The sequence below is a fragment of the Manis pentadactyla genome, chromosome 2 (assembly GCF_030020395.1).
Source record: "Manis pentadactyla isolate mManPen7 chromosome 2, mManPen7.hap1, whole genome shotgun sequence".
Classification (NCBI taxonomy): domain Eukaryota; kingdom Metazoa; phylum Chordata; class Mammalia; order Pholidota; family Manidae; genus Manis; species Manis pentadactyla.
Genome location: NC_080020.1, coordinates 206,827,698 through 207,116,055, shown reverse-complemented (window position 1 = coordinate 207,116,055; position 288,358 = coordinate 206,827,698). Strand labels below are relative to the sequence as shown.

At 41.0% G+C, this 288,358-nt stretch overlaps 3 protein-coding genes across 7 annotated transcripts; 1 reads left to right on the top strand and 2 right to left on the bottom strand.

Annotated features, from left to right (window-relative positions):
• Window positions 1–54,690: 54,690 nt before the first annotated feature.
• On the bottom strand, window positions 54,691–56,018 carry LOC130682611 (basic proline-rich protein-like). The gene is made up of 2 exons (XM_057497283.1): window positions 55,209–56,018; window positions 54,691–55,122 (listed from the first exon to the last, which is right to left on the bottom strand). The coding sequence occupies exon 1, from the start codon at window positions 55,831–55,833 to the stop codon at window positions 55,426–55,428; it is 408 nt and encodes a 135-aa protein (XP_057353266.1). The 5' UTR covers window positions 55,834–56,018; the 3' UTR covers window positions 54,691–55,122; window positions 55,209–55,425.
• A 170-nt stretch (window positions 56,019–56,188) lies between these two features.
• CRIM1 (cysteine rich transmembrane BMP regulator 1) lies at window positions 56,189–240,944 on the top strand. Of its 4 annotated transcripts, XM_036931634.2 has the most exons (17): window positions 56,189–56,708; window positions 93,726–93,899; window positions 134,910–135,152; window positions 136,194–136,314; window positions 156,949–157,070; window positions 166,386–166,568; window positions 168,912–169,109; window positions 188,516–188,644; window positions 199,292–199,448; window positions 202,176–202,297; window positions 203,351–203,560; window positions 207,101–207,316; window positions 211,877–212,098; window positions 228,448–228,642; window positions 234,412–234,534; window positions 236,971–237,161; window positions 238,467–240,944. In XM_036931634.2, the coding sequence occupies exons 1-17, from the start codon at window positions 56,378–56,380 to the stop codon at window positions 238,641–238,643; spliced, it is 3,114 nt and encodes a 1,037-aa protein (XP_036787529.1). In that variant the 5' UTR covers window positions 56,189–56,377; the 3' UTR covers window positions 238,644–240,944. The 4 variants fall into 4 exon arrangements, with proteins under 4 accessions (XP_036787529.1, XP_036787532.1, XP_036787530.1 ...); XM_036931637.2 differs by lacking the exon at window positions 211,877–212,098 and having other exon boundaries at window positions 56,252–56,708; XM_036931635.2 differs by lacking the exon at window positions 93,726–93,899 and having other exon boundaries at window positions 56,253–56,708.
• Window positions 240,945–242,279: 1,335 nt separating this feature from the next.
• FEZ2 (fasciculation and elongation protein zeta 2) lies at window positions 242,280–287,278 on the bottom strand. Of its 2 annotated transcripts, XM_036931624.2 has the most exons (9): window positions 286,995–287,278; window positions 279,547–279,655; window positions 267,624–267,740; window positions 265,598–265,739; window positions 264,239–264,507; window positions 250,804–250,884; window positions 248,576–248,651; window positions 245,671–245,736; window positions 242,280–243,206 (listed from the first exon to the last, which is right to left on the bottom strand). In XM_036931624.2, the coding sequence occupies exons 1-9, from the start codon at window positions 287,246–287,248 to the stop codon at window positions 243,190–243,192; spliced, it is 1,131 nt and encodes a 376-aa protein (XP_036787519.1). In that variant the 5' UTR covers window positions 287,249–287,278; the 3' UTR covers window positions 242,280–243,189. The 2 variants fall into 2 exon arrangements, with proteins under 2 accessions (XP_036787519.1, XP_036787520.1); XM_036931625.2 differs by lacking the exon at window positions 250,804–250,884.
• Between the last annotated feature and the right edge of the window lie 1,080 nt (window positions 287,279–288,358).

The following is a 288,358-nucleotide window of genomic DNA, read 5'->3' as shown; positions in this document are numbered from 1 at the left end:
GAAAACCTATTTTAGACAACAGAGACTAGAAAAGTCTATTTCTGAAATACATGTAGTTAGCCATTAAAATACCCAAAGAAAGAAATTTCCAGGCAAGCAGAAATATAGGCATGGGAATAGGAAATGAGTTTACTTTGTAGAATAAAGGCCAATATGGCTAAAGAATGACAAGTATTTTGTTTTTATACTAATTACAATGAGAAGACAATTGTGCATTTTAAAAAATCAGGGGTATTAAAAAATAATTAGTACAAATAATTTGTGCAAAAAAACTCACTAATTTGAAGTTTCCAGTTCAATCACCCTACCCCCATAATTAAGATATAGAATATTTCCATTGCTCAAAGAAAGTTACTTCATGGCCTTTTGCAGTCAATCCTGTCTCCTACCACAAGTCACTGGGAGATCACCAAAATTTTGTCATACAAATTGAATCATACAGTATGCAGTATGCAGTCTTTTGCTTCTGGCTTCTTCACTGAGCATAATGCTTCTGGGATGATGCTGGATGTTGATTTGAATCCTATTCAATATCTAACAAGCAATGTTGACTCAGTAAGATACACAAGTCTGGAGCTCTGGAGAAAGACCAGATCTAGGGTCAAAATTCTGGAATCTCACCATCTGGATGGTATTTAAAACCAAGGAACTGATGATATCACCAAAGGGGAGAATGAAGGATCGAGCTCTAAGACCCTGTAAATGGCAGAAAGAGGATGGAGAAGAAATAGCCAACGAAGTAGGAATTAAATAAGCAATATCACAGAAGTCAAAAGGAGAAGCATTTCAGAAAGGAGAAAATGGTTACCTATGACAAATATCAGGTAGGATGAGGTCTTCACTGTTGATTTGTCAGGCTGGAAATCATTGATTACCCTGATGAGAGCTGTTTTAATGGCCCTGTGCCAAACACTGGAAAATGCTTGGTGTGCCATAGTGAGCAAAGAGGAAGTGACAATACCAAACCTCTTGGAACTTACTGTCTAATATGTGTGCCTTCAGTTTGATTCTTTATTAACTATATGTAGAGACTGGAAATTTAATGTAACTAGCTACTCAACAGAAGAGTTTAGAACATCGGAGAAAATTGGAATTTGTTGGTTCTTTCTCTTTCTCTTTGTCCCCTTAACAAAATTTTGTTACAACTACACTAAAGAAGAGAGGAACATTATAATTTTAATGCTAACCATGAGGGGAAGATACCATTTCCTTATATTTAAAGGAAGAGATTTACTCTTTTATAAATTAATAATTCAGAATATGTTTGAAGACACAACCAATTAGCTGCAGGAATTTATATTTTTATGTTTTTTCATTAGTTTTCTAAGTCCTTTTCTGCTGTTTCTGTAATGAAAATGCTATCTTTCAAAGGTAAATAGCTTTTTTGTATTTGTTTGGTAATGAGCTTTCTTTAATTATCAATTGGCCAATTTCATGAATTTCACAAAAAATTAGCTGCTGGTATTGAAAGACTAGCAAACCCATGTGATACTCAGTTTCATTCCTCAACTTAGTGCCAAAATTCTTTTTCCACTAAAAATATGTTAGGTGGGTTTCTTTCTTTTTCTTTTTGTCTCTGTATTTTATTGTTGTTGTTTAATATATATTGTTTGTGCTGAGCTTTTCACATGGATTGGACTCAGGCCAGTATTCACCAAGCATCAAATACAAACTCAATAAAGTGTTGTATACCTGACTTCTTTAACCCAAACCTCAGTTGTATATTCTCCCTACAGCATTACAGGAAGACAAATGACAAGCAAGTCATGTATATAATGATAAGGCACCATACAAGTAAAACCATGCATCATAAAATTATTCCTCACTCCAAATTCATACAAATTTTTATCCACAGGCCTGACCCACCAAGGGCAAAAAGGACCGAGACAGAGATGTGTTTGGTATATTTTAAATCTAACTGACAAGCTTTAAAAACATAAATCCATTATTATCATTAATAAAGGCTAGTTAGGTCCACTGGGAACTCCATTAACCATCTGTGATTTAATTGTTTAATTGTTCAGTAGGAGAATTTTCACTCTGAGTGGTATCCTTAAGCACCTTTGGGGTCTCTTCTACTCATCTGGTTCATTAAAACTGGTGAAGTCTAGTTATAAATATTTATAGATTTATTGCCACCAAAATAATTCTTATGGTTCTCTGTAGCAGGAGTAAGGAAAAGAAAAAAGAGAGACATTTTTGAAAAACAATATATAAACCAAAATAAAAATGGAAATGAATGCACAGTTACAGAAAAGAAGAAATCTTTGATCCTCATAGCCCTGAGGAAAATTGTGATAGGAATAAAGTTTGGTTTCTCTCTACTCCAAAAAGCAGGTCCTGATTTCCATTAACTCCCACTACAGGCATACCACCAATGGATTATATCAGTCAAAATAGATTATGTTATGCTGCAATAACAAGCAACACCCAAACCTCAGTAGCTGAACGCACACAAAAGTCAACTGCACAACTGGACAAAATCCAGGGCTGCAAGTCCTCAATGACAGCTCAGTGATCTACTTCACCCTGTAGCACCTTCCTTTCCACGATTCCATGCTCCCTCCAGCAGGGAAAGAGAGCATTGGAGTGTCTGTGCCAGCAATTAAATACTTCAGCACACAAGTGACAGACATCTCACAACCCAAAGGCCAAAACTACTCATGTAAGCATGACATACTGCAATGGATACGACAAAGTATAATTCAGTTTTCCCACATACCCAGAAAAGAGGAATGTAAGAAATGGGTAATCACCAGAACTTTCTATCTACTGGCTCTACCTAAAGAATACCTAGACTCTTAATATTTCCTACTCTGCAAAATTTGCCCAGAATCTGAATTACAAAATTGAGAAAAACCTTACCATCCTCACACTTCTGTCCCCTCATTATACACATGAGCAGTGCAAGAAAGGGAAAAGGTTTTGTCCTGGGTCCCTCAACCCAGCAGAGAGAACTTGGGCCACTTCTCTGATTTTTTCCCACCATGCCATGACTCTTTTGCTCTGGGTTGAACTCTTTTCTCCTCAACTTTAGACTTAGAAATCAAATGTCTACTAGCATCAACACTTGTGTGTCTATTAAATATCTCAAATCACCATGTCCCAAACTGAACTCCTAATCTTTATGCAAAAATATGCTCCGCCCAATCTCAATTAATGGCAACCCATTTCCAATTGCTCAGCCCAGGACCTGGTTAGCAATTAAAAGAAGTACTCTACTGATATTTATTATTACCTCCTTCATGCAGTCTTCTCTGATTCCTCTGGTGAAAATAACCTATTCCTCCTCTCAAACACTATGATGATTACTCTGGTCCTCCTCTAATGATTTTTATCACTTCTTATCATGGGATACTTCTTTTTTATCGTTATATTATTTTCTCTATAGTTACAAGCTTCAATTCATCATTGCACATCACAGGTCAATAAATTTCACATACTTAGGATTAAATTGAATTAATGACTTGTTGGTTATATTACTGAATATAATTGTTGTGAGAGTGATAGGCTTTTATATTTCACTCTTTCTTAGAGGTTATCATCAGTTGTAACCTGAAGAAAATATCGGTAAAATAAAGAAGTGTCTACATATCCCAACACTGCTTACATCCTCTTTTGTATTGATTATTGTTTCTCACAAAAAAATAATGAGCTGTTTGTATAAAGTGGCAGTGATAACCAAACACTGACACATAGCCAACAAACTTTCTCTCTGGTTCTCCCTTCCTATGAACACCACAGAAAAAAAAAAAAAAAGCCAAAAAAGCCAACCCTCAACCAAGTTCCAAAGAGGAGAAGCTTCTGTGGTTGCCTTCTCCTCCTTGAAATTCACATCATGGATTATATCTCAGTGATGGTACTTTTGTTCTGCCTCCTATTATAGAAATTCATATGCAGGTCTTATGCTCACTCTTTGTCATTAAAATAGAAGCCCTAAGGTTACAGGCCATGGCTTATTTATTTTCATATTCCACAGGACTTTGCACTGTGCTGCAAAAAGTATGGCCAATTCCATATATTTGAAATAAAGAAAAAAGAATCTTGGTTTGTGCAGAGGCTGAACAAGGTTGAAATTGTCCAAGAGTGTAGCAAGGAGAGCACTGTCAGGAAAGACAGCCAAATAGTCTAAAAACAGTGCTGGGTTCTATATGAAATAATCCAGCATTCAAAAAACAAAGTTCTTAGTCATAGTCTAGTGAAGGAGCATGCACTTTGGAGTTGAACTGAATTAGTTTTGAATGTGTGCCTGTGGGTAAAATTGCAATATTTCCAGAATCTCTCTCCTGGCCTTTGTCCATCTCCTTATCAGTAGGTGATTACAAGGTGGGTAGAGAATGAGCACACACCTGGACCAGAGAGGTTTGGTGTGGCCTTTTTTTGCAGCCAGGTAGTGAGAGACATGGGCGAGCAAAAGTAGACAACTGCTTGTAAGCAATAAACGGGTTTCTCCCACTTTATTTCTTCCTTTGACTGATTTCAGCTTCAAAGGTTTATTTGCTCTGGGCTGGAACTTATTTTTCCCCCGGAGTTACGGTGCCTATAGCTACATGTTTCAATCTGAGCATAGTATTTAAACTTTCTGAATTTCAGAATCTCTGTGAATGAAGGAATATCTATCTTGCAGTGTTGAGACAAGACTTAAATGAGCTAACAAATATAAAGTTCAGCATAATGAACTTTATAGATGATTAGCATAAAGAGCATATATATTAATTGCTTGGTAATGTAGTTCTGTTGAATATAGCTTGGGATGTGCTGGCATGTAAAAAAGCAAACAAATCAAGACTTGCTAGCTACCTTTCAGGAATAGCCAAAAGAGAAGACATCAGCAATTAAGTGAATAAAAGGAGACCGACTACATCAGTACAAGGTCTAATAAGCATGTGCCTTTATGATATGCAGGAAAACCCAGACCTATGTGTCTATGTGATGCAATACTTTTCAGCCTCCTCTTCTAGGTTGTACAAAACATTTAAGATAAAATGTAGGAATCAATTTTATGTAACTATTTCACAGACCTAAGTCAAACAGCAAATAAACATTTTGCTTTTGCAGAGATGGTATTTAAGAGCGTTCATAGCGTTCTGTCATGGAAGCAAGAACTCCCAAGGTTAAGGTCTTCATCTCTAACACCACAGGGGAAGACTGGACTATGAGTAAGTGTCCATCTCACTTAATAAAAAAAAAATTCCTAAGTTCCTCCTGCACAGTGGGAGAGCAAATATAGCTCAGAGAAAGCTTACTATCCTGCATGTTCCTTTAGTTTACCCACTTCCTTCCCCACACCCCTGTCTGCTCGCGTTCTTGGATCTCTCTGATCACAGAGACTACAGACTCCACCAAAGAAAACTGTTGCAGCCAGGGAATCAACAACACTGAATTGTCACAGTTTGAGTGGTCCAACCACCCAGATTACCACTGCAACCACCTGTAGCTCCAGGGGGAAGGGTGTTCCTGGCCCAGGGCCAGTCCTCTCTAAATATGATGAAATTGAAATAAGTCAAGAGAAAAGGACAGGTTGGGGGAGAAAGGTTTTTATTTCTTGGTTGCTAGCCAGACCTGACTCTGTCTGTCTTCTCCAGCTGTCGCTCACACTCCCCTTCCCCTGCCAATCCCTTCCAGCAGGAATGCCATGGGTGGGTCCTTGGTCACTGGCAAACAACAGACCGATTACGTACCAGAGAAGGAGGGTAGGAGAGAATGGCCATTTTCTCTCCACCCCTTGCCCCAGATCGATGGGAGGTTCTGCAGTGGTAAACAATTGTTGAATGGTAAATGAACTAAGGCTATGCAGGAGATTCTGGAAATTCTGTCACTTACCCACACCACCTCACCTACCTTGCCTAACTTCCTTCCATGCCTACTTTCCGTCCCCACTGAGCCATGACTGCTGCAATAGGCAGCCAGACCACAGAAACCACATCCTTGAAGACAGCACTGTTTCCATTCACTGGTTTTCCAAGGGCTTGATGGTGCTACTGCCCAAATCCAAAAATCATAGGCCTTGAGAATGTCTTTTTAAAAAATGAAAGCCTATTAGTAAATGTGAAATAAAACTAGAAGCACCATTTTTAATGAAGCCAAATGAAAGTATATTTATTTTTTATACTGTTCTTTATATGTTTAGGCATAAATAGGTAAAAGTTTATTCTAGAGTGATGACAAAACATAAGGGATCTTTTATTTTATTAAATATGCCCTTAATATATTTATTATTGGTATCCAATGAATCCCTAGTTTGTGTGTAAGATATGTTTACCCCAAAATTCAAATATTCATTGGTTAAATTTCATTAGGAAGCCGACCTAGTCTCAACTTCATTCAATAACTGCAAAATGTACTTAAGAGATCCATCCAGGTATAGTGAGGACACAGTTTAAATTTTGCTTGATTTTATTCTATTTTATCTAATATTTATTGTGTGTTCACTGTGTGCTAGGCACTTCACGTGCATTGTCTCACTTAATGCTGGAAACATCTCTAAGAGGTTGATAATAAAATTACCTCCATTTAACTAATGAGGAAACTGAGGCTAAGGGAAGTTAGGTAACTTACCAAGGTCATGCGCTAATAAACGGCAGACTCAGAACCTGAAACTCCAGAGACCCCCAGCTTCCTTAATGTTTCACCAGACTGAATCAGAAAGGCTGGGCTATCTGCAAGGAGCATGATCTCAGTTAAGTCAAGAGTTAAGTTTTATTTCACCTAAATCAGATATGATTTCTGTATATTAAAATGTTAAATAAATTGAACAATATTCAAAAATATTTATGAAACCCAAACTGTTTCATTTATTAATGACTGGCTAATGGCTTGTAATTAAAGCACAATCTGTTAAGCCAAACAAACAAATGAAAAATTAGCATACTGGTTTGGAATGTAAATAGAGAACTTAACTGACTACTGGCTCTTCCCTTCTGCTAGTGGAAATAGAGTAGATTGGCTTTCCTGGTAAGAAAATGTATGATACCTTTCAATTTTGATGTTTATTAAATCATCCAAATCTCTGCTATCCCTGTCTACTACCATATAGTACTGTAGCAAATGCTACTGGTGCAAAAGCACAGTGCTAGTGTGGTTGGGAAAATGAGCTCACTTCTCCTTAGAAACAGAAATCTGACCCTTTTCTTTGACCACAGAAAACACCAAAAAATGTTGGTTATCTCTTTCGTAGATGCCTGCTACTGATTACTGGTATGATGAGGCAAGAGCCTATGAGTGACATTGCCCAAATGCATCAGGACTAATGAAAAAACACTCAAAATGGATGCCACTTCTAATGGTAAGTAATGGCACTTCACACATTACAGCAGACACGTATTATTTGACTTTTTTGTTCATTGAAAACTTATTATAGGGAGCCACTAGATAAAGAGCCATAAATGTGGAAATAAAATTTATTCTCAGCTCCAGCCATTTTTTGTCTTCCTTTTGATTGCATTCTCTTCTAAAAATCTGTTTCTCAAACAAGGGTAGGTTTTAGAACTATAATACAAATATTTAATAGGAACCCATTCCTCAGAGAAAAACAAAAATAAAGCCTGAGGGTTCCTATTAGCTTTATGAGAGTGTCTGAAAATAGGACTGCATTACTGGAAAAATGCCTCAAGTTACTGCTCTTTGAAAAAAGAGAACTATGTTGTCATTCTAAATATTCACCCCAGAAATTTGCAAGACCAAACTGTAGATTTCACAATGATACTGGGCTGTGAGTTCGAATACAGTGCTCATTTCAGAAAGGACTAGAACTGGTGGACAAACTCTTGGACTCTAAGCCTTTAGTTATATTAAAGGCTCTTAAGATTGATCTCCATTCAATAATTTACTTATCTATCTAGTCATTATCATTATTACAGACAATGTCAAAGGAATCTCCTGCTGCTTTTAGGAACAACATTCTGAGCTTGGCACATCCTAGAAAGTAAGCAAATTTCAGAAATGCCTCTATGAGAGCAATAATGGGATTTTAAAATTAAATACAAATTACAGTCCTTAACTTGCCTAGAAACAGCACTTACACACTATATGTTATTAACATTTATTCTGCATAGCAAAGTCACCAGGCTTGCTTGCTCAGAGGGACACACAGCCCTCCCTGACTTTGCTAAGGAGCCCTCCTAGGTGTACCAGCTTGGCTGGCACTGTTGCTTTGTGGATCCACCTTGGCCTGAAATTCCCACTATTAAAGCACATTGGAAGACTCAGGTACAGAAGAGGAATGTCCCACTAGGGAGACATGGCAATAGTAAGCTCCAAGACACTGTAATTCAGTCAACCCTAGAATATGCTAAATAAACAGATAGGTCCCAGAGAGGTGTCTCAGAAAGGACCCATCTTAAAGTTGGGAAATCCATTTCAGGAGCCTGAGACTGAAGTGGTGGGAGGACATTATCTAAGAGATAGCCTGAGTCACCAAGTAGCTATTATGCTATCAGGAAATTCACAAATATTATGCTGTTGAAATAGAGTCGCCAGACTTAGCAAATAAAAATGCAGGATACGCAGGCACTCCAATAAATTTGAATTTCAGATAAGCAACAAATAATTTTTTTAATATAAGTCTGTCCCATGCAGTATTTGGAATATATGTGCATTAAAAAGTTATTTGTTTAGTTGCAATTCAAATTTAACTGAGCATTCTGTATTTTATCTGTTGACACTCCCCTCCTTTAAATGACTGATGCTTCTGCCTGCATTTTATCTTTGGGCCTGGGTGGATAGAGCAGCCATTCTCAGAGTGTGATCCCTGGGAAATTGTTGGAAGTGCAGATTCTCATTCCTGCTGCAGACTTAGTCCTGGCCTATGGCCCAGCACCTACCCCAAGACCTCTGGGAGATCCTGCTGCACACTCAAGGTGGGCAACCACTTCCCAGAGCATCTAAAGGCTGAGAGACTGCAGATATGTAGCGAAATAACAAATAAAAGAAGAGAATGTGTTTCAGGGTGTGTATGAAAAATGGAGTCAGGAACAATCCCAGGAACATGACCTGGGTTGAAAACCCTGAGATGTTTGACCCCTTTGCAAGGTGACTGTGTTCATTAGGTTTGGTTTCTGCCATTTCCTAGTTTCCTCTAACAATTATTAAAAAAAACACAGTTATAGTGAAAACAGTTTGAGCGCTTCTCTCCTGGGATGCTGAAGATGGAAACACCTGCCATTTTTTAAGGGAGAGTCACATGACAAAATAAATGAAGCCTTGGGACATTGGGGGCTTCCAAGAAATGGCCTCCAAGGTCTGAGAAATGAGCCATGGAGGATTCCAAGCAGGAAGATTCCTGTATTTCTGGACAGGAGTATGGTGCTGAGCCTAAGGAACTAATTTCTCTCAGCTCAGTCACACTTAGGGACTACACACTGCGCAGACCTGGTGCCCTCTTCATGGTTTCCGCAACACGCCAGCATGTTACAGTGAGATGGGAGAGTGCCTCTGACCACCACCCAGTCCAAGCTACCTGATCCGGCTCCAGGATGCACATGCTGTTTGCCAGGCCTCCACCTCCCCCACGCCCATCTTCCCAGAAGCTGGCCTGACCCCACACCTGCCTCCGACTGCATCACAACTCACCAAAAACTCATTTGAGGCTCATTGATACTGAAAAGGTAAAGCCCTCACTTCAGATACACAGAATGAAGGAGACAGTTGTACCTTAATCCATCATAAATTCACCTTCTCTTTAACCAGAGACGTACAGAGCAGCCTAGTTAAGAGCACACTCTCCCAGATCTGTTCTGCACTTAACATCTGTACCTAAATTTTCCTCTCTGTAAAACGTAGATGATACCTATCTTTGAGTATTGCTAGGAGGATTAAAAGTTAATGCACTGAAAGTTTAGAACAATGCCTGGTTCACAGGAAGGCTTTAAAAATGCAAGCTATTATTATTACCATATCCACCGCTACTACTATTACTATCACCACTAGAATCATATTCCCTGGGGGCAGCGTTTAGCTTGGAAGGAAAAAAAAAGTGATATAACATCAGGAAAATAGAACATTTGTGTGCTCTGAGCTGTGCTTTCCTGAAGTTGGTGTACAATCAAAAACTTCACTGGCTTCCTAAAAATCAGCTGAGGAGCTCAGTGAATACATAGACTCTGGTTTTTCCACCCCAAAGGTCTGACTTGGCAAACATGGAGCAGAGCCCCAGAGGCTGTACATATGCACCCCAGGAGTTTTTGACAGTTTCTGAGGTTTAGGAACCACTGCTCTAGGAAAAAGCATCCCCCAGCCACAGGTGCCTACAGCCTCAAGGAAGACCTTTCCGAAGTGACCCGTTCCACTCAATCGACTGCTTCCTTCTACTTCAAGTAATTCCTTGAAAAGTTAATTGATGCAAAGTGTTAAATGATTTATTATGAGACTGTCAGTCCTGCTGGCGTAAGAGGCTATTTCACCATGGTGATGCATGAGTAATGATAGCTGTTGTATGTTAAGTGTTTACAACATACCAGGGACTATACCAGGAGGTTGTTATTCATGACATCTGTCCTTTCCAGGAAAATAGTATTATTCTCATTTTACAGCTGAGGAAACTGGAACACCACGAGGTTAAACATTTGCTGAAGGTCATGCTACTTACAAAACGACAGTCAAGATTCAAGGCAGTTAGACAGTCAGGCTTAGGCCTTTTTCCCTACTCTAGTGGCTCTCAAACATTCATGTGTGGCGAAAAGAAAAAAATGAACTGAAAGTTTTTCTAAAAATCCAGCTTCCTGAGCCCATGAAGCAGAGATTCTGGTTCAATAGGCCTGATTGGAGTCTAAAAACCTGCATTGTTAACAGGCAGCCCATGTAATTCTGATGTAGGGGCTCTTAGCTCATGTTTGGGGAAACACTACTCAGTGCAATTTATTTCACCTTTACTCTTTCCTTTTTTTAATACTTTATTTTTTTTAGAGCAGTTTTAGAATAGCAAGATTGAAAGGAAGGTACAGAGATTTCCAGTATTGTCCCTGCAGGCACACAGCACAGCCTCCCCACTAGCAACGTCCACCACCAGAGTGGGACTTTCGTTACAAGTGGTGAATGTGCACTGGTGCATCCTCAGCAGCCGGAGGCCAGAGCTCCGGTGGGGGCTCACTCTTGGGGGCATGCATCCTGTGGGTTTGAACAGATAATGACATGTATCCATCAGTATAGTAGCACACAGAGTATTTTCACTGCCCTTAACATCCTTTGTGCTCTGTCACCCTGATTTTAAATCTCTTCAACCCCTGCAACTATAAAGAGGTTTAAATAAGTCCCAAATCTTTGTTAAAGTGATAGTTTTGTGTTCATTTTTAAATGCCTGAATAAAAGTAGTGTGATTAGCACTTGCTGCAAGAAAATCTTAACTCTAGTTATAGCCTCAAATGGCAGCAAATAACAAGGCTTCTTTTGGATTATGTCTTCAATAGAGACATGACTCTGAGAAAGATGAGCTGTTTTAAAGGGGCTGTTGTGGCTTTTTATTTCCTAGCAATGATGCCTAAATGAAATATATTTCCTTTTACATTATCTCAAAAGTAGAAATTCTATTCAGGTTCATGGATAGAAAACATAGACTTTCCCATTTTTCTTTATTCTAAAATAACTACAGAATCCTTTAAATACCTGCAGTGCAAATTGGTAGAAAATTGCCAACATTTACTGCATAGCATACAATAATAACTGAAGAAATGTATGCATGGAACCAGAAAAACAATGACTTCTTTTAACCTCAAAATTCAAATCTAATCTTGATAGGAGTCCACTGTACATGGTGATAGTGGGTATTTGCTCCAGAGCACTGAACATTAGTTCTTTTCCTCAAAAGCACAGGCCACATGTCTAACCCACAGCCCAGGGAAAGCAGAGGAGACCCTGCTCACAATCAGCTGAGTGAAGAAAGAACTTGAGGAGTGACAATCAGAATTGGAGGAATGTCAAACAATTGGAGGTAAGTGTCTAGGGATACCCCCTCCTGCATGATTCCCCTGCACAACTCCGAAAGTATCAAAATTGGTAGGCAGGCCAGACAGATGGAAAGAGGCAAGACCTTAGTCAAAACTCTTAACCTTCCTAAGCCTCGGTTTTCTCACCTGTAGATTAGGGGTGGGGAGTGATAGGAATTTCCTTCTCCATAGAGTCATTACAGGAATTAAATGAGATCATTTTTATGGAGCCCTTCACACATGGCTGGCACAATGGCATGTAGAAAATACTAAAAAACTTTTGCCATTATTATTCCTCCAGTTATTCCTTAGAAACACCAAAAAGGCTGAAGGGCACAATATAAAAGAAAGGGAAGTTGTTAAATAGTGTTCTCTAGAAGCCTTTTAACAGCCACGGCATTTCCCACATTTTTCAAGTGCCTGGGCTTAAAATAAATGGATGCACAGTGGGATCACACAGAAGTGCTAAGGTCATTAATTGAGGAGGCAACCCAGTGAGTACACTTTTCATTAATGTTTCAGGCAACAAATTTTACCAAAATGCAGATGAGTTCACATCAGGTTCTTTCAAGCTGTCAACATTCTCTGCTGCAGGAAAGCTAAGAAAATCTGTTTATGTTCTTTTTGTAACAAACACCCGCTAATCGAAAGTAAAAGACTCTCTCTGGCCCTGCCTCCCAGGGTACAAAGCACTATGTCTCTGATGAATGATCCAGGTACCTGCAGTAGCCGCAGAGCAGACATCCTCTGGTTCTAACAGAGGCAGCTACCTCCGCCCAGGGGTTAAACCAGTCCCGACACCCCGGGAGGCCCTTGGCAATTAGCAGTGCTAGCGGGGAGGTGCGCTGGCTGCCGCTCCTGGTAGTTGAGCATATGTGTCGGGTCCCTGTTGGAGGGAAGAAAGAGGGGGAAATAAATGATCCACCCCAGCTCCAGCAAGGTCAGCTCCTAAGGCAAGAAAAGCAAACTTTCTGCCTCTATGTCAAGCACTATCCTTATTCATCCTCTGTAGTGCCCAGCTAACTTTGAAGGCTCTGGCACTTTCTGCTGCTCCCATTTAGCATCACCTCCTCGTGTTGGCACCTCTGAATATCTGCCTTGGAATTTGCTGTGCTCTGGAACTTTGTGATCTGATTTTTGGCAGCTGAGACCTTCCCCTCTTGAATCGTACCACATTCTCTCAAACTTGACTCCCTACTCAAGGGAACACTTAGCAAAGCTGGTAGAGTAACTCTGCTGCGGCTGTAGTCAGTTCACCAGTGTTACGGGAAAAGGGTTTCATTCCCAACTAACCCCCCTCCCAAAGAATTTATTTAGAGATCTGCTGGTAAACTAGCTTTCCAGTTGGAGGATGGAGAGAAAAAGAACCCAGATTTGTGGCATTTGCCATTTTCCATGGTGTAAATACTCCCACGATGGCCAGTTTCAGCCACTGATATGACAGAGTTGTGAAGAGGTGCACTGAATCAGCTAAGTGAACTCCAGCAGACTCCAAAGACTACATGATTCACAATGCTTTCTAAAGAAAACGTCAGTAACTCTCAGGGAATGAGGACAACACAACTCTACTGGGTGGTTTTCAGAAATACTATGGTATAAAATGGCATCTCACAGAATTCTTCAGATTGCATTGAGAACTTTTGCAAGTTGGCAAAATGAACTTGCAAACTAAATTCCTTTCTCTCCAGAGGGATCCTTTAAAAAAGTGTATTAATGTACAGCAATAATCAAGGGACTGAAAGCCATCAGAGGATGATAGCTTTTAACATATGTCTGAAGCACAAAGCTCATGCAGTGGTCCAGAACAGAGGAAGCCAGCCAGAAGGGACAAGGACAGAAGCTTGAGCTGACGTGGCCAGGAGAGGCCCCAGAAGGCTCAGCGCTCTGGGAAGACTCAGACTGCTGGAGGGTATGTTTGAAGCAAATGCGACAAACTCTGAAAAGGGGCTGAAAATTATAAAGAATAGTATAAGCGCCAAATAGTTCATGTTATTAGAAATGCTTGGCACTTATTAGCTGATGAATAACTGAATGAAGACAGTATGGAGGGACTCTGCAGAAGTTTGGACTATATGACCCTTAAAGAACTCTCTAACTCCAACCAAATCAAAGTCCTGGAGATCCTACCCTGGTGATTCAGATTAATCGGGGAGCATCAGGGTATCTAAGCAGCCCAGAGAGTCCTTCCAAATGGATGTCTTTCTCTAAGTAAGCAATTCTATAAATGTACATTTTGGGCAAGCGCAGACCAACGCTACGTCACTACGTACTAAGCAAGCATAGCCCATATGCCAACAGAAGACGGAGTTGGAGCAGAAAACTGAGACGTTTAGGAGCCTACTGAGCATTCTATGAAATGCAAACATTATGTGGCAGATAATTCTGCCTTCAAGTAAAAGGCTGTGGCCCTGAGGAATTTGCCTGTTTAGGGAATGTTCTCCTCTCAGTCGATATAAATATCCTGTGCATCCATTAAACCGATATATGTACATCTGCTAAGTGCCAAGTTCAGAGATAAAGAGATGAATCAGGAAAGGTTTGACTTGAGTGCACTTAGTGGAAAGGAGAGGTAATAAAATCTGTCTCCACATAAGTGTGATGCCACAGGGGACATGAGGACCTTATGAGAAGAAGAGAATGGCATGGCAGTTATACCTATATATACAACTGGTGGAGCTGGTAGGGTGTGAATGGCCATGGAGCTTGGGGCCAATGCATTCCAGACAGAATGGGAAACAGTTATTTGATTTTTGAGCTTAAATATCACCTTGCCCTATTGCCTTGTTTTAGTTGCAACCTCCTGTTCCTGCAGGATTTTTCTTCATAGCACTTATCACCATATGACATATCATGTGCTCGTTTGTTTATTGTTTATCTCCCTCTTCTAGAATATTACAGCAGGAAATGTTGTCTCTTTTGTTCACTGCTGTATCCCTTGTGTGCCTAAATAGCATAAAGTAGATGCTTGGTACATGTTTGTTGACTGAATGAAAAACAAATAAGCATGTAAATAACTGAAGAAAATAGGTATGAACTGTTTCATTTTCTTCCTCTTGTGACTGACACTTGGTAAATGCTTAGTTCATATTTATTAAAATGTGAAAACACTGAGTCAGTCCCAGCCTGAAGTAGCATTCAAACTAAATAGGGACAGAAAGACAGTAAAAAAATGAAACATATGATTGTAAAGAAATATAAATTGAACCAAGAATGATGCAGAGTGCCTGCCAAGTCTAGGTCACTCCTGCCGAGCCAGTGGGTGTAGTGGTTGAAAGACTCAAGACAGCAGGGGCAACAGCATGGAAGGGGTGGGTCTGGTCAATGATCTTGCTGGCAGAGCTGAAGACAGACCTTTTGGCCCTCGGGGCCTCCGGAGAGGTTGATTCCTTGCCCTCAATACTCCTTCCTCTACAGGCCATGTTTTCCCAGGAGGTAAACACATAACCAAGTGTCCTGCTATTCATCTTTCTCCAAAGTGATCACAAGCCTTGCAGATGTACTTCAGAGGTAATAAAGGGACCAAGTGAAAGGTGAGCATGTATTCTGAGTAGAAAGGTATGATGTACTGGAACTAGAAATCAGGAAAACCTATTTTTGCATAGTACCTGCGGTAGTCAGGGATCGTTTAGAGTTTTCTGAACATCCATCAATGCTGCAAATTGTGTCAGGGTCCCTTCCCCCCACCTCAGGAGAGGCCTACACAAAAGCAGCACCTCCTACAATAAAGTCTGACCTGGTTGCTCTCAGTTCATCTCTCAATATAACACGCTGTCAAGAAAGATGCATGTGCCTGTAGAGGCTAATTGACGGGAGGGTTCAAGAGAGGAGAATCTCAGAAAGGGATAATCAGATGGCCCTTCCGCTTAACAGCTGTGGCATCATTAAGACCATTTATCACTTAGCTAGTACAGTAAGTGTATCTCTAATGCTTTCCAAATGTACAGGTCACCAAACTTCAAAAAAAAATTAACAAGTGCAGTCAGAGCTGTTTTTTAGATGGTTGTGCATTTGTGCTTCTCACTTCCTTCTTTTCTACTTCCTGGTGACATCTCCAGGCCTTATTCTTTGTTATTAAATTGTCAGTCACTGTTGTTTATGTGCGTGTGACACTTAGAGTAACATGGCCAGAGGAGAAAAAAGAATGGACAAAGGGAGAGAAGAAGAAGGAGAGGGAGGGAGAGAGGAGACAAAGTAAAAGAGAGGAAAGGAAGGGAAGAAAAGGGAAGGAAAAAACTAAAGATATAGTTGAGTTAGTGTTTCTACAGAAACAGTAAACAGTAAGAAAACAAAGCCAAAACCCCATTACGATATAAGACCCTGCTATCCTAGAGCCTACACATCTTCAAAACAATGGGAACTTAACTTCACTGGAATAAACCTGGATTAAAGAACTCTGAACTCTTTAAAGATCAGTTCACAGGGCCTAGAAGAGGATCTGGTACATAGTAGGCACCCAATAAATGTATTGACTTCATAAATGAATTAATTAGAATAATTTAATATTTTGGTCAAGAAAAGGATCACAAGACAGCATTCTTACAGGGAATGTTTTATATAAATAGAACTAAAAATGGAACAGAGACCTTTCTATTTAATTAAACCAAAACACTGTGATTCCTTGGGGATAAGAGAAAGTCAATCTTTGTCCTAGTCTTGGCTCGGAGTGAAATATGACACCCATGACTTGGTATGGCACCACTGCCTGTATACCAGTGTTACTGGGAAAAAAATTAAACTGGCTCCTATTCAATCACTGGGTCCCAGTCAACCCCTAATGGTATGTTCTTTCTGGAAGGACTACCTGTATGTGCTCCATTCCCATGGAATGGCCAACCATGTTGGCAATATGACACCACTACAATTTTGGCAGGAGACAAACAAATTTCTTATTCTGATACTATAGGCTTAACTAAGCCAATGAAACCAAAGGAGTTTCATGTGGCTATTTCAATCCTTACTCTTTCCAGCAATTATCATAATTATTAGAAGGATCTCACAGCATCCATTACAGTTAGGCAATCTGTGATGTCCCAAGTACTTGTTGCTCCTCTGAAAAGAATGAAGTGAGCATGAGGTGTCACCTGGGCTGATGTTAAGCAAGGAGATGACACTGAGTGAGGAAGGGCAGGGGGCAATGGTTAGGTTGGGTGTCATTCCTGAGTCCTGACCGGGGGTCCAGTCTACAAACCTCAGGGAACTTGTCCCACACCATCCAATTTCTTAGTACAAGGAATGCCACTTAGAGGAAAAAGACACTGAACATTTCAGAATGTTCCCTGCCCAGGCACAAACCCAGCTGACAGAAAGAGTGGTGTCCTCAAGGCCACAGGAGGGAGCAGGTCAGAAGCAGACAGGTGAGGAAATGAGTAAGAAGAAAGAAGATTCAGAAACCTTGCATTGTGGGACCTATTGAGACCCTCACTTGCTTCTCCTTTCTCTTTTTCCATGAAAATGATTTTCTTTGAACAGGAAATGTACATGTACCTTGCCTTGTCCAGGTTATAAAATTAAATAAAATAGTGTTCAACAAATATATCCCAAGCATCTCCAAGGACTCTAAGCCCTAAAAGACATGGGAGTATTTCAGGTACCAACCTTGCCCTCTTGGAGCTGCCCAGCAAGGACAGGAGTTCACAGACAGAATCTGCAGTCTCCTTGAAAGTGAATCTAGGACTATCCATTTCCTTCAGAAAAATCCATATGACAAATTTGGAATGGGTTTGCTGGGACTCATGGACTCTCCAACCCAGAATTTTTCTGTACCAGAAGCTTGAAAGACATGAAGTGGACAACATATTTAACTGTCAGTTGGCCATATTAACTAAAAGTTGCCAACTCATGACCTAACAAGCAATAAAAAAATTTCCTGACAGAAATGGAACCTAAACTTCCCTGCGCCTCTTGACCCTGTGGGTACAGACAGTATCACAGATGTAGGAATAATGCTCATCTCAATGGCTTTTACCCCCACCTACTTAAAAGGGTCAAATCCTTCCCTACTTATATCTGGGGATGCCCAAAGTGTCTCTTGGGACCAGGAATCAGTCGGTGAAGTACACATTCTGCCACATTCTTCTCTTCTGCCCTCTACTTGATGACCACTTTATTGAACATGCCTCCTCTAGCACTGGTACCACTCCTCTAGTGAGAATACTCATGTCTAGGACACCTGTGCTCTCCCAAAGACAACAACCCTTGAGGTGCCGGAATTGCCTGGGGACAAAGGGACAGTTGTTTCCCACCCACCAATGTCATGCACCATGTGTGCCTGCCTATCTCACAGCTCTCATAGAAACACACCCTTCAGTTCCTGCCCCCTTTTGTCATGCTCCAGACAGGAAGCTTTGGGGCCCTATTTCCATTCCTTTTCCTCCCTTGCACGTTAACTCAATATAATAGATGCAGTTTCCTGTGTGCCTCCCACCCTGCAAAAGGACAAGCCCAGATGCAACTAATCCCAGTGGCTGTCATAGCTCAGGTTCAAAACTGAGCCTTTGATGAAGATGAATTCTGGACTTCTGTGGAAGAGTCCGTAAATTTATATTTGGTTCACTTATTCTTCAAAAACTGAAGAACCCATATTAAGTGTTGGTACTGGGATTATATTTGTAATTTTCAAAAAAGGCATGGTCCCTATGCTTAAGGAACTAGTCAATTCAACAAACAAACTTATAATTACTAATTAAGACAAAGTGTTTTGACGGAAGTGAATAGTGATGCAGAGGAGATTTCACAGGCCTGCTGAAACACAGCCAACAACCTGGAGCCAGTTCGAGAGTTTCTGACAATGCTTTATTGTCTATAATGTGTTGGCCAGTGCACAGCTGTGAAGTTGGAACAAAACGTCATCCAGGTAATTCTTACAACTCAATCACAAGGTAGCACCCTGTATGTTCTCATTTTAATGATAAGCCACAGACTACCGTCAGGTCATTGAAGAGGATTTGGAACCACTCTCAAGCTTCTTGACTCAAAAGATCACACACTGTGCTCTTTGTGTGTGAGCTTCAAGTTGTTAAATCCTTCCATCTTGGGGCTGTCTACAAACTTGATAATACTCATAACTGCATTATCCAGGTTAGTGGTAAAAGAATAAGATACTAATCCAATATAATCCACTGACAATGTCAATGCAAGTGGATATATATTAAATCAGTACTATTATAACAACCACTTCTTGTTGATGTTAATGTCATGAGGAATTAAATAAAATTAATCAGGATCCAAATATGTTGTCTATATTGCTTTCTCCCTCAGCACATTCCTCAGTGGAAACTAAAGCCTTTTGACATAATCATCTCTTCACAGAATGACTGGGATGACCATGAAGAATCCTCAGGTCTTAATGATATTTACCAATTAAAGTGTTTATTCACTTCTAATCCCACGTTGTAGACATAAAGCTTTACTGCTGACTTTTTTGTGTCAAACTCTGTGAATCGAGTTATCAGAGGCTGTTCAGACCTCCATATCTGAAAGCAGAACATTCCTATGAAAATTTATGTGAGCAGAAATAATGTAAAGTGAAGAAGCAATTACCATTAATTTATATGGTATAATTTATATACCCAAAAAATAACCTCTCTTAGGTTTTTCTGATGCCTTAGGTCATCTTGCTAAGAAATACACAAAATTAAGATAAAGCACAGATGGGACTTCCAGAAAAAGATGGCAGAGTGGAAAAGCAAGGCAGAAATCTCCTCCCAAAAACACATAAAAGAAGAAAATACAGCAAATACAACTAAACCTGAAAATGACCTAAAGACTGCAGAATGGACCACCTACACCTGAGAAAAAAAAGACCACAAGAAAAAGGATAAAGTGGTAGAGCCAAGATCAAGTGGGACCCAAGCCCTCCTCCCACCCCAGCCTACAGGCAGGAGAAAGAGGAATAGAGACGGGAAGGGGTAGGAGCCCTGGAGCACTGCGTACCTGGCCTTGGAGATCTCCTCCGGAAGCACAAGCACACATTACGTTGGATTCTGGTGATTAGCAGGGCTTAACACCAGGGACAGGTGGAGCATTCTGGGAGGCTGAGACTCCAGCCAGTGTGGAGGGCAGGCACGCTCTGCCAGTCCTGAGACCCAAAGCAGAGGCAGTAGTTTGAAAGACTTGCTGGCAATGGGAGGGGTACCAGAGGGGCAAGAGTTGGATGGAACTCTCCTGAGGAGAAAGAGCAGGTGGAGAATACCTCCCCAGCCCTTCTTTGACCCAACAGATGGGGAAGATGCTCCATGCCCCTTGCTGGCAATGCACCCAAGGCTCCTCCCTGCACATGCAGCTGGCAGACAACCCACTCGGTCCAGCAGCAGTGTCAGACTTTGCTGCCTGGCAGGCAGAGGGAGATGCTCCAAGCTTGTTTGGCTCTGTTTCACCCCAACCAGGGAGGTGCCTGCAGGAACAAGCCCCAAGAGCTCCTTCCTCCCTGCAGGCATCCCAGGCTGGTGCTGCACATGTGGCCCAGGCAGAGCCACACATCAGCCTGCCCACACCATTATCCCTGCAGCCCCACCATTGCTGCAGGCCAGGCTACAGTGAGCTCAACAGAAATTCCTGAGAGATCACAAAGGCAACAGCTCAAGCAAACTGCCAGCACAGACAGAAAGGTGCCACACCCATGGTACGTCAATAGCTGGGGCCCGTGAAAAATAAAACGAGGCACTGGAGAGTAAATATTGAGCTTCTGAGCACCATAGGATGCCTTCTTCATAAAGCTATTACTCTATAGGACAGGAAGCATAGCAAAGTCACCTAATACAAAGGAAGAAACACAGAAACCCTGAAAAATGAGTAGGCAGGGGAATATGTTCCAAACAAAACTACAGGACAGAACCCCAGAAAGAGGACTAAATGAAACAGAGATACCCAATCTTCTTGATAATTATTTCAAAATAAAAGTCATAAACAATGCTCATGGATTTACAGAAAAATATTGAAGATCCCACAGAGGACTTTGACAAAGAGGTAGAAGGCCTGAAGAAGAGCCACTCAGAGCTGAAGAATACAGTATCTGAAATGAAGCATACAGTGCAGGGATTTAAGAGTAGATTAGTGCAGGTAGAGGAGACAGTGAATGAGATGGAAATTAGAGAACAAGAAAACAATGAAGCTGAGGAACGGAGAGAAGAAAAGATCTCTAGGAATGAAAGTATGATAAGAGAACTATGTGACCAATCCAAATGGAACACTATTCACATAATAGGGGTACCAGAAGGAGAAGAGAGAGACAAAGGGATAGTCTCTTTAAGGAAATAATTGTTGAAAACATCCCCAATCTGGGGAAGGAAATAGACAGTCAGGTCATGAAAGCACAGAGATCCCCTAACAAAAGGAACCCCAGGAAAACCCCAAGACATATTATAATTAAAATGGCGAAGACCAAGAATAAGGAGAGAGTGTTGAAAACAGCCAGAGAGAAAAAAGATCACTTATAAAGGAAATAGCTGAAGCTATTTTCACTTTATTTGTAAAAGTGAAAATTCTCTTTTGATCTCTTTCTATTAATGAAAACAGTACTGTAGAGACTGTGGAAAACAGTACTGTCAGCAGACTTCTCAGCAGAAACTCTACAGGCCAGAGGGGGTGGCATGATATATTTAATGTAACGAAACAGAACGACCACCAATCAAGAATCCTCTACCCATCAAGCTTCCAGATAAACAAAAGTTAAAGGAATTCACCACTACTAAGCCAGCCTTACAGGATGTGTTAAAGAGACTGCTGTAGATGGAAATGTCCCTAAGGCTAAATAGTTTTCACCAGTGAAAATAAACCCACAGTGAAGGTAGTAGACTAATTACCAAGCAAGTACAAAATTAAAACAAACAAAAGAAGGAAAATCAACTATATACAAAATCAGACAGGCATACACAAAAAGTGCAGATTATAACATCTAATACAAAAAATGTGGAGGAGGAAGAAGGAAAAAAAAGATAAAGCACAGATGCTCACAGACAGTGGGAAGATATGGCAGCTTTATACTGCAATGCTGAGTGGGTTCCCTGGGGCCACTCACATCACTTGGGGTTTGTGCTGCCTCTATAATGGCTCATTACAAAACCAACGCTGAAGCTATTTTCACTTTTTGCCTTTTTTTGTAAAAGTGAAAATTCTCTTTTGATCTCTTTCTATTAATGAAAACAGTACTGTAGAGAAATTTTATGGCCAGGATTCTCAACCTCCTGATTCTAACATCACCCATTATATACATATTTAGCTTATTTGCATACCTGTGGGCTGCAAGATGTTTACCTTCTGACAAAACACCTACTCTGCTCACCCAAGTGAACCCTCAGTCATGGAAGTTCTGGCCCAGGGGAAGGGTGTAGAGGAAACACACAAATGCCTACACTGTAATTGGCTGTGGGGGGCCGTGGAGGGGCAGTGTCAGACAGTCACCACAGAAACCCACCCCCAGAGTGCCTCCTGGTGCTAGGGGTGGAGAAGTGGAGAGCTTACAGGGTGGAGAGAGAAGCCACAGAGCCCCGTGCTAAGCAGGATGGCAGAGGAGCCACCAGCTGAGCCCAGCGCTGGGGAGCAGGAGGCAGCCCCTGGCTGCATGCCCCGACTGGCAGGACCAGAGACTGGCAACTGGAGACTCCCTTTGCTGTGTGTACTCAGCCAGGTGACCACTGTGAGCCTAAATGTGGTATGAGCCCCTTTTAACCCCCAACTTTCCATTGTCTTAATTTTGTCTCACTAAATTTATTATGAATTTGCTCAGAATGGGGAACCCCATCCTCCTGGAGCAACAAATACCAATACAGGTCTAAGTGATATAACACAGTCTTTCAAAAAGTAGGGGATGCCTGTTCACATATAACATCACTGGGGCTTTGGTTTTCATTAGGCAGTCAGTATTTTCCTGAGACTTTATGTAAATCAGTTACTTTAAAAACTAATAACATAGCCCAACAACTTCAATTATAGTTTCAAAGAACTGAGACTCTGTTAGCCACAACACATATAACCTACACATTTAGAGAGCACCCTGTGTTTATCAATGTGTATCTATATGCAGTTAACAGCCTGCCCTATAATGTGTTGGACAAGTGGACACATCAATTCACATGCTTTTTAGGCACCACTTGTTAATGCATTTATTAAAGCATGTCACATTTAATCAGTATTTCATTGGATGCTCTCACTAATCTGGAAAACCTGAGTGTTTAGGAATTCACAAAGTTCATGCTATTGCTCCAGATATTTTATTACTACCCAGCAACTTTCTTTTCTGAATAAATGTTCTTTTAAGCAATGCTCAGATTATGCAATGGATATTACTGAGCATTTCAGTGCAATTATGCAATTATTTTTAAATTGTTAAATATTAATTAACTGTTTAATGATTAGTGAACTCCACAACAAATTAAAATTTCAATAAAATGTATTGATGGTATATGTTTCCATCTGGAAACAACAACTGTTTAACAACAGTTGCACAAAAAAGTAAACAAACAATGCAGCTTCAAGGAACACACAGCTGGTATGGAAGCTAAACATGTAAACAAAGACATATATAAGTACCACACACATAATGTGATACTTACTAATCAAATACTGATTAAATGTGGCAAGAAAATAAGAAATACAACCAGAATATAATTGGTGCTTTTTCAGAGTATATGCTGTTGCAGTGGCTGCTGCACTAACTCCTCCCATAGCAGATGGGAGAAAAGCCCAAAAGATGAGTACACACACACACACACACACACACACACACACACGCACACCCCTGTTATGGAAGAGCTACTTACAGTAAGTTCAGGACAGGAAATTCTATAGTAGAGGAGTTAGAACTAGCACCTTCCGTTGCTGTTCCACTCCCTTTTCTGGTCCATGTTCATTCCAGGCAAAAACTGGATTCACACGCTGGTGGAGGAACTGGCTCTGAAAAGTACAAATTCTCTCCCTTCCCTTGGATTCTTGAAACAAATAGAATAAATGGTTTTCTTTTCCATGCTAATAATACTCCCTTCCCACCTAACAAATTCTTACTCATGCTTAACCTCCCAGCCCAATCATTACCTCTTCTGTGGTAAATTCAGTGTCCCTGAACTACCCCTCCAGCAAAAACACTTTATACACATTTTAAGTGCCCTCAAGAGACTGTTACTGGAATTGTTTATAAATCTGTCTCCCCACTGGCTCAAGAGCCCATTAAGACTACAGATTGTATCCATGCATTTTCAACTTCCATCTCCATTGTCTAGCACAATATCTGGCATGGAGTACACAAGCATTCAATAAGTATTTGTTGAATTGGTTAAATAACTAAATTAAAATTGATGAGAACCTATTTCTCACCTCTGTCAGAGACAAGTGAATGGAATTGATCTGATAATTTCACTCTTCATTGAGTCATTCTATACCTCTGTTTTGTGGTGCTGAATTATATTTGAGCTGATCATGCATATTTTTATGAAAGTGTATTCCCCCTCATCTGTATGGATGAATGGAGTGAAATAAAGAAAGGGGGAAAGTATCATTATATGGGGGAGAAAAGTGCAAGCTGCAGCCCAAAACATGGTTTAACACCTGGCATCTAAATATTGACAGGCTGGTCATTTAAATTCTGTGAACCTCAATATTCCAGTTTGTAAAGTGACAATGAAAATGCCTCCCTCTGGGGGTGGCTGTAGGAGTCAGAGCTATTATATACAAACTCTGACAGAGCCCCTGGTACCCAGTAGATGCTCCGTCAATTACAGTATATGATGTATGTGAAGCACTTTGTAAACTGTAGGGTACTAAATAGACATTAGTCACAGCATTATCCTCCATCCTGGCACTTCACTGTCATCTGGATTCATCAGAATTTTAATGTATAGAAAAGTGTCTGGGAAGAAACTGCAGTGAAGCCTGCTCCCCCTGCCACAGTAACCAAAGGCGGAGAAACAGACAAGGAAGACAATGCACATCTGATTGCGTTTTGATACATTCATGTGCTTTGTGCATGATCAGAAGCCTCCTCCCCTTTACCACCTAAATGTGGTGATTAAATCAGTTTTTATATCCCTATTGGTTCCCAGTAATGTCCTCATTCTTTTTAAAGAAAGGCCATCACTCTAAGGTAGTGACTTCCACTGTGCCTCCAGTTTCTCTGCGCCTGTGGTGGCCTTGGTGTAGGCCTGCTCTTTCCACTCCTCAGTCCTCCTCCAAGGTCAGAAAGAGGGCTTCACGTAGGACACCTCTGGATGCAAATAACCAAAACTAAGTACAACTAGTTTGTCAGGAAACTGGTTGGGCCTCCAGTTAAAAGTAGAACTGGCAGATGGACATACTTCAGGAATCCAGAAGAGGTGCTGTCTTTGTTTCTCATCTCTGCTTCTATTCTTGCCTGATTCATTCATTCTTCATTCATGATCTGCTTTCTCTGTTTCTCAAATCACCATCACCAACCCTCCTGCCCACCTCTTTGACTTCTGTCTCCCGCCAGTGCTCAGGTTTTACATGTCCATCAGGTCTCAGAAGGGTAAGCACCAACAAAGAGAACGGTGGTGGAGTGGTTAATGAATCCTCCTTCTTAAATTTGCCATTGGTAAGGCAGCCAGTCCAGAATCAGCTGCCAGTCAGTGGCCCACACCCGGCCCATGGCACTGCCATGGCCTCCCGTGGGAAGCCCGTTCTTCCCCAGCATCTAGCCGCAGGTACCTGTTCAGCACATGGTACCTGCTGTCTGCAGCCCTCCACATCCACCTTTTTTACTGTTAATGTCAGTTGCTGTCTTGCAGCTAAACATGACTTAATATAAATCACATTCATCTGTATATTTATAATAACATCTTAGATTTTTAAAATACATGCTAAAAGAATTTAACACCCAAGACTTACACTTACCCACATGCTTGACCCCATTTTATTCTAGATTTCCCCTTCTCAGTCTCTTATTCTTTGAGTACCATCCTTGAATCTGAGTGCTAAGCTTTGAGGATTAGAAAACAAGGTGTCCAGAGGATAATGACCTAGACAGGGAATAAATTCGAACTATGACACAGAATATTCATGAAAACTGGAAATGGTTTTTCCTTTAGAGGGAAACCTTTGCGATTGAAATGACAGATGCCTTCCAAATGCCATCACTAGAAATCAGCAGTAATTCCCCCCCCAAAGTCATCTAAAAGGTGAGGAAACAGGACTAACAGGAGGATTCCAAATTGGTGCAGATATCTGCCTAAATAGAACAAAAGTTAGATCTTTCTGTTTTTTGCCTACACATAAAATAGGCCATCTTTGCACAAAATGAACTTTTAATCCTTGGAAATACTTGAACAGAATCTGGACAGACACATGACCCAAAGTTGAGGAAAATCCAGCACAGATGGAGGCAGGACCTGGATGACCTTCAAGGTTTACCTTGAGCCTTCCCCTCTGATATATTTATTGCCCACCAGCAGCCCTATTGCAGGGGAGGATGGAGTTGGGCCTTATTTTCAGGTGCCAGATGACAAAGGAGACCATACTCCTGAGACCATACTCCATCATCCAGGCTGAGGTTTGCAAGGTGTATGTGTGTGACTGCATTTCAAAAATATGTCTACTTTTTTTAAACCATTGGTTTCAGTTCTCTAAGTCTCAGCCCCTTCCGTTAATGTGGTTATCATTTAACTATAATGTATCCTCCCTGCTGCTGATTTGTTTAAGACAGTTAACATTTAAATCAGTCATCAAATTGGTAAGACAGAAATGGCTATTTTTCAATACATTTTTCAAACAAAATTTGGAAAAATCTATGTAGGCTTTCATTTCTTTTAAAAGCCAATGTTGTATGTGCTTCAGATAAGCAGATTTGGTGATATCTATTCAAACCCAGCTTGCCTAGCAATTAAAACATAATATTTGGTAATGAGGAAATTCCAGTTACAAGTTTCTTTTCCAACACCTGGACAATTTAGCTCTAAAGGAAAAAAAGCAAAGAAATTGGTCATGCTGACATGACCCTAAGGCTTAATTCATTCATTGTATTCTTCCTTTTCCTCATCTCCCCAAACACAAAAGAACAACAGCACTAATTATTGCTCTTTAGATGCATTAAATCTCCCATTTTCAGTTCTGTATATGGAGATGGCTTAAGCCACACGACAGAGCAGAAGTTGGGCAACGGGCCTGCTTGCCTCCCTCCTCCCTCCACACATGCATCCAAGCTCCGATTCAAGTCCCCTTCATCATCTGCCCTTCTCACCTACACTCCCAATTAGTGTTTTTAAAGAGAAAACATCCCCCTTTGTTAATACCTTTCACTCTTGTCTCCCTTTTACTTTCCTCTTCTAGCCTCCCTTCCTTTCCTCGTGTGTGCGCACGCGCGTACGCCTGTTTCCCTGACGCTTCAGTGCAGTATTCCAAACTCCTCTCTTCTCACACTCCTATTTTCTTCTCATGATCAAAAAAGAGGAAGTCGATGGAGAACAATAAACAGTGATAGACCAAAAAAATATTCAGATAATGACCAATTTTTTAGCTTTAGATACAGTAATGTTCTTATGTCGTGGGCCTAACCCAGGGGTAAGGTTTCACTGCTGCAACCTTCACTCTACGTAGAAAGAACCCGCTAGTGAGGTGGGTATTTGAGGCAGGGAAATGCCTGCAATCATGGCTTCAGATCACACTGTCACGGGGCTCCCTTCTTAAAGCTCGCTCTGCCCACAGGAACTCAAGAGTCTGAGGAGATGCTAGACTTGACTATGTGACCCCGCAAAAGGAAGACATGCACAGTGCTCAAATTACAGGTGATTCTCTAGCCTTCAACATGTGCTTCTTCAACAAGAAACAGCTTTCTTCAGCTTTAAACTCAAGAGAAAGGAGGATTGACATATGAGGATTGACATGAAGGGAGGGAACTCAAGAAAGATTTCTTTCAGATCTAAATAAAAGGCAAATTAAAGACTTTCTGTGATGAGAAAGGGAGAATTAAACTCATTGTGTGCAGAATCTTTCCTCTGTCTCCTAAAAAAAAGAACAGCTTTAACCAAGGAATCACGTTCTTGCCTTACCAAGCGTGGGGATCTGTGCAGAGTGACACCTAGTGGTCTCCAGAACGCCTTTAACAGCAAGAGGGAGGAATGTGCACGTGTGTGTGTCTGAGCATTTATCAAGGCGCCTTTTCTTCCTACATATTCAGAAGCTGTGAACAAACTGAGTTGTTAATTGTTTTTGATTCCAATACCACAACTTTCTGTTTTTGTTAAAGTGTAGAGAAAACTGGTATTTAATATTTGAGCAGTGGATACAAGTTGCCAAGAGGAAAGGAATGGTGATTTTGATGTGTGAGAAAAATTATTTATCCGAATCTGGAATCCGAAAGGCAGCCAAGCCGCACAGTATCCAGCCCAGTAGATTTCAAAGGACCTATGGCTCTTGTAGTTGGATTCTTCTGGGTTCCTGCCAGAGTTCATTCCCATGTGTTCCCTCTCTGCCTTTAAAACCTCACCTGGGTAGACCTGTCCAGTGCCCATCTATGTTCTGAGGAAGTTAGCGGGCTGAGAAGTTTAAAATGGAATGAAGAAATTTCAGTTTATCCTGGTAATCTGTTACTATGCAGAAACCATTTAAAACTCCTCCATAGTGGCATAAGAAAGGGATTCCTACATCCTCCTCTTATCAATAGATTATCTCTTAAGGGGGCTCCAGAAAAGTTTGGATTTGGCCTCCTTTGACACGAACTCCTTTTTAGGTAACATGCAAATTGAAATTGGGGGAAGCCATCTAGAATTTTTCAAATATAAATCTTCCTATAAACTCCATTTTGAGGATTTAAAAAACACCAGATATAATAAATATAACTGAATTTGACCACCCAAACAGGTAATGAGAGAAGATGCTGGAAAATAATAGCTGAAGGAAAGAATTTACAGTAGCACGTGTTCCAGTGAAACCTGAGATAGTTGATTTTCCAAACTTTATAAACTAAAGGTTAACTGGCCCCAAACTTTGCAGGTCTCAGGCCATTTTTTCACTTCATGGATGGTTTTTAAAAGCTTGTGCGAAAGGATTCAAAGAACATTTCTTGTCACAGTGTTGAATGGTGGACCCCCATGATTTGCCGATGTTTCTCTTTACCACCTCTATAGGCATGACTCTACCTAACTGGACTTAGAATATACCACTCCCAACGCATTACCTTTTAAGTTTTTCAACCCTAACTACATCAGTCTCCTTCTTGATGAACTTCAAACCTGTTCCATCTAAAGAGCAAGTAATCTTTAGGCACATTTCTTTCTCTACTATCTACAGTTTTATGTTCTTTGTCACCTTAGAGTAAAATCTCTTAAAAGCAATGTACAATGTTGTCCTATAGAGCACTTTAAATTCTAATACCAGTCAATTATGGCCAATACTGCATTAGCTCCATAAAGATTCCCCATTTTCAAAATAATTACAGAACTTGCATCTTACCATAAGGTTAGTGATATGGTTGCTAGCAAAATCTTTTGAAAAAAATAACAATTTCAAATGGGGTAAAATAAGAACATATCTGATCTTCCTTATTTTTAATCAATATTTTTATAGGGTGGGGTTTTCTTTAATGACCTGGGTGTATACACTCCTTCACTCCCCATCCTAAAAAAATAAAATAATAAAGATAAGCATTTTCACATATGTAGATGGCTTCATTTGATTGTCATGTATTTAGTGCTCTTAATAGACAGCTGGCCCTACTTTCTACACCAAACAGTCAAACAGAAACTCAGGCACCAATTTTGAAATACTGGTTCAAATTGAAAAACCTATATGTCATAATTCATTCAAATACTTAGGTGTATATTTTGTAAGTAATTCTTAGACTACCCAACTTAATACATTCTGTTGGTATTCTACTGAATTATTTTATGTCACTTATGGGCATTTGGTTATACCTCTTATAAAATATCTTTAGACTCATTGTATTGTGACCAGGATCAGGGACCACATTTTTAAGGATTCACTAAACTGGAGTGAACCCAAAACTACTAAAGAAGAATTTTGGCCCACCCCAAGGGTGCTGTCTCTCCTTATCTTTGTGTACAGCTTTCAGGGAAGGCACCAGGGGAAGAATGGTCTTTTATTCTGGGCATGTATCTATTTCAGATTCATCAGCTTTCCTCAGAGAGTATAAACCCCTTGCCCAGGTCTGCAGAGCAGAAGAGTACACAGCTCCCTTCTTAAACAATGTGTACAAAAGCTTCTGCCTGGTGCTTTTCACATTAGAGATGAGTAATTTGAACTCAGAGACACTCAATATTTATCAAAAGTTGTGTTGAAGAAACAGTATTAATAGAAAATCTTTGATAAACTTATGGGCCACTTTTTGAATTAAGAAGGTAAGAAAGGAAAACTGCCAAGCTTATAATCTTATAAAACTACAAACCAATATCTCTTATAAATATAAATGCAAAAATCCTCAACAAAATACTAGCAAATTAAATCCAACAACATATAAAAGGTACACCAGAACCAAGTGAGACTTACCCTAGGAATGTGAGGTTGGTTCAATATATAATAATTAACCACATAATGTACCATATTAATAGATAGGATAAAACCAACATGATCTTCTCATTAGATATAGAAAAGCATTGATAAAATCCATCACCATTTAATTGATAAAAATACTCAACAAGTTAGGAAAATAAGGGAACTTCCTCAACCTGATAAGAGCATCTATGAAAACTCCACAGCTAACATTATACTTAATGGAAAAAGCTTTTCCCCTAAATGAAGAATAAGACAAAGAATCCCATTCTCTATACTTCTATTCAACATTCTACTGGAGTTTCTAGCCAGAGAAATTAGGCAAGAAAAGGAAATAATAGGCATCCATACTGGAAAGGAAGAAATAAAATTATCCCTAATTGCAGATGTTATGATTTTGTAGATAGAAAAATCCTAAGGAATCCACACAGAAACTATTAGAACTAATAAACAAGCTCAGCAAGTTTGCAGAATGCAAGAGAAATACACAAAAGTTAATTGCATTTTTTATATACTAGCAATAAATAATCTGAAAGTGAAATTAAGAAAATTCCATTTACAATAGTATCAAAAACACTAAAATACCTAAAAATAAATTTACTAAAATAAGTTCACACTGTGTGCTCTAATAATATATAATACTGTTGAAAGAAATGAAAGAATATCTAAATAAATAGAAAGGAATTCCATGATCATGGAATGGAAACTTCAACATTGTTAAGACATCAATATTTTCCAAGTGCAATCCCTATCAAAATCCAGGCTGACTTTTTGCAGAAACTGACAAGCTGATCCTGAAGTTTATGTGTAGATGCTAGAGACACAGAATAGCAAAAACAATTTGGAAAAAAGGAACATAACTGAAGGATTCAAATCAAATTTATGATTTCAGAACTTACTTCAAAGTAATAGTAATCAAGTACTGGCATATGGTTAGACATAAATATCACTGGAATAGATTTCAGAGTCCAGAAATAAACCTTACATTTATGATCAGTTTATTTTGGGGAATCAACTGAGAATAGAGAAATCCGTAGAGACAGAAAATATATTAGTACTTGTCAGGGGCTACTAAGAGGAGGAAATGAAGAGTGACTGCTAATAATTACTGTGCTTCTTTTCGAGTGATGAAAATATTCTGGAATTACATAGTGGTGATGGCTACACAATTTTATGAATATACTAAAATCCACTGAATTGCACACTTTCTAATGAATGAATGTTCTAAATCATTCTCATACTTCTGGGCATTGATGAAAGTTTGTCCTACTATAATCATTATTTCCAATCATATATATTCTCCCCATATAGACTGTATGAAGCTTGAGGACAGGAATTTCACTTTTGTACCAACTAAAATATTTCTACATATGAGCAGATCATAAAAACTGTTGGAATAAATTGGTATCGCCAACACTCCAAGCTTTCCAACACTTTTGTTTCCCTAAGAGCCTTTAAACTAGCTCAAGTAGACTCCAAACCTCGATCCAGTCTCTCCCCCAACCCCTGAGATTTGCAGCAGCTTGTCAAATATTTAGCACCAAGAGCTCGTTTACATTAATGCTGATTATATTCCCTTCCTTGTCTGAGGATCTGCTTGGCCAGTGTTTTTCATCAAGAGGTCAGCCATTTAAGTCGGCTGTGCTGAATTTCCAGGTGTCCCAGGACTCTGCTGGCCAGTAACCCAAGGCTCTCTGTTCCCTTCCCTTTCCGCTTCCTCTCTCCCTCCTGTCCTTCTGTATCTCCTGCTTCCTAAATCTGGAGCCCTGGAGACAATGAACCTTGTGTCGTCCCGGTGTACCGTCAGGCGGCCAGTTACCTCCTCCTCCTGCTTTGAGGCTCTTTCATTCACTCACTTGTTCAATAAATACATCTCAGGTCCCTAATGTGTGCCCCACCCTGTTCAAGGTGCTGTTGCTCTGATTGCTTTTTATGTTTATTCATTGATGTGGAACTGGAGTGTTTGTTGGTTTATGAAACCAAAAGAATGTATAGGTAGAATGCTAGAGGAATGTGTTCGCATGTGCTAATACCTAGTGGTAAACGAACCAACTCACTGATTAATAATTTCCATATTTGAAGATTCTTAGAAAATGAATCAACTCTTTTTCATCTACTATAGGCACTAGTATTTTAATCAATCCAATTTCAAATCCGTCTTGCAATTTTAGCAAATTGCCATCTGTTGCTTGGGTTGTACTGCTTATGGCTTTAGTGTTACTGTTACCTTCACAGCTTAAGTCAGAAAAGAAAAAAAAAAAAGTCGAGCATTAACATCTTGTTTATCTATGTATTCATGCTGTATGATTACTGGCAGCTCTCCAGAAAATTTGGCCTAGTTTCTGGAAGCCTCTTCAGTCTGTCATATTAAAAGATGCCCCATAATTTAATCAATTCAAGAATTTGATTATCTTCATCTTTTTTTTTTTAATAGTACAACAAAATCCTTTATTCCCACTTTAAGAGGGCTCCTGAAAAACTGGAGGAAAGGCTTTAAAGTGAGGTTGAGTTTCCTCGACCTGGAGAAACCCGACGTGCCCAGCGTGGGACTGCTGGGGGGTGAAGGATTGGACGGCACACCCTGCTCCCAGCCCGACAGATCCAGTTTCTCAAGAGAGAGTGTGTGGTGTTTGATAAGGCCTGCCTCTTTCTCTCACTTTTCCTTAAACAACCATTAGTCCTGTTTTGTAGAGTTGCCTGCAGAGAAAGGGAACCAAAAAGATTTTTTTAATCAAGTCTCATTCGGTCTCCATGCACAGCTGCTTAGTTTGCTGTGGTACCTCTCAGTGTGTGGGTGATCGGTCAGGAACTGACCTTCCTCACCCTCTCAGACCTCTCTCCAGTCTGATAACTAATGTCTGCAACCAAAGGTTCAGATGTTTTTAAATCGTAAAACCAACTCAGGTCATTTTAGAGCTGGAAGGCCCTTTAGAGCCTTTTTACTCAAAATTTAGTCCATGGGCTGGTAGTGGGCATCATGTGGGTATTTGTAGAAATGCAGATTATTAAAGCCTGCTCCAAACCTTTACAGAATCAGAATCTCTGCGGGGCGGGGGGGACCAGAAATCTGTATTGCAAGAAGCCATCCAGGTGATTCTGATGGACATTCAGAAGCCCTGGAATGTCTGTTAACCCACGCCATTCTTAATATTCAGACCTCTTGCTTAAATCCTGTTTGCCAGTTTCCCAGACCCCACTGGCCTGTATTCCTGTACCCTTGTTTCTTGTTTCTGTCATGTTTTTTCTTACTAAGTTAGGTTCCTGATTCCAGCCTCTGTTGGCCTCTCTAGATGGGACTATATACCTGCATACAGCTTCCTGGATTTATTCACTGGGATTAACCTCTGACCTGTTTACTTAAGAGGGCCATCTTCTTGCTTCCTTTTCGATTTACCTTCTTGCCTAGAGCAACTCCTGACAAGACTACAGAGGGTGAAATCTATGCATGAACCCCTCCCCTGGTGGTGCCTTTAGCACAGGTCTCTGAGCCATCTGTCTTTCCCCCTGCTGCCTTCTCCCACACAGCTGCCAGTTAATTTCTTAAGGAACAAAATTGATATTATCCTCTGCTTAAAAACTCTGGTAGCTGTCCCATTCTCTGCAGGATAAAGTCCAAACTCCTTACATGATAGGCAAAGCCCTCCACAGGGTGTAACTGACTTATATCCAGAATTTCATCACTGTTGCCACGTCTTAGCCTCAGCCTTGCACTTCTCCCAATTCACTTATTGGCCTTACTTGTCATCCTCAGGACCTTTGCACCTGCTATCTCCTCTGCTTGGATCACTCCTCCCCCTGCTCCTCCAGAAGGCAAATGTCAGCCAGTCTTTTAAGACTCAAACCAGTTTCTATCTATTCCGTAAGGCCCTGTCTACCTTCTCCAGGCTGAGTACTGCATTCTTCTCTGGGCACACTGTTCACAGTTCTTATTTCACCACTTGTGATGTTGTGTCTGACTTGTCAGTTATACATCTTCACAAACTGGAAGCTGTTTATGGGCACAAAGAGTGTCTCAAATTCTTAAGTGAGCCCCAAGGAATATTGTTGTAGATAAAGTCACTTTATCACTGTAATAAGAAGCTTGCTTTATAAATGTACATGAAATAAATCCCTTTGTAAATCAGAGATTCATTTTCCAAAGTAAAGAATTACTATGTGTCTTAGCTTGGGCTGCCATAACAAAATACCAAAGGCTGGGTTATTTAAGCAACAGACTTTCTTTCTCACAGTTCTTGAGTCTGGAAAGTCCAAGATCAAGGTGCTGGAAGATTTGGTTCTTGGTGAGGGCTCTCTTCCTCGTTTGCAGATGGCTGCCTTCTGATGAGTCCTCACTTGGCAGAAAGCAAACTCTGGTCTCTCTTCTTCTTAATAAGGACACCAATCCCATCATGAAAGTCCTACCTGCATGACCTCCTCTAAACCTAATTAACTCCCAAAGGCCCCATCTCCAAATAATACCTTATTGGGGATTAGAGCTTCCAATATGAATTTGGAGGTTGGGGGGCCACAAACATTCACCTGTAACACTTTGTAATCAAACCCCACTTTCTCTCTGTAGTAAGTGTTTTCATATACATGATTACTCCAATATGGTAGAGGGACTATTATTTTTCCAAGAATATCTGCAATTCTTTGTGATTCAGGAAGTTCCTTGACAAAATCTTCATAGTACTTCAGGATTTGTTTGATTATGGCCTCTGATAGAATAGGGTGTCTTAGAAAAAAATAAGAGATGGTATGTGGGCTGTGTGTTTGTAGTATGTGGGATTTTTTATTTTAAAAAATCTTTACAAAATTTAATTGTTCTTATATACAACAAAATCTTGTAGGCTTTTATGAAGAGAGACACACATTCTAAATAATTTAAAACACTACTTAATTAAAACTGTTTAAAGGAAAATTCCATGTCACCTAAAATATGAATATGATATTTTTACATGTGATTTCACTTGAGCCAACCAGCAAGTTTGGTTTCTATTTTTTGTGATTATGTTCTTCTCTAGGGCACAACCTGTACACAGAATAAAGGGTCTGTATTCATCATAGAGAGATCTCTCCTAGTTCTTAATTGGGCTTCCCCTATACCAATGATTTGACCCTGAATGCACATTAGACCACTTAAATAGACTTGGGTCCTAAGTGTCCATTTTTCAAAATTTATAGGAGATTTGTGTGTATGTGGCTAAAATGACTGTAGGAGGGTCATGCCCCTGGCATTAGCTAGGCAAGGCCCAGGGATAATAGGTTCCCTATATTTTATGGACCAATCCCCTAAATAATGAATTGTCTTGTATACTGCATCATTTCTTAATGTCCTCTTGATTTTTCATATTGCTAAAAATAATTGTTCCTAATTATCTCATCCTGGAAACTAATTTTGTTTTACATATAACATATGCAAATATATGTAAAAATATAAAAGTATTTTTGCAGTTTTAATATATATTGTGCTTTGCACGAATGCCCTGATCAATTAAACAGAAGATTTTTTTTCAAGTTCAGAACTTTACAGAGAGCTCTTCATCATGTTAAAAAGAAAATCACTCAAAGCAATGTTATTTCTGGAATTTAAGTCACTGACATAACACACCTGTATCAGTCTGCATTTAACTTCACGGGGATTGTCATATGTAAGTGCAAGCATATGTCTATTTTGTTGTGTCTTCTAACATAAGTGTGTCTAAGCATTTACATATTGAAATAAGTAATATTTTATTATAAATTATTTTCTCTTAATCATTCCTTGCATTTTAGATAGAGAATGTTGCTGATTTTCTAAATTATGTGTATATGTAAGTTATCTATAAATTCCACGTAAAGAGGGCCTACCAACCATGTGTTACTAAAAAGGTCACTGGGATCTGAACTGGCTGAGAATGATTGCCATGGGTCATATCATCTCTCTTCTAAGTGTTGCCTCATAAAAAATAATTTTTAAAAAGCCTCATCTTGGCTGGCTTCAATTCATATCCTTTTCAATTTTTACATTGAAATTGAACCCAAAACAATATTCCCAATTTTAATTTGAGGCTAAACCTCAAGTGTCCTGAAGACAATATGCACAGGTCTGGATGAGAATTTTTTGTCTACAACCTGGCATGATAGAGCATATCATCATACCGTTTAAATATGTCTCTTAGGAGTTTTTAGTTGACTGTTCTTAATCATTTTTGTTGATTTTTCTAATTTTTTTTCTTTAAAAAATCCTGATCAACCAAGGTTTTAATAACTTCTTTGCATCCAATGACCTATTTCTCCATCCCACTTCACCCACTCACTGTCATGTTCATACCCTTGACCTTGTCATTACCAATAACTAGAGCCTCTTTGAAATCTCAATTCCAAGCTTTCTATTCTCTGCTCACAACCTTCTATCCCTACAGCTCACCTACTCTGGAACATCCATTCCACTGATTGAGACCTCCAACCCACTGACCTTGCCCCTTCCTCACTGTATCTGATTACCCCCTTTTGTCCCTCATCCCTCTACCCACCCCATCCACATAATGTTCTCCAGCTTGTTCTCAGCCTAGGGACTGGCACTAGCTATTCCCTCTGCCAGAAATACTTTTCCAGCTCACACTTTAATAGCTCACTTGTAGTCATTTATACTTCAGCTCAAAGACCACCTATTCAAAGAAATTTCTCTAACCATGCCATCTAAAGCAGCTACTTGGTCTATCTGAAGTGACCAGCACACCATCTGTTTTAAGTCTCTGTAAAGCACTTATTACCAATAAGATTTTTTTTCTTTCTGATTTATGGTCTGTCTCCATTCATTTCAGGATAAGCTACATAAAAGCAGAGACCTGTCTGGCTTGTTCATTGAGAACTGTGCCCTCCAACAAAGTAAGTATTCAATAGATATTTGAAAACGATAGAATGGAAAGAAGGAAGGGATGAAGGAAGCAAGGAAGAAAAGAAGAAAAGGAGAAAGGAAGAAGAGAGAAAGGTAGGAAACACATAAAATAAATGTTAATAAAGGAACATTTCCCCATAGTTTTTAAGTAAATACATGAGGAAGACACGGAAAAAAACAGTAAAATAGTGACGATGATGGTATGACTAGCTTTGACTTCCCTGATCGCCTTAGAGAAAGCTAATCATTTCACCTTCGCACCACGATAATGCTTTCTGATAGCTAATATAAAAGCACTTCTCATCTTGTGTTGCAATTATTAATTGATACAGTTGTCGCTCCCAATAATCTGTGATTTCCTTGTGGGCAGGAAATGTGTCTGATGCATATTTACAGTCCTAGTGCCTGGCACAGGGCCTAGAAAATAGTAGAAGCTTTATAAATACTGAAAGAACAAATGGGTGAAGGAAAGGGAGAAAAGAAAACCTCAGAATAATAATGGTAAAGATGGAAGTTGTGATAAAATAATTCTTCTTTTTGGTGTGGTCTCTCTCTTGTCAAGAGTCATTGAAAATGAATGCAATAATCCATCTACTTACCAAGGTAGGCACTCATAGGAGGATAGGATAGCATGGAGGTTAAGAGCACAGATTTGAGAGCCAGTCTGTCTGGATTCGTATCTTCATGCAACCACATCCTAGCTAAGTGACCTTGGACAAATTACTAAACCTTCATGCACCTCAGTTTCCTCAACTGTAAAATGATGATAATAACAAAATCTACTCCATAGGGTCACATGAGAAATAAAGGAGTTAATATATGTAAACCAGTCAGCTCTTGGTGCATAAAAAACTGCCCCAAAACTTAATCATTAAAAGCAACAATTTTTAGCTCATGATTCTTTGGCTTGATAATTTGTACTGGGCTCAGCTAAGTGGTTCTTCTCTTGGTCTCACCTGGGCTCTTTTGTGTGCTGGTTAGCAGGTGGCAGTCAGCTGAGGCTGGTTGGTCCCAGCTGGCCTCACTCACATGTCTTGTCCTTACTTGGGTGACTGACCCATGTATCTCCAGCATTTAGCAGTGTAGCCTGGACTTTATGTGGTGCCTGGGTTCTAAAGGCTGGAAATGTGAGGTCACTTTGAAAGCCTTTTCTTATGTCACATTTGCTGATATCTCATTGGCCAAAGCAAGTCATATGGCCAAGTCCAGAATCAAGCAGTAAAGAAATAGACTCTATTGCTTGATGACATGAATGTCAAAGTATTGTGGTCATTTTTGAAGAATATATGAAAACACAAGAAGCACTTAGGAGAGTGGCTAGCACATGGTAAGCAGTGTGTAGGTACTATATGGCAGTAGTTGTACAGATGCTTTACAGTCCACCCCCTATTGCATTTACTCCTGAGTGAAAATTCGAATGAACTACAAAATTAGTTGTAGAGACAGGAAACAGAATAGGAATGAAATGTTCTCACTCAGGTTTATTTTATGGGGAAAAAATGGTAATTCAACAAAAAACTTCCAAAGCCTAACTTTACTAACAAGAGGCTGTTTAAATTTCTGTATTTCATGTTGGCTTAGGAGGCAGATCCTGGCTTCTGGGATCTAATTGCCCATGTTAGACTTTTAGCTCACTGCTTACAAGCTGGGTGACCGCAGACAAATTACTTAACCACTCTAAGCTTCAATTTCTGCATTTGTAGTATTGAAGAAATGGTAAATTTTAATTCCTGAGGACTTTGATTAAAAGGGCATTGTATGTAAAGTGTTTCAGGCATATAGTGAGAGTCCAGTATGTGTTAGCTATTATTTTTCTTAATAATTTAAGAATCAAAAATCATCTAGTACAGAGATTTCCTATCTGGGTAGCATAAAAGTACTGACATCTGTCCTGTTCCATAGACTCTGATGGAACTGGTCCGGAGGGAGGCTTTTGCATGGGGGTTTTGAAAGCCCCCAAGGTAGTTCTAATGTGCTGTCAAGATTTAGGACCACAGGTCTATTAAAAAGGACATAGGAGATGATCCAGGGCAAAACCCCCTTAAATGGAAAAACTGAGATCCAAACTGGTGCTAGGAATTGCTTAATGACAGCCAGGTAGCTGGTGAGAAAACCGGAAACTGGTCTCGGTGGAGTCTGGCCATGGCTCTTCCACTTGTATCCAACCACTGTGAGGACAGTGAGCTCAGGCCAGCCCTTGTGACACTCCTCTCCAGGAACCCACAGCTGGGAAAGGGGAGGCTGCCTTCCCGGTAAGTCTAACTAATGCCCAGTTCAAGGCTCTTAAATTAATGCTATGATTTTGTCCTCTCTTTTACAATCTGCTCCCTACACTTTCATAATTAGATCCTGATTCTGATTGTGTTTCAATTAGACTTTTATTTCATTTATCCAGTTTTCCTTAGCGAAGAAATGCTATCTTATATACATATGCATGCAAGTTCAGGGCTGGATTTCAGGGGAAGGAGCATTTCTTCTTCTTCCCCCTCCCTCCCTCTCCCCCTCCCCTTCTTCCTTCCCTCACTCCCTCCTCTATTAACGCCGTCTTTTGAAGGACATTTTTCTTAGATGACTACCTTCCTCTACCTTTGTGAATAATCTCTAGTGTAGACAGTTTCCTCTTCCTTTAAAACTGTTGGTGGAAATAGGTGTGAGCCTCAGCTCATAGTAGTGATTCTGCTGAAATGCCAATAATTCTCAGGACCAGAGGGTCAGCCTCCCCACAAGGCCAGGAAAGGTGGGGTGATGTTCCCTTAGTGAAAGGCTGACCCATGAGGGCTGAGGGAAATGGGTGGATAGCTGGTTGCGGCAGGAATTTCTGAAGAGCAGGAAGAGTATTCAAAGAAAATTCCTTTTATTTTTTTTCTCCAGCTTTAGCCTTTACAAATATTAGCTCTTTGTCATTTTCTCAGAACTTCTAATTACTGAGCTTGAAGGGAACAAACTCAATGAAGAAGAGAAGGGTGGGTACAGACCAGGGCTCTCAGGAAATTGGTCTTTTAAAAAGAGAAGTATTCTCACATGAATAAGATAGAAAACCAAATAGAATATACAGTATGATCTAATATGTCATTTTTGTGTAACATATATATATATATATGATTATCCCCCGAAATTTGGAATTATAGAGGATATTTTTTACTGCTGCTGATCTGCAGTTTGATTCTTTTATGATGAATATGTATTACTTACATATCAAAAAAACAATAAAGTCATTATTTTAAAAACAAAACAAACGCTAAATACTGATTTTCAAATAAAACCCTGCAGGCATTCTTTTTTAGTATTCATTATTCCCAAACTATTTTCATATGATATTCAGGATCTTAACAGTTATAAAATTAACTGATATTAACTGATTTCTTTAATCACTTATTGATGTGTGTGTGTGCATTTGCATGCATGCTCAGATCTGTTATATTTTGGACCTTTATTCCAACCCCCACTTATCACGTTAGGCCAATTTGTGTCATTTCCCTGGCCTCCCTCATCTTTGTGACATTTCCAAGTCCATCTGCAGATTTAATTAATGCGCTGCTTATTCACCCTTCCACATCACTGATAACAAGAGGCATAAAACTGGACCCCGCACTGACTGCTACCCCACCTCAGTGCCTCCCGCAACTGGACACATCCCTCTGCTTTACCCAGTTTTTGAGCCAAGCTGATTGAAACTGATTTTGCAAGTAAAATTCACTCAGACATTGCATCAAATGATTTATGAAGTCCACATAGCCATGTGGTGTCCCATTAATCACAGACACTACAATAATCTATTTGTGTGCAGCAGTCCTCATAAATCGGAATAAAATAAATTCCACAAGCGCATCTTCAGCTTTTGCGACAGGGCACCTGGTATTATTCAGGGCACTATCCACATAATGCAATGTTAGCAGACTTGCACATTTCTGAGCTTAGTCAAGCAAGTAAAAATATGCATCCATTTACTGATGCATGCCAAAGCTAAAGAAATGACAGCTTGTTCACCCACAGGGTGAGAGAAGTTCTTTAGGGCTCAGCTCTCTCAAATGTTTTATGAAAACTGACATAAGTAAACAGAGTATATGAGACACAACAATAAAAGTGAGATGATTTTGTTAATAGTCCAGAATTATATCTTCAAATAAATGTTGAGCATTTAAATGTTTTCACCATTTGGAGACTCTTATTACAATGATATTATGAAACGATTTTGTAAATTTTCTTTTGAGATTGATCTGTGTTTCACATAACAAAAGAATGTCTTTAAGTAATGGCAGGCTCACTTCATTTGTGAGTGTATTTCTTACCTTGAATGTAGTCAAAAATTATTGCAAAACATGTCTGAGGAAGACTGTGAATGATCCAGCTAGGTAATAGTAATTTTTTCCCAAATGTAAACAGATTTTTTTTCTAATTATAAAGAGAATATTGTAAAATTAAAACCTAACAAAATAAGAATACATTGCATGAAATAATAACTGTATGAAAATATAAAAAAGAATTGCATGAAGTCCTAATACACAAAGATAATCATACTTAATATATTAGTAAATAGATTTTCCAGTATATTATCTATATGTGTGTGTGTGTGTATGTTGAGAGATAGATATGGAAATACAAATACAAATATAAATATAAATGAAAGAAGATGAAATGTTACCATAATTGTTATAATATTACTTGCTTTTAAAAAATTAACACTACACTGTAGATATCTCTCCAGTACAATAAATATAACTACAGTTTTCCATTACATAGATTTATTTAATAAGCACTCTATTAATAAACATTTAGTTCATTTTCAATTTTTCAACTATAAACAACACAAAATTGGACATCCTGGTTAAGTATTCTGAACACTTGACCTTATTCTCTTCTTCTTAGAAAGAGAAGTTTTCTTAAAATAGGATTTATTTCCTTAGACTAAATTCTTAAAATTGTGATATCTGGATCAAGTATATGTCCAGCTAATATTTTGATGTGCATTGCTAAACTGCCTTCCAGAAAAATTGTAACATTATACCATCACCAATAAGTCGTGAAAGTATTTATTGCTCCACATCCTTGCCAATCCTGGATATTGCTGTTTTTTAGAAATGTTTGTCAGTCTGATAGATGAAAAGTGTTATTATTTTAATTTTCACATCTTTATATTTGATTGAACACCTTTTTATATGTTTATTGATCATGCATATTTTTTCTTTTGGGAGTTGTCTGTCCTTGTATACTTCCATTTGGAAGAGGCAATGTTCATCAATTTTATTGATATATAGAACTTTCTTTGTACTGTGGTTATACTCTTTTTAGTCAAAACCAAGGTATCAGCCTAGCAAGTCTAATTTCCTTGTAGTTTTGTAATTGGGTCAGAGGTCAGTTCTAAAATTATTTTGAGAAATGGCAACATTCTTAGAAAATGGATTTCTTTTCCCAAGGTGGCGATGTTAGTGCTTTGAAAAACAACACTCACCTATCTGATTCCTATGTACTTGCTTCAATAAAACGTTATCATCATTGGGCTTGATGAAGAGCCTGGATTGTGGAACCATATTTCTGATCTTCAAGTCCTGATTCTTTCATTTAGACCCTGGGTGACCTAAGACATTATTTAACTATCCTGGCCTTGGTTTTCTCATCTATAAAATGAAGATAATAATAGTCCCTACAGCACAGAGTTGTAGGGAACTTGGTGAAACTATGTACATAAAGTATTTAGAATAGGACTGTGGACACTTAAAATACTAAATAAATACTAGCTATTATTAAGTGCAATATTATCTGGTTTCATGACCTGCTCAAACATATACCACCAGGTTTACTTCAAGGCATTTTTTAAATGTATGCTTTAATGCTATATTTGCAGGTAAACTACCTTGATGGATATGTGTAGACTCCTCAAATTTCATTTTAGGAACATAAACATACAAAAGAGTTCTAGAGTGAGAAACAAATCAGAAACCAAAAGAAATTATCTCACTAGTCCTTTGGTGGCTTTTAGAACATAACAAGAGAATAAAAAAGATGTTCAAATACTTACACAGGTCTGACAGCGACATATACAGTTTATACATTCACCGAAGCAGGATGTAAATAGTTGAGGAGCAAGACAAGGGTAGATTGGATGCTGAGAGTGTGAGAAAGACCTGGAAGCTTGACTGTAGATCAATAAGGCTTGGATAAATGCATGGTACTGAATGGGTAAATGGCCACTGTCCCAATGTGCAAGTAAGGACACGGGAGCACAAAGCAGCCGAGCCAAGACGTTCTGATTTTGAAATAAGATAAGCTGAAAACTACAAGACACTCATGAGAGAAATTAAAGAAGATACAATAAATGGAAATACCGTGCTCATGGACAGGAAGAATTAATATTGTCAAAATGGCCATCCTGCCTAAAGCAATCTACATATTCAATGCAATCCCTATCAAAATACCAACAGCATTCTTCAGCAAACTAGAGAAAATAATTCTAAAATTCATATGGAACCACAAAAGACCTCAAATAGTCAAAGCAATCCTGAGAAGGAAGAATAAAGCTGGGGGGATTACACTCCCCAACTTCAAGCTCTACTACAAAGCCACAGTAATCAAGACAGTTTGGTACTGACACAAGAACAGACCCATAGACCAATGGAACAGAATAGAGAGCCCAGATATAAACCCAACTATATATGGTCAATTAATATATGATAAAGGAGCCATGGACATACAATGGGGAAATGACAGCCTCTTCAACAACCAGTGTCAGCAAAACTGGACAACTACATGCAAGAGAATGAAACTGGATTATTGTCTATCCCCATACACAAAAGTAAACTTGAAATGGATTAAAGACCTGAATGTAAGTCATGAAACCATAAAACTCTTAGAAGATAACATAGGCAAAAATCTTAATATAAACACGAGCAATTTTTTTCTGAATGCATCTCCTCAAGCAAGGGAAACAAAAGCAAAACTGAACACATGGGACTACATCAAACTTAGAAGCTTCTGTATGGCAAAGAACACCATCAACAGAACAAAAAGGCGTCCTACAGTATGGGAGAATAGAATTGGTAAATGACATATCTGACAAGGGGTTAACATCCAAAATATATAAAAAATTCACATGCCTCAACACCCAAAGAACAAATAACCTGATTAAAATATGGGCAGAATATATGAACAGACAGTTCTCCAAAGAAGAAATTCAGATGGCCAACAGGCACATGAAAAGATGCTCCACATCACTAATCATCAGGGAAATGCAAATAAAAACCACAATGAGATATCACCTCACACCAGTTAGGATGGCCAGTATCAGAAAGACTAAGAACAACAAATGCTGGTGAGGATGTGAAGAAAGGGGAACCCTCCTACACTGCTGGTGGGAATGTAAGCTAATTCAACCATTCTGGAAAGCAACATGGAGGTTCCTCAAAAAACTAAAAATAGAAATGCCATTTGACCCAGGAATTCCACTCCTAGGAATTTACCCAAAGAATATAATTTCTCAGATTCAAAAAGACATCTGCACCCCTATGTTTATTGCAGCACTATTTACAATAGCTAAGATATGGAAGCAACCTAAGTGCCCATCAGTACATGAAAGGATAAAGAATATGTGGTACATATACACAATGGAATACTACTTAGCCATAAGAAAGAAACAAATTCTACAATTTGCAACAATATGGATGGAGCTAGAGGGTATTATGCTCAGTGAAATAAGCGAGGCAGAGAAAGACAAATGCCAAATGATTCCCCTCATTTGTGGAGTATAACAACGGAACAAAACTGAAGGAACAAAACAGCAGCAGACTCACAGACTCCAAGAAGGGACTAGTGGAAAGGAAGGAAGGAAGGGAGGAAGGGAGGAAGGGAACGAGGAAAAGAAATAAGATAAGCTGACCAGACTCAATGTACGATAAGTTGGTGTTGGGTAAAGGATACCACAGTGTCATAGTGAGGCATGAAGTCACCAAGACCTGGATCTAAATCCTGACTCAGGCACATGGCCTATGTTCTTGGGATATTTATATAATTTCTCTGAGCCTCAGTTCCTCTTCTGTAGAAATATGTCTGATCATATCATAAGATATGATTGCTGTGAGAATTAAAAGAGTAAAACATATGCAAAAGAGTAAAGCATATATACTCAGTTCCATGTGCTCAATTAATGATTGCTAGGAAGCAGAGAAGACATTAAAAATATTTAAGAATAAATTGCATGGGTCATTAATCTTAACAAATGCCTAACTGATTATGCCAATTAGAAGGGTTCAACAATGAATAGACAAGTTGGCCCAAACGATAAGAAATTTACAGCCCACACATCCTACTGGTGTGTGCTGTTTCTTAGAGATAAGAAAGAGGATTTCATATGGAACAAAGGTTCCAGAAGTTGGGGGTTGAAGAAAGGAGCAAATATTCAATGGAAGATCACCTAGCACCATATAAACAGTCTATAGACAGATGGAGGATAAAACAGTAGTGTGGGGAGTTCTGTTTTCTAGAGACTGCTACCCTATGGCAATGAAGTGCTGGTAGAATGGTAGTAGCTGGTGCACTTAAGCCAGGCAGTGCCTATCAGAAACTCAGCTCAGCAAATGGCCAAGCAACAGAGCACAATCCCAGACACTATCACTGAGGTCAGAACTCAGACAACCAGCTTTCTGGGTAAAAGGAACCCTTCCGGCTATAGAAGGGTCAGAAAAAAAGAGAAGGGAACTAATAACAAACTTACTAACTCTAAAAGTGTAGCAGCTGAAGGCAAAAGATCCTTTTGTGCTGTCTGATCAGTAGAACTGGAGCCAGAGCTAACCCAGAAGTAGATAAACAACTAAGCTGCTAATACAGACAGCCCAGAGATGGGCTCCATGCTATACCCATCGGGAACAAGACTGCTAAGAGGCAGCCGATGTAAGGTAATCAGCACTCCAGGACCTCATTGTCTTCATCCATAAAATGAAGGAGTTGAATCTGAGGATATCTGGAACTCCTTCAAATACTTTAAATTTTCTTTACTTCTATGAGATATCTTTAGGTAGAGTACTAACAGGTCATCCAGTCTCAGTGGACTTGTACCTTGTACAAAATATTGATGCCTAACAGATGCTAAGTAATACTATTTATACTTAAGTTGTTCATCTGAGAAAATAGGGTTTTAATGAAAGGCTAAAAGCTTTTTTCCAATTCTAACCATGTGGCAAAGACTACAGTGGAGAACACAAAGGTAGGCATAATCCATTAAGGTCAGGAACTCCTACTCTATTTTGGCATTTCCAACCTACTGTAGCATGCTTGGTTTGTATCACAGCTCATTATCTTGCAGCTATGCTACTTGGTAAATCACCCAACTAGTTCTCTTGCTGCCATTCATTGTCCCTCTGTTACTCTGCTGCCGTAATTTCAACTTTCTATTAACTATAAGATGCTATCACTTGTATGCAAAAACATTATTTTATATACCTCTGAGAAAGAAAATAACTGCCAATTAAACGATGACATGCCATCAATTGTGGGATGCATCTCACTTTCAGAGCTGTTAAAATATTTTAAAAGCATGTCTTAAAAATTTTAAACTATGGTATCTTTATAAAATGTGAATCTGATGAGGTCACTTCCCTCTAAAAGTTCCAAACATTCCCTTACAGGATGAAATCTTACCTCTTTCCTATAGAATCTGGACCTTCACCATCCAGTGCAACCTTACTGGAGGCTTGTTTTCCAACACATGCCACCAGGTGTCACCTCAAACTTCATTTTTTTTTTTCCATTGCAGAAGCACATGTTCTCTTCCTTCCTTCAACAGCCTTTACTAAATACCTACTATGTGCCAAGCCCTATTCTAGGCACTTCACTGTTTACTTTGCTTGGAATCCCTTTCCCTCCTCCAACCCCAAAACCTGGTATCTATTCTTCCTTCAAGATCCAGCCCAACTATCTTCTCATTCATGAAAAGTTTTGTGAAACTTTCTCCCATTTCCTATTGTAGACTTAATTTTGTAAACTTCTATTATGCAGTTAAAACTGTTGATTTGTCAGCTGCCCATACTAAATAGTGTGATTCTCACACAGGCCAAAAGTGCTTATGTTTTAGAACCCTAGACTAGACCCCATCTTACAAGCTTTGTAAGTAACAAACATTTAGTGAATATCTGAACAGTGGAGAACAGTTGTCAGAACTCAGACAACCAGCTTTCTGGGTAAAAGAGACCTATTATAGGTTTTTAAAAAAAGCATCATTAAAAATGTTAGAAGACTTATTATCTATTATATGCTCGGAATCCTGAAAGTTCTAATTTCCTAAGTGACTGATGAGAAAAATGAAACTCTTACTAAATACCTTATTCAAAGTCACACAGTGATGAACACAGTCAGAATTTGATCCCAGGTCAATCTGACTCACAAGATTATGTTCTTTCCATGAGAACACTTTATGGCACAATGCCTCATTGTCATTGAGGATGTTCCTGATTTAGTTACTAATTTGTCAAGGAGAAAATTGAATGGCCCTCTGCTTCAAACAGCCATGAATGGTCCTGCTGGTCTCTCTGGAAAATCTAGATAGGAAGTATCACATGGTCTTGGACAATAATCAACTGATGACGGAGACACTCTTGGAATCCCTTTCCCATATTTTCTTCCTACATGGTTTCATGCCTTATGAGCTCAAACTTCCAATGTTCCTGTTAATCTTAGACCAGTAGTCATTTATTCAGTCACAGCCTACTGGCAATTAGCATTTGGTCAATAAACTTGATTTGTTGCATGAATTTCAGTTTGAGCTTGAAAAAAGCTGGTGAAGGACAACCAATGTAGACAATGAGATGATTAAGACACATTAAGCAATCAAAGATAATTAATGATGAGTATGGATATGGTGACCTTAGAATCTAATATCAAAATATTTTTTATGTTCAAGTGATAAATAGAAGGAAGTGCTGATTTAAAGTCTATAATAAGCATATGGATATTAATGCAATGAGGGTAATACTAGTTGGGAGGGCTTCAGAGGGGAGCATACATGGGTACTATTGCAAAGGAAGTAACATATTCTGAAGCATGTGGAAAAAAGGAGGAAAATGATGGTTTGAAGAACTTCATTTTCCTTTGAATGCGTAGGACCTTGGTAACCCACAATAAAGTCATGGGCAGAGATGGTCTGAGAGTATGGAAGTTCAGGTACAAAACTCACTTTGTACCATAAGGAAGATGACCACCTTCTCATCTGAGTATTTGGAATGTTTTGATATTACTCATTTTAATTGCCAATGATCAATATCAACAAAATGCTAAGGTCTTCTTGGAAAATTATAATATTGACAATATTTTAAATACCAGGATTGGAAACCTAATCATTATACATTCATTACATGATCAACAAACAAATGTAAGTTAGTTATAAGTGAATGTCAAAATTGCATTTTGTCTGAGAACATGTAATAATAGCTAGAGCCTGAATAAACAGTTCACGTTATTTTTATTTAAGCTAAAATAGTATGTTAGGATTGGCTAACTGCTATAATAAACAAGCCCCAGATCTCAGTGCCTTATTACAGTAACAAATCATTTCTCACTCAAATCACAGTTCCCTGAGATTCAGTGAGGTATAGGCACGTGAATGTGTCTGAGCATAGGCTGTCTGCTTCATACAGTCATTCAGGAACACAGAATCTATTCATTTAGAGGTTCCAGATTTTCTAGGGCCTCAGAATCCTCTGTAGTATGTTCTGTAGCCAGCCAGCAAAGAAAGAATTAAAAAATATGCAGATACAAGTTTTGAGGCCAGCCTAGACAAGAATCCTGTCACTTCTATCTATATCCCATGGCCCCATCAAACTGCAAGGAAGATGGTAAGTGTTGTTTAGTTGTGTCCAGAATGCAAAGAAGGAACATAGACATTGGTAAGCACTACCATTTCCCCCAGAAAATATGTAATAAAATCTCATTTCAGTGACAAAACAGCTGTAATATATAGAATATGAATGTTAAAAGATCAGTATTCTGATGAACATTATCATACAGAATTTACATTCAAATGAGCGATCTTGTCTTATCAGGAGTTACTTGGAAAAGCTGTATGCTTGTTCTGTGGAAACCACCAATGCCTACTCTTTTTTTAACAGAGATATAAATGACATAAACATTATATTCGTTTCAGATGTACCACATAATGATTTGCTATATGTGTATATGGTGAAATAATTACTATTTTCTAAATTTTTTTGTTAAAATATTTTCTCTGGAACATGTGTTCGTTCCTCTAAATATTCCCAATATATCTTCAGGCTTTGAGGAAGAATTTGATGGAGAACATAAAAAGTAAGTTATAGCCAAGTCTGATGAATGAAAAAGATAATCTACCTGAGTTACAATACACAGGGTCAAGTACGGTGATTAAATAAAGAAGCTTATTCTCTCATGGGTCTACACAAGGTAATTCTAAATAAACATAAGATTGTTTTGAGTAATGGCATCATTGCTGAAAAAAAAAAGTGATTGTATTTTTTAATAGAAATGCATTTGGATTTGGGAAAGAGTATCTGCAGTTTGGATCTATGAATTCTCTGGCTATTAGAGCCATGTGGTAGAACAGGCAGCCGCCGACAGACAAGATAGAGAGGTGGGTAGCGATGTAGTAGGTGGAAATTTCTCCTCCCGGCTGTGAGTCACGATGGGGCCGCTCTTCTCAATTTTCATTTACTTGCTTTTTCTGGCTACCCAGAAGAATGACCACAGGCTTATCAAATAAAATAGGTTCACCTTTTTTTGGAGTGTGGGTGGGGGTCTCAATCATGTTTTCCTTTTCATTAGTTTAATTTTATAAAAGCACTCCTTCCTTGGGAGAAATTTTTAACTGAAGACACAAGACTCTCCCTTAAAAACACACTGTGTACAATTTGCCAGGTTACATAATTTGGTAATTTGTAAGGTTAAAGTATTTGACAATTTATAACTAAAACCTCCAAATGTTGAACATTTTTAAGGATCATGAAATAATGAATACAAAAACATTTTAAAACTTACAAAAAAAAAGAAAGTAAAAGAACTTTACAATGTAAGGTGATTTTCAAGAAACACAAAAAGGTTTTGAACTTGAAGAGCTCTGCGGTGGGGTGATGGGCACTTCCACTAAATGTTTGAGGAAATGTATGCAGATAAAAGTTTCTCAAGGCAATCTGACAATGTTAAGAAATGGGTGTGCTTTTTGCCCAACAATTAACAATTACACTAGGAATTTGCAAGGCAACTACGTTAAGAAATACAATTTACAAGGAAATCATTGGACAAGTTTTTGAGATTTGCTTTAATGAGAATGTATTACAGCTTTGTCTATGACAGTGAAAATGTAAAACAAAAAAAAACCCTTAAAGTATATGACTATGGCATTATTAAATATAATATGGTATACCCATTCAGTGGAGTAATGGTCAGTGGTAAAAAGGACGCAGGACGCAGTTATTGATCCTAAAGGTCAATATGCTATGTATATGTACAAGTGAAGAAGCAATTATAAACTAGGATGCATATTCCTTTTTATATTTAATGCTTTATAGGGAAAAATAAGCCTTCAAGGATGTATCACAAATATTATTAGTGGTTAATATCTCAATGGTGGGATTATGGGTGATGTTCTTTTTCTTTCTTTTTTTAACTTGTTTATATTTTCTCATTTTTACCCTAATGAGCATGTGTTTGTAAAGAATACATATTAGGAGAAGTGTTTCATAACAAGGATTCTGGAACCATACTGCCTGGGTTTGAACCCCAATTTTTCCTTTTAAGTAAGTGTGACATTGAGACTATTATTTAACCTTTCTGTGTCTCTGTTTCCGCACCTGTAAAATGCAGGTAATTATGTACCTACCTATGGTAAGGATTAGACATGGTAATAGACCCAGGTAATTAGTAAATATACACATAGTAAACACTACATAAATATTGGTTATTCAGTAATTAGGAAAACAATGAAGCTATTTCCACTTTGAGAGAAGCACTAATCACATTTTAACTTTTTATATGCAGATTAACAAAGAAGGCAAGATATTGTCATAGATGTTAACAATTTCACAAAACAGGTTCACAAAAGACAATAAAACTGAAAAGAAAAGCAATTTACCATTACCCATCTGCATGAGGCAGTTAAATACAAGGTTCTAAAGGCAGAATAGGACTGGATTCCAAACCAGATAGTCAAGACCCATCCCTAGAGCTCTGGGACCTTGGGAGTCACACAGCCTTCTGTGTCGCAGACTCAGCTATAGAGTGGAGACAACAATAAGGCATTGGAGGTAATATCAGTCATTGGCCTTATGTAGGACTATTCTGCAGATTAATTAAAATAACCCTGTGAAATACTTACTAGCAAAGCAATGGATAAAGGTTAGTTATTACTATTATTAACATCATTATTAACTACTACCCTTTAAACTAAGTGTTAGAATGAAATGGGTCCAAGAAAATATCATGTGGAAAATATCCACAACCCAGACAGGGTGCCACAGTGGGACCAACAGAAAGATCACACGAAGGGAAAAGCAAGTATCTGGTCATGCCGACGTTGCATAGCAATAGGTGCTGAGCTGTCACATAGCAGGGATTCCAGTGGAGGCATGAAACTTGAGGGGACAGTCTATTAGAAACCCTCCAAAAATAAAAATAGGAAAGGAGAACAACCATTTTATCCACACAATACCCTGCGTGGTTAGTTGGTATTTTTGTGTCCATCTTACAAAGGAGGAAACAGATCCAGAAAAGATAAATACCCTGTTCAAACTTGTGCAAACAGTATGAGAGAGAGAGGAAAGGAGTCAGGATATGAGGCCAAATCTTAAAGAGAACCTGTGTTCTGAGCACATGACTTAATATTCTTCTAGTGGCTCTGGAGGAGCTGCCATGTGCAGGTGGGGTAGATAACACAGGAACTCCTGTAGTAAAATTAAATACTAGGTTGTGACATCATAAACCAAGAACCAGACCGAGAGCCTAGGATTAGATAGCTGAGCCCCCAAATTAGGAATCTCCCTATGTCACTGGAATGGCCCAAGCCTAGATTACGTGAAAACCATGTACAGGTGATCCCAGCAGAGGGGAACCAGAGAGCTGGGGGGAAAGGGTGAACAGAATCAGAGTTGTCCTGGTTTCTAAACAGACCTTTCTCGTGTGCATGCAACAGCTTCATGGAACAGGGAGACGTTTTCTCTGGTCCAACTTAATTCCAAGAGTATATCAGACTCAAAAGGCAACTTCTGTATTTTTCTTTTTGGGAAAAGAAAACACAAACAGTATGTACATCCCAGAGTATGACTAGAGTAGGAGGCTGGACTAGACACTGTATCCAGGAGGAGGGCTCTCACACTAATCTTCTGTCTATTGCCCTCTTATTTCCGCTTTCTGGAGGCCCCCAACTGGGCGTTTTGATTTTTAGACATTTTCTACAATTTAGCAAACCCCTCCCATCCAACACCTCCAGTGGCCAATAGAGGGCGGACTGTCGCTTCTTCCAGACCACCATCACAGGTATAGTCTAGTTCCCTTTCCTTTAAGATCTGTGGGGATTTGGGGTTTTTGTTTTTGCAGTTTGGAAGACTCCCTCCTGACTTGACCATCCTCTCAAGTGCTTATTTTAGAGCATTTACTAAAACCAAGAGATAAATTTTCAAATATCTTCTTGTCTATAATTCTTCCCTCTCTCCCTTTTTCAACTCACGGTGCATGTATGCATTTTTATAAGTCACTCCTCTTCGAAGAGCTGACAACCTAATGGGGTCCACAGCTATTTAGAGAAGATTTATCATATCACATGATGAATGCTACAAGCAGAGGTACTTAAGAAATGCTATGGAATAAATAGATCACGGGATAAGCTCAGGATGCTTCCCAGGCATTAAAACATATTTCACTTATGACTAGCTGTTACATTTGGATGTGCCTTTCAGGGACTATAATCCTTCCCAGACCATTTTGTCCCTTGGCCCTCAATTGTCACCATGTAGGGCCCACCCAACCTCTTCTGTATCCTTCGTTTGGTCTCTGACTATGAGGGAATCCTTTCGTGTTTGAGCCTCCATCTTCAGCTTGGCTTCTGGTCACATTACAGGCCCTCCTGCATCCCAGGGAAGAAGTAGCTATTTCATAACTGAGGTCCTAGTTCACATACTTGGTTCAGAAAAACTGCCAGGCCCTTGTTGGTTTCTTACCACTAGTTACAGGCTTCAAGTAACTAAATCTGTTTTCTCTTCACTGCTTTACTAATTCTATGACAAAGGACCACTGTAACTTGAAGTTTCTAAGCTGATACATCCATTGTTGTCTTGGGAATCAGATTCTAAGTCTGACTTGAATTCTGTGAGATGTCAGCCTTTATCACCTTGTGTTTCTATACCCTTCCAGGAGGTTCTATCTCTGGAATCCCAGGAACGATGAATGGTGATCTCCATATTGTCCCTTGCCTGTGTTTCAACTCTAGCTATTTTTAACCTTTAATATATTGCCTTAAAAAATAAAACACAAAAAGAGGAAGACCTTGACAATGATTATTACCCCCCCTTGACAATGATTATTACCCCCCCTTTATCCCCCAAATTCTCAACAGCAGTGGCTTTCTCACTTCTGCATTTTTTCCCATCACTTGATCTTGGTTTTTCCTGTTGAGTCCTACAATGTTATCTACTATGTTTTAATAATGTCTTTATACTTGCATTTGAACAGAAATATAGATAACTCCCTGGGCAAGAGTGAGGAGGGCCTTTGAACACTGTGCAATGATGACAGTTCGTTGGCAAACCCCACAGTGAAATGCTGGTGACTTGTTGGGAATACAAGAAACAATCATATTTAAAACACTGTTGTGTGTCTATTATTTTTCCTGAAATTTGCTAACAGAAATAGCTTCTTTTAAATGATTTCACCACTCACTACCTTCAATTATAGAAACTTAGGGCATGAGGTCCTTTGGAGGTCATCTAACCGGACCTCCTACACAGTTGCAGGAATTGTCTCTACAACATCCCTGGAAACTGGTCATCCCAACAGCTCCTTAAATCCTCCTAGAAAATGGGATGCTCACTCCCCTTTCCACTGCTGAACATCTCCTCTATTATCCCCTGATAATCAGTGATAATTAATGAGCTTCTTCCCCTCCTTAGGACAAAGAACTATGATTGGAGAAATGTTTGTTTTTCTGATGCCAGTGACTAGGGACTATTCCACTGGTAACTTCAGCTTTTCAGTGCAGGATTAGAGTGGTTAAACCACAAATATTTATAATAAGTATAAATTTGTTCTGCAAACAGAGGATTTCAAAAGCATCTTTGTTTCCTTTCTCCTTACACTGCCCTGCTATTAACTTTTGGCTCATTAGTCATGATATTCAGGATCCACTTGGCTACTACCTTTCTGCACCAGACCATTTTGGATCACAAGGGCTGCCGGCCATTCCCACCTCACACCTGCCACAGGACCTGTTTCGCCCCCAAGCCCCCAACACACACACACACTGATCCAAGTCACTTTTTGTTAATTCAGTAATTTTATTTACTCTGGTACATATCCTTTGGGCCACTACAGAGTCAATCATTGGGAGAACCTTTTGTGACAGAGCAGAAGAAAAACAATCTCCACATGACACATTTTGCATCACTCCAGTTGCTTATTTACCCGGTTTATCACAAAGAATGTTCACCATACATTTTCTTTATTAATACATACACAAATGAAAAAACTAAAACCCCCACTTTTGTCCGTGAGCTTGGGAAAGAAAAGGGCAATGTCAGATGACATTAATGATGCACAAGACATACGGGTCTAGTCATGTCAAGACTTGTAGTAATCCAGTGCAGGGCCTTACTGGAGGGACAAAAATTCAGCTGTTACTTTCCATTCATTCCCCTCCCGTAATATAGCACTTCGGCAAAGACAGCAGAGCGGCAAAACCTACAGGATGTGGACGGTTAAAATTCAACTCAAGCTACAGCAGCCCCCAGCAGTCCTCCTCCCCGCTTCCCCCGCGGAATATTTACCTAGACCGTTTAAAACAATTCACCAGCAGCTTCGCTGGAGGCATCTCGAGCTTCTCGAGACTCCATTACATATTATCTTTTACAAAGTCTACTACAGCTCGAGTGGAAGATGGATTCTCATTCAGTTTGGGGAGGTTCCATGCATTTGCTTCCCTTTCCCGGGGTTCGATCCGACGCGTGCCCCCTACAAGGCTGCAACAATTCCCTCGGCCCTGAGCTACGGGGGTCCCCGCCACTCTGCGAACTCAAAACTGGCTCGGGCGGTGCAGCCGTCTTGCCCCCGGGGCTCCTGGGCCAGACACGATGGACGCCCGACTCTCGCTGCTGGCCGGGTGCGCCCGAGCCCGAGCCGCAGCTCGCCCGCGGAGCCCGGGCCAGGGAGGCGCGCGAAGGCTCGGCCGCAGGGCCGGCTGGTGCGCCGGGCTCCGGGAGGAGGCGGCGGAGGCGTGTGAGGGAGGAAGGGCCCGGCCGCGGGGAGGGCGGGCGCGGGAGGGGGCGGGGGCCGGCCGGGCCGGGAGGGGTGGGGGGCAGCCAATGAGCGGCGCGCGGCGCGGGGGGGGGCGAGGTCTGGGGGATGAGGTAGGATGGGGGAGGGCGCCGCCGGAGCGGCGGAGGCTCGAGCCATAAACAAGCGCCCGCAGGAGCCGCGCAGGAGTGAAGCGAGCGGGGCGCGCGGAGCGGACGCCGCGGACCTTCTGCTGCGCCACAGCGCCCGCTCGGCGGCTCGGGAGGCGGGGACCGGTCTGGGGGCTGCGCCGCCGCCGCCACCGCCGCGGGGCCGGCCGACGCGGAGGAGAGGGAGGCGGCGCCGCCGGCCCGGGCTAGAGCCGAGCGCAGCCGCCGCCGCCACCGCCAGAAGTTTGGGTTGAACCGGAGCTGCCGGGAGGAAACTTTTTTCTTTTATCCCCCTCCCTCCCGGGAGGAGGAGGAGGAGGAGGAGGGGAAGCCACCGCTGGCGCCAACGCTAGTGGGCTTGGGGTCGGCGCGGCCCGCAGGCGGGGCGGGGGCCTCTCCCCGCGAGGGGAGGCGCGCCCCGGGGGCCCCGAGGGGGGCGGCGAGGACCGCGGGCTGCGGGTGCGGCGGCGGCAGCGCGTGTGCCCCGCGCGGGGGAGGGCGCCCGCCCCGCTCCCGGCCCGGCTGCGAGGAGGCGGCGGCGGCGGCGCAGGAGGATGTACTTGGTGGCGGGGGGCAGGGGGCTGGCCGGCTGCGGGCACCTCTTGGTCTCGCTGCTGGGGCTGCTCGTGCTGCTGGCGCGCTCCGGCACCCGGGCTCTGGTCTGCCTGCCCTGCGACGAGTCCAAGTGCGAAGAGCCCAAGAGCTGCCCGGGGAGCATCGTGCAGGGCGTCTGCGGCTGCTGCTACATGTGCGCCCGCCAGAGGAACGAGAGCTGCGGCGGCGCCTACGGGCTCCACGGAGCCTGCGACCGCGGGCTACGCTGTGTCATCCGCCCCCCGCTCAATGGCGACTCCATCACCGAGTACGAAGTGGGCGTTTGCGAAGGTACGGCCGCCTGCCGCGGACCCCCTCCCACCTGGCCTGCGCCGCCCCCTCGACGCTGGCTGCGCCGAACAAAGTTTGGCCGAGACTTTGCCTAGGAGCGAGGGCTCCGCGGGAGGAAGGGCTGCCGGCGTCCCCGGGAGAGCCCCCGCGTCCCTCGGTTCCCGCGCGCGCGGCGCCCCCGATGGTGGGCCGGCCGCGGGCGAGGTTGGGTTTCGTGGGCGGGAGCGACGCGGGCCGCGCACTGGCTCGCACGCGCGTGGCCGGCGGGGCCGGGCCCGGTGGGGTGCCCGTCCGGGCCTGGGACCCGCGCTCCGGGGCGGGGACACTGCGGAGTCCGTCGTGAGCCCCTCCGGGCGCCGGGCCCCTGCCCCTCCCCGCAGTGGCGCAGTGTGCCCCGAGGGCAGCACAGCGTCCTCCCGAGCCCGTTTTCTGCTGGCGGAGGAGACGTGTTTTCCGCTTACACTCCCCGTGTGACTCTCCTGTTATTTTTTTCCTTGAGCTCTTCCTTCACCCCCTTCCTCCTTCGCATGTAAATCAATTTCAGCTCCGGAATATGTCAGCCCAGGGGAAGTTACACACGGTGGTTACTCATTTATTTGCCTATTGAAAGCGGTCAAAGGCTTTTTCTCCTGAACTGGGGAAGGAAAGGAGGAAGAGGGCTTGCCCCTAGGAGTGAAAAGTTGGTTCTATGAGTGGTTGCCTGTTTCAGATCAGCTACCCGAGTATTCCTAATCGTGTCGCTGGTTCCTTCTTTTTGTTTGACAGCGAGGATTGTTCTGCTCGTTTCTCCATTGAGCATTGTGCGCCGCGATGTCGAGACTGACGGAGGGAGAGGAGAGATCAGGGGAGCCCCTGCTGGTTCGGAGAACCTGTGGGTGGGTGTCAGCTTTAAGCCCTGCCCGCCTGCTCCGGCCTCCGGGGGCCTGGACGGGTTTGGGGTCCAGAGAGGAGCAGTGGGTTCTTGTCTGGTTAATGGGCAGGACCCCGTGAGCATCGGTTAGAAGAGGGATCCCTGCTCAGGCTGACGTTGGGGGCGATGATGCTGTTCGGGGCATCCTGGTGCGGATCGCAGCAGTCTCCCTTCCGCAGGCGCGGCGCGGAGGAGGGCAGGCGCCCGCTGTTCCCATCCCTTCTTACTCCTCAACAGCCCGCACCCAGGAGAGCAGGGAAGGGTTTCTTCTGAAGCATCCTATCGTGTGTATGTGTTTGTTTATTGCGCTGAGGTACTGCAAAAGGAGGTGAGAATCCTAACGATATAATGGATCTTTTTAAAAGGTCTCATTTCTGTGATCTTTAAATACACACACGTATTTATTTATGCCTGTAGTTTTGAGAGTTAGAACAGTTCTGGAAAATCTGGAAGGCCTTTCTGGTTTGGAAGCTAGTGGGCAGTAATGAGTGAAGGGAATTCTCGGAGGAAAGAGACTGCGCTGCTGTTTGTTCCCTTAGGACGTTGAGTTAGAAGAGCTCTTTTGCCTGAAATACAAAAGCCTCTCATCTGGTGTTAAGTCTTATTTTATAACATGTTTTTACTTCTCACATTAGGAAAAAAATGACCAGGAGATTAACTTCTGATACAGTTTTATGTGTTTGACTTCGGGAATTCTGAATGACTTGTACTAAAAGGTACATCTTTGAACCCTGCCACTTGGAGTGTATAATTTACTTAAGCCGGGCTCACATAAATCTAAAAAGAACAAGCAACAGAAAAAAGGTTAAATGCAGTGGAAACTGCTATGCTCTGAGAAGGACTTTTTGAGGTTCTAAAGAGTCTAACCCTTGTTTTGTTTCTTTGTAATGTATTTCTGGTGAAGGCAATGTGGAGCTCAGGGAACATTCACAGTAATCAAGTGTTTTGGCAACAATATCCTGGTGTCACAGTATAGAGTTATTTTGGCTGTTTGTTGGTGAGCCTTTCATTCCTCTGAAATGATGTGATCCCTCATAGCTTCATTTCTTCTGGTAACACCCCATGCACTTGGTGTTGGCCTTGACAGTGCTTGGAAGTATTTGTTGCCATGATTACCTCTCATTTAGTGTTTTTAAGCAACACTTTTCACTTAACCAGCCTGTTTTCAGCTCCCAAAATTGTGTGCTCAGCGCAGTTTTTATTTTCTTTTATTTTTAGGATGCTAAAAGCAGCAGTCAAGTTGCAGTCTAAATCCATGACACCAAAGTAAGGACAGTGTTACCTGGCATGATTGGATTTAGACATATATTTTCAATCGTGTGTCTAAAATTTCAAGTATTTTCATTTCACTGCAATATTTATGGAAAATCCTTTTTAAGAAGTAGAGAAGTCTTTATATGTCAGTAATTACCTAGAAGGTGCTGACTTTCCCTTATGTTTTTCTGTTAACCTGCAATAAATATTTCAGTGGCCAGTGTTTCCCTCAGTCTCCATTTATTCAGAAATTCATGCACTGAAGCATGATTATTATAACTAACATTTATAGGAATTGACATATTTTATTCATGTTGAAGTCTCTTTTGCTGCAATTTTTGCACTAAAATGACCCCTACTGGTTGTATTTGTTAATGAAAACTCTTGAAAACTTCTAATTGGCTACACTGAGAAAACATGTTGCGTGGTAAGAAGTATTATCATGGCTAATCTGTCTGCTTTCGATGACACAATTTAAATACAAAGTACATTGCTGTATTTGCCAACTTGCAGTAGTTTTTGTGTTACTCTCCACACTGGTGTTGTGGGGAGGAAATCATATTTTTAGCTGTTGTTCACATAGTTAGTTAGATAAATCAGGGGTAGAAAGGGACCTCTTCCAACTTGTGGCTTACTGACTTAGGTTTTAAGGCACGATGGCTCATAGTAGGCTCTCAAAGTGCAGTGACTGTGTGGATGGACAATCCTCCCCATAGAAAGAATACTGAAGAAAAAACATTTTCTGAAACATTAAATGTGAAGAGTTGTGTCCTGTGACATGTACACTTGGATTTTTTTTTAAAAACATCATTTAGATTGTTATTTAGTAAATCGTGATTTAATTACTCCTTGGTAAAAAAGTCTCGGCTGAGTGCATTTAAAACAGTAAGCACAGAGCTAGATATCTAAGGTTTTTAAAAGGTGCTTTCTGGCCCCAGGGAGGGCATAAGTCCTTTTACCACTTCTGTTCATTTGGTGAGTCTTCCCCTTGCCTTTGTGGCATCCTAAGTGGCCTGTTCTTGGCTAAGCTGCCTGCCTCCAGGTAAGTCTCCTAGGAGCCAGAGGAGCAAGTTTGGATTCTGGAGGACTCCTGAGACTGGATGGGAGACCTCTTTGGGAGATCAAAGGCAGACTTTTAGAAAATTACTGTGGTGAATTTTTTCTAGGAGGAATATTTTGATTGGCCAGGGAGGATTGTATCTTGAGGTAAGGGGTGAGGACCATTTTTTCTCCCATGTGGATAGTACATTATACTTGTAAGGGGTGAGGTGAGGTGGAGGAAGCAGGACTAGCCTTCTCTCTGTAAGTGATAAAAGGGGAGAGGATGGCTTGAATTTGACATTTGTGAGGACAGAATGATGTGGAACCTAGTGGGGCCTTATCGAGCGGCTTTGCTCCGACAACGCTGTTGTGGCAGATCCAGGTGATTGCTGTCGCAGGTAAGCACCAGCTCTTCTCCCAGGGAGTGCTTACTTGGTGGCCTCATCTTTGTGGAACTTAACTTTCCATGTTTTCACCGCTGCTATCTAAAAATTCTCTCCTTCAAAATACAGTCCACCTTTTATGTGCCCACATCTTTTAACTTTTTCTTCCACCCCCTTTCCATGGGGCAGTGAGGAGAAGAACCAGACATGTGGTGGGTACTTTCAGCAAAGAACAGAATGTGGTTTTCTGACTGTTGCTCTTAGAAGGTTACAGCTTCTTCTCTGATCACCGGAAGACAGTCAGTGAAGATGGGGGAAGAAAATGCATGGAGGATGTGAGGTGAGGCCCCAGAGAGCAGGCCACAAGAGGCCAGATAATGTACCAAACCATTTGGTTGTGCACAAACTGCATGACATCCTCTCATTGCTCTGGAATGTAGGACTTAGAGGTAACAGTCCCCGGATTTTAATTTTTACTAATTTAATAGAAGAGGGGAGGGGCAAAGTTAAAACTCATGTATTGGCATTAGAAAATTTAAAAACCCCAAGGCTCCTTGTTTTTGACTAATGTGTTTCATTTTCCACTCAAAAGTTTTTCTGGAGAGTGAGCTCGCCGATGCCAGATAGAGAAGCAAGCACAGGGTCTATACAATTACATTAATAGGGTATGGGAAGTGAAACCATTGCAAGTAAACAAGGAAATAATTAGTTCCTCCCAAAAGTAAATATTGACAAAACATGGAGAGACTATTTACTGCACATACACAAATGACAGGACTTCATGACCTTTGCTTTGACTGTCAAGCTTACAGAATTCTCACTGTTGTCGAGGTCAGTCCCATAAAACCCTTGGCAGTGGGCAAATGAATTGCATGATAGCAGAAAGGCAAAAAAGAGCAACTCTAGAGCTGCCTTCTGCCATTGACACACACTTAACAGAGACGAGGAGAATCTACAAGCAGCATGTTGGCAGTACAGTTGTGAACAGACAGGTTATTTTATGAAGAAAACTATGTGAATGATCTTTATACTGTGGGCATTATCTTCAACTGTAGCGAGAGGGTGCAGGTTTCTGTGTGGCTTGATTAAGATGCAGTGATGTGGATGATAGAGGGAATGACTTGGGGATGCAGGGGACAGGCATCATGAATGAGTTAGGGGAAGTAGATAAAACAGATGACCCTAAAAAGATAATGGAGTGGGAGGACTAAAGAATGACAAATGGGAGAAGGGAAAAATAATGAATTCATCTTAGGCAACTATGTCATCCTTTGAAGAATAATCCGAAACACATTCCAGACATTAATTATGAAATTCCTGAAAAATGTGGGTGTGTTTAGTGTCTGTCAGTCTACGGTACTAACTTGAGAGACGGCACTGCCACTTCCGTGTGTAACTAACATCAGATAGGACATGGTAGAATGGGCAGAAGGTCAAGTGTTTGGGGAAGCACATTCCTATAACACCATGTTCCATACAGCACATGCAGTATCAGGATTTGGAGACACCCCAGTAAAGCTCAATTAATTGTTTGAGGAAGAAACAGTGTGAATTAGCCAAGCATGCACAAATAACAAACCAAAAGCCTTCTTTTTCGAATTCCCCAAAGCTGAATTTTCAAAGATATGACTGACTAGGTAGAAACCACTCACTCACTCATTGATCTTGTGCTCTATACAAGGCCTTCTGTACAGACTGGGTCAGCTGCAGAGCTGGGTTCCCTACTCTTAATCAAGGTAAAGAATAAGGCAGCAAAGCCTTAAAAAGTCTCCATAACTGTATGTAAGTTAAGCCAAATAGAAGTGATTTCTCAAATCTGCATGATTAGTTGGTGAATGAAATATGTGGTTAAGATTTGTTCTGGGAATAACAGGATCCCAGATGATCTTTTTAGGCTCTGGTGGCAAAGCTAGAAGGGAGAATGTGAACTAATTCGAACTAGGTTTAAAAATACGAGTAAGGAGCTCTTTTTTTTGGTGGGGGAGGAAATCTTGCCCATTCTTAGAGCCAGTGCAATACGTATCAGAGTGTTTCCCAACATCTAAGAACGAGGCTGCATTCTTAACGCTTTGCTAGCTGTTGTTCAAAATGGCAAGTTTCCTTTTGAGAGTGATTTTCTCTCTGTTCTAGCATGTTCACCTAGGCAAATAAACGTGGGCAGGGAACTGAGAGGTGTCCCTTTCTCAGCATCTCCGGACTCCTCCCACTCTGCTGCATGTCCTGGCCAGTTCACCTGGTCAAATCATGGAAAACCTCTGTCCTTAGACAAGACCTCCTTGGTCTTATGGACAGAGGAGTCATTGAATATACTTAAATTTAAGAATGCCCTCAAGATAAACACTGGTAAGTATTCATTTGGGGCCCATATTTTTTTTCAAAAAATCCCTTTTTCTTCTATTACAGAATGAACAGATTTTAATTTCTTACCCCCCACTCCCCCGTTTACTCCCCCATGTGAAATACTTACATCACAGTGAGAATGTGATGGTTAGAAACTTGGTTTCCGGGGTCAAATCTGTACTCTGTTCTTGTGCGTCTCAGTTTTTTCATCAGTGTAGGGGGATTAGTAATAGAGTTGCTGAAGGACCCAGTTTGTGAATCCATATGGAGCATTTAGAGGATGACCAGCACGTGGTAAACACTTAAGGAAAGCTCCTGATCACTATTGAGTAAAACAACTTGATGTGGGTTCCTTCTCTTCTGCTTAATCCTCCTCTACCTTAGTAATGGATAAAGGGAGCAAATTATTGAGTCCCTCCCCTCCTACCCCAACACCAAAAATGCATTGAGTTAAAAAATATATTTAAAAGGCCTGTGGAACTATTTGCTACCTTTCTTCCTGATGCCCATTTGTTATACTTTGTCTAAGTGATTTCTACAAATTTGTATATTTTGGGTGAAAGTTAAGAGGGAGTAATTGAATTTTTTTGCATCAAATCATAGGAATTTAATCATTTATCTGTGGACAAGTATTTTATTTAGGGAAGAGGGAGCATCTAAACTCAGTATAATCAACACTTCATATTATTTTCTAGAAGACACCTTCCATGCTTCCCTGCCATCCTTCCACCCCCAGTGTTTACTGAGCAGCTGCTATGGGTCTGTCTTTGTGCTCCATAGTAGAGATACCTTTTCCAAGCCTCAGTTGCCCTGTTAAAAGTAATAAGTACCACCTCTGTTTGCTCTGAGTGTTAGATGAGATAAAACTATGCTTCTGAAATTGTAATGTGCACGCAAATCACCTGGGAATCTTACTAAGCCAGATTCTGATTCAGTAGGTCCGAGTGGGGCCTGAGATGCCACATTTCTAATAAACTCCCGGGTGATGCCAGCACCGCAGATCTTGGGACTGCACTTGAGTGAATAGCTAGCTCACGTAAAGCACGTAGCACAGAGTGTGGCATGGAGTAAGACTTGATATGTTACCTGCTATCACAAGAATTACTCTCAGCCCAAATACATAAGATAGGGGCTATGCTTTTGCAGAGGCCACGGCCTAATGATAGCTAGCTGAGACAGTAATTACAATCCAAGATTGTTATTTACAGCTGTTTAGCCCTGAGCTGAGGAAGTGCTGGGCATCTCAGGAGCAATCGAGAGGGGCCCTGACTCAGCCTCTGACTCCCAGGAAGGGTTTAGTGGAGGGCACGGCACTGAGCAAGACTTCCCCCTCCTCGCCCTTCCTCTGTGCAGGATGTTTTTGGGGAAAGAAAATAGGGCCTGTGGCTCAACAAGCCTGTGTTCAGATCTCAGTTCCAGTACTTTTTAACTGTGACAGCCAGCTTCCTTAGTTGTTTGGGGCTTCAGTTTCTCATCTGTACAAATGAAATATTAGTTGTCTATCCAGTAAATAGTATAGTGGGGGTTGCAGAGAATTAGCACATATATGTGTGTGATCCCATACATATGTGTGCATATGTGTGTGTATAGTTCCTGGTACCAAAACGATCTTAGAAAGATAATAGTAATCTAATTTCCATTCTATTTTTTGTCCTCTCTCAGCTTTCTCTCTGTGTAAGTTTTTAAAACATCTACTTTGTGGACACACCCACCTCCTCCACACTTAACTAAGTCTCTTTGACAAGGGACTCAGGGAGAATTCTGGTCTCAGATGTTTATCAGAAAGAAAGGGCCTGTGAACTTACGAGAACAAGGGGCCAGGAGTCCAAGGCCTCTGCCTGGACCAAGAAAACATTGGTTTGATCTAGGAAATGTAGGAACAGCTGTAATTCCCAGTTCCTTTGGTGTTTCAGCAGAATGTGGACATGTCTTTGATTTGGTGGTTTGGATCCCTACTTCCAGGGAGCTATTTCAAATTAATGTTTTTTAAAAGGTGACATGTCTTAATACTGATGACAGGGTTTCATGAAAGTGAGTTTAATTTCCTTTTACAGTTAGAATTTTTTTGTGGGTTTGCAGACATCGCCAGAGACATTGGATACCCAAGGGGGATCGCCCAGGCAAGGCTGGAATCGTTGGGGTCACCAAAGGGACCAGCAGGTTCTGGAAGGAGCAGGAGCGTCTGTAAGGCCCAGAGCCACCTTTCTTGTTCCCACATATTGCATCCATCCTCACGTGGGCCGATCCTGCAGCTTCACCCTAGATTCTCATGGAGAGGCTTGTGCTACAGTGGAAGGCTAGAAAAGAACACCTAGAATCAAAATATCTGACTCTTGTTGTCCCCTTAGTGCCTAGTGTAGCTGTTGCCCCACTTTGGGAAGAGGAAGTGTAACTTAATCCCGTGCCTGGAATTAAGTGTCATTTTAACCCAGTAACTGTGGTTTGAGAACTCACAAGGCAAATGCTTTAGATTGGCTATGATGGAACAAGGAGAAAGAACTTGATGAAGATAAAGCCTTAGAATCAGTAATTTACAGCTCTTTTTTTATATTTTTCTTGACAAGCAAACATTATTATCATATGGTAGAAACTGAATTGTTTTCCAGAAACTCTTTAGTTGCTGCCCCTGTAGCGCCCCTTTTCTCGAGAGTGCTGGTATTCAAACCTACACCCTGCAAGCAAGATGATAGAACCTTCCAAATTTCAGGGTTTCATTTATGTATGTGTTTGTCAAATACAAAAATAGCAACCTTATTTGAAAGAGTTTGGGCGCATTTGTGAACATCTAAGACAGAAAATGAACTGTTAACTATATTTTAAGGTGGTGTCATTTTACATTTCAAATAAATTGAAGGTAATTTGAACAGCCTTGTCTTTGGAGATGTTAGAGAAGTCCATAACAACCATCCACTCTGGTTAGAGCAAAGTTAAAAAAAAAAAAATAGACATAGGCTGTAACTAGAGACTGGGCCTGTCTTAGTTAGCATTTCAAAACAAAAACCATAAACAAACATCTCAGATTCAAAACAGAAAGGAATTTCTGGCAGGGCAGAGTGAAACCTGAGCCTGCAAAGTCCCGGTCGTCCAGAGGTAACTTATTTAGCTTCTTAATCCAAAGGCCACCAGCAAAACAGTTCACAGCTGGGATAAAACGAAAGGCACCCCAATGTTGGAGAGTTGTGATATCCCTTTTTTTAAGACTCCAAAAGATCTGCCAAAATATGGCAAAGCCACCTTGAGGAAGTTTGACCTGAACTAGACTTTTAATATTAAGAGTAGTTTGGGCCATTTCAGTAGCGTGAGGAGGGATGTGTATGCCGGGTCCCCTCAGAGAGTGTGTTTATAATTCCGCAGAGGCAGAACGTTTGTCCTCTTGCCAAATGCAGATCTTGAAAACCTTCACGTTGTTTCCCCTTTCCTCACTTTCCATGGTTTGAAGCTTTGCTTTTTTAAAGGTACAGGCATGAGGAAAAGGGGGTAGATTGTATTCAGCTTTTTACCTGTGAAAGCCAACTAGAAGGATTTTTTAAATGGTTTGAGAAAGATGAGGTATGCCGTGTGTTTTTGACAATGACTGAGTTCTTATATTTCAGACATATTTTAGGAAAATGGATTGCCCCTGTGAAAGATAGAAAAATGAAAGGTCAAGTAAATTCCCATATTTTAATCAAGAAGACGAATGGATTTGTATATATCCTAGCTTGTTGCAGGAAGCCTTTGAGGCTGCTCAGAAAGGGAGAACAAACATCACAAAATTCTCACATGTGAGAATAGCATGATAAAGGAGAAAAAAAAGTTGTTGCCTCTGAATCTCCCTTCATCCCTTATTAGCTCAGTAACTTGAATAAAACCTCCTCAATTTCCCTCTACTTTACTTTGCCTTAATTTGCCGAAAGGGAATTAAATAATTACCTGCCTGAAGGCAGGGGAACTGAACCAGATGATATCTTAAGGCCCTTCTGGTCATAAGATCTATGTTTTTATGACCCAGAGTCCTGGGCAGGAGTCAAATATTACCTTGTATTTGCAGAGCCAGAGAAGGAAAAAGTGGTAGTGTCTACTTGACTCTGCCAAGTGCTGTGGGGGAAAAGATCAAGAGTTCTCCCATAGTTCTGTTTATTGTGAGGCGGTAGAGACAGCAAAACGTAGTTATCGGAAAGTTAGTGACATCTTTTAAATGTGAGCAATCTTTAAGTCGTATTAACTAGGGCCTAGTCTGGATTCAAGGTAAAATTTATGCCTCTCTTTTATGTCTGTGCTGGCCTGCTGCCTTCACTCTTTCTCCATCTTCTCATTTACTTCATTAATTATTACGACTGTGAGGTAGGTAGGTGACAGATGCTGCAAAGAGAGAAGCTTGAGCAAAGACAGGCCAAAACTTGCCCAAATTCACTTGCTCATTTCTGCCTCTGACACTAGGAGAGAGTTGAGTAATTGCTGTTCTTCCTAATACTGCAGGCAGCGGCCAAATTCTCAGCATTCTTTTACCTTTGCTGCTGTTTTCCCTTGCCAGGGAGTTTCCTTTAGGAGCAGGCTGAATTTAAAGAAACGTAACAGTAATGGTGCCTGAGAGGAGGGGCATGGCCCAGTGTGGCCCTTGAGCGCCTCACACGGGGAGGACGAAATGATTGGTCCCTGCAGAGGGACCTGCTGCACACTGAGCCAGCTCCCTTACCTCTGTGTGTCCCTGAGCCATGGGACCAGGAAGCTCTTTGTGTGCATGTGAGATAGCAGATCTTCACTAAATACATTTCAAGTACAGGCCAGCTGTGAAGCTTGAAAAGTTCTCCCTTGGAGCAGGGGTTGGGGGTTAGAAACTTCACCCCTTCTTTGCGTGTTGCCCAGCAGCAGGCCTTTGAGTGAAGTTAGGTGGTGTGGGAGAACCTATGGCTCTGAAATTTGATGTAATATGGATTATTCCAAAGAATGTGACGCCCAGCACAGCCCACAGGATACACCAGCAATCAGCGTGTTTTGCCTTGTGGATATTACGTTTGTGCCAAAAACAGAGTGAGGTGCTAGTTAATTCCAGTCGGGCATTATTCCTTAATAAGTCTGCTGAATGCTAAATATACTCCATTTGGGAGTATGCAACAAGAGAAAACTCAGCAGCTAATTATGTAGATCTCTTCCATGATTCTCTTTTAATTCAATTACCTAAGCCATCAATCCCTACAATATAAATTTATTTAACTTTTCGTTTCTGTAACATTGTGCTTTTGACTCCCAAAGATTTTTTTCTCCAATCTGTGAAACTGCTATAAGGTTCCTAAGAACTGGGTAAACATTTTACTCTATTTAACTGAAAATACTTCTAATGGAGTACTATGGTTTGCTCTGTCTTTTCTTCTTTTCTTTTTTTCTTTTTTTAAAGATTATATCAAAAGTTAAATCCTGTTCCGGATCTTACCCTCTCCCAGGGTAGATTTGTGGATAGCTAAGAGTAGTGGTGTCTGAAATAGGCATGGGCGGGTAGTGGTGTTCATTTACAAACCAGAGCTTTTGTCTAAATAGGTTCTGCTTTGCTCTTCTTTGGGATATCAGTAGGGTTTTATTTGATTCTCTTCCTGCTCGGTTGATGCATATTAGGTCAACAACTTGTAAACGGTGTGTGTGGTGGGGTGCAGGTGGGGGCAGTAAGGAGAGTCTGCAAGCCTGGGGCTGAACACTTCTCTCGGAAGGAGCCAGAGAGCTCAGTGTGTATGTGCTGCCATCAGTGTCTGTGCTTGAGGGTCCATTTGGCACCGCCCGTGTCCATGTTTTTGTGCTGTGGTTTGGCTTTCCTTCCCTGGTGAATCCTGGCACCACCTACAGTGGGGTGCATCTCAAGCGCCCTGAAAGGCATGATTGCCAGCAGTCTTCCCATCAGCCTCATGTTCTTCCCCCCCATGGTGTCCTGTGGCTCTCCAGCTATCGGTAACCCCATTAGTAAGGGAATTTGATGCCAAATGTCAAATCCTTTGCAAAGACACTTCCTGCAAATGTTGTCTGCACTAGCAGGATAGCAGAAGAGGAGTTGTGGAGAAGGAGCAAACTGCCAGTACATAAAATTCATTTGATGCTGGAATATGGTAAAATGGATCAGACAGTGATCAAAGGTCTTAAAACAGAGCTCTTTACAATGTTGTGGGTGACTTGCTGGCCTAAAAAGGTGTGCCCAGGACAGGAAAATGTATCTGTAGCATCAGTAGCTGGAGCCCTGCTACAATTACAGGTGTGACTTAGACAGGAAGTTGTGACAATTCTTTCTTTCAGGATGTAGTTAACTTTGTGCCTCTGGATGTAGAGTGGGTGCGTGTGTGCGTGCGTGCCTGTGTGTGTTCTGTTGCTGAGGGCACAACACAAAGAATAGTTTGCATTGTATTATGGATGTGCTGAAAACAACTCTCATACTTGAAGATTAAGTGTATACTATCTACTCTGCTGATCAACAAACCTGCTGATCGACAACTTAATAAATAAATATCGTGCACTGTTTTATTACATTTGAAAAAAAACCCAGTTCTAATTACAGTGTCTTGGCTTGGAAACTATGTAGTTAATTGGGATATCTATAGTGGGGAAGTGGAACGCAGGAAAGTCACTGACATTTCATTTCTTGGTGGTCGGCACAGAAGTTTTACTATCCAAGGCAATGTGGGATGACTTATAGTAGGTTATCACTAGCATACTTTTTGGTCTTGTGTAGGAATTTTGTAGATGATAACAGAAAAGAAAAGCAGAAATTGAGGGTGAGAAATGGAATTTCTCTGTAGGGAAATAAGCAAAATAAAAGAAGCCAGAGGTGTTTTTTGTTGGAAGGAGATGAAATTATTTTCAAAGACTATGTTGGGAGAAGGTGAGTCCTCAGAAATCAAGGTTATTGACTATTCAGAAAGTTATACTGAACACTTTGGAAAGGGAAAAAAAGAAAACCTCTCTGTCGATAGAGTTGTGGAAAACTTGAGGGAGATAAAGTATTTACATGCTTTAATAACATAAAGCACATCCAAAAGAAATATATAATTACAGTTACATTTGGCACTGAAAATAGTCCATGTATTATATTTTTTAAACTGTGTGTGAATATCTAAGCATATGCCCTTAAGTCAAACACTTGAGCAATACTGTTTCTTGAGAGAATGGAAAAGTAGAGACCTCAGGAGCCAAAAAGAGAGAGAAAACATAAAAGATCACTGGTAAAGAAGGAAAGGGAACTTGTTTTATTCTTTAGAAGGCATAATGATTCTGACTTTACTCTTTTTTGATAATCTGAGCATAGTAAGCATTAACTTCTTATAGAGCCTTAGTAGTTTGCATGTTATTACTAAAGCCTACAGGTGAGGGAAAATTAGACTCCTAAATTCAGTGCCTGACTTCTCCTCAAGGTTTAGGTTTTCCAGCATTATTTCACGTTTATCTTGCGCAGGAAGTTAGGAGGTATGTTTTGACACATGCTTCCTAATATCTATTGCAACCAAAGGTATGGGGGCAAAGCCAGCAACTGAAAAATGGGTGTGGTGTCAGCTTTCAGATTCCCCCAAATTATCTTCACAGGCCTCAGAATGTGTGCTAATACGTTAGACCCTACCATTGTGCTGCTTCCTTTGTGAAGCGTCCCTGTCCTGCCCAGGAAAAAGCAATGCCAATTCCCCACCCGCCCTGCCCATAAACAGCACTTTCTCCTTCCCTTGTTAGAGCACTTTTCACACTGTGTTAGAGTTCACATTTCTGTCTCCCTGCTTCACTGTGATCCACTGGAGTGCCAGGATTGTGTGTGGTTCTGGCGCTTGGCACACAGGAAGTACTCAATGAGCATTTGTTGACTAAATCTAGACTCAAGGTCATCCAAGATATTATTCAAAAACTTTTCCATCTGAGCTGTTTGATTTGCATTGTGGAACAGCAGCAAATGACATGACCTGTTGAGATATTCCAGTGAGAAGTCTCATCCTCGTAGAAGGAAGCTTGAAACTGGTTAACTGTGTCCTCTCTCCCAGCCTTCCCCAATCATTCTTAGACTTTATTTCTTTATAAGTTTTGCTCTGATGGGTTAGTTTCAGCTTCATTTGTCTTGGAAAATATTTAAAGGTAATTTTTATTTGTGAGGACTTCTCGTCAATTTTTCATAAAGGTGTCATTTTGCCTTCACCAACCCTTCATCAGCTTGTAAGAATTTTTGCTCATGGGTGGGATCTGGCCCTGATACTCTGAGGGTCAGCTGTTTGTAAACAATAAGTGATAAACAATCATGAGTTACCTCACAAACACACTTGAGCGACCATATGAATAATTGATGATAAGAAAACATATGTCTGTATTCTCAGCCAATCCAGGACTGTGTTGAGTTACCGGGAAGGAGTTCAATGTGGCAAACATGTAGCGAATGCTCCATCTGTGAGTGCTGTGGCAGTGAGTGACACAACTTGTTTACTGCTCCAGGTGATCCCCCAGTGTCCTCAGGAATTAACTGTACAGCTTTTTTGGGGAAGGAAATCCTAAGCCAGCAACCTGAGGATGGAAGTGTGTGACTGTGAATAATAAACATGCCTCATAATGCTTTGAGCAGGAAGTCCATAGGAATGCACTGTAAGGAATTTAAAAAAGCAAAATCCCATTTGGATTTACTCCAAACCCTATGACTTCAGGGACTGAGGAATTCTTGATGACTAGTGGCTGGAGTCCCAACTTGTTATTAAGCAGTGTGGAGGTGTTTTTCCTTTGACACTAGTCATGAACTCTTTGTTTGTTTGTTTACTTTTCTGACAGTCCTAACATGGTTTGCAAATTAAGACAGTAAGACATTAGACACTTAAAGACACAACAGCAAATTACAACCTTTGGGTCATACATTTGGCACTAAGCTTTTCAACTGCTAAAGAAGGGAGGTTTGGCCAAGATAAAGTATACCAGGTCATAGACACATACGTAAAATTATCTTCCATAAAATAAGGTCAGGCACCTCTCCTCTTGCGTCACTGTAGGATATGTGCCCAGAGAGCCCTGTTTTCTTAAGGCAGGTTTAATGTTTATGTCTCTGCTGCAGCAGAGTAGATCTTTTAAGACACTCATCTCACACCTGATGGTAATTGTTCATAATGCTCGTGTCAGGTGTGGCAGCTTTGCACTAACCCACTTTAGAGCCTTTTATTAATCACCACCAGTTATAAAAGTTTTGGGAACTGGAAGGAAGGCAGGCTGGAACTGGAGGCTAAATCATGTTACAGCTGTAGAACTCTAGTTCTCCATAATGCTTAGTGGGCAATTGAAAGTGAAGATTCCAAGCAAGGCAATGTTTTGAGGGCCCACTGACTGTTTTCCTGTGACTCTGTAAAAATATATTTTTGACCTTTATGTGACTTCATTCCTGCTCAAAGTTTAAAAGTCAGCTCCCAAACCTTGGGGCAAGTACGTTCTCCATGAAGAGGTTACCTTTTCTAAGACTTTTGCAGCATAAGGAATATTTTGCTGGTACTTCCAACATCAGAGGTATGTGTGCATCTCAGAACCTGGGATTCCTCAGTTAATCTGAGGTGGTAGGTGAGGCTCCACAGTTGTTCTTGCTGTTGGTATAGCACATTTACCCTCAGTTTTTAATAAAATAAATGAATGGAGGCAGAGGACTGGGAAATGCACTTGAAAGGAGGGAGTGCCCCTCAGGTTGTAAGCCAAGGTAAATAGTCCTCCTAACTGAAAGTAGACTTCCTGGAAGGTGAGAACCAGAGAAGTGGGTGTGAAGTGCAGCTAGTAAGTACCATTTTCAACTGTCCCAGATAGCTGAGTTGCTCTGAGTCCCAAGAAGAACCTTGTAGAGCTACTGGGGCGAAAGGAGTTTCTTGAGCAGTCTTTGGCTTGTCATGCTGGTAGCTGGACTCAGAGACAGTGCATGGGGAGAGAAGGTCACATCTGTGCTGGAGAAAGCAAGCAGTTGGGCTCCCTGAGGGCTTAAAACGAAGTTGTCAGTGACCTGGGGAAAGCCTTGCCAGAGGAGCCAGTGATGAGCAGAATCCAGTGGGAAGGCAACTCTGAGTCTGTGTGATGTACATGTAATGGAAACGTAGACATTTTCCTTCTACCTGTCTTTCATTACAGTGGAAAACTATCATTATAGTGGACAGCTGTGTGCGTGTGGCAAATTATGTCATATATGCATAGGCTTATGCACACATCCATATGTGCAACATGTGCGCAAGTCCGAAGAATTCCTCACAGGGTCACGTTCTTGTCCTGATAGTCTCTTTATGTGCATTCTTCTGTCATGATAGCGCATTCTTCTGTTGTGATAGTGCTTTCTTCTCATCAGAGCTGATAGGTTAATTTCAACAAAAAAGATTCTGTTTCTGCCCATCATTAATTTACATAAATAAACACATGGGAGTGGCCTCCTTAGTGGCTTGCTTAAAGCTGCAGGCATCTTGTCCCCGGGTCTTCTCTTCTGCAGTAGTAAGATGTTTCAGTCAGGTTTATAGTTGCTAATGTCCTGCTCATGCTGTGTGTCGAGAAAGGTAGACCATCAAAAAGGATTTGTGCAGAAATGCCTTACAATTTCTCATACTCAAAAAGATTCTTGGAGCTTGGTTGCATGTGGGAAAGGGCCTTGCCTTGTAAAATGAGACCCAGGTCCCTGTAATGGTCACTCAGGAAGGTGTTACTAAATTCCTTCTCTGTAGTTTTATTTCTTGAAAACATGCCACATAACTAGGTATGTGTGTTGGGGCCAAATATTAGGCCCACTGCCTTTTTAAGAAAACTTACAAAGGCAAGATGAGTTTGGGAAATAGAGAAGAGAAACAATGACTAAAATGTTCTTATTCCAAACACAAAAACTTGTTTTGTGTTTTGAATATACACATATGCCCTGTCTAGTCTGCCTCTTTGTACATCTGTATCTTGCTTCTTTCCATTAAAATTTTATCAAATGCATTTTCCTATGTTGCTACATAGTCTCCATTATTATAATTTAAGCTGCTGATTAATAAAAGATGTGCTGACTTCCCCTTTCTACTGCATTCCTTTCCCCCTTTCAGAACTGCATAAAAGGCAAAAGGGAGGTAAAAATAGTCATTCCAGGTGTACAAAAGAGAAAATTATGTGTAGTCTTAGTTTTGTGTTGTGAGTGCCTCGGCTCTCCGAGCAGATGACCACAATTGTCTGCTCTCCCGTTACTGAGGATCTGACCATTCACTTGCTACCTGTCCATCTGGTGCTTTGTGTATAGGCCTTGAGTCAGGAGGGTGGTGGCCCTTAATTGTTTTGTCTTAACATTCTTGCTACCACCAGGACTGTGTTGACTCTAAGGACATTAGAAAGTTTTTTATTTTTTAGGCTTTTCCTCTGTTAAGTAATGATTTGTAGGCTTGATGTAAATAGCCAGTCCACTGGGTAGGGGCATTTTAATTTTGTTGCTATTTTGCCTTATTGGATTGCAAATGTTTACTTAGTATGAAAAATGGATATAATTAAGGACATCCTAAATAAGGACTAGATACTCAAGATGAATTTGCAGCCTTTTTGCTTTGCATACGTGTGACATATGCTCTTGTTACTAAGGATTTTATCTGAGGATTTAAAAGTCTTCCACTTGAACCGTTTTATAAATGAAAACTGGAGCTACAAGTTATACAGCAAGGCACGTACATAAAATATGGAAAAACTTGGATTATTTTGGGGATTAAAGTTGGTTGAAATTCTGTCAGAAAAGTCAAGACTTTCTTTTTCTTGTATTGTTATTGGCTGATATAATAAAATGGTTTTCATAATTCATATGCTGGTTTCATATTTGAAAGGTATAGATAGCATCTGCTCTAATTTCAGACTCATTTCTGTAATATTTATTTTAAAATACAGATTCTCACTCAAAACTAGTGGTGTAAACAGTATGCAAAATCAGATCACCAGTCTTCAGATATATTTTATATAAGTCGTAAGTGCTTTTTGGATTGTTAAGAGGAAGACAAAGATTGTGATGACCTCTTTAATATTAAATTACTATTTCTGAATTAGAGTACCCATTTAGACTCCTTGAAGCCACAGCATAAAGCAAAGTAATGCATGTGCAAAATACTCTCAGGACCAACATACTGATTTAAAACAAAGGAACACACTTTGTACTGTAAAAGTAACATGATGGAAATCACAAGAAATTTAATAGTTTGACATGGATTCTTGTGGAATTTGACTTATAGCACAGTAACATTGAAGTCAACAAGTGTGTGATTTTCTTTTTTAATTAAAGCACAAAGCTTAAATAGACACATTCAACAATAATAAGCAAATTCTTGACACCTACCACCACCACCAAAATATGTATGCTGAAATTGTATGAATAAAAAGGTAAAGGAAAGCTGACCCCTACTAGGGAAAGGGTTTGTGAAGGGGGAGGGGGCCTGGGTCTCTCCTAAGCTTGGCCTGACATACATGGCCTGTAGCCCCTGTTTTAACCAGCGCATAGGACTTAATTTGAAGGCGGGAATCAATAGACTGTCTCCAGTACTAAACAGTTCATGATCCATCTGTTGATCTTTGTTATCAAAGCACTGCTTGTGTTTTCTTTTCAAAAGCTTCTTAACAATGTGATTATAAATGTATAAACCAATGGGTGATGAAATTGATTTGTATGTTCCTTGTCATATGGCAGAGAGTGAAACCTCTGGGCTCTGGAGAAAGTTTCAGCAGCAGGTGAGGGCCAGCACAACGGCCTCGGGCTGTGAGTCCTTGCTTACAAAGCCCTGGAGCTCAGCCAGCTCGGAAGAGGGGAGGAGTAAAGATTCGGGCTGGAAAGCCCTGGGGTTTATTTCTGGCTGTTGAGATGTGAGGCCGTGGGAGAAGGCATAAATATAGTTTGAGGGAGGTCGTAGACGCAGAGGTTTCTTGCCAGGGTTAGATGCCGGATGGATTTGTTTATGGGTGGATTTGTTTATAGCTGCTTCACGCTTTTACCTCTTGGAGTTGGTGCTTCCAAGGGGCGATGCTCAGGGTCTGGATCTTCTTTGGGGGGTAGCTCTGAAGTCTTCCCCAGTTCACCATCCATGGCCACTCCATTCCCTTTCTTTCTGAATTTGTAGTCAAATGACTGACATTGTGACCTGCTGTGAGAGTTGATTTAAAATAATAATACCACCAAGCATCTGAGGAAGACAGTACAAGAAGCATGTGTCATTTGGGGATGGAGTTGCGGAATGGGTTTGTGGCTCTGTCCGTGCATCAACATCTCCAGTGCTCGGAGCGAGAGAAAGGCAGTAACTCTTGGACCCTGGGAATCTTTCCCTTCGCGGAAGTGCTGGCCTAGCTCCCAGCACTGGCCCTGCCTCCTCCCTGCTGTTCGCTCCCCAGAATCAGCCTAGTCTTGGGTCATTTTACCCTCCTGTGTGGCTAGCACATGCTGCTTTCATTTGCCAGGGAGCGTTAGAGATACAGTCTCAAGAAAAACTGCCCAGCGGAAGTGACTTCCTCAGGAGAGATTTAGATGGTAAGTTCCTGAAGGATAAGCCACAGTTATTAGAGAGGTAGTACTGTGCATTAGTAGTTGGAGCTCTGAAGTCAGTTCAGAGTCCAGCCAGCGACTTGCCGGGTGCCTTAACCTTGGCCGAGCTACTGGTTTCCATCTGCAAAATGAGAGTATAATAGGAGCTACCTCATTTGTGTTGTTATGAGGAGCAGCTAAGTTAACTCGTTTGTGTAAAGCATTTGAATGGTGGCTTGTACATAGTAAGCAGGTGGTAAACATTAGCTGTCATACCTTTCTTACCTCAGCATTGAACACTGTGTTCTATACATAAGTGTTCAAGAGTTTTATTGATAAAGTATACCATTCAGAAGGTGGAAAAATTATTTGTTCATCTCTTACCATAAAATAGAAGTGATATCTGGTTGCAGTAAAGCATTGTAGGCAGGAAGACATTTACCACCTGGTTGGGGTTAGGCTAGTAGGATACTCCAAATTCAGTAACCAGGTGCCTATGATTTGTTATTCAGACCTAACACACCCATTCTGTCAAAAGTTTGACGAATGTTCATGGGCTTCCAAGGTAGTTTTGAAAGGGCAAACCAGCTTCGTCAGGTGATTTATTTCCAGTAAGCATTGTTATTGGAATATTTCAAACTCCAGCATAGGTGGCGGCTATGTGGTCAGGGCTCTGCCCTTTCTTTATGGGTTCACTCTGAGTTCTAACTTATGTTTGTTTTTAAGGTGGAAGAAGGTAGAAAGATGTTCCTTAATTGAATAGGTTCTTGCTCTTCTGTAGCCCACTCGGTGCCTAGCATAGAGCCATGCAAGTAGTAGTTGTCCAGTAAATAATGTTTTAATAATTAAATCGATGGGACATTTTTCTTCACATACATCGCATTGATGCCTGGAAGACGCTTATGGAAGGGAAAGTTTTGTCCATGATTTTTTTTCCCCTAGTCAGGCACCACCTAATATGATTGGTTCAGTCTCGCTATTAGGGTATTGAATTTGAGGGCTGCTCTCAGAGTCGCTGCTCATCTGCTACAAGAGGAACAAATGGTCCCCAAGGGGTCCCACCCAGTGAGGTGATGGGGGACGGGACACCACCACTCATCTTCAGTGAGGTGTCTGGGACGAGCTCAGGATGAAGACCACAGCTCTAACAAAAGGAGGTAAGCCATTGTTTTTTAAGTTAAGAAAGTTAGTTTAAAACTCTATGCTGATAATATTTCATGTGATAATATTTATGACAATATCTCTTTAAGGACTGAAGAATATATATTCTTTGTGTTCTTTTGGTAGGGACAGTGATCCTAAGGACAAGAGTTTTTGACCCAAGACCAGGAGATTACAATTTGGAAAAGATGGTGTTTAAAAAGTGGTCATTTCCACAAAGGTGACAACAACATGAACCTGAAGTCCTTTATCAGTGGATAGTGTTTTTTTTATTGTAAAAATATGTATTGATTCAAAAAATGACTTCTGTAACAGGATTGCAAGAATATAAGAATCCTTTTTCTTTATGGAGAAATTAGAAGATTTAACAAACACAAACAAAATAGTTTACCCTGCCTTTTTAAATGCCGTATCTGTTGTCTGTTGTCATTTTCATAATGTTCCCTTTTTTTTTTTTTTTCAGGTCTCAGTTTATTCCAGAATTTTTTTTTTTTAACCATAAAGTTCTCCCTTGGTACCCAACTTTAAGAAAATAAATTTATTTCAATGCAAATGAGTGCAGTATGGTTCTTGTGTGGCAAAATTATTTCACAGGTGCTCTGAAGGATTCATCATTTTATAAAAAGAACCGAAGAAGATACAGTTGCCTTTCAGCTTACTTGCATCTCTCTCTCACCCAAATTGAAGTGGCCCATTTAAAATGTGATCTTCATGGCAGAAGGGCAATCATAGGCCACACTCGACGGGCCATCTGGCTGCTTCTGCCTCCGTTCTGCACTGTGCTCCTGAGCAGGAGTCTGCCCCAACAGCGGAGCAGTCTGCCAACAGGACAGGCAGAAACGCGTGGCAGTAACGTGCAGATGTCACTGAACAGGACACCAAGCTTGTTCCTTACGGAGGGTAGTCTGTACCTGGGGGTAAAAAGTCCAAATTCTAGTTGGTTCCGGATGATTCACCACACAGACAGCGTATTCTCTCCCTAGTGTTTGGGTCTTAGTCAATAAAAGGAGTGGTGTGGAATCCTGGTTTGACAAGGAGGAGGTGATAATTGCTCAGGGATTCTGATTTTTCCGATAAAAGCAACTGCTTAGAATGCAATGACTCGACATCAGGATACCTTTTCATGGATTGTTTTTATCGTATCTACAGACTTAGTTTAGTCTTTGTTGTCAGACTTTACTCATAGGGATTTAGTAAAAGCAATTGTTGGCTTTAAAAAGGGGAGGAGATGAGACATTAAGTTGGAGTAGTGGTGGTGGATTCTGACCACTGAAGGGTGTTCTCCCCGCGGAGTGCCTTAGGGAGGCAGAACCTGGCTAACAAATGTTTTGTGTGACTGTTAACCACGTGAGCAGCGGCCTGCAGTGAGCCCTGTCCGTGATTCCCTCTCCCCAGGCCCCAGCACCATTTCTCTTTGCCTTCCCAACAGTAAGGCCGCTGATGACGGGGTGGCTCCTGTCCCGAGAATGGCGGGCTGCCGGTCTAGCCATCACTCCCGTCGTCCAGGAGAGGACAGTCACCATGACTGTCTTGGCCTAGGAGGTCCTGAGCCCAGACTGAGGTTGGCTTATTTATCTGTTTTCACAGTGACCAGCTTGGGCCCCGCTCCTCATTCCTCTCCAGCTCCCCCTGCAGTGGAACTTCTGGGATTTGGCACTGGGCATTCTGTTGGGACCCGCCCAGCTGTCCCCTTGGTGGGGCCCAAATTGTCCAGTCCCATCATGCTGTGGCCTTTAGCTCCGGAGGGAGGCCTTGATCAGATGCACATTCTGGAGCCTAATTTCATGAGCTTTGGGGCCCTGCAAGCAGGGAAGTGGGGAGGCCCCTGAGAGGGCTTGCAGGTGCAAGCCCAGACTACAGAGTTAAAACCAGAAGGACGCAGAGATCGCAAGAGAGGCACCAGGAGAATCCGGGAGACAGTCAGAGGTGAAGGAATCCAGTATTGCAAGAGGCGAATTTTGCTTTGGGAGGTTAAAGAAGCTTGGCTGCCTTCTATGTGAAAGTGGCATTTGTTAGCCGAATAATGTATCATACCTTGAAAATAACCCAAGTCAGAGAACTGTTGCTGCACCAAGAACCAGAGAATTACAGAATTGGAAGGGTCCTCAGAAAAGCATCTCAAGGCTAGCACCCCCTCATTTTACAGATTAAGGAACTGATGCCCCTTTACAGTTCATTGTGTTCGCTTACACTTTTTACAGTTTCTACTGTGCCTGCAAGTCATGACCTCTTTTTCCTTCTGAACCCAGAGGTTGAGGGGCTTCTGGAGGGAGCCCTTGGGGACCCTGTTGCCCTCCCTGCCCTGTGACTTTGGTCCCAGAGTAGTGGGCACAGCAGCCGAATCAGCCTCTGCTGAACTTTCCCCTCCCTGCCGCACCCTCACCCCCCATGCAGGATTCCAGAGCCCTCCCCGTGGGGGGTGTGAAGCCACTGGAATGTGGCACTCTGACCCCTGGCAGCTAAATGTCCTGGATGGACCTGGCCTGGGAAACAGGAAGGACTAAGGAGAGGGGGGAAGAGTGCCCCACGGCCTTGAGGTGGGACGGAGGGAAAGGAAGTGCGGGCGTTGTGACCTGGCTCCATGGGACCAGCTGACTCCTCAACAAGGAGACCAGGCAGCTGGGGGCGCCAGGCAGGCAAACTGAACAGGCAGGCAGGTTTCCCCAGGCTGGGCCCATGGGTGGAGGCCCCTGGCAGTGCTGGGCCCCAGTGGGTGAGCTGCCAGAGCAGTTGGGGTCAGGAGGAAAGGAGATTTGAGGGGAAACAGACTGGAATGTGGAGAAAACTGTTGTAGGAGCTGATGAAAGTGAAGGTGGTAGACAGAAGTCGTGTCCAGCCAATGTACAGACTGGACACATTTCTCACTTTGGAAACCAAGTTAGGAGGTGGCAAAGACTCTCCTAAAGAGACTTCCACCCCTTGTTGGGACCCCAGTGCTTTTTAACATGCTCACCCTTAGCAAGACAGTCGAGGCAGGCGGAGTTAGTAAAGGGGGTGTACGCATTCAGGTGTGAGGCTGGCTGACACCTGTTCCTTTCTGTTTTCTGTCAGACATTGCCGGCGGATAGTTGCTTCCTCAGCTTCTTTCCAATTAAAGCCTGTTGCAGAAGCAGGATGCAGAGCGAGGGCTTGGAACTGCCTCAGCACAAACCCTTGTGAAATCATGAGCGAGTTGCCAAACTGCGTGTAAGGTTTGCCAGGATGGCAAGCCAGCTTATTGTTGGGGATGTTGAAAATTAAATTCCATGCTCGTGGGAAAGGAACAGAAATCATAGGTGGCAGAGTGTTTGGAAGCACCTGTCTAAGAGGAGAGAAATCCTGACTGCGACCATACCTAAAGGGACCTGGTTTCCTTTGCAGCTGGAATCTCTCCGAGCTGAGTCAGTCGACTCTTCCGACATCCAGGGTCGTCTTGAATGTTAATTAGTGTCCCAAGGTCATGCCGTGTCCTGTCTGAATTGAGGGTGCTAATTATCTTTCCTCTTTTCCCACGCAACATTGTACAGAGCCCTAGGAATAGTGGCCTAGGTGCTAACTACAAATGTCTTGGTTATTAGGCTCATTCATTGAGCCTGCAAATCAGGCGGTGCTGCATCCCTCCCTCCATCTAATGGATACTAGGAGCCGTCAGGGGACGTCCAGGGGTACACTGCAGGCAGTGGAGCTGGGAAGCAAGCCAGTGTCTTTGCAAGGCATCCATCCTGTGGTGTGCCCTGAGAACCCACCGATCTGTAAATTTGGATGTCTAAAACAACAAAACTACTAAAGAACCTATTAAGTGCTTATACCTAAGCTTTAAAGCTACTTATCTCTTTATATCCTAATCCTTCAAAAGTTAATGATCCTTATTGTTAGTTAAATAGGATATGGTTCTGATTAGAGCATCCTTTGGGAATTGTCTACATTTGGTATTTTATATCCTAAAAACAATTAGTTCCTGAAACATATTGAACCTAACAGACAATAACTTTTAACCTTTCAGGTAGGAATTTAAGGCAGAGTTATTAACACAAATGGTGTTTTATCATTTGAACAATTTTCTAATGACTTTTTTTACACTATAAAGACTAAGTTTAAATAGAGTAACATTGCAGAATCATCTTGAAAAATCCACATACCTAACTACATATGGGAACACATGTTGCTGTAGCCTGTGGAAAAGACTGGGTGATTCATGTGGGGTTCATTTATGCTTCCTTTTGGATGCAAATTAGTTATTCTGTATATGTGTATATTTATGCATGCATGTGTTTTAATTTGAAATGTAGAAATATGTCAACTTTTTTTCTGTTTAGACACTGCAATATTTAAAAATATACCTAAAAGGTACCTGTTTTCTAAGTCCCTGGTAGTCATGAATTATTACAAAGTTTATTTTTTTGCATCTCAAACATTCCAGAAAGATATTAAGTATTGAAGAACTTAAGTAAACTTGAATCTTAAGATACCCACAGAGTATCTTGAAAGCTGCTGCTTTTTTTGTTTGATTTACATGATATTATTAATAGATAACATTACATCAGAGTGGTCTCCTACTCCAAGTTTACCATTCATTTTTTCCAGCAAGTGGGGATTGGAGCCCACTGTGTGCCACCTGCTCAGCTCAGTGTGGAGTGGCTGTAGAAACGAAGGCATGGTTTCTGCCTCCAAGAAGCTCAGACTGCAGCTGCAAACAGCTGTAATGCTTTGGGAAGAGTAAAGTGCTGCGGGTGGGAGAGAAACAAACTTCTTTGAGAAGACATTTAATTTGGGCACAGTAAGGCAGTAGCAGATTTCCAGGTAAACGGGAAGAAAGATTATGTCTTTGCAGAGGAAATGAAATCAGCAAAGGCGTGTCAAAAGGGAACTGCATGATGGACTCAGAGAATTGATTGGTTAGGTAAATATTTACGGAATACCTATGGTGGGCTAAGCTCTGTTCCAGTTGCATAGAGATAGCTGTGAACAAGAAAGACAAAAATCCCTACCAACCTGGAGCTTTCTGGTAGAGAAAAAATGAGCAAATTGGTAAGTTAAACATACTACTGTGGCAGAAGGAGACAAGTGCTGTGCAGAAAAATAAAAGAGAAAGGGAGCAGGCTGTGCAGTCGTGTCTGGTTTGCAGTTTTAAATACAGCTGTTGCTGAGTCTTGCCCAGAAGTTGAGTTTGATCACAGACCCAAGGGAGTCAGGGAATGCTTGGGGGGAGAGTGTTACGGGTGAGGGGGACATGATCGCCAAGGTCCTAATACTTCAGTATTAGGCCTAGGAAACGCTGCTGGCTGGGCAGTAGGGAGTCACCAGGAAGCCTCATTTATCAGTGTTAGGGATCCAACTTGAACCCTTAATGGTGAGAGCCATTAAAGATTTTTGGATAGTGTTTATAATGATCAGTGTTGTTGTCACTGAGACCCCCAAACTGAGTACCCCATGACCTGGAGCTTGGTGTCTAAGGGATAGAGACTGGATTATGACCCAAAGGAACACCCAATTTTGTAAGAAATGTGCAAATGTATTTTGCAAATGCATTCTTAAGACTTCTTCATCTATGTTCTTGTTACATTTGCTCGAATGATCTATTTCACACAAATCTTGGGGATTAAGTCACTGCCGTGTAGATCATAGTCTTTCCAAGATATCAATACTCATTTCTTGACGTGACACTAAAACAAGAGTTCTGCTTTTTATTGCCCCTTATCTATGTTTGCTTCTAGGTGGAGAGTTCTAGGATGAATTTCAAGGACTTGATGCCTTTAAAAATCAGTGTTATCTGAAGGCCCTGTGTTGCATGAGGTTTCTTAACAGTTCACACTTGTCTCCTTGATTCTCCTTTCTAATTTATAACACCACTTCTCACCTAAACACATGGTAGCATGGTGGACCTCAGTGATTTAAGAAAAAAAGATCTGGATGTGCACATGAGACTTTTGCTTAAAATGAAACTGGATAGTAGTCAGCAGTTGTAAACTGGCACCTATAAAAGTGTTCATTAAATATTGCTGGCAAATTGTACTTTGTTACTGGGACTTGATAAGAGATTCATGGAGTGTGTAGGAATAAATAAGATCAAACTAAATAAGAGACAGACTAGCTTCACAGAAGAATTTAAAGTCGGGTTTTAGGCATGATGCTTAGGGATGATACTTCTTTGCAGTACTAGAGTTAGGGGTAAGGATAAGTTAGAAATACAATTGTTTGTTGGAATTAAACTAGATCATTCTTTCACTTAACATCTCCCACTTGGTTTACTATGAAGAGAGTAGGTAATTATGCTAAAATTCATAGCAGTGCTCAAGTTATTAGTAAAAATATTCCTTACAAAATGATTGCTAACTGATTTCACAGAATTATTACCTTGAGAAGATTTGTTAATGCTGCTTACAGATCATTATACCTTTGAAACGTCATTATTTGTTCCTCAGGAGTATTGCTCTCTGTGAAGGCATTGTTGTCTTAACAAAGAAACCCTTGTTTCCAGGATGTTAGACTAGTTGAGATTGTGTTTATATTGTTGTGTTTTCTGTTTTTCTGATGTTTCCAAAGGTGCTCTTGCAAGTCTTGCTTTAGAAGGTGTCACAGAGAGGCCTCGGCCCACCCTGTGGTCATGACCATCTGCAGTAGATCTCCAGGCTATAGGCACTGGAGAGGGGTTTCCCCAGAGTAAGCTGGGAAGAAACAGCAGTATCCCTTCCTTTATCCCCCTTGGTGCTCAGGCCACCAGGCCTCCCTTGAACTTGAAGTTTTGCCCCCAACCCTTTGACTACCTCACCTCCCTGTTTCTTCCGTTCCTCCTGTGGCGTGCTTGATAATAGTCTGTATGGAATTCGGACCTGGGTTGCTTAGCTGTCTTCTCAACTAAATGTGTTAGTTGATGAAATAGTCTGTGGCTCATAAAAATATGGCTCAGTAAATGTTGGTTGTTATCAGAAGATTCATCTTGGAGGTGAACTGCGCCTCATTATCTGCGCTAACTATTTAGCTAGTATAATGAAAAAATTTTATCCTCCAAAACACTTGTTTTCAGAGTACCCTGTTCATTTTGTTGTTCTTGTTTGAATGTCTGGTCGCATTGCTGCTTTTCACCATAGAGGTTCATACTTTTGGATGAGTGCAATCAAAAATAAAAGGCATTCCCATAGCAAGTCTTCTGTTTTGCTCTTGGTCATTTGACTAACAGATTTTAAGTTAGAGCATACATTAATATTTATAAAATGGTACTGTGCATTATTCATATCCACAGGTACCTTCCTGGCAAGAAGCATTGAGTTGTGTCACATTATCTAATTATGATCATGATAGACAAAAGTGGTAAAAAGGGAGATAACAGACTTTATTATTTAAGTTATTATTTATCTAGCATGGTTGAAAAATATATTTGTTCACACATTCTACATGTCATAAATATTTATTGATATTTGGAAGTGTTGATTAATACAGTGTTGAGGTTAAAAGAAACTTTAGTATTAATATTTTGCAAGTAGGAAGATTGAGATCCAAAGATGTTTCTCAGTTATTTCTGAATAATTGACTTTCTTCCCCTACTACCAAACTCACTTTCCAGAAAAAGTTCAGCACTTAAAGATTCAGAGTGTTCTGTTTAATCCTCATGTCCTCCAACCTCCAGTTCCTATTCATGCCTTCTGCAGATTTTTTTGTTAAGTTACTATGTGCAAAGCCTGATAATAGCCCAATGATAAAAAGAAGAGTAAGACTAGATCTTTAGCTTGAAAAAAAAACACTTTCTGGTGGAGGAGATTAGATGAGCAATTTCATTATAATGTTGTAAGTAAAATAATTTTAATAGATATGCAATAGAAGTCCTTGGTAGGACTGCTAACTAGGACTGCTAATTCAGTCCCTATAGAGTGGATGAAACCAGAAGAAATTACTTAAGACTATAGGAGCTTTCAAAGCAGGTAAAGAGAAGCTTTTCTAGGCAGGGAGACTAGCTTCTGCAAAGCCGTGGAGTCATGAAACAGCGTGGTCATTCGGGAGGGCATAGTCATTAGTATGGTTGGAGTAAGGAGATGTGGAAGAGATGAATTTGAAGAAAGGGGTTGGGATCAAATCTAGTCTTGTGTTCCATGCCAAAGACTTGGATGGCCAGGTGTTGGACTTTATTTTGGAGACAACTGCTTCCCAATTCCATATCCTTAAGAATTTTGATACAGCTGTTCTTATAACATCCCCACTGGATGTTTTTACACTAAAGTACTTCTAGGAGAATAAAACACTGTGAACCAGGTACCTAAGGGATGGCTAAATGCCTGGCTTAATTCAAGGATGGCTTTTAGGGTATCCAGATGAAGAAAGGAAATGTGAAACAATTAGGTAACTCTTCAAGGCAATTTTACTCTCGACTAAGATGTAATAATTTTTAAGCAGCAGTGCATTTGATAACTGAAAATCATTGTTCTTTGAAGCTGGTTAAACATGGACTTCCATGTTTTAGTGCACATTCAAACTCAGAGAAGGCTATTGCTTAGTAATGACGTAATTGAACAGAAGGCCAGTCCAGCACTGCACAAACATGGGCCAGGGGAAAAGGACTGAGATTTCCTTTTTAAAATACTGGGATCTAGTCTTAAAGCAGAGGAAATGTAAGGCAATTGGGTTCAATACCATAGGACACAAAGTAATTATAGCTAAGAAAAAAATTTCTGTGAGCAATCAAATACCTTGACTGGGTACTTTTCAAAAATTTCAGAAATGTAACTGTTTAATGTCTGACTTCGAGTAACTTCCTGGTAAAACCACCAAAGAGAAACTGATGAAAAAATATATTTATTGGTCAAAGTACCTGGATGAGTTGACATGCTGTTAATCATAAGCCATTTATGAGATGTCCTAATATATCTTTCTGAAGAACCAGAAAATCACTTTGATTTTGTTTATCTCTATTACATTGATTTTCTCAGTGTATCTGTTATTTTCATCTTTCTTGTTTCTTTGGACCTGCCCTCATTTAATTTCTTCAGTGGAATGCTTAGCTCATTTGGTTTTGTTTTTTTTAATGTTTCTTATATTCTGTGAAATATCCCTTTAAATACTGCCTTGACTGTGCCCCATCAGTGTTGATACGTGGCATTTCTATTCTTCATTTTTAAGTATTTGTCAATTTTCCTATAATCCTCTCCCATTAAAAAATAAAACTTTTTATCATAGAAATTTCCAAATGTGTATGTAGAGACAATTGTATCATGGCACAGTGCTTCAGTAATTGTCAGTCATGGCTAGTCTTATTTTAATACATTTGAGACCTCAGCTAGTGAATCCTGTAGGATTGGAGGTGCTAGAAAGGTCCTGCAAAGTGATATTTGGTTTATTACAGTCACCTTTGGCTTACTAGGTATTGTGATTGTTTTCCAAACCTCAAAGTGGTCTGATAAATGAAAAACTATTTAAATTTAATATATGACCACCATTAGCTGTAATTCTGTAATGCTGTTCCCAATAAATTGTTAGTGTTGAACAATTTCAAAAACGATGGCAGAATCAGGAAATATGAGGATGAAGTCTAAAGGGACCTCGTGAATTATCCTTTCCACCTCTCTGTCAGTAGGGAAAGAAGTTGGAGCCTGAGGCCTAAATGCCTTGTCCAAGGTCATTCTGTAAACTGACAACAGCTAAGGTTGTGTCTGGACCAAGGCCCACTCCATGAGAACAGATCTCTGGGCTGTCTGTTTTTCTGTATGAAATTTAGGATAGGTAGTTCTAGTTTAGGCAGAACTGTAAAATAGGAGAGTGATGTTCTGTAGACCCTGTCTCCCTCCTCATCTTCTTTCATGAATTCCTTGCCTCTATAAATATTTCTTGTCTTGAGTTAAGTTCCTCTCTGTTGTCCACTATCCTGCTATTCCTGCCATCAAAAAGGAACTTACTGTTATTTTATTCACATTCTTGGTATAATTCTGGTTAGAATAGTGGTAAGTTTTACTGTAAACTCCTCTTTCCTAGCACTTTGAATCTTTAGCATCTTACTCAGTTCTTGATATATAATAGACATCACTATCTATTTGAAGAATGAATGATTGAAAGAAAGGATAGGTGGATGAATTTACACTCTGTAGTTCATCTCTGGTCCTTGTCTGTTAGATATATTGCTAAAGTGACAAAAATTACAGCAATGGAGCATACACTTACCATAAACTAATTTAGTAAATTGGATCAGTATTCATTTTTCAAAGAATTCCACACTTGGACATACTGAATCAGTGATCATGCTTGTTTGTGGTATATTTAGAGGTTTGCATTTGTTTAAGAGTTAGTCTCCAAAAAATATTTGTGAGCATATTTTAGTCTTCCCATTGCTTTAGATTCAGGCTTTGTTCATTTTGGTGTATAGTTCGTGTGCCTAACATAGTTTCACTTTGTGGAAATGCCTGTAAAACAAATTTTTGTAACATGAATCATTTCTACTGATAAACATAAGTTTTCCCTTCCTGCTTTGAACTGATTACAGCACAAGGAAGAGAGGGAGAGGGAAGCACCAGCTTTTGGAACATCCGCCTTAAGCTCAGAGCAGAGAGAATGAAAGCCCACCGCGTTAGATTCCTCCTTGAGCAGAACTGAATGCCTGATGATGGCCAGCTGGGAGCTGGGGGAGTTAGGAGCAGCAATTCTACATTACACTGGAGTTTCTAGGTTGGCATGGAAAGAGATGCCAGTATTAGCTATTTGCATCTTACTGTAGCCGCAGGGATATGTGAACAGCTGGAGAATTAATTTGATATATATTCCCAGAAGCCTCTCCTCTGCCAGCAGAATTCCATTACTGTGAGCTTTTGAGTGTGTACTATGAATTTGTTTCTTGCTTTTTAATATCTGCTATAGCATATTTCCGGTAAGTGGGTTGCCACATAATGGGGTGCAGATCTATCTTGGTTTGAAGTAAACTCCATTAACCTCAGCTGATACAAGGTGGAAAAGGTAAGACTCTGAGTGTACAAATGTCTTTAGCCATCAGGAAGTCAGAGATTCAGATGAACACACAGTCCTTTGTGCATTAAGTGCAGGCATACCTCAGACATTTCATTCCATATTAGTGGAATTTCAAACACCAGCAAGCAAATGGAAAGATATTTTGAAGGGCAGAGCAGTGGACTCTGGGACTCAGGAGGCCAGGGCTGCTGTGGCTGGTGCCTAGAGCTCCTGGGCATAGAGGGGGTGTGTCTTCTGGAGCTGCAGCTCCCCAGGTCCGGAGTTAGCTGTGAATCCGTCTGTCTTCTGACACGCCTCTGCCTTCACATCCTTCCACAGTGCCCCTTGCCCACCCTTATGCTTGAAACTCCTCTCTGACTAGCCTTTGCATTTAAAGTCTTTTGTATCTAATGTTGAAGGGAGGAATATCAGACATCCTCAATAAAATTGGGAGATTCCTGGTGGAGCAGGAAAACCAAGTCCAGGGTAAGACTGAATGTGGCTGGTAGAAGGACAGGTGGTGGTGCTTTGGCACCACATGTGCACTCTTGAAACAAAAAACACGTTCTGCAAAATCATGTACTACACTAAACATAAGAACATTGTTGGGAAAAATAGGGTTAGAGCACGTCACTGAAAACCTATGGAACTGTGTACACAGAAGACAAATACAAACAATAAGAATCCAAAAGAAAATACTGACACAGGGAAGCCACTTGTAGTATTCGCACCTGGAGCCCGGGCAGTGGCATTCCTTACAGCCTTACACAGTCCCAAGCTCATGCTGCTCCCCTTGGGGTGTGGGGCTTTAAAGACACTCAATTTTGTGGAGACCAGTTTCATCAGAATTAAACCTAAGATGCAAGGGTAATTTCTTCATCATGGTTTTTAAATGCAGGCAAAATGTCTCTAGCTTTTTCATTTGTACTTGCAGCCTCCCTGAATAGTTCAGTGTAGTGGAAAGTGCAGCCACTAGTGCAGCCACTTCATTTCTTGCACTAAAGGAAGGAATTTAAACCAGATTATCAACCCTTTCTTAAGGTGTGCATTTATTGCTAAGACTTTTTCTTTCATTGTGAGAAAACTTGCCTCTGATCTCTTCATAACATTAATGTACTAGGAAAAACCATGTATGAACCAACGCAATTTCTGCATTGTACTGATTTCATTTTCCTTTTTCCCAGTTATGTATTAGCAAATTCACATTAAAGAAATGTGTGTCTGTGGTTCAGCAGTAACTGTTAGGAGAAGAGGTACCCAGTGCCTTTGTTATTTCTCAGACCTGGATCCTATGCTGCCTTATCCCATGGTCTTTAGGAAAGCAGTTTTCAAATTGTGGGACACAGACCCCTGGGGGGAACCCCAAGACCTTTTCAGCTAGTACACAAGGTCCAAATATTTTCATAGTAATATTAAAATGTTATTGCTTTTATTCTGTTTGTCAACATTTGCATTGGTGGGGAAAAGCAATGGTGGTAAAACTGCTGGCACCTCAGCATGAGTAGAAGTTGTAGCACCAAATTGTGCTGGTCAGTCATTGTGTCCATCACCACCATGCACTTGCGGTAGAGTAAATACTAGTAACAGAGTAACAAACAAAAAATCAGTTTCCCTTGAGAATGCCCTTGATTAAAGCAGTACAAGTTATTCATTTTACTAAGTTTCAACTCTTGTTGAACCTGTTACTATCCTGTGGGATGATACGGACGTACACATGAGGTGACTGCCGCACGCATACAGTGGTGGTCTCAAGATAAAGTATATTTCAAGGTGTCTTCTGAACATCCAAGTGGAGACATCAGGTTAGCAGTTAGCCGTAACTGGTCCTCTGCTGTAGTACTTACATATTTGGACATGCTTGAACATGTGTGATTTTTAATTCATACATGAAATTAGTAAGTTTCACTCATATTTAGAGAAAATAACATCCTGATTTGTTCCTTTCCAGAAGTTACCAACTTGCAAATACATTTGCAGAGGAATCTCAACTGTCTTGACTTTTCAGGCTAGGAGACTACATCTTGTCACGTGGAGAGTACCAAGAAAAATGACTTGACATAAACATTTAAAGGGTGGTACGCCTGTTTTTAACTCATTTTTTTCCTGTGACCAGACTAAGGAAAAGTCAGGAGCTACGCCAGAGAATCAGAACCTTGATCCTTGTCCTATATATGGATTTACTTAGGAAAAGAGATTTAAAAACACTGAATATGCCAAATGCTGTCAGCAGCACTGTTGGGCTTGGATGTTATTCCTATAATCAAACCTCACTAAATTTTTGCTTCTAATCCCTGTTGGTTGGCTATTAAATTATTTTAAAGTGAAATGTTCTGTATAGAAAAACATAAAAGCATTTGTCTCAGAAGCTTGTCGTACTCCATCCTGTAAAGCAGGGGTTGCTAAGGGAACTATTGCCAAGAAGAAAAAACCGAGTATTGACTAGGATGGGGGCATAGAATTGAAAGGATTTCCTCTTAGGGAAAAAGAAGATAAAAGCATATATGACATTTTTTACTTCAGAGCTAGATGCATCCTGGCTGGTGGCCATGACATTTCCTGTGGGGACGGTCAGACTTACCTGTACGTCTGCAGGTGCCGCCTGTTGATGCTGCCAGGAGGCTTCCTGTGAGCATGAAGCAGAAAGCAGGAGCCAGGGAGAAAATCAAGGGCAGTCGCCTTGTAATTCTGATTCTGCACTCTGGGAAAATGGCCTTGCGTGGGGAGAAAGAGAAAAGCATCTGGTAGTGAAACAAATTAGCTCTGAGCTGGACGCCTTGGAAGGGCTGTTGATGTCAGCCAGGTGATAAGAGGTTGAAGTCTTAGAGCTGAATTGGGGAAAAGACTAATGATAGATGATTCCTAGTGAGAAATGCCAAAAGATGTCCAAGCATTTCTTTAAAATATGTGTGCCTCATTAATGCTTTACCAATAAGGTTCTTAAATAAGCCTTTTATTGTCTAAACATGTTCTTTATATTGAGGCATAATTTCCTTGTGATGCTATAGGCATACTTTAAAAAAAAATTAAGACAGTTTCTGTTAAGGTAAAAAGAACAGACAACAGCCTTGGCCACACCAATGACATGAAAAAATACGTATAGGTAGTTATTGAATTCTGTACCCATTCCTGGGACTAAGAGCGTTCAGGGTTGGGTCAGACCTGCCTCCTGCCTCTGAGGACTCTGTCTAGAGGGGAAGCTTGGCTTACCTAAAACCATTACCCCAGGGGACGAGGTCTGTGCATGTGTGTGAGGGAGCATAGAGGATGGAGCAGCTCACCGTTGGAGAAGACTTCTCAAAAGGGATAACATTGGAGCTGGGTTTTGAAAGATGAATAGGAGTTATCAGAGGATGAAGCAAAGGAGGTACATAGGTGATACTCCATCAGCAAAGGCTTGGAAGCAGTTATTAGGGTTTGTAGTAAGAATTTGGAGTGTGTTTAGAGTGTTAGGAAGTATGTGTAATTGGTGAAAGGTGAGTCTGTAGAAGTACATGCAAGCTGTATCATGAAGAACCTTATATTCTACCATAAAGTTTGGATTTTTTTCTTGTCAAGAGAGAACCTCTGTCACGTTTGTTTTTTGAGCAAGATGATTCTGCTTATCCGGTGGGGAATAGGGGAGGGGAGGGGCAGCAGGACGGTGGCAAGGAGACAGGTTAGAGGGTGTTGCAGAAGTTCAGGAGGGCAATGTCTGCAGGGAGTTCACTTAGAGTGGAGGGAGTGCAGTGCTTCCTGTGGGAAAACGTCAGAATCCACTCACTTTGATGACGTAACTGCACATGTTTACAATGAACAGTAATAAAGATTTCAGAAGTTGATGGGAAAAAGAAGAGATAATAGTTTTTCAGTGGTTCAAATGTTACTTGATTTCTTACATATTTTTAAGCTCTAAGGTTTAAACTGTCTTAGTTACAAATGTGAAAATACAATCACAAAAATTCCCAAATGGCAAATTTCTGTTAACCAGATTAGACTGCTTGTACTATTTAATAACATGTCAACAGTTAGACATGGAGGTGGAAAATCATTTCACATGCACCATTTTGTTATATATTTTAACTGAAGACTAAATTATCACCTACTTTTCCACATTGAATTGTTTCACTACATTCTTTTTTACTTTTCCTTCCAGAGTAATGTAGAAATTTCACTGTTGTCTTGAAGATAGGAATGTACCTTTGTTTGTGTGTTGTATACATGTTATTTGTAACCATCCAACACAGACTAAATAAGAAAGCAAATTTTAAAGCAGATACATTGTGTTTCTGTTTAAACTTCTGAAATGGTTTTTCTAAAAGCTGAGCCTTTGATTGAATAAGTGGGCCTGATCTCCTGAAATCAAAACACAGGTTTTCTCTTCTCCCTTTCTGGAGAACTGCCCTGAAGCTCTTTATATTGTAAATGGATATCCCTCTAAAGACCCCTTGACAAGAAAATTACTTGAGTGAAGGAAGATAGTCTTTTGCTTAACTTAGGTAGTAAGTCAGTGATGGCACCAGAAATAAAAAGTAGCCATTTAAGAGTTAACAGCCATTTGTTTGCACTATCTTAGGAAAACACATCCTTAAGATGGCTATACTACCTTAGTTTGAGCAACATGGTTAAGGTATCTTAAATTCAAGCACTCCTAAAAATTCTCTTCAGATTCAGTTATCAAAAACATGTTTACTGTTTAACAGTCAGTGCTTAGTTAAGGTGTGATAAAGTATCTATTAAAGATAATGTTAAGAGGCGGGAAAAGCCCATATAATGTCCCAGAGATACGTAGAGAAAAAGCCTGGTTTCCCAGGAGAGGTGTTTCAACCAAGAGGAATATTATGAAGGACTGAGTCTGCCTGTCATTCTTGTTCCATTTGTCTGAGCTGGATCTCTAATGAAAGCTGGTTTTAAAATCTACTGTATTTCTTATAGTTTCCTCCATTCCGTGATCAGGACACTGATTTGCTTTCAGCTTTAGAGTTTGACCACCCCAGCCTCTCGCTATATAGCCCTTAATTCTGTTGTCAGTGCTGGTGTGGGCAGTAATGGCCTCTAGAGTCTGCGCTGAAATGCTCTTGCGGGTGGGGGGGATCTCTGCCATTGTGCCCCATTCTTGACTCTTTTGGTGGTGTCTGTTTTTTTTCTGTTCATTAGCCGCCTTAATGTGCTAAGTCACAAAGTAGTTTTAAACCTGAAGCTGTTCTCTACCAGATGTAATAAAAAATGACACCTAAAAAAAATTATTTTGTATATTGACAGATGTGACTAGTTGTATTGAAAGTGGGAAAATTTGGGAACCGTTGTTTAAAATTAAAAATTTTAAAGGAATCACAATTGTTATTGTATAACATATAAGAGAAATAGTGGTTTTTTTATCACAAACATTTGTATATGTAGCTATTTAATATCTACATGTATGGCTATATTTCATTCTTACTTATTAGGAAGTTGGGTTTCATTCAGTTGTAAAATTGCAGTCAAACTGCTTTATGTAAGTTGAAATGCCAAAATCAGATGTTAATCTTGACATCCTTGCACATTTTTGCTCTCAAGCAGACCTTTGAATGAAGCTGCAGGCAAACATGATGTGGTTGTTAATTGTTTTACAGATGAGAACTGGGATGATGACCAACTGCTTGGTTTTGAACCATGCAATGAAAACCTTGTCTCTGGCTGCAATATAATCAATGGCAAATGTGAATGTGACACCATTCGAACCTGTAACAATCCCTTTGAGTTTCCAAGGAAGGATATGTGCCTTTCAGCTTTGAAGAGGATTGAAGGTGAGTACTTATTTTCACAATAGTGAGGCTTAACATGGTCTGTAACTGAGCAGTGATGGCATTTGAGCTTGAAAAGGCAGAAGACAAGCTTACAGAGATTCGTAGAGCTTTTATAATCCCAAACAGGATGACAGCTGGACCAGGTGCTGATGTGACGGTGTATGTGATGGCGTGTGTGTTTCCTGGAAGCCGTGGGATGGGAATGCTGTGGTAGTGGGAACAGGGGCCTTGGTGTCAGCTTGCCTAGGTCACCTCTGCCTATTGGATGATTTCCCAAGTGGTGTGCTTGAGATCAGCATCTGTTGTCACCAGGTCCATTCCGCTTGATTTACTCTAGGATGGTGCTCCATGAGGAGAGTGCTAATTAGAAATGTGGCTCATCTGGCAAGAAAGTGTATCTCTTTGGAAAACATGGGAGAACCGTGAAGTGACAATTTAAGGCTTAGGTTGGTTTTGCCACAGGGCAGAATCACACAGATATGGGTGGATCATTGGGCACTTCACCTGTGGAATGAAGGCAGAAATAACATAACAATAACAAGAAAAATAACATAACAAGGCAGAAATAACATAACAATAACAAGAAAATTATACTTTTATGGCCCATAACTTTTGTACACTCATTCATAAAACCTACACAAAAGATTGAGGACTTGAAAATGTGATTCATAACTACAGAAATCACAAATGGCAAACCCAGAACTTGGAGCCATGGCTCAAACCAGACTTAACAAAGGGTAAAGCATGGGCTTGGACCTTACCCCTGCCTCGGACCACCACTGAATGCTTCCTTAGCTCCAGCTTCCTCTTGGGGAAAAAAAAGAGGGCTCAACCAAGACATTCTTAAGTGTACCATTTTATCTCTAAAATGATGCCATTCTAAGATGGAGAGGTTGGTAATATAGTTTGGAACACCAAGAATTTGCAAGGTCCCAAATCAAGCTCATAGGGCAGGAGAGTAGGACTGAGGCTTTTGAATTATATTGTTTCCAAGTCATATTAAATGGTAATAATAAGAAATTTACAATAGCCTCTAAAATAGCATTTCTCCTTGTATTTACCAGTGCTGCTGAATCATTACAAGGGCATATAAGAGAAAGCAATAGAAATTAAATTTTGGAACTGCACTGTCTTAGATAATATTTAGTTTAGTCCTTGAATCCAAAAAATTGGAAAACTGAGCTCCCCACAAGTGATCAATAAAAAGCTTAGGACTAACCATATAAAGTAATCTTAACCATGTAAAGTAATATCTGCATCATGCTACTAGACAACACATCACCTAGCTTGTTTTTATTGTTTTGTGGCTCTTTGCTTATCACTGCCCCCACCCTGTTGTCTGCCAAAAAAGAGTGGTTTGCCACTTTCAGTATAAACTTAACAGAGATACAGAGGAAATGATCCTGTGTCTATAGTAGTTAATTTAGCTATTCATATTTAAAATCATATTATATAAAATATCACAGCAATTTAGATTATCACTTTTTGCCACTCATATTTTACGATGCTTCATTGTAGCTGTCATGGTGTTTGTTGGGGCTGCCTTCCAAGCCATTTAACACCATTCCTGACCACACCCTCTTCACTACCATCTAAATTGTTCTAGATGCAGCAGATTTTGAATCTAAGTTATCACAAGAAGTTTTGTTCAAAACATGATATCTTTTCACATAAAACTAGGACAGTTGCATTTTTAATTAGTTAGGTGTATATTTATCATCTTTACAATGTGGGGATTAACTGCTTAATTTTTAATGTCATTCTAACTAAGCTGTTTACGAGATCCCGCACTCCTGACCCTCAGGAATAATTACTGTAGCTGATTAAATTTCTTTACCTTTTGTTTTTAACATTCTGTCAGATGGCCTCTATATAATCCAAAAGTAGGGTTGGTTAAGGTCATTTAAGGCTAATGTATCCTCTACAAATAGTACTTTGTTTTTCAAAATAAAGCACCCTGCAACATTTGCGATCTTGTAAGAAGTCAATATCAAGATTTCCCTTTCATGAGAAATAATTTTGAGGGAAAAAGCTCTACATATTCAAGTATGCATTGCATATGAAAGAATTAATGATGATGTACCAGTGTACCTAATTAAGTCACTAATATCAACAAAGACTTGGCATGCTATAGGCATTTCAGACCAAAAAAGTGTGACCTGAAATTACATGATAAAGTGTCATGGAAGAGGAAGAATCTGAACAATTTATAATTTGGATGGTGATGGATTCCAGAAAGGCAGAATGATGTGGACACAAAAATGAAATGTAGAAGTGAGATTTGTATGACTTATGTGCAAGGCATTTGGGAAACTAGTCTAAAAGAGCGAGGTTTTATGTTGATAGGTAATAGGAAATAAAGACTGGGAGACAGGATGGAGCCAGATTATGAAATGTCTTCAGCCTCGTGCAGGGAGCTTAAGCTTGGTAATGGGAGCCATCAGAAATCATTGTAGGTTTATGAGCAGAGAGAAGCAGAGCTCAGCTCGGTGAAATCAATGTCAAGCAGACTGGAGTTGTAGGGGGATGGAATGGATTAGCAAGCCTAGTGGCTAACTGGAGAGCTGTTTGAATTATATAGATGTGGTGCCACAGAAGACTGGACTAAGGGGTGGCAGAGACACAGCAAGGAAGAGAGGGGTACACACCTTTTGACAGAAGAACTTACAGTATCTGCTAAAAGATAAGGGAGGGATGAAGATGCACAAGGATGCTCCTGAGGTTTATTAAGTGGAAATGATAGAAGTATGATGGTGTGAGTAACGAATGGGAAAATGCTTGTGGGATGTCTGCAATAACAAAGAACTGAAAATGGGGTGGTTTTAGGGGGATATACAGTCAGAAGGGGCCTTAAAAATAGAGGAGATATTACAGCATTTGCATGATGACATGAATAATCTTATAAAAATGGAGAAACCAAAAAATAGAAGAAAGGTGAGGTGATTGCAGGAGCAGTCTTTGAGCAGGGAGAGAGCAAAACTGTTTCTGTTTCTCAGAGAGGTGTAAAACAAGGTCGTCAGCTAACACTGAGGTGGAAGAAGGGGTGTGGAACACTGAGGAGGGGGAGGAAAATGCAAAGGAGACATATCAGAGAGAGACTGAGGGGCAGGCTAGGGAGGTGCACCCGGATTGCCTACGAACACCGAACACCAACGGCTTGCTTGGTTGCTTGGGGTTGGTGGTTATAGATCTGAAGGGAGACCAGCCGGCACAGTTCTGTGTGCTTTTCTCTAACTCTGGTGCAGGTTCAGGGCAGGAGGAGGGATGCATTTAAGCAGGGTTAGGACTTTCCCAATGAGTTTGACAGAAAGAGAAGGGCAGAGAGATTGATAATTGTGCCAGAGAGCATTTGCGGTGATGGATTGTGCAGTCTGTGCTGGGAAGGAGGCAAAGCAGAATAGGGAAGAAGGCACCGAGCCTGAAGTGCTATAGATAATTGCAGCAACTCCACCTAGCTGGTACAAAATCTGATTGCATATGCTCCACATGAACAAGGTCACGTTTTAAAGGGAAAAGGAAGAATGATTTGAGAGTGGCCGTGAAAACACAGAGGACACCGCCCCTGCCCCCGGGATTATGGAATGTGGGAGATGAATCATCCCCACTTGAGAGGACTTCAAGGGAAAAAGAGTAGCCAGGGAGTACCTAGGTTTCCATTAGGACAGGAAGACAAAGGGAACATCTGGAGGGGAGAATGATGGTGGAGGGGGTTTAGTGATTACAGACCAGGAGTTCTAGAAGGCCCCTTAGGAGGAGGATTAGAGGGAGGGTTGTGCAGGGTATGGTGATTTTGCAGAGCCAAGTGAGGATGAGGATCCAGTGACAGTGATTGACCTGGTAAATTTAGACTTGATTCTCGTGGTCTTTCATGGGAAGGTGAATAGTTCTAGCTCCTTCTTTGAGGGCTGTTCTTTTAGGCAATTCATTGTATTAAGGTGTGCAGTGTTGGGGATGGGGCAGAAGGAATAGTATTCTTGCCAGAGCCTTATGAGAAAAACGTGGGTTCCCATTTCTACGCTTTGGCAGTAAAATCTGAACATGAGTTCTAAACATAGCTACAACTTTAAAAGCATGTCATTGCAGGGTATTTCAATAATATATAGATTTATGAAAAATACTGGCAACTTCTGGGTATTAAAAAAGTTCCTGTATATTACTTATATTTGTTTAAAAGGAAAGGAGTTGGTCCTGGATTTTACCAAATGTTTTCTTCCTAAGATAAATGAGTACACCACTATAAAAATCACAAATTTGACAAGTTGGTCACAAATTTAGAGGAAACACACTACTGGATAACAATCAGCTGTTGGTTTATACAGAATGGTTTGTCAGAATTATCTGTATTTCTCCAAGGAGAGAAAGTCTGATAAAGGAAATGACCTGCAAGTCATCCCACCTCAGTCATAACAAAGTATATATTTTATACCCCACTACCTATTCATCATTGATTTGGTATATGCTTTACTGCACTCCATGCAAGTTAAACTGACCCAGTGTCAGGGCAGGGGCCAAACTAGCAAACAAAGGACCAGCCTCTGCCACTGCCACAAGGGTTTTCTGGAGGGGACACTGGGGGCTTAGTAATTAAGTTGATACCAGAGACTTTCATGAGACAGTGGCTAAGTTGGACCTTTAAGATAGCTTAAGACTCCAAGTTGGGATAAATGGCTTTTATTTTTTATTTTTTGAAACTATAATAATTGAGAGTGGTTATAATAAATTCAAGAAGTAATCAGAAATGTGAATCCATGCCAAGTTGAGGGAAGGAGGTAAAACACCCTGCAAATCATCTGTTCATTCATCCAGCATATGAGAGGTAGATGGCCTAGAGACTACAAGCATTCATCCAGCATATATTTATTGAGTGCCAAATACAGACTAGGCACAGTTCTAGTGGCTAAAGATACAGCTTTCATGGAGCTTACATTCAGAAAGGGAGGGCTGACATGAAAACATAAAAATGAATGAGAACATAGCATTATGGGAGCTATGAAAACAATAATCAGGATCATATGATAGAGAATCATGGGGATTACTGGGGAAATTGCTTTAGATACAGATGTCAGGGAAATTTTCCATGAAGAGAGAGCATTTGCTTTGAAATCTGAATGTAAGATGGAGTCAGACTTTCAGGGAGAGAATTCCATGCAGAGGGAACCTCGAGTTCAAAGGTGAGAAAGCTTGTTCTGTTGAAGGAATAGCAAGAAAAAGCAAGGTCATTGTGACTGGAACATAGTAAGGGAGGAAGAGAGGGGTAAGGGCCAGACCACATAATGCCTCGTAGATTATGGGGAGGTGTATGGATTTTGTGCTGAGTACGTAGGAAAGCTGTTAAACGATTATGAACAAGAGTGAACATAACTTAGTTTGTGTGCTTTACAAAATGAATATGGTGGAGGAGAGATTGTAGGGAGGCTAGGATGATGCAAGAATGGAAACAGAGTCCACAGGAAGTAGTTCAGGGAAGAGAAATGGTGATTTGGACTTGGGAGCTAGAGCTGGAGATGGAGAAGGGGGTATTAGAGATCGGATTCGGGACTAGACTTGTTGGTGGGTTTCACATGGGGGATGAAGAGAAGAGAAATCAAGGAGTGCTCTTAGATGTTGGGCTTAAAAGCAAATTGCCGTGCTCTTTACTAGGAGCAGAACAGCTTTGAGGAAGACTCAAGAGTCTTGTTCTGGAGAAATTAAATTTGACACCCAAGTGGAGCTCTTTGTCACTTAAGTAATTTTTGACGTAATTAACTCATTAAGTAGTGTTCATACATGCATAGCTCTGTGATAAGTATACTGAGGATTATAAAGAAACATATTCCTGAAGAAAAGTCATCCCTTTCCACAAGTAGGTGTAAGCTTGTTGGGAAATTCTAGAGAAAAAGAAAATCAACCCAGTTCATGCTGATTTATTACCAGGCAGAGACTAACTGAAGTTAAAGGGCTGTCTGTTTGGGATCCATAAAATATATTCTTAAATATACTTTTTAGACATTGTTATACATCACATGGATTACTAGAGTAGTATGGGGTATGTGGAATTTATTCCTATTTGGAGCGGCACAATGAACATTTAGCAAAAGGAGGAAGATATTTGGAATTGAAGAAATTCCTCCTTTGTTTTAGCTTAAAGCACTTAGAGGTACTGTTAGGTGGTTTATAATTTTGGCTGTGTTTAATTATCTTTTCTCTACAAGATATTTAAAAGAAAGGTAACCAAAAATTGCATGTGGTACTCTATAGCACTGTCTTACAGTGAGTGGGCAAATAAGAATTGTACTGCATTTCTAAGATGGATAAATCAAGGAAGGTTTCTGTGGAGGAACTGGGAGTTGGGTTCAACTCAGAAATGTGTTGGGTGGCTCAACATAAGGGAAAGGAGAACTTCAGAGTAGCCTTGCCAATAGAAAAGAGAGGATGGACAGAAGGGTCCAGACAGGAGGATATTAGTGTGGTCAGTCAACAGGCTTTAGTGGCTGTTGGACTTGGGGGGATGAGGAAATGGAAGACTTCTAGATGTGGGGAGGAGGTTGTCAAGGTAGATGCTTGTAGGGTGTGAGGGTGAGGCTGCAGAGTGGCGTCATTCACTAGAATGTGGAATACAAGGAAAGCAGCTTATGGGGAGGCTGGATGAGGTGGGTTTTGACTTTGTTATGTTTGAGGTTTCTATGGGGAATCAAGAGGAAGGTGAGATTAGTGGGTCTGGAACGCAGAGAGATCTGGGCTGGAGATAAGGATTTGTGAGTCATCCTCGTAGGAAAAATCCAGTGCTGTTAATGACCTTTGAGTACATAAGTGATGTGAGGAGCATGAGCTTTTTTAGGACAATAATGTGACAGTAATGTGCATAATGGAGGAAGAAAGTGACGGGCACTGGTGGCTGTGCAGGAGGCAGTGAGTGTCCGGGCGCCTAGTGAAAGGCAGCTCATGACTTCCCAGGCAGCTAACTCCAAGTCAGCCGCCAACACAATTGGTGGTGCTCATGGTTCTGTATAAAATGGAATGTGCCAGTTACATCAGAGCCTTAACTTTTATTAATTATCCTGTGCTCTCTAAATGTACTATTCCAATTCTACCTATGGAAATATTAATATTATGTGAGTTTCATATTCCATTTTAAAGTTTTTACATTTCACCTTTTTTTTTCCACACAAGTAAAGTGTAAGTGCTAAATTTTGTTCTTGGTTGTTATCATTTTCTTGGTCTGTAGCCTGTGGTACAACCTGTGCTGTGTGTGGCCTAATTAAATATTCTAACTCTTGACACCATCTGTAATATCCATCAGTAGACAAAATGTAATTAGCATTTAGAAAGAATTTGATACCATTGCTTTTGCTCATAGAACTTTTGTCCTCAAAAGTTTTCTGGGTTGTTTTGTGTTTTGCTTGCTTGTGTGTCTGTGTCTGTGTAGGTGGAGGGGTGCTTGCAAAAACCACCCCAGAAAATGAGATCAAATCACTCTGGGCATATTATTTACCATTCATTCTGTGTTTGAGATTGGGCAGCAGAATTCCCTCTTGACCCTCTTGCTATTGGAATCATGCTGGATGAAGACACTTCCAGCTATGGTAAGGAATCTGCTGCCATCCTGTAACACAAGTACAGGGACAGCAGGCGTGCCTAGCTCTGTCCTGACCCATGTGAGATCCACGGTGAGGCCCAGTGTCCTGCACAGAGGGAATCTCCTAGGTTTCTTAAACTCGACAGATCCTAATGGCCACACAGAGATGTTGGTGTACCAGGGCTGGGCTAGGTGTGGGGACTGTGGGTTCCAGTGAGCCCCCAGGAGACGCAGCCAGTTTCCGCACACTCTGAGGGCTCATGTTGTGCTGGTGTAAGAGAACATCTTGTCTTTAAGTAATCATTGGACTGACTTGAGTTCTTCTTCTTTCATTGTTTTCAAAAACAAAGCACATGTTAGAGATTGCTTTACTTCATGTATTAATACATAGCAATGGATTCATTATATAATTTTTATAACTTTTTTCCCCAAGTAAATGTTAAAAGGAATTAAAACCCAAATAAGGCATTTCGTAGGACATGTATAGGATCATGTGGTGGGGAATGAAACAAACCCAACACTTGGATACTAGGGAAATTGTTTTTAGTAGAGATGATCCTTTGTATAAATGTTTACCTATTTGGTCTTTGCTAAATGTTAGAAAAATATTAAAGACCTTTATGTTTATGGATTTTTTAAATAATTACATTGATCTCCATGGTATTAAATTGTCATTGTCCCAAAATCTTTCCTAATACAGTGTTGACTATAGTAAAAATAATCCAGTGTAATTATTGATTCATAGGATCAGATAATACCGAGAGTCAAATTGCATGTTTTCCCAAAATATAGTTGCTGTATACTGTAAGACTATGGTGTAGCAGAGTTAGATTTATAAGGTCCTTACACTTTATTGGTACAGTAATTATTCTGTTAGGGGGAAGATAGAAATGGGGTGGGTATTGTACATTTTATGAGGTTTCTGAAGTTATGGGAAAAAAACTTCTTTGGGAAGCACTTGGCCTTTCCAAGGTGCTGTTATATAATTCTTGATAGGATGTATGTACTGAACTACCAAAGAAAAGATAACCTCTCAAACTCTGATTCTTATTTATTCTGAAGTGCCAGGCATTCTGCGCTGCAGGGACAATGCCTTCTCTGCTTCAGGACTTTCATATGGACCACTCTGTAATTTTTAAGTTAGTCCTGTGCTTCATTAAAATTACTCAGCACAGATTCTTTTTTTTTCTTAGGCTAGTTACATCTGGAATCAGTATTGTGCTTGTGAATGTATTGCTTGAGCTCATATAAATTGTTGTAAAAAATCATTTTCAGGGGATTCAGTTAATATTGCTCATCAAATTTGGAAACACTAACTTTACCCATGACCAAATAAAAAACCCATTTAACCTTACCTCCCAGGTGGATAAGGGTCCTCATTACCATCAAGGTCCCAGCTAATTGTGATTTTTCCCCTTGGCTATTCAAGTGCCATTAAATGTTCTTGTTTAATTAAGGCAGTATGGCTTTTATGCAACTTGAGATCTGTCTTGCTGTTGCCCTGTCTTTATAAAAACAATCACATTGATAATGTATCTTTACTTTTTTGGAGCATACCTATAAAGTGAGTTTGAAATCTAAATACAGAGGTTTCATTTTAAATGCCAGCAATGTCACAGAGAAAGAAAGTGTAGACAAAGTTACTCATTTTTCATAAATAGTAGACTTTCTATTTAGGATGACAACCAAATCAGTATTTTAGAATTTTATGGTATAGGTACAAATTGTTGTTTTGAATAGTATGGGGGAGGAGCAGGGGGTAAGGGTTACCAAAAGGCGGAAGCCAGTTTCAAATATCTGAGAAATCAAAACAGGAAACTCAAGGAACTTGGCATAAGACCAGTTGGAGAGGAGCAGTTGCTTAAATAATTATACCTGCATTTTAACTGTTGGAAGTCATACAGTGACCTTCTGGTTGTTGTAATTTCTTGTACCCAGCAACAAAAAAAGTCATGATTAAATATTTTATATCCTAGTGCTAAGAGGGGAGTGTGTGTGTGTAGGAGCATTTTATTCAGGCACTTTGGGGTTACAATAATTGATGTAAAAATAAATTTTCAATCTGACCTTAGAATGTTGATATCTATACAGTTACATATAGCCAATAGAATTCTGTACCTTGTATTAGTTTTTCCCCCTTTCTTTGCTTTAACTCTATCTTCAAGCCACCTCTTCTGTCCCAATTTGTGTATAACCCAAACATCTGTCTGTCCTCTTCCTGTACCTACTCCCAGGTTAGTACAGGGCTGCCGAAGTTGTAGGGGAATAGTTTTTTCTACCAGTATATGCTTGTTTCACAATCAAATACTATGTACTTATATATAGTATGTATTTGTAAAAAACACACCTGTTGTTAAGAGGACAAAAACCAATCTGACACGTTCAGCCAGAGAAATGGTGTTCTTTGGGGACCATGCTTAAAACTTCTCCATTCCCACTTCCCAGGGAGGCTTCAGAAGTGTTGGTCTGAGGACTGCTTGTAGCAGGTTAGCAGTAGCTCTGAGCAGCCCCTTGTGATTTTGTGGTTTCTGGCTTGGCTGTGGGTGACCTCTCACTTATTCCAGAGGCTGGCGTGTGCTCCACCCCACAAGCTGCTGAGTCGTGGCTTTGCCCAGCTGTGTCCGGCTACACCCTGGCCTCCACCAAGGCTTTTTCAGACATGATCAGAGGATCTGGAATCCTGGCCCAGGAGGTCTTCTAAGCTGCTTGCAGAGAGCTTCGAGCGGTGACCATTCCCCATAAGCAGGGCTCCCTTTCTGAGGGGAGTTGGAGCTGCCTCTTCTGAGCCCTCCCACCCCAGGCCAGCTGTCTGCTTCCTTCTGCCAGAGGGTGTGGGCCACCAGGAGTTGTCACTGCCAAGCTCAGGCTGTCAAAACCTCATTAATTAGTGTGATTAGTATCCCAAAACCATAACTTGGGATTTTGGACAACTCAGGCAAACTTGGTGGGTTATATTTGTTCTACTCAATGGGAAAAAAAAGTCTGTTAAAAGAGAAGCTCAAGAAACACTTTGGGAGCATAATCACTTCAGCAGGAATTTGTAGTTCATTGAAGAGATCATTTCAAATGTTCTTACAGTTTTATCAATACAGGTCACAATTCTCTGGTAGATATGGTGTTTTCCCATTTTCCAGCTTTGGCAGTATTTGATATTTACTAGTACCTTGATTGAGAAATCCTCCAAGGTAAAAAACCTTTTTCAGTAAAGAGGGTTTTGACTTTTTAAAGACCAAGAAAATCTTTATTAATGGAAGGAGACAGGGCTAAATGCATGTAATCACACATAAAGATACACTTTTGGCAAAGCTACAATTTCTTCCACTTCTTATTGAAGGTTAATAGAGCTAACCTGAGGTGAAAATGTGAACATTGCCACATTTGCCTTTTTTCTCCTGTGGCCACCCTATTTCTATTTCGGTTTTTTCCTACCTCAGAAGCCCAGCATCCTCTTTCTATCTTTACTACGAGCACCTGTAAAATCTAGGACAAGTGTTAAAATCATTGACTTTTATTGATTGATCACACTGTAGAATGTTAATTGAGCCAGCATTTGCATTTTAATCCTTTCTAATTATGAAACTCCTATGAAGAGAACTCAGCCCAGAAGTAGGAGAGCTCCTTAGCATGGAGCAAGGACCCCTGAAGCAATCCTACCCCTTCCTGACTGTGTCCCCCACTCTTGGAGAGAATGACCTGAGCTGGGGCCTTTGAGGTGGTATGGAAAGGACCTTGCCAGAAGAAGCCTAGTGGGTATTGCAGGCACTGTAATAAGGGCAGAGTGGCTGTTCCCAGTCTGAATAGTGTTGTGCATGGTAGGCATTCGAGAAGATACTGATAAACAAAAAGTGAATCAAAGTTCATTTTAATCAGTTTACGAGCTCTTTTATGATTCTTAGATATGTTTACTTCTAGAACTGGTGCCTGTATCTCTTTCGTGAAATGTGTAACTTTCTCAAGAAAGGCATTTAAAGCACCAAAATTCAGTATCGGGGTTTTTTAAAGAAATAATTCTAATAAACATAAAATCTGACTCATTCCCTAGTTCGTGTTGACCACAGAGCATGCTGTTCTGGGCATTTGAATACTTTATTTTGAAACCCCGTGAGACCATTCTTTTAACGGTGCATAACTCTCTAAGATAATAACGGATTCACATTGGTGCTTGATACATTGAAAGCCGCCCGGGATACACTCTTTTGAAAGGTGCCTTCCTGCTTTTGATTTGCGGTCTCTGTTGTGAAGTGTTTTATGCATCAGGGGGAAGTAACAGTTCTGAGTAGTGACTGTAATGTTGGAAGAGGACAGGAATTAACACGTGATGAGTTAATATTTGTGTGAGTTTTTAAGAGACTGGAATGTTCCTTTAAATTATAGATATGTTTTTTGTTTCTGGTTAACAACTTCCTAGTTTTCCTACACTTCATTATTCTTTTCTCTGTCACTGGGAATTTTTTTTTTTTTAATTTCCCGAAAAGCAAGTAAAGTGCTTTCTCCTTATCAGTAGCCTTTCTTTTCCTGTTCCAATAACAAAAGAACAATACAGGAATTTAATAATGTTAAAAAATTGATACTTCTTTTTCTTAATATATCTGTATATTTATCTGTAGATAAAATCCAAGTTTTTTAGACATAGGGAAAGCTGTGTATCGTTAAAAGCTTGTATTTGTGTACTTCTTAGGTTTTTTTTTTCCCTCTTCACCCAGTGGGGAAAATGAAATAGTGTTTTTTTCCTTCAAAAATCTGTTCCCATGCTCTGTTGCTAAGAATAAAAGTACTAAAAATCAAAAAGATAGGTACGAGTGTCCCCTTAACAGAAGGACATTTTAAAATTGGAGTACATTGTGCTCTTGCTTATCTGTTTACATTATATAAAAATTATTATTTACTGTTACTGATGCTTTGGCAAAAAAAAAAAAAAAAAGCCCAACGTGCCTCACAGAGCTTTTAGCAGTATCACAGGTGTGTTTTGCAACAATGGACATGAAAGGCTGCTTGTTTCAATGTTTTGATGTGGTTTGAGTTCATGGCAGAGGTGCATTTAAAGTGGCTTCTGCAACTATCCTTGAAACCACAATGAGTAAGAGCATTGGTGACCTGTCCTCTGGTGGTTCTGCTAGGGCTTCAGAGGACCTTGCTTGCTTACTTTCCAAGGCATATAACAAAATATCAGTCTCAGTGATGTCTGATTCAGCTCTGGGCACTGAGTGAGGCTCTTAAACTTCCTAAGTACCTTGCCTGTAACGTTCAAAGTGAAAGTCATCTCTGTGGTAGTAAAAAGAAAATAAGAGTATTATTCCATTTGTATGTTCTTGGTGCCCTTAGGCATTGTGATTGCTAATCACAGTGGAACCTCTGAATGCTTTCTGATTGAGACCTAACTTGTTTCTGTTCCATCAGGAATTTTTCAAACAAAATTAGGCTCTGGTGACCTCAGTGCAACGTGGAACTCCCAAAAATGTTATCTATGTGTTCTTTCATGCCCCCTGCCTAGCTTTTTGTCTGCCTGAACTCAGGCTTCTTATAATGTTTTCCTTGGAGGTCATTTGGGTATATCAACAATTAAGCATATATCTTTCATCCAGAGAGTGGATCCTTCATGGATCTTTAATAGGGTATGTTCATGTGCATAGGAAACATGGGGTTTTTTTTTTTGAAAAAAAAAAATACCTGTTAATGTATGTGCATTTGTGTATTTTCTGGACCAAAAATTACATTCTATATACAAATGTCCCATGTACATGTATGAATACGTATAGTCATATGTATGTAAGCACATATATATATGTGTGTGATAACAGTTCATACATGAAAGTAAATGCAACTCTATGATTATTTTTATCTTACCTCATATGTATATGCCTACATTTACCTAAAATGATATTAAATACAACAATGTTGATAACGGTGTTACCTTCTCCAATTAAGAGTTTCCTGAAAATTTTTGCTTTTCTTTCTGATGATAAAAATTAGTTATAGAGTCTAATCCCTGGCTCTACATTTCAACATTTCTTTTTAAGAATTGGTGTCATATTATGCACTTTGTGAATAGCTTATAGAGGACAAAGCAGGACTCTTCAAATAAATATTATTCAATCCCCTTCCACTTTCATTTCCCTTATCACTTTAACAACCACACCCGACTTTGCTATTAAACTGTGTTGTCTATCTGCTTCCCACACACTAGCGAAGCTGACCTTACTGAGTAGCAAAGGAAATATGAGAGATAAAGTTGAGAACTGTCTTCCTTTTGTAGACATTTCTAGAGCAACAAGTCAGAAAGCTTGTCTCCCTCTGGGTAGACAAGAATTGCTATAGGTCACGATTATATGGTATGTCCATTAGTAATCACGATGACTCCCATCAGAATTATTTAAAACATTCCGGTAAATAACCCAGAATTCTTATAAACAAAAGGGGGAGTGGTTGCCAGCTTACAAACTGTTTCAATTTTCCATATATGGGAAGGGAAATACTAGGAAAGAAGATAAGGATCAACATAGGATGAAGGTCTCAAAATTTCTGAGATTCTAAACCAGCCTAAGGGAAATAGTGTTTTTCAAAAGCTTCCATATTTGGCCATTCAGAGCTCTCCAGTGGAGGGGCTGTAGTTTACTGCTTTCTTGATTGATATGAAATCTTCATTAACACCTTGCCACATCTTACAGTTATGTCACTGTTTAGTTCAGAGGAATTCTTACCTAAGTCACACATTAGCTTGGTGCTTCAGGGTTTCGTGTTGTCTGTTCCTCAGATCATATTAGCCTTCCATGATGATTTTCTACATCTTGTAAAATAATTCCTTTGTTTCAGATATGTTTTGAAAACTAGGACTGGTATGATTCAGATGGCCAAATGGGGTCCCATTTGATACATATTTTCTTAACTTAATGGAGCCTGGTTGATTTTGTTAAATTTCCCATGGACTGAGGTACTGTGTCCTACTACCAGAAAACACATTTGATGTCTTCATAAATCTTACGTCAAATCCCTCCCCGGAAGGGAAATGAAATGATGACATCTCACATTATTTACTGTTATCTGTAGTATCAAAAATAAAGAAAGTCCCCAGAAAAAAGATCCTAAAATTACAACACATCGACATATTTTGAGGGATTAGGAGGCAGTAAACATGAAATGGGCTTAAGAATGACTTTATTCACTGGAATTTTGGAAGGACTCAGACTGAGAGGGAAATGAACCAATCTGTATTAATAAAAAAGCACTAGAAATTTAAATAAATGGTGTTTGAAAGCAATACCAAGATTTTCCTTGAATGCTGCTGAATAAGTTCTCCTTGTTAAATGTCAGTTGAAATGTGTGTCACTGGCGTGCATAAGCTTAGAGGGCCACAAAAATATCCACTTTGGGCTTTAAAATATTTAAGCCCTTTAATGTTCTTTTGACCTTCAGTTAAAGGACATAGTCACATAACAGAGGAAATGCCTCAAATTCTAGCATCTGGATTTGTTGCTTTATACTTTTTTGGCACAGTTACAACAGTAGGGCTTTTCTTTCCTTTAATTTTTTCACAGTACAGTCAACACAGGCTTTTCACACAAGCGGGAAAGGACAGTCATGAGGCCAAAGGCAATATGTTTCTGCTCTGTGCTGCATGGCAGGGTCTAATTGAATGGCTTGTTGTTTGAGGGAGAGCCTGTAGCCAAAAAGCAAACAAACAAAATCCCACACAAATACAAATTTTGTAAAACATTGGATATCTATGGCATGTGCATGTAAATGCATTTATATATACTCAAAAGCTAATGCAGTCAGTGCCCTATTATTTTGAACTACTTGAGTCTTTGTGTATGTGTTCATTATTTCATCTGCATATAGGTTCAGGATCACCATCTGGATTTCCAATTGCTTGAAGATGTTTCTTCAAGAATTTCTTCCATAGCTGAGAAGAGAACCTAGTTTAAAGTGCCTGTAATATGTATGGATTTTGACACAGGTGCTTCATTTTAGCTCAGTATTTCAGCCACATTTATCATTAATCACTAGTGAAAGGTCACTGAAAACTTTAGAGAATGACACAACAGCATCTGATTACCCATTAATTTAAGTATTCATTCTAAAATGGCAAGCTGGGGACATCTTCATATTTTCTTAGCTTTACATCCAGTAAGTTTCTGTGTATGTGAGCTCTTGAAAATTTGAATAATGGAAAACATCATCTCTTAGGTGCTCTTTTTTTCATAGGTGTTGAATCTTGTAGCGCATGCCTCTCTTTACAGCAGTCACCTTAGCCACTCACTTCTGAAGACCTTCAGGCTTTAGCATCACCTATGCTCGTGGGCCATTGGTTAGTTTTGACATGAAAAAGTTAGGACGCAGTACTATTATGCACAGATGTTAGCAGACTTAAAAGTAGCTTTAAAGGTAGTTTTCAAAGGCCATCCGACTCACAGAAGCTTGTTTTTCTGAAGTTTATATATTGAATATATTCTGTAAACTCATGTTGAAGGGGATAATCATCTGCCCTTAGCAAATGCCTATGTAGTTTCCTCTCATTCATTCATTCATTCATTTATTCATTTAAAAAATATTTATTGAGCACCTGCTCTGTGACAGACACTGTTAGATACAGAGTGGACAAGACAGACAAGATCCCAGCCCCTCTGAACTTCCATTCTTGGGGGGAAATAAATAAAAGCCATAAATAAAACATGTAAATGCAGTTGGATTACAGAATGCTGAAAGCAAGATAGGATGGCTGGAGAAAGTCTCTCTCTGAAGATATGATACTTAAGTTGGATGGAAGATTGAGGAGGAGCTAGCTGTGCAGGGAGCCTGGGGAAGAACATCATAGGCAGAGTGCTCCACACATTCAGCAGCCCCGGTAGGGGAAAGAGCTTTGCATGCTTGGGGACTGAAAGGTCTAGTGTGGCTGGAGCTGGTGAGGAGGGTGGGGAGAGCAGCAGGAGGTGAAGTTGGATGGTTCGCAAGTGGTGATTCAGAGACTAATGAGGTAAGGAGTCGGGATTTTATTCTGAGTGAATCAGAAGCCATTCAAGGGTTCTAAGCTTCAGATGGAGATGACAGGATACCCTTTTTAATAACAGCTTGGGCTGCTCTGTGGGAAATGTCTAGTAGGAAGCAGGGTTGGTTAGGGCACTGAAGGAGAGCTGGGAGTGATTTGTGGCCACACGAGGGTGTTGGCAGAGGAGTGGGAGAGAAGGAAGTGGGTTCTGTGTGTTACTTGGAGGTACAGTGAAAAAGTCTTAAATTGATTGGGCCTGGGGGTCGCATCAGGAGGTGTCTCCAGCCTGACCCTAAGCTTCTGGCTGGAATGGTTGGTGCCATTCCTGAGGCTGGGGAGACTGAGCAAGACCTGGGTGGCTTTGAAATGCATCAGTGCACCAAGGTAGAGGTGATTTTGAGTCCTTCTCTTGAGATAGTGATGATGTTTGGAAATTAAGTTATTAAAGTACTTCACTGCCTGGAACACATGAACAAAGCTGTGAAGATTCCAACTCGGTGGCTCTTGGTTGCAGTTGCTCAGCTTGGCCGTCTTCCAGCTACTTCATCTAACTCTTTGCCTCTGTTACAGGCTGTTTCCCTCTCTGACCTTTGGTGAATGCTTCTGTTTCTTCCTCAGAGCTGTTGACAAAACCTGTACCCCAGTTTGCTTAGCTCCCTTTTCAAAGTGCTCACAGATTCTTTCTGTAAGTTTTGACAGGATGCATCTCCTGTGTCAGGCATGTTTCTTCTCACCCTGGAGCCCCAGAAGAACCCAGGTCACCAGAGGAAGTACAAGTGCACATGTGGCCCATCTCAAGGACACCCCTGAGCCCACAAGGGACCCCCATACTTTTTAAATCACTCTCCCACCCCTAACCAAGGACCTGAGCCTGAATGTGGGTAGGACCTTGGTATTCTTCCTGTGGCTGAGAACCCATACCATATTTTAACTCTCCTGCCTGCCTGCCTGTATACCATCTCAGCACAGGTACTACTTGGCACCTAGAGGGTACTTAATAAATACCCAATGATTGAAAACAATGATGGATTGAAACTAAATTATAAAAGATCACTCTTTACATACTAAAAACATTGGACCTGATCTTGTAGCCATTGTGGATCTAGTACAGGCTTATCAAGAGAAGGCTGAGGAAGCGAATGTAAATGAAGAAATACTATCAGTGATTGGCTGTCAAAAAGTATCCTTAAGTATAAAATACATTCAGGGTTGTGATCATGAATTTTAATTATCATTTGACCCGATAAGGAGAGAAGTGTGTACTTATTGGAGATTTCTAGGTGATAGAAAGCAGGGTACTAACTCATACTGTAATACTCTTATTTATCCTCTGAAAGGAAGAGACGTAATAGGTTTAGTATTTTTTTGTATGTCATTTCAATTTTACTTATGCCTAATTTCATTTAAGCTTCCCTCCTGGCCCTGGTCACGTTTCTTTTCAGTGTTACTGCTGCCAGTTTTTCAAATACAAAGGCAAAATCGTACTTGCCATGTGCAGTTGGAAGAAATCCTGGCACAGCTTCTCCAGAAACTGGAGAAATTATTAGCGATATCCAGACCAGTAGCTGACTGGCTCAGATTCTTCCTCCCATGACCATTCCTGATTAATGGGAGAATCTGTTGTAGTTGGAAAGCCTCTTTCCTGAGCCCAGTCTGTCCTGGCTTCAGACCATGGCCAGCTGCACAGCTGAAGCCACTGCCAGGGTCCTGTTTCTGATTCCATCCTCAGCATGTCAGGTGTGGTGGACGGGGAACGAGGAGGTGGGATGAGCATCCAGATCGGTTTAGACCTTTCAGCTGATAACAAAGACACGACACCCTCCACTCAGAGCCCCTTTGCTCACATCAGACACTGTGTCCCCTTCAGAAGTAGGTCATTTCCTGTGTGTAGATGTTGCAATTCTTCCTTTATTATTTTTGTTCTTGATTTCTATCCATGCCACTAAGCTGCTAAGTCTGCAGTGATTCATTTGCTCTGTACCTTTTCCTGACACCCTTTTTTCTTCACCCCTTCTCTCCCCATATCATCTCTTCCCTTATACCTCTTTAAATTTCTGTTTGTCTTCCATCCTTCTACCATTGCATTTCCCCCCTTAAATTATATACTTTATACCCCCTTTTTAACCTTGTATGTTGGCCTCTTTCCAGCAATAATATAACACACCTTATTTTTTTTTTACCAACTTAAAATATTTACCAGTTTAACAAGGTTAATGCATTGGTAGCCTGAATACTGTTGTAGCAGACTGTATATTTAATTTACTTTTCTCTCTTACCTTGTGTTCCTTATTTGAGTTTCCATCTGTTTTATCTCAGGGGTTTATTATCTGGTTGGTTAGTTCGGGATCCTTGTAGCATCTTCAGAGGTAAAGAATTATCTCCACTGTATCTGTGAGATCTTAAAAAACAGGAATATGAAGATCCAGAATAAATTTGTGACAGTTAAACTCTTACCAAATAACTTTTTAATGCAGTAAACATCAACAGTATAAAACATTAAATAATGTATAACCCTAGTTCAGGATGCTTCCGGGTTTCTTGGGGAGACAGGGATCAAAACAATTCACTAAAATACAAACAATGAAATAAGTACTTCTGTAATTCAAAGGTACAAGAAAAAGTCTCCAATAGTACTGAGAAAGGAGTGATAGTCTGAATTGGAAAATCAGGGTCACTTTGCCTTCCCAGAAAGGGCAGCAAGGTTCATTTTATTTGAACCCTGAAAGATGGACAGGATTTCAGTAGATGGAGAAGGTCCTTCAGGTTAAGGAAACTGTGGTGGGGGTGGAGAAGCACCCGTGTGCTCTGGGGGAGTGTAAATCTTCCCATGTGGCTCAGAGTGGCCGACATGGCACAAGAACACTCTCTAAAGGTTGTGATGAAGGGAACAGGAGTAGCCTGAGGGTAACATAAGATCTGAAAGAAGGGTGCCTTTTACTTTCTGAGTTTTAGAAACATGAGTGTGTTTATCAATGGAAGGGAAAGAGCCATCAGAGAGGGAGAAATTGAAGGCACAGAGCAAGAGTGCAAGGCTCCAGGTGACACTAGAGATTTTCCTATGAGTCCTTATTTCCAGACTTTTTGTGTGTCGGCTTTTGTTCGGCCATGTCCAGGCTCCCTTTACTGTGCAGCACGTAAGTGGTAAGGCCACTAAACCAAAGAATCAGCCCCCAAATGAGGCAGAGTTGCTTTTGTTCAATAGGAAATCAACACCTACATCTCTCTACAACTGTATTGGCAGGATAAAGAGAATCGAGGTATGATTGTCTTGATTGAAATTTTGTTTCTGTTGGGTCTCAGTCCTGAGGTCTTCATAAATTTGTGACTTTGGGTAAATCATCGAACCTCTCAGAGTTCCTTGCCTTATCTGTTAAAGCAAGATGTGATCCTGGACTTGTGTCGCAGTCTGCTGTGTCACCAGTGTTGGAAGTTGGATTTAAATCCTGGCTCTATCCTTTCTGTCTCCTCTCCTCCCCGGCCACTTGCCTTCCTCTCTCCTGAGGTCATTGTTAACCTGATTTGTCCTGATACTATGCCTGTGGAAAATGTAAGTGGATGTTGCTAATTCAACACTAACATATTTAAAGACATTTCCTAGCAATTCAGTAAGAAAGCTGAGTGGTTTATAGGCTTCAAGTCCGAGAGAAAGGTACCTAAAGTTTACACTAAAGTTCTGGTCATACGTACAGCTCTTTACTATTCAGACAACACGGTAATTTTGTTGAGAGTAGACTTACTGACTCTCTGCAACATTAAAACATACGGTTTTAGTAATTCGTTTCATTCCTAGCTTTGTCCTTTTGTTTTAACCTAGTGCCTCTTTGGAAAGTTGAGATTGGTGTCACCAGAACACATGATTCAGTAAAAACTGACTCCTCGAAGTGCTCAAGTTACTATCATAGTGTCCTATTTGCATTATTAATGAGGGTACATTTTATTGCCTCTTGAAATAGATTCACTGGCATCCCAGAATAGATAGTTTTGATATTGGCAGCCTGTTAAGGCTGCACCCGGGCCATTCAACCATGTTCATATTCCTAATTTATCATGTTGAAGAGACTGAATCACTAATTTTAAAAAGGAAGTCATGTGCCAGGGGAGCTACCTCTTTTAATATTACTTTTCATATTCCTGAAGTTTAGGTTAGCATCTGAGCGTGAAGTTTCATTTTTTTCCCCTCTCTGGAGTCAATTATTATTTAAAGATGAGAAATGCCTGAGTAAATAAATCAGAGAAGGACTTCTAGAAATACTGTGACACAGGTGCTCTGTGTAGCCCACATGAAATGCCCGGATGGCATCCACTGTGGTCACATTCAGGGTGGAGATGGAGAACTGATGGCAGCTCATGAATGATTTTAATTTTACTACTGAAGTGGTGGCATTAAAGCCAGATGAAGTGATTGATTTCTTTGTTCTGCTGACCTGCAACTTCAAAATCCCCTTCAGTCTGTCCTCTGCTCATTTTAAATGTCCATTAATTACTTTTGACTTTTATTTCCTCAGTCTTACTATTGCCTATCTTTGAATTTGTTTGAGCCTTAATTTACACATATTTGTTCTCTCTCCAATTTCCTGCCTTCTTTCTTCTTCCCATTTCTTGTCTCACAGATATTCTGTGATTAGAATGTTCTTGTGCAGACTATATTAATTTTGATGATTTGCTAAAAAACAAATTCTTTATTTCTGAGAATGGGAATATGATGTGATAATAACTAACATTTATAGCATGCTTACCATTTACCAGATTTCACCAGGCATTTTTATGTTGAAGGGGTGAAGTAACTTTTCCAAGTCACACAGCCAGGTAGGGGTAGAGCCAAGATTGGAACCCAGATGGTATCATTCTGAATCCCAATTTCTTAGCTAATTATGTTTCTTTACTGTCTCAGCTATTCAGTCCATCAAGATTTAATGGTCACCAGCGATGTCATAGTGGCATGCTGGACACAGACGCTGGAACTGTAGCAAAGACCCCTTCATGTGGTATTGCACCCTAAGTGTCATTTGAGAGGCATGCGGAGGTACCTCTTTTCAAAAGCCAGAGAAGTCTTCTCCTCCACGGAGTCAGGGTTTGAAGGGTAGTTAAGAATTTGCCAGCTAGGAAGGAAAAGAAGGTGTACAGACACGAGATACGAGAGAACATGGGACAGTGGAGGAAGTGCCGACACTCACTGTAACCGTAGCAAGCTGGGGTTCTCCAGCAGTGGGGAGGGGGAAGGTGGCAGGGACGAGGCATGGTCCTGGTCTGGCCCAGGAGGAAGAGAGTTTGGACTTTATTTTTCAGTTAGTAGGAAGCTTGCACAACCATGCTGGTTCCTCCAGGACTCCCTTCTTGAATCCCTCCTCCCTGTGTTGTTTCATTCCCTGGAAGCCACTGAAGATCCTGGGGGTGGGGGGTCCATGGTGTTTCACATCAGTAGGTGATTAACATCAGTAGTTGAGAGCCCTGACTGATCAGCTAGAGGAATTTTATGGCCATAGCATTGTAAAAACTAGGGTTTTCACACAATCTTTTGATCATTCATCCTGTGCAGCTACTATTAAATTAAATCCAAAGCTATAAACAGAAGCTTAATTTCACTGCTTATATTCTTAACTTGTAAGATTAATACAGAGATATTTTCTGAAAGAAGTTTTATGTAAACTTAAATGTAGGGCTTTTATGCAGCTACTGTTTTGCTTTTCCTAATTAAATTTCCTTTTCTTTTCTTTGGATAAATTGTGCCTCTAAGTGATGCTACGAAGCAGTTGGACAATATTGAGGAGCTGTAGTCAGTGCTGTTTAAAATGCTTATTTACTTCTGTTAATTATTGTTTAAAATTAACCTGTTTAATAAAGCAAACGGCATCCTCCTTCGTGGCCTTTTTTTTTTTTTCAAAAAAACATTTTTATTCGTCATTTTTTCTGGTCTTAACAAGATGACTAGATATGGACCCAGTTGTTACTTTTTTAAAATTTTAAACCCATTCTTTCCTACTTTCAGTCTGAAAAATAAACAGAAGTTACAAACATTTCAATCAGGTTTCAATGTATTGCCCAGCTTACTTACAGAAAGGGCAATTACCAGCTGGCAAAGTCATAGGATAAAATGTGGTAACATACACCTCACATTGCGATTCTTAGTTGGGAACTATTTAAAACAAATTCCAAACAAATTTTAAGATCTAGATGTTTTCCTTCCAAGTCATCACCTTGGAAGCCCACATGCTGGTTGTAGTGGGGCTGCCCTTGTATATAAAGGACGAGTGTTTCTCATGCACCCTTTTTCCTCCCACCGTGTCCTTCCTGCCTGCCTCCATCCTTCCTTGTTTTTGTTTTTAGCTACCTTAGGTGTTCGTAGCACTTTTCTTTTGAATGCCCTTGGTAATGGCAGACTTCCATTGTTTGAAGTTGAATTTTATTTTGGGAAATAGCCAAAAGACATATGGAATCATATCTGATTAATAAAATAGGTGAGCATTTTGGGAAATTCTGTTTTTTCTTAAATACAAGCTCAAACTAAGGCAACTTTTAATCAACTATTTTGTTGATTATTGTGTTTCTCATGAATTGCCTTTAAAGAAAATGTCAAAGGAACATTACAGAAAAATATTGAGAAACAGAAGAATTGGAATAAGTGTATAACTTCCTAAGGTGACTGCAGAACAACATGATTTGAATGTGTAAGTTTTTGTTTCTTGGGGGCTTTGTCCCTTTATTTTGCTGCCACATCTAATACCTTAAGTATAGCTAATATTTTTTAATTCAAAAAGAACTTTAGGATACTTTAAAGTTTTCAGTTTTTATTTTTTACCATTAGTATATTACTATATATGTGGGGATATACCTGTACTGGTTAATAAAGGTTCCAGTTAATAGAAGGTGGCAGGGAAAACCTTTTTTCTGTGCAGAATAGAATGGTTGTGTCATTAGAAATTTGAATATCCAAAGAATGACTGGATTCTTGTTAACTGTACAGTCTAAGAAGCTTTGCCCTAAGTAACTGCCAGAGTTTATTCTCTACAAGTTATGTCACTAAGTCCTCCCAAGATTCACCCTTAATTTAAGTAGTAATTTACTCATGCAGAAAGGGGTAAGCTCTGTTCCTGAGGCTATTGTGATACTAAAGGTTTGGTTTGTTGGTGACATTACCAATACTATTGTGTAAGTCAGCTTCATGAATTAAATTAGTTATTGCCTCTCCCCTACTTCTTCCCCCCAGATTTAATGATGTCAGTTTTATTCCAGTGATTTTCTCACTGCAACTCCCTGAATGCTCCATTTAATACTTTGGAAATGACGCTTCTGGCCAGAACCTGCCCTCTTACTGCTGCGTCAGTCATGGGTCTGGGGTTGTCATTCTTGTCCATTGTCTTGCCTTGCTGTATTTTCTCAACGGATGTACAATGTCAGACCTAAGGACTAATTACAGAAACACTGAAATGCATTATCCATTGTAAACCTTTTTTACTTTCTTGCAAATGAGCATTTAAGCATACAAATAGCATATATAATGGAAATGGTATTTAGAGGGCTGCGTAAGAAAGCAATTACATGCTAGAGTATCCTACAATGGTGACTGTGGGATCTCTTAATTGTCTAAATCAGAGATTCTTGAGTACTTTAGAATTCATTTCAATGCACTGTAGCCCTTTAAAATTTACAAATAAATTCTGGTGGTTTGTTTTCAGAACTGATTTTGAGAATTTCCTTTTATTTCTTAAGGTAAATAATTTAGTGTCTTACCAGGGGCCCTAAGCCAGAGTCAGCCAGGACTCCTTGGACCACATGCCCTCTTAAGGCTTCTGATAGAGCATGTTTTTAACTCCTTAAAATAATTATCATGCTGGATCTGGAGACCTTTGAAAAGTCCATGAAGTTAATTACACCTTGAGACACACCCTCTGCGTACCTGCTTAACCACTGTATCAATTTTACAGGGTTCCTTTGTTAACAGAATCCATGTGGCTGAAGTACAGTACTGTAGTAGTGTGCAGAGAATTTCTGAAGTAAGATAATAGTAATAATTACACAGTTTTTATTAGAGTCCAAGCCTTTGCTATTGTATTGCTAAGATGGGAGGCTGTATGAACTCAGTACATTCTGCATGCTGGAGTGGATGCTGTCTGACTCTTGTGCTGGATTATTTGAGCCTGTTGCCCTTGTCTCATTTGGCTCTTTGACTTTATGTTGTTGATTTGGTTCCATGATTTATAAAAAGATCCCAGAACCTTCTGCAGCTATTTTTAGGTCAGCAGCTAATGATAATCAGAGCTAACAAGAGCTGCTAACTTATGTACCAGGTCCTAGGGTAAGCTCTTGACATGTGTTACTTGAACCTCTCAACAAGCCAGTGAGGCAAGAGACTTTTATTCTCATTTTACAGATGAGGAAACTGGGCAAGGAGAGGTTACCCAGGGTCTACATTAGTAAAGTGGTAGAACTAGATGGGTAGAAAACTGGATAAGTAGCTAAGTAGGCAGGCAGACAGAAGAAAGGTGAGATACTAAGAGTAGTAAGGGGATATTAGGGAGAGATTTAGTAGTACATTGGCTGCCTGCTGTGGTCTCAGCATTACATTGGGGAGTGGGGAAACGAAGTACAAGACTTGAGTCCAGCCATGTGGAATTCACGTTTGGTTATGGAATGCCAAGATAATGACCAGAATGTTTTTGGAAGACAAAGACTATGTGTTTTCAAGTTTATCTGAATCCCTAGCAAACTGTCCAGGATATACGCGTGCTCAGTCTATGTTGGACAGGTAAATGGCGATAGTCTGGCCAGCTGGGTGAATGTAAGAGCACTGGAGGAGCTGGCCTCCCCTGATTGAAAACACAGAGACGGTAAGGGCATGGTGTACTCTTCAGAGGTAGGGCTGTGGGCGTGTCATCAGGAAGTGGAGTGTGAGTGTGCGACTATCATGCTACATCACCCTTCACTCTCCTGTCACTTAGATCCCATCCCCTGCTAGGAATAGTCCCTACTCCCGGCTTCCCTCACTGCACCTGCTTTAAATCCTATTCATACAGGACTTGATAAGAATTACACTCCAACCATGAAGCTTTCCCTACAGCTGCCACGCACAGTACTCTTTCTCTAGTCAGTCGTTTTTGTCTCTACCACTCATTTACCACTCAATGGCATACTGCCTTGGCTCACTGCTTTAATTACTGTTTTGTGTTGTTATTTAAATTTTCCTGTATTGTTCTCTGATTCTTGTTGTGCAAAGACCCTTAGAATCATCTGCTAACCTTTCCATCTATCAAGGAGGAAACAGAAGCCCAAAGAGATGAAAGGAATTGTACAAGATCACATGAGCAGTTAGTGACAGGGCCAGGACCCAGTCCCCTGCCAGAACCCGATCTGTGCTCAGAGCACTTCCAATCCCAGTAGTGAGCTTGTGGAGATGAGGAACCTCAGGTCATACTTACTGTGGGCCAGGTAGCTGCCCAGAAACATTTGTAAATGAAAGAAGAAATACCACTTCGGCTGTCTGACGAATGTACAGATATTGTGGTTCCCAAACTACAAAAGGCACTTAGGGGATTAAACAGAGAGTAAGACCTCAACCATTAGGTATGGTTGTTCAGAAAAGTATCAGATGAGCAACTGGTGGGCAGTTTTTGTTTTTAATTTCACCAGGAAAAGTGTTAAAGTTGGCTCTTTGATTCATTACTTTATATAAAACTCACTTGAACAACTCAACCAGCTTTATATATTTCTGGCAGTTTAAACTTTGGTTGCTTATTTATAAGTTGTGATTAGAAGTTAGTGTAGATTATTTTCCAATATAAAAAAATTATTCTCTTAATTCTGTAATTTTGCTTCACAGTCACATAATTATGAAATTAGATTCTGCAGGGCTCTAGGAATTGCTAAGTGAGAAATCCTTCTCTGACTCTGAAGGAGGCTTACTCGACAAACTGCTGTCCCCAGCATTCTCATCAGAGGTTTAGATGAGGTGGAAACTTTGGAATGCATTCATAAGTGGGCAGTGAGTGGAAGAGTTAGGTAGAGGTTATTGCTAAAGACGAACAACCGTGACTTATGCAAGATTCACCACACAGAGCAACACAGCAGACCCTTGTAATGCATTGATTTAACATTCACGAATTCAATTATTCATGAAACCATGATCCAGAAGATCTGGGACATGCAGTAATTTGTAATTTGAATCAGGTGTGCTGTGAAGTACCTATGCAGGAGCAAATCACTTAGCTGGTGACAAGCCAATTGCCCAGTTGTTTTCAGCTCATTAGCACATGTGTAGGAAGTCATGAACTGGTCAAAACTTTTTTCTTTAGAAGAAAGCCAGCTTCTAGTACTGGTGATAAGAATAAAGAAGAGCAAGGAGGTCCTAGGTTCTTTACCAGACAGCAAAAATCTGGGACAAATTAAAAACCTGGTATGCCACAGTTAGTAGTAGACTGAATCTCTGAAATGCATGGTATAAAACAAGGGAGAGGCATTCCTAGAAATACCTCAGTTAGAGTATACAGACCAGTGTAAAATTACACTTTCTGGGACAAGTATGACCAATGACATAATGCAGGAAATCAGAGTGTTTGCAAAGACCCTGGGAATTCTCTCTTGAGTAAATCCTGAGTCTACTATATTTCTCTCCCTTTTTTTATAGGAGGCCAGTATTGATGTGTGACTGGATAGCCTTTTTAAATTACACCATTAATCTTGCAGGTCAGGTGAGATGTCTCCTGTTTCAGGCTTTAAGATAAGGTAAAATTCCTAGCATCTGTTAGTAGCCACTTGTATCAAACACTGTGTTTTTAAAAAGCATATCTGGGGCTGATCAGATTTTCTCTTCCTAGGAACAAATTTTGAATAGGGAGGGTGATGAAAAAGTGGTATCTCCAAGTAGAACCTGAAATTGGGGCAATAATTGCCTTAGATCTTACAATTCTGAGACTGGGAATAAGTCAGGGAGAATGAGCGGCTTCTTGATCTATTGTTAAAGAGTGCTGAGAATAGAAATTTACGTAGAGCCAACCCAAAAATTCTCAGTATCACTGAAGGAGATTACCTCTCCCTCTTGTACATATCCAACCTTTCTCCCTTCCAAGGCAAGTTTTTATACTTTCAGTTATAACATGAACAAAAGGTAGTATTAACACAAACACTGAATTTTGAAAAGCAGCTTTCCTGAGGATGTGGATAGCTCTGGCTTCACAACAGGAAAGTAGTAAAAGGAAGAGGGGGAAATGCAGAAGGAATAGAAAAGGATGGCTCTCTCCTCATTTGCTGAACATGGGATCCAGAGTACCCTGACAAGACTGGGCAGGCAGAAGCATATACTCAGTATTTGGGAATATCTTTGGTTATGCATATCAGAAGGATTTCAGCCATCACTAAGTATTAAGTACAGAAGTCCATATAAGTCAAGCCTGCTACAAAACCAAGGAGAAATGCAAAATGTGAGGAAGCTATGGCAGCAGGAATGAGTTTTACAGACAGAAGGGCTTTCAGAGGTTGAAACTACACCAAGCCAAGGTCCTGGAAGCAGATACCCAGCTTCCGTGTAAGGCTTTCTACCGTCTTTGAGACCCTGTCTAGTATTACCAACTCCTTGTGTCTTAGAGTTTCTGCTTTTCTCTGCCTGGACTTTGTCTTCTGAATGGACCCAGGGAAATTGTCAGGGGGTTAAACTTCCTGGATATTAGGTTGTGATGGGAAACCCTCTGGTGTGAGGCCCTAGGGTGTTCCACATGGGAGCTGTCTCCCTCCTGGTCCCCAGTCCCATGTCCCTTGGTATGCACACAAGTTGTCTTTGTATTCCATCTAGGCAGGCCTGCCATTCCCCCTATTCCCAGCGTATTTGTTATTTGTGTCTCAGAGGACAAGGCTCTGCCTGTGTGGGTATGTAACCCATCAGCACCTGGGTGGTGGACAGCGCCACAGCTACCCTGTGACCAGAGGTTGATCTTCTGACCTTTCTTAAGCACTCCACTTATAAAGGGTTACTTTTGTTTCAGTTTGGTTTGTATATTTAGCATATTTCATGATAAAAGCGCTTTGTAATCAAATTTGTAAGCTAGATTCTAAGCAATTTTAACTATTATGAAAAAGATGAATAGTTAATCAGGGAAAGATGCAGACTACAGACCAAAGGAAAGGTTAGGGTGGTGGCTGTGTGTGTGTCTTGGTGGGACTTGTGTAGAATTCCCCAGAAGACCTGGCTTCTGGCCCTGCCTAGCCGTTCATTGAGTTAATGCTTGGGCAAGTCCTCTGGCTTCTCTAGGCCACATTTTTCTCCACTTACATCTAAGAATGTCTGGCTAAGAAAACTTTTCTCTTTTGACAAGTCCTATAGATAGAAACATTCCCATATTTTTATGCAAGAACAACCTCTACTCTCTTGTAATTAAACCTTCAAATCTCTAATCCATCTTCTTTTCCTACTTTAATCGTGGGAAGAATTAGGTTGATCGGTTGAAAATTCTGAGTTATAGGCAGTTCAAAACAAGCATAGGCTTAAAGTTCATATGTATGGAAAATCTAGACTCAGTAGTGACTAGGGTTTTCTCTGTGTATTCTTGCTTTTATCAAAATATGTGACTTATTACAGTGTCTCCGACATGGTATTTTATAATTAAATATTGGTGGACTTGATGAATAAATAAGAATTTTCTGGGTAGTTGTAACACATTGACGTAGATCTTTAGAACAAAATATGTATTGCTTATTTGAGTGCTTCTCAAGTGATTCTTCAGAATGCTTTATTTACTTTCATTTTTTAAAGGACAATTACCCTGTTTATACAGTTTATTTTATTACAAAACTTATTGTAGAGGTTTCTAGTCTCGCAGTCCATGTGTCCATTCTCTTCTTCCATAGATATAAAATTTTAGCTAAAGGTATGGCCACACAATATAAAGACTATGTTTCCCAGACTTCCTTGCAGGCAGGTATGGCCATGTGACTATTTCAAGCCAAAGGAAGGGAGCAGAAGCAATAGTGTAACTTTTCACATTATGCTGTTTAGAATTGTGCCCTCACCTTCAGTTTTCTTTCATCCCACTGGATGGAAGACTATTGAATAGCAAAAATATAAAAGGAACTTGGGTCCCTACTAACTTTATGGAGCCAGTGCCCATAACGCACATAATGTTAAATTTCATGATGCTCTTATTCCAAATCATCCGTTTCCTAATGATTGGAGTGTGAATTTGTGAGAGTTGATTCATCATAAACTACTTTGTCCCCTTTGATTCATTCTGGTTAGACTTACTCATGGAATCATTATATCTTTATTTGAAAGTATTTGGAAATATGCTGTATTCCTGAAATGTGGAGCAGCCCCAACACTAAACACACTTTGGCAGCAGCCATCTAACCTACAGGCCTGAGCAGTTTGTCTTCTCTCTACATGGAGCTCCTTTCTGAATTTATCTCAGGTCTGATTTGGTAGCTCCATGTGGGTTGCTATGTAATACAGAAGAGGATGAGGTTGGTTGGGATCCTGTTGCTCATGTCCGTCAGGTGCATCAAGCATGTCACTATCCTCTTATACCCAGAGAAAGGCAGAGATAGAGAGAAGTAGCTTTGCCTAGGAGGAAGAGAGACAGCTTAAAAGAGGCTAAGATTTTCATAAACAGACATGATTTAAGGCTGCGGTTCTCAAAGCATGACACTTGAACAGCAGCATCAGTAGCCTGTGAATCTGTTACAAATGCACATTCTCAGGGCCCAACCCAGCAACTCTGGAGGCAGGGTTCAGAGTCCCTGCTTTACAAAGCCCTCTAGCACGCACCATAAGAACTAGGGTTCTGAAGAGTGCTGGAAAGCATGAGAGTGGTAGTTACGATGGCCGTATCCTGATGGGGGCACTGGGTCCAGAAACACTTTGACTAGAGGAAAAGACCCAGGTGGGGCATGAGGTGAGGAAGCACTGTTTTCAGAGAGAGAGGAAATAAGCTGTGATTCCCCTGATGCTCCTGAGAGGAATCTCAATATTGCACTCCTGTATTTGGGACCAGGAGCCTCTCTGGTCCCCTGCTTCTGGTTCAGGCATATCATCGGCCAGATGTGTAAAAGTGCCTTTGGATCACCCCAGGTACAAACTGTGACTCTTAAATTGCTGGTGTTTTTGGAGTGGAATGGTGCTATAAACCCACATGGACTTCATTGAATAGGGAGGGCTCTTCAGCCACCTCAGCTGAAGCCCACCTCACCTGAAAGAGGATTTTGAGCCAGGAGCCAAGCCCCTCAATGGCTACAAAGAGAAAAAAGTAGAATTTCCATGTAAGGGCTACTAAGAATATAAGTGCCTATTTAATAAATTATTTTTTGAAATGCCTTTTCCATTTTCGTAGTTGAAGTTGGAAAAATGTTTGGAGTACTATAATTATCATTTCTGGGAAAAATACACATTGCAGTATTTTTGTTTTTGCTGCAGGTCAAGTTGTAGTTCAGGACGGAAAGTAAACATGTTCCTTTGCTCAGCTGCAGCTCACATGTTTGTATCTCCGGGTGCCCTGACGGTTGCGGTGGCTGAGGGTCCACGCCGTGGGTACACAAAGAATACAAAGACGGCATAGAAACGTGGGGCCCTTTCAGGGGCTTGGCCCCGAGCTACGCTGATTAGGAAGTTAGAGCTGGAGCCGAAGGAACGGTCAGAAGGGCGGAGAGGCCTTCAGAGAAAGAATCGTGGAAAGGGGAGGAGGCCGTGCTGAGGGGCTGGCACCAGAGGTGGTCTGCAGTGAGGAGGCACTTTCTCATCAGGGAGGGCCTTGAGAATATAGGTATAAATGTGGTGGGGGGTGCTTTATTTGCTTGTTTTGGGAGGCTTTCATTGCCATTATATCTGATCTTGTCATTTGATACTTTTGTAAGCAGGGCCCATCAGTAAAGTACATCTTGAATTCAGACGTAACTGGGGAAGAATCTCCAGGGAAAACTACCTGTATAAGGCATCTTCCTTTCCTGTCTCCAGGTAGTACAGAGATTGCTCTCTTAAAAAGTGGCCTTTATAAAAAAAAAAAAAAAGAATTAATTTTAAAAAGTAATGGAAGTTGACAGTAACAGCATTTGAATAAAACTTGAGTGTATATTCATCTCCAGAACAGTCTTATAGAATATGTATTATGCCCTGTTTAACATACAAGTACGTTAAATATTCTGAGAACTGATTGAAAGCCTAGACTTTTTCTAATAATTAATGATGAAGGTTAAGAGCTCTTCGTCTGTTGGGCACTTAGGTGTGCCAGACATAGAGCTACTTCCTGTATGTATTACATTGCTTAACTCTTCTAACAGCCCTGAGGAAACTGACCCAGAGAAGTCCAGTAAGTTCTCTGAGATCACACAGCAATTTTTTTAGAAGAGCCAACTTTGAGGGTTTTTCTGGCTCTCAAATCTTTGTAGTAAACCAGTAGCTATACTGACTCCCATATAAGAAAGATTAAAAGTAGGTAAAGAGTAACCTCTGTTAAATGACAAGTAAGTGGTATCAACAAGTAGTTTATCTTCAGTAAAACAGAAATAAAAGAGAAGGAAGAGGAAAAAAAAAAAAAACAAAGGGCCAGAATATTTTTTTAGAAATCTATTAGTATATTTTTAGCCACATGGTTTTTTTTTCCAGAATATGGAAACCCTCATATGAGAACTACTAGCTGGACAGTTAGGTACCTGCTGTTCTCTGTCTGGGGCTGCAGTGTGAGCCGAGACAGAGGAGCAGCAGCATTCTGCAGGACTCTGCCGGCCCCCCATCTGGCCTATTCAGGGCCCCCTCTTTAATCTCTGCACATCATTTTAATCGCCTATGGTCAGTCACCTTCAGGAGCCTCTGAAGACTTCAGATCAGCACATAATATTAATTAGGGTCCTTTTAAACACTTTTGAAATTCATATGCCGCCTATGGGACTCAGGAATTTATTGACAGTATCACTGGAAATACCTTGGGTTTTGCTATTCCTTGTTTTTAAAAATCACATGAGATCCCATTGTCTACTATCCTGCTAAAGCTCTGCAGTGTTAACAAAGACTAGAGTTTTGTAAGAAGAGGACTGGCTCGTCCTTTAAGTCAACAGTGATTGGTTGGTCTTCCTTAAAGGAGGGGAGACCAGGAGCCCTTAGAAGCTGATGTCAGAGGAGGGGCTTCCCGAAACCTCCTGCTGGGGGGCATTCATAGAGGACCTAGAGTGCCAGTCCCTCAGACGAGGAACACCAGACCCTCCATCCTCATGTCTTTAAAATCTGACATTTCACTGTATTTTTTCAAACACATACCATGATTTACACAAAGGAACAGCCAGGCTGCATCATCCCTTCCTCACTGGAGGAAAACTTGAAGTATGGAAAGCGACCCACCCAAGGTCAGGATCACTTACAGAATAGAGGCCTTGTTTGTGTTCTATAATGGATGTTGCCTTCCGTTTAAACACCACCCCGGGGAGTTCTTCATTTCCAATGTTTATGCCTCTGTGACATTTTCAAGCTGTTATGAAGATTCCTCTTAAGATGTTGCTGAACTGACTCTACACATTCAGCTCATTTAAGTTTTCCTCATTAGTCATTCATCCTGTTCTCTAGTAATTTTTATTCCTTTTTTTGTTGGCTTGTATTTATGGCAAAAAGGGGATGAGGTATTCAGAGAAGGCAATAGTTTAGTAAAAACTAATCTTTTTGAAGCCAATCTCCAGTTCTTTGTACATTTATCCAAACCATTTTATTGCCAGATTTTTAAAAACAAATTCATTGTTACATTTTGAAAATTCACTACTATGTATGAATATACAAATTTAATTATTTGAGTGGCAAATCTGAGAGTCAATTGGATGTGTTTTCTTGGTGTGAATTAACAGATGATGAAATAAAATGTCTCTGAACTCAAAATTCTGATAAAGTTTCGCACCCAGGCCATATCTGGAATATGACCTTCCCACTCCCTCCACCCCCACCACCTACAACCAGAGTTGGGTTTTGCGAACCTCTCAGCATTTCTCACTTCTCCCAGGAAGCTCTGTCCTCTTCCAAGAAGATTCTGGAGAACCCACTGATTCAGATTTCTTAAGAACCAAAGCAGCTTCAAATCCCCTTGGGAGTGTGGAGGATTAGGAGGAGGGGGACCTAGAACAGTGGGTCAACCTTGACTGCACTTTGGTGTCACCTGGGAGACTTAAAAAAATACTTACACAGAGTTTCCACTTTGGGTAATTCTGATTTAATTGATCTGGGGTGTACTCTGAGCTTCTGGATTTTTAAAGCTCTCCAGGGGATTGTAGTGTGCTGCCAGAGTTGAGAATCATTATCCTAGCACTGTGGTTCTCAAACTGTAGCATGCAGGAGAATCACCCAGAGGGTTTGTCTCAACAGATTGCTGGGCCTTACCCTCAGAGTTTCTGTCAGAGGCAGCCTTAGAATTTGCATTTCTAGCAAGTTCCCAGGAGATGATGATGCAGCGGGCCATGGTCCAGTGTTTGAGGACCACCACTCTAGAGCATTTCTGTCTCAAACTTTACAATCCAGCCAAATCTCCTTTGAATCTTGCTACAGTGCAGGTTATGGTTCAGTAGGTCCGGCACAGGGTCTGAGTCCCTGACACTCGGACAGGCCCCCAGGTGATGCTGCTGCTGGTCCCAGGGTCACCCTTTGAGTAGCAAAGCTCTGACCTAAAGCATCATTTTCAACCCAATTCGGTGACATTCTGCATAGAGAAGATGGACGGCCTGGGAGATTTGCAGCGGTACCATGGGGCTCAGCCTACAGCTTGGACCACTCAGTGGCAGGCAGAGATCGAAGGGCTCAGGGCTGCTTTGGCGTTCAGCCCGCTGCCATTTGCCAGGATATTTGAACATGCCCTTAGCAAAGTTCTATTGTCAATAGGAAACTTTATTGTAAAGGTTCCCAGTTTGCTTGGAGGAGTAATAAAGTGATTCTCATCCCCAGTCACACAATCGAATCACTGAAGGAACTATTGAAACACATGCTAATTCCCAGGCCTCTCCCCTCATAACTCTGAATTAATTGACTGAAGGTGGGAAGCAAACAGGGGTCTTGTTAAAAGCTTTGCAAGTGGTTGTCCTGCACAGCCAGCACTGAGAACCACGAAGCATCACAGGTGACAGCCTTACAGATCATTTAATTTTTTTCTTTATATTTGGCTAATTTGTATTCTGTGATGCAAATAACTGTATTAGGTGATGGAAAACAATTTAGTATGGCATCTTTAACCAACCACCAAGAAAAGAGTCTGTGTGGATTCCATCACTGTTAAATCCTAAATTCAGAATAAAAGAAAGTGCTGGGAAAGTACAGCTGGTGTTTCTGAACAAGCTGAAATATGAAATATTTCTGGGTCTGTATCAACAAGCCTAATTTTTTCCCCTCAGGGTTATGATTGTATGGAACAAGTCTTCACCGTGAAGCTTGCCAAAAAAGGTTATGATAAAATCATGGAATGTGAATGAAAAGAATTCACAGTGTAACTTTAAAGGAGTCAGTCTCTAAATTTAAAAACCTAGGGATGACATACGGCTTACATTTGTAATAGAAGTTTTCAGAACAAAATAATGCTGGATGCAGGAAAGCTCCTCCTTTTATCGTGTGATATCTGTAAGGCCAAGGGGCAAATGAGATTGAGAGGATGGCTAACTAGAAAGTGATGAGGGGCACACCAAAGGCCCTGACCCTCTTTATGTTTGCACATTCATTTTGCATTCTGTATTTGAGCAAAGATGTAGCCATTGACTAAACATGCAAATATCAGGATAGCTGACTAGGAAAGTTGAAGTTTCTTTTCCTTTTGGCCTTATGGCCGAGAGGGAAGATTGTGGCTTTGGAGGCTCTGCCACTGGCCTTGTGACCTTGGCCAAGTTTCTTAGCCTCTCTGTGCCTGTCTCCTCATCTGCCAAGTACAGATGAGATGTCATCTTCTCTTCATATGGAGTGTGAAGGGGTGTGAGAGCGAGTAGAAGCATGGTGCCTCGCACAAAGAAGGTATCCAGTTAGTAGAGATTGCTTTCATTTCTTCAGCAGGATCCTAAGAATCAAAGCTTTAAAAAGTAACATTCTCTGTCTAAATATTTTTCTTATAAGGTTTTCATTGGTATTTTCTATGTCTGAATTATACTGGTTTAGGTTTTGTCTTAATAATCACTAGTTAACATTTTTTCACTTGGAGAGTCGGTTTGTTCTTCTTGCCTTTCTGCCTTTCTGCTTGCTGTTCCCCACATCGGGGATCCTCCTATCCTGCTGTTGGCATGCCTTCCACTCCTTTGATTCAGGTCTCAGTGCCAGTGCCACGTCCGCAGAGAGCCCTGCCCTCAGCCACCTGGCTCTGTGGTACACCCGCATCACTGAGTCTGCCTCAAAGCATTTATCACCACCTGGCAACCTGCTGTGGAGCTCTCTCTTTATTGGCTAACTCTTGCGGAATTGTAACTCCAGAAGGCATGGGCTTTTATTCCCTGCTCTAAGTCCTGTGCCTTCAACCTCTGGTACATGGAAGTCATTCAGTAAATGTCTGTTGAATGACTGTGTGAAAGAAGTATTGGGGAGGGCTTCATAGACAGTACCTTGGCTGGTACCATGAGGAGGTTTGCATCCCAGCATCTCCAAGTGGTCTCTTTGATACCCTCGGCCAATGCCATAGCTACTGCAGGACTTCACATAATAAGGCAGTAAATTGTAGGAGGGAAAAGACCAGAATGGGGGAAACAGTGATCCCAGACTCTTCCCCTCTTTACTTTGTACTCCACCTACTAAATTCTGTGATATCAAGTCTAATCCAAATGTAGGTCCTTAGTTGGAACTCCCAGTGATTGTCCAGAGTGACCATGTGCTGCCTGCCTGTGTGTGAAAATCGCTCTAGATTTCAGGAAAAGACATAGTACTCAGAGTGTCAACTTTGTAGTTGCCAATCTAAACTTTACTAGTCCATTTTATGCTTCCTGTTTTCCATTAATAAGTGTCAGCATGTCTGTTATTTTTTAAGACCTTTTTAAAAGGTTTTGAGAGGAGGGGCTTCAGTGTCAGATATGTGGGACTCTGTAAAAATCAAATCAAATCTGGCAATATAATTTTTCTCTTCCCACCTAGTAGTTTTGCATTTGGCCTTGGAAATCTTTGTTTAAGCAAAAGAAAACTCTTGAATGCGTTTGCTACTTACAGGTCATGATTGTACTTTCCCTGTTGACGTTTTTTCCTGGAGAAGGCCTACAGCTGGCCAAGATGCAGTCACACAGGTTAGAGAGACTAGGATTGATACAAACTTTCCATTATTGTAAAAATCACTCTAATACTGGGGGACCCTGTCACTATTTTAAGGGCTAACCTTTTACTGGAAGATTATTTATATGATGAAACCACCTTATTTTCCCTTAATTACCTCTGTTGCAAGTGATTCTGTCACTTTAGTCTCTATATCTGGGGCAGGTTTGTTTTTTTTTTAAGATGCTAGTTGTGAAGTGTTGCCGGGGCAACCAGACTGAAAAGCTTGTTAATTAACTCAAGTATTATATATAGATTTGTTAGACGCCATAGGAAGAGTCAGGGGAGGCTGCTTTTCAAATGGATAAAATTAAAAATTTTAATTTTATGATGTAATGTCACAAAACCCTTGTAAGAAATGGAAAATGCATGGTTATGGCTATAGTTTTCTCTTTATTTTCTGCCTGGAAGAGAGATGAAATAGAGACACAGATGAATAAATGAAACCTACTGGAAGAATTATTTGGAAACAGGATAAGAAGGTACCAGAAAAACAATACCTGATGTTATGGTACCCATAATTGGGTTTAAGTGACAGGCTGGTAACTGGCTCGCAGAGGAGGAGGAGGCTGCATGATTAAGCATCCTAGATAATCTGTTAAAAGTGAAAAGGGGGTCGAAAGGAGGAAAAAATAAAAATGAAAAGGGGGTTGAAAGAAGAATATGAACAATTACAAAATAAAAAGATGTGGAGCTTAGAAATCTAAATTCTTTGAAAGCGGCATTTTACATTTTGCATGTCAGTTGAACAGACCTGAATCTTATGTCTGCTTGTCATGAAGTTAACACAGCCTTGAAAAATTAAAGTTAAAAACTGTTAGAGATACAAGAAGTTACCAGTCCATTGAGGGAGATTTTTATAGGTCCTTCTTGGAAATTAGATTTAAAACATGTAAGAAATAGATGATATATGAATGCCATAATCAAGAAGCTTGATGGAATAGATTTGCTAGTTTGTATCCAATGAACAGAATACATGTTGTTTTCAACACCCATGTATTTTAAAGTTGGCCATAGGTCATGTACATACACAAGCATGCCAAAAAAGCAAAAACAAAAAAAGTCAAGAAATTAACAGAAGTAGAAAATTGTATAGCCTAATTCTCTGGAAACAAGACAATATAAAGTAAAATCAAAAGGAAAGCTGAAAAAAAAGTCTATTAACATTCTAAAAAGTCTTTGAAGAGGAAATCAAAGTTGAATTCTACGTTATTTAGAAATGAGTTATATTGAGAGTAGGACATACAAACAGTGAGAATAGAACCAAATCAATATTTGGCTAAAGTACTAAAATCACAATTAAAATTATTTGCACTGCTACAAAAATGCAATGCATTTCACCTCTAAAAAGCGATAGAGGTGAAATAAGCATTACTCTTTAAACACTAGAGGAAAAAACCATGAAATAATCCGAAAGACAAAGAAGGAAGAGATTCAAAAACATAAAAGAACTGATGAACACCTGAAGTACAAAAAATATTAAAAGTGTGATCAATAAAGCCTGAAATGAGCTAGATACTTTGTTGTAAAGTATGTTAGAGGTAGAACACAGGAATAATCTAATAACCAAAGCAGCAATCTGTCCCTTTTCCCTTTAAAAGAAAAAATACTGAGTCCAAATAGTCTCAAAGTGACTTGTATGAAAACATCAAAGAACAGATTAATTCCTATGTTATTTAAACTGTTTTGCAGCAGAGAAAGAGGTAAAATGATAAACAGCTTGTTAAAAAAGTTAGAGTAACTCTGAAACTAAGATTGATCAGGCCAGCACCACACAGAAAAAGAGGGGGCTGTAGGCTGCTATTACTCAAGGTTGTGTATTTAAAAATCTTAAAGTGTTATGAAGCCAAATCCAGCTGGATTCCTAGGAATGGTTATTCCAAGAAAACAAGGATGGTTTAAAATCTGATTAATTATATTAATAAATTCAAGAGAAAGCCAATATGATATGATCATCTTGAGAAAAGTTGAAAAAGCATTTAATGAGATTTAACCCTCATTTTTAACATTCTTAAATCCCTTCAGAAGGTTCAGCAGCTGTTTGTGGTAGCCTTCTTTATCCCACTTGTATTACAAAGGCAGTTCTTAAGAAGTATGTAAGTCTCTTAAGACATGAACTGCCAAACACACATTAATAGGTGTCAGTGTTGGTACTGGTAAAACATAAAAGAGCAGAGTAACTAGGGAGATCTAATATGCTGGGTTTTAATGAAAACATGTTTTATTGAAGCATAGGTTTGAAAGGTTTGATTATATATACCAAATATTTTGCAGAATAAGACAAATAGAATGTGATACAGACTAAGTTCATTACAGTACATTAACAAGAGTAGGAATTAAGTGCTATTTGCAACTAAAGTCATAGTGCTCTTATTAATTATGAGACAGTGTGTTTGTGTTTGCCAGATAAGCCGTCTACTGAATGTATTTGTTAGAAATTCCCTCTCAGTCCCATGCAGTCAAGATTCACTTCGTCCTCCTCAGCTCTGGAATTTGTTCTGTCCTCACTGATGGGTTTCCAAGAGTGGAATTATTTTTTACTTAATTACATTCTTGTCTCAAGGCTGTTACTTGGGTTATAATATGAAAATAGGATATGTACATTCTCCGTAAATCCTGCAGCCACAGTGGCCTCCCTGCTCTTCCTGGGACATACAGGAGTGCGTTAGCTCTTCCCTCCCCTGGAATGCTCTTCTCCCAGGTAATCCCAGGCCTGCCCCGTCACTCTTTCAAGTCTGACTTGGACCATATTGTAAGCCCCCACATCTTCCATACACTCTGATTCCTTCTTGCTCTGTTCTGTTTTTTCCTCATAGCACTTACCATCCTCTTCTGCTATACAGTTTGCTTATTTGTAATGTTTCTTATTTACTTTAGATCACCCCACACTGTACTGTAAGCTGTATGAGGGCAGGGACCTACACTTGTTCTCTCTGTGGCGTGTCCCAGGCTGCTGGGAGAGTAGGTGTTCAGTAAATGCGTTTGACCGATTTTACTAGAACACTGAGTAGGAAGGCTCTCCCACACTATGTTTTGATTAGACAAGGAAGGTGGACAGTGACTGGAAAGACAGAGCAGTCAAGGTGGAAAATAACCTGAGGAACAGAACACTTGGTTTTTGAAGTAGATCTGCTTTTGTAATATAATGAGATAAGTGAACTGGAAATGAGAAGGCCTGGATTCTTGCTTAAATTTTACCACTGATCTTAGGCAGATCGCCTCAACTCTTGGGCTTCAAGTTCTTCGTATATAAAACAGACTAAAATTTTTAGTTTAGAAGAGTAAACTAGGTGACCTCTTGGGTCTAACCCTGCTTCCTGGCTCTGGGTGGGTATTACTTCTGGGAAGACAGAGCTTATGGTAAACACACCCCAACACTGCATGGCATCATCTTCACCCAACATTTTCTGAGCTCTTCTCTCACCAAAGGTCATGGATCTATGACAATATGCTTTGGGTTTGCTTCAGTCTTTCCTCAAGGACCTAATGTTGGTACAGGTTTCTTGAAAAAACTACAAAGAAACTGAGCTATGGATTGGGGCTCCAGAAGCTTGATTGATTTATCTTTAAAATTGGGGTGTAGCAGTGGGTCAGGACATAAGAGTAGAGGAGGAGAATGAGGTACATTTATTTAATGGGTCTCTTCTAGAGATAGAAACATAGCAGATGTCATTTAGGGAGATTACATGGGAATTTGGCTCAATATCCATCCATCTTGCTAAGTTTCCACATCATGGAATCATATAGTCTTAGTAAGTTTGTCTCCTCAAAATTCATAGCTTGGAGGTCAATTTCTTCCATGTTGAATACTATGTACCTTGTCTTCAGTCCCTAAAGTAGCCTTGATTAATTTGTGGGTCTGTTTTGTGTTTAAATGTGTACTGTTTCCAAAGAACAGCCCTTAAAACGCCTTTTAAATGCAAAGATATTTCAGTTAGTTTCAGAGTCCAGCTTTCAGATTCTCTGAATCCCACAGGCACCTCCTGTTTGCCTTTCTTCATTTTGGTGGGTGGGCTGGACATTGATTGTTCCACACCAGTGAGGGGGAAGGTGGCAAGGCCTCTGCAGCCTCACATTCCAGTGTCACATGCAGATCTCAGAGACTTTCCTGGTTGGCTGAGCTGAGCTGGAGGGTCCCCACCATAGTCCTTTCTCTCCCCTCCTCTTCAATTAGTCAGGAAATAGGTCGTCAGGACTGCCAGTGCTTCTGACAAAAGGGCCCTGCGCTGCCTCAGGCATGTGCTAAATTCTTTCTCTCCCATTTAGAAGAGAAGCCAGATTGCTCCAAGGCCCGCTGTGAAGTCCAGTTCTCTCCACGTTGTCCAGAAGATTCTGTTCTGATCGAGGGCTATGCACCCCCCGGGAAGTGCTGCCCCTTACCCAGCCGCTGCGTGTGCAACCCTGCAGGCTGTCTGCGCAAAGTCTGTCAGCCGGGATACCTGAACATCCTAGTGTCAAAAGCCTCAGGGAAGCCGGGAGAGTGTTGTGACCTCTATGAGTGCAAACCAGGTACACACGAGCTTTGTCCCAGCAGCCCTGATCCTCTTGCACCCCAAGGGAGCAGGCCCCTGCCCTGCTACCCCTACGCCTCTTCTCCAGGTAACGCTGGGCATCTCAGTCCCCTGCCAGTCAGCCACCTTGGGCTACTGGCAACCTGACTTCTGGCCTTCTATTCAGAACCAGTGATGATCCCTTGTACATAGCAGTGCCTTCAGGGAGGGGCTGTGGCTTTTTCTCTTCTTTCTTTTATTTTCTTTCAAGGCATGCTTGGTCGGGGAAATGGGATCCAAATTCTGATACTGTGTCTACTTGCTGCATTCCCTCAGAGAAGTCATAGACCTCATTTGCACATATATCTGTCACTTTAAAGTATTACACCTAAAAACAATCATCATACAGAACACAGAAAGTTACTTTTAGATAAATATGTGCATCAAAATGCCAGACACTTACAATGAAATTCTCAGCCCTGGTGTTTCCCCTTGTCAGTTCCCCACTTTCCATCCGGTGACTTTATAGCATGTGCTAAGTCGTCTTTGACTATTTTCTCTCCTTCTTTGCTGCATTTGATTTGTTGCAGTGTCCCAGCTGTTTCTTGCTTTATATTACTTCTAACATCCTTATTCTGATGTGGTCTGTGAACAGGTATGGACTGTAGTGATTTCCTCTTCGGAGTTTTAAACTCCTGGTTAGACTCTTTTTAACTGCTAGTTAAATGCCTTAAGCAATGCAGTCCTTTATCCATCTCTTGAACTGTTCTATCAGAAATGCCTCTGGCTGACTGTCACCATCCGTGTAACCATCCTGGTTTAACTCTGTCTCTCTCTGTGTTTTCATCTTAACTCTTAAATGTCTGCTTTCCTTGCACAGAAAATTTGGGACATACTGCAGTTCTCTAGCATTAATTGCAATAGAAATGCCAGTACCGGGTAGGATAGAGTTTCTGGGAAGGAGGGAAACTGCAGAAATTTGTCAAGAGCCAATGTTTCATTTGGGATTCAAAATGCAAGGAAATGGAACAGTAAATGGAACCCCTGTTTGCCCTTTCAGTGTTCAGCGTGGACTGCAGCACCGTGGAGTGCCCCTCCATTCAGCAGGCCGTGTGCCCCCTGGACAGCTACGAGACTCAAGTCAGACTCACGGCAGATGGTTGCTGCACCTTGCCAACAAGGTCGGTTGGTCTTCAGTTTACCAAGCTCTCTCCTCTGTCTTGTGTATTAGCATTACTGAGGGCACAGTTTCAAGTAGTTTGTTTTCCCAGTATTAGCAAAACCTAATATTCTCCTGTTTCTGGAGAAATCACTGACTTGTTACTAGGATTTGGTATTTACCTGTATGGTTCCTTGGATCAAAGTCAGGTGTCTTCAGGTTAAGTCAGCTAATCCTTACAAATTCTTCATGGGAGTGTCTGTGTACTTTTGCAGCCTGGTAACAGTATATGCAAAGATGTATGTAGCCAGGGAAGCAGCGAGGTACCATCCACAGTAGGCATGTCATTTCATCTCTGTAGCGAATCTTCTAGGTGCTTAACCATTGTGTCCAATGTGATGAAACACTACATGCGCCACAGAATTGCTCCTCAGGGATCCTTAACATTTGCAGTCGCACTTCTACCCAGACCTGTTACTTGCTACGGCAAAGAGGAGCCAGTGTTCTCATAATCTTTCTGGAGAACAAAACACATCTCTCTTTGGCTTGATGGGGAAAAAAGCTGTTTTAATTTTCATTGTGGTAGCAGGACATCCACTGAGGCCGACAAGACTAGGCTTACTACCGAACCTGAGGGTCCCTGTCCTTGACAGTCTTCATAGCACCGCTGTATTGCTGGCCTTCATGCTTCACTTTGGGGAAGACCGTTCTTGGAATCGTGGGTTCATGGTCTGTCTCCCCCACTGGGATGCCTGCCCTCTTCCCTGCCATGACCTCTCCTCTGTCTTTCCCAGGCCAAACATCATCATTTTGACTAACTCATCTCATTTCTTCCAAATTTGCTCTACATTTAATATCCAGACATAAAACAGTGCCTTATTCAACTCCATTGCTAACCTCTGTCTCCTCAGTCCCAGTGCCAAACACTTAGCATTGCTGTTTGTCGCATGAGTAGTTGTGATTACACAAAGGGCTTGGTAAGATGGGAATATATGGCCCATAGTTAAGGTAAGTATGAGTTATTTGCTCATATCTGGAGTAGACATCCAGAGTTTATTCTGGTAATTGCTTTTTTCTTCTTTCTTCCCATAAAATACATTAGTCCCTTGGCATCTCCAAACCTTTGTCCTGCCAGAAACCCAAGGATTCTCTCTGACATATTTTACATGACTTGCCCAATCCTTTGTACTCTATCATAAAACAGATACAAAGATTTTTGTGAAGATAACATACTAACAGTGGTGCAGCCCCTTCTTATGACATTATGATGGGATAATTTATGTGAGGATGCTCGGAAAGGGGTGAATTATTATGCAGACATAAGGTATTGCTAATCAGTAGTGGAGGAGAATGGAGCATTATGAAGAGTAACAGATGTCCCTTCAAGGTCTTCATGAAAAGAAAGGTGGCACACTGTATTAGAGAACCTTAATTAATCAAAACTAAGCCAGTTGTTAATTAACAAGTCCTAAAGTGAGGAAGAAGGACAATTCTCAGTTCACTATTATAAACATAATACAGCACCATCTGCATGTGGGAGGCACAGTAGGCTATTTTTCAGTCATGCTTGGGGGGAGGGAAATGGGTAGAAGCTCCAGGAAGACATTTAATCTGAGTTTAAGGGGACAAAATTTCTCACGACTAATGATATACAGCAGTGAATTAGGCTGCTTCCTGAGACAGACTGAGCTCCCTGAAGCTGGAGAGAATTCTTTCCGTCTGAATGGCCACCTGCCAGGAATGCTTAGAAGAAAGGGTACGTTGGAAAGGAGGTCCAACTAGATGCCTTCCGTTTTATCTCCAAGCTTCTGTGAGTCTTACAAATATAAACCTTAGGATGCCTAGTTATCAGTGTGTTGATGTAATTTTGACTTCGCCATTTAGAACTAAAGAATGGTCAAAGGGGCCACTAATGAAGAAACTAAAAAAGTGGAGAAGGAAGTCATTCAAAATCCCTCTGTGAATTATTTGCAGGGAAGAAATAAGTTCTCACAGCCCTGTAGTTTCCTGTATTGTCAATGGTCAGTGACCCACATCCCCCCGCCCCGTCTCCATGTGCATCCTGCGTTCCCACCTGGACAAGGCCCCTCCGCATCCACTTGTGCCCTGTGCCTTTGCATTTGCAGCTGACTCTTCCACATCGCCTTTCCCTTTACACCTTCAACCCCTCCCTTAGGACTACTTTTCCTTCTCTTTGAAGTGTTTTCAGTCTCCGGCCCCTAAGGGTGACTCAGATGGCCCTCCTCTGCTCCCTTGTAATTTAATTCCCATTTATCTCTTGTAGCATCTTTCATAATACATTGAAATCATTGGTTATTTTTTTCAATCTCTCTTACTCTGTGTGATCTCAAGGAAAGGAAGTATTTTGTGGCCTTTAGTACCTAGAACAGGGCATGGCATGATACATCAACCTATATTTACTTATTGATGAATGAGTGAGTGAATGAATGAACAAGCCCACTCTTAGCCATGATGACTCACATGTTGAAGAAGAGAAAAAGAATGGACATTTTTAGTTTCTTGTTATCTTCTGCCATTGGGTATTCTAACTTTAAAGACTTGGCAGTTTCCCCCACCTCCCTTCACTATGGCCCATTCTCCACACTGCAGAAGTTCTCCATTCCAAGTGCTGAGATGACCTCTTAAAGCAAGAGGGACCTTTATCACTTTCTTCCACGTTTTCTAATACTGTTCATCCTGCAGGACTGCAGCTAATTCCCACTTTACCCACAAAGTTTTTGTACTTAACCAACATCATCCTACTCTGTAGAAACTCCCAACATATCCTTTTCTCTGTTGCCAAATAATCGTATATTTCCTTGCATTGCTATTTAACTGTTACATACATAAAGTCTTGTCTTACCAACTAACGGATGTTTCTAGAGGTCAGAAGTTATGTCTTCCTCTTTCTCTTCCTCCGTGTATGCATTCATGCTGAGTGAATTGGCAAATGCAGAGTAAGTTCACACTACGGCTTAACCCAGTTTAGCATATTATGTGGGTTCCCACTTATTAAGGAGGATGATAAACAGGTCATACTTCGGTAAGAAAATAATAACCCAAACAATCGTGTAAAAATGGAAATAAAAGGAGAGCCTAATATGTAGTAATAGGAGTAATATTTTAATAGAAACAAACTATGTAACTTTATTCTTGTGTGTGATCCATGTCAAAGGTTCTTCCATTAAGAGCATGATGTTTAGGTATAAAGAAGAGCATTTTAGAATATGTAAAATCATGTTATGATTATTTGACCTTTACCAGCATACTTAGAAAGAGCATTAAGAGCATAGAGCCATTTGAGATCAAAACTGGTTACTTGGAGAATTTAGCAGGGGAAGCCATTCACAATTAGGACAAAGGTAAGCTATCTGAAACTTCAGCAGTGGAGATTTACCTGAGGTGAAAGTAACAAATCCTTTTTAGTAAGGATTTATAGTACTTCCATCAACTAGAAAAGAAGTTTGAGGACCTTTCCCCTCTCATCCTGAAGAATAAATGCCCTTCTGCATTCCCACCCAAATGGAATTGCCATTCCCAGTGAGACATTTTAGCCATTCAAGCCTGACCACCCTATTTCTGTGCAAGGCTTTGCTCAACCTGTGAACTTCTGTTGAACTGTCTGCTTTCAGTTCACTCAGTTATTCATCCATTCCTCAGACATGAATTGAGCTCTTGCAGGTGATAGGCACTCCCTCTAGGTGTTCTTGCCATGCATGGATATCTCATTGCACTTTGATGCTTGACAAGTACTGGTTCCCCCACCTGCCTCTGCTCTTCCGAGTGCCAGTTGTTCCTTCTTTGCTTGTTGCATCTCTGCTTTTCCTTAATAACCCATCCATTTTCCAGTCTGCTGTCTCTTCTGAACTTCATCCTGTTAAGACATCATTTCTGCATGTGACATAGTTACCTTTTAATCATTTTTAATTTTTCCTTTCTTCAGCTAGGTTTAGGTTTCTACACACCTTGCCAATTCTTTTCATCCTTTCCTCTTCTGTTGGCACTGGAGTATGATGTGAGCTCTACAACAGCGTATCATACCTTTCAGAAGAGAGTGAATAGGAGTGACAGTTTAGTGGCTCTGCACCTTACACTGCATGATGACAAAAAGGAAAAATGGGACTGTCCACGGAGCTCATGACACCTTAGGGTTATTGGCAGCCCTTTGTGTGCGTGTGCGTGAGTGCACACAGATGGCGTCACACCGAAGGAGCTTACAGCAGAAAGTTATGTCATATACAGTAATCTGAATAATGTCTTTGCAGAGAGGAAAAAGTCTTCAATAACATGCAGGAGCATAACGATGCAGCCTCACTGTGTAACGTGCTTGCTATTTACAAAGCACTTTCACTTTCCTTGTTCTTTTTTTATCATCATTCTAGGAATTTATAGATACAAAAATAGGCTGAGAGAACTTGTGTAAAATCATAAATGTTTTCTGGTACAAGGGACAGAGCAGGTCCAAGTCTTCAACCCAGGTTCTTTGATTCAAAGCCCTGTCCTCTCCATGGAGGTATTTTTTGAAAACAATGTTCTGTGGTGTTTTTAAGTCCGGGAAATATATCAATAGATGTGAGTTTATATCTTACCAACATATTATTTATTGTGCACATTAACACAATGTACATATGTTTCAATTACTCATTATTGTGTAATAAGCCATCCACAAAAGTAGCAGCTTAGAACAACAAAGATTTACTGTTTACCATGACTCTGTGTTAACCAACTGGGTCATTCTTCTTTAGTTAGCTGGCAGGTTGTTGGGGGCTGGGCGGTCCCAGGTGGCTCACGCACGTGGCTGGGAACCCAGCTGGGAGGACTGGAAGGGCCTGGCACCCCCTGTATGGTCTTTCATCCTGGGCTTCTTCACACAATGGCAGGCCTGAGAGAGAGAGGAAGGAGCAAAGCCTGCAGAGACCAAGACTTAGGAGTCATACAGCATCACTTCCACCACGTTCTGTTGGTCAAAGCCAGTTACAGTGTGAGCCCTGATTCAAAGAGTAGGACAATATTCCCACCTCTTGATGGGAGAAGCTGCAAAGGATTTGTGGCCATTTTAGTCTATCATAACATACATTTACCTGAGATAGGTGCCCTTTAGATTCTATTTCCTCACTGCAAAAAATTGGTGGAGTACTGCAGACACAGGGCCCTTTCCCAAAGACTAATGTCCTTCTGGTCCTGGGAGCCTGGGTCCTCAGGTGTAATTCAGGCAGCCTTGCAGTTAAGCTCCTTCCCTTCAGCAGCTGCCATCCTGCTTCTTTCCTCGCCTGCCAGTCAGCAGTCCACCCAGGAGCAGACACATGATTTAAGAGCCTCTGAGCAACACCTCAGCTCAAGCACCAGTTAGCTAACCATTATTTTTAATTCTGTTCCTTAAGGAATGTTGTGATTACTTACGTAAAGTTGGTTTTCTCTCATCGCACAACAAGGAATGCCATTTTTGGATGCCACAAGATCTAATTGATGAAACCAAGTCAATTTTTAAAACAAACACTCAAAAAATGCTTTGAGGATATTGCATAGAAATTCTCCTCCATAATGGCCTTTTACCTATAATGATTGCCGGAGAGATGTGCTTGGTGGGTAGATCCAGCCGGGGCTGTACATCTTTGCATCCCATGTTTTCCTGTGACATCCATCCCAGGAGAATATTTACCCTACACTCCTCACTCTTGGCTGTGTCCAGTGTATGTGCCTGATTTTACAAAGTCTTTGCCTTTGCCTCTGTAATTGCACCAGTTTTTTTAGGTATGGGCTTACAAGGTAGACATCAACTAGTTAAAAATCTGGACAGCAATATATGCATCTTCCACACTTCCACTGTAAGTCCAGTGAAGTTTCTAGCACCCTTGTGCCTTTTAACTTGTCATTCAAATATTTTTATTTTTATTAAGATGAATGAATGTAATACTTTCCTATGGACACTCATTCTCAATTTATATTAATGAGATATGTCCCAAACTTTTTCTTTTGAAATGTTGTTTTCAATTGCTGTCTGTACATACACATTCCTTAAAAGTTATTGAGAAAAATCTAAACCAGTTATTTCGAGGCAGAAATTAATTAAGTCATTATTTATAATGTTCAAAAACTTAAAATAGGGTTTCTTTTGGGTTGTGCCCTGTGCAGCGAGCCAGATTCCCAAGCTTCCTCCAGGCCCAGCCTCTCCCTGACTAGTGGGTCTGATTCTCTTCCAGGACCTATATTTGGAACATTTTATCTCTTGTTTTCTGAGCCACTATACTGAAAATTGCATTTTATTTTTAAATCAAGACTTAGAAGCATTCTAAACGTTTTTTCCCCTAAGCCAGAATAATTAAACATTTTAGATTAACTGTTAGCTAAAATGTTCACTAATGTGTGACTTCAGTTTTCACCAAAAAATGTAATAGAATATCTTGAGCACGTTAGATTCTAAGCACTGTTCCACAGGACATGTAGATGAGCCTGCACCATAGTGTTCCCCACCAGGAGGCAGGTTGTATGGCTCTTCCACGGAGAGGGAGCATTGTGAGCTGGAAGGGTCCTGCCTGGTGAAGGGCAGAGCCAGGCTGTGTGAGCACAGACCACCAGGCAGAACCGCCCCCCTGTGACCCTAAGCTCACTCCCCACCAGCCCCACCCTGGCACCACCACTCAGGGGACCTAGCATTATTGCTTGTCCCACACTTCGTCTGTAAGCAAGTGTGTACATGTGAGTAAACCATTCAGCAGCTGAAGAATACTCTGCCACACACCACCAGGTGCCGTGCAGAGAAAGCACACACCTGGATGTTAAGTGCTAGAATCCAGGTCCCCTTCTGCATGAATTTGGACAAGATTCTCATGTCGTCTGGGTCTCTTTTCTTATCTAAGGAATTTCATGGTCTCAGAAGTAACTTCTACCTTGAAATTCTTTGACTTTTCCAAGCCTTTCAGAGTGGAGGGAACCCAAACTGCTGGTGATAGGAGACTCCTGGGCAAGAAAGGAGAAGGAGAATTTTAGAAAATTCCAAGACTCAGAGGATAACAGGAGAGAGATTTGGTTTGCATAGGGATAGGAAGGGAAGAAAGTCCAAAGGAAGTCTTAAAATAATATGGCTATGTTTTTTTCATTTTATTAAAAGAAAACAGGAAAGGGAAAATGAAATAAACTATTAGACTAATGATTTAAACCAGGGTACTCAGAATGGTTGAATTGTGTAAGCTGGGTGATAATCCAGTAAAATAGATATCCTGTTAGTCAACAGCTAGTGGAATATTGCTATTCATTTTTTTTGTACATCTATAAATAGATAGTCCCTTATATAGCAGGAGCAGAGACTATCTGGCCAAAGGCTGAACCCACAAGATAAGGATTTACTCTATTAGACTGCTTTCTAATAGAATGTGGATATCTCTGCCTGCCAGCCTGCGTTGGTGGATGTGCTGGGGGAGGGTGGTGTGTGTAGCATCCTTGCCGGCATGAACTACATGAACCTATGCGTGGCTGCCCGCTGGCTTCCAGTCCCATATTTGTACTTGTTTCTCTCCAGCTATTGCCACCTTTCCCTGACATTCCATCTTTGTCCATCTTCCCCGTCATAGCTCTTTATCCACTCCTCTGTATTCTTAATACTTCTTACTGCATTTCTCTGTATTTCACACTTGTATACACACACACAAACACAGCATTGTATTCATGGAAGAATTTTAGATTCTCAGTTCCTAACTTTATGATTGAACCACTTCTTTCTGTGTCTCTTTAAAAAAAAAAGATCTAGTGAGTCACGTCCCTTTTTCCTTCTGTGAGCCTCAGTTCTATTTCTCTCTTATAAGACATTGATCTTAGAAGACAACTGCCTGCTCATACCCTATCATATCAGAACAACCCCAAATATTGCAATTCCAAGAAGGGAAATTAGATAAAAGGAAGGATGCCAACCCCTTTGTATCAGAAAGATGCTTCAGATAGACAGTCCATGACCAGAATGAAGGCCGTGAGTTTCCTTTATTTTCACTGCAAATCTAGATATTCATATTCATTTCAAGTTGAAAATCTAGGATGTTTGGGTTCCATTCTTCAATCCTGATTTACTTGTGCCCTCAAGAAAATTGGTCTTGTTGGTGCTATATTGTCTGATGATAATAGACCCTTAGCAGATTGCTAGCACACTGTTTCTTATGAATAGATGTCGACATTTAGAAAAGGATCTTTCTGGAGTTCCAGAATTCACAGCCTGAAATTGAGTCATACCAGATGAGGCAAGCAGAATGGAATCTTTGGCAGATTGTCCCTTCCCTTCAGAAGCACTTGAGTTAAATCAAGATTAATCTTACCACAAAGCTACAGTGAGTGAAAACAAGGTGAAGATTTGAAAATGCTCAGTTAAGTAGCAAAGGCTCATTGAGGACCTCATGGAAGACAAGAACACTGGGCTTGGTGTGGGGTATGGTGATGAATAAGATAGGTCCAGGCCTGAAGGAACTTAACACCTTATAAATATCACCTCTGCCAATTTCAAAAAATTCCAGACCTCTGGGAGGTAATACCAAGGGAACATTCACAGAGCAGAGTAATCTGCCTTCAAGAGAAAAAGCAATCAATAGACTGGCATTCTACCAGATAATGAGAACTGAATTTAAGAAAAAGCTATAAAATAATATGCCAATTTTAAGTCCAAACTAAGAAAGCAAGGACCTCAAAAAGCACACACACAGAATAACCAATGATAATTTGTTGTATCCCTTCCTATTTGCCTATAGTTTCAAATCTTGGAAGCACACAGTTCTCATTTTACTGAGAACTCGGTGGATTTTCTCACTTCTTTGCTCCTGTTTATTGACATCTGTCCAATTCTGAGCATAGTTTTGAAATGTCAGTGTCAAGAGTCTCTTAACTGTCTGTTTGCCAGCATCCTTACACTTGGGTGGGTGCTCTCCAGAGGTCCTCGGCCAGCTCTTATCTCCAGAGCCTCAGTCTAGCATCGTGCTGGTTGAAGCCTTTAGGAGGATGTTGGAGGTGGGAGTATTACACAGGGTCAGAGACACGGAAGACAAGATTCTCAACACAGGGCATGTCAACCCAACCAGACACATGTGTCAAAGCCAGAGACTTCCTGATGGTGGCTTGGAACTGACAGGTCCCTTTTCAGAGCTCAGGGAGCACTCCTTGGCTCTTCTCTGAGACTGTTCTGTATCTCATCAGATAATATTTATTGTAGAACCATATGCTTTTAACATTGTGCTAGCTAATTAAGTTGCCTGTGTCATGCCTACTCAAGCTAACCAGCGGAAATTGTCCCTGGATATGTATTTTCAAAAGGACTTTATCAGATTAAGAGCCTTGTAATTCATCATCATGTTCATTTGTTCCCAAGTCATTGTCTCAAAGAAGATGGCACTTAATAAGAGCTTCAGTTCAAGATTAGTCCATTAGTAGACAGATTTCTCTAATTCACTTTTTAGTTGTTCCCTTTATTTGGATAATTTATCCAGCTGCTTTTTGGTAATAAATAAAATTTAATTATACAATATATACAATATTCATTAGCATAACACAGATTTAAAGCATTCCTGACTCTTGACATGCTATCATGGTAGCATTCTCTTTGTTTTTAAACACATGCGGAAAAAATTTGGAAATATATTTGAAGCCCTTCTTTCTCAACTAAGAAAAGAACATCTATTCTGTTGCCCTCTGTCACAGTAATTTTTGGCCCCAAAGAGCAAGTCTACTCATAACTAAAAAAGCCAGAGTCTATATTAAACTCTGATGTTTTTAAAACAAAATAATTTTAGGAATTCCATGTTATTATTGGACTTATCCCCAGATTGAAGAAAATATGCTTTCCTAGAAGTAAAGCCCTTGCCCATTGGAGATGAACCATCTCCCTAGTAGAGTTTAATTTGTCAATAATTCACTTCAGATATGTAAGTCCTGCACCTCTTAATACTAGTGCCTTATGCCTTTTATATTTCACCATGAATTTGACCAGTATCTAGTCTTATTTTATGTTTATTTCAATCCTGAAACAAAGTTTAAGGCTCTCACTCAGTGGTTTCAGTTGCTTACAGTTGGGTCTGAGTGGGCTGATGGTCACCAGACACACTAAATACATGGCCCTCTGACTCCCACTAAAGGAAAGTAACTCAACTGCATTCCGTAAGACTTGCAGTAAAGTTGGAGAACCCACAGCATGGGTTAATAGTGACCCTCAGAGGGCTTTCCCCACCCTCCCTCGTTTGATATTATCATCTCAAGACACAGGCAAACAGAGCAGCTCCAGAAAATTCTGCAAAAATATTTTGTGAAGTTGTTTACTAACAACTAATTAGCAAATCTAAAATGTTGAAGTAATACCTCTCTGGAAATTCCAAAAGCAACCCCAAGTTTCATGGAATATAGTCTACACATGATTTGCACCTTCGCATTAGAGATGAGTGTTAGGGCACCTCCTTGTTTTGTAGACAGTTTGCACAGGGTTCAGGGTTATGTTTGCCTGGTGGATGTTGAACTGCTTAATTGCAACCCTGCAGAAGGAGACAGGTGGTTTCTCTTGGACTTGATGTGCCGTCCTGTTGTGAATGTATCATACAGACAAGTGTATTTTAAGTTATCCTTTCCTAGTGTGGCCTTTGTTTGAAAAGGAAAGAAGTTGTGTATCATGGCTCTTGTGATAATATGATCAGCTACTTTGGTCCCAGAGCTAGAACATGGATTCTTGAAGACTTATGATACTTGCTAAGACATTAATTGTTTAATTTTGAGGACAAGGATGCACTTTTTATATTGTTCATCAGTGCCTAGCTGAAGTGACTACTTATAAATGCTAATTAAATTTGCAGATAATTAATTTGTGGCAAATCCTAGAATCAAAATTCCATAATGTTTTTGGTCTGTTCAGGGAACAAATATTTGAGTATTTATCATGTGCTAGGCAATTGTGTTACTTGGTAGGACTAACACAAAGACACTGACATCAAGGAGCTTACAGTCTAAAGGGAAGGCAAACATATAAATTGTTTTCGAAGTGCTACATGCTTTAGAAGTAGAAGTATGCAAAACATAGCAAGTTTACAGAGCAAAGAGATACTAATTCCCATTTTGGAAAACTTAGATTTAGCTTTTGAGCTGAGTCTTAAAGAATGAGTCAGAGTTCACCAGATGGAGAAAGAGGGAAGGGCATTCTAGGCTATTGTGGTCATTGATTTTTAAACTTTTAATGTGTCTTCCGCTGAAAACATTAGCACTAATCCCATGTATGTTTATGATTCAAGAAAAATGGAATTTGTGACACTGTTGGGTTTTTTCCCTCAGATAACCACTCCTTTGCACTACATCATTTAAGACGTTTTATTACTTTCCTATTGCTTTCAGTTAAAGATGTTAGTATGGAAAATGAGGCCCCTTCTCCTACCTCACTAGCCATGTCTCCTGCAAGTATTCTTCCCCGGCCCCAGTATCCTCCAGTCCTCATCCCAACACAGATATCCTCCTGGTGGGCTGAACTGTTTGCTCCAACCTGAACACCCTATATTCTTTATTGCCTCTGTACACATTTGAGTCGATGTTTCCCTCTTCCTGGAATGTCCTTCCCTCCACCCCCAGTCACCTACACTTAATGGACACTTCACAGTCTGTGCCCACTCCCACACCCTGCCACATATCCCCACACAGCATCGGCAATTTATTTTATGCCTCTAGTCTGAGAAAACATCATGCAGGAAGTGAGCCCCAGGGATGAATGGAGGTTTGCTGGCCACATGAGGGATTTCAGTGTTGAACTGGAGGAGCGGCTACTGCCAGGAGTGTGCTTTTCTCCAACAGCCATCAACAGCTTGGGTATCAGCACCCAGGAGATAATTGGTGTGAATCAATTTGCAGTTGGCAGCCTTGGGTCTGAATTTGACCCCAAGAACATGTTTTCTTTGAGTTGTCTTTTTTTTTTTTTTTTTTGGCCAATCTCAAATTAGTCACTTAAAAACTGGGATTCTTCATTAAAAATCTGGCTTCTCTTGAGCAGCTAGATGGCACAGCAACATTGACAGTAGTTTCTGCAGTAGGAATGAGTAGTGAAGCCCCATCAGGGTATGACCCTCTCGAGTTGTCTGTAATATTCCTCTGCTCTTTCAGGATTCCTGCCCGACCCCTGAAGACATTAGATTTCCCTTCTCTGGGTTTAGCTAACTTGGGGTTGGGGTTGAGGGACCAGATATGGATGGAAATTTAAAGGTGGCATGAGGATGGTGGCTCAGCTGAAACACCTTGGGTTTGGGGCTCTATTGCTAAAGAGGTACAGTTAGGACGAGGTCCAGGCAGAGGAGAAAAAGGAAAGATCTGGGGAGTAGATGTCTCAGGGAGGCTGCAGAGTCTAATGATAAGTAAATAAAGAAGCTAACATATCTGCATTGCAGGCACTATCCTAGGTCATTTTCATATATCAGTTTATTTAATCCATGTAGCAGTCCAATCAGATGTGGATACTTTTTACCATCCTCATCTTACATATGGTACAGTTGAGGCTTTGAGAGATGATATAACTTACCCAAGGTCATATCGCTCCTAATTGGCCAGAACATAAACCTAAGACAGTCCCGGTGTCAGAGTGCATTCTTTGGACCTTTGTCCCCTTAGGAAATGGGTAGGAGACAAAACCACAGAGGGAGGGCTTGTATGAGAGCGGAAAGCAACGACATGGGGGTGGCCAGTGGGCAACTTGGAGAATGTCTCCGCCTCCCTTCCAGCCCAGGTGAATAAGTGAGTGTGCAGCATTCATGGTCTCACTGACATTCTCACTGAATTTCAGCCAAGCTAGGTAAGTGTTAGATTGGAGCGGTGCACTTTGTGATGATGTTTAGAAGCTGAGAGTGTGTGTCTGCAGAGGAGAGGCTGGGGAAGGCAGGGCGGATGTTGGAAGGATGAGGCTCTGGGAAGCAGAGCAGTACCAGAGGATCTTTCACTTTGCACTGATGACAGGGATAAGAGGTCTGGGAATTGACAGCCCCTGTGGATCCAAGTGGGCGCGTGCTTAAGGTCAACTGCTTCAGCACCAGCTCAGGCCCCAGGTGGCCCTGAAGCCTGAGGAGCATTAGCGGCCCAGGCCGGAGAAGCTCGGCTCAGGTTTTCAAATTTAGTCCTGATGTATTTGGTATTTGTTCTTCACATGCTTGGGGGAGACATGGAATCGTCCGTATCCCATTGTATTCTGATTTGTGACTATATCTGATACCTCCCTAAACTGAACTAACTCGGCTGAGGGCCAGGACCCTGTGTATCCCCAGCTCCACCCGAGTGCTTACTGCATATACACACTCAGCAAATAGTTATGAAATCATTGCATTTGCATAAACCAGCGGTTTCCATAGTCCAAAGCATCCATTTCTAATGCAGTTGGCAATTCCAGCTCTGGAATGGAAATCCCTTGTTGTTGCTGTATTAAAACTCACTCTCCACGTCCAAACTTAGTCCTCCTTCCCAGAAGGCACTGTGCCAGTCCCCCCTCATTCTTACCCTTCCTGACTCTCCATGCATCTCTCACTCCTATCCCCTGTACCCTCTAAGGCCACCCTGCCCCAGTGAAAGCAAATGTAAGCGTCTTTCCCCCAGACCTAAGGGAGTGAGGGCAGAGGGCCTTCACCACACTTGGTGGTGTTCGGGCTGCTGGGCCGAACAGAGCCCTGTTCAGGTCACCTGCCAGATGCCAGCTCTCTCGTTTCACCGGGCCCTGGGCCCTGGGGACTCTTTCCGCTCTGACTCTTCCTCTGGTCCCGGCTCTCTGAGGACCGAGTCCCTTCAGACGCCAGTGTCTTCAGACAGTGATCCTGAGGCAGTGGTGTGTCTCCAGTGCCCGTGCTTTGTCCTCACCACCCCTGCTTATTATGGGCATGGTTCAAAAAGATGACTTTATAAATCTTACAGGAAACGTATAAGCCTGCAACTTTTCTTTTTCTACAATTTATGCTCTTTTTCTTCTAATTCAGCACCTTAAGTTTCCTGAGCCACATGCCAGCCTTGAGGAGGGGGCCGTGACCGTCTGCCCCTTGAGAAAGCGAGGAAGAGGGGAGCTATAATGACTTCATGAAGGGCTTACAAATGGACTTTATTATTGTTACTAATAATAGGAAATGCAAAGGCATATCTTACCTAATTTCCCTCAATTTATACCTTCTCTATAGTGGAGCATATCCTTTGTTGCTCACTGCAGAAAAGAACACAAAACAAACAGCAACAACACAAACGCAGAGATTTTTCTGTTGCCTCTGAAGGAGGGTCGGGGAGAAGGCGTTCTTAGTTTCTGGTTGTAAGAGTGGCAGCTCACTGAGAGGGTGGGGCGTGGCTGCTGGCAGGCACTGTTCCTCAGAGTTGGGCCCTGTGTTTGCTGCAGCTTATGCACATCTTAGTGCAGTGTGGTGGAACTGCAAGGAAATCATGCAGGAATTAGCTTGAGAAAGGACTGAGAGAGGGTTTCTTACTTGGGAGAGTAGTACATCTTGTGTGATGAGACATGAAAAAGATTGTGATGCTAAGGAGCTCCTGTAAGGAGAACAGTTTTCCATAAGGATAGTTGGACCCTCAGGTGGGATGATCCATTCCTTTTTGGATGTTTTATTTGCAGTATCTTCCCCTTCCCCACCCCACCCCTACTTTTTTTTTTTTTTTGACATATACATTCCTGGAAAGAGGTAAGGAAATTAATCAGTAGAAAGCACATCAAATTTAATTAAATTCGAAGCTACTTTTATAGAATAGGAATTTGTATTATGTGTCTTCATAATTTCCGTTGCTGACAGTGATTTCTTTAATATGCTATATGGAATCCTAATGGTGCAAGTGTTTTACCCTTTTATTTCTGCATTGTTCCTTGTTTGTTGACTAAAGGGAGACCTCCCTCCTACCTATCAATAGTAGTTTCTGATTTAGAGACAGTGATGCCCATCCCTTTTGAAGGGCTCCTGCACCCAGCTCAGATGTGGAATGAATCTAGTGTGGGGGCATCATTTGCAGAGGGCCTCACTGAGTTGTTTTCCCTCCAGAATATGGGCAGGGGTAGGGGGCTGCTTGCGGGAGATGAGTCCCATCTCCTCCTCCGCAGGAGTTTCTTGTAGGGGAATGTTAGAATGACATTTGCCCTGTGCTCTGCAGTGGGGGTGGCAGAAGGGACTCCAGTCCCCATGGCCTCTTCTAACCCACTGTGGGTTAGCCTCCCTTACAGTTTCTCTAGCCATTCTGGTGAAACAAACTATTGATACTTCTACGTAATTATGAAGCCATGCCCAATGATAAGGAGGCACCTGGGGCATCAGGCATATTGTTTCTTCTCCTGAGTGTTAGATCTTCAGTAGAGGAAAAAAAAAAAAAAGAATGGTAGATGTGTAAGTCCACTCCCCATTCAAAAAAAAAAATCAGTAAAGCTTCAGAGAGCAGGCCCATCTTGAGCTGGGCCTGAAGATTGAGGTGCTTGGCAAGAAGGAGTGGGAGGCGTGTGTGGGAGTATGAGACTGTGCTGTGTGCTCCAGGAGCAGGGCGCAAGTGAGGAGAAGCAACAGAAAGGGGGGGCTCTAGGATCAGACCCTGCAGCCGTGGGAATAGGAGTGGCTATCATTGGATCGTGGGATTTTATAGCTAGAAGAAAGATCATTAAGGTCCAGCCACCTCATTTTATACATAAGAAACTGAATGTCCCAGAGCTGAAGTGGCTTGCTAGTGGTCACCCATTTTCTGGTGGCTGATGATATTGGATAATAAATAAAGTTCTTTTCTTTATGGTCTCTCACTTCTAAGCAATAGTATTCAAACAGGAAGGAGTTTTGTAAATTATTAAGAGAAAATGCTACTAACTTCGTTCTCATTAAAATGATTCTACAGGAAAAAGCCAAGTAAGTAGTTTCAAGTGCAAATTGAACTATAGCTACTGCGATCCTGCACCTCTAGGAGTGAGGAAGAAGAGGACAAAGTGGGTCCCAGCTTCCCTTCATTGGAATCCCTGCAGCCCTTCCCCAGACTTGCAGAAAAACAGTCCTTGTGTCTTGCACCCTGGAATCTGCATTCTAGACAAATTTCGTAGGCCTTCCTCCACATACTAATTTTGAAAAGCCTTTTACCTATTAACTCTCTAAAATATATAAAAATAAAAATAATGCGTGATCTAACCTCTGACTTAGTAGGCATAAAAAACCTGTTTATTCCAGATTGTTGTTTGGATGCCTTTATCATTCATTTTTTCCATTTACAAGACAACTAAGACATACCCTTTGCTGTAGGGGAATTCCCAGGAGAAACAGTAGGATTTTGATTTGTTGAACAAGGAAGTTAAGTAACCCTGTGTCCTGCTGAACGGCAAAGGACAGAAAATTAATTGTGGCTGTTTTTTGATCAGAGAAAGCTTTGTAAGGTGAGTGGTCTTCAGGCTGTATGTAATTCACCAGGGGCTAAAGATAGCCAGGGATCTGAGGTGGAGTGGACACCCGAGCTGTGGCACTGAATGAGAGGGGTTGGGGTGAGGGGATTCAGTGAATGGTCGATTGTCACTGTTGCTCCTGTGCAGGGTGTGTGAGGAACCAGTGGAATGTGGACGGCTAAGAGAGAGGTGGAGGCTAGGCTTGGGAGCACCTTGTAAGCCATGCTGGGACTCTGGTCTCTGGCCTGACTGGGACTGTCTGTGGAGTCCAGGAAGCAAACCACAGGAAGGGAAAGTGTAAGTCTGCTGCTTTCAGCCAACAGAATCAGCCAGCGTGGGCCTCCTGCGGAAGGGAGTGCCCTCTAGGGGCTTAGCTGATTTCTGAGTGCTGCTCTTCTTTGTACTGAGGCACTGAGATGACCACTAAGCTGAACCCATTACCTCCTTAAGAGAAAAAAGACAGCTTAAGCAGTCCACCTGGATGTAGCTGCGATTACATTATGCAGAAGTTTATTAATGCGGTGCCCTGACTGATCATTATCTTAATACTGAGGATAACCCTAGAGGCTTGATTTTTTTTTCCTGCCAGTTGTAAATACAGGTTGCTTCTTCTTTGAAGTTAAAAAGTTCTTAGCCCATATATTGTATGATTCTGTTTATATGAACTGTCCAAAATAGGCAAATCCATAGAGACAGAACATAGACTAGGCTGTTGGGGGCTGGAGGAAGAGGGGGAGGACAGGGTTTCTTTTTGAGGTGATAAAACTGTTCTAAAATTAGGCGGCAGTGATGGCTGCACCACCCTGTGAATATAAAGCCACTGACTTGCGCACTTTAAAAGAGTGAATTTTTATGGTATGTGAATTATATCTCAATAAAGCTGCTGTTGGTTTTTTTTTTTCTAAGCCCTTTGCACGTCTGCTCCAGGTATCCTGAAAATAGTTCTGCTTGAAGTAGCCTTTTTGAGTTCATGGTACAGAAATCACAGGACTTTGTTTCTCACTCTTTGATATTTTTGTTTTGTTTTGTTAATATCCCTCTTTTACTCATCTCCAGTTCTGTCCAATTTAAGAAGTATTTATTTAATGACAATCCATGACAGATACAAGGAAAGCTTGTGGTAAGATGAGTACTCGAGTCACTACAAAACCACGGAGAAGAGCCATAAGACAGGTGTGGTTTGGGGGTTCAGAGAGAAGCTGTTTTTTGAAGTTGGTTTAGACAGACAGATGGTATCTAGGCAGACAGCTGGAGGCGAGGGCGGAGTGACTAAGGAGAGCTAGTGCTGGGTGACTAGTCACAAGGGAGACTGGGGTGAGCAGTGCAAAGACAGCAAAGTGAGGCTTGTCTGGAGAATAGAAGTGTGACTATTGCATAAGGAAAAGGAGGAGAAATACTGTGAGACAGGATTGGAAGAAAAGCATGTGGACTCCAGAGTGTTGGATCTAGGCTGAGAAGTTGATAGATTAAGTGAAGAATAACTGAAGGTCGTTGACTATGGAAGTAAGGACTGGAGCCACAGAGTGGCTGTGGCATGGAGTGGAAGGAGGAGAGGCTTCGGTGAGCAGAAACCATGTTAAAAACTGAAATTCAGGGGAGGGGAGGGTCTTAGAAGTCAGGGATAGGTGTTGGCATCAGTTGCAGGAGCATCTCTTTCTCGTGTAAGTGTACTTCCTCTGCCGCTGGTCCACATGTTTTCCCATTCCCTTGCTTGCTCTTTATCCAGGCACTGGGGTGAAGGGGAGGAAGAAGATGGGGGGAGGGGGCAAACAAAGAATGGAAATAAAGACAAAGGTGTTGAGGACTACATGCTTCAGTAGTGCTGTAACTCTACAGTTCCTCTTCATGACCCAACAGAAGAGATCTAGAGTTTTCTAGTAGAAAATAAGGTGCAAGGAAAACTTAATTTCAGGTCAAGTGATTAGGCTGTGTGCCTCACTATTCCCAACTGTAAAAGGGAAGAACACTTACCTCCAATGTGTTCCAAGGGAAACAGAATCTAGAATGATCTTATTAAAGAAAATTTTTAATTATGTTGGACTCATATAATGTATACACACATATATTTCCTTGGCAAGTAAGGTCCTGATGAGATCCCCCATTTGTTACCTAAGAGAGTGAATATAGATGTATCTATCAAAAGATAACTCGTGTGAGTTTTATTATGTTGAATGATATGAAATTGCTATCTATTTCCATTTACAGAAAATGGCAGTCTTGTAAAGTTTCAATCTAATAGGTAGTTGCTCCATAGATATCTGGTGTGAGCCCAGATCTCCACCTGTCTGGCTCCTTCATAAATTCACTCTTTATTAAGATGCTAATGGTCCTTAACACCTGCTAATCTCAGGTTTCAGGGGAAGTTGTGGGAAATCAAAAGATGGCAGAAGGTAGAGAGGACTTGCCAAGCCAGTAGAGAAGGGAGAAGGGGAAGGCCAGCCCGCAAAAACCAGGGCATCTGAGTCCTTGGCTCTTTTACCTGCAGTCGTTCTGGGTTTTGGAGTAGAGCTTCACTATCCAAGATTTTCCTTTCCTACATGGGTTCCTAAGCAGTTGTGTGCAGTTTTAGATCTTCTGTAACATGCTGGAGACAACCTCTATGGGTCTCCAGGAAAAAAAGAGATTTAAATGTTGGGATGTTGGTCACATGCAAGAGTAGACGACTGAGGGTGGATTGAGTCTGGTTTTCAGGTCAGTGTGGTTTCTGACAGCCTGGCCCATGAGTGCACGTACAGTGTTCTGTCCCTGAAGGGCTGACCACATCTGAAGTGGTACTTTTTGGTTGATTGTATGCTCTCTGGTGTTGAAATTAGAATGATTCCTTGGAATACATCAGTAGGTGAGACTGTGAATCCCAGAAGATGTGGCAGAGCAGGTTAATCAGCCGTTCTTGTAGGATGCTTTCATCGTAGTCACATCCAGATACTGGGATCAAGGTGTGACCTCTCAATACTCTAGCCCCACTAGTCTGTATATTCTGAAGACTTTACGTTGTACAGTGTCATGTGCAGCAAATATAAAAATTATATTGTTACTGTGATATCACAGGGATTTTAATTAATCAAAGACCTGAGAACAATAAGAGAAGAAAACAATCACTTAAATAAGAAGGGGAAAAAACAGAATAAATGGGTGTTAATAGTCTGGGGATGTTACAGCCCCATGACATCGACCCCTCTGTACGTAGACACCCACATGCTTCCTGCAAGGATGTCTCTTTACAGCATGCCTGCCTTTTACTCCTGCCCACCTGGGAACTCCCTTCTTCATCCTCTTCCCCTCTGACCCACACCTCCATGCCCAGGGGAGTCCCAGGCCTGAGTCAGCTGCTCCTTCCTTTTATTGCATCTACATCCTGATGCCCTGCTGCCCTGAGCTTCTCATTTCCTGCCTCCTATTTCATTGTAACAGATCAGCATAAGGCAATGGACATTTTTTTCTCCTCTTACTTTTATTTATTATTACCTGCTTCTTGTATTTCTGTTTAGGCAAGTTTCACAGCAAAGAGGAAGTTAAGTAAGGGTGAAAGCCAGCAGAGCTAGCTAGCAGTTCACAGAGCACCTCATTCATGCACAGAGAGAGAAATGCACTTGTGTAGCTTAGAAGATCCAAAAAAGTCAGACTTTCAGGTTTCAAATAGCTGTCCACTTACTAATGTCCACTTACTAATGCTTATGCCCCTTATTTATAAAGAGCTCCTCAGTCTGCAGTCAGAGTCTTTCTCCTGTTTATACACAATTATAAATTAACATGGTTCCCGGTCAGGGTGTTACTGGACATTATTGCACTGACAAAAAAAAAGACTGAAAAGCTACTAACTCAACAGTTGAAAGAAGAGCCAGAAAACTCTCTGGAAAACACCTAAAGGTCAACAGCCGCAAAGCAGCAAGGTGGAGCCATTCAGCGCAGGAGTGCCCATCCCATGTGAGCCCGTGCTAGCATCCCCGAGCATGGACTAAGTTCACAGTATGCGCACATGAAGATGGCCTGGAGTCATCACAAGGATGTTACACTCCATGCTGATCTGCTTAAGTAAGAAGTGGAGTCATGCATTTCAGGGATATTTCTGTCAAAACGGTGAAAGTCAAAAATGTAGGTTCATATTAAGGAGATGAGCCTTAGTTATCAGGCATGCAACGTATATCGGACAGCTGCCCCATTCCCCAGGGACCCCAGGTAAACAGGGCCATGTCATGCAGACGTGTCTGCATGCCACAGCCACTGCTGCTCCATGGTCTCGCGACTTATATGCTGTCATTATTCACGGGGTTTTCCTTCCCTTTTCTCTGGTTGCAGATGCGAGTGTCTCTCTGGCTTATGTGGTTTCCCCGTGTGTGAGGTGGGATCTGCCGCCCGCATAGTCTCTCGTGGAGACGGGACTCCTGGAAGGTGCTGTGATGTCTTTGAATGTGTTAATGGTATGTGGGGTTTCTCTCGTTCTCAGAGAGCGCACGTTTGTGCAGGAGGAGGAGGGAGGGTCCGACCGAGCGGCTCCTGCCTCCCGCAAGGTGGGGAATATATACAGGGACTTGAAATTCACTCAGAAGCTTTGCTCAAGACCCACAGTGCAGTAAAGGAAGCCTGAGAGGGAGTCATCATCCCATCCGTGGGGAAGAGGTTTTGGAAAATGTAACAGCAGGCTGCATGTAGCTGTCATATTCTGCAGCATTTTGGTAGTACAGGTATTTTAGGATTTGAAGAAAAGGACTGTGGAACCTACAGTCATGCCCCTGCTGTCACTCACACCTCATCCCGTTGCAGTCAGGTGGTGACCTATGTCACTCACACCACATTGGAACTACCAGATTTTGAAACAGGAAAGACATTGTTCATCTAGTTTGGTGTTTTCCTTCTTCGGGCATCTTTACCCAATGCCCGGTCATTAGCATTGGCCTGCTTTGCCCCAGGAGAAGGATTCTTCAGTCACATGGTTCCTTCAAATAGAATCTATCTCTCCCTTTCACCTTTTGTGAGAGGGCGTCATGTTTGGTGACATGATGGTGTTTATTAAATTTAGACGCTGGGAGAGTGGAGAACCTAAAAGGTGCCCCTCCATCAGAATTTTCCCCATTAAAATTCAAGCAAGAAGCAAGAGAAATGTCAGTAATTTTAGAGAGATTAATTTAGTCAATACCTGACACAAGGAAATGAAGATGGATTTGGTCCACTTCAGTAAAATGACTCATACAGAAGCATCCATTGTAACTACTGCCTGTAAGAAATCAGAGTCCAGAAGATTTTCTGCCCTCTCCCAAGCCTCCCCTTCCTGACAAGGAAAGGCTGTACTAGAGCCAAGTGGTGTTCCATTGCACTCTGTAGTTTGCAGGCCAGCAGCTGCCCATTGCTTGGTTTGCTTTGAAGAAACACTTGCCATGTGGCTTCGTGGTTAACAGAGAACACAGAGTGGAACCCAATGAGCTCAGTTTGAAAACTGGTTCCTCCACTTACTAGCTGTGTAACTGTGGGAAGCTCTTGATCTCCCTGGGCCTCAGTTTCCACATCTGTCAAATGGAGTGAATGACAGTAAATTAAGTGAGGTTTTATATGTTAAGTACCTGGAGCAAATAGTCTTATTGTTTTGTGTGCCCACCTTCTGTTCACATCTAAAGACACTGTTATGGTCAGTCCAGCGTGGGTGGAGAAGGTGAGCTGAGCTTCCTGACTTCACAAAGACAAGCACAAGTACAGAGCAAGTTCCATGTACATAAATCTCTTCTCAATGCTTCTCTCCACCCTTATTATCCAACTAGTAATAATGTCTGTTAAACAGCAACAAATAACCAAGGAGACCTTTTTCTCTGGTACCTCTGCAGTTTAATTTATTACAGGGGATATTCTGTGAATATTTAACTCATACACTGGAGGCAGAACCAGTCACTTCTTGCCCCGGGCTCCCTGCATCTCAGATGTGCTTCCTCCTACTACTTTCCACTCTGCAAGTACTCACTTGTCTCTCATTCTTGCGTCTGAACTGCCAGAGGGCAGAGAGTCTATCCTGTGTCTGTGGATATTAGCATATTGTCTGCCTCACAGAAGGCACCCAGGTTTTCTTGAGTGAGTGAGAGAGTGAGCGGGCATGTGACCTGATTCGTATTGCCATAGTTCCCCCAGGAATTGGCTGTTAAATACCAGCCCATCGATGGGGTGGCTTTGTGGGAATCCTTTGTCTTTTATTGCCCTACAGGTTAATCTTAGGTCATTTGTGCCCTGGGGATAGGGTGCTGTAGTGTCCTCTGGTTGAGGAAGAAGAGTGCCACCTTCTTTTCTTCAGGGGTATTGAAACCCAGTGTCACACCTTTCTTATCAGGAGGCTGATGTTACATCTGGCTCAGTGCAGTGATTCAGACAGCTAATAACTGCACCCTGCCTCAGCAGCCTTAGGTGACTCTCCGGGCCTGCCCCGGTTTATGGCCTCACTGCCTGCAGAGCCTCTGACATGAGGAACAGGACTCGCCTTCTGCCAAGAGAAAGTGTCGAGAGACAGAGCACTGTCATGTACTTATGATGGTGCTTCTTTCTCACCACCGTAGCATTGGGTGGCCTTTGCTTTGTTTCTTGCCCTGCTGTGCTGTCTGTATTACTATATCAGTCCTTCAGTTGTGGGTGAGACTAGTAACTATAATACTATGAAGAGTCATAATCCTACAGAATAATGTTTAAGGACTATTTATCTCAAAGTCTGTATTTTACTCCTTTTGACATATACATACATACACACACATATTCGTATGTATGTGTATTTTATTTGCCACCCAGTGCCCTGGGAAAATCTTACTGTTGTCATGTCAGCTGTAGGAGGTCATTACATATTAAAAAATCATTGTATCAATTAGGCAGAAGTCTGTTTTATTTATATATATGAAGATAAATAATATATATATTATATGTATTATATATATTAAATATATATATATGTAATATATATAAAGCTTTGCTTATCCACAGAGGATTTCAGGCAACTTTTACAACTGTACAATAACAGAGGTAAAATAGTAATGAGACGAGAGAATCAGAAGCATAGAGTTGTAGGTAAAAGTTGAAAGTAAAAACCGAAAAGAAAGCACCCGCAGGTATACAGACCACACGTGTCTGTGTAATTGCTGGAGTTAAATGTTATGCAAAGCTCCCAGATTCTTAGCCATCAAAGTGAAAAAGGAAATAGAGTCAGATACATAATTCTTATTTTTAAAGAAAAGGAGCCTACTGGACAGGGCTCCTCTCTTCTCACATGAAAACTTAAAGAGAGCACTGGGTGATGCAGTAGCTCATGCCCTCAGTTGCTTTCATGCCACCAGTGCAGAAACAGGTTTCCCGTGGCGGCTCTTCTCAATAAAATGCAAAAGCAAAATATTAAAATGCAACTCAGTGAAAGCAGTTCTCAGAGATCAGTTTGACACACAGCTGGAACCTAGATGCCTGCCACACTGTCTCTTAATTTTGAGAACTCCCCCAAGTATAGGAATAGATCTAGAAACTCTAGTTGAGGAGACAGTGGGTTGACCGGTAACATAACTAAGCCCATAGGGAGAAACGGAGATTGCATGCCAACGCGCACACAGTTCCTCAGCTGCCATCCAGATGATCCAGAGGCTTTTGTTATTTTAGTTTAAGGTAAGCACTCAAGTGGAAACACAAAATTTAAAGTGATCACAGGGAATTTGAGAACTCCAGAGTTTTGTAAACCTTAGTATGGGTGAATAGATGGAGAGAACATTCTCCAGAAGTATTACTTCTTTTTTCAGGTTAGTTTGGTTCAGTTTGGTTTGGTTTTTTTTGGTGGTAGGGATTGGAAAGTTGCAAACCAGATTGTAACAGTTCACCGTTGAATTCTGTGATGTGAGCCAAAAGTAGGACTCGGAGGGTGTTGGTTGAACAAGAACCCTGCTGTTTAGAAGCTAGAACAACAGGTGGTAATGAGGAGCTCCTTTTATGTGGACGGAGAAGTCATCCAAATCATCACCCAGAAGTATGAGCTCCACAGCAGTGGTGCAGCAATCCTGGATCTCCTTCAGAAAATGGTTCTGTATCTGCTCAGGCCCACAAACAAAAGTTTTATCATCAATCAGCTAGAGCTGACTGATGGCCTCTGCTTTTAGATGGGCATGTATATTCCATTTTATCAAAATAAATGCAGTTGTCTTAAACTGGCCCACCTCACATTCCTGGAGGCATTTGGGTTTGAAATCTCAGGCACAGAATTTGGAAGTGATCATTTGGTTGCTTCAATATGATCAGTTGTCCAATGTATATATACAAAAATCTAAATAAAATGAAACATTTGGGTTGAGTATCATAGCCAGTAACTGACTCTCTAGCATTAGACACTAACATGTAAAATTGAACACAGGGGAGTCATACCCAAAGTTGGCTTGTATAAAATTTTGGCCTCATTCCTGTTAATTAGAAAATTAATACAAAACATCTATTAAGAACCTATTGTCTATATGGCAGTAATGCTCAGTAATGTTTCTAGAGACATATGTCTACTTCTATAATGATAGGACACTTTGAAAGAAATATTCACTCAGCATGCATTTATTAAGCACATTAGCAAAGCTATTTATTAGCCTTATCAAGCTAATTTTGCTTAAGTAATACAGTCTTTTGGAATCCTTTACAGGTACTGTTCCCTTTCCCTTATCTGTTGGGTGTACTCTAGCATACACCCGCCCCACCCCCCAATAAAAAAGTTTATTTTTTTACCTTCCAGGTGTTTGGAAGCCCATGTACCCTGTCTTTATTGGGGTTATATCAGTTTGCTGTTGACTTACACAGAAATTTCCAGACATTTCCCATCTGTCATACAGTTGTTTCTCTTGGCTTACAGTGTCTACCCACTTGACTTCTATACAGCTCACCTACCTATACAGGCAAGGCAGTAGCTACAGGCAATGGCTATACAGGGAAGGTGTCAGCTATTTCCTACTGAGAAATTGAAGGCAAAGAGCAACAGAGTTTATCTATTTGGATATTTTTCTCCACTTTAACATTTGATGTAAAGTTCTACTAAAATTATATACCTATCACCATCTGCTAATCAGCATTATTTGGCAGACAGTAGAGGTTATTGAATCTGTGCTATAAGGCACTTTTTCAGGAGTTCTGGAACATATTAAAAAGGGAAGAGAAGGTTCCAGAATTTAGAAATATAAATTTTAATTGGGCAGACACAGAACACAAAAATCACTAAAAAAACAATTTTATGCATCTCTGCATTGAGAAGTACAAATTACCTAGTAACTTGTTTCTTTGTAATATTTTTCTTTTCCACATTCACTTAAATTGTCCTCTTATAGAGGTAGTGGTCATCTCCACATTGTTCTGAAATTCACTTCTAGCCCCAGTAGGTAAAAAAGTAAATCAGTATTGCTCCTCAAGGCCCACTGCCAGCCTTTTTATCATGCACTTTTCTGAAGAGTCTCTAAAAATTCTTCTCAGCATCAAATAGGGATTTCATTACATGGTGATGTTTCTTAACCTAAAGAATTGATTGTATTTTTTAGGCTGTGTCTTGGGGACTCCCCATCTCTTTAAAAATTCCACTCACTTGTTCTGTGTGCTAGCTAGTGAAACTTAGCAGCCCCAGTCGGTTCATCAGTCACTTCCCCACCCACTAACGCTTCTGCACACCCCACCCAAAAAATGAGTCCTTCTACAGCATCTTTATTCATAACCAGTCTTCCCTCCTCACTTCTTCAAATTTTGCCCCAAGATTGGTAGCTTCACCCAGATGGTAAATGTGGTTGATTAAACCAACTAAGTAATTAATATTGATTATTTTTCTTCACTTTGAATGGGTGCTCAGCATCTTGTTAGAGGACTGTTTTACCTTGCTCCTGGGCATGCAAGTTTTGATTCGTAAAAGCACCCCGTTTTCTCTGCTTTGGAACTTCTGGTCTGTCTGCTTAGTTCCTTCCTACCTAATGTTGGTTGAAAGTATACAGAAGAATTCTAAGCTATAATACAATCATTCTTTTTAAAATAAAATTTTCTGAAAAAAGAAGTAGTGTGTCTAACCAGCACTAGGAAAGAGGTTCAAACATTCACATTCACTGCCTGTGTAAACAGGAATATAGCTGTCTCTCCCTAGTCATGTGACTTTCAGCAAGTCACCTAATCTCTTTAAATTTCATTTTCCTAATCAAAAAAATGGATATTAATACTTGTTCTGTCTTCTTAGACTGGTGGAAAATCAAATGAGAAAGTCATTGACCTTAAGTATAATAACAAATTAAACATATTCAAATTAAAATACAGTAGAATTTTAAATTAGTCCTCTGTAAATATTTTGAACATGCATGGTGACATATTAAGAAATGATGTTGGGACAGGAGTACATGAGGGCTCTCTTTATCTTAAGCCAGTTTTCTCCACCTTATTAATAAACAGGGTGTATTAGTTCAGGAGAACTTTCTTCAGCTTGGGATTATTTATATTTTACCAGCATTATTGAAATTCATACCATGCAGTTCACCAAGTTAAGCAATTCACATATTTCTTAGTATATTCACAGTTTTCTAATCATCACCACAATCAATTTTAGAACACTTTGATCAACCCCCAAAATTTCCAAACTCATTAATAGTCACACCCAATGTCACCCCCAGGTCCCCAGTCCTAGGCAACTGCTAATCTGCTTTCTGTCTCTATAGATGTGCCTATTCTGGGCGTTTCATATAAATAGAATCATACAATAAGTGGTCTTTTTTGACTGGCTTCTTTCACTTAGCATAATGTTTTCTATAGTCATTCATGTTATAGCCTATATCAGAACTTCATTCCTTTCTATGGCCAAGAAATATTTTCACTGTATGGATATATCAGTTTGTTTATCCATTCATCAGTTGATGGACATTTAAATTGTTTCTGTTTTTTTGCTTTTGTAAATAATGCTGCTATGAACATTTGTGTACAAGTTTATATGGGCATATGTTTTCATTTCTCTTGGGTATATAGCTGGGAGTGGCATTGCTGGATTAAACAGTAACTCTATGTTTAATATTTTGAGGAGCTGGAAACTTTGGAATATTGGAAACATTGTTTTGCAAAGCAGTATCACTTTTACATCTTCACCAGCAATGTATGAGAGTATAAATTTCTCCACATCCTCATAACACTTGTTATTATCTATGTCTTTCTGGTTATAGCATTTGAAGTAGGGTCTCCTTGTGGCTTTAATTTGTTTTCCTCTAAGAACTAATGATATTGGCATCCTTTCCTGTGCTTGTTGGCCATTTCTATATCTTATTTGGAGAAATGTCTGTTGAAATGTTTGCTTATTTTTCAATTGGGTTACTTTTTATTGTTGACTTAAAGGAATTCCTTATATATTCTTGGTACAAGTCCTTTATCAAGTATATGATTTACAAACATTTTCTCCCATTCTTTGGTTATCTTTTTACTTTTTGGTATTCTTTGAAGCACAAAAGGAAATGAAGTCCAGTTTACCTATTTTTTCTTCTGTTGTTTGTGCTTTTTGTGTCACATCTAAGAAACCGTTGCCTAATCCAGAGTCGCAAAGATTTACTCTTGTTTTCTTCTAAGAACTCCATAGTTGGAGCTGTTACATTTGTCATAGCTCTGTGGTTCCTTTTGAGTTAATTTTTATATGATTCATTGTGGGCCATTGTCATTCTTTTGCATGTGGATACCTCTTGCCCCTCCACAACTTGTTGAAAAAACTATTCTTTACCTTCACGAATTGGCTTGGCACCATGTCAAAAATTAGTAAATGTGAAGGTTTATTTCTGAACTCCGTCAATTCCATTGAATTATACATTTATCCTCATGCTAGAACCACACTGTCTTAATTATAGTGCTATAGTATGTCTTGAAATCAGGAAGTGTGAGTCTCCAACTTTCTTCTTTTCAAGATTGTTTGGTAGTTCTGGGTCCCTTGTATTTCCATGTGAGTTTTAGGACTGACTTGTCAGTCTCTGCAAAAGAACCAGCTAGGATTTTGGTAAGGATTGCTTTCAATGTATAGATCAATTGTGAGGGATAGTTTCATCTTAACAGTATTATCTTCCAATCTATGAACATGGATGTCTTTCCATTTATTTAGGCCATATTTAATTTCATTGAAAAATGTTTTGAAATGTTCAGAGTATGAGTTTTATGCTTTATTAAATTTATTACTAATTATTTTCTTTTTGATGCTTTGTGAATAGGATTGTTTTCTTAACTTCATTTTCAGATTTATTGATAGTGTATATAGATACACAGTTTGAATTGTAATATTACCCTGAAATTTTGTTGAACTTGTTTATTAGTTCTGATAGTTTTTTTAGTAGATTCTTTAGAATTTTTTTATATAAGATCATGTCTTCTGCAGCTAGAAATAGTTTTACTTAGTCCTTTCTGATATGGGTGCCTTGTATTTCTTTTTCTTGCCTGACTGCCTTTCCTAAAATCTCTAGTACAATGTTGAATCAAAGTGGTAAGAGTGGACATCATTGTCTTACTCCTGGTCTTAGGGGAAAGCATTCAGTCGTTCACTATTAAGTATTATGTTAGCTATGGGTTTTCATAAATGCCATTTATCAAGTTTAGGAAGTTCCCCTTCTGTTCCTGGTTTATTGAACATTTTTCTCATGAAAGGGTATTGGATTCTGTTGAATGCTTTTTCTGTGTCTGTTGAAATGGTTTTGTGGTTTTTGTCCTTTATTCTATTAACATGCCATATTACATCAGTTGATTTGGGGATGTTAAACCAACTTTGCATTCTTGGAATAAATCCCACTTGGTCATGGTATATAATCTTTTTTACATGTTGCTGGATTCAGTTTACTAGTATTTTTTTTTTGAGGATTTTTCTATCTATATTCATGAGAGATGTTGACCTATAATTTTCTTTTTCTTGTGATATCTTTGTCTGGTGGGAGTTCTTTCAAGTCAACCAAAACTAGAGATAAGGAGTGACTGCAAACAGTGTGTTTCTAGGTAGAAAAAAAAAATTTTTTTTAAATCATTGTATCATTATTAGAGTTCTAAATTCAGGGCTCTTGAGTCTAGCAAAACATAACCTTGAAACACAGAGGAAGAGTACACTGTTTTAATTGAAGAACTACTGGTTTTGCTTCTGTCATTTGCTAAATGTGTTACTTTGAGCAAATTTCCTAGGGTTTTTCTCACTTCTAATTCAGGACATCTATAACTAGACCTTTGTTATTGGGATTAAGTAAAGTACTATATATGTAGAAAACATTTTAAGGCCAAGCTGTTAAAATGATAGGTTATTAAGCCAGTAGAAACAGAAAAGAATTTAGGAGAGAATGCTAGACTAATAGGAGAACATCACCTCCAAAAATAGGCCTAAATAAATTTTGGGGCAGTCAAAACACAACCTAATGTGGAGGTAGGCTCATTTATTTTAAGTAAGGATGATTTAACAAGACAAATGTAATCTCTTTAAAGCATGTTATCAGATATGTGAATTTCATGATCAAATGGTTACCTTTTCTGGGAAATCAGTGTAAACCAGTGTAGATTTTGCTAAGGGGAATTTCAGTTTTGAAGGGCAGAGAGGAGGATGATGTATTTTGTTTTATTTTACTTTACATTGCTTTATTGCTTCTGTTATTTTAAAAAAAGATGCCAAATTTAGTAAATTGCCGTCAAATTTTAACCTCCCGCTACCAGACAGAATGTTTCTAGAGGCTGTCTGAAAAACATAAAAGGACACCACTCAGAAATGACTTTGAATATGCCTCGTTTGTTTCAACTCCTTTCAGAAACAAAGCCAGCCTGTGTGTTCAACAATGTGGAATATCATGATGGAGATATGTTTCGAATGGACAACTGTCGGTTCTGTCGATGCCAAGGGGGTGTTTCCATCTGCTTCACTGCCCAGTGCGGTGAGTTGAACTGCGAGAGGTACTATGTGCCCGAAGGGGAGTGCTGCCCGGTGTGTGAAGGTAAGAAAAGGAGCTAATTCAAGATTAATAAGAATGTACATGGTTCAGAATTTTAATATCAAAATTGACCTAATTCAGTGTCGTCCAAAAATAGAAAAATATTGTAAAAGTTCCCTTTTTATCACATCGTTGTCTACCTTTAAGGACTTAGATAATGCCAGGTGACTGTGTGAAGATACTTCCTCATATGCCCTGGGTGGCCTCATAGACAGTGGCCCCCTTCTTCCACAGGTCAGCGTGAGATATCCTGGAAGTTCTGTCTGTTCCTCCCCTGCAGTTCTCACAGTTCCTTAGCAAGGCCCAGGGACATTACTCTTCACCCTGACATTAGAATTCACCCCCTTCACTCCTCAGATTGCTCAGCTAGGACAGACCAACCCTAGTCACTGACAAACTCAGCCAGTCAGCTCAGAGAGGAACTCACCCTGTTGTTCCCCCACCTTTGAAAATGTGTGGTGGTGACACCAGCTCAGGTCACAGCCGAGTTCAGGTGTGGCTCTTGGCAGAGCTTCTCATGAGCCTGCTTTCTCTAAATCCCTCTCTTCCCTCCAGGAAGTTTTAGTTCCGTGTTCCTTCAATAGACCCTCCCCTCCATCTCTGACACTCATAAATAATAAGCATTTCAGAATGATGACTCTGAATGTCATCCACTACAACCCACACATTTTAAGGATTAGGAAGCAAGTTCAGAAAAGTAGTCACCTGAGTCTATAGTGAAGCCAGGAATGACACTTCCAGGCCTGACTGCGTCTCAGATCTGCCCACATCACACTGTTTCCCCGGAAAGGAAGGTTGTGTGAGACTTCATGTCCTGACTGGGTCACAGACGTTGAGTCTAGAATCAGACATGTCAGTCATGAAGTTCACTCTGCCCTTATGTCTGCACGTGTAACAGGAAGACAAATGTTTTGCTATATTCAATACCTTTCTCTCTTTTCCTAAAATCCTTTTCTTTTCAATGTTTGAACTGCATTTGCCACATAATACTAAAGATCTGAAAATGTTTAAAGTGTACAAACTACATTCCTAACATGGAACAATTATTAATAACGGCGAAGTCCATTTCCCTGTTAGAAATTATTTTAGCCAACATAGGAGAAAGATGTTTATTGAGGACTTTTTAAAAACTACATCAGATTTCTCACCTTCCCTATTGATTTGTTCCCTAGCTGTCCCCAGTTTGTGACTGTCTCTAAGACTATTTAGTGGTTGCTGTTGTAAAAACATAGGTGTGAACCTCTATGTAATAATCATAGTGAGTTGTCTGGGCACCAGTCCCGTTGTGTCTCACTTCCTGGAATTCAGATCCAGGCTCAAAAGTAGGAATGAAGTATGCAGTGTATTATTTTTTATTAAGAAGTTTATAGTCTTATATAGCCCAAGTATGTTGGCCACTTCCATCTCTGACAGATTGCCTTTCTAAAACTGTGACTGCATTATTTTAAATTTTGGCTTTCTGACTTTCTAATAATGCCCTGTTACCTGTTTAGAATAAAGAGAACAAAATACAAAACTGCCTGTGCTTTCCTCCCAGCCCAAAAGCACTGGCTTACACAGGCCAGATTCTATGTGTCTGAAAAAGAAAATAGAGTGATTTATCAAGTTACACTCATTATAATGCTATTTGGGGACTTTGTATGCAGTATTTATGTCCTGGTCAATAACCCCAGAAGACTTTTTTTTTTTACAGTAGCCTTGGATACTTTTGTCCCTCAGCCTCAGCTGCTGTTTGGCTGTCCAGGTCATAGGGAAAAAAAATAGCCTAGGTTCACAGGCTTCCTTCCAGGGCACAAACAGTGACCCACAGTGTGTTCATGAACATGGCAGTGGCAGGGCCTGCTGTACCCCTCGGTGTTGTCCACATTATCCTCCAGGCAGTATGAGATAGAGTTCATTTAGTCCTAGAAGTAACAGTATCACTCTGAGTTAGATGGGGACCCAATTCTTTCCACTTTACAGTTGGTGAAATTGAGGTGCAATAAATGCTTAAATTGACATCTCAGAAGACACTGTCAGAGCCTATAATGGAGCTGCATTTTCTAATTACAAAACCCACTGCTCTATCCACAAAGTGTTGCAACTTATGAAGTGATAACACCTGCACGTTGGTTTTTATGCCACAGATCCCCTGCCCTGTCTGCAACGTCATAATGGGTGGACATAAATTCAGTATGACAACTGCTTTTGCACTTCCCCCTAGAGGCACCTGAGCGTCTGCTGATTATAGCTGGAAAAGAGCTGCTGACAACTAGAACCTGCCTGGAAATAAATGTCTCTAGGTGCAGGCAGAGATAAGATTTAGAATGCCCTCAGTCTTAACTCTGAGCTCACGTTTTCATTCAGATCCTGTGTATCCTTTTAATAATCCCGCTGGCTGCTATGCCAATGGGCAGATCCGCGCCCACGGAGACCGGTGGCGAGAAGACGACTGCACATTCTGCCAGTGCATCAATGGAGAACCCCACTGCGTCGCGACAGCCTGCGGACAGAGCTGCATGAACCCTGTGAAAGTGCCTGGGGAGTGTTGCCCCGTGTGTGAAGGTAAACCTTGTAGATTCTCATGAGTCCCTGGAGAATGTCTCCTCTTGGATAAGCTTCTACCAGTATGTTCTTGTTTGTATTTTATTTCCTCAGGCATAATGTCTGCTTCTTGCTGTTACCAGTTGCAGGTGAAATTATTATACTGCCAGAACTAATCATTTGGGGGAAATGTTGCAAATTTACAATGAGAACAGTGTGGTCCTTATTTTACCACTGCCAATATCCTTATTTCAATACTTCAAGGTGTAAGAATATATACATTTTAATTCATCTCTAAGCCTAATTAACATCCAAAGGTCAATACAATGAAATAAAATTGGAAATAGGCTCAAGCATGGCATATTCGGCTTGTAATGCTTCCATAAGCCCAAGAGTACTGGCAGCTTGAAGAAAAGCCTGCAGCCATCAGAAGCAGTTTTTACTGCCTGGTGCCCTGACTCCGAGCACCTGTTTTACCTCTAATACCATGATGGCTGTGGCTTTCCAGTTCCATTGACATCTTCACTTATGTCTTGGTCACGTACATTAACTATGGCACTTCCTGTTCAGTGGGGAGGAACCGGAGACATTCTGGACTAGTCTTTTTGTACCAACCCCAATTCCAGTCCATTTCCCCCATCCCGGGAAGATTCTTGGCACACTTAAGTCTGTCTTAGTCCTCTGTTCATGTCTGTTAGAACAGACAAGAGACTGAATATTTATACTGACAGATCCAGTAGAGAGTTTCCATCATTAAGAAGCATGTTTGCAAAGTAAAATGAACTAAAGCATCAAAAATTAATCCATGTTGAAGATGTATCCTTCCATCTTTTTAAAACCGCTATTAAGGAACTGACAGGTCTTTTCAGAAATTCAGTGAAGTCGACTAAGTCCTCTATCAAGAAGTCTTTGGCTTCTACCTAAATTTTAAGAGACTTAAGACTTCAGAGTTTGCCTGATTAACTTCATTAACCTCTGAGGGGTTAGAATTATTAAAGACCTTTAAAGTCATACAAATATTTAAAGCTGGAGGACTCTAGTGCTGTTGACATCACCAGTTCACTCACCATTACTCTACTCCAGAGTAGCTGCCACACTCCAGAGCTTTATAGTTTCCAGATGATCACTTTTGTTAGAAATTACCCACCCCACCCCCTCACTCATATACTCCTCCCATCCCCTAAAGGCAACATTTCAGCGCTAGAAAAAAGAGTGTACCAAAAAGTGTATGATAATGTGCAGCCTGCTGTAGAGAAAGGATGTCTTCTGAAGCAGATAGAGATAGGAATATCTCCCCCAAAATTAGGGATTGTCTATTATCCACTTGAAATATTTAAGTACATGTATGTGCATGATACTTTAAGAAAAGTTAAAAGCATAAACATATAATTCAGTAAACACTAACCCTTTAATTTCACAAATCTTGAATCATAATTGAAAAATAGACTAAAAAAAAATTGTAAAAAAAAAAAATAGGGCCTTTTCTCTGAAAGTAAAGGAAGGGAAGCATGTCCATCCTTCGTAGTGAATGGAAAAGGGAAGCAGTTGGTAAACAGAAATATATGTACATGTGAAACTGACCTATGTATTTATTTGCATCATGTAGATGATTGGATAGGGAACAAATGTTGGTCTGATCCCTTTGAGGCTGGTCTCTGCAGTAACCCTGTAGAGTTTAATCCTGAACTGTTTGAGAAAAGAATGACAGTTTGGGTCAGCCATTAATGCAAAAAATTTTATTAAGAACCTACAGTAGTCCAAATACAGCATTGGACACAAAGATAAATAAGAGACAGCTCTTATTTAAATATCAAAGAAAATATTTAAGCTGTTTTAAATTAAACCAAGAAAAAAGGAATGTCCATATTCAGGTACTGTGGGGTAAGTGCTTTATATTTGTACCTGATTTCATTTAACCCTTCCACCAACGCTGTGCTGAAGATAAATCAAGGTTTAGCAAGATTGAGGTGTTTTCCCCCAAGGTCAGTTGCCATTATGTGGCTGAGATGGGATAAACAGGTTGGTCAAATTCAGCTACATTTTTGTTTGATTCCAGAGCTCCCAAATGTTATCTCAGTTTACTCATGCCCCTATGTCTAGTTCCCCTGTTAATTTATCTTAATCTCTGGCTTTTGACCTTGTATCTGGGAGGGACAGACGTGCGGTGGCTGGGGAGGAAATCATCTGTAGTTTCAGAGCCTCTTCAGGTGTTTCTGATGTGCTCTCCTACCTACCCTCTCCCCCCAGTTTGAGGACCTTGAGGAAGGTGCCTGGAGACACATGTTGGATTTCCTTCTCAAGGCTTGTGTCCAGGCTGCCTCTCTCCCTCCCAGAACTTGGCATCTTTATTTCAAGCTCTGTGCTGCTTCTGGTCTGCGTTCCTCTGTGCCTCCTTCACCACACTTACCTCTCTGCATCGAGCCTTCAGAAAATTCCATTTTCTAGTTCTCAAAGAACTAGTGTATCTTGTATTTCTTGTCTATGTTTTTACCTTAATTAAGCAGTGAGTTGCCTATAAGATTGTGTTCACTGTGCAATAACTCTCTCATTTTAAGATGCAGTAGGAGGACAGAAAGATTCTTTTGGTATGGGATCAAAAAAGAGAATGATACTAAAAGGCTATTTTTTAGTAATAATGAACTTATAAAATAATATAAGGAAAATGAAACTTACTGCTTAGTTTATAGGATCCAAAGAAGTCTCTGGAACTATTTGAAAATATTTTTCTCAGCAGTTACTCAGTAGCATATTTGAATGAAATTTCAAGTGATTCTGAAATATCAGAAGAATTAGATAAAATAAGAAAGAAGCAAGGTGTTAATGTGTAATAAACAATCAGAATTATTTGGAGAAAAACAGAAACGCTGGTATTTATGCAGTTTATACACAATAAATTCCTCTGTGCACAATTGCATAACAAAAGTTGGCCCTCACCCTGTTAGCTACAAGTCCCAAGATACATAATCAGAGCCTGAAATTAGATGAAAGGGCCCCACACAAGGATTGTGGTTTTAGATTTTTTCCTAAATAAATTACTGCATCACCAAATATGGGGTGTTAGGACCTGCAGGGAGAAGAACCTTGTGATTGTTGGTGTTACTATCCATACTTACCTTCCAAGTGACAACATCCTGTGCTTGGTTACTCCTGGAGGACTGCAGGTGTGAACCTGGGGCCCTTAAAGACTAGGCTGTTACTTGACAGGCTAACTTCATTCACAAGTACCTAAGTGCTTTTTAAATTGGCACTTAAGTACTCTCATGATTAAGTCTTACCAAGTTATTGTCAACACCCAATTCAGGTATACAGATAAGCCTTCCTGGTCTCTAAGTCTGTAAGTGATTGTATTCTTATGTTCTGCTTTGCTGGCTTTTCTCTACATTGCCTCTTGTTCCTCAGTTGCATTATTTTTATTGTCTGGCCCTTGTAAAGAGCTAGGCTGGAGGTGCATGCAATAGCATATAAACTTTGCATTTTAAGTGTACATATGGAAGATAGGTCCTTATCTCCTTAAAAATGAAAAACGGAAAAGAGGTGCGGCAAGGTTAGGTCTTCCTCAGCATCTAGCAGCACCATTTGCATCATCTTACAGCCCTTGATGACAGTAGCTGACATTTCTCACACATGACTGTGAGTCAGGCTTACCTGCTTTAAGAGCATCAGCTCATTTGGTCCTCACAACTTCCCTCTTGCAGGTACTATCATCCCAGTCTACCCTCATAGAACCCAAAGTTCAGAGTTCATGTGACTTGCCCAAGGTCATACAGATCCACAGTGGCGGAGTAGTGTGTCCCCAGAGCCTGGCTCAGAGCCCAGCAGGTGTACTGCCTCTGAGACCAGCAGTACACTGGCCAGTAGCCTGGAAGAGGCTGCATCCAGTGAACTAGGATTTACCGTATTCTTTTAAACCCCTGAGGTAGCACCTGACACGTAAGTAGGTGCTCAAAAGTTGTTAATGAATAACTGATGAGTGAGTGAGTTGGGGAGGGAAGGACTGGAGCAGATCATGGCCAAACTCCTCTAGAGAGCTCCTTGTTAGCTGAGGAAGGCAGCAGACCCTGATGAATGAGGTTCCCTTAACCAGAGCTGCGAATGCTTGACCCCTGATTGGTTGAAGGAAGAATAGCGTGGGAATGATATTTGAAAATACACTTTGAGAACAGAAAGCAGGATGCTCTGTGAAGTGTGTGTGGCACATGTAGGCCCAGATGACTTCAGGTGAGTTGGGGTAGTGAGCTATATATTGACGGCTTGCCCTCCTGAGGGGCACTTTGCTCTTGACTCCCTCTCAGGGGCAGCCATGGGGACCTTCCAAGACTGGTTTGTAAACTGTGGTTTGTTCTCAGTTCAGCCCCTAAAGAACAGAATCACAAAGTTGAAGTGGGATTCCCCAGACCCTCCCCAGACTAATGCTCCCTATTACATTTAATATACTTCTTTTAAGACCTGCCTTGTGAGTGGATAGGTTATTTCAGCTAGAATTTTTTTAACATCACAATTAGGTATTGGGAATAATTGGCTAGTTTGTTTTCTAATAACATCAGGTATAAATGCTTCCTAAGATGATTCTTAATGTCAGAGGGACCCTAAGGACAGACAGAATGCCATTTTCCATTTAAAAAAAAAAAACAAATCTGTTTGTTTTATAATTAAAGGTAAGATAAGGTGTTGGGGAAGGAACTTATGGCTGCAAGATATACATGACATGACCACGATGACTGAGTAAGAAAAATGCAAGATATGTGAACAGGTGTGAGGCCAGCATTACACCTTATCTCATGCATCACTTGGCTCTGACACCTGATGTAAGAGATAAGGCTTTCATGCCACTTAGAAGCCTTGAGGTCAGGCCTGTCTGGTGTGCTGTCTCTTCTTGGGTTGGGGCTGGACCCCGCCCAGGGGGCCGCCGTGGCCTGGGTGTCCCCGAGGCCCCGTGCAGACAGTCTCCTGCTGGGAGTCCATGGTTTTCAGGACCTTGGGGAGTAAAGAGCCAATGCCAGAGTATCACTTTTCAAGAGCTAGGAACCACATAGGTGATATTCTACAAATGTGATATGAGTTATAAGAAAAACATATTTGCTCACTCATATGACCAAATATATATTTCCCAGGTACATTTGGTCTTCACAGTTCCTGAAAACACTGCAGAGTCTTAAAGGTGAAATGGTTGTTCTGCCATGTTAATGAGAGACTTTTGGACCCCACCCAAGGGCAGGGGCTGGAGGCTGAATCAGCCAATGGCCCATAACTTAAGTCATGACTATGCAATGAAGCCCTCACAAACTCCCCTCCCTCCGCCTCCCCTGACCCAGAAGAGCTTCTCTCTGCTCTGCTCTACCTGCTCTGCTGGATTGGGTCCTGCTTCTTGGTGGGAGAGGACTTCCATGCTCGGGAAACCAGGACGCCTCCATGTGCCACCGAGCCAGGCCCCAAGGTACACAAGGAGAGAAGCTCCTTTATTGGGGACCTTGCCCTGTGTCGCTCTCCATCTGGCTGTTAACTGGTATCCTTTACCAAACTGTTAAACATAAGTGTTTTCCTGAGTCCCATGAGCCACCCGAGTAAATCAATCAAACCTAAAGGGGAGGCCATGGGAACCTCCAATCTGAAGCCGGTAGGCCAGAAGCACAGGTAGCAGCCTGGGGCTTGCAACTGGCCTCATCTTAGGAGTTGGGGGTGGAGAGCAGTCCTCTAGGATGGAGCCCATAACCTGGGAATCTGGTGCTGTCTCCAGGCAGATAGCATCAGAGTTGAGTTGATTTCTCCAACACCCAGCTGGCATTCATGAATTGCTTGGTGTTATGTGTGGGAAGAGCCCCCTCACACATACTTAGACACACTGGAATTGGGTCCGGGAACTCGAATGATGTTACACTACTATTACTGCTGTGTATAATACTGTTACTGTTATATACATATGTAGGGAAAAAAGGACCGTTGCATTTGGTGTTGGATGAGTGGGATTCACAACCAAGTAACAATATTATGATCTGGGTTGCCAGTAAATAAATTCCATGCTGTGGTTGGGCAAATAGGTAATTTCCTTTCTACTATTTCTGTTTCTCTGAAACAAAAGTGAGTTCATTTCCCATCTCAGATAGGAAATCAAGGAGTTATGTGTACATTGTCCAAGATGGATAATGGGTTTATATATGAGGGTCCATCATATTATTCTATCTACTTCAGTACTTTTTAGATTTTTTCCACAATAAATAAGTGTTATTTACAAAGTTATTATCTGAAACTGAGCTGAATTTCAGGCAGCCCTAATAATTCTGCTAACCTGGACTTAACCAACTCTTAAGGTGGAAGGATAGAAGATTACCTGTACATGAATCCTTTCTAATTCAGTGTATTCAGGATGGAATGTGATTGAACCAGGCAGTCAGCTGTCTTTCTTCTGTTGCCTGGCCTTCTTGGATCCCTTACTTGGGGAATGTTGGTCCTACTTGGGACAGTGTAGAAGAAAGAGCATTAGGCATTTCTTGACCTATGTGGATTTAGTAAGCCGCTTCTTTAACAGTTCACCCAATAGATTGGCTGATGTCTGTGAGCTGTCTAATACACTATCCTCTTCATCAACCCAAATTTTATAGGAGCACTGTATTTCCCATAAATGCTGATGGTATAATTTGAATCAAGCCACCCTTCAAATGAACTATCTGCTGGGCTGCCAGAAAAGTCTGTACCAGGCACATATCTGGGTGGGAATTCCTTGAAACAAGAAAAAATGTTTCCAGCCCTGCCCATAACACTTCCTCACCAAACAGTATTTCAAATGATTAAGCTACTGCTTCTGTGGCAAGGAATCAAACATAGTTGGACCGATCCAAGAGGCAGTGAAGTCAAAGACACCAAGGGATCACATGATACTAACATTCTGGTGCATAACAGGAATCAAAACTCAGCTTATGGGTGGTATTGCTTCAGTGCCATATTCTATGCTATTATTAGTAGGCCAAGAATAATAAAATATTCGTAATACCTCAAAGACTGTTAGGCATGTTGTTTCATCCTTTAACTCTAAGTATCCTGGAAACTAGTTCCATAAATGGGAATTAAAATATAGCACAGCCTGGTTTTTTTTGCTTGTCCAAATAAGGTCATATGTTGGGTAACAAATGCATAGTAGATGACTGTGTTTACCTAGATAGGTCTTTAAGCATCAGAAATTTTTCATGGATGAATTTCATAGTAGTTTGATTTTCTCTGGTAATTTAAAATACCTTTAAGTCTTTCAAATAGTATTAGAATGTTACTCTTCAGAGCTGATTCTGAAACACGTGGTTAGAAAAACCTCCGCCTCTGATTTTACTGCGTTTAGTTGTCCCAGCTGTTAAGTATTTCCTTGTTGAAGTGGCCTGCAAGGGGCAGGTTCTTTATTTCCCCTGCTGTCCACTTCCCATACCTAAGAGGGCATTATTGCTGGGAGTCTCATACTTTTCCTACTAAGATAATAATTGAATCTAATAGTTCAGACTTGGGCCTGCTAATTTTCATCTAATCAACAGAGGCAGGAAAACAGTCTGGAATGCCAACTATGTGAATGAAAAAATATTTAGTCATTCTTGAAATGATAGGAATGTTTTTCCAACAAGCTTAAATAAACACAATCTCTACTGAGACTGTGTTAAACTTTTTTTGGATAAGAGACAACTCTTAGGCAACCAAACAGAAGTTAATGAAGGTTATTAAGAGACATGCCCTTCAGAAAGGCTTACAGACTTGAAGAAGAAAGATTCCATTTTCTTTATGGGACAGCCATTGGCCAGAAGTAGCAGAATTGATTTCCCTTTAGCTTTTTTCACCTTAATAGAATTTAACATTTTAACTACTAATCACGTTTCCTAGCTTTCAAGAAAGCTTTACTTAAATATGCTTATGTAGACCCTCTCATTTTAAAAGCTTCCTCTTATCTCCTTCCATTATTTGCCTCAGTTCTAAGGATTAGTCTCAACACACCTGTTTTTAAAGAACCTGCCAGAATATTTCCTATAAAGCTTGTTTGTTTATTCCCACCAATACAAGACCAAGTATAAAGTAATGAAATTATTTCTAAACATACCAAGATTTACAAATCCAAGGGAGGTTTTTTCCTTTCAAAATAGTTATAGGGAGAACTGTATAGTTATTGCAGAAATACAATCATCCAGGATATTTTTGGTACTTCTCCATTGACACTGCTGTCAGACTCGAATCAGATCCTTTTGAATATCCATAGCTTTGTAAACCCCTGACTTTAAAGGTTTATCAGACAATAAGAAATAGTCAGTCATACCCATCTAAATCTAGCAAAGAAGGTGAATGTTCTAGCTGGGTTAAACTGTTCAGGGGAAGCAAAAAGTAACAGTAAAATAAGACATTTTGTCTTCTATGATATAGTGAGAGCAACTCTGAAGAAAAGTTTCAAATAGAATTTTAACATGAATAGCATTTTATTTTTAGCACAGGTGCATAGCCTCTAAAAACGAGTGCTTTTAGCAATAACACTTATTATAAGTATAATTCCTGGTGTGTTTATTTTTTTTAAAAATCAATTCACTTACTACATAGTGTTTTTATAACTTTTTGGGGCTACAGGCATATATTTAAATGGTCATATATTTTTGGGAAAGTGCAGGAGCTTTTTTCAAACATACTTTCAAAAAGTACTGTCTCTATAAAAAAAGAAATAACTTTTAAAAGAGGCGTTGATTCTATATAATTCATTTTTAATGTTTCAGGTGTCTAGCTCCACTTTTAATTGTACCATTTTAAACTATTTCATTGCATCGTCTTAATTTATCTTATAAGAACAATATAATTTCACATTGTTTAATACATAGATTAACTTTAGAGGGTGAGCTGTAGAGATAGTACATAACCCAGCAAATTGTTTTAAAAGGCCCTGTTAGAAGTATTTTCTTTGCTGTGTCAATCTGATTGTTGAAGATAAATGTCCCTCAAGTATATAAAATGTCTGCTTCAATATTATCTAAAATAACAGGACAGACTGAAAAAGTAGAAATGTTTACTAAAAACATCTCTTGATCATTTCTGGGTCTCCCATCACAGGTGGTTGCTGAGGGTGGCAGGAGCTGGGTCATAACCGCATCCTCCTCTCAGTTTGTGACTCCCAAGTGCACACCGTATCCATGAGCATGCAGAACAGGAAATCTGTTAACCGGGGGACCCAGCAGTGCCACATTTTGGTCTAAGGGTCATACCGTCAGTTTGATCTAAATTTGATATGGGATGAGTAATAAGAAGAGTTAGTACTTTTCTGATATTCGTCAGAAATACAAGGGGATGGTGATGCATAGTGATCTACACATTTTATATTTTGATATGCATTATTAGCAGTTTGAGCAAATATTTATTTACCATGTATGTCTGCAGGATACCTGCTTACAAATCAAGTGAATTTGTTATTTTCACATCAGAGAGATTAGCTGGATTTATCATGTTTGTTGGAAACGGAGCCCAGTTCAGGGTTCCAGACTGTTGGAGACCACAGAATTTAATACTAGCCTCCAATCAAAACTAAGATTCAGTTCAAGGCTCTGGCTCTTATTTTGCAGCATCATTGAGAAACAGAACTAAAAATGCCCAGGGAAATTCTAAGGCCAATGAGACTTGGTTGTCGGGGACCCTGAGAGTCATATTTGGGCTGGGTTTGGTTTTTCACCTTAGCTGCTGGAGCAAACTGAGAGTTGAGTCTATAAGCCAAGTCCCCTCCCAGGCAGGGCTTCACAGCACATACTCTATGTGCTGACCTCATGCCTGGCTGCAGAGTATTCTTTTCTACTTAAAATTTGCCCGTGGTCCTCATTTCCTTTAAAAAGTATACATGCATGATACAATTTGAGGCTTCCTTGCATTTGCTTAGGAATCAAATGGGGCATACTTAATGCTTTTCTACACATTCAGTGCCTATCTTTTGACCATGCCTGTACCTTGCAGTATAGTCCTGCCACCCTCCATTCTGGCATCAGTAGGAGACATAAGATGTTGTTCTTTTTTACCTTAGTTGGAAAGCTTGTTGCCCTACATATTGGCTCACTTTTTAAGACAATTCAGGGAGTCTCTGTTTTATCAGTGAAGCTAAAATCTGTCAGAAGTAATAAACTATCATTTTGAGATGTCCTCAGGCCTTGCATATGGAGAAGGATTAGCAAGCTCAGAACTTTTCAAGACCACGAATATCTCATGATTTCTAGGAACCAACTTTTTAAAAGAGTCCATGGAGATTTTAGGCCAGGTGAACTCAGTATGGATGCGCCACAGTCCTGTGGCAGAGGCACCGAGGACATTATCATTCGAGTAAAGTGTCCGCATTTAATTGTTACGAAGGTACTGGTTAAGCGATCTCTTTTCACTGACATGAGCTTCAGATCACTGACACACTGAAACTAAGATTGACTGTTCAAAGACAGCTTTTAGAGACGTCGACCCGTATGTCCTCTGTCAACTTGAAGTGGTAGAAGTCCCAGCAAAGCCACCAACATAGAACAGATTCTGCTGTGATGAGTTTGCCTTATTCCCGAACATCCAGTGAGGCGCCCATCGTGAGAGAGGAAGAATGGGGTCAGCCAGGCTCACAGAATCATTGTTGATCACACTGGATAAGCCAATTGTGAAGGGATTTCTGTTCTCTTCGGGATACCACGAACCCAGTCAGAATGAGAAACAATGATACCAGACTGCTACTCAGCAAATGTGAAAGGCACCAGTGGCTGGTCACTAACATGCTCCAAAGCTTACCAGACCATAGGAAAGGACATCGGGAACCCATCCACATCCCAGATGCTTTTTATGTTGTCAGTGGAGAGAGAAAATGATGCTTAAGTTAGAATAGACAGGGTTCAGACCAAACCAGTTGTCATACCATTTATCAGCTGAACATTTGAGACCTGCAAAAGGACACATAATTCATTTCCTCGGCTATCATCCGAGACCAGTTCTAGCTCTAGCAGGCAGGATAGTCATTCCAACAATAGCCACAAGTAACGTTTGTGGAGTCCTTGGAGTTGATAGGAGAGTGCTCTCTTTCCGGTCTGCTTTGAGCCCTGTGGTGATACCCAGGCAGAGATAGTGGGCGCTCCTGTTCTGTAAAGCCCAGGGTTGTTCCGCACCACGTGCAAGATAATGAGAGAAGATGGAGGGACTCAAGCTACGTCTTCTGACCCCAAGTCCATGCCCTTGGCATTGCTTCTCTTTAGACACCACCCCTCCACCCCCCCCATAGGAACAAAAAGGAGAGGACAGTAAGACAGTTAATATGAAAGAACTTAATCATCATGACCCAGATCCAAAAAGCCACTCTTGCTCCTGGCTCTGTCTCCTTGCCGAGACCCAGTTTCTGTTATTCTGACCTTTTATGGCCCAGCCTTTGATCCGGGTTCTTTTCCTGAGTCTGCCTGGTATTTTGACCTTGTTGTTTGACCTCCAGGAAAGCCAGCTTCCCCTTCCCCGTCCTGTTACCCTACCTAGGGGTAAAGCGCCACCCAAGAGCACTTCGCTGCCTCCGCTGTGTCATCCTCACACTTACCCTCTGCCCAGGCCCATTCATATCCAGGCCCTGGGCCCTGACCAGTGACACTCACATCCCCACTGAGTAACATGAGTGGGCTGCTCAGCCCCCCTCGGTGTGCTGGGCGCTGAGATAACATCACCAACACTTGTGCATTCTGGTCCTGACACTTGCCTTTTCTCCCTCTGATTTTTGCCCGTCTTTTCTTCATCATGAGGTAAACTTGCCCAGCAGTTGGCAAAAGTGCCCGTCCTTCCTCCACTACAAGCTGAGCTGCTGAACTGAATGACTACCCAGCTATTTTCAAGACTGTTTCAATAACACTTTATTTGTTTAGCACCATCAAGGAATGAGGTAGTTCCAGAAGTGAATTCTCCAGATAATTGAAATTTGGGGTGTCAGATTTTATGTTAAGAGTTTGGAAGGGAGGCCTCCAGTGCTTTGTGTACTTCCGGGCCCTCTCAAACCAGAAATACAGATCATAATTCAACCCATTTTAGGCCACTGAGTATTGTCACTTACTGTCTCATTTTGGACTGCTTGAGTTGAGGGATTTTTTACTCTGTTTTCACTTTTATTAATGTCTCTGGTTCACAGCAGCCTTCTGATCTAGCTTGCTGTGTCAGGGAGCTCATTTATTGAGTGCATACCATGTGTATGGAACTACAGCAGTGATGAGAAGCCTGAGGAACTTACTGTCCTATCCTCCAGAAGTTTGGAAATTAATGACTCAGCCTCTTAGGGGCAGTATTTAATGGGGGGGGTCTTCTTTGTCAAAAAGCATGCCCAACTATAGGTGCTTAGTGTCTTATTTCTTCTTTGTTCATTCATTGATCACTACTGTTGACCAAGTACTATATTAGGTACTGAGGTTGTAAGCCATGAATAAACCATTGTACCTAATGTGAGGACCCTTCCTCCCTGGTGTGCAGCCATTTCCCAGAGATTTGAGTTGAGATAACGAAATTCTGACCATCTTACACCCCCCAAGTTGAATATAGCTATGAAAATGTGCATGAACACACACAATACACATGTACTTACAAATGTGGCATATTTCCAGCTAAAGGCTACCAAGATATATTTTCTATGAAAACAAATAATGAAAATAATATAAGAATAAAATATAGGACAAGTATAAAAGGTCCAGACTATTCTTGGAATCCATTCATTTTGTGAGCTCTCTCTCAAGCTGAATTCCTATGAAAAGATATCCAACTTTATGTAAATTTTTTTGAATTTGTCTTTTGTCATCTTTTAATAGTAATCTTAGAATCATAGTACTGTCTTTTCCTATTTAATATGAGATTGGTAAAGGGAGAAAAATATGCCCAACAGCCAAATTCCTTGGAAAAAGCATACAAAGTTAATAAATAGGTCTAAAGTAAATAATACAGTTGCTTCTCTGTCTGATCATAAAATAGTACAAATCTTGGGAACATTCTCACACCATTCATTTTAAAATAAAGCTCTGAGATAAGTACTTCAGAAATTACGAAGATGTAGGTGTTGTTATGAGAAATATATACAAAGGCAAAAAGGATAAGTAAGTGTGTAGTGGCTGAAAGAATTTGAAAACTCCAACTGTAGATTTTTTTCCATGACTTAATGAGACTTTCTTAAATACACTACCCCATGGAAATTCCCACTTCCAGATAAGGGAATTTTTGTATCTTCAATTTTTTTTTTCTTATTGTCTACCTAACAGAGTTTTCCCTCTAGCTTCATTTGGGAAAATTTTTCATCTCTTTAATACTTCTCTTCCCAGGCTCCAATTACGTGACAATTTGGTGATTTATTTGAATGGTTTTCTGACTAGTTATGTCACATTTGAAAGGCAACTGTGGTAACAGAATGACATATGAAGACACAGTGAAACAGATAAGCTATCTCTTTTGGTTCTGTCTTGTTCGACTTTATCTCCAGTTTTATGCCCCTGTATAGGCTACCAGTAACTGGCGGGCTGTAAGAGGCCTGATATATTTAGCCATTTAAAGTTAGTGAAGCTTTGGAATTTTCCCACTCATCAGGTACTCACATGGCTCAACCAGGTGCAGCCACAAAAATTAAAAAAAAAATTCTTAAGGAAGAGAGTGCCCGAATTTCGTCTGAAAAGAGAACATAATTGTTTATCTTTGTCTTTCACAAAGAAATAAGTGGGCTTGTGAAATTACAGAGAAGAGCCATATAAACTATGCAAGCCATTACAAAAGTCCAAATAAGAAGTAATAAGAGAAGTAAGAGACAGGAATAAGTTTCGTACCTTTTTACTTCTACTTGAAGTTTTTTAAACTCTTAAAAGAAATGTAAGCACCTGCCTTAAAAAATAATTTTTCTCGAAATTTGCCTATGGTGACGTTTTTCCAGACTTTTCTTAGTGTGCACATGCACTAGTAAGCAGTAGGAATCAACGGTTGGGTTCTGGTAGACAGCCGCTTCCCGCAGCCACGCCCTCCAGGCCTGCCTCGCACCCAGATGACGAGCGGCATGGTGAGGCAGCACTCCTGGAGATGGTTGGAGCCAGAGCTATTTACCCTCCCGACAGGCAGTGCTGCAGACAGACCCGGGAGGCATGGAGGCTCTCTATGCCTAACACAAGTGTACTTTTCCAGATCAACCCACCCATACTAAAATAGCTACTAATTAGCTGTCAGCCTTCCCAAGGTGGCTAATCGGAAAGAGTGCTTCACACATTTCTCAATGGAGATAATTAGTATTATATGCAAGAGATAAACACCGCATAGTAAGCAAGGTAATGAGAAGAACCTTGTATGCATTAATTCAAAACCAGAAGTTCAATGAAGTAATAGACACCAAGTTAAAAACATCTATTAACATTTTCATTTAAGCTACATCTACCTGAAATATAAAAACCAGTGATTATATGAATTAGTCCTCTAGTTGTCTACAGATCAGTCTATTACAAATCAGAAGCAAATTAACTTAATTATTACAAATTATAAAATTACTCAGAGTCAAAATACATTCCTTTTTGTTTGGTTGTCATCCCAAACATGTTAAGCTATCCCATATGATGATAGGACTGATAATAACACTTTAAGTCAACATCTTTTTTAAAGGTTAAATTTGAGTTTCAACTTATTCCCTTTCTTCATTTTGGAGAATTTTCCGTAAAATAAAATAACTAAAAGCAACAAAGTAGAGGGCTCTGGTTTGTTTAACACATTTATAGCCCCTGAAAAATCAAATATTTTATGGCTAGTGCTAAGGCCTTGGTGTTAGAATAATGATTTTTATTTTCATTTTGTAGTCTTGACCAAATTAATTGTGATCACCGTGCCTTAATAGCCCCAGTGAGTAGTTATAATCGGTCCCAGGAAATCCCCGGACATCAGTATAAAACATTGGTGGTGTTCTTCAGGAACTCAGTGTCTAAGGCTCTCTGAAAAATAGGAATGTTTTTCTGGAAACAGTTTTTTGATAAGGTGTTTGTGGGGCTTCCTAGAATATGAAAGAAATATTCATTCCTAAACTTCAAATAAATGTAAAATAAAGAACCAATATATATTTATGTTATTGCATGTTATAATAGATTTCCTTCCAGATTTTTGTTCCCTGAGATTTGAGATAAGAATTGGTGGCTGATCATCTGCACTCCTGACACGAGCCCAAGGGTTCTTACACAAATAGGTCTTCTGGACAGTGTGAGGTGCTGAGAGAATCTTTCAAGATCATTCAGGAAAACAACAGATTGAGGAGAGTAGGGATTCCCACTCAAATGCCGGGTAGAAAACAGAACTGGATGTAGACATAACAAACACCCATTTTTGTTCTTTATTGCTTCTAGGCTCAGAAAATATTTCTAGAATTCTTCTCCACAAAGAAGCTGTTCCAGGGTTCCCTTTAGAAATAGTTGTAGCCAAAGACAATGAATTCCTGCTATTCCAAGCCTTCTTCCCTTGGAGGACTTAAGGTATTTCTTCAATTCCTCAGCTGATTCAATACAAGATGAGATGGAATTTCAGGGTGATCCTGTAAGCAGTACTTCATCATTGAATTTCCCCTCACTGAATCCCCACCCTTGTGTAGGCATTTTCTCATCCTCCTCAAGTGAGGAGATCCAAGAACATTTCTGTTCTCTGAAAGAGGCCCTCTAACACCTCTCTACTAGCCAGTTTAAAGGGGGACAGGTTTCTTTGCCCCAAGCAACAGGCATCATAGACACTGATGCATCAGTGTCTCCAGAAGTCTTAGCAGGACCTCTGTTCAACTGATAATGACAGACTTGCCGAGAACACAGCATCACCATCGACCTTCTAGAAAGACATGTCCTTTCTGGCGTATTATTTTAATGCCATACCCCATGTAACATAAGAGCATAGAAATGTAGGGCTCAAATGAGAATCTTCTGGTCCTCAGGTCATGACCTACCAGGATATTTTCCATATTGAACGCATTGTTGCCTGTATTGGAGAAAGAATGGGATAATAACAACATACAAATTTAAGGATGCTTTAACAAATAGAATGCACATTTTCAAATGACTCATTAACATTTCCTTAAACTTGATTTGGATTAGAAATAATCATACTATGATACCATGATTCTAGATTCTTTAAAATCACCTCTTCCCTTACCAAGAAATTCCTTGGATAGAAACTATGTAAAAAAATCTAACCAGCTCTTGGTTGTTATTCATTGACTGTAAATGCAATGTTGATTTTAAATGCCCTAATTCAGGATGGTATCAAATGTGTCTCGCTTTCGAGTTCACTATTTGGCATAAGAAATCGAATTTCAGTAATCGCACAGGACTTCTTCCTCAAAAACTTACCCTACTATTTGTAATAGGACCAGTTCTGGGATTACACATTAATATATGAGACTGAAACTCTCAGATATGTTTATGGTCATATCAGATGTTTTTTTGCTTGATAATTTGTAGTTGCTCATTTCTATTGTAATATTGTTCTAACAGAAATCTAATGTAGAGATGGCCTCACACGGTAGGAAACTGAGCACTTAAATGTTGAGCGAATGATGAAAGGGAATAGAATGTAATGTATGACGTCACATGAAATGTTAGGACACCTCTAGTTGTCTACAGATCAGTCTATTACAAATCAACTGTTACTCCAGTGACGTAGGGTAACAGGAGTCAGTACCCCCAGAAACATGCGTCACCACCCTCAAAAGACTTTTAAAATTTGTTCCAGTGTGTATGTGAAAAGGATTTGTCCAGTGTAACAAAATGAGATGACTTTTGTTAAAATTTTTTTAAAAACAGACTTCTATGTATATTTAATATAAACAGGACTTAATGTTACCTAAAATATTTACAGTGCAGCGTTGTAGGACCAGCACCTACTGAACAGCCCTTCTATGCAATATTTTTTTTCGAACTGAGCAAAAGACATTATCCTGAATGTTTTAGGGAAACACACTGACCTTATTTTGGAGAAATAGGTGCTTGATGTACATCTAATTGTATACCTAGCTAGTGAAGCTGTTTGGATAATGTGTGCAGCTGTTCAAGGCAGTTTTGTAGTTCTGATCCTCAAAGATCCCAATTTTTTTCTTTCTAGCCATAGATCACAATCCTAATCCCATCATTAATCATGCTGTGTACCAAAAATAGCATATGTATCACTATTGTCTCTTTTAACAAATCCCTAAATTCACTGAGAGTAAAATCCCATACTACCCTATGATTATTATGCATTTCTCAGTGTCAGTGTAACCTTCCCAAGTATTTATTTTTTCCATAATATATTTCCTGAAGGCAAAAGTTTGTCATAAACTTAAATGTCAGTAAAGAACACAGGTTTTGGTCTGTGTAAACATGCCGAAGACATTTCTTCACCCCTAAGCCATTCACTAAAGCACTAGACGTTGAGTGCAGAAGCCATCCCTGATCCCTAGACGTAGAGTGCAGAAGCCATCCCTGATCCTTGCTCTGGTAACTCTTAAGAACGTAGATCTAATTCCTTCCTCAGTGGATCATCAGCTGTATGGCCCACTTAAGAATTCAGAGGACTAATACAGGTCCTCTGCTTTGGTCTACATTTGTGGTTGGAATAATTTTGACAAAACTTGGGCAGTCTTGGGGCTGAAGGCTGAAGTGGAATCATTATTTTGGGTGGCCAATAAGAGTAGTAATAAAAGAAAAACTATATACATTTAAAAGCCAAAGACATTTGCAGTGAATTTTAAGAGAAGGTCGAGAAGCAGCTCTGCTGTATTTAATTCACTACATCTTAAAACTTGCCTAAACTTAAAGTACATTGTGATGTGTACGTTTTAATCTGCCAGAAAGGACACTTCAGTCACTGAAGGAAATGAGCAGTTTTACAGCAGTGGAAAGTTTATATAAAATTTCAGGAAGATATTCTTCAAAGTCTATTGTAATGAAAATAGAGAATGCACTATATGCTCTTCATTCATATTTTTACTGGGAGATGCTGACCGGAGCGTCTCCTTAGTAAGTCATAGTTGCCTACTACCTGTGACGAGTTGACTCACTGGCCCCTTTTAGCAGATGGATAAAAATTTAGAACTCTTGATCTTAGCAGTGGCAGCTAAAACACTTATTTTAGTCTCTCTTCCATGGTAACAGGAGATGAAACTTGAGAAGACAGTGTGAACTAAATGGATAGAGTGTTGGACAGAAGGTCAGGAAACTGTGTTCCGTTCTATTCCCAGCCTGCTACTGGGTTGCTATGTAAACTCAGATAAGCCAGTTACCCTCTCTGCACCTCCCGTTTTCCATTTGTGAAAACATAGGTAGAGACATCCTGTACTTAGCTCTTCACAGAGATATTATGAGAATCAGCTTCCTTTCCTCTGAAGAAGTTCATGGTATCTTTTGGTTGAAAAGAGGCTACATAAATATGTTAGTGTCCCTGTTCCCTTTGACAATATTGCCCCCAGCATCTGACATTGTATAAATTGTCCCTTATCAGTGCACTGCCAGACGTGTGCCATTACACTGGGCTCTATTACACAGAAGCCAAGTGCAGCCCTGGAGCCAGAGTGTCTGGGGTCGAATCTCGGGGCCACCACTTACTAACTCTGTGACCTTGGGCAAATGAGTGTAACTAGCTTTCCTCATCTGTAAAAGGGGGATAATGATAGCTCGCATTTCACTGGAGTGTAATGAAGCTTGAGGGCATTTATGAAGAGCCCTGCAAACATTACATAGACATGTAGTAGGCTTTACGTAAGTGTGCAGTTACTGTTATCACCCTGAGCAGTTCTTCATTACTAACATGGCAGGGGAAGTAAAGTATCACCTCTGGCCTTGGTCTCTTCTATGCCTCTCTTCCCAGAATGGATGCACGCTCTTCCTCCAAAACAAGTATATGTCACTCTGCCACTCCCATAAGCTCTGGGCCCTGAGTAGAAGCTCCTTGTCACTTATCCATCATATCATCTGTAATAATTGAAGGAGTGTCACATAAAACATAAAAGATATCCAGGTGTTTTAAACTAGACTCATAAATGTCTCAGATTTATTAACTTGGGGAAAAAAATGCTACCAGATTTCAGAAGTGTTGCAGAATAAAGAGTGCAATAATTAACATTTGGGAGCTGTGCCTGATTATTGTAAAAAATAAACTCAGGAAACATCAGAAAGAACTAGAAGAACAGTTAACAATTTAAATGATTTTGTTTTAACCTCTCTTATTTGCTTTTTATAGTGGTGACCATCAGAGAAGGATTGTGTGAGGATACCAAAAAGCATACATTGCTAAAATGTAAAGAAATAGAGCTTTCAGACTTCTAAAAATCTAAATAAAAATATTTCTTTTTCAGGGGTTAAAGACATTATAAAGTATAAAAGTTTAGGATTTGATGAAAATTATTGATTAGCTTAGTGTGCGATTTCAAAGATGGAATCACATCTAAGAGGCAATCATATGTTTCATTGATTTTTTTTTCTTTTTATTATTAGAACCAACCTACATCACAATTGATCCACCTGCATGTGGGGAGTTATCAAACTGTACCCTGACAGAGAAGGACTGCATTTATGGTTTCAAACTTAACCACAGTGGTTGCCGAACATGTCAGTGCAAAAACAGTGAGTATACAGAAGACTGTATTTTTTTCTGAGCCTAATATGCTATCATCAAAACATATTATGTGATTGAATATCTTTTTCACTTCTGTTCTTGACTTTCCCTAGCAGTCTGAAAGAAGGAAAAAAAAAGAAGTGTACTTTCCACAAACGCACACAGTCATTTGAGGAAAAAGAACTGCCCTTCGTCCTGTTCTCTGTGTCACTGTAACTCATTCACCCCTGGTGTCCAGCTGCGCCACGGTGCAGCCCAAGGGGCTTTGGAGTACCTCTAACCACCCAGTTGGCTTTCACTATGATACCCTTAACAGGGTCATCCAGTGACAAGGAGGTCACCCATAACAGAGAATGTCACATTCCACATGTGGCAGCCCCAATCCTTAGAATGTGCTCCACTTTGTTAATCTCAACTCTCCTCCATGTAGATTCCAATCATGTCTCCAGGCCATGACCTCTGAAACTTGATAGAGTATATTGCATTTCTTCCAAGAAAAAAAAAATCCCCCTTCATGTTTAACATGATTTTGAATCTCCTAATTCTTCTTCTAGAATAAACACCTTCAATCCCCTCAGCCAGGTGAGAGTTTTTAGCTTGTTCCTTCCCATCTTTTGACATACTACCAATATGTCATTGTCCTTATGTAAATGTGTAGCCCAGAAATAAACAAAATGTTCCAGAATTTGGTCTGATGGGTGCAGTGCTATTGTGTGGCCTGTTTTCATTAACTCTTTGAATTATGCATTGTGCTAATACTGAGTTTATAAGCAGCTAGAACCACTAGGTGCTTTTTACATCAGCCACTCTTAGGTGGTCCTCATCCATTCTGTATTTGAACTTTTTTTTTTTAATGATATAAATGCAGGGCCAAATTTCACAATAAATTATCCCGAGAGTTTTAAACCATTTTTCAGCTAGTTGGAATGTGATCTCATACTTTATCTTTGTCTCCCAACTTATGTTAAATAAGCAAAATTTACATGTCCTTATCTAAATAATTAAACTACAATGAAATGCACAGAACCAGGGAAAGATCCTGTAGCACTGTTGACCTTCCTGCCGAATGACATAGAGCCATAGCCCTCACTCCTCTGGTGAATGAAGTCAGTCAGCTCCATGTCAGCTCCATCTCCACAAGAAAATACTTGGCCTATAGTATCTTATCTGAAGCCGAAATATGTTATATCTGCAGCATTCCTTTGCTGAACCCTATTTTAAACATAAATGAAGTTATTGGGGTATGGCTTCTTCTTCATGCATCTATGCTGGCTCCTGGTGGTCCTGACTTTCTTTTCTAAATGTCACAAATCATATGTCCAGAAATTCTTTGTGCAGAATTTTCCATTATGAATGTCAATCTTTGTTTCTGTAGTTTGACAATCCTTTGTCTCTTTCAAATTGACGTTTGGTGGCTTCCTTTAGTTTTCTAACATCTCCATTTTCTCTAATCTCTCCCAAACATATAAACATTGTTTCTATAATAAGCAGGTTCTCTGTGAGCCTCTGGGCATAATTATCCTGGGCTCAAAGACTTGGAACATGTAGATAGATGCTCACTTTCTGGGCTATACATTTCTCTTAACTTTCATTGTTACACTTTTCTTTTGAAAGAATATTTTTGATGGAGAAGACAGATACAGAATAGGAGTTGAGTAATTCGTTTTTCTCAGTTACTTGATATCATCACTCTATGCCTGATGGAGTTGGTTCTAAAACAGAGTTTATAAAGCTGTTGTGACTGTTGTGACTGTGATCTGTCACCTGTAGATCTCTCATAAGCTTGCACCCACTGGAGACTGCCCTGCCTTCCTATACTTGTTTCTGTTCAGGGAAGGGTCAGTTGCTGTCATGCACCTGTTTACTGTTTATACCTCCCTTTGGAGGCCAAGTTCATTAGGGAGCCACCTTAGCAGCCACATTTGTTTGCTTAAATGGCCAACTGTATTTTTATGACACCAAAATAATTGGTGATTGTATTGTGAAGAACTTGTATTTTAATCCTTTTCATCTCTCTGAAGCCTACATCCTTTCTGATCATGGGAGCATGCCTATATTTTCATGAACTTTATGAAGTCAAAAAATATAGATTCCATTGTGCATAATCATCCTGCCTACCACTTTCACCTGGGCTTTGCTGTTAAGAATATTTTGGCCACACGGTCACACTTATGTAAGACCCCTACCACTTCACAGTGAGTTCTTTGCAGTTAAGTCCAGTAAAGCACTTTCCCTCAGTTGCCATTGAAGCAAGTAAAAAATGTATTGCTGGCTTTCTGCATACTGAGCCTATTAGGCAATCTCTGCTCTGCCTGTGTTTGTGTTGGTGTTGCATTCTGGCTTTATAAAAGGAATATTCACACGTACTACCTGCTTTGCACCTCATTTCATTAACACACTGGAAGAACTATGTACAGGGGACTGTTGTATTTTGTGTAAACAGTTTTTTTTACATATAGATCTTTGTTAGCCATTCATTATTTGCAAAGTTTACCTATTTTTAGGGATATCCAGTCTTTCTTCTTTCACCTAATACAGATAGTGCATCTGCCCTAAGAAAAATATCTCCTGTACCCACCACACTAATGAAATGTCACCAATTCAAGCCACATTCTATAACTTAGAAAAGTAAATCCTACTAAGAGGAAGCTTTGTCTTATAGAAAACCCAGGCTCAGTGCCAGAGTAGGGGAGTAACTGACCCAGGGCCATGCTTGGTACTTGGTGCTCAGCAGATGTTGGTTGAGTGAATAAGAAGGAAACCATCTTGGGGATACATTGGACATCATTCTGGTCTGAGATCCCCTTCTGAGGTCTCAGCATCCTGACCGTGTACCCGTTTAATCACACTGAGGTTCTTGATCTAGGCTGGTCTTTGCTATTTCGCTCATTGCCACCATATACCTATGACATACATAATGAAACACCAACTGCATCTGTCAGTTCATCTGACAAATATGTCAGTTTGTCCTGCAGAAGTTTAGTCATAGAGCATTCTGCACTCACCCCCTGCCATTAGCAATCCTGACTATTTACACCTTCAGGAGGTGAGCCAATTAAATCAAACTGCTACGTCCTTGATTGTGTGATCTTTATGATTATATACATATCCAGCTCTCCACCCAGGCTCTGGCCTCAGCCTGACCTGCATCCTATGATCAGGGAATGTTGCTTTACTTCTCTGGGCTTCTGTGTCCTCATCTGTAAAGGGCAGATAATTATATCTCACTGATGGGTTATTTGGGGGACTAAACAAATTAATGAATGCAAAGCTAGCTTTACTACCCGACATATGGTGATTGTTTATTCTACATGACAGCTGTTATATTACAAACCCACTTCTGAGTCAGCCTGAGCTAGCTGACGTGGAAAGCCCCCAGCTTTCCCTCCTTTGTTCCAACACCAACCTGCCTCCTGTTCTTCCTGTCCTCTGGGGACACTCACACAAGAAACTTTTCCTTTTTCCTAAGTTTTAACCCTTGAATATTCTCTTTCTTTTTCTTCGGGTTTTAGAAAAAAGAAAGTTCCTTGCAGTGAAGGATTGCATAAGTATATTTTTCCCATTGCACCTACTTGATAAGTATGATTTTGTCTGAATTTCTCCTCTACGTTGTTTTTCTGCATGCCACCAAAACCTGTTTCATGTGCAAAGGCCCTAACCATTATGCCTCAGTTTTCTCCTGTGGATTAGACCTTGTTTATATAGGCCACTGGCATCAAGATTTCTTAAAATAAGACCAGCACCAAATAAATGTTTCTCCCTTCTTCATTGGTTTATTGTTTGCCCAATCATTCTTTCATTCTGGCAATGTTGAATGCCTACGATATGCCAAACACAAGGGATACAAAAAAAATAAAAATGGGCCTTATCTTTGACTAATACTGTTAATAATGCTAGTGTGTTATAATGATTACAGCATAACCAAGCATATTGTAGACAACCTCTTTAAGATTGAAACCAAAACCCAGCAGAAACGTGTGTCCTTCAAAAGTACGTGGAAGGTGTAAGAACTTGTTCGTTATGCTTCAGAAGATTGGAGACTGACGAAAGTTAGGCTTGGGGTGGATTAATGATTGTGCATTGAGCATTGACTCCCCTATACAGAATTTTATTGTTGTTAACAACCATTTGATCAATAAATATGAGATATGCCCTCACACACAAAACAAAGTACACACTTCCAATTGTAAAATAAATAAGTAACCGGGATGTAATGTATAGCATGGGGAGTGTGGTCAAAGTATTGTAACAGCTTGGTGTGGTGATAGCTGGTACCTAGAATTATCATGTATGTAAGTGTTGGGTCACTGTGTTGTGCACCTGAAACTAATGTAATACTGTGTGTCAACTACCCTTCAATAAAAAATAATTATCTACAAAAGAAAAAAAAAAACAGCTTAATACATAAAATACCTAAGAACAAATTGGAAAAAGTTTCAGGATTTGCATGAAGAAAACTACAAAACTCCATCAAATATAAAAGGGTGGGAATAAATAGAGAGTTACGCCTGGTTCTGGGTGAATAATAATGCCATCATTACTAAAAAACCTTTTATAAGTATGGGTGATATATAGTGTTGTATTCGTTTTGGGTGTGCAGCATAGTGATTCAACAATTACATACATTATGAAATGTGCACCACTCTAAGTGTAGGTACCATCTGTCACCATAAAAAGTTTTACATATTATTGGCTGTGTTCCCCATGCTATGCTTTTCATTCTCGTGTATTATTTATTTTGTAATTGGAAGTGATAAAGAAGATGTGGTTTATATATATATAATATACATACATATATATACACACACATATATATTTGAATGGAATATTACTCAGCATAAAAGAGAATAAAATACTGCTGTTCATGAAAAAAAAAAAAGTACATGGAAGGTGTATGACAAAGGATTCTTTTGTTTGTACATATTGTAGCTTCGCTATTTTAACCTGTAACAAATAACGTTTGGGTAACACTGCTAAGCAAAGTAATGCATCAAGAACATACGATGAATTTAAATTATCCCTGATTCATTTTCTTAAAGACATATTTAGAATAAAGAAAAAGAAATGTGCTAGAAAATATTTAGAGAAGTATAAGAGCAACAAAAATTAAAACTGAAATCATTAAATAAGATATTAATAGCCTAACACCTTATTGGTACAAGCTACTAAAAACATTATTTTTTAACCAGAAATGTTTATGTGTATCAAATAGACATAGTAACACTTCAGCTCACTGTATGAGCTGTATGTAGTAAATGACAGCTATGTGAATTAAATGCTGTCAATCTTATAGCATCTTATTTTGTGCATCTTTAAATGAGTGGATTTGACTAGATTATTTTTGACTTATCTTCCAGCTTTAACATTCTGTAGGTCTAGAAATTAATAATGCTTTTATCTAGAAACTGATGCAGACAGAAAATTAATGGTAGCAAGGAGAAAAACCCTTCATATTTTGAATGAAATATGTATCCGACTCAAGCGTCTAAAGAAGGCTGCAGCCTCAGATACCGGGAGGCAGGCTCCCTGTTCTCATTTCATTGTAACTCTGAACTAACACTTATCAAGGTGGAGATTGAGACCACCATTTGCAGGGTTGCATTTCTTTATTCAGTATCTCAGGAACTTCATGGTGTTCTGGCTGATAGGTGGAGGGGTATTCCGGGACCCAAGGCTGTGAGGTACTGCAGCAGGGAAGTGCCACACCACTCTGGGGACACTGTCACAGTGTGTTCTGTATGCAACTTAAAATAAAGCAGGTATCCACTTACAGTAAAGTAGTAATGACACTCTCTACAGTTGTTCACATTTTGGCCCTGGGAGCAAACATCTCTTTCTCCAGAGTAAACAGAGTTTACTATGTAGCTGCCATCATCCAGCCAAAATGTGCAGGCCCTGTACTTTGCCATTATTTATCACTTTTTTTCTGATGGTAATTTTCCCTTATGGTTTAGAAAGCATTTTTAGATCAAAGTCATAATGTTCAGAAATCAAGAATATAAAGCCAGTGTTCTTGTTCTTGTGCCTCAAGAGATGTACTAAAGCCTTTCAAACAAACTTATAAACAATCCCTCACCCATCTATGTTTCTAGACATAGATGTTTCTAATCTGTCTATTCTGCTCGCTATGTAAATGTTTGCCTTAATAATGCATTTCTCTCAAGAAAAGTCCATAATTGATACATGGATCTAGGACTTCCATAATCTTGAGTGTTCTGTATTTCTAAGCTAGAAGATGGTATTCTGAGATGTTAAGCAAGTGCCAGTATTTTGGAGTTTTCAACACTTACAGATAAGTTTTATCATCCTATTATTTTTCCATTAATATGGCAGCCTTGATAGTGGGTGTAAATAGCAAGATCGTGGACTGATTCATTCATTCAGCAAATATTTATTGAATGTGTACTCCATGCTAACCGTCATGATAGCCCCTGGACTGTATAAAGAAAACAGGGCCCTACCCTAGAGCCCCCTTCTGGTGGGGAGCAGAATGGAGGCAGGCCCAGTCCCTAGCTTGCAGGTGAGTGCTCCCACGTCAAGACGGCCTTACAGCATCTACCCCTGTGACAGGGCCAGTCTGCCCTCTGCCTGTATTTTTGTTTAGACTCAGCAGCCTTTGTTTGAAATTCTCTTGCATTGCAAAGCAGAGGTAGTTAAAGACAAATGTACTTTTTATGAAATTGTTTAAACGTGGTAGTTCAACTGCTCTCTTTTTTTTAAAATTTTTTATTAAGGTATGATTGATATACACTCTTATGAAGGTTTCACATGAAAAAACAATGTGCTTACTACATTTACCTGTTATTATCAAGTCCCCACCCAAACCCCAATGCAGTCACTGTCCATCAGTGTAGCAAGTTGCCAGAGATCCACCATGTCACTTCTCTGTGATACACTTTTCTCCCCGTGATCCCCCACACCAGGTGTACTAAACATAATACCTGTTAGTCCCCTTCTCCCTCCCTCCCCTTTGGTAACCACTAGTTCATTCTTGGAGTCTCTGAATCTGCTGCCATTTTGTTCCTTCAGTTTTGCTTCATTGTTATACTCCACAAATGAGGGAAATCATTTGGCATTTGTCTTTCTCCGCCTTCCTTATTTCACTGAGCATAATGTCCTCCAGCTCCATCCATGTTGTTGCAAATGGTAGGATTTGTTTCTTTCTTATGGCTGAGCAATATTCCATTGTGTATGTGTACCACATCTTCTTTATCCATTCATCTACTGATGGACACTTAGGTTGCTTCCTTATCTTGGCTATTGTAAAAAGTGCTGCAATAAACATAGGGGTGCATATGTCTTTTTGAATCTGAGAAGTTGTATTCTTTGGGTATATTCCAAGAAGTGGGATTCCAGAGTCAAATGGTATTTATATTTTTAGTTTTTTGAGGAACCTTCATATTGCTTTCCACAATGGTTGAACTAGCTTACATTCCCACCAGCAGTGTAGGAGGGTTCCCCTTTCTCCACATCCTTGCCAACATTTGTTGTTCTTAGTCTTTTCAATGCTGGCCATCCTTACTGGTATGAGGTGATATCTCATTGTGGTTTTAATTTGCATTTCCCTGGTGATTAGTGATGTGGAGCATCTTTTCATGTGTCTTTTGGCCATCTGAATTTCTTCTTTAGAGAACTGTCTCTTCATATCCTCTGCCCATTTGTTAATCGGGTTATTTGCTTTTTGGGTGTTGAGGAGTGTAAGTTCTTTATATATTTTGGATGTTAACCCCTTGTTGGATATGTCATTTACAAATATATTCTCCCATACTGTAGGATGCCTTTTTGTTTTGTTGATGATGTCCTTTGCCATACAAAAACTTTTTAGTTTGATGTAGTCCCATGACTTCATTTTTGCTTTTGTTTCCCTTTCTTGAGGAGATGGGTTCAGGAAGAAGTTGCTCATGCTTATATTCAGGAGATGTTTGCCTATGTTGTCTTTTAAAAGTTTTATGGTTTCATGACTTACATTCAAGTCTTTAATCCATTTCGAGTTTACTTTTGTGTATGGGGTTTAACAATAATCCAGTTTCATTCTCTTGCATGTAGCTGTCCAATTTTGCCAACACCAGCTGTTGAAGAGGCTGTCATTCCCCCATTGTACGTCCATGGCTCCTTTATCATATATTAATTGACCATATATGGTTGGGTTTATATCAAGGCTCTCTAGTCTGTTCCATTGGTCTATGGGTCTGTTTTTGTGCCAGTACCAAATTATCTTGATTACTGTGGCTTTGTAGTAGAGCTTGAAGTTGGGGAGAATAATTCCCCTTGCTTTATTCTTCCTTCTCAGGATTGCTTTGGCTATTTGAGGTCTGTTGTGGTTCCATATGAATTTTAGGACGATTTTCTCTAGTTCGTTGAAGAATGCTATTGGTATTTTGATAGGAATTGCATTGAATCTATAGATTGCTTTAGGCAGGATGGCCATTTTGACAATATTAATTCTTCCTATCCATGAGCATGGGATGTGTTTCCATTTATTGGTATCTTCTTTAATTTCTCTCATGAGTGTCTTGTAGTTTTCAGAGTATAGGTCTTTTACTTCATTGGTTAGGTTTATTCCTAGGTATTTTATTCTTTTTGATGCAATTGTGAATGGAATTGTTTTCCTGATGTCTCTCTCTGCTAGTTCATTGTTAGTGTATAGGAATGCCACAGATTTCTGTGTATTAATTTTGTATCCTGCAACTTTACTGAATTCAGATATTAGATCTAGTAGTTTTGGAGTGAATTCTTTAGGGTTTTTTATGTACAATATCATGTCATCTGCAAACAGGGACATCAACTGCTCTCTTTAAGGGTGAAGACCATTCTAGATTAAAGTCTACAGTAAAACTCCTTTTTTATAGGACCAGAAAAGTAAAGACACAAAGGTGCTCAGACACCAAAGTTTCAAGGAATTTAATCCCCAGGAATGCTGACTGTGGGATTTCTCAGAGTATTTTTAATTCATCTGTTTCCTAACATAATCTCCTTGGTGCCATGGCTTAAAAATTCTTGTAATAGAAAAATAGGCCTACAGCTTAGGTCTCAGTGTCAGAGAAAGAAAAGTGGCTGAAAGTCTTCCCCGTCCTCCATCATTCCCTTAGTAATGGGAAGAGACTGGAAAAGTGATGACCCTTCAAGTCATATAATTACAAAATTTCAACTGAGTCATTTGGAATTTCACTTTTAAGGAATGCAAATTAGTAATCATTGGCTTCACAGTATGATACAGACCCATGAGGTTATATCAAATATGTGTAATGAAAGGTTTATGATAATGACAAAGTAGAAAATTATACCATAAATGACATATTCCTTTTTAAAAGATAACAAATTAATTATCTGAGTAGTGCTAGCTAAAGATCATGAAAACTGCTATCTTGAAAGATTTATGTAAAGAATGAACTCATTTCACCTATTAATTGTAGTTAAGGTTTAATTTCAGATGATAAGATTTGTGTGTGGAGGGGACGAATGTGCTCTGTTTTTACTACTAATTTATGCGTTCCTCACAATATTTATGCTTAAAGGGTGTCCAAATAAAATATTTGCTTATTATTCCAACAGAAGTACCCTCTGCTTCCTTCCTCATCAGTCCATGCAGAGCAGTGATCAAACATTGCTCTACTTTGTCATCACCGTATCAGTCTCTTTAAATTTGATTGTCTTTCAAATTCTGTACTTACTTCATACAGACACCAACTTGCTTTACTTAATCACCAAGCACGCTCTTCTCACCTTGCCATTTTCATTCCCCCATAGCTCAGTTAACCCCTATATCATCATACCTTTTGAAGTCTTTTTAGAAGACATCTATTAAGTTACTACTCCAGTAGTTTCTTTTGCCAGTCACCATTGCGCCTTTCCTTTTTTTCTTCCTTTTAAAATAATAAGTTATAACTGACTAACAGGACAGTTAAACATCCCTCTAGATTCTGCTAACAGAGAAGAGTTTGAAATTTTCAAATAATGGAGAGTTAAACATTAATCTAGGTATTTCTTTGACATGTACATTTTTTAGTCATTTAAGTGTTATTAATATCCTAACACCTGGATATTTGTCAGCAGCAGGGGGAAAATACCTAAATGAAACACTACATATTTCACCTTATATCATGTTATAAGTGATATGCTTTTTAAACAAGAGGTAAGAAGTCCTTTAGGCTGTACATAATATGCAGTATTTTGGGATAACATCTAAAACTTGTAATAGTAAGCATTTTGTGAACATTTAAGAAGACGCCTTATAGGCATGCAGAGGGACCAAGGTACATAATGAAATTTGGGCTGTATGTTTCTAATTCTCACATTTTAACAATAAATGGAAATAAGTTGATTGAAGTGACTAACAAGTTCCATGAAAAAAGGCACCCAGTTTCATCCACATCTCAAAGAGCAGTTACCCACTTCTCTTCAGCATGAGATGAGAGCACATCATATATCCATTTTTCAAAGTTGGACTTTGTTTTGTAACATCAATACCAAAACATGGATTACAATAACCATGAAATAGCACAACCTGTGGTTTTTTCTTACCATTCCTAATGCTATGGCAGAGCTGAGAAATTTACATCTGTGGAAGATTAGAAGATGTGGGGAAGGTGCTGAAGCATCGGTGTGTTCTGTCCCGTTTGCCTTTGGAAGAACACGCTGTCTGTGTGTGCCTACAGGGGAGGAGCTGTGCCTGGGCCTCAAGCAAGGCTGCACGTTGGACTGCCCTTTCGGCTTCCTGACCGATGCCCGCAGCTGTGAGACGTGTCAGTGCCGCCCCCGGCCCAAGAAGTGCAGACCTGTAATCTGTGACAAGTATTGTCCATTTGGATACCTGTAAGTATTTCTTAATTCAGAAGATCTGTTCTTAATTATCTGTAATTCAGTGAAATGTCCCCCCATACCTGTTTTTGTTAGCTGGGGTGTGTGGGGTGTGTGTGTGTGTATGTGTGTATGTGTGTGTAAGTGAGAGAGAGAGAGACAGTAAATGATGTACTGAGTCTAGAACACCTGTGCTTGTTAAATCAGGTAAATCAGAAACCAAGGGGAGGAGGGGGCCTCCAAAGATGAGGATTTAGTTTGCTCTTACTGTTCATGAAGCTGGGCCAGAGCCTTGCCGCCACACTGCCCTCTGGGTCTGTCCTGTGAGACTCCATCGTGGCAGGGGCCTGTGGGCTCTGCGGGGGCAACGGAATTGCCATGCGGCCCCAGCATTGTAAGTGCTACAACTTTTCACGACTGTCCCCATGACTATTTTGTGATAACTTACTTAATCTGTACTTGAAGATCATTTGACAGCCACTCACTCACAATGTGGAGCATCCTTACCTCCCATGTTTGATACCTTCCCTCAGTGTGTAGTCTACAGTTTATAAAATTTTTTCATTATATAACAGCATATTATATGAATATCCTTGGCTTCATAGATAATATGAAGTTCCTTGATATGAACCATGACTTGTATTTTCAAACATTCTTTATTGAATCAAACCCCATGAAAATCTAGATTATTCCAGAGGAGAAAGACAATTCACATTAGTTAGTATCTATATTAGCATCTATTTCTGTCTTTATACCAAGTCGGTCCCTTAAACGGTCACCTTTCAGAATCTTGCTTCATCATTCTTTCCCTGGTTCCCTCCCCATTTTAGTCCTTCTGCCTTTCCAATTGATGTATTTGTGTAGAGCTAGTAATTATAAGGGACTTAGATCTATCTCTTACCCATCTTCTTAAAATCATTGCTTTTATACTTCCTCTTGGAAATTCTAGTGTAGTAGAGAGTAAGGGGTCTGGAGTCTAATTTTAATTAGGTAGTTGAGAACATCATTCTTAAGAAATCTCCAAGTAAACTAATAAATCATCATTGTTCTTAATACTAAAATACGACTATGATACCTATATAAGTGTAGTTATTTCTTAGCATAACTGTTCATGTAGAATAAAGTATTATTAACATAACAGTATGACAACCACTTGCTGCTGTATTATGACAATTCAGAATCAGGGTTGCCTTCCAAACCGACCTCCATCTCGGGAGAGAAATCTCTTAGAGGCTCACCGATTTCACTTTGTATGTCTGTCGGTAGGCACATTCAGGGAGACTGAGTTGGCTGCCGTAGGCAATTGAGCACTACATCAGCTAGAACATATGTTTCAAGGACAGCCTCTGAAGGGGAAATCTTGGCCAGACACCCTATGAGGGTGTTAGATGAAGGCAGCCATCAGTGCTCCCTTATGCATCTGCTGAGTGGGTCATTACTGTGTATGAGCAGCAAGTGCTTACAAAGGGGGTGGGTGGGTGGATGGATGGATGGATAGATGAATGAATAGATAATTGAATGAACAAACTGATCAGTTAAAGCCTTCATAGATCCTGAAAAATGACACAATATGTGACAGGAGTATGAACCATGCTTTTAATTCATTGTGCTCATTATGTTGACATTAATATGTAGAGCCTAGTCTAGTGTTCGGTTCTCATTCGTTTAGCAGATGGTAGTTTAATTGTCACTGGGGCAGTGGTATACCAAGGGTTTCCCATAGAGAAGCTCTTCTCTTAGAGTTCTTTAATTCGTCAAAGATGAGAACAAACAGGGATTTCTTTTTTAGTTAAACACCACCATTGCCACTTAGGGCTGCTAGGATGACACCCGAGGGTAGAGTAGCTGCTCCTATGAGGTCCAGGAAGCCAACTGGGGCACAGCCTGCACAGAAGTCATGTCTGAGAGGTGACTCAGTCCTGCACCTTGTGGACAGAGGCAAAAGACGGGGTGCTCCTTTTGTTACAGGCAGTTTTTTCTCTGTTTAGAGGAAAAATAAGGAATCATTGGTAAAAATTTTCCTGTCCAGAAGATCTCCACTTAAACTACTGTAATTATTTTATAAACACATATTTGTTTACTCTTATCTTTCTGATCAGCACAAAATTTAGGCACTCTAGCTTATTAAAGGAAAAAGTGTTCGTCCAGCCTTTTCCTTTTACCCCATATGCTTCAGTCATACCGCCAGGATGGAGTGTTTCTCAATAGACATTCTTCGAACTAATGAAGTAATTATTAGATACTGACTGCAGGACTTCTTCAAAGATTTTATTCTTTATCAACATTTGTGTAGGATTCCCTGGCTATGGATCTGTTCTCCTTCTATCTTCTGTAAGTTTCAGTGGGTATCTCATTAAGATTTTTATTAGCATCTGAAATTTCTGAGAGATTGCAGTCAAGTGAGGAAGGCTATAGCCCTGACCAGAGAAGGGCTTTTGCCCCTCATGCTGGCCTCCAACATTGACCGACAGTCTCTTCTTCAGCAGCCTATTCGTGGAGTTATACATTCATCTTTTTATGGTATGGCACCACTTTTCCTAATTAGATCAGCAGTCGTGTCATTGGGGTTCTGACAGTCACCTCTCAGGGAGCTAATGACACATCACTCCAGGAGTTTTCCAGAGCAAGAGTCAGATCATTCTGCTTACTAGCAGCATCACTTCAGTGACCCTGGTCTGAGTGCTTGGGCATCATTTGACACTTCTGGATTTTCTGACCTCTGACCCAATTTTAATTACCCAGGAAGAATAAGCATGGCTGTGACATCTGTCGCTGTAGGAAATGCCCAGAACCCCCATGCAGTAAAATCTGCCCCTTGGGTTTCCAGCAGGACAGCCGTGGCTGTCTTATCTGCAAGTGCAGAGGTAAGTGCAATGCACGCCCCTTCCCTGCCCCCGAACAGGCCGAGCCACAGAAGCAGAGCAGAAGGACATCATGTAAATGAAACATTTTCGGTGACTGCTGTCTACTCTGACACAGATGTCACTCTCTGGGACCATCTCTTTTCCTCTCATCTCAGTGGAATAAAATCTCAGAATCTAAACATAGAATGGCAAGCACATTACCCAGATAGTCACTTCTTAGGTCCAGTTTTACTTGTCTCAGGATCTCTCTGTTCAGCACTGAAGTGAGAGAATTGATGCAGCAGTGATCCCCCTTTAAAGCCCTTGAAGGTGGGTGTGCTCAGACAGAATGCGCATGCATCTTCTGGTGACACAGTTTTCCATGAGAATTTCGACTTTCTCTGAATAAGCACCAGCCAGCCAATACCTGTGTATAGGCACAAATCCTGAGCTGAGCTTTTACCTGGGACTTCCTGCTCCAGAGACATTCCAGAAGCCATATATGAGCATGCACTGTGACTGCTCTTCTGCCCCGACCCCTCCCTGCCCCAGCCCAGCTGCCCACCCCAATATTAGTTGTCAGAATGATCCACAGATTAAGCCATGAAGCTTCCCTCAGGTTTGTTGTGTGCTTTTTCCAAGTTGGACAGTTACCACCTTAACAGTGTTTTTAAAGGGTCAGAGTAAACAAAAATCTAGTCACTGCTTCAGTTGTTCTTCTGAATGAAAATCTGTTAGATTTCCCCACTGGATAACTTCTAGAGTGAATATTCTGCCTGTGTTAAATGTATATATAACATTTTGCTATGAAATCAATGCTCATCGATTGTGTAAAGTATGAGGAGTTGAGAGAGTAAAAATCAATTGTTATCCCACCAATGGGAGAGAAAGGTATTTGCAGACTTTTTCTTTTTCTTTTTTTAAATTGAGAGCATATTTAAGTTCTTTCATGAGCCTTTCCCGTGTCAACTGTCCCTTTGGTCTTTGGTATCTGGGTAGACCTGTGAGGACCCTATAGGCTGTTTCTCCTGTACACTAGCTGCTGCTTTACCAGGCTGCCTTCTGTCTGTCCAGAGGTCCCTGCTTCAGCCTGGCCACCCGTCCTGTCAGGCACATGTCTGTCCATGGATGGCCATCATCATAAAAATGAGGAGAGCTGGCATGATGGGTGCCGGGAATGCTACTGTCACAATGGACGGGAAATGTGTGCTCTGATCACCTGCCCGGTGCCTGCCTGTGGCAACCCCACCATTCATCCGGGACAGTGCTGCCCGTCATGTTCAGGTAAAGGCTGGCTGCCATCTCGTGCTCCCTAAGCAAATGATTTCTGCCTTGCAGGGCCCTGTCTGTAATTCTGGAGGAAATGCAGGGGACCACCCCTGAAACATATTTCACCTCTCTGTGGTTTTTGTCAACAACAGCCACAAAATCAGCCAGGTGCTATAAATGATTTGCCAAAGACCAGAGAAAAATTCTAAAGCTCTGAAACTACTCTCCTTTGTTTTGAACAGTTTACTCAATTATATTGGTCTTTGAACTACATTTTTGAAAGGTTTGTGGGCTTGTGTACTTAACGGCAGCTCTCCATTTTTTGGATAGTGTATTAAGGCTGAATGTCTTAGTTAATTAGAAGGGATTTGTTGCTAACTTTATTCCATAAAAGCTTATTATTTATAAAGTAATAATTGAGAGTGAGAGAATTATTGAAGTCTGTGGCTATTGCTCTTTCTAAAATTAATGGCTATGGGACACTCTTGCCAAAGGAAGAAATTTAGAATAACCACACATCCAAAACATTTAAAATCATATTAATGGGAGTCACGATAAGTTACTGGGAGCACAGAATAAATTTTAATTCATAGGGGACCAAATTTGTTGTTGTCAATAACAGAATTATTACCATAACACCTCATCTAGTGTCTTTCATCCGAAGAGCTCTATACAGTTTTATTTTTACTATTTCTTTTTCTGTGCAGGCCACTTTGAGTCATAGGAAAATACACTTAGGCAGTTTTTTATCTGGAAAACAGACACAGAAAGATTAACTTTCTTACCCAGAGTAAATTAGTGTGTCAGCTGGAAGGCTAGGGAGAGGTGAAATCTCCTGATTCTTACACCAGATTTCTTTTAAGGTTGAAATGTACTCTCAGGTGTTAGAGTCACGGTTGTTTTCCCTCTGGCCAGTCCTGCTCCTGTATCTCCCTGTGGAAGGGTCCACCTCTGCGACGGCGCAGCCAGGAAGGAACCTATGTTCTGGTCCTTTTGCAGCAAGGCAGGCCTAGCCTGAGAGTGAAGGGGGCTGACGCGGGCAGGGCTGCACCTTCCTCGCCGGGCCTGGCAGGGGTACAAAGCAGGGTACGTGACATCCCTTGCAGCTCTGAGGTTCTGCACGCCCCAGGAACTAAGGTTTCACAGGGGCAGGTGTCCCATGCTCCTGGAGAGGACCCCATTACAGTGTTTGTTTTGTTTTTTAATCCCATAGTTCGAATGTGCTTTGTATTGAAACTATTTCCTTTTTACACGTTCCGCTAGTTAAATATGGAAAACATTAGTGTCCACAGAAAGAAGATAAATGAGCAGCTTAACGAGACAGAACTCTGTGGACTCTTCGGGGAAGGAGAAATCATTTGTTCCAGTGAGGACCCCATGCTTTAATTGTCAGCATGACTGTGCAGAGGGGGCTGCACCTGGGTCTTTGCTCAGCAGGGACTCCGTGAAGAAGTCAGATAGACTGGTGAAAATGCAAGGACGTCACTAAGTGCTTGTGATTGACTTCAGAACTGAATGTCAGAGGAACCAAAGCTAGTTTTCTCTATTACAGAGAGAGAGAAAATTCTTAAACAAACATGCACAGAGTTATTGACATACTGTTGTGGGCATGTGAGTATCTAGATATACATGTGTAAAAACACATATATATTGACATATATAGATGTATGGGGAGTTTTCCAAAAGTGTTTAGTGGATTGCCACATACAGATTCTTCTGACTAGAAGCCCCAGAACTGTTGTATTCATGGATTCCTACTTTAAAGAATATTTTATCCCTTTTCCATTCAAGGATCAGCTGCTTTTCTTTCTGGATTAAGTGAGTAGCTCCTGAACTCTTCTGATAAAAGATTCACAAAATGACACTGTTTCTTAGAATTTTTTCTCTTTCTCACCCTCTGCCTCTCAGATTCTCTCTCCATCTCTCTGCCACTGTCATGTTTTGCCTTGGGGCATGTAGTGTAGCAAAGAAATTAGCAAGGTAAGATACCAGCAAACACGCACCTCCTTTCTTCTGACCACTTCCCTGCATGGCACTGGTTAGAAGGGCAGTAATTGCCAATCTTCTCTAAGTCCTTCTTGAAAGCAATAAGGGAGCCTTTTTCAAAAATTGGTTTATTGATGCTCTCTGGAACAATTCTTGTGTTCTCTATAACCCATGAGAAAAGCACTTTTATAATCTCGTTCCATCTCCATTTTCCTTCTAATTGTCATCCTCGCCACTTGCCTCATACACAGAAAGTTTGGTCCATTCGCTTATAAATATAAGCATTGGCTGTCAGTTTCCTGCAATATGTCTGTCTACTTGGTCAAAGTTCCAGTTTCTTCTAGTCCCCTTGAGATAAAGCTATATTAACTGTATCAGCCCACACCACTGTATCTCACTAGTGGCGTTACCTCTCATTGTGACTGCTGCTTTGAAAGTAACAGCGCGTGAGTTCTTAGGAGATTTCAGCTCAGAGCATCTCTACACAAACAGGGTAGTTCTCCTGAGGCCCGATCTCCACTGAGCTCCAAGCATGAGCTAGTCGTGGTGTCTTCAGACGGCTTCTCGGCAGGGTTCAGCACTGTCAGCACCCACTTGAATGCTTATTGTATTTGGATTACATGAATATGGTTAATGTCTTCCTACTTCTCATTTTCCCAGCATAACTGCAGGGCAACTCCCAGTACCTCCCCAGATATTTGCAACATTAAATTCCCTCTCTGTCATTATCATCTCACGAAGATAAACAGAGTCATCTCTCCTCTGGGGAAAGGAATCTAGTTATCTTCAGCCTCTGAGCATTTACCTCTCTTGATGATGGTATCACCAAACAGATGTGTAGTCTCAGGTGAGGGTTTTCAGAGTACTGATTCTGAGAGAGAATTCCTGCTTCCTGCTCAGCCTGCTGGCAGCTGCTCCAGATTGAGGTGTGGCTTTCTCGGCAGCAGGACATACTTCCAAGCATAAAAGTACTTGGGACCTGAGAGAGGATGAAGTGGAAGTTGTGTTTAATCTGGAGTCATATCCATTATCCAAACACACACAGACTTGGTTTCAAATCCCTTATCTGCTTTTCATACTCTAAGCCTTCAGTGTCCTCATCAATAAATAGGGTAATATGCCTACCTCACAAGGTTGGTTTAAGAAATAAATGAAGTAACACCATGTAAATCACTTAGCATGGAAATTGGACCGTAGCATGCATTCAGTAAATGAGAGATCATTATTCTAGACAATTCCTACATTCACAGATATCCCTTAAGAAGCCCCTGTTTTTTCCTCCACAGTGAAAGTCTTCTCCCTATACATGTGTTCTCGTACTGAATTTTCTCATTACTGTTTGACAGACTTGAGCCATTTGAACCTCACTTCCTCTAACTAGCTCTTCTTTTGCCTTGTTATTTCCAAATATGGAATATCGCCTTCACTCTTCTCTTGATAAGAATAGAGTAAGATGCCCTGCAGCCAGTTGTTCTCCATCCCTTCAAGCACACAGCACCAGGTTCTTCCAGAATTGGTAGGACTGCAGATGAATAATTTCTTGTGTTTTGATTTTGTGTCATTCCCCAGATGACTTTGTGGTACAGAAACCAGAGCTCAGCACCCCCTCCATTTGCCATGCCCCTGGAGGAGAATACTTTGTGGAAGGAGAAACGTGGAACATCGACTCCTGTACTCAATGCACCTGCCACAGTGGGCGGGTGCTGTGTGAGACAGAGGTGTGCCCGCCGCTGCTGTGCCAGAACCCCTCGCGCACCCAGGACTCCTGCTGCCCACAGTGTACAGGTACCTGGCGCTGTGCCTCAGGGGCGCTTGGTGGGGAAGGTCACCAGTCATCATTCTGCAGGGCTGGCAGGCCAGGCTGAGCCCCGCATGGGAGCATGCGAGACCCACTAGCCAGAAACCAATACAGGAACATCTGCCTATGAAATTCATCCCCTCCTATTGACCATATATTTATGCAATTAATATGCCTTGCACCGGAGGTGACTTTGAAAAGAAAAGGGTATTGTTTCCTTCTGCCATTTTCTTCATAATCCTATAACTCAGACTCAAGAGACAGTCCTGCTGCATCAAATTACGCCAAATGATTTTGCTAATACGAAAACTCATCTTTGTCTTTAACAAAAATTGAAGAGCAGTTATTGATAAATGATGTAAATATTCTTTGAAAATATGTGAGGTTGGTGAAGATACTCTAAGGCTATTAAACACAGGAATCACTAAAATACACATAATGCTCACCCCTTAAACCTGGGATAATTAATAAGTTAGGATCCAAAAGTATTAAGTGACTAGCAATGCACATGTACATTCTTTTTAGTTCTCAGATATTCTGGCCTTCACAGGTAAATTTATGGTCAAAACACAGGTACAATGAAATTTTTATCATGATTGGGAACATAAGTTACTGGTTTTGTAACTAAAGTAGCACTTCTAATTAACACTAGAATATATGACCTTTTCCAAAAGGTATTTGATTAGCATAGATAACATTCCCAAGTTGGCAGCACAGCTAGTTCTATTTTGTTACTGCTTAATCTTTTATCTTTTCAACTTAAATCAGTGTATACTCTTAGAGCATTTATGCTCAGTAAAACATAAACTCTTGTGTTTTATTACTTTTTTTTTTACATGGGATTTATCTAATTGGCTGGCCAGAATCTGTTGTGTCATCATACCCAGCATAGTCAGTGTCCAGTCTTCACGGGTTCACGCTGGTAATGTTTTTTCATTGCATCAGATGAATGTAAAGGGACAGCCACTTTACTTACTGTTGGCATCGTCCACTGTTACCCAAGTATCATCATCTTAGTACAGAATTCTTGGTGTAATTAGCCATATGAAACAGAAGCTTAATTAATTAGCATGCTGTCTTTTTAGTATGAGAACTAGTCCACACGTATTATGTTGTTAGTATGCGTAATGTAGTCCCCAGTATATTTTTACCATTATCACTCTTTTACTCAGAGGCCAACCCTGCAGTTTCTCCATTAATATATAACCATGACTATTCCCATCCTCTTGATAGAAACCACTTTGAGTGGTTTCTTCAGTGGTGGTCATGAATTTATATCCATTTAGATACTCATTTCACAAATACTAATGGAATGAATACCTGTATTGAGCCATGGGGGCCCCAGGTTAATGAAAACAGACACTCCTGTCCTATGGGGCAATAATCCAAAAGAAGAGCCAAACAAGACTGTTCCATGTTGAAGTAAATCATGACACGCTGAGAGGAGTGCCTGGAAAGGAAAGAATTAATAGCATATAACCCAGGAAGCTTTAACTAAAGTGGGAAATACTTCCGGTGCCACTTGTGTTAGGAGCTGAGGACAAATACAGGGGTTGGTTAGGGGAGGAGGAAGCGGGGAAGGGACTCCTGCTGGACACTGACCCGATTTCATTGGCGGGACACCTGACTGGACTCAGGTTCAGCCCAGAGAAAGAGCAGAGCTTCCTGGAAGTGGGACTCCTGGGTGTGCCAACACGTGGCTTCTTAGAGCCGGGCCCTCAGGGCGAGCGTGCGTGCTGGGCCCAACACTCCGGCAGCGCGGGGCGGCGGGATTCCTCTCCTTGCCGACACGTGGTTCCTAACGGGAAGCAGCCACTGTGTGCCTGGCTTTGACTTCCCATTTATAAATTTAGGCTTGGGTGACTTCTTTTCTTTACATACACCTTGAGAGATACATCAGTGACAGCCCTCGTCTTAAACATTGGGGCTTTCTGTCTTACCTATCAGTATTCCAAAGGTTACTCTTCCATCTGTGAGTAAGAGCACATGTGAAATGCTCTTTTCAGATCAGCCACCTACCCCCTAATTGATCTTTCTGACCTTTTCATTCATAGTTGTATTGTAGTGATTTTAAAAAGTCTTAAAATTCAAAACATCAATTTCTTCACATCATGTAAGTTTCAGCTGTCATGTTGATAAATGGTATATTTCACATCTAGAAAAATACCTCCTCTAGTGTTAGGATACCTGCATCCTAGTGGTGCAGAGATGACATGTACGCAGTCAGGAGAGGCGCATCCCCATGGTGCTCACTTCCCCCAGGGTGCCTGGTCATTCCTTCTGTCCCCCAGCTGTCCCTCTCCTCTGGCCTGCTTTAGAACAAGGTCTGGGAATGGAAATGGGTTCATGAAGAAAGACTGAACATCCCTGCAGGTTCTCCATGGGACTTCACCTCACAGTAAAAAAGGGAGAGAATAGAATAGCACTTCTTTCTTTCTTTTTTTTTCAGTTTTTAAGTTCTCTTTATTTGTTAGAGTTGGAAAGAAACAGCATAAAAGAGAAAGGAAGGTAGAATAGAAATTTAAAACGTGAGTGAGCACCAGTGAAAGAACTGGAAAAAAACAAAAAGCAATAATATTCGGAATAAGGCATATAAAGAAGGGATTCTTGGGGCAGAAAAAGTGGGAAGGGAGGCCAAAGAAGGAAGGTGGACAGCATGGACAAGATTCCCAAGTGACGCTTCCAGTCGGGGCTCAGTTGGGCATCTCCTGTCTGCAGCAGAAGACCTGCAGATGCTGCGTCTCAGCCGTGGCTCCCATTCCAACCTCCATGGATCTTCTCCAGGCCTTATCAAGATGCCTGCAGCCTCTACAATACTCATTTCAGCTGTTATTTTTTAGCATCATCACTATTGTCCCTGCATCCTCTTCTATATTTTTAGACACAAGGTTGGCCATTGTGCTCACAACCCACAGAAACCTTACAGCAGTTTTTACAGAGCCTCTTGTAGACTAGAGTGAGTCGTCCAGATTTCCAGCCAGAGCAGAAGTTAGCAGTGGTCAATCTCTTTAAAAGAAATTACCCCTAGACATGGATGACCCCAAAAATATCACTGGGAAAGTAATCCCATCTTACAGTCTTTAACCCACATGGATGTGATACCCAGGATTGGACCAGAACACATTTGCAGCAGTAGAACCAATGGCTGTCACTTGGGACCGCCTTCAGGACTGGTAATGGGAGACAGGGTTCTATGACTCAGAGGAGCGGCTGTGGGCCAGTGCATTACGACCTCTCAGGGGCCCTCAGAGAGAGCCCAGAATAACGTGGCTGCCATGCTCCTGAAAGAGGTTCTGTCAGACTCGCTGGCCATGGACTGTATTCATGAGATAGATGGAAGGAGAATGTCATCTGTAGAGTGTGCGTCACTGTGTTAACTACATTTCTATCTCAATTACTTGTTTTGTGCCCGAAAATACCAGAGTTCATTTAAGTTGATTTTGAGAGGAGCATGATGATTCTTTTGACCATATATCCAATGAGAAAATGTGGCTCTCTTAGAGGTTTGCTAGGTAGGACCATCATGGCTATTTCTAGGCTCTTGCATTGTGAAGGTGGTCAGAAGTAATTCTCTTCAGCAGAATTATGACATTTCTAGCCTAGGAACCTCACTAACTTATTTTTCTTCATTACTTCCCAGTAAGGTTTGTGCCTGAGGTTAGAGTTTTCATGCAATTCCAGTGAACGCCAAGACCCAAGATGATATCTGGGTTTTCTGGTGACAGTCTTTTCTGTTTCAGGTTGGAACTAGATCTGGGAGCCCTCTGGTCAAAGTTTAAGTAGTAAAAACACAGATGGTTTGCAGATTTCTGCCTGGGTGCATCCTTATGAGTGATTTAGATTTCCCATCATTTCTCAGCCTAATTAATGTGGGTGCCTGCCCCTGAGAGTGTTACATGTAGGTGTTTTTTGGTAGGTGCCCTGTAAGTCTGTTGGGGAATTGAGTGGTTAGGGCTGCATGTAGCTGCAAGTAAAAGGAAACACAGCTACAGTTTTTGAACAGAGATTTCTTTTAATACATCACAAGAAGTTTGGAGACAGATGTTTATCAGCAGCGATTCAGTGTCTGTGTGATGTGAAGGCCCCTCTCCTACAGGTATGTAGCTACAGGCAACAACCTCATTGGAGGCATGAAGAATGTGGAAGGACAGCTGCCCTTCTTTTAAAAAAATGGAAGTTTCCCAAAGTCCCCTCACTGCACAGGAGACTGCAGAAGTATGGAGCAGGACTGTCCTGTTTGACTTCAACCCTCATGGCCCTCGTGCTTACCCATCCCCCTCAAAAAACCGAATTTTGTTAGGCTAAGGAAGAAGGGTGGGTAGCTAACAGAATCGCTGCAACAGATCTCTTGGGCTCTTTGTTGTTTTGCTTGAAATTCAAGACCTGCCCAAATCAGACTTGCTGTACCATTACTGCATCATTGTAAAGGACGTGCACAAAGTCACAGTGACAGGGCTTGTAGGGGACAGAGTGAAGCTCACTGTGTTACACAGTTGGTGGCCTATGGAATCTTCTTTTCCCTGCTGACCTTATGTTCATTTTTCCAGATGAACCTCTCCAGCCTTCCTCATCCCATAATGAGAGCGTGCCTAGTTACTGCAAAAATGATGAAGGGGATATATTCCTGGCAGCTGAGTCCTGGAAGCCTGACGTTTGTACCAGCTGCGTATGCATGGATAGCGTAATTAGCTGTTACTCTGAGTCTTGCCCTTCAGTATCCTGTGAAAGACCTGTTTTGAGAAAAGGCCAGTGTTGTCCCTACTGCATAGGTAAGATCAAGAAAAAAAATCCTTCGTCTCTACCAGTGGCCACTAAATCTACATTAACAGCCATTTGCCTAGGTCAGTTAATATTTTTAAAATCCATTTTCCTGGGTGACTTACCATGTGAACCCGAAGTGTAGTATCAGGCAGGGGAAAGATGTGGAAGGTGTGTTCCCAAGATAAACCCTACTAAGAATAAAGAAATGCACTCTGAATGTCTCTTGTTGCTATAACATTGTCTCATGGGGCTTCTTGGCCATGTCAGGATTTTCAGTAGAACTCTCCTCCACCCTGTTACTATTTACAGTGTTTTTTTTTCTTCATAGAAACACCATGTCCCGTAGTAGAGTACACTGAACACATAAAGCTTGTCGCTGCTTTGAGATCGAGTAAATGTGAAACACTAATGTAATCTCCCAGTTATTCCCCTGTCTCCTCACACGTCATTGATTCCATTTAAATCATGGAGTCATCCACGTTGAGAGTCTAGGGACACCAAGGGAGGCCTGAGTAGCTAACAGAGCCCTCTCATTCTTGTGGCCCATGGGGACACAGCTTGTGAGCAGAGGACATACGTACATTAGCGCCTGATGTTTGTACCAAGACTGGTCCTGTCGACATAAGCCAGATGCTCTTCTGGAGTCCAGAAGGCAAGGCTCAGACAGCTGGCAATGCTAATAAAGGCATGGTCCCTGCTCCCAAGGCTCTCACTCTCTTTTATTGCTTTTGTATCAAGTAAAGCTCATAAAGTCAAGTGAAAGACAATGACATATCTCAGTCCAGGAGTGAACCTATAATCAGAGGAGCAGGAGAAAAATTAGGCAAGCTGTGTTAATTGTGGGTATTATGCATTTATTGTTGGTGATTTTTGCGTGCTCTCTAGATACAAGTCGTTGCATGTATTTGGGGTGATACCTGAGGAAGAGGAGAGATCTTTTGGCCCAGAGCTTTGTAGCAATTCCCCTAGATGAACCGATGAATTGTGCTCAGGGGCTTATTGACCATAACTCAAACTTGTCAGCACAGTGCCCTCGCCTTGACGGTGGCCTCTGGCACAACACAGGGGACCACGTCTGAGCTTATTCTGCATGTTGGTATACAAGAGATAGATAATTTTAAAACACAATTCCTGCTCTCAGGAATTTTACACAGGTAGATTTCCTCAGTGTAATGGCCAGGGAGTATTAAAATGTATGTTTGAAAGCTGGATTCTCTTCTTTTAATAGGTGACCATCTATGTAATTTATTCTTCAAACCATGGTGCTTTTGAGAGTGAAATGGGAGCTATTGGTAATTATGATGGGACAAAAGCTGTAGGCCAGGAGTGTCCTAAGCCTATCAGGACATTTTTAGTGACTGGGCATTGGGTTCTGCTCTAACATCCATAAGCTCTGAAACTCCTAAATGGAGCCAAAAGTGTATCATTTTCGATTCATTTTGTATCAGACATCCAACTTCGTGCTACTTATCTTTTCAAAGAGCTGACCAAAACTCATGCAGATATGGCACAGCCTGGGGTGAATCTAAACGCGTAACTAGGCCACAGTTTTCAGGCCAGTGGTTGGGTGGAGGGGGCGGGGGGAGGGTACAGCCAGTAGCGCTGCATTTACATTTCAGAAGTTCGATACAGAAATGGTTGATGCATCGGCTGAGGGCGCTCGGATCATACTTGGAAATCTCATGGCCCAGGAGGCCTGAGAACGCTCTCTTACCTTCAGATGAAAAATTTGTCAGTGAGTCTCTCATGTATTCAATATTCTCAGATTGTTTTGTTTACATAAAAAGGTTCCTGTTATATTTGCTCCTTAAGTGGTAAATTTGTAATTAGTAAGTTTCTCAGCTAGTAAATATGTTTCCATATGATAAATAGTAAATCAGTTCTCTTTCTCACAAAGCCAATTTCAGTAATTTAAGTTTATGAAAAGAAACCTGCAAATCATAGTATTCTGTGTCTCCTTATTTTTTATTTTTGGCTTTCATATTTCCTATTCCAATTCCTGCATCATTTAGACTATACATTCTTCTGCAGGTGTTGGGAGGGAAGTACCAATTTAGTTGGAACTTGTGATTTTGATTTTCAATTAGATGGCACGCACTTTCAGTAAATTGTGGTCCATATAAACTCCTAGTGGTATAATGGAAATGTTCCTTCTGATACATCTCCCTCCACAATTCCCCCTTTCCCCCGACTGAGGCAGGTATAATTGTATCACAAACCTACGATTTATCTTCAGGGGAACATTGGGGAAACTTCACATGTGATGGGCAGCACTGTGTGCTCTTATTCGTTCATTCATCTTAATGCTTCATACATGTTTCATTATTGAAATAGTCATTAAGCCCCTTCTGTATGCATCCTACTTACTTTGCAAGTAGCCTTGCTAGATCGGCCTTCAGACCAAGCTGATGAAGTCAAGTTCAGTTCATGACTATAATGTGGGGATTTCCTGTCTGACTGTAGTCAGTTCCCTTGGCCTCGTCAGGCTTGTTCTCTTGCTGGCCTGGCAGCCTGGTCCTGGTCCCTCTGTGAAGGCTCCACGCTGGGCAGCATTACGCACCTGCAGGTAATCCCCAGACAAGCCCCACCGCGAGGCCTGCATCACCTCTGGAGATCACCCAGCGTGGGGGAAAGAAAGGCCAGCGTTTTGCCTGCCTTAAGGCACTGGATCGTTTCTCCAGCAGGTACTGAGAACCAGCTTTCTCAGTCTGAACCCAGTTTCTTCTTAACCTAGATCATCTGCTCCCAGGGCGGCATGACCTCCCCACAGCTGCAGGTCCCTGGGTGGTGGGGGAGGGGGGAGTCCTCTCCCAAATTAGCGCTACAATATGGAGCTCTAAAGACCTCAGACGTGCCTTTACTCTGACTTCTTTTTTAGTGATAAAACTCCTAAACAAAAGCGTGCTCGCCTTCCACCTTGTGAAGTATTCTTTCTCAGCATAAGAGGATTGAGAAGTGGTGATCCTACTAAAAGTAGAGTAATTATGAATATTTGTGTTCCTTTCAGCTAAATTATCAAGTCCCTAATGCACAGTGATAATGCATCCATCCCTTTTGATGTGTAAAGGCCTCACGTTATGTGTGTTAATTTAGTAACATGTGTAATACATAATTAATAGGATTGATGATTAATTTTGAAAAGTGAACAACTTTGTCTCATTACTTAAAATACCCATCGCTAGGGAATTCATCCTTGTACTAGAAGGAAACTAAGTAGTAATTTAATCACACAGTTATTTTAATGGAACATCTGATTCCCTATTTTTTTATATTCCAGTTTTCTACGCAAATACAACATGAACTTAGAATTTATTTTCATAGGCTTTTTGACTGTAATAATGGCTTAAAGAATGGGGAACAGGAATCAAAAGATGACGTGAGCATAAAATCAAGTGGAGATAAAAGATCTGGTGGGAATTCTGTGTGATGACTGGTGTGATACGTGATTTCTTATAAACAGCAGATGCCTTCACTATAACACACTATATCCTTACAGGATAGCATCCGTGGTCTTATCACTGGCAACACCCTACATGCCCTTCTAGAACCTTTCTAGAGCAAAAATTGTTGCCATGCTTCAGTGAGACCTTTATTCCATCACTCCAAAAGGACAGCAGACAGTTAAGCCAGCAACCCTTACACCACAGGCACATACATGCCTGCGGGGACGCTTGCCTTGAGCACCTCACCCTTGCTCTGGTGTTTGTGCTGGCAATGCTTCTGCCAAGGACCAGGTTCTAGCAGCTTCTTTAAGGGGGACCATTAGCCTTTCCACAGAACCTCACCATGTTTGTTCATTTCTGGCCAAATACTATAAAGAAACACTACTTTGACCATAAAGATCTTTCTTAATTTAATTTATGGGGCCTTCAAGCCTGTATTGCTGCTGCATCATATCTTGTTGACTTTGGAAATTAAGATGGTGCTTAGATGTGCCCCTGATCAAGCCAAGCTGATTGCACATGATTGTTCTTGATTAAGCACCTTTGTGTTGGCTGTTCTAAGTATCACTTAGAATATTGTTTCGAAACTTAGGACTTAATATGTATTTATTTATTTGCAACCGTGTGTTATTTTAGAAAATATCTGAAGTCAGATACATAGTCATATCTGTGCACTGGAAATCCCTGCATCATTGCATGTTTCTCACCTAAGTCTTTGTCAAAGGTTGGTTATTTGGGGATGATAGTCAGTTGTTTGCATTACGTATATGTATTTCATAATTTGATGTGAACAGAATTAAGATACTCAGATTTCATGTCTTCAAGTCATAGCAAATATCTTTTAAGTGTCATTAAGTATCTCGTATCTTTTAAGGACCTGTGAAAATGAATTCCACTACAGATGGTACATGAAAAAATTATTTTCTTGCAGGTTGTACATCTGTCTGATTAGAGGTTAGCTGTTTCTACGCAAACTTCTGTATATCAGAAAGAAAATTTACTTTGGATCCAAAGGGTTATGATCCCACTTCTGGCGTATCCTAGCCATGTGTCTCGATATGGTGTAACCCTAGCTCAGTTTTCTCATCTGTAAAATGGGAATAATAATATTGTCCTGTGCTTCACTAAAATGCTGTGAAAACTAAGTGACATAGTACACATCTTAATATTTGAGTCAGAGCTTTCATGTGGAGTCAGGCCAGCTTGGCACTTATTTGGCTGTGATGGTATAATTATATTTCCTCTGCATAGTCATCTTCAACTAGCAGATGATTAATAATTAATTTCTCCTAAGGAGGGACGGTGTCTACACTTGGCATCAAATCCATCTATCATGCAGCATTCATTGTTGCTTAGGTTTATGATTAGGCTTACATTATGTTTATTTATTTGTGTAGTTATCTTTTCTTAGAGATAATATAAATAGTATCTCTTTGGAACATCTGTTGATCTTTGTGTATTTAACTCAGCCCAGTAATCAAACATAGTAAATATTTAATTCTGCGTCTCTAAGGCATGAAACCCACGGAATTAAATATTGTACATTTTTAAGCCATACTGGCACCTTCACTGGAACATTTTTCACAGCTGTTTCTCCAAGTGTGTTTTCTTAAAATTAAAAACTTCTGTGTATCAGAAAGAAAATTTACTTTGAATCCAAAGGGTTATGATCCCACCTCTGGCATATCCTAGCCATGTGTCTCGATATGGTGTAACCCTAGCTCAGTTTTCTCATCTGTAAGATGGGAATAATAATAATATTGTCCTGTGCTTCACTAAAATGCTATGAAAACTAAGTGACTTAGTATACATAAGTAAAGTATTTTATAAATGGTAAACACGGGAATGTACATTGGTTCAGTACAGTTACAGCTTTTCTAACACAGTGCAGCTGATCTGAGGTGATATGCATCATCAAATGGATTCTGGTATCTTGCTTTAAATATAGCACCTGCCTTTCTGGCAAGAGAAAGGCCTGGGTATAGCATCCTAGGGATGAGCTTTTGAAGGACAAGACTATTTTAGGTAATGCTTTGGTGGTGTACCTCATCCTGCACACCCATAGCCTAACCAGCCCATGACTGTCGCAGTCACCTTGTCGTGGTCCGGGCAGAAACAGTGTGCTTGCAGAGGGTCTGTAGCGCAGCTGTGCTGTGTCAGTGCCTTGCCCACAAATGTCAGCACTTGACCGTCCTTTTGTGCTTCCAGACATGGCCACGGGAGAGAGAATGGAGTGTTTTCATTTTTTGTTTGAGAAGCTAGTCCCATTTGAGGAGTCTGTGAACTTGTGCATGACCTGCTGTGATTGCTGGAGACAGAGTACTTGGCATCTGTAATCAGGGCATCCTCTCGGAGGGCAGAAACCTGGTATGCTGTGCACATCCTCATGTGCCTTCATTCCAGTTCCCGTGGCCCTGACTCTGCAGCCCAGGTGGTCACAGTTAGTGTTGAAGTGATAAGAGCAAAAAGGAAGGGAAGCAAGATGTGCCTCTGTGTGACGTTCAGCAGGTGTAAGGCTAAAAACACTCCAGTTGTCATGCACTGTACTAACTTTGGAACAGGCCTGATGTTGTCACAACAAAAATAAACACTGTGTGATTTCAGTTGGTGAGGTCTCACCCTACACCCTAGGAGGCTTGTCCTCCTGCTTACCCTATCAGCAGCTCTCCTCACTTCAGCATCCTGTGCAGGCCCCAGTTGTGTAAACAGAGATCCAAGTTCTGGTTAACTTGGGGGAAGCCTCTCAGTGGCATCATCTTTATCTGCACTGCAGCTCCACATTCTTATTCTGAAAAGGTCTCTGTTGCACAGAAGGGAGGCTGGCCCTGGTGTTTCAAGAGATCCGTAGCATGTGTCTTTTGTCTATTCTTTCTGTTCATGGTGCCCACTGTGATTTTGTTTTATACCCTCTAACGGTTAGGGGGAAAGACTCTACATAAGGTTTGCATATCTGAGGAGGAGATGTAATTAGATGTGCGGTCAGTCAGCAGTCCATCTGGAGGTGCTGGGGGCATCTTCCTGAGCAGCCATGGCTGGCAGCACGAGACCTCTCCTGTAGGTGCAGAAACTGGCCACTCCAGGAAGTCCAATGGCTTCTGCCTCATGATTTTCCTCAGAAGATTCTGTACCCTGACTGTTACATAGATAGCTTTCTTTAAGTCCTCAAGGAAATTTTAGGTTTTCCTTCTTATTTGGGCCACCTTCATCTTTCATAGTTCCTCCCTGCCTTTTAAACTGTGTTATTCATTTTCAAAATGATTTCTTTGTATAATTTTCAAGTGCCTGTAGGTGCACCTTGGATGGTAGGCCTTATGAGAGATGAGGCCTTATTTAAAGTTGAGGACAGAATGTGTTCATGAACTTCTTATCTGTGAAGTGCTAAACCAAACCCATAGCAGATGCTTAATGCAAGGATGGACTTTTGTTACTGAGAAATTCTGTCCTCTCTCTGCGTGCAGTAGGAAGCAGCCAGAAGAAGTCAGTGTTTACTACTTTGGTGAGATTTTTAGTGTGAAATTTAGGAAAGTTTATAATTCCTCTATTATCTGGGAACCCTGTGCCAACACCAGCTCTTTCCAGTATGTTGACAAAATCTGAATGGCTCTTGTGGCCTTTATAAACACCTAGACTCCCATCCCAAGAAAATAGAATAAAATAAAGCAAAAATGGGCTTCCAAGGAAGGTCTTTAAAACTGTTCAGACCTGCTTTCACAGCAGCTGGAGACAGAGGTAGGAGTTGCCTACAGGACAATATTTGTCTCAGTTTTTTCTTTTTGTAAAAATGAATTAAGAGCAGAAATGCTTTACTCATTAGAAGCTAAAAATTATAAACTACTCAAGTTTGGAGTGAAATCAATAATTTTGCATTTTTAGCCCAAAATCTTTCATCATTTGCTGATAGAATTACTGTGTATTAGCTCTTTCCCTCGTTGAAGTTGTCTAGGCCACCTGCATCCATTTTCAGCATGACTTCACTTGAGTTCCACTTTTGCATTTTACAGTCTGTGAAGGTCCGGTGAGCCAACATATTCAAATTGAGTCATCACCTTCTGCCTACGAGTGTCTGTGCACTTCTCAGTGGCCTGCAGATTGTTTGTTTGCTCAGATTCCTTCTTCATTGCAATTTCTGCTTGTCTCCTCTTTACATAAAAAAAAAAGTAAAGCTGGTTTCTCAAACAAGATGCTCACACATTCTATTTATTCTCCAGCATATACCCAACTTGGGATATAGAAATGAGATGATACCACAGGCCAAGGATCTCAGTGTCTTGTCACTTAAGAGAAAGTAAAATATAAAATAATAGCATTTCATTCCTTTGTGGGAGTTAGAGAAAGAGTATTGTAATGCATTGTTAAATTTGGAAGCTAAAATTTTTTAAGGTACTACGCTATCTTTATCCAGGTCAGCTGTGTCATTGGTGATACTTGGCTGCTTTTCCACTCCCTTTTCTAAGTCTGTGTAACCCACACTGTACCTGCTATGCTACCTTCTCACACCTGCCCAAACAATCTCATGAAAGTTTTCTTTAAATCCCTCGGACTTCAAACTTAAGAGACCAAATTGAAGTGTGATGTTATTAGCATGGCATGCAGTTCACACATCTTTTTGAAACATTTGGCATATCTCTTTGGACCCGGAATCACACACAGCTCGTGAGCGTTTCCCCAAGGGCCAAGCCTCCTCTGCCTTGAGCACCCCGCATCCCGTGTTAGAAGAGCGCCCCCTCAGCAGTCTGCAGGAAGAGCAAGACCCCCACTACACTACCTGTTTTGGATGGTTCTGCAGTCAGTTTCTTGGCCACTGGGATGGATCCCAGAGTAAATTACTTCTCAGGACTCTAAATAGGCCACTGGAGGTTTGAAGGAACTGATGCAGTTTCTAGAGCGAACTTCCTCCAGGGAAGTTACCCCCACACCAAGACTGACTGCATGGCCACCTCAACCAGATTTAGGACCCGAAGTGTCTGTACAAGAAAGTTGTCTCCTGGCAGAAATTGAAAAGTCCAGATATAACACAGTTAGTTGGAGTTTAGTTTTTATAATCCTTCTCCAGAGGAAAGGTGTGGGGAAATCTGGAGATGCTTTCCTTCCAGGGGCAAATGTATATCCCTCCTCAAGGTCAGGTTGAGAGCAAGACCTGAGCTGCCACATCAGTGAGTCCCTAAATGCTGAACTGGATCTTTATAGAGAAAGAAAACAATGTAATTCTAGATTCTAGGTTTTCCCCAGCTGTTAATTAGCTCTATGGCATAGTGGCTCAAGAAAAGCAAAGTCTAAGTTTAACAGCTTGTTAAGACTTCTTTTCTCATCTGGAAGAGAAGTGAGATAGCGAGACTTAAGCAGCTGGAGAAGTCAGCTCCAGAGGGGCTAACACAGCGAGGCCTGTGTTTCTCCTTCCCCTTGCCGGTCAGCCGGAATCAAGGAAAATAGGAGGGGAAACATCTCATACTAGGTTCTCCACACTCTGCCACTGAAAGGCAGGACATATTTTTATGGTAGTTGTATGTGATGCAAGATAATGTTCCTTCTATTTTGAATCCAAAAACGGTAAGACCGATCTCTGAGCACTCCACAAGCCAAACGGCCCTCTGGAGGAGGCGTCGCGCATGGGCCCTCCAGGCTCCCGACACAGTGTCGGCATGATTGCAGGCGCAGATCTCCATCCTTTAGCAGGGACTTTGTTTCTGAAAGAGGCCGAAAGTCATTTCAAGCCTAATCTGTTGGATAAGCTAGAGGCCAGAGCTGAGGAGACCAAGTACCAAAGCTGATCCAACCCAAGGAGCGTTCATAAAATGGTGACCGTCTTCCTTGCATGTTTCAAAAGTGGGCTCTGGATGCCACTGCAGAAGGAGAATGCCAGAGCTGTATGAAGCAAGGGCACTGTTCATTGTTGGACAACACTTAGAGTCCCACAATGACTACTTAGAAGGGGATCACTTTTGTCTGGATATATGACTCCTGGTGTGCTTGTTTTAAAAATAAAACTTATTATATTAGTGTCATACCTCATGCTTCCCTTGGAACGTTCCCCTCTAATCCTCTTCCTCTGGGGGGTGGGGGAGAAGAGTGTTAAATAAAGATTTGCATCAGGGGACCGTGAGTCCCCAGTAGCCATGTGGTTATCTCCATCCCTTTGTGGGGCTGTGTTAGGTGTGCGAGGCAGTCTAAGCCCCAACAACTGCAAGGGGCAGGGCATCTAAACGCCCATTTTTCCAGTCAGTGCGCAGTGACACTTGTTCCCGTGACCCGGACCCTGCCCAGGAAGCGGCCCTCCCTGAGGTCCCACCACAGGGTGTGTGGACCTGCGGAGTCACAGTCCCCTTGGTTCCCACCCTGGCCCTGCCACTTCCTAGGAGCCAGATGGATTTGATTCATGCCATATACTTAGCACAGTGCCCAGAGCATAGGAGGCATTCAATAAGTGGAAGTTGTGGTTATTATTAGGTGTTGAAGAATAAAACTAATGTCATTGTCAGTGGAAGCAAACCAGTTGGAGTGATAAATAGAACGGTCAGAATTAAATGGCACAACCCACTCAGTAGCCAAATATAAACCATTTACTTTTAGTTGGATATTCCCATGTCTCTATTTCTATATCCCCCTTCAGCCTGAGTGCTTAAAATGCTTTTTATATGTACTTTCACTTAGACTCTGCTGTTTCTCCCTCAGGACTACAGTGACTTTAATAATTTATTATTTGGAACCTCAAATTGCATAGAATAGCTGCCACATCTCCCCATAAACCATGTAGTTTCTAAAACTTCCTGACAGCTTCTTATACTAACCCAGGGTACCATGGAAGGAAGGGCTGTCTAGGAAAGAAATGAGCATGTGAGAAAGAAGGGACACCAAGATCCATGAGTCAGCTATAGCCAAAAGCAGAAGTATTTCTATAAGCCTTATTAACCAAAACCTAATTAACTGCAGTGTACTCTAATCTGGGCCACGTAGCAGCCACCCTGGAAAAGTTGAGCAGGGCTTTTCCAAAAGCAAGAATCCTCCCTTTACTTCACATGAAAATTCAGTAAAGTGTTGACGAACTCATATCTTAAATGTGGCTTTGTTTTAAAGCATGTTTGAAAAAACAAACTTTACCATTTTGAAATGTATTGCTACTGTGATTCAAACCGATCAGATGTGAAGGTATCATAGAGGCATCGGGGGAAGGGTTTCTCTGTTGCTGTCTCTGAAGTGGGACTCACCATGGACTGAAGGCCCATCTGCTCACCTGTCAGTCCTGATGCAACACCACCGCTGCCATGGCCCGCTCCAGGGCAGCACACGGGGGCCAGCTGGGCCTTCCCCTGCAGATGTGGGAGAGCCAAAAAGTTGTATGCTTGTCCAGAGAGGCCCAGGCCCACCTGAGACGATGTGAAGAGTGTTCCATGTGCTCCTGGGAGGGAAGGAAAGGAGGAAGGGAGCCATTAAGTAGAACTCAGGGCAAAGAACAAAGCTGAACAGTCAGATGGAGCCAGGCATGTACGCGGGCTCTGCCTCTTTACTTACTTGGTGTTGTCAAGTTACTTGCTCGCTTGAGCAGGAGTAGAATAGACTGCCTACCTCAGAGTTCCCATGAGGCTGAACAGTGTGAGCTGTTGAGCACAGGAACTGGCCTCTGTGGATACTCCACACATACTAGTTTGTTCTTCAGTACTCAGCACCTAGATCTTCCTCTGAAAACTATCTGGTGTCTCTCTTGTGTCTGCCCCTCATGCCCCTCACCTCCAGTCTTTAAGGAGATCAGCTGTGAGAATGCTCACCATGCAGGTCGTGGATCTTGCTGTAGCCTCATGGAGCTCTGCACAGTGAACCTCAATGCTGGTGTAGACTTCTGTGCAGACTTTGAGGTCCCTGGTTCCTAATAGAGGACTTTTTGGGGCCACTGTCCCTTTTCCACTCTCTGTGACCTCCAAGAAGACACTCATTCTTTCAGCAGTGCTATCAAGTAATTGATTGGCATCTACTTCTATACTCTACCGAGCTCCAGGATTTTTTTACATCGCTGTGTAGGTTTAAGTTGTATATAGCATGATGGTTTGACTTTAAGTGAGATTGTACAGTATCTGTCTTTATTTCACTTGACATTATGCCATCAAGGTCCATCCATGTTTTTGCAAATAGTAGGATTTCCTTGTTTCTATGGCTGAAGATATTTATGTGTGTGTGTGTGTGTGTGTGTGTGTGTGTGTGTGTGTCTGTGTGTACATGCCACAGCTTTATCCATTTGTCCATCAATGGACACTTAGGTTGGCTAACTGTACCATAAATAACAGTGCTATGAACATGGCACCCCTAGTTTTCTTAAACAGAATAAATAGCTTCCTAATCTCAAATCATAATTAATCCAGCTGCAAGTGAACTTGAGGGCAAGGTGCTTATGAGGTAATCTGTCATGAGTAGAGCGTGAAATAGAGATAAATTGCTAGATGAACATGGAAATTCAGTCTAGGGCATCGGCCCACTCCCTGAAGGGGGACAGCTTCATTACTGCCTCTCAAGCCCCCAGGTGCCCGACCCATCTGACAGTGCCTGCAAGCAACTGTGCTCAGAGACTGCAGTGTCTCTCTGGGGGGCTTCCCATTGAGTAGGTTTTGCTGTGTTCCTTATCATCATATTGCTATTATGAATTCTTAATCTTGAATTTAGAAAAAGAATTTTGTAACAAAATCAAAGGAATTTTAGTTTCACCAAATATGTAGTCAAAGTTCTTGGTTCAACCCATCACCCTCCAAAGCATCCAGAGTAACGTCTCGTACCATTTTATAAATATTCTTTTAGACAAAAATCTCATTCAGTAACCAAACGAGTAGTTACATAAACACTGTTACTCTATAGCTCAGCACTTGGTGGCTGGCATTTCCTCCATGGTTTAGTTTTGTTGCAGTCTGTTGAGACTTTCTGAAGTAGGTGGGCAGCATTCAGAAAGCACCACTTCGCATGGCCCGTTTCTTAGGCTCAGACTTAATTCTTGCCTTCAGTATTTCCATGTGAGTGTGTGTGTGGTAGGGTACATGGATAATGCATGCTTGTTTGTCTACATGTGTGAGGTTTCCAGGGTATATATTTTTGCTTCATTATCAAAAAGTAACTCAATTTCTTAGCAAAAAAAAAAGTTCAAGAGAAAAAGTCATCCATGATTCTAACCATTACTATTAACATTTTCAGTTCTTACTGCACAGTTTTTCATCTTCCTCCTTACGTGGTTGAGTTCATACTGCATGTGTTGCATATTCCAGGAGTGCTCAGTGTCTCTCTCATATGATTGTATCGTGAGTCATTTCAACAGCCTCCTACTGTCAGACACACATTTTTCCCCCAATATCTCGCTATTATAAATAATATTGTGATGAACATATACCCAAAAAAAACTTGCTTTAGGCCTTTTCTGATTATTTCCTTGAGATACATTACTAGAAGAAGAGTATTGAATCAAAGGGATATGCACTTTTTAAAGATAGGTAGAGAAGGCTGCCAGGTGGCCTTTTCTCCCGCACTCTCACCACCGGTGATTTCCTGCCTGTACCTTCCAGGGACTGCCTGGCCTTCAACCTCTTTTCCCTGTTGAGTCCCAGGTAAGTTCTGTCCCAGTGGTGGCTCTGTGGTTGTGTTCACACAGACTGGGAATTCGAGGGCCAACCACTGCAGGTCTGACTGCCCCACTGGACTCTCAGGAGCAGTGGATAAAGCCTCGCCAGGTCACTGACAGGCTCACCTACTGTTTATTTCTTAAAGCAGGAAGATGAGTCCTTTATTGGAATTACCTCGGCTTAGCCTCCCATGTAAGACAAAGTATGTCCTTCATACCTCCTCTTTCTCACCATCTATATCCTGAGAGCAGTTCGCAGAAGTAGCTCTCAAACCCAGACTTCCTTTCCACCTCTGTCCCTGCGGCCCTTATTTGGGCCCTTCCCACTGTCCCTTGGACACTAGCCTCGTCTCCCATCCCCCATCCAGGCTTCCATATTGTCACAGTCCAGAGTTCCCTCCTCAGAAACAAAGCTGATGAGGCCCCTCCCGTCCACCATAGGAAGGAATCTAAATACGTCAGTTGTGAGTCAAAGGCCTTTGCAATCCAGAACTTCATCTCCAGCCATTACGCACACACACCCTCTCTCCCTCTGCCTCTCTCCCTCTCCCCCTACAAGCCCAGCACATCTCACTGCCCTCCAGCGTGACCAGCTGTTAAATACACCTCCTTCTGCTTGAAGTGCCCTCCCTCCAGCCTCTCCTACTCATCCCTCAAAGTAAAACTCCAGCAGCCTCTCCTGGATGAGGCCTTCCCTAGTTCCCCATCAAAATTTGTTGCTTTGCCCTCTGTGTTGTCCAGCTCCATGTATGATGTGCGGGAGCTGACATGTATGATGGACTGATGGTGCTGTGGTGGGGCCCCCACTCCCCAGGCCCGCCTGCCGCTGCTTGGCTGTCCTCTGGGTCTGGGTCAGGGTCAGGGCCAGACCTTTGCTTCCACTGGTGATAAAAACTCGTGGAATGAATGAATGGATGTCTTTTTTATTTTCAATGTCTTAACCTAATTTTAATAGGTAATGTTAACCTCCTAAATATTAGTAGCACAAATTAATTGAACATCTTAAGATGTAACAAATATCTTTGCCTAGATTTAAAAAAATAAAGACCAGTGCTTGGCTTTGATTTGAAACCCCGTTTTACAAATCCTCATCCTTGCTGCGCCTGTGTCTTCCTCCCTCCCTCCTTTTCTCTAAGAAGAAGACTGGCAAAGATGCCTCTGGAGGAAGCACAGAAAGTGATGGACGAGATGGGGTGAAAGCGTAATTTCTCTTTTCTAAGGTCCTTGCACAGTAATTCATTTCTCAAATTTTATGCAGTGATACTGGTCCATCGTATGAGCTGTTAGCTAGATTTATGTAAAATATAATCAGTAATACTGCTTTATGAAGAAATGCTTCCTTTAGTAAAGAATTCACTGCATAATAGACTCCAGATTTGATGGCGAATCTAATGTCTTCAATGAAATGTTGGCTGCAGGTTAGAATATTACTTGAATTAGCTCCATTAAATGATTCTCCTCAGCCATTTGATATGTACATTTGGAGTATCTTAATGAAGTCACCCCCTCCAAGGATTCCATATTAGCAAAAACTTCTATCATAGATATCATTTGAAAGCCTCCAAATGAGTTTTTAAGCCTGACAGTCAGTGCACCAGAAAACTTCCGTGCAACATTCACAAATACAGAGAAGTCTGTTTTTAAGTGGATAATGAAAAAGGATTTCTGTTTATAACTAGAACTTTCTGTGATGACTCAATATCCCTTGTTGAACCCTGAGGCAGCAGCAGTGAGGGAAGTGACAGAAAAGTTTTGAGAAGCAGAGAGATGATGCTTTAACACTTGAGATAGCTTCCTTCCTGTCCTTGCTTATTACACTTTGTAATGGACTGAGACTTGTATCTGCGGAAATACAAAATATATAGTAAATAGGACATTGTTAGTGCCATTTAATAAGGTGCCTATGTTTGAGTAATCAACAAGAAGAGAACGTGGACACCAAAGACAGATCTGAGTATTTCTGTGTGACCCCCACTGGCAAAGCTCAGTGGGAAGCTTTTGCTGGGAGCAGCTTTGGGCCACCTGAGAGCGTGTAGCTACTGTAGAGCTGGGGGCTCTCCGAAGGTACTGGCTCCTGGTGCCTTACGCTTACATGTCTCTCAGTGCCCTCAGGCCTTCTGGGCTCTACCCTTTGTGTCTGGGCAGTGAACACTGTCCCCACTAGAGCTTCCCAGATGCCTTCCAGGAAGAACCCTAAGCCCTAGACACAACTCCTTCCCTAGAGAACTTTCCTTCCAGATTATTGTATAGGTATTCATCCAGTAGTAACCAGTAGTGATTGGAGATACCTTTAGAATCTGAGCATAAAATTTCCCCAGATCAGTAGGAGTCATACGGCTGTTGACCTGTCGGGGGCCAGGGGCCAGGAAGTGTGGCAGCCCCTCAGGGCTCTCCACTGACCAGCCCCCTCTCTGCTGTGCTGCTCACTTGGGCCCCACCCTGAGCCACTGTTGGGCTCTGAGGAAAAGGAGTGCCTGTGAAATGTGCCACTAGTAAATAAGTTCAAGTAAACCAACAAAAGGCATTGAGTCAGAAAGAGGAATTTTCAAGGGAAAGGCTGGGGGAGGGAGGGAATGAGGATAGCAGGGGAGAATGGAGAAAAAAGAAAGGTAGAATGTTTTAAGAGTTGTGAATACTTACACATAAAAATAGCTCTTAAAAATACATTGCTTTCAAAAACCATAGTTTGCTGAAAAAAATGGGTTGCAATGAAATGCGGTGGTTTTTAAAGTAGAAATGTCTGTGTTGATAAGAGGGAAATGATCCAGCATCACTGCAAAGTGAAGGAAACGGTTCTGTTGCTACTCACTCGCCCTCTAGGAGAGCCCAGGAAACCTGCTGGCCCCCTCGGATGTGCCATCAGCATTCCTTACTATTCCCCGGCATCATTTACAGAGAGATTAACCAAAGGGAGGAATTTCATTCATTCTCTCTATAAATAAACTCAGGTGGACTTATCTCTTGCTAAATAGAACAAAACCTCTGAACATGTCTCTGCCTATGTGTATTTCACTTTTAGCTTTTTCATGTAGCACCTCCGACAGCCATACAATAATTGAATGTGTACACTTTGTGATGACAGTCTAATGACACTTAACCCAAATGGGTATCATTCCCAGCTGCTGCTAACAGTTACCACCTTAGTGGCTCTTGATCAGGTTCAGGCCACAAGACGAAAGTTCTGAAGCTTCCCCCAAAAGGAGGGAAATGGCAGTAGGGGTCTGGGGAACACTGTGATTGTGCAAAGCTGTTTCCCTTTGTATCTCAAGTGTAGTAAAACTGTGCTTTGTCACGTCAAACTATTCCTCCATGCTGTTCTTTCCACTAGAAGACACAATTCCGAAGAAGGTGGTGTGCCACTTCAGTGGGAAGGCCTATGCCGACGAGGAGCGGTGGGATATCGACAGCTGCACACACTGCTACTGCCTGCAGGGCCAGACCCTCTGCTCGACCGTCAGCTGCCCGCCTCTGCCCTGTGTCGAGCCCATCAATGTGGAAGGAAGTTGCTGCCCAATGTGTCCAGGTATCTAAGGCACCATGCTGCCAATTTTTCAAGCTGGAATATTGATTTAAGGAGCACCTAGAGCAGACTCAGAACCTGCTCCGCCCATCTGTTAGTCCACGTGGCCCAACTGAAGCCTCCCCGTACAGAGACATGGGGAGTACCTTGAAACCATCAGGGGAAGTGCCTCATTCGGGTTCCTTGCTAGAACTGCTCTGGTCGTCATCATCTGCATTCTCTAAACATTAGTGGCAGCACAGCCTTACAGGTGTAAAAGCCTGCTAACAACACCTGCCCCTTCTGAGCAGCACAATCTAGTGCAGTAGTCTAGCGAAAAAGGGCCAAGGCCGGACACAGTGGGGAATCATTTAACAGCCATTGCCAGGTGAATATATATCAGAACCAAAATGGGGCCTGCGTTTAAAGAATACAGTCCTGGTTCAGCTTTGTCCAGTGCATCAGTTCCAGCAGTACTCATGCCATCCCGGGCAGGCTTCTCCTGAGCACACGTTTGAGCTCATCCCGCCTGGCAGGACCCACAGAGCACCCCGACCGCTGGCTGTTGCAGAGCCCAGTGCCTGCGTCTTTCCCCACATCCTTCCTCCCTTCATGTCAGCTCAGTTATTCACCTCCGAGTTTCAATCCTAAGTCCCCGACAGCTGCCCAGATCCTCCCCCAGGCTTTCTAGCTTCCATGTCTGTGTCTCCTGCCAAAACAGCTTCTTTATCCCCTATTCCCAGAAATGCAGGAGCTGAGCCCTTGACAGGGACAGCCTCTGGGCAGCGTTCCAGATCTAAAGCCCTAAACACACAACTTCACAGGCTATCCAGACCACACAGACTGGAGAGAGGGCTCACCCATAGAGCCCACTGAGGTCCTGAACGAGTCAGGAGCCACTCCATCTTCACCTCGATTCTTGTTTTCTCGGCAGCATGATAATAGGGAATCAGCACGATACAGTGAACTTCGAGGCATACCAGCTTAGAAGCGCATCTGTACCGTGCAGCTGTTAAGTGGGACAGTCCATCAGACCCAGGCAGTTTCACTGAGCTCTGCACACATTCACCTTCCGTTTAGGTGTTGTTCAGACTCTCCCTAGTTGAGCATTTCCATTTATCCCCTAATAAGGATGGGAGATTCTGCCAGGTAAAGAGGCTGAATCCTCTGTAAGGCCTTCACTTGGGTTCTCTTCATACTTCAGACTCACTGGCCTTGTTTAAGGGATAGATTGAGAGTCAGAATTCCGTCATGTGGTGTTCTGTCCCTTAGTGTCCACATGGAAAAAAAGGAGATCCTTAAGCACTTTGCATTAAGAAGCACAGGGAAGAGAAGTATTCTCCTTGGAGCTGTTTATCTAGTAGAGATCACCTGTGCTCACAGGGTTCAGGGTGGTTTTTCTAGTGGTATGTTTTGAATGGTCTCAGTGGTGAAACTTGATACTACTTATTCAACAAAGATTCACTTAGAGCCTACTATGCACAAGCACTGTTCTGGACACTAGGGAGACAGCAGTGAATCACAATCCCCCTCCACACAGAGCATGTGCTTTTGTAGGGAGGTGGGCAGCAAACAGGTCAGCAGCAAACAGACAGATCACAAGGTGAGGACAAAGGGCTGTGGAGAAAAGCACAGCCAGAAGGGACTAGGGAGAAGTAGGAACAGGCTGTTTTTTTATATATACACATATAGGATGGTCAAGAAATGCCTCACTGATAAGATGACTTTTATGGAGGGACCCAGAAGAATTGCAGGAGTTATGGGGAAGAGGCAAAACCCTCTGGGTATATGTGGGGTAAAAGCTATGGGAACATGCTATGCACAGTCCAGGAAAAGCAGAGAGGCCTGGATGGTTGGGACCCAGCGAGCAGGGAGGGGAACAAGAAGAAAGCGGGTAACTATGGGCCAAAACATATGGTTTCATGGGTCTGATAGATTCTGGAGAGTTTTGAGCAGAGGAGTGATGTGATGTGACTTAGCTTTTAACGGGATTTCTCTGCGACTGGGTGGGACATACGCTGGTGGGTGGGTGTGGGGGGACGAGTGGAAGCAGGGGCCGGCTGGGAAGTTAGTTCCCCTCTGATCCAGGTGAGTGACGGTGGCTTGGCCCTGGGGGGTAGCTGTGGAGGTGGGGAGGGGTGCTCAGGTTCTGTTTGTATGACAAGGGGAGAATCGATACTGGACAAGATGTGAGGAGTGAGAGGAGGAGAGAAGTCAAGTGACTAAAATGATTTTGTTCCAAACCGTGGAGTTGCAGCTCTGCAGTAAAATCAGTTGGGCTTAGAACATTTTTAGTTTGAAATCTCTATTAGGCATCTAAGTGGAGATAGTGAACAGACAGTGAGTATCTAACATGGAGTTCAGGAGAGAGGTTGGGAATCACTTTATAAATTTGAAAGTTACCAGCCACAGGTGGTTTTCAAGCCTTGAGAGTGGAGGAGGTCCAAGGAGGAGTGCAGATGAGAAGAAAAGAGAACCGAGTCTGGGCGAAGCGACCCTCCGACTTGGGAGGCTGGGAGGTGAGGAGGGGCGAGCAAAGGCAGTGGAGCCCCAGCAACAGGGGAAACCTGAGCGAGCTGCGGCCGGGAAGCCAGGTGATGGGAGAGGGGAGGCAGGCATCAGCTGTTGCCCCTCTAGCACTGTCCTCAGCTTCACAGGAGCCCCCGCAGTACAGTGGTGGAGGCAAAGTCTAACTGGGGGAGTGGTGCAAGGGGCGGCGTGGCAGGAGGGGGGGGGTTGTAGACAGTGTCATACAAGCCTGCTGCAGGGTGAGTGCCGAGTTCACAAACAGGATTTTACTGCGAAGTAAGGTGGCCATGGAGGGCTTCACGGAAGGATTTGGGCTAGACCTTGAAGGACAGGTGGGCTCTCTCTTCATCGGAGTGCAGAGAGTGATCTGACCAAAGACCCTGAGGTGGGATGGTCACAGCCAGATGCCCCGGGAACAGAGATTCCTAGTAGCAGCAGGAAAGGGAAGGTTTGGCCAAGACTTTTAGGGTCCTGTTTGTTGAATGAAGAGTGTAGTCTTTATCCTTTGTAGGGAGTGGGGAGGCTCATTTTGAGCAGCTGAATGACAGGATCACAAAGGTGCTTTGAGAAGACTAAGGAGTGGTATGCAAGAGGGACTAAGGCCAAGGGACACCAGGGGCCAGGACAGCTGTAACTTGTACGGCAGATGACCCCAGTGTGTGACAATAAGGACCCAAGTGCAGGTGCTGGTGGTAGGAATAGAGGTACATAAAGATTCACCCTGCTTGGTCTGTGAGTTTAATAAAGAAGAAAAAGTGCAGATATTGCTAACATCCTTATTCATTAGCAGAGATTTCTCTAGTGACTTCTCAGAATCTACTGTGGGATTGAAATTTAAGTTCTGTAACTCCTTTCTGCATCCTGATGTATTATTGATGAATCATTTCTCCATCTTATCTCTAAAGCAAATTTTACAATCAGTTGAGCTTTGCCACATTACACTTGGCAAAATGTGGCCTTCCCTGAAAGGCTGGGTTCCTATCCTGATTGCTCGTTAGCTCACCGTGTGATCTTAGACTCTCCACTGAAGTTTCAGGCTCTTGTTCCGCATCCAAACAGCTCATGCTACCTCACGCTACATATTAACCACATCCTGGGTTGTCTCACCCTTTACAAAGCACTTTCCCCCTCTACCGCTTTCGGATGTGAGTATAAAACCTATGCACTGGTCCGCGGTTTTGTCCCATTTTGGAGAAAAACTGAGGCTCAGAAAAGTTATGTGAATTATCCAAAGTCATGTAGCTAGTTAGCAAAAGACCTGAGAGTCCTGGCCCTAAGCTGACTTCAGGTTCCATCGTTAACTTGTGAGCCCCAAGCATCCTGACCCGTATTCCAGAAAAGATTTTGAGGAAGGTGGCTTTTACAACAGGCCAGGTGCCTTTGAAAGTAAAATACAGCCCGAGTAAGTTGGCCTGGGTCCCTCTGAAGTTCACATCAAATATGACCACAGGAGTAACTCTTAATCCTGACCATGTTTCCGTGATCTGAGTGGCCTGGCCAGATGCAGTTTCCATCACTCTCCTGGCCCTGCCATCTACAGTGCCAGCAGCTAGGAAGGGCTGGTAATGTGAATGTCAGAGGGTTGTATGTCCCCGTTGGGGCTGAGTGCTGTCTTCAGCCCTGGAAGGCCTGGGTCTGGGCATGGAAATGCAGTAGCACCCACACTTTTTGTTTCTCCAAGTAGTTTTTTGCTGAAAGATTTATCCTTTCTGGCAGAAGTGCTCAGAGGCAGGCTTCCATCTTAGGTTCACAGTCAAGGGAACTGATCCTCTCCCCTTGGACTTGAGGGCTCTGACCTAGAGCTTTGAGCATTTGGTGGTAAAGATGGAGGTTGGGTGGATTTTAATCAGAGCCGAACTTGAGCTGAGTGGAGCAAGCCGACACAGCGGACAGACGGTGAGCTGCCGAAGGGTGAGAGGTGTCTGTCATCTGGGAGGCCCGAGGGCAGGCGTGTCCAGCTCACAGCCTCCTTCCCCGATGGAGACCGGTGAGGTGCTGAGGAAGTACTTGGTGAACACGGTGATACAGTACTCACTCAGTCATCCACTTCTCGGTGCAGAGAAGACAGATTCTCCTAACTTGTCCTGCTGTTGGGCAGTTTACTTATTAACCTCTGAATTTATTTCCCTGGCAGATGCTCAGTCATCTCAGAGCAGAACTTAGCAAATACTCTCTTCTCTACCACTTTCTCTCAAATTCCTCTTAAGGTTAATTTCTTAAAAGCTGGTAACTTTTCTTCACTGTGAGCCAAGATTATTATTAATTCTATTTTAACTTATATTTTATGTATTTTATTTTGGACTAAATAAAACTTTTAGTGTGTACTTAGTATTACCAAGGTTCAGTGACCTTATTATAAAAATCAGTAAATAACATGGCATCACCTGGCCCAGAGGAAGTGGCAGGACGGAGGCATTTTATTGTTGCATTTTGAAAATCTGGGTTCTTAAGCATTATTTGAAATTGTGGGCTAGTTGTTGCCAGCCAGATGAAGATATACAAATACATTTGAAAAGCCAAGGAAAGCTCTGAATTTTTTTCACTGGTCCCTTTTAGAATGACTTAAAAAAAAAAATGACCTGATATTTAGGATAAAGAATATTCTTCTCAAGACAGTTTTGTTTCATGTTATAGTATCTTGACCACAGTGCCTGTATGATTGAGTCAGGTAATGTAAATATATTTACTGAAGATTTTCTAGTCCACATAGTTCCAATGATAACATAGCAGACATTTAAGCCTTAAATCAGGCAGCCCCTCCTGAGGTCTGCCCACAGCCCGTGCCCATTTAGGGGAAGAGAGTGGGGGGATTGGCTTACGAAATGCAGAGTGGAAGATGCTTTCACTTTATCACTTCCTGTGATATATTTTATGTAAATGATTCGACAGTCATGGATGAAAGAGCAACAGTTATTAAAATATAACATTTAGCTGACAGAAAGTAAAAGAAATCCTTCCATTTCAGCCAATCTCCATGAACTTGCCCAGAACTATAGAGCCAACACCATTTGACATGAAAAAGCAGAGCTTCTGACCCTGGTGAAAAAAACTTTTTCCCCCTTTTTAAAAATGTGTCTTATAAGACACTTTTGCCAGCCATGCAAAACTACTGGCTCTCTAGCATTAATGATGTAAATGCAGAAACTGGGTCTTTCATGGCTCAGGACATGTTTAGAATACACCATCTATTTGGACTGAGGAAACAAAAGTCAACAATAAGTAGCCCCTCCATCATCTCTTATGAAAAATATCCCCGTCTTTTAGAAATGTATGTCCCGGAACCAACCAACATACCCATTGAGAAGACAAATCATCGTGGAGAGACTGACCTGGAGGTTCCCATGTGGCCCACACCTAGCGAGAATGACATTATCCATCTCCCCAGGGGTAAGTACCAACCAAAGTCAACTGAGATCTATCTAGTCTTATGTATACTCTACTTTTTACTTTAAAAACTTCCTTTAGGTAGCCTTTTAAATGTCATGCAAAAGTAAGTTCAAATAACTGCTCCAAGGAAGACCTACTTGGCTGTAACATATTTAACCCAGAATGATAAAATAAGTCTGCAGGTAACTGGGTAAATGCCTTCTTCTAGCCCCACATGCTCAGAGACTTCAGGATGATAGTGAGAAATGTGTTTCTTGTCCTAAGAGCTTGGTATCTGGAATTTCTTAGCCATCTCTCCTATTTATATGTGCAAATAAACTTTGTAAGCAGAGTAATAGTAAATTATTCACTGTCCCTGTGGATTCTGCATTAAGAGTTTATGCGTTAGGTTACCTCCCTCTTCTAGGAAGTTTTCATTCCACAAGAGTTCAACTTACTATGTCTGTTGATTTTTCTACTCAACAGGTTTCTCCTATGCTTTTTTTCCTTGCTCTGTCCCTTTGGTTATGTGTGATAAAGATGTTATTCTGTCTCTCAATAGTTAATTGGTAAAGCAATGCAGAGTCCCTGTTAATACTGCCTTCTGTATAAAAGTAGATATTTTGATGAAAATAGTTTAAGCGGCTCTTAGCTATGGCTCGTAAGTGCTTCCTGTCTACTCCAAAGACATTTTCAAAAATCATTGCTGTACAGTATTTACAATTTCTTTTGGAAGAAGCAATTTTCATTGTTTGAGAGGTTAATGATCTGTTACTCTAGATATTCTAAGTGTTATGCTTAGATCAGTCTTGGTGAACCAGAGAGCCAAACCCCTGTACCTAGTGTTTTGGCCCCTTATATAATTGTTCTGGCTGAGTGGAGCTTTATCATTGTTTACATTCATTCAGTCAGTAAACATCACTAACTACTGTGTGCCACACACTGTTATAAATGCTGAGCTTGTCATGAAAACAACCTAATTTATTGTAATATGTTGAGATGCATTACACAATACCTCTGTTTTGAAGACCCTGAGATTTCCTTTTGTGTCAGTAGCAATATTTATGCTTCTCCTAAGAAACAGACTGGTTTTAATCTTAAAGACATTGTAAATTTTATTTATACTTATTTTCATCTTTGCTTTGGCTGCTAGGAAGCTCAAAGTTAAATTTTACGGCTGTTTAGCATGAAAACGCCTTAAGGATTGAATTTTATAAACAAATCTTAGTTGAAGTTGCATTTCCCTTTCAACAAGATTTTCCTTAATTTAATTTTTAGTCTTCTTGTATGACATGCCTAAAACCATTTCCAGTATCATTCGGAATGTAGTAAGGCAAAAATTCATTTCTTGTGTATTGCCTGTTTAAAACCTGGATTCATCGATACAATGTTAATTTTACCTTTGGCATTGTTCTTGATGCTGATGAATATGTTCCTTTTATTTCCGTTCCTGTGAAGTATTACCATCAATACTGGCTAAAATGACTAGGAAGGTTCTCTTCTTCCCATTCCCCCATATACAAAGAAGCATATTAATAAAAAAAATTTTCAAACTATAGAAATCTTAATATCATAAATCTGTGTTACTTCATGAGCTGAGTTTCCAGAGCAATTTAAGAACAACTCCTTTTGAATGTATATGTCCTGCATCTTTCACTAGCCTGGACTCTGACACATTTAGATAACCAGACAACAGTGGATTATTTGAAAGAAAATAAAAGTAAAGAATGTTCCAGGGAGTACTCCTAATTGGTATACATTTAACTTTGTTATCTCTGTCTGCAGTGTTCATTGCAAGAATGATGATTTAAAAGAACAGAAAGGCCTCCCATTCATAAGAGCAAAATTAAATGTTGTCCATGTGCAGGAAATGTTGTCCTAAGGCAGGAAAATGATCTAATAAGCCTAGTCAGTATTCAGCTAGTTTATGGAAAGCTTTTTTGCTTAGAGCTCAGAAAACCAGAATATCAACCAAAAGACCAAGCTCTTGACTCCGACTTGGTTTTCACTATTACACTAGTGGTAAGTCTTACCTTTTACTTAGTAAGTAGAAGAATATACTTCGTCCTAGTTTCCTGTTTGCTGTTAAGGAGGAAGCTAATCTAATGTTTCTGCTTCAAAAATCTTAGACTATACAGGTTAAAAGTAATCAAAATATTTTTAATGGTCTACTTTTAGTTGCTTTTTGAAGTCTACAAATTGTCTAACTTAACTAGACCCAGCATCCTCCAGCCCAACTATTAACTTTCTCACCCTAATATTTCCTTTTCTAAGATCCATCCCTAAGAGCTCTGCCCTCTCCTAAGAGTTCTTTGTGCCAACATTAGACTTTCAACACATTTCAGCCTTAAAGTACTGGGAAGCAGTAAAGCCAAGTTGCTGATTTCTGCTTGCAGTGTACTTAAAATAATGCTTAAAAATTCTGGCTTAGGTAATGCTTGTGATCTTTCTTCCTAGACATAGGTCACCTCCAGGTAGATTACAGAGACAACAACAGGCTGCACCCAGGTGAAGAATCTTCGCTGGACTCCATTGCCTCAGTTGTGGTTCCCATAATAATAGGCCTCTCTATTATCATAGCATTCCTATTCATCAATCAGAAGAAACAGTGGGTACCACTGCTTTGCTGGTATCGAACACCAACTAAGGTATTGTCCTGAAAACGTTTGTCTCTTGAATGATCAAACTAGGAAAGCTTGCATGCTTATCTTTCCTTAAATTGCTTGCTGTCTTTTAGCCAGGAAAGTTTTTACTTTGCTTTTCATAGCTTCAGATGCACATCAAGTTGCAGCAAATATGTAGTACTTCCAGGGCTGGATCAAGCACTGGATGAATTATCCATCGTCCTTTGGTTAATGAATCCTGACCTTTCACAGATCCAGTTTCCTGAATTTTAAGTATTCAGGTAAAGAAATACCTCTGGATTGATTCCTAAGGCATTATTTATATTAGAAATTAACACTTGATCACCTAGTATTTCTCAATGATCTATCAACTTAGAACTGACAGAGAAACGAAGTCAGGTAGGGTGATAATACACCAGAGGGCAAGAAGAGAGCTAGGAGATGATGAGGATATACAGAAGTCCAGAGGACAAGGAGACATGTCCCAGGCAAGCAGAAAGGGGAAAAGTAGTAAAAGATGACACTGTGTAACATACTGGACAAAGTAGAGGCCGACTTCATATTGAGGAAGAAAGAGTATGCATTCATTGTCAAATCTGCAAATTTTAAAAGGCTAAAAAGAATTCATTTTCATTAAGGGAAATAAATCATGATTCTTTCCAACCCTAAAGTCACCTTTTTTTTTAGAAACTCATACAACCTTACCAACTGAAAGCAGCCTGAATAATTATTTTAATCCAGTTTACCATCTTGAAAACCCTTCCGTATAAAATACTCACCAGATGGTTATGCCACCTCTTGTTTTGACAAATATGCACAGGCCACAGCCTGGGTGCTGGGCACACACTGGGTCAGGAGACTGGGCTGCAAGACATGGTCCCCACTGTGCAAAGCTGGGAAAGGGGACCCACTTAAAAAGTGAGTGGAGTGACTCTGAGGCTGGCCCAATCTGTGATGCTGTTTTACAACCAGAGTGATTCAAGTTGTCTGTTTATCTTAAAGTGTGCCTACCTGGTATCTCCTCCTCATTCTTCAACCCTATAGAAAGAGCAGTAGTCTGCACTTTACAATTTTTAAAAAGTTACCATGTCACTTCACCAGTTCTTTTTCATCAGTTCCTTCATCAACCCCCTGACATAATTTTGTTGACGTTTCACCTTCAGTTTGTGAGTATCCCTCATAAAACTATAGTTGGTACTAGAACAGGATGTAAACTGCCTAGCTGTGTCCTGTGGAGCTATTATCTCACTTGAATTAAGTACAAATCCCCATTAATGCAGGATATGTGAAGCAACTAATTCTTTGTGGTTTTTTCCCCTCGTTAAATAGCCTTCTTCCTTAAATAATCAGCTGGTGTCTGTGGACTGCAAGAAAGGGACCAGAGTCCAAGTGGACAGTTCCCAGAGAATGCTAAGAATTGCTGAACCAGATGCAAGATTCAGTGGCTTCTACAGCATGCAAAAACAGAGCCATCTACAGGCAGATAATTTCTACCAAACAGTGTGAAGAAAAGGCAACTGGGATGAGGTGTTAAAAGACAGAAAACAGCTAAATCTGCTCTTAGAAGTAACTAGCATTCGTGCACTTGCTTAGTGGATGGTATTGGATTGTGACTTGATGATGTACAGCGCCAAGAGCTTACTGGGATGAGCTCTGTCTACAGCAGTGTGCAGGACAAGCATTCCCACGTTTCCTCAAGATAACTGACCAAGTGTTTTCTTAGAACCAAAGTTTTCAAAGTTGCTAAGATATATTTGCTTGTAATATAGCTGTAGAGATATTTGGGGGTGGGGACAGTGAGTTTGGATGGGGAAATGGGTGGGAGGGTGGTGTTGGGAAGACAAATTGGTCAGCTTGGATCGGGGAGAATCCCAGTAAAATCAAAGCAGCTCAGTGGCCAAGAAGATCCTTTTTTCCTGTGGCTCTGAAGACTGCACTGTTTACTGCAAAGTTGAGGCCTGAATGAGCAGAAAATAAAAAAGGCCGTGTGATCCAGCTGCCATAACCACCTTAGAACTACCAGACAGGCGCACCAGAACCCTTTGGGAGCCATCCCAGGTCTAAAGCCACAAGTTTCTTTTCTAGACAGGCACAACAGCAGTAGGCGGGTGAGGAAGCTGGAGGAATGTGATAGTGGCATTCCTCTAAAGCAGGGTAGGAAGGATATATACCGTTATACTTTTTGCTGCTTTTGTTTTCTTCCAAGTCAGCCAGCCAGTTCCGAGCAGAGGAAGCAGCTCAGTGAGACCCAAGTCATTCCTGGATGTGGGCACTGGCGCTTTCGTACCGCGGCTGCGCGGGAAGCAGGGAGAGGGGGAAGGACAGCAGGCGTCTCCAGGGACTGTGCTTCATGGTTCAGTTATATTGCTGGTTGTTCATAGTTTTTGTTGAAGCTCTAGCTTAAGAAACTTTTTTTTAAAAAAAGACTTTGGGGATTTCTTTTTCCTTATTATATACTGATTCTACGAAATAGAAACTACTTCATTTTAATTGTATATTATTCAAGCACCTTTGTTGAAGCTCAAAAAAAATATGCCTCTTTAAACTTTAGCAATTATAGGAATATTTATGTAACTATCCTATGCTTCAAAAAGAAACAAAGTATTTGTGTGCATGTGTATATAATATATACATATATATTTATACACATACAATTTATGTTTTCCTGTTGAATGTATTTTTATGAGATTTTAACCAGAACAGAGACAAACAGGCATTCCATATCAATGCTTTTAATCCCTTACAAACTTTTGAATACAAATCTCATTCTACCTGCAGTTTAACTGGGAAGATGTGTGTGGAGCGTGTGAGTGTGTGTGTGTGTGTGTGTACACACACGTGTAGCACATGCCTCGCGCAGTCAGCGCCACACCTGTGACGGAGAACATATTCCTTTACTAAAATCTTCCTCATTCAGATTCCCTTTGGCTGGTTTTCAATTCGCTCACTGGCCAGAGACATTGATGGCAGTTCATCTGCATCACTAATCAGCTCCTGGATTTTTTTTTTTTTCTTCTTCAAACAACTGTTTGAAACTACTGGAATATTGTCCATAATAAGCTGGAAGTTTGTTGTCATTTGCCTCAAATATAACTGACTGTATACTGTAGTGTTAACTTTTCAAACAGCTCTTAGCACTTTTATACTAATTACCCATTTGTGCATTGATTTTTCTTTTAAAAATGCTTGTTGTGAAAGACACAGATACCCAGTATGCGTAATGTGAAAGAAAAATGCATTGTTTTGTAAAGGAACTTTCAAGTATTGTTGTAAATACTTGGACAGAGGTTGCTGAACTTTAAAAAAAATTAATTTATTATTATAATGACCTAATTTATTAATCTGAAGATTAACCATTTTTTTTGTCTTAGAATATCAAAAAAAAAAAAGGAAAAGAAAAAGGTGTTCTAGCTGTTTGCATCAAAGAAAAAAACAGATTTATTATCAAGGGGCAATATTTTTATCTATTTCCAAAATAAATTTGTTAATGATATGATGTTACCAAAATAGATTTACATCAGCCTGATTAGTATAAAATTTTGTTGACAATTAATCCATTCCTGGCATAAAAAGTCTTTATCAAAAAAATTGTAAACGCTTGCTTTTTTTTGTTTTTCCAATCATGGCCATATTATGAAAATACTAACAGGATATAGGACAAGGTGTAAATTTTTTTATTATTATTTTAAAGATATGATTTATCCTGAGTGCTGTATCTATTACTCTTTCTTTGGTTCCTGTTGTGCTCTTGTAAAAGAAAAACAAATATAATTTCCTGAAGAATAAAATAGATATATGGCACTTGGAGTGCACTGTAGTTCTACAGTGTTGTTTTGTTTTCTTCAAAAATCAAAGCATTTGCAGTTTAGTTCTTGGCAGCAAATAAACATTGAATCTAAATGATACAATGTAACTTTCAAAGAGATTCCGTATCTGGGGATTATTAGAGAGCCGAATCATCCCTTTGTTTTAAAGTTGTCCAATCTGCTGACCCTCCGGCATCACAAACTGCCCCAGCTGGCTTTCTCTGAAGGCAAGCCTTTCCCAAGGAATCCTTGTAAGTATGGTGCCCCCCATGCCCCCCTCCCCCAGAGTACAGTGCCCCCCGGTGGACGCTGTACCTCCCCCCACCAGAGTGTACGGCACAGGAATGCTGCTCTTAGGGAGACTTCAAACCCCCCCCTATTGTCAGTCACAAATCAGAAACTTGACATCTCATTGGTGTCAAGACTCATTCATCATGCATAGGAAGAGCTGAGGTGGGAAACCCTAGTGGTCTACTGCTGAAGAAGAAAATTTACCAAGCAAAACCTAGTGGTCTACTGCTGAAGAAGAAAATTTACCAAGCAAAATTAGGGAAACCTCATTACCAGAGGATTTTGAATTGATTGATAAAAGAAATAGGTTTTTTCATATACTTCAGAAGCATCAACTTAGGAATGGGCTATAAACGGACCATGGTTGAATCTTCACCAGAGAGCTTTTGACCCTATTACAGGATGCCCTCCAAAGCACTAGTTCTATGGAATAAGGCATTATTTTTTTTAATTCAGATCAAATTATTAACATTGTATAAGTATGCATCTTCATCAATTCAAGGGCAAGGGGCAAATAAGGTCTACATGCTCACAATCAGATAATGCATCAATAAAATAAGGGGCCATCTCAAGTTCCACATATCCCTAGATAACAGCTAAATGCCAACCTGGCATCAAACTGCAATCCGAGCTACTGCCTCTGCAGTCCTGGGATCCCAGTTACTGAGTGGAGTGGGCAGTGTGGAGAGGCTCGTATGCTCACAGATGCTCACTGGGATTTTTAAAAGCCCCTGATGGCAGGTCCTATTGCTCTAAAGTTGACAACTACTGCACTCAATTTCTCTAAGGGAGGAAGCCGCCTTACCTTCTGGGAATGTGTCTCAGGCCCAGAAAAACAGACTTCCATCCTTCCACAGCAGCGCAGCACAACCCAGAAAAGTCCCTCTCTCCCCTCCTGAGCACCATGAGGCTAATGAAGGTTTCCCAGCTCACACACTGCAGTGATGGACAATGTGTGGAACAGGGGAGGAATCTAGCACTGCAAAGGGAAGAAAAATCATGCAAATACAACAAACACTTCAAAGATAAAGCTCTCAAGCATATATTACCTTTGTTTTCAACATTTATTAAATGGCATTGACTTGACTGGAACTGGCAGAAGTGTTTCCTGACGCATGATGTATCCGTGAGTAGCTGTGGTAGCATTAGGACTTCGAGCAAACACACAGGCATGATGGAGCCGCCTCACAGTGGCGGGCACAGGCAAGGCTGCAGCACAGTTTCTAAAGCACCTTAGAGGGTGCCAGCTCCTTTTAAAGGGCACTTGTTCACAGACACATAAAACAAGACGTTTCAACATCTAAAGTTAAACAGTACAAGATTCTGAAAGTGGATGGCAACTTAATCGTAAAAACCTGGAAGAATGGTGAAATGCACAGCACCCTCAACAGCGTCAATGTGCCCAGAGTATTAAAAGCCAAGATAATGCATATTCTGGTTTCACTTCCTCCAAGAACACCCAAGTTTGTTCAGTTTCAGTCTCTCTGGACAATACTGGTAGGTAATATTTATACTGACAAGTCTCATAAAAATCGGTGGTCTCGCCATCAATGAAGAATAGTTTAAAATCTCTCAATGCTTTAGTCTAGTTCTTCAGTGCAAGTTAGTCCTAGAAAGCCATAAAAACTCAAACGGGCATTCTGTCGGCTAATGAAAAATATAACGGCCCATGCACAATTACTATTATTCCCCCCTTACTTTACAAAGTTGGAGCATGTTCATAACTGTTAGTAGTTAACAAAAAACCATCTCAACAATTCAAAATGGTGCCATTTTTCTCTTGGTTCATAATATAATTAGCGAAGGCATGATCTAGTAATACTGAATCACAAATCCAAGTTCAAAAGTGTGCTGAGTGTCCAGTAGCAGGAAGGTCATGGTAGCCAGCTTTCAGAATAATGCTATCGGAAATCTATGCACTCACAGAAGATAAACTGCTCCAGAGCGATTCGGCCCTATGTAGGACACAGAACTAGAGGAAGAAAAAGAAAAATAGAACTGTATATTTTGTGTACATTTATACAAGATGTATATACATTTTATATATAGTTATATGTACATAAAACACCATTAATAAGAAATACTAAAGCAAGGATCTATAGTAGCAGTTTGTTTTTTAAAAAGGAAAGGTTGTTAAAGGCTACACCCAACAATAGAAAGTTCTCTCAAGATACATTTATTAGAATTGCCCAGGAATGAGATGCCAAAAGGCCATGTCTCTTAGGGTACTACTTCGAGATAAGAGGCCAATGTCAGCCCCACAGCGCGAGGGCTTGTAACACAGCACACCCGCACACTCAAAAGAGGGTGCAAGTCTCTGCGCATATTTTCCGTCCTGCCGCAGATCAGCAGAGCAGCAGACATGTCTGCACTACCAGCCTTTGGTACAACTGCTGAGGGCAGGGGTGGCAGCAGGCTGTGGTGGGGTATCTAAGCAGCTGTGAGAGAAACTACAGTGGCCCAGACAGCATTATCCCAAATGAGGCCACTTTTCTACCTTCTTTCACTTCTCACCTTGGCATTAAAATTCAGGTGGTATATTTAGGCCAGCCAAACCATAGTAATTGGTGGTAAAACAGTGAGAAAGTCCTACCAAGAAAGGGAAAGGAGCATTTGCCCTTGAACAATAAACCCTCCCAAGCAAATACTCTACTGCTGGTCCCTGCGGGAGAGGAAATGGTAAACAGCTGTGGATTTCCAGGATGGGTGGAAAAGAGCATTTGAATCAGGAGCCATCCGCACCCACCCATGCACTGGAACACCTCTGGAACCTTACACTCCCTGCTCCGTTCCTTGGGATGACAGCATCCCTCCTTAGGCTGAACCCTAGCTGCTTTTCCAACCAGTCCTCACAACACAAAGCCCAGACGAAACCACGACACATGCACGCCAGCAGCTCCTCAGGCAGGGAAGGAAGGTAGGGGCAGACCTAGGCTCACAGCCGGGAGCCGGCAGCTGGCGCCTGAGGAAGGAGCCAGGTGAGGCTGTTTGCCTCAGGCATGCAGTGCGGGGTCACAGGTACAGGCCTGGTGTTCAGAGGAAACCCTTTAAAATCATTTTTCCCCAGAGCACTCGGCTCTCGAGGTCATAAAATTCTTGCATGCAGTCAAATGATAAATAGAGAATACTTTAGAAGCTTGTTCTATCTCTGGCCTTCACGGCAGGGCCCTCGGGAGCCAATATAATTAAACATTAAGACATGTTCTTTATGTTCATCTCATTCCTGTTTCACATCTGTAAGAACAAACCTCAGATAAATCCAGCTTTCAAAACCAATGCTAGCATAACACAAAAGCAAACAAAATGTCAGGTATTAAAACAAAATTCAGAATGTAGTATGAAGAAAAAGCCCTCTATCAGAAAAACATAGCTTATTAAAAAACATTAATGTGAATTTAGTCTTTTCTACCCACTCCCCACCCGTTAACATAATAGTGACTGGTTCCAAGACAAATCTCTTACAGGTGACACTTATAAGTACTTTATTCACTTTGAGCTCCTGATGTACACTACCGAATTTGCTCTTTAGAAAGCCATGGTTGAAGAAAAGTCCCATCGGAGTCATGTAACGTCTCAGAAACCCCAACCTCCCTTTTGTTTCCACTAACAACTGATGGAGAAGAGGGCCACCCCAGAGAAGAGAAGTGCTACCAGAAGAGGATGGCTGGATCAAACAAAACAGGATGCATTTTGTGATGCTTTGAAAATATGTCTCCTAAATAAATGCTACCTTCCAAAAAATAATGTCCCAAGTATTAGTAGTTTTGCCTATAAAGTTCTTCAGTCCCTTATCATTCAAATTTTGTTCTTACCTCAGCAAAGTAGTGAACTCAATTCACTTCTTAAACCATCTTCCTTTGCCTCATCACTATTCCCATCCTGTGTGATGCTGACCTCACTCCTAAGATTCATAGCTCATTTTTTACTACCTTGGCTTTATGAAAGTCCATTCTTTTTCTTTATCCCCCTCCCCTCCTTATCCCTGACACCAATCCTTTTCATATTCCCTTGGGGGCTGTTAACTGATTGGACTGTTCCCCCCTTAGCCATCCTCACTGATCCATCCTTCTCTTTCTATTGTCCCAACACAGCAAGAGATCAACCACCCTTCTCAAACCTTCCCAGTGTCAACACCTGAGACTCATATAATCATGGCAATAGCTCCATAATATGACTTCCACTGCCTTCCTCAATGTCCATAATTTAACTGGGGAAATTATTTCCAGCCTAGGACCTCAAATGTTAAATTTTATATAACCATAATTTATAATGTTGGTAGCATAAATACACATGTATCTATCTATCTTCACCCAGTACAAATGAAATTAATGAAAGTTGAACATCTGGAGTTAGTTTTTAATCTATTAACATTACAATGCATTTATCAACTAATCAAAATTCCTCAGCCCCTGAACATATACCACCATAAAACCCACCTTTCAGTATATAATCAGTTAACAAGCTTGGAACTTTTTCACTGTCCTCTTTCATGGCACAAAGAACTGCAACATAAAAGAGAGAAAGAAAGGGCAACAATTTCAAATGCAGATAAAAAAATATCATTTAATTCCAATCACTGTAGGCTTAATTTTAATTAACTGTGTTAGAACTGACACATGCAAACTATTGATTATTTTCTGGATAAAGGACGACAGCAGCAAATGCTCGAGTATTTATTTTGGTTAAATAGGTCCTTATTCAGAAAAGAAAATGCCAGTTACCTCAGAGTTATTTCCCTGATTTAAAATTCCCAAGCAATGGAACCAGGAAAGAAGAGCCAGGTTATTTACACAGAGGCTGGGGTGTGCCAAACAAACATAAAAAGTGAGTCGCTGTCATGTACACTTCCATGGGCCCTGGGGAACAGAACCTCAGAGCTGCAGCTCGCCCAAGCTGGAGAAACGCTTGGATAAATAAAGAGTTAGACTCTCCAAGGAGCATGTCTGTCAGCGTTCTTGGAAACTTGTGATGAAAAGACCAAAATGAAGAACAGACTTCCCTGAATCAGCTCTCTGCCAGGCTGCCTACTCTCTTCTGTGCTACAGAGGAACCTGGACGAGTTAGCCTCAGCCTGAAGGGAATCTTTGACAATTTTATCTCTAGGCAAAGGCAACATAGAAAAATCAACTACTATTAGAGTGGTTAAAAAAAAAATCTAGACCACTCAGGTCCAGGTAACCCTCCAAACAAATACTGCACTTCAACAGTGACTGCCAACTCAAGCCTTTCCCAGAGCATCCTGGGGAAAATGCCTCACTAGTTTTCCCCAGACATGTGACAAGACAACATAGAGTAACTGTCAAGTCTCCTCCCTGGGTTTAAACCCTAGTTCCGCCACTTCACAGCTGTGGGGCTTTGAGCAGGCTATTTAACCACTCAGTGCACCAAGTTCGTCATCTGTAAAAGGAGAATAATTAGAACCGTCACAAAGGCTTGTTGTAAATACTAAGTTACTAATTCAGATGTAAGGGATTTAGAATAGTGCCTGGCATAATATATATATGTAAAATACATGAGCTATATAATCATTAGCTGTAATCATTAACACAAGTAATACTACCCTAATTATTCTTATGACTATTATTAGTGCACCTCCAACGGCTTTTACAAGGGAGGCCATGTATCCATAAAGATGTGATTGTCTCCACAGGGCTTCCCCTGTGGCTAATGTCTACAGGTGGCAGCCGCAGCGGCTCAGGTTTCCCCAAAGATTTCAGGAGATAACTACCTTTCTTTTCCTTTCAAAGTGAAGGTCATCCTTCCATCTACCATCTTCACAACAACCCTACCCTCATAACAATATTAACTTAGACATTCACTCACCCAAAGATTCCAAATTGTGTCAGTCTATGAAGGCATCATCTAAGAACTGGCCTAAGGTCATTTTCGTGTTGGAATAATGGTGACTTTGGCTTGGCCACGGATTTGTTTGTGCTTGATCTGAGAAGCTGAGGCCTCTCAGTATTCCCAGGTTCCAGGCACTATCTATGTTCCCTTCTCAGAGGGCTACTATGTTCAGTATTTCTGCTTCCAGTCATGTTTTAGATTTGTTTTCTGTTCTATGTAAAATCACATACCAAAAGCCAGCATTATTAAAAAGTACGGTGGCCTGGGAATTAAGACCCCAGGCCCTGTAATTAACTATCCCCTGTGTCATCTTGGATGCTTGTAACTTCATGGGTTCGCTCTAAAAACTAGAGGGCTAGCCACCCAGTTCATCTCTTATTTATTTTAGATTGGATGGCATCACTTGATTTATCCATATTTAAGTATAAAATGTTTTGAAAGTATCGTTCACCCAAGGAAAGAATAAAAGCTTCCAGGTAGCAGGCAGGCAGCTTGGAAATCACTCTTGCTTCTTTCCTCGTACTCCTCCCACCCATGTCTCCATAGCCTGAATTTCCAACAGATATCATCTTTAATATCCACTCATGGGATGCTCTCACTTGGCTCCCTCTTTACTAAGCAGTTATCACAAATATTTACAATTAGAAAGTACCTAAAAGATCAGCAAATTCAATCCCCTAAAGCAAAATGAGCCTGAGTGATTGACTCCAAATCACAGAGACATTATTTACTAAATAGAGTATTTTTTTATCCTCACTTTTCACTGTGACCAAGAGAGGTTCAGTGACTTCCAAGGACATCCCTATAAATGGTAGGGAGAGAACCAGAAGTCAGGGCTCATTTACGGCTATCACAAGACACATTCAATATGATGTGTATTTAAGTCTAACAAATTTTAAGCACACCCCCTCGAAAGAGGAGTTTTTTGTCTGCTTTGTTCACTTAAGTACCCCAAGTGCCCAGAACATGGCCTGGCACAGAGTAGGCCTTCATTAAGTATTTGCTGAATGAATGAACATTCTTAAAATATTACTATCAATTTATGTTCCACCTATAACTACTACCTTGGGTTATATTCCTAAATAAGGCGAGTGTTTTGGCATCTCCTAAATCTCTCCTATTGAGTCACTGGTAGTCACATTGATATAAGATTCATGAAGCCCTTTATTTGCTGGTAAACAGATGTACTCTTAAACATACAAGAGGTGATGGAGAATCAGGTTAAATATTAAATTTTTTTTCCCCAAAAAATTGTTTGTAAATATTTTAAAAGGTAAGAAAAGCAAAAGAAATATAAATCAACCCTAGATTTAGTGTTGTGTTTGATGTCAAAGCCATTTATGACTTCAATTTCAAAAGAATAAAAGATGACACCCACCATTTATTATCCAAAATTGACAACACAAACAAAAACAAGAGCAACAAGGTCAGCCAACTAAAATCAGAATTTAGAATCAGCAGAAGTAAATAAGGTAAGAGTTTAATTTTGCTCACTTTTTGTTAATATCTGAAGATCTTCAACAGAGGGTGGTCCATTTTTTTTCTCATATGGAATGACTGTTGTCAAGTACTGCCAAATTAAAAAAAAAAGTCACTTTAATCTGAATTACCTTATCTGCAAAAATTGGATCAGTTACTAAAGGCTCTATTTTATAACATGAAACATGAGCTACTTTAGTAATGAACACAGGTATCTTACTATCTCAGCTGGAGCTCATTTTTTTGCCCACTTCTATCTGCTTCATACAAGCCCAATGTCAACATAAATATCTACTTTTTTTGCCTTCCAGTTATTGAAAATTCACAGAAGTACATCTGGGGGTGACTTGTTCAATTTGTCCATTTTCAAAGTGAAATCTTATCTAACATTCTCCTTACATATTTTTCAATATATTTTTTAAATAGCAGTTTAAACTAAAATGTTGTAAATTCTGCCTAACAAAATTCCCAACAGCCAAATCATCTGTTTCAGACCAGGTTTTTCTGGGTGAACAAAATGGTCACACGGATAACCTGACAACTTTAAACATATACCAGCTTCTTCCAGAAGCTAACAAGGACAGACTTACCCAAATCATCTTAGAGGTGCATTATTATTTTAAATTATTGTGTTAGTAGTTACAAGTATTTAAAAGTATTAAAGGAAAAGAGAAAAGTGAAAGGAGAGAATGGCAATGAATAATGGAAACTCATGTCTGAAATTGAGACCGACTGCCTAGTTCACTACCATACAGGCTCACAAGTATCAGAGGTATGCCCTGTAACTGTGTCCTATGAAAGCTCAATCTAAAAATTATTGTCCAGATTCCTCCATTTTACCACTCCAGCAAAAAAATATATAGTTCAGTGTAGTCTGCTTGTGTTCATCTAGAGATCTACAGGTTTTTACTTGGAATCTCTTCAGACCCACCCATTATTTAGTCCTTGCCCTAAATCTCAGCTCTATTCCTAATCCTCTGAATTGAACTCACTCATAACCAAGAAAGCAAGAAAAAAACTGCTTAAAAATAACTAGTTCCCTAGGTCCAGAAAAGCAGGAAAAGTGAATTGTTCAATCTTTAAGAAACTTCAGCCATCTTTGTGGTGTGGAAATCTCCAAGGTGATGCTTGTATAACTGGATATATTTCGATATAAAGAACACACAAAAAGCTGGAAGCATGCCCTCCCGGGGCTCCATTAATAGCGCAGGTGTCTGGCACTTGGAGCCCCGGCACGCATGCTATCTGGCCACACTTTCAGGCCTTTCTGCCCCATTCTCAGGTGCTGGGTCAGTTTGGAAGTTAATTTACCATCTTGTTGGTTGCAGGGAGCTGAGAGGCACCAGAATAAAACCCAGACTTCAGCCACCCTTTCATGGAGCCCTTTATGAGCTCAAAGGGCAGTGTGAAGAATTATTTAATGTTGATTATTTCCTTTCCTGAATAATACGTAACTGTCTTCAGTAAAAATCCTAGTTTCAAATGCCTTTTGATAAACTGCCAAACACTACATTCTGCACTCTTTCAATCTTCGCTGAAGAGTTTTCTTTCTAAAGTGAAAATTTCAAATTGTGGAATGTAATTTTAAGCGCACTCATTCATGTAGATGTGTTACTTGTGTTCATGATAGGCCTTAAACTGTTATACAAAAATGTCAATCAAAAGCAAATTGCTACCCACTGACATATTTCTATCCATGTATGATTTTTTATAAATAATGTTTCATATCTCACTTGGCAGACAACTGAGTTGGCTGGCTATATGATACACCTTAAAAACACATGTATTTCATTTAAAAGTAGGTAAGATATACTGTACAGACATTTTTGACTAGAACTGTGGTCTAAAAGATACCAACATCTGGTTTTCTTTCCCCCAAAAGGAGATCTTAGGCTTTTAAAATTAGATAGCATATTCTAATTTAGTTATTTTCACAATTATACATTCTAAACATGCAATTCATTATGTCAATACATTAATATCTATTTGTTCAAAGGTTAAGAGTGAAAAATGGAGGCTCTAAAACAGGGTATTAAGAATACATTCAGTTCATTGTCCCATTACAAAAATGCTTTTTCCTGAAGGGAAATTTTATGCATTATCAAGATGATAAGTAGAATGCACTTTCATTTCTCTCTTTTAAGCAATGGTCTTAGTAAATTAGTAAAACTGCCAGCTCAGGACCCTCACTTACATAGAGAATGAAAAAGCAGGGAATGAGGAAAATAAGGATAACGGAGCACCTGTTTCTCTCCACCTGAATTTCCAAAGGTGTGGCGGAGGCCATTCTGAATGACATTTGAGATCCCTTCCATGCTGAAGCGCTAAAGGCAGCAATAGACGGCCGGAAGAAAAGGACAGAGAAAGAAGTTCAAAGACTATTAGTAAGAATGTATCACGATGACTTACGTGCCCAAGAGACAAGCAGTTAGAAAATGCCACTAGTCATTCAGGTAAAGCAGACAAAATCATGCTGTTTTTTAAATGTTTTCGCTTCCATTTCCTTGCAAGTCAAATGCAAAAGCAACTGCTTTTATGCTACCATATTCATGAAGATTTTTCTTGACGTAGCTGATAAATAAATTTGCTACAGTGTAAATATTGAAAGTTGCACACATATTTGTTTTATGCAAAATTTACCACATAATTTTTAAAATATCTTTTGATATTGTTTACCTACAATTTAACAAAAGTCTGAAAACTCCATACTAACAGTATGCATATTTTCAGCCTAAGTTTGCCTATTTCCCACAAGTTTAGAGAGCATTAACATAACATTTGGCAAATGAAAATGCTGTTACTTGGAGAGCTGGTTATTGCTTCCCACTCTCTGCTCGGGCCACCTGTCGTTGCCTTGGTGCCGAAAATGCAAGCTGGGACAGCACATATGCTTCCTGGAGAGCAGAGTGGATCCCACGTGCCAGCAAGGCCCCCTCAAACTTCTGCAAAGACTTCTCCATTCTGTTTCTAGGAAACAATCCTGGCTTCTTCCTCCCAGCAACCTCTAAGACTTCCTAGATCTCACCGTACTGAAAAGGAAGTAGTTTCCTCCTCAACTACTTATCTTAATTTGTAACCAGTCTACAATGGCATCAGACAGGGGGAAAGAGTCCAGCGGCACCTCTACGGCTGCTGAGTCAAAGGACTGAATGGATTCTCACAGCATGAGTTACGAAGGGGAAAAGCAGCCTGAAGAGGAAGCCCGGTTCTGATTCACCGGACGTTCCTTTCCCTGGAATTTTATAGGGGAAAACTGAATCAGTAAGCCATTTGAGGAATCAACACACAGAATATTTTATCAAGGCCCCAAGGAATAGAAGAAAAGAAACCAAGACAATAGTTTCTGCCCTCAAGAAATATATGGTTTAGCCCAGTGGTTCTCAAAGTGTGGCCTCAGACCCTCAACCTCTTTCCTTTCCCCAAAATTTCCTAAAACAGCTTTTCCCAGCTGCACTTCATTGATGCTGAGGTCCACAGATGCTTTTCAGATCCTTCTGAGACATCCAGCAAGCTCTCCTCCTCGAAGCCCCTCCCTGGATTCCTAGACTCCACACTCCCCCAGCGTGCTGCCCCTACCTTTCTGGTTGTTTCCTCTGAAAGGTACCCCTATGTTCATCTCATAGATCCCAGCGTCCGCTAGGCTTTTGTTCCTATTTCTCTTCCTCATGCACACTCTCTGGATGCTCCCACTCAACAATTTCAACTTTTCTCTCCATAAATCCACAGTCCCATTTCACTAAGATGAGTAAAGTGCTGAGAACAGAGCCTGACACACAGAAAGGACTCAACAACTGTTAGCAATCTTCATTGTACTTTCCCTCCTGAGCTTCAGGACTTGTCTGTTTAATGGACTACTGGACATCTGACCTTAAATAGTCCTAAAACTCATCATATCATATCCAAAACAGAATTCATCTTCTCTCCCACCAAAAATCAAGTGGTAAATAATTTTGAAAAACCTGTTCCTCCTTTGGCATTCTAGACCTTTCTCGTTCACTTGCCCATTCTTTCCAAAAGGATTTGGAGCCAGATATAACTGCAGATGCTACGGATTCAAAGGGAACACATCAGCCAAGGCCTTTCACCCTCATGATCTGACATTCCAACATAAGAGGGGCAGAAAAAGTAAAACCAGTGAATGAACCAGACATTTGCAGATCATGCGTGCCCTGCTGATAGCGATAGCAGTGCAATTAAAAATTGGATGCCCACTTTATACCAGGAGGTCAGAGAAAAGCTCTCTGAAGAGGTGACATCTGAGCTGAAACATGAATCATATGCCTTCCCACAGGAGCTACAAAAGACAATGGACAAAAGAGATCCTCTCAAGGAACAAAAGCAAAACAAAAGCCTCAGTGGCCAACGAAGGAGTTCACGGTGCAGCCAGTGCCCGGGGCACAGTCACTCCTCTCCGGCAGATGTGGAACAGCAGCCACCGAGCACGTCCACTCTCCCTCATTCCCGCAGGAGGGCTTTTCTGCAGCGGCCCTGTTCTCTCTCCATCGCCACGTGCTGGGCGAGTTGGCATGGCGGGCTTAACCTCTGCACACAGGGCCACATCCACAGGTGACGGAAAGAGCAGGCAGCCCCCAAAGACGCAGGCACTGCCGAGGAGCCCTGCTCACCTCCCTTAGGGGAAGCGGCGTGGGTGCTGAGTCTGTGCTTGCCCGGGTCGGGAATCCATCAACCACCCTAAGCCCTCGCTGCGCTAGCCCCCAACCAAAAGACTGAGCCTCCTTAGCACTGCTGAAATTCAACTATTTTCCCATCCCTACTGTCACTTCCTTGGCTCATTTTGTACCTGAATGACTGCAACAGCCTCCAAATTGACCCCTTATCTCTAGCTACCTCCTTCCAATTATTAGTTCTCCTTGAAACATGAAGTCTGCCTTCCAAGAGACAAATCTGAACAGGTAACAACCCACTTAAAACCACCACTTGGCTTCCTACAGCCTTTAAATAAAGACTAAATGCCTCAGCATGGCATACAAGGCTGTCAGATTTCTGGCTCAACTTTGTTTCAACACACTCTTCTTGAGTTACTTCCTCCCTCGCCTTCTAGCACTGCCTCTCAACTTCCAGGCATAAGGAGCCACCTGCAGCTCCCCAGATGGCCCCGTCACCCCCCAGGTGGTTGCCCGCACTACTCCCCCTGCTCAGTCCCCTCCTATCCTCTTCTTCCTTTCTTCTTCCTATCCTCAGGTTCAACGAGCCTTCCCAGACCTCTGAACCAAACCCCAGGCAGCAGTAACACATGCACACCTCTACCATGGGACAGTGCCAGGCACAGGAAACATTAGAAACATGGGAACCGTTTTGAACCCAGCCATGATCACCCCATACGTAAGTGTCTCGGTTTTGACACTGCTGACATTTGGGGTCTGATAATTCTTCACTTGGGAACAGTCCTATGTACTGCAGGGTGTTCAAGAGCATCTCTGGCTTCTACTTAGCAGAATGCCAGGAACATGGCCCCCACCCCACCCAGTTACGACTAAGACAAAACCTCCAGACGTTGCCTAATGCTGGGGGGAGAAGGACAAGTTGGCCTGGTTGAGAATCACTGCATAAAGTACACTGGGTGGTACGTCACCCAGATCCCCAGCCCGCAGGCAATGTGCCCCTGGCAGCTGGGATTTGCTCTGCATCCTTAACACCCATGCCTGGCACAAAACTACAGATCAATATATATTTGTCTAATAGTAGTAAAAGAAAAGATAACCAAGATTTTTTAAAGTGGGGGTGAAGCATGAGATCAAAAGAAAAAAAACTTATCAGGGAAAGAAAAAAAATAAAGTTTTGATTAGGTTTTTAATCGATTCAACTCAGTTCTCAAAATCTTTAAGGAGAAAAATGTCAGATACTTATTTTGTATGCCCACAAAGCAAAAACCCATCTCAGGACACAGGAGGCACATGATCGATAGCCGTGGGCTTAAATTTGCAAAATTCTTCAGCAATTACTACCACTACCCATACTGGTGACATACTTCCAGACTTTTGAATAAAATCAGGAAGCACACCTTAGTCAAAAGTATCTGGAAGCAAAAAATTTTTCAATAATCAACTTGGATAGAAAACCATCGAACTAAAAAGCAGAGATCTGCGTTCTCCCCGACCTCTGCCACTGGCGGACATGAGAGCTGTCACTAAGCCCACCCACCGAGGCCTGTTTCCTCACCAGTGAAATAGGTGACTAATGAATTCTATGAATCTATGCATTAACTCAACAAAGATGATACATTATTTTTCAAGAAGGCAAGTCAAAACACACAGGCACACACTCACACACAACAGCACAGGACTGACAGGTCACATGAGGCCGTAAGTGCTCTCAAATGACGGAACTGCCCTCGGTAAGCTACACCACTGGCTTCATGTTCTTATGAGGAAATGAGTGCACTTTGAGGAGAAGGACTAGGTCTGATCCTGCCCAGCCCAGTGACTCACACCCTGCCTGTGGCACGGCGGGCACTGTAAATGGCTGCTAAGTCAAGGTTGTAAGACTCCCAAGACCAGAGGCCAAGAGCCTCAGAGCCTATGATAGCTGTAGCATGGAGCCTCTTGACTTCTCGCAGAAGCGCAACTTCTTAAAAGGAGCTAAAAGCAAAAATAACCTCAGGGTGAACAGAAGAAAGATGAGATGTCAAGATATAAAGTGATTTGTCAAAGGAGTGAACCATGGGGTTCTGAAAAAGTCCACCGAAGAACCTCACTTAGGAAGTCAAGGTGAGATTAATAAAGTCAGAAGCGATAACATTGTGGGCATGGTTTGTAAAACAATGGAGTCACTAAGAGAAATAAAACCCCTCGGATAATAAAAGAGCAGCAACTGGAAGACCAATGAACTGGAAGGATCAAGGAATAAGACCATGAGAGTGAGACAAGGAAGAAAGAGGGAAAGAGCTCTCTAGAGCACACGACGGACTCTGTTCTACGACTGCCCCGTAAATGCCAAAAAAACAATACACCCTTTTGGAAGGCAAAATGAATTTTTTAAAAAGATAAAACCTCAGAGACAGATCAACTTTACTTTTTAGTAAGCGGCACCTCATTTAGAAACTCTACATTTATAACCTTGAGAGCAGATGTGGTGTTATTAGGTGCTTATGGTACTTAACTGGGCCAGAGGGAAGATTTTCTCTGTTTAAATTTTATAAGTAGAGAGAGAGAGGGAGAAAGGGAGGGAGGGAAGAAAAGGAGGAGGAAGAGAAAGGAAAGGAAGGAAGAAGGGCAGAAGGAAAGCAGTTCTTCGCCGAATATTCCTCAACGTAAACCGACCGTGTCAGGACTGACAGGAGGAGGGCTCAAGGCTGGGCAAATGCTCAATGAAATGAAGGACATTAAATAAAGACCTGTTAGAGTTTAATTCAACAACTACAATATGAAGTATGTCAGAAAGCTCAATCCTGCCTCCCTTTAATCTCCCATTTCTAAATTTGAATTAAAGGATTATTCACATGTCCAACTTCATGGCGAAGAGCTCGTCAGGATTCTGTGAGTCTGAAATTATTTTGTGATCTGTTTTCCACTGCATTTTCGTGAAGGAGTTAATAGCTCTATAAAAGGCTCTTCTCAGAATGGAATTTTTGATACGAGCCCATTTGTAAGCAGGAACATGATTAAGCATTACAGGACTTACTTTATTTTTCCCTTCACCGCTGACAAAGTGCCAAAGAACCGTGGCAAGGGCAGGGAAGGGGTTGCAGGACAGGCCTTCCACCACTTCATTTATATTGAGAAAACCCACGGCTGCCTCAGGACCATTTCCTTCCCTGGTATGAGTATGTACTAAAAGCCTCAACATCAGTCTTTCCCTGGGAACTGTTCTCAGACAAAACCTGGAACAACAAAGTGTAAACAAGACAGAGAAGATTTTTTTAAAAATCTAAAAAATGTTTAAAAGACAGAACACTGAGCCAAGATCTCCACAGACAACACACAGGCACAGCTCAGAGAGGAAGCAGCAGGGCCAGAGTCCCTCGCGCCCACTCCTGTGTGACCCTCCCCACGCTCACTGACGCACTGGCTCTGGGAGCTGAGACCTCGGTCGGGCTCCGGTTACCCATTCATGAAATGGCAGTATCAGTATTTACCTTCTAGAACTGTTGTGAGGATGAGATGACATAGTCCATTGGAAACATTTAGCAAAGCATTAAACAAATATAAATATTCAAAGACTGTCTATGTTGTATTCCTTTAAAAAGGCTAGAATAACACTGGGGATGTAGTCCCCTCCAAAGAGAGGTAACCAAAGCTTTCTGCTTTTCTCCAGAACAGTAACAATAGTCCAGTTCTTCTCAAATAAAATGGCAACTAAGAAATAACAAATTCCTGTTAATAGTCTCTAGCTTGAAGGACTGACAACAACATGACGAACCACGCTACTGTCTGACTGGACACAGAAAGCAGCCAAAATGCTTCAACAGAAAACAAGTAAGTAACACTTTTAGGTAATTCAAGGTCTTTCTGAATAATGAGAAGAAAAGAGCTAGAAACCACAACGTAAGCTGAAAAGCAACGAGAATCAGATACAGTGTGTGGTTCGTTCTCTTCTAGAGTTTCAAACACATCAACTCCTTCTAAGCTCAGTATATTTACCAGCTCAACTAATTTTACAGAAAGCAGGATCCAAACAGGCAAAAGGGAAAACTACCCAGAGGCCAGGAAATTCAGGCTATTCCTGCTACCAAATTTTTCCTTAGCCTCATCAGACACCCACTGAAAAAAAAAAAAAAAAAAACTAGACAGAAAATCTCTCAAAATTCTCAATATCAAAGCTCAATGTCAGAAAAAAGGTTAGGAAAAGCATTAAGAAATACTTTTCATCTGTTTCTGACTCTTATTCTAACCTGTGTACGCTCTGACTCTATTAATATAATAATAATATAAAAGAAAGTAAAATTGAAATGTAATTTTTCTTTACAAATCACATCATTTCAAGTTTGAATGACATGATTTTCAAATATTAATATGTAGAACAGTGGTTTTAATCTTTAAATTAAAATTCTTAATTGAACAAAATACAAGAAAAACAGAACTGAAATAATTGTGAAAAATTACTAAGTAAAAATATTCAAGTTATTCAGATATTACTTGATGTAAAAATTGATTTTGCTTGTTTTAACAGTTCTTCAAATACTTTAATGTGAATTATAAAGAAGTTTAAATGCAAATTCTACCAAAAAATAATTTTTTCAAAAAACAGATCTAAGTAAATTAGTGGATTATACCAAAGCTGATAAATTATCTGAAAATGTCTTGAATATTAAACTAATGTTTTCTAAGTTCACACTCAGTAGAAAGATGTGATATGAAGATTTTCAGAGTTAAGGTTTAAATGGAATAATACCAACTTAATTTTCTGAATTTGAATCTTTTTAAGTTTTTATGTAATTTAATATTAATATGGTATTTAAATTAAGTATTAGCAAACATTCTCAAAGTTACTGAAACTAGAGTGAAATAATTAACCCTGGCAATTTTATAAATTCATGCCAGCTACTTGTGGATACTTTGAACTAAGTACATTTTAAGGATACAATTTCCTGGATATTATGGCTTTTACATGAATTTATGTTTTATTAACAACTAACAACCTCTCCAAGACATAAAAGAGTCAAGAACAGAATCCTGATTTTTACTACACTAACTGCTGGGTCATAAAAGCTCACAATTATAAGCCTAACACCAAAAACCCATTGCAGAAAATAAACAGGAGGTAATGGTAAAACATCAAAAACTGATGGTACCATGTTTTTCTAGGAAATACTACCATTCATAAAATAAATCTGTTCCACATTTTAAATAATTCACAATTCATAAGTGTGAATTATTAAAACAATAAACATTACACATCTAAGTTTCTCTCTACCCTACAATGACCTCCCATTTTATGGCCCTAACACTAATTTTTAGGAGTGCTCTTTGCAGTTAAGAAAAATGCAGAGAAATAACTACCAAATATCACCAACAAATTATTACTGAAATATTTACATTCAAGTGGGTTTTCAGGGCAAACTTTATCCTCTCAGGTACCACTATTTACAAAAGTAGGGGGAAAATCAGCCCCTTTTCCACTTCTCCTCTACCTTCCTTAAACTACCTTTTACCCTATGTAAGAATACAGCATGCCCAGGGGACTGCCAACATTTGTATCACTTTTGTCTGTCTCCACCTGGTCTACCTGCTGGCTCTCTTCACTTAGCTACTGGGAATCTGAGCACAGAGGTCTGTTACTAGGCAGGGTGCCTGTGGCAAGTGGCATGGGGCTGGACTGGCCAAGGCATCACCATCTGTGGGCACAACCCCGGCTGCCGGGGAAAGCACTGAGGAAGGTAACAACTCAGAACACTCTCCTCGGACAGAGTAAGGTACATTTTATAATATGTTTTTGGCACAACACAGTAGTCTTTTCATCTAGACAAAAATCACTTAAATCAAGTTCACATCTTTTTTTCTTCTAACTTATAATTTTATTAAATTTTAGTCTAAACCAGGGGGTTGGCACACTTTTTCTATAAAGGGACAGATAGTAAATATTTCAGATTATGGACCACACAGTCTCTGTTGCAACTATTCAACTCTGTTCTTGGAACACTAATGCAGTCATGGATCATAGGTAAATGAATGGATGTGGCTGTGTTAAAATAAAACTTTATTTATAAATGAGCAGAAGGTTGATTTGGCCCTTGGTCAGTAGTTTACCTTACCAAAACCTTGTCTAAATCATCTTGACAAATGTGAAAACTTTAAATTTCAAATAAAAAAGCCAGGTCCATGTTATTTTAAACAAAAGCCCAAATTCAAGTAGTTATGTCAGAATATTGCCTTCTAGGCTTTGAGCTAGTATAAAGTAGAATTACTTCAAAATAATCTAATAGTAGCTGTCTTATGTCAAAATAAATTTCTCTTACCTTAAAGACAGCTTTGGTAAAGATTAAATAAAAACTACTGCAGCATTTTTTTGCATATAACAGAGAAGCAATATAGCTTGACTATTAGTCATAATAAAAGCTAAGAGAGTCATAAGGACAGATGGAGCGATGCACCTGTGAAAGAAAAATAGAGACAAGCAAGAGTATCACCCAAGCCCTAGCTCTCCCCCACCTTTAAGCAGTTACCTCCCTAAGCCCTAAAAACAATAAGTTAATGTGGTTCTCTTCACAACAGTCACCGATCGCTAATATCCCAAAAGTTTTCAGAACAGCTCTTAAACTGAAGCATTTACACATATTGGCTGGTGGTGGGTATAACACACTAGAACTCTCTCTTGAAAGTTCAATGTGATTATGGCAAACAGAAAAAATATGACAGATTCCTATCTTCTCAACCCTAGACTGAATAAGCAACCTTACAATGTGACTTTTAATTTTAAAATGTTAGTGGATTGCAAAGGAGGAAGTAAGTCCATTTCCATCTATATAAGCTTTATAAGACATGATGTTAAATAGGTAACCAGTATAATGTCTTTACAAACCCAGATAATTCAGAATTTACAAATTCTAGGTAACAACCACTTCAATACTAAACCATACCTGGTACACTTCAACTTGTTCTTGTACTCATGTGAACTACCACTGAAATTCAATGACCTGTAGTCTACGCAATATAAACAGAAGACTAGCAAAAAAAAAAAAAAAATCCCAACAGAACAATGATCCAAATACAACAAATTCAAATCCTCTGGGATTCCACCTCCTTTACAGTGAAGTTTCAATTCAACAAACGTGCATTAAGTGATGTGCAACACGAAAAATTAGGTGAGGTGCTAAAGAAACAATGTGAATAAGCCTTTGGGAAGGCTGCATTCTTTCCGAAGATACACTTAAGCCAATGACTAAAATAGAGTAAGGTAGTATGACATCAGAAGTATGTGCATCCTCATACATACATAAATATGATAAACATCTCAAACTGACATAATAGGCCACTTAAAGAGAATACAGTCAATAGATCAAACCATTGCTTGCCTATCAGATCAGTATATATTAAAAGGCTAGTGGCATCCATTGTTGGTTGAAGGTATGGGGAAATGGCCAACTCACTTTTGCAGTTATTGGGTTACATTTCTGTAGCACAATATGAAAAGATGGTTGTTTAAAAGCCTTTAAAACTGCATATTCCTTGACTTAGAAATTCCATTTGTTTTGGTGAATGAGTAGACTGTAGTTTCACTAACCAAAGCAAAATACACAATAAATTCAACTTTAGAAAAATGGTAACTTTGGATTGATAGGATAAATTTCCAATTCCTACAAGATCTTCAGGGAGAAATGTCTAGTAGCTGGACATCTATAATAACTAGCATTTACTCAGGATAATAAAGTTCCACTTCCTACCCTTACAGAGCCATAATAAATACAGATACGAAGACAAAACATTTGTAAGATGGTATGGCAGTACTAAGAGAAATAGCTAAAAGGAATAATACTGACCCCAAAAGGGGAGCACAGTCAATTCTCCATTGGAGGAAGAGTCACCGAGGAAGTTCTAAGAAAGGAAGACAATGCTTGATGATGATTTTGAAGAATAAGTTAAAAAAGAAAAAACTCCCAAGTGGACAGGGGAATCAGGAATGGAGGGCCACTCCAAAAAAGGGAAGTTACCTTCTAGAAGCTCCGAGACCCAAAACAGCAGTCAGTTCCAAGAAACACATAGGTCGCCATATGGTTAATAGTGCCCTTCAACCATTCCAGTCTCAAGCCCCTACCCCTAGGCTGTCCAGATGCCGAAAACAAGACAAAGGAGAGATGAGTCTCATTTCCCAAAGAGAGAATCTATGCATTCAACCTGCCCTCCAGACAGACAACTGGTAAGGCCCAGGGTAGCCTCCTTGCCAATCAGAAGGAGCAGAGACACAGGGACCACCTACTAAAAAGAGCTCCCCCAAAAGCATCACCACCACCCACCTTAACCCAGCCTTGTTTTCTTGGTGGCATTTCTTACCACCTGAAATTATAGTCTTTTCATTTTTTTCTTTATTTCCTCTGTTCCTCATGAGAATATAAGCTCCAAGGGGCCATAGGCCTTGTCTGTTTTATTTGCCACTTTATTCTCAACAGTGCCTGGCACAAAGAAGATACTGCAAATATTTGAATAAATGAATAATTGTCTTATATTATCCAACATGTAGCAGATTTTTAAAATTTACACAAATCAAGATAACATTTCACTTTTATAAGATACCCACTTTTCAAATTTAATAGTATTTTCATGCCCTAAAGAAATTTTCTAATGTTCTAAACAGTATCCTTAAGCCCCCAATTTTTTTTTCACTATAGAAAACATTCAAAACAAAATATGTGTCCAAAATTAACACCTGAAGGTTTAACTCTGCTCTATTGCCACCATGTGATTCCATTACAGTATCTCTGGACCATGAGAACAAGCTAGCAATTATGGATAAAGTGCTGTACCAAATACAAATTGATGCTTTGTTTCAATAAAACATGCCTAAGGAAAAATGGAAGGAAGTTATTCCATGCTTAAAGTACAAGATCTGTGAATAAAAATATCTATGGTAGAAAGAAAAAAGTGACTAATGTTATTTGGAAACAGGTAAACTCATGGTATCCATAAGGTCACCAATTTTTAGAAATTAGTGTCACTGATGGTAGTGAAGTCCTGGTGATGAGGCTTTGCCAAAACTGCATGTTATATAAAATGTCTGGGAAAGTTAATATCTTCTGGAATCTGTTTATCCAACTGACCATTTCCACATAGGGTTCTTCTGTGACACCTGCCACTATCTTCAGAATCATAAGTTTCAGACTCCTTGTAGTCACAGATGGGATGGTCTTTCTCTAGCATTTTAGGCTTAAGAAAAAAGGAGCTAATGCCACAAGGTTACCAATGCCATCACTAGCCTGAGTAAAGGTTTTGACACAAAATAGTAGAACAGTATTCAAGAAGCAACGTTAAAGTCTGAATATTGTGAAAAAATTTACTGTTGCTATGAATCTATTTCAAGATTAACAAAGGTTTGAGTAAGTCCTAAATGTTGCCTTGCCAAATCCATTTCTCAATATAAATGCCATGTACAATTACACAGTGAATCCACTCTAACCCTTTTATATGGGAGTTACAAAAAGAAGCCTTTAAACCCCTCTAGGGATAAATTTATTTTCCCCAGCCAAGTGTTAACACCAATAAATGGAGGATTTACATGTAATCCCTAAAAGTAGATAGGCAGAAATTGCCAACCATGCTATGACTTTTTAACTAAGCATTTTATTCAATCCTACTTGTATAATTGGCAATTTGAAAGGCATAATTTTTAAGAACATGAGATACAGTATATCGTCCCTGATATTTGAAAGCAAACTTTCGAGAACTGTACATTCAAACAAATGTTCTAGGTTTCTGCTTTTGTTTATTTTTCAGGGCCATCACAGGAAGTGGCTAAATAAATACCTACTCACTCAATACTGTCATTTCTTAAAATATGAAGTACCACATGTCTGGGAACTCTTTCAAAGTCAGTTCATAAGCTATGTCCTCTCTATCTATGTACAAATGGACATTACACTAAGAAAGCATCATTTACTCATAGGCAAAAAACAGTACAATGAATGGGCTAAAGGATAAGATTCTTTTCATTTGTAGTAACTGCTCATTGGCAGTCCAGCAACCCAGAACTGCCTTCTCTTTCCTGATTCCATCAGAGTCTGGTTAATGGAACCTTTTTCTCTGAAAAGTATTCTTTAGAAAAAATAGACCGAGATTCCATCAAAGGCAGAATTCATATTACTAAAAACCATAATAGTCAGTTTGTGGTGATTTGTGTTATCAATATTATGAATTAAAAGGTACATTCCCTTTAGAAAAATGAATCCCTCTGCCCCAACCATTGTACTCTAAAAATAAAATCATTCTTCACATACAAACAAAATGAAGATGGCAGTATGCAAAATCTTAGCTGATTAAAGAAAAATGAAATGGCCCCAAGATCAATAAGGAAATATGCATCTCATATAATTAACAGTTAACACTGACTAATTTAATCAAGTGAAATTAATAAGGACCACTTAAGAAAAATAAAAAAGCAGAAAACAAAAAACTTTATATGAAGAGTCAAAGAATCAAATATCATAAACTTGTTTTCACCAGTCAGGAATAATCTAGTCTGCCAAGTACTAGGTCATATGGCTGACCTAATGTAATTGCTGACCTAATGTAATTGCCTCTAACATCTTTATATTCTAATACCATTTATAAATCAGGAAGAAGCTGTTTCCAAATCAATCTGTGCTTTTAGGCTCAGCACAGTTCAGCTATCTCTAAATACACCCCCATTTCATTTCTTATTATGTAACTCATATAAGCTAAGCAAAGATGAGAAAATACTACCATTCATAAACTCACCAGCCAAACACAACCAGTACTAACACTTCGATCTGTTAAAATGGTCTCCGGCTAAATCTTCTTTTAAGACACCCTCCACCTTCCTTCCCGTCTTCCTTCCACTTACTTCCCTCCGCCCTGCCATACTGAACTATCCGAACTATCCGGAGCACCGTCACAAACCCGTTTCTGGGGGACCTGAGCCTGGGATTCCGGAACAGAATCCCTCGGGCGCTCCCAGGACAAAGCGGACCTCGCGGCGCGCACTGCCGTCCGCAGCGCAGGGGTTGCACGGGCTTCCCGTGGGCGAGGCCACCTGCGACACATCACTTACTGTGCCGGGCATGTGGCTTCTCTCGTTCTTCCCATTCTGAGAGCTGCCATTCTTGAGTTTTTTCTTCTTTTTGGCAGTCTCTTTGTGCTCTTTCTGCTTGTTCTGCACTTCGATGAGGACAGAGATAAAGCTGTTTTTCACTTCCTTTTCAAACTCCAGTTCATCTCGCAGGGCCAATTGCTGCACCAGCTCCTCGGAATAGTCCTTAATGGCAGTCTCGATTTCTTCCAGCAGTTCATTTAATTCAGACACCGAGAGCCTTTTTACTCCTACGACCAAAAGCAAAGCATGGCAGATACTAAGACAAAAAATGTTTCAAGGGGGCACAATGGAGTGTTTTGTGACAAAGAGCAAAAATCATATTCTAAGCATTTAAATTATTTGTGACCTTCTCAGAATCCTAAAACTGCTGGTGGGCAGGTCTGAGTAGAGGTAGGTGCACAAAGTCCCTTCTCAGTACGGCCGAGAATAAACGTATAACAAAATTTACTTTTCTAAATCAATTTTCCCATGATTTGTACCTGAGTCAAGACTGAAAGGCTTATACAAGGAAAAGAACAAACACGAAAGCAGAAGGTGAGTCAGAAACTACCTGCGGACAAGAAATCACAAGCAATTTAGCAGGGTGCTGGCAGACTTCTGGTGAGGCAAGAAGTCGATTTGAAGAATGAACTAAATACATACTTAGTCACATATGCCTCTGCGTGTGAATTTTACTGAAGACTGGGAAAACAAAAGGGTCAAATAATGCCTGAAACCCCATTTCAGTTTTTTCTCAGCATTCCCCCTCATGTGAGAGAGAGAACACCACTGAAGCCCTAACCCCCAGGACCTCAGAATGTGACCATATTTGGGGACAGGGTCCTTGAAAGAGATAATTAAGTTAAAGTGAGGTTGTTAGGGTCGACCCTAATCTAATGTGACTGGTCTCCCTATAGGGTGAGAAGACCAGGACACAGACACACATGGGGGAAAGTCCATGAAGGACAGAAAGACGGCGGCTATCTACCAGCCAAAGAGAGAAAGAGGTCCCAGGAGAAACGAACTAACTCTGCCTGCACCTTGATCTTGAACCTCAACCTCCTCCAGACCTGTGAGAAAATAAACTTCTGTTGTTTAACCCACCCAGCCAACCTGTGGTACTTTGTTACAGTAGCCCAAGCTGACTAACACAGGATTCAAAGGTGATGATGACACATTCCCTCAGCAATGATTAAAACATGCACTGAGTATTACTAGAAAGCCAGGGAAAGGCCTGTACACAGCCTGTGACAATCCAGATTGCCTGGAGAAGGTCACACTGCATGGCTGGGGTACACAAAAAGCACAAAGAGCACTGACTTAAGTGGGGTTTCTTACTCTCTTCATAACTGCTTGTACTAGACCTCTTAAGAGTTTGAATTTCCTGAGAAAGCATTGAAAGCCGATCTGACTGTGTGGGTGTTTCATCATCTTCAGGGTCTGGTGATTCCTGCATCATTTCTTCAATTTCTTCAATAACCTTCCAAAATATACATACCAGTGTTAACCAAATATACACAAGAAAATAATCCATCTATAACATGGTGCTCACCTGAGGCAACCAGAGCAGAAGTGCCCTAAATTCTCTATTAACCAAGAGTGTGCAAGAGTGGGTGTTCTGAATAATCAAAATTTTGATCATAAGAGTGAACATGGTTTATCAAAAAAAAAATTACAATACACTAAACACAAAATTAAACAGAATATGATTTAATATGTCCATCATGATTTAGTAGGCCCTATCAGATCTTGCAGTGTCTGAGAAATGGTGCTGCAAAAACATGTATAGTTTACTTCAGACACGCCCAAACCAGATCATAGAGATGAAGGAAAGCAAATGACAGAAAATATACCATCTACCACATGCAAATGCTTAATCGAAAGCCATTTAATCAAGTTTTGACATAAAATTTAGAAAACACAACAGTATAAAAAAATTTATAAAGCAAGAAATTACCTCTACAGCAGCAAAATTTTCCTTTAACAGCAGAAAAAGATATTCATATATTAATTCAATGAAAGATAAAGGAATATTTAAAAATTACTTAAAATGTAGAAGCTCAAAGAGGAAAAAAAAAGCTGCACAAAAGTAGGAAAATTTCAGAAACATATCTACTGCCATATGCAATGTTGCTCAACTCTTACAACAGTATCTTGTCCTGTTCCAGATAAAGTTAAAGATATAGAAATCAGCAAGAATTTAAGGAAAACCTGAAAAATGACTCAATACTTAGAAAAAACAGATCTAAGAGTTTTTTTTTAAAAAAGCTATTAGAAAAAATACAATATGAATCATCAAGCTTAACATGTAACACTTGTACTGAGGAAAAACAATGTAAATCTGAAGCAGGTGGAGATTATGTTAATTAGTAAGAAGATTTTCTAAAATAAGCATTATAAGAGTACAATGAAGCACTGAAGGAGGCTACAGAATCTTTCTCTAAATCTTAAAAGCAGAGATAGCTTACGGTATTCAGGCAGATTAGTGAGGAGACAATGAATTCTCAGGCTCATGTCTTTCCCTGGGCTATCATGCCGTAGCTCCCACAGCCTTCGAGTCTATTATCTAGCTTTTTAAAGTACCGCACTCTCTGCAGGCCTTGAGTAATCCAGCCACAAATATAACTAAGGAACATCAAAATCACATTTTTTAATGTACTCCTTTTATACACGTTTTATAATGTACTCCTCCCAACCTTACCAAATAATACAACTCTTTACTAACCTCGTTTCCAGCCTAAAAATATAGTTTGATAGCATTCACAGCCCAAGTAGCCTTGGGACATGTTGTTTCAGGAAGAAGTTCTTGCATCACATTTTAACAATACAACAGAAGTGGGAAGAGAATTCAGAAAATGGAAAAGCTGATTTTAAATGAATACAGGGCTGACATTGTTAGCACATTCCACAGGAATAAAGCTCACATCTTTCTGGAATACACAGTATGTACTAGTAATAAATACTAGTCATTTATACCCAGGGTTTTATAGAAACTAGATAATTTCTACACAGATATATTATAGTTTGCCCATGTCTGGCTAAATCTAAAGGAAGAAGAAAATACATTTTTTTCTGATTTCAATTTAAGCAATAACCCTTCCTGAGTAACTCGCTGTACTGTATGAAAAATACCTATATTGGAAAACTGCCTACACTGGAAAATCTTCCAAACTAACATAATCCCATCTGCTTCAGATTGCATATATTTTCTTCTTTCCTTAGTGGAGTTCATGTTATGCTTCTAGAACAAAAAATGTAGGAAAAACAAGTAAACTCCAACATCCCACCACTTATTGCCACAGTAAGAAATTGCTTCTCAGCTCGAGGTTCCCTTTCCTTCCACCGATGACGTTCTCCTTTATACCTGATCCGCAGTGAGGAGGGGCTCGTCACTAACACAGGACACGATGATCGAATGCATGTCCAACTGTTCCCTCAGCTCCTCATCGTCCGATGTGTCAAAGAGCAGACTGTCGCTGACCTGAGAGCAAAATGACCCACTGTTAAAAGCGGACATTCTCATCACCGCAAAGTCAAAGCATCTAGGTAAAGAAGACTACAGAGGGAAGCACCTGCCAAGGGCTTTCCCTCAAAAGGGAGAAATTGTACAATGCTCTGCACTGGGCGGTGTGAGAAATGCTGTACCTATTCATCTCAAACAGAAAGGAGAGGAATGTAGAATAAATAGGCAATTGCCAGGGTGCTGCATGTCTCTGCTATTGCCCAACGGATATACATTTAGCTCTTTTTTCCATGGGGGCAGAGTGCTATAAAAGCTGACTGATAAGTACAAAAATATTTGGTATTTGCTAAGCAGTTTCAGGGAATGATCACAGATGGAGGGTGGGTGGGGAGTGGTGAGGGGGAGTAGACAGGTTTAGCAACAAATGTTATTTAGTTAACAATAATAGTAAGATTGGTATGTTAAAATTCCACAAGTAACATAAAGTTAAGGACTTGCAAACTAACTTGTAATGGTCAGGGTAAAAGCCAAGTACCAACTCCCTGGAAAACAAGAACTGTCCATAAGAGTTGCAATTAGCCCTTACAGTTGAACATCTCTTCTTCCAAAAAAAAAAGGAATTAATCTCTAGGTTTCAAGAACACCTTTAAACCTAACCACACTGGAGATTTCCATTTGCCTCACTGACATTTTCTACCCTGCTCTGTGCCCCTAGAAAGCTGATCTTTATGGATTACATCAAAGGATGTCCTTGACCTCTAGCTTCCAGTTGGGTTAAACACCACTGGTAGCACCTAGCAGGAGACTGGAAGGGGGGTTCTCCCACCTTACAAGACTGCCAAAGGCACAGCTCCTGTCAAGCACACCTTCCACCCACAGCTACTGTCCCCAGGTTCTGGTAATTTCTCCTCTCCTTTCCTCTTCATGTCCAGGGATGTGCCTAGTTGGCATTCCTCAACCCTTCCCACACCAATAGAAGCAGCCCCTTTAATAATGACTTAGAGTTTGGTACTAGTACTAATGGCAAAAGCCTTACCTGGAAAACTCAGCAAATTAAAATGGACACATGATCATCTCTTTATCATCTATCTATTGTGACAGGACTGTTCAGATGAACAGAACTGAAATGAGAACTCTCTTCCTCAGGTAGGAATGATACACACTGAGTTCCCAAAAGAATAAAAGGGCAACAAGGAACAATGTAAGAACAACAATGTACTTCTATTAGATAGTATATAACCTAAAAAGTAGTATTTTACCTGGAGAAATTATTTTTATTTACAAATGCAGAGGATCTATATAAAACAGAGGAAACAATTAAGTAGATATAGTTTCCTAGTTCCTTCTAGTTCCTCATACAGGAGCATCTGAAGTTTAGTGGTGAATACAGCCCACAGAGCAAGAAACCTGCAGGTGAGAAGTGCAAAAAAACCACCTGCAGACTGCCTTTCATAACATCAGGCTGGGAGAGGAGCCCCATCAGCACTCCAGGGTCTATCTACTACCACATAATGCCACTCCATCCTATACCACAGTGATGACATACCTCCTCATTGTATTTCTCACTGCACTATCAGCCTAGGAAAGGCGTGGATATGGCTTCTAGTAAATCATCATGAAATTTCAGAATACCGTGTGAAAAAAAGAACGTAAAAGCTTCCAGACAGAAAAAAAAAACATCACATTAAATGCATCAGGATTCAAAATGTCATATGAACTCTCAACAGCAACAATAGAAGCTAGAAAACATAACTTCCATGTTTCAATAAATTCCTCCCTAGAGTCCTATATCCAGCTAAACTAACATATTAGGTAAGAACTTAAAAGACATTTTCAGACATTCAAGTTCTCAGAAAGCTATTGTAGAATATGCTCCATTAAAACCAGAAGGAAATCAAAAACAAAGCAGACATGGATATAATACACGAAAGAGATGAAGGGAATTCTTGTAATGATGGTGAAGTAAAGACCCCAGAAGATGGCTATGAAGCCAGACTACAGAGTAACCAGTTCAGGTTAAAACTGTTACCGCAGAGGGCATCAAGAAAAGTACCAGAGAAAGAGATAGAGAAAAAAGAGAGACTGATAGATCATCTAGTATGTTTTACATACTAAACTCACGTTTATGGCTCTGCTAAAGCTGAATCAATGGCCCAATAATAAGCTAAACAAACCACAAAAAGGAAGTTATTATTACCCTAATAGAGAATATTTACAAGAAGATATTTAATAATAATGTACTGAAATGGGTCAACTATGTACATTTACTTGGTCAATATAAATGATGAAGATTAACTTAACCAAATGTTTTGATAAACATATTGGGAAGACGGGAAAGGGACGTTTTTGAGGGCTATGGTGTTGGGGGGTTGGAAGGAGGACTATGAAAAAGCTAAACCCTCATCCTCTGAGTAGAAAGTAAATGGATAAAGTCTAAAGTTAAAAAAAAAAAAAAACAGGTAAAATAATATGAGAAAGTTCTCTGTTAGAAGAAAGATCTGAAATAGTTGAAAGTGGTTGCCTCTGATAAGTGAAAGTCAAGGCTAGGGTAAGTAGGGTAGACGCTGCTTTTTTCCTTTTGTACTTTACTACTTATAGTTTTTTTATCCTTCTAATAATTTAATTTTAATAAGAAAGGAGAAAGGTCAAGAGATTAGGCTCTGATGAGAGACCATACTTGATTACAAGATTGTAGAAGTGGAGATGAAAAGTGACACAATGTGATCAAAAGAGTGTGTGGATCATGTGGAGTAGACCTAACAAGTGTTTTTACTGATCCTTAAATTTCAAAACCTCCCAAATCACTCTTCATTGTAACCTGAAAATCAGAGATTTATTTTTCCCCTACAAACAAGTCTGTTTAAATTTTAAAATTACTCCTAAGGAAGACATTGTTATTTTCTTCTTCCTGTTTCTACGCCTGAAGATCTGAAAAGCACGTAAGAGTCCCTGTCCTTCAAAAAATGCTCATGATAGAGGACAGTACAGAGATGTTCCTACAGCAAAATGATTTAGAAGCATTCTATCACATGAGAATACTCAAAAACTGCTACTGGATTTAGTATAGGTTTATAGCTATTGCCAGAACACATGAGTGATACCACTAATCCATTAGAATAAATTTCCGTAACAGCAGAAATAATGATCCCAGATCATATTTCCAGGGAGGCAGCCAAGTCCACTCCCCACAGAGTGGCAGATGCTTAGGGCTGGAATCCCTGTCCGGCTTTGAAAACTAACCTTGGCCGCCATGGGTATCATTCACTCTCCCATGCAGCACCACTGTGTGCTCTCTTTGCCAAGCATGCCCATCACTCTTTCCCGTGCCAGGGTTAGATTCAGCACTGGTGGTTCTGTTAACCTGTATGAAACTGAGCTGCCTCAAATGGAAAAAATGTGCCTGTGTAAGAAGTTGGAATGCACTAGCTGACTTACTCTAGAAAAGACCCATCAAACTGAGAAGTGTGCCATCCTAAACATCAATGAAAAAAATATTAAAAGCTGAAATATAGCAAACTGTGGTTTTCCTGAATGTTCCTCATCCTAGCACAAAAGAAATTTCTCTTCCCTTTGTCAAGAAAAAAACTTCCCTATATATCCTGTTTTACAATTGGGATAATCTAAAGAATGCTTCCAATTTTGCATAGTTCAATTTTGGAAAGAAGAACACACACAATTTGGAAAGAAGAACACACAAACAATTTTCCCAGTTTAAGAAAAAATTACATGCTATCTAATGGAATACATAGTTCCTTCTTGCCCATTTTTAACTCAGGAATTTAATGTGTGCTTCTCCTTCCTGAGGAATGGAGTTCTAACTCCAGTTGTATTCATCATGTGGGTAGCCATATCACGACAGATAGATGACCAGTGAATGATCACTTGCCCACTTTAATCTCCTGAGTTTTCCAGGAAATACTTTTATAATAAGAACTAGTACTAATTCCAAATCATTACTGATCACTGGCCTTAGCTATACCATCACTCTGTCATTGAAAACATCGATCAAAAGGCAGAAAAATGGTGTGGCTTACCAAGACGCAATCTAAGAACAATACAAAATAGACATTTTATTCATGAAAGTGGATTGGAGTATCCCATTCGTGTTACTACTGTATTTCCCTTTGAAACTATGAAAGAATCTTTTCTATGTTATTTTTCAATATGTCAAACAAGAGTGTAGTCATTGGCTACTGTGGATTCAGCACTGTGTTAAATAATACAGAAAATTTTTTTTAAAAAAAGAACTTTCCGTCATGGTCTCTGATGTATAGTCTCACTGATGATATTGTTCATTCATTCACTCAATTAACATCTGCCTCAGTTCTCATTAGGTGCCAGGCACAGTGGTAGTTACTAAAGAGACAAACATAAAGATACCTACCAGGAAGTCACAACTAACAACAGACCCAGAAACGTATGATTAATAAGAGAACACAATAGTGATTTGAGACATGGACAAACTGCTGCAGGGATGAGTAGCCAGGACACAACAGGGCTAAATTCTGCAGAACAGTATAGCTCCAGGGGCAAGCGTGTTCCCAGACCAGGGCAAACAAACCACTGAAACCAGTGAAGGCAAAAGGAGTCAAGGGAAAAACTAGTGGAAGAAACCTGTTTATTGCTTATAAGAAACCTGGATCTGCTCCTCTCTCTCCTGCAACTATTCCACTCTCCCAGTCCTCCCCATCCCAGAGCACCTGCCTCTCCCCCCTTGTAAACACCTGTTGATATGGAAATAGACTAAGGAGACAACAGCTTCTCTCCACCTCTTGTAAACACCTGTTGATATGAACCTGGACTAAGGCCAGGTGAGAGATTCTGGAAATACTGCATTTTTAACCCCCAGCCCACCCATCCAGAATTCTCGCTGTACAATCTACACATTCCCATCTTCCGCAATGGCCCCTGTGCAAGAAGACTGGAGCACTCTAACCAAACTAATAACATCGAATAACAACAGCAATAAAATCATGATAATCCTCAAGCCAGAATATCCAGCTAGTTTCAAAGGCCTATTCAGAGTAAGTCCACAGCTTGCCCATTCCATAGTAGGCCAGCAGCTGAACTGGTAAGGAACTCCTCACACACTCACACACTCTGCAAGCAGCTACTGCAGCCAGGAGGTGAGTCCAAGCAGCAAAGACTGTAGGAGAAAATAACCTTAAGGGCAATAAGATACACGTTTTAATGACACCAGTACAGGCAAATCCTGTCCATCAGGTAGGATGCATGCAAGAGAGCAGTCCTGTGATAGGACAGTGGCAGGAATGGGATCTTGTCCTGGTCTAGCATACCAGACTTTCAACCCCTCTCCCTGTGGGAGTTATAGATGGGTCAATATATAGGGCTATGGGAGGTACATGCACTGGCCACAAAGATAAAACAAAACTTCTACATAATTTGCTCTTACCTCCAAGCCATTTTGGGTACACTACTGTGATCTTTGGGGTCCACTCTGCTGTTACTCCAGGAATAGACAGGAGGCCAGCTTCCATGCCTTTTCCCCATGGTGCCAGAAGGCCAGCCATTACTGGTCCATGTATTGAAATGTCCAGGGCCATGTCCACTCAACAGTGTCTCCAGGGTTTAATGCAGTTGGGGCTGGCAGCAGGATGTTGCTCTGCTGGCCATGTCCTGGCTTGAATAACACCTCTTTGGTTTGCACATACAGTTGTATAGGAGAGGCAGCAATATGTGTTAGCCCACAGGGCTCAAGACTCCTTTTTGAGGCTTCTCATTCAAACGCCATAGCACTGTCTATAAGCGAACTGACCAGCCCCATAGACTACTGGTGTCTGACTTCAGGCCATATTTCAACAAACCATTGTTTCATGCCTGCCCTAGTAGGGTTATAAGGTACACGAAACTTCCACTTTATCCCCAATTGCTGCACCCATTCTTATAATGCATGACCAGTAAAGGGGTGTCTTGATCTCTCTCAATCACCTGCGGCCAGCCATAAGCTGCAAAGAGATGTTCTAGGCCCCTTTTGGTCATTTGCTGATCTCCACAATATGCAGGAAAAACAACCAACAGTCCAATAGCTGTGTCCATACAAGTCATGGCATACTGATATTCTTCTGATATGGGCAAAGGCCCAATATGGTCTATCTGCCACCTGACCAGGGGTATTGGCCCCTTTACTATTGTCCCAAGTTGCTGCAGGACTTGGTGTAAGTCCCTCTTAGAGCACACAAGGCACTCCTTCCAGGCTCTGCTGACTTCTTCAAATGTCAACAGCAAGCCCCACCAATGGGCTACAGCCCACATGGTTTCTTGCTCCGCATGCAACAAATGTTCACATAACCATTGGGCTACCTCAGAGGTTGGCCTCCTAGCCAACACATCCAGGCCAATGTGTCTGCTTCATCATTTCCTGGGAATGCCAAATGCAAATGGCCAGTCACATGACAAACAGTAACTGTCTTAGTCTAACCAGAGGCCCATAAGTCTTGCCTCGACTCTTGCCCCCAAAGGGGCTGGTGACCAACCATCCAGTTGGCATGGTACCATGTCAGTAGGCACAGGGTCAAGCCCTGGTCGATGGCCAAACTATCAGTGCAGACAACTATAGAGGAGGGCTCCTGGGTGAGCATGCAACTCAGCCCATTGACTGCTCTTCCTCTCCCCGTCCTCCATCCATATTGTCTCAGTCTTAGGATGGAAGGCCACAGCCCTCCCCTTCAGGGGCTGTCCAGGACTGGAGCCATCTATATATCAAGCATCTTCAGGTATTGGGGCTTTCCCTCCCAGTAAGGACTCTCAGCTACCAATGGCTCAAAAGCAAGTTCTTCTTGCTTTCTATTGGTATATGTCACTGGCCCCAGTAAGCATTGGAGTTTTCCACTAAAGGGGCTAGTAGAGAGGACGCTACACTGCTGTAAATACACACCCCATTTTGCCAGTGTAGGCATCTGTGCTACATCACTCCTTGGCCTCTGGGTCCAGTCTGGTACCCATCCCGCAATGGGATAGGTGGTTATTACCTTGGTGGAGCTATTCTGGTGACAGGCTCTGTAGCCAGTAAGGCATGGTACACAGCAGCCTGTTGCTTCTCTGTCAAGGTGACCAGACCTCTGCTCCTTTCCATAGTTGTGACCAAAATCCAATAGGTTGGCATGTCTGTTCAAGCCGCGGCCAAAGGCCTCATCCATAACCATCTTCAGTTACATAAACATCTAGCTCACAGGGCCTTGATAAGTCCATTACACGCAAGGCATGTATGGCCTTGACTGCTCAGTTAGCAGCAGTCAAAGCAGCTGCACATGCTTCATCCCAAGCCCACCTGATGCCCTTTTGTACCAATGGGTATAAAGGCCTCAGAATTTATGCCAAGTATAGGATAAACACTCTCCAGTAGCCCAAAAGACCCAAAACCTCTTGTAATGCTGCCACAGTGGTAGGGGGTGGGGAAAGCCTGGACTTTGCCCATAACTACTTCTGGGATAACTTTAGTTTTACCTGACCAGACAACCCCCAAGAACTTTACTGACAAACCAGGTCCCTGAACCCTGGTATTGCTCACAGCCTATCCTTTCTCCTATAGATGTTGCAACAGTCTAGGAACTGCCCCTTCTAAATCATCAAGAGAATCAGACGTGAGCCATCAATGTAGTGATACAGCCACACCATTTGTGGTTTCTTCCATGTGGCCAAGTCCTGGGCTACAATTCCATGACAAGTGGTGGGACTGTGGACATATTCCTGTGGAAGGACATTCAATGTCCACTGCCGACCTTCCCACATGAAGACAAACTATTCCTGACTTCCTGTGCTATGTCATTAGAGAAGAAAGCTTTACCAAGGTCCACAACATAATGACATGTATCTAGTTCATGACTGAGGGTGTCCATAAGGACTGCTATAGAGGGGACAGCAGCATGGAAAGGGGGTGTGACTTTATTCAATTCCCTGTAATCCGCAATCTTATACCAGGAGCCATCTGGCTTTTTCACTGGCCTTACTGGGGGGGGATTAAAAGGACTATGAGTGGGCTTTATGATGCCCACCGTCTCCAACTCCAGTAGAGTTTCTACAATTTTCTTGTGCCCCACCCCAGCAATCTATATTGCTTAGAATTTGTCACCTGCCGAGGTATAGGCAAAACTACAGGCGGGTGCTTAGCATGTCCCCTCAGAACTGCCTTTACCACATGTATCCTCAGTCTGAACTCACTTGCAGCGGTCTGTAACCACAGGCCCTGCAGGATATCCACCCCAAAATATATACAGGGATGGGAGAAATGTACACAGTATACTCCTTTGGGTGCAAACATCCTTTATCTAATGGGATTTGGTCTTTCTTCACTCTAACTGCCTTACCCCCATAGCCTTCTATCACAGCAGAGGTCCCGGGAAAACACTCAGGGTTGCCATAAGTCAGAGAACATTCAGCTCCTGTGTCCACGAGAGACAGGACACATTGTACACTTACGGGGGACCAATGAATTGCTAATTCTACATGTAGTCTCCTGTCCCCACCATGTCCCCCAAGGTGGGGGCCTTAACGCCTCCCTCAGTCAAACTGCAATGCCCAATCATCCTCCTGTGGGGGTGAGGGCCCAGATGGAGCCCGAGTTACTTTTCCCCAGTAAGTTCTGCAGGTACACAGGCCAGACATGGGGCTTTGTCTCCGGCTTCCGCATCTTTCATTTCAGCAGCTGGAACCACTGCTCCAGCTTTAATTGGTACCTTGTTCTAACAAGATCCCATTGGGCTGCCCATCAAGTTTTTCTTTCACTGCCCCTGCCTTTATCAAATTGACCTACATCTGGGTCCTCAAGACCTTCCCAGGGCCCTTTGTACCTCTCCCTTCAGTCACAGCCCATACTTCCTTCTGTGCTCACATTGTTTCAACCTCCCCCAGATCTGCTAAAGTACGAGTAGCCTCACTTATGGGTTGCCCTATGTGAGGGGCAAGAATAGTCACTAGGGGCCCAAAGAGGGATGGAGGACCTATATAAAGCTCCAGATTTCTTATTTCCATAGTGAACAACTCTTCATTGGGGCCCTGGAGGTCCATATTACAGATGATGTTTTTGATGCCCATAATACCTGTTGGAGCTCTGCATATGTTTTTCAGCTAGTGAGTAAGTATGATAAATCACCCTGATTACATCAAACTGCCCTGGTGGCTGTTGTCAGCCAATCCAGAAGCACAAGATTTCCTGAGGTGTGACAGGCATTTTGCAACCGCTGCCACAGGGAGGGGTGAGTTGTCAGGGAAGCCAGTCTACCCATTTCAGAACCCAACATAATAATGTTTTTCACCCCCATATCCCAAAGACACAAAAGCTATGTAGGCAGAGGTTCTGACAGCTTCTGCCGATACCGGACACTCATGTTCACCAGCTCATCCTGGGTGTAGGGACAGAGCATGGACTGCTCCACAACCTGGGGAGGGGGCAGCTCCTCCCCTGAGGACCCCATGGTTGTTGCATTTTTAATTTTCTTAATTACAACCAGGTGGGCCTTTAATACAGGAGGGGCTGGTGCCTTAGGTGGTGGCCTCAGCAAGAGTTCTGCCCTAGGCTGCATCCCCTCATTCTACCCTGATGTCTCCTCTACCATCTCGGGGCTGAAGGCACCGCTCCATCCTCTTCCTTCCCCATGGCCTCCTTGCTTGGATTCTCCTGCTTCCTCCTCCCTTGCTGTTAAGTGTGTCTTTCAGCAGCATGATCTCCGTTCTCAGTAACTGTCTCTCTTTCTTAAGGGCATCCCATAGCTCATCACCCAGCTCATCCACGCAACTCTGAAGGGCATCCCTCTCCTCGGTAGCCCTGTCCAATAGCTTGATAAACAACAACCCCACAACTCCTGCCGCCACACAGCCACACAGGCCCCCTAAGCAGTCCCCTACCTCATGGAGGGCTAATTCCACAGCTGTCAGTGTCTCCGCCTTTCCCCAATTCTGGGGAGGGGCCCACTCACCTAGGAGATGCTTTACCCTAAACCAATTCCCTAATAGGGGCTCCATGAGTGGAATCCCCACAGATGGGGGAGTTCCCAGGCAAAGGTGCATCATCCACAGGGGGGTCCCCATCTGCACCATCTACGGGGGGTCCACACCATTTACAGGGGGTTTTCCAGGTGTCTCTCCACCATCTCCAGGCAGCCCACCCAAGCATCACACCCCTGAAGACAGATTTTAGGTTCAAAGGTCCTGCCAACTACTGCCAGATGTAGCTCTGGGGGGGAAGCATGTTCCCAGCCTGGGGTGAATAAACCAGTGAAACCAAAATCAGTCAAGGGAAAAACTACAGTGGGAGAAGCCCGTTTATTACTTACAGAAACCCATTTATGGTTTATTGAGGCTCCGATCATCCCTTTCCCGCAGCTACTCTCACTCGCCCATTTCTCTCCATTCCAAAGCACTTGCGTCCCCTTTATAAACACCTGTTGATATAGAAATGGACTAAGGAGAGAACAGCTTCTCTCCACCCCTTGGAAACACTTATTGATATGGAGCAGGACTAAGGTCAGGTGAGAGATTCTGGAAATGTTGCGATTTTACCCAAAAACAGGTAAGTCCCCTAAGATTTTCACATCTCCACAAGTGTAACTGATTCCCACAGAGAGAAGTGCATTTCCCTTCCATGCAGCGATTTAGGCCATGTCTAAATGACCATCTGTCAGAGATGCTGTAGACGGGGATTTCCCCCAAGTGAGAGGTTGGATTAAGTGTCCTTTAAAGTCCCTTCCAAATCTAAAATTATATAATTCCATGAGACCAGCAAAGGCTAAAACAGCCATTGGATGCCTCAGAGAGGAAGGGAAAATTGAACTAAGTCCAAAATGACAGCTAGGATCTAAATAAACAGGAGATAGAGCACAAGATATTTTGTTTCATTCCTTTTCACTGACAGAATGCCAGGTCAGTCCACAAAACAGCTCAATAGGGTTAACAACTAGACCAGAGAGTAAGATTTCTACATTTCAGAGAATACTGAGAAATACAGTCAGAACTATTTTTTTAACTAGAAAAGAGTAGGCAGCAGGCTTGTCTGGATCACATATTTAAGAAAATCATGTTCACAAAACATTAACAATGCTATTTAAAACACTGACAGCCCTACTGCACATAGCTACTCTCAATTACACAAATACACTTAATGAAACAGAGCATGCCGAGAGATCTGGCATGAATTTACTTGGTTATCTGGTAAGGAACTTAAAACGTGTCTGGAAACTTACATAGTTTGGCTACATTTCTCATCAGCTTTAGGCACAGAGCACTGATTTTCCACTTAACGCTATTCTCTTCCCTTTTGTCCCCACAACTGTCCTGTCACCTGTGCTCACATTTCTTAATCAAGGCATCTTCCCTCTATAATACCAAGGCTCAGAGGGCAGCCTCAGTCAGCTAAGAACTATAAGGGCTCTCCAGTATTCACAGTGACCAAACAGTCTTCAGAAAACATGTCCAGCAATCATTAAAGTCATCAGAAAGTGAACTCTACGTGGATATCCCAGTACCCTCAATACATTAAATCAAAGGCTAGGATTCTCACTGGGTGTTCTCAGCACATCAGAATTGTGCTACTGAAGCTGGAAAAAAACTGCTGATCACTGGTATTCATCCACCAGTAATGGAAATTTAGCTAAACATTCAAAAGTGAGTACATGCTGGGGGAGAACTGAAGGAATGTGCTAGCAAGTTGACAGTCACGAAGCCAAGATGGCAAGAGTGCCATTCCAGTTGCTGTATGGTTGGAAACATGAGGCAACTTTATGAATTTGTGTTGAACAGAGATGCTAGTTTTTTTTTAGTTCCATTATCAGAATCAGTTATTCAGAAACTCTTTGTTCAATTCCTCACTTACCCCTTTCTCTGAGAGGTTCAGAGTAAGCAAATGCAAGGTCCTAGTATGGGATGACTTCCAGGCCACAGGCATCACGTTTCCATAATTATCCGTCAGGGCATTCCAAATCCTAAAAGGAGGAAAACTACAGTCAGTGAAAGTTACCATTCTCTGTATTTAGTCCACAAATATCCAGTACTATAGTGCAATGAGAAAGAACAAAAAATATCAAAGTAAAATAATTAGAAGACCTATGGTTTCACAGAAAAACATCAACAAAGTACAGCCTCCTAGATATAAACTAAATGAAAGTCAGATTGTCAGACTGATAAGAAGTCCTGAGGGAAGATGAAGTGGTATAAGAAATTCTCCCAAAGTCAACAGCTAACATTTCCACTGTACTATGAGCCAGGCACTGTTCTAAGCAATTTAAATATATTACTTCAATTGTTTTTAATCCTCAAAAACAATACTATGAAGAACTATTATTATCCCTATTTTACAGATGAGGAAGCTAAAGCACAGGGAGTTTAATGTTTCCAGAGCCCCACAGGTAGCAAATACACTGTATTTTATGCTTTTATTTCTTCTATAACTTTCTTTTTTTTTTTTAAGATAATTATTTTTTTTATTGAAGGGTAGTTGACGCACAGTATTACATTACATTAGTTTCAAGTGTACAACACAGTGATAAAACATTTATATACATAATTCTAGGTTCCAGCTATCACCCTACCAAGCTGTTACAATAACTTGACTATATTCCTTATGCTATACATTACATCCCGGTTACTTATTTATTTTACCATTGGAAGTCTGTCCTTTTTTTTTTTTTTTTTTGTGAGGGCATCTCTCATATTTATTGATCAAATGGTTGTTAACAACAATAAAATTCTGTATAGGGGAGTCAATGCTCAATGCACAATCATTAATCCACCCCAAGCCTAATTTTCGTCAGTCTCCAATCTTCTGAGGCATAACAAACAAGTTCTTACATGGAGAACAAATTCTTACATAGTGAATAAGTTACATAGTGAACAGTACAAGGGTAGTCATCACAGAAACTTTCAGTTTTGCTCATGCATTATGAACTCTAAACAGTCAGTTCAAATATGAATACTCATTTGGTTTTTATACTTGATTTATATGTGGATACCACATTTCTCTCTTTATTATTATTATTTTTAATAAAATGCTGAAGTGGTAGGTAGATACAAGATAAAGGTAGAAAACATAGTTTAGTGTTGTAAGAGAGCAAATGTAGATGATCAGGTGTGTGCCTGTAGACTATGTGTTAATCCAAGCTAGACAAGGGCAATAAAACATCCACGTATGCAGAAGATTTCTCTCAGAACGGGGGGGGGGGAGGTTCTAAGCCTCACCTCTGCTGATCCCCATTTTCTCACCTGATGGCCCCCCTGTGACTATGCCTGTCTTGGGTTGTTCCTCCCTTGAGGAATCTTACCCGTCTCTGGCTAACCAGTCATCTTCTGGGGCCATACAGGGAAATGTAAAGTTGGTAAGTGAGAGAGAAGCCTTATTGTTTGAAAAGGTTAGCTTTTTACTTCTTTGCATATTTATGCCCTGTGGCTTCTATGCCCAGCATTTGTCTTGAGGTATCTTTACCACTTGGAAGAATTATGATACTCGGTAAATTTGATATGAGGCACGAATTCTATTTAAGGGTTGTAATTAGGAAGAAAGAAGAAAAGCTATAGAAGTAGCAGGCAGAAGAAAACATGGGAAGATTGATTATTTCTTTGACATATCTTCTTGTAGAATAACTTCAGCATGTATAGGTTTTAAGCTACTACTTAAATTGCGCACACACATTAACATAATAGGAGTATAGTTACATAACCAAAGCATATCTGTAATTACCAGCCATCTCCAGTGAAACCAAGAAAACCAGTTAGGCACCTTAGGCATTTGTGAAAACTTATCTATGATATGGTGGATATTGTCCAACTGAACTTGAACAGTCTGAGAGAAATCAGACAAATTAAAACAACCCATTCCTGGGGAATGTTCACATCCCTTATGTTCTTTTAACAGTAAATAGTCTGTAGTTGTAAGATTTTGGAGTGCTACAATTTGCACTTCTCCTAATTCTTGGTTGAGTTCCAACAGTATAGATCCAGTCAAATTTGTTGTTTTACTGTATGCACAGGCCAGCTTAGATATCTCCTTCATTCCCATGGCAAGTCCAGGAGCTGGTGGGATGAGTGCATCTACAGCTGTAGCAGTGCATGGATCTTTGTTGGGGTTTTTTGATGATCATCTTCTGGCATGAGTCTTCCAGACAGTGCTGATGTTGGAAGTTCTCTTTCATATCGTATCTTAGTTCATTTTCAGGGTGGCTCAATTAGGCTTTCATCTTCTGTATAAACGCAAACAGACCCTTTGCCTACACTTTTATGTGCCCTTTATACCCTTGTGTAGAACTCATTGGAGGTTACCACACAGGAACTGCCCTTTTTGTTTTGTTTTGTTTTGTTTTGTTTTTGGTATCACTAATCTACACTTACATGATGAATATTATGTTTACTAGGCTCTCCCCTATACCAGGTCTCCCCTATAAACCCCTTTACAGTCACTGTCCATCAGCATAGCAAAATGTTGTAGAATCACTACTTGCCTTCTTTGTGTTGTACAGCCCTCCCTTTTCTCCTACCCCCCCATGCTTGTTAATCTTAATACCCCTCTACTTCTCCCCACCCCTTATCCCTCCCTACCCACCCATCCTCCCCAGTCCCTTTCCCTTTGGTACCTGTTAGTCCATTATTGAGTTCTGTGATTCTGCTGCTGTTTTGTTCCTTCAGTTTTTCCTTTGTTCTTATATTCCACAGATAAGTGAAATCATTTGATATTTCTCTTTCTCCGCTTGGCTTGTTTCACTGAGCATAATACCCTCCAGCTCCATCCATGTTGCTGCAAATGATTGGATTTGCCCTTTTCTTATGACTGAGTAGTATTCCATTGTGTATATGTACCACATCTTCTTTATCCATTCATCTATTGATGGACATTTAGGTTGCTTCCAAATCTTGGCTATTGTAAATAGTGCTGCAATAAACATAGGGGTGCATCTGTCTTTCTCAAACTTGATTGCTGCGTTCTTAGGGTAAATTCCTAGGAGTGCAATTCCTGGGTCAAATGGTAAGTCTGTTTTGAGCATTTTGATATACCTCCAAACTGCTTTCCACAATGGTTGAACTAGTTTACATTCCCACCAGCAGTGTAGGAGGGTTCCCCTTTCTCCACAGCCTCGCCAACATTTGTTGTTGTTTGTCTTTTGGATGGCAGCCATCCTTACTGGTGTGAGGTGATACCTCATTGTTGTTTTAATTTGCATTTCTCTGATAATTAGCGATGTGGAGCATCTTTTCATGTGTCTGTTGGCCATCTGTATTTCTTTTTTGGAGAACTGTCTGTTCAGTTCCTCTGCCCATTTTTTAATTGGGTTATTTGTTTTTTGTTTGTTGAGGCGTGTGAGCTCCTTATATATTCTGGACGTCAAGCCTTTATCGGATGTGTCATTTTCAAATATATTCTCCCATACTGTAGGGATCCTTCTTGTTCTATTGATGGTGTCTTTTGCTGTACAGAAGCTTTTCAGCTTAATATAGTCCCACTTACTCATTTTTGCTGTTGTTTTCCTTGCCCGGGGAGATATGTTCAAGAAGAGGTCACTCATGTTTATGTCTAAGAGGTTTTCGCCTATGTTTTCTTCCAAGAGTTTAATGGTTTCATGGCTTACATTCAGGTCTTTGATCCATTTTGAGTTTACTTTTGTATATGGGGTTAGACAATGGTCCAGTTTCATTCTCCTACATGTAGCTGTCCAGTTTTGCCAGCACCACCTGTTGAAGAGATTGTCATTTCCCCATTGTATGTCCATGGCTCCTTTATCAAATATTAATTGACCATATATGTCTGGGTTAATGTCTGGATTCTTATAACTTTCAAACATATAGATCATTTCTTGGGTGAATTCTCTCTCTCTCTAACCAAATATTTATCCTTTCTGGAGAAAGGAAGGATTCAGTCTCAATGTGAGACCAGGGTTTAATACCTAATTTGTAACATAATAGGCTAAGAACTAAGATAAAATGAAAGGGGAAAGAGAGTTCACAATGAAATGCACATAGGTTATATCCAATGCAATTACCCTTACTTATTATTAAACAGCATTCTGGGAAGGCAATCAGGTAAAATGAAAAGGGCACTTGATGAAAATTCAGACAACAGACTGGTCTCCATTCTTTCTCAAACAAGTCTTTGCCCACGTCCCCTAACCTCTCTAGGTATTAGGTGCCCTTCTATCAAATGAGAGGCTTGAACTAGAAAAACAAGACATTCCTTCCAGCTTTATTACTCTAAGCATTAATTCAAATCAGTCATACTGAGGGAAGTCCCAAAGCATACCAGACAAGGATAGCAAACTCCAAATTCATGACCAAAATTCAGATTTCAGACCAAAGTAAGAATCAGCATAATAAAACATAACATTGTATGAAATAAACAAGGTCAAAAATATAAATGAGGTGAAACTTCATTGGGGTAAGTTAAACACTACACATATAAGCTACTCAATGGCCAGAGATACACACAGGGATATCATAAAGAAAAAAAAAAAAAAACCTCTAAATTTTATAAACAGGTAGCTAATTGTGAATAAGCCATTAAATACTTGGGTGGGGTTTTTTCTCAAGTGTGTAAGCTACTAGGATACACAAACAAGACTACTAGAGTCATAAAAATAAGACTGCAAGCTTAAAAATAAAAAAGCAACATATTTGATTTAATGGATTGGGATCTGGTGCTAAAGCAAAGAAGCAGTGAGACCACAACTGCCAAAACCATAAAATCCCAAAATGACATCTGGCTTTGGAATGCACGTTAGCCTCAATGAAAACGTGAACCCAAAAAGCTCTAGAAAACTAGCTGGTTCAGCCAGCAAATCACCCACACGCATGGCTCATTCTTATCATCCCCTCTGTTAGAATCATAATCTCCTCTCATGCCAACATGTTCGAACAGGAAGCAACACCACTGGGTTGCTAAACATGCTGGGTTTCTGGTCTGTGCTTTGCCTGGTCAAAGTTTTTCAAATACTGAAAAAGTGACTAAATACAACCTTGATCAGGAACACAAGTAGGATATTCAAGTAGATGAAGACAGGCAGGAGTTTTGGGGACTGCTTGTTTGCTCCTTCTTAAAGGAGGTTGTCATAAAAGGACAAGTGGAGTGGCAGAGTCACTCAGAAATGACTGTGGATCGATTGGACCTTCCAAGAAGGTGAAGGGAAATTACCAGTCCACCAAAGTCAGGACAATTATAGCTGGAAAGATGCAGGGCCAACTTAAGTGAAAGACTGGGCTGACTTCAAATTGACAGATTTCTAGAATTCGCCAGTCAAGGTATGAACTGCCTTCATCTATATCATAAAGTATTACAACCAGTCATAAACTGGCAGGACAGCTCTTTTCCAAGGAGGTCAAACTCCTGTTAACATTGAATCCTGCAGGATAACCTTCTAAAGTAAAACCTTAGCAGATTAAGTACAATCCATACTTAACAAGACTAAAAGTAGGGCTCACAGAAATTCAATAAAATGCCCTAAGGAAAGGCAATATCTGACTGAAAGAATTCTCAACTCTCTTGAGTGAAAGGGGCAGGGACAGACTCTACATGGATGTAACAGAAAGGGGACAGTAAGCATGGCAACCCAGCCCGGAAAAGAAAAAGATTCCTTATGCGTTCCCAAATCTGGCAGCATTCACTACTACTAACATAGTAGTACATCATCAAGAGTACAAAATCTTTTAAGTTTTATATCAACCTAAGATTTAAACAAAGGCTAAAATGAACTACTTTCCAGACAGTACAGGCAAATAAGGAACTGTAACTATCTGTGTACAAACCACTCCTCTGTTTTGAGGAGTTACTCTTGATAAACCCAAATGCATAATACAATTTTAAAATCCAGAATATGTTCTGAGTCCTAGTGATTCAGAGTGTATAAATCTGCATAAATATATATAAAACTACCCCCTCTTAGAAAAGACTTCCAAAAACGTCATCTTTTGCTACTGACTGCATTTATGTGTTGAAAACACGGTCTCCAAGCACCGCTGGGCCTGCACCACTGTTAAGCCATGTTTATAGGCCCCCATTTCCAACCCTCTCCTCTGAAGCTTCCTACCTTATTCCTCATCTCCTGATTCACAGAGGACAGGTGACCATCAGGCATGAAGGCCCTATGACCATGGATCCTTCTCTAGCTCAAGAACTCCTCCATAACCTCTAATCTCTCCATCCTATCACTTCTCTGAAAACCCATCCTTCCCAAGCCCTCAGTGTTTCCCCCACTAATACCACCCTCAGCCTCTCGAGGGGCTCCTCTCCCCCTACCTATATAATCTGCTCAAGTTCCTCACTCACCATTCCTTTTTATGATCTTTGGGATAAAACCATGGTACATAATTACAAACTTTACTTAACCAAATTATAACTGGAGTTCAGGTAGTTCAATTAAGTGCTCCCAGGAACTCTGCCCCTTCCTTCCCTCTCCTCCGATAAATCCCTGTGAATTTCCTATCAATGCACTTAGATGACTGTAATAATCCCGTCTGTGCACTGGTCTCCAGCAGACTAGGAAACCCTTGCCATTAGTGACCACAGCCTTCCCTTCTTGTGAGGGCTTGCACTCCACTGCGGCTCTCCGGTGGACGCAGCAAATTTCCCGTGCCTAAATACTGCTTCGGCGTTGGTACCTTTGCACATGCTATATCCTCGAGCTATAATGCTAAATCTTTCCTCACCCGCGAGGCAAGCTCCCACTCACCCATCCGGACCGTTGTCACATTTCTCTCCCTATGAAGTCTTTCCAGACTCACACACACACCGTTACAAATCTCCTATGTTTTGCACCTATGCCCATTAGAGCATTTGTCACACCCATATAAATATTTGTTTACAAATCTAGCTTCCATACTAGGTTGTGCCCTACTTGTGAGGGGCAATATCCAAACATCATGGTATTGCCAGTGAGAAGCAGCCTCTGGCGGTTAGGGAACTTAATAAATGCAGGTTGAAGAATGAATGGCTACACACGTGCCCGAGGAGGTAGTGTCTCAAACTGCGGGCTCTGCACTGGAGAATCCCCTCTAAACCAAACAGGGGTTGGTTTCCAGGAAGGAGAAGGAGGGCAGTGGCTGAGGCTTACAGGAGCCTGAGGGGGCGGGGAGCCGGCGATTTAAACCGCCTAGCGCCCCAAGCCGAGAGCCGCGGGAGGGAGGTGGAGCGCGCGGAGGGGTGGGGACTCCCGGGGCGCTGGAGGCGGAAGGAGGGCGCGGGGAGGAGCCTGAGGCCAGAGTCCCGCCGAGACTGCGGACCGGGGGCCGGCGGGCAGGGCGGGGCGCAGGGGAAGCTCCCGCCCGCTCCCGCCCGGGGCCCGCACTCACTCGTCCCCCTGCAGGAGACTGCGCTCGGTGATGGGCCGCACGGCCGCCCTCGGGGGCTCGGCTCCCGGACCCGCGGGGCGAAAACACAGGCTCAGCTTCTCCTCCAAGCTGCAGGCCAGCGCCGGGAAGCCGTCGCCTCCCCCGCCCGGCCCTGCCCCGGCCTCGGGGCTCGCGTTACAGTTCTCCTGGTCCTGGAGGCTCCGGGCCGGCTCCTGAAACTCATAGAAATCCTGCCAGTCCCCGTCAGCCGCCATCGCCGCCCGGTGCAGTAGCGCGCCCCGCCCCGGCTGGCCCCTCTCGGCCACGCCCCGCCGCCGGGCCACGCCCCCCGGAGGCCACGCCCCTCCCGTCCCCAGGAGGACCTGTCCCGGGCAGCCCAGCCGCGGCGCCGTCCCTTTTCCGAAGTCTCCTCGGAGCTGATTGCCGGTGCCTGTAGAAAGAAAAACCTTAATTGTATTGAATCCCTCCCTAGAGTCTCTATCACTCAAGAATGGCTTCCCTCTAAGCCTTCCTTAATGGGAACCTGGCCTAAATACGGCTTAAGGGCTTTTTGAAACTTACCACTTGATGTCAGATTATGCCTGAAGTCGTTTCCCCCGGGTAACCCACCTTTTGTAACTTCGCAACCAGAACAGCAAGAGAGTCACTTGGAAATGCTTAAGTGTTACCGAAATTCATTCCACAAATATTTTGTGTCCCATTTGAAAAGCAGGTGCTGGATGGACCCTGTGAAACACACAAAGGTGAAACATTGTGTGAGTTCATGTTTGCACAGCGCTTAGAACAGTGCCTGATATACTAAGTGCCCTATGAGGGACCGAACAAGGGTCGCTGTCCCATGCGCGTGGGAAGCCAAATATACGGGACAGTGGCTTTCGCAAAAGGAAAGACCTTTACTGCAAGACTGCAGAACAATGAGATAGGAGGCTAGCTCAAAGCTCTCTGCTCATCAGAAAGAGAGGCTTTTTAAGGAGGTGGTAAGGTGGGTTTGGCTGAAGAATGGGACAGCTCTACTCAGGTTTCTAGGTCTCCCACAGTGATTTCCACATCCTGTGATCCCCATGGTGGCCAGGTTTTATGTATTAGTTGCATGCTGACTTGGGACATGTTTTCTTTTGTTCCTGTTTATTGTATGTTCGGGCTGCAACAATTAATGGCACCCTTGCCTCAGCATCTCATTCCCAATTCCCTGAGACAGCATTATTAGTTCCATTCCCTGGAGAATTTTTGTCCCTGGGCATCAAAAGGGTCAACGAGGGGGCAAATAAATCTATTCTGCACATGCTCTAGATAGCTCAGCTGGTTTTCACCTGGATAGAGCAGGATGCGGGGAAGGCCTGACACAGGCTTGGAGGTTTTCCGTC

Bases quoted from the DNA above. Each gene is read 5' to 3' on its own strand.
- LOC130682611 (XM_057497283.1), bottom strand. From the start codon at position 55,833: ATGGCTCGAGCCTCCGCCGCTCCGGCGGCGCCCTCCCCCATCCTACCT.
- CRIM1 (XM_036931634.2), top strand. From the start codon at position 56,378: ATGTACTTGGTGGCGGGGGGCAGGGGGCTGGCCGGCTGCGGGCACCTC. The intron at 188,645-199,291 runs GTGAGTATACAG...GTGTGCCTACAG, and splicing joins AACATGTCAGTGCAAAAACA to GGGAGGAGCTGTGCCTGGGC. The intron at 237,162-238,466 runs GTATTGTCCTGA...CTCGTTAAATAG, and splicing joins GGTATCGAACACCAACTAAG to CCTTCTTCCTTAAATAATCA.
- FEZ2 (XM_036931624.2), bottom strand. From the start codon at position 287,248: ATGGCGGCTGACGGGGACTGGCAGGATTTCTATGAGTTTCAGGAGCCG. The intron at 279,656-286,994 runs GTGAGTGCGGGC...TCCTCCTTTTAG, and splicing joins AGTCTCCTGCAGGGGGACGA to GATTTGGAATGCCCTGACGG. The intron at 264,508-265,597 runs GTAAGAAACCCC...TTTTGGTCGTAG, and splicing joins TACAAGCAGTTATGAAGAGA to GAGTAAAAAGGCTCTCGGTG.